The 288,358-nt window shown below is 38.6% G+C and overlaps 1 protein-coding gene and 1 long non-coding RNA gene across 12 annotated transcripts; one reads left to right on the top strand and one right to left on the bottom strand.

Moving 5' to 3' along the window:
* Positions 1 to 17,706: 17,706 nt before the first annotated feature.
* Positions 17,707 to 30,113, bottom strand: LOC118469469 (uncharacterized). 8 transcript variants are annotated; one of them, XR_008601246.1, is made up of 6 exons: positions 29,945 to 30,113; positions 29,775 to 29,855; positions 24,573 to 24,673; positions 22,607 to 22,707; positions 20,883 to 21,006; positions 20,602 to 20,778 (listed from the first exon to the last, which is right to left on the bottom strand). It is a non-coding gene; the product is annotated as an uncharacterized LOC118469469 (long non-coding RNA). The 8 variants fall into 8 exon arrangements; XR_008601248.1 differs by lacking the exon at positions 20,602 to 20,778 and adding an exon at positions 17,707 to 20,443 and having other exon boundaries at positions 20,883 to 22,707; XR_008601244.1 differs by adding an exon at positions 23,702 to 23,843 and having other exon boundaries at positions 20,602 to 22,707.
* Positions 30,114 to 64,543: 34,430 nt separating this feature from the next.
* Positions 64,544 to 203,351, top strand: lingo1a (leucine rich repeat and Ig domain containing 1a). 4 transcript variants are annotated; one of them, XM_055009256.1, is made up of 4 exons: positions 64,666 to 64,807; positions 118,699 to 118,825; positions 135,033 to 135,178; positions 199,245 to 203,351. In XM_055009256.1, exon 4 carries the CDS (start codon positions 199,257 to 199,259, stop codon positions 201,102 to 201,104), a length of 1,848 nt encoding a protein of 615 aa, XP_054865231.1. In that variant the 5' UTR covers positions 64,666 to 64,807; positions 118,699 to 118,825; positions 135,033 to 135,178; positions 199,245 to 199,256; the 3' UTR covers positions 201,105 to 203,351. The 4 variants fall into 4 exon arrangements, with proteins under 4 accessions (XP_035798351.2, XP_054865231.1, XP_023153041.2 ...); XM_023297273.3 differs by lacking the exon at positions 118,699 to 118,825 and having other exon boundaries at positions 64,668 to 64,807; XM_035942458.2 differs by lacking the exons at positions 118,699 to 118,825; positions 135,033 to 135,178 and having other exon boundaries at positions 64,544 to 64,807.
* The last annotated feature ends 85,007 nt before the right edge of the window (positions 203,352 to 288,358 follow it).

Genomic DNA, 288,358 nt, shown 5'->3' with positions numbered 1-288,358 from the left:
GAAAAGAAGACTAGTGATGGGCATCAAACCTAATATTTCACTTCTAAAGGCCACAGATTGCATCTACAGACAGGTTTTGCCAGCACTTATCTTTGTCAAATGTCACCTTAGATTCTTGTTAGCAGCCTTTTCTCACATGGTCTTAACTTCTTAATCTTGGCAGAAGAAAACTTCAAATCATTTTGTCAGATGATGTACCAATACTTACTGAGTGCTGAGTAAAAGGCCTCAGCAAGTGTAGCAACGCTGCTTTCATGCCAGATTCTGTCAGAAGTTCCTCTACATTCAGTGACAGTATTTGAGACTATTTATACTGTGGCCTACATGACGTTTTTGCATTAATATTTGCATTAACTTCAACTGTGAATTCAAAATACAAATGTAACCTATGCATTTTACACTGTGCTGTACTTGAGTTTACATACACTACTGTCAAAAGTTTGGACACATCTTCTCATTTAGTGGTTTTTCTGTATTTTCACAACAATTAACATTGTAGATCCTCACTGAAGGCATCAAAACTGTGAATGAACAAATATGGAATCATGTAGTAAAAAAAAAAAGTTTAAAAAAGTGAAAACATTTTTTATATTTTAGATTCCTTAAAGTAGCCACCCTTTGCTTTGATTACTGCTTTGCACACTCTTGGCATTCTCTGGATGAGCTTCATGAGGTAGTCACCTGAAATGGTTTTCACTGTCAAAATTGTTGACTGGTAGTGTATGTAAATTCTAAAGCATTCACTCAATTACATACTTACTACTACACAGTGCTACTGCTATACATGTCTGTTTATGTTTTTGCAAAAGCCATCACAATAGCTAGTATTATAAGTCATTTTGAAGTGTCACAGCGAGAGATGGGGGTGCAGAGTTTTTGTCACTCTTCTCAGGTATTATATCGATAATAGCAATCTCGCTCATTTACGCAGAAAATAATTATTGGGTTGATTGTATGGATAATGTTATGTGCTCATTGTCAGGAAGAATTGCACTAATGTGTCGCTCCTCACCGAATATGTTGCATGAGATCTTTTATTGCAAAGCTGACATTGTCAAAGCAATGTGCCTTTATCTCGTGGGAGGCTTACAAGGCCAGGGCATGATTGTCTCTCTGAATTAATGGCCCTCTGTTCGAGTGAAAACTAGAACAGCAGCATAATTAAAATCCACTCTATATTCCACAATGGCTCCCTTGCGTTACCAGGTGAGCAATGCCTTGCTGCCCATTGCCTTGGGTGTCTGTGGGTGAATGCTTCAGCTCAGATCGAATGGAACCAAACTCTATGTATAAAATAGAATAAATTAGTAAAAAGTGATAAAAGCAAGGAACGGGGTAGATTGAAAAGAATGGTCAATTTGAAGTCAATGTTGGACCAAAGTTAGTAAAAGTTCCTAAAACTTCGGCATCCATCTTTTTGGGTGCTGTCATACTTTCATACTGTTTATCTACAGTTTTAGAGGTTTAGTTTGAAGTGTTTTGCCCATCAAAAGTATATTAGGCAATAAGTGTTGTATAGTCTGCCCTGTCCCTGAAGCCCGTGTTTGTGATGCCAGTTTAATTATTCATTAAAAGCTCAGTCAATCATTCAGGGTTGTTGTTAGACATGTCATAAAAGGCCCAACAACTGACATTCAGCCGAGCACAATAAAGACAGAAATCAATATTCCAATATTATTAGAGGACAAAGGAGCAATCATTTTCTACGCACTGGCAGCAATATTGATGCCATAATCTGTGTTTCCGCGTTTTTCATTTTCCCTGTCAGATTTTTCTTCAGCTTGTGGATATATTGTAAACACTGGAGATCCTTTTTGTATTTCATCCTCTTACTTCATTACGCCTTGCATTTGTGTTAGTGCAGCAGTATGTTTGGTCTGAACACAGCCTTACAGTTGTGTTTCAGCCGTACATACCACTACTGACATCAAAGAGAGTTCCGTGGAGCACAACTCCTCCAAGGCCAGTGAGGTCTGTTGAGGGGAGAGAGGTGAACATGTAGTGCCCTGACCCTCTCTTCAAATGCCCTGAGACTGCAAGGCCAGGCAATGGAGGTCAAAGCCTTTAATTACCTGAGAATAGAAATAGGCTGCCTTCTGTCTTTCTCCTAAAATGCTGACACAGTGTGCAAGAAGCTCCAGTATGGCCTGTTAGTACAAAGATTTAAAGCTCCCAGTCATGATTGCTATACAGATTCCCTTTAAACTAAAACTGCCACATTCCATATGGTCCAGATTTCAACTGCAGCGCATGCAGCAGAGTCTACATGGTCAAGTTGAGACTAGTGGTAGGACAGACATTTTTACAGCAGAATACGAATCTCCTATTGATTCAGTTGCAAATCTGAAATTAATCTTGTTTCAACTTTGTCAACAACATAGCAAAACTCTTCCAGGTCATCTGCCATGCATGTTATCCAGCAGACAGTGTCTGTCTGAGAGACTTCTTTCTCACTTTCATCAATTATTTCCAACACACCCATTAGGTCACAAGACTAACAGAGACATTTGAGGGATTGTAATCCTCAATTCAGACTACTTTCAGTATCATGAACGGTCAAAAATTCCTAAATGGGCATTACTGCAAAAAGCATTTCTCTGTAATATTGTGATAAATGATGGTGTTTTTCTAAATCTCATGTTTTTAGCTTCTCAAAATGTAAGTAAAATATCAATGCCATGTGTAACATCCACTTTGGTTGGTGACATGTTGGAGCCATGCCATATTTTTTCAAAGTTGTTGGGTTGCAAATGGTATAATGTGTCAGTGCATGGACTTGGAATTAACCACTGAAGCAGTTTACATATTTGGTCAATTTTTTGGGCAAAAATATTGACCAGATTTTCTATTAAAGATCAGATTCAGAATTACTTTATTGATCCCTAAGGGGAAATTACTTACGTTACAGTTGCTCTCATTTACGTCTTAGAAACTTATGCAGCAGAAATAAAATAGATTTATGTAGATTATTATAAATAAAAAACTAAGAAAATAAAGATCTAAGTATACAATGTTGTAAATAGCAATGGAGTTCCAATTGTGTTATTGTACAGAGAAGTAGTTGTTGAAAATGAAAAGATATAAAAGCTTGACATTTTTTGATTTACTTCTTACACCTGCATCACACATCACATTATAACTACTGTCACATTTGACAAAAGGACATCATTTAGAATAATTCCAAGTGTCTGGTGCTGTTGCTTAAAATTAATTTGGAATCCAACTCAACTTTACATTTCAGCTGAAATGTGGAAAGCATTTTTTTAAGCACAAAGCATCCATCATTTAGCCCAATCTATTTTTGTGTGCCTACCTGCGGTCACCCTGCTCTGTTTACTTCACATGCCAGTGATTCTCCACGTGGATGCCTTTATTCTCATGGCTTCTGCACACATTCCGCCCCTTCTGGTGGAGCATTAGGTCATTAGAACTTGATGGCTGCATTGCAGAAAAGGCAGTTCCCAAACTGCCACTCTCCCTAGATAACGGACCTTCCCTTCTTCCCCAGCTCTCATCCTTTCTGTCTCTATCTCTCTCTCCCAGACCATCCTCTCCCTCCCCTCCACCCACTGACTCCTATCTGCCTCTCTTACGCTTCATCTCCTCCTCCCACCTCTGTCTCCGACTCTCTTTGTGACTCTCTGTCTACTTTTACTTCCTCTCTCGCTCTCTGTCATCACCTGTATGTTCCATTGCTGGATCCTGTCCAATCCCCATATCGATGTCCCTGTGGACCAAAGGCTGCCTTCCTTTCCTCTAATGACCTTGCTTAGTGTGTCTAGTCAGTGGTGGTTTGTGGTACTGCTGATACCGAAGAAGAAGGCCCAGCGGTGCCTCAGGAATAAATGATTAATTTCATTCTTTTCTTGGGGGTGAATGGGCAATGTCCCCATGGGAAACCCTGTAGATAATGATGTAGAACTAACATAATGTGCTGCTCAGATGTATAAAACGAGCTAAATTCTCAGTGCAGCTTTAAACATTAATTTGTCACTTGAGGAGTGTGAAAGGAGAGACACCAGAGATGGACATTTATTAGCTAATATTAGGTAAAGAGACATATTAGCTGATGCAGTGATGAGTGGTATTTATATAAGGGTGACTGGACGTTACATCAGTTACTGTTTACATATAAATGATTTAGCCACTTGTGACTGAACACAATGAACCACTTTATTGATTTTATCATTGTAGGAATAGAAACATGTTTATGTCAGAGGCATCCAACCGTCCATCCATTTGCTGAACCGCTTGAGGGTCATGGCAAGTGGAGCATATATTGGTGCTCTCTGAGTGAAAGGTGGGCTAATATAGGGATACATACCGTCTATAAAGACAGGCAACCATGTTTACACTCACATTCACAGCAACATGTTTAGACACTACAGTTTTACTCAGCTCCGCAAAGACACAGACCAACACTTCAACAAAGAAACCTATCAAGAACACTTCTAGAATGCAATATAAAACAACTCACTGTCCCTCTTGTAAACATAACAGTTTGATTAAAAAAAAAAAAAACAAACAAAAAAAACCAAAACTATATATTTTGGGCTGTGTGAGAAAGATGTTTATTCATCTGGAGTTTCAGGGTGTACTTGACAAAACAATCTCATCTCAAGATCCTCTTGGCGGCTGTGGAACATTTGATCATATGACATGGTCCTCGACATAAGATTCAGTTAGCTCAGTTGCCATGGAACTGCAGATGATCATGAACTGAGTACCTCTGGGACTTCTCTAACCTGACGCGCCAGATGGTTTGTTACACAGAACCATCTGACAGGTTGTCCTTGGACACTGTTTGGAAAAGGGCAGGCACTTTAAAAAAAATATTTCAAATGTGATTGGATGTCTGTCATGGGCTAAATTCAACTACCGTCACATCTAAAACACAGCTGTAGTTACCTGGAGTTTCCCATAGAGGGCTGATTTATTTTTGAAGTACTCTAGTTCACCCATAAGAGCATAGTTTGAATCCTGGTCAGATGGATTTTCACGTGGTCTCACGAGAATCAAGTTGCCTCGCAAGATAAAGACCTTATACATTTTGACTCAAAAGCTAAGTGTCAGATTTCAGTCTTAAACACAGCAGTTGATGAAACAATGTAACTGCAAAGTCCATAGCAGATATCAGACTGACTATCAGACATATCAGACTGTCCTCAACATCCTCATTCTCATCATCTGCAGTTCCAATGCACTTAATGGCAAACCCTACTCATCTTTGTCTTTCAGTTTTCAAGATGAAGAATTAACTTTACAACACAATTTTAAAAATGTAGTAGTGTCTTGGTTATTTTGTGCAATTACAAAACCCACCTACAAAAAAAGCATCAAGATTTATTTTCATTTTGGCCCCTGCTGACCTCACAGTTTTATTTACTGGATGAAACTGTGAGAGTTGGAAATCTGGTCTTCTAAAGTCATGAAAGTTGTTTTCTTCCCACTTTTCAGCCTGTAGCTGAACTGTCATGGGTAAACTTTAGAAAAGAGCCTCCCTTTAAAGTATCTAAAAGCTACAATGTTGAACAAACAGAAACAACACTGAATCTGTGTACTGGTCTATTAACATTAAACTCCTGCCTGGCTGACATCGGTTGTTTGCAAACCTTATTAACCTGCAGTATGAGATGCCTCTTACCAAGATTAATTAAGGTTATTTCCTCTTTGCATCATAAAGACCATGCTACTGATAAATTGGCCATACATTATAGTTGTGTAGAGACTGATAATCATGGCCTTAAGTTGATAATGAATCATAGCTCCTTGACTGAACAGGTTCTGTGAGGTTTAGATGAAAGTGGTTCCTTGGCTGAATGCAAAGAAATGCACGTGTCACTGCCACCAGCAGCATCTCATCTCAACTAATTCTTGCGGTAAAGAAGATTATAAATCTGGCACCTCACTATGTTGATGGTTATACTCACAAATTGACTGTATAGGTGAAAAGAACAAATATTGTTGATTTGTGGAGTTATTTTCCTCAAGAAGCAACTGCAAGGCAGTTAAAACATTATATCAGATACTGATGTAGCTACAAGATGATCAGGTATTCTGGTATCAAAGGTCCTCTAAATGATGACTTTAACCCTGCTCTGATCCATCACCATAACGCTTATCAGGCTTGTCCCCGTGCAAGAGGCTGCGCCAAGCCACATCACTTGAAAAGCCTCATTTACGCCAACAAGCCATTTAGGCTCAATTCCCCATGAATTATGGCTTGATTTAGGTATTCTCAGTTGTTCTTTGAGACGATTTAAATATCTATGAAGAATGAAACAGAGTTACACATATTCTGGGCAGGCATTTGTCTACTTGATAATTTTTTGACCAATGTCTGAGACGGATACATTGCGAGTAACATTCAGCTAATATCACTGACGTACATAGGAAGCTAGTGTTCCATGTCGGCAGCATACAAGCCATTTATCTCCCTTACATTGTGCATGGCATTTCTTTTGGGTAAGCAGTAATTTATACCACAGGCTATGACAGGCAGAAAAATACCTCACGTGTTTTCAAAGGCGATACGAGAGGGGCTTGTCTAAACGTCCCTGTCCTCCATCTGTCTCCATTGGCCTTTCGATATGCACACTTGAATCTCTTCATCCGAGGCTCTCTGGCATCCTGTGGATGGCCCTATAGGCAGACAGACAGAGAGCACTTTACTTCCTCCCATGCTCATCTGCAAATTTGAGTGGTGGGATTAGGCCAGGGGGGTGTGCAGTGGGACAGATCGTTTAGATATAATGTATCTCTGGAATATGATCAGCTAGATTCACAGGAAAGAATTTTCACTCAGCTAAGGTGATAACGCTTCTAATAACTAACACTCATACCAGTTGATGTGATGCCTGTTGAGGACAATAACTAGTTGTCAACCGTTGTCAAAATGCATCCGACTAAAATTCCAATTCAAAAGGATGATAGAAAAGATTTTAAAAAGAATATACTCATGATTGTATGATAAATTTGTGATACATTAAAGGGAACTTGAATAAATGAGCGGCGTGAGGGAAATTATGATGTGTTTGAAAATTGAAGTTATTGCTATATTTGGAAACAGACATCTGTTAGGGAATGTTTACTGACATTTAAGACTCTCTAAGGAGATTCTGACAGTGACATTACCTTGGTTGGTTCAGGTTGACCCAGGTGTGTTGATGTTAATGTTAATTAATTTCTGAAAAACTTATGGGATGAGAGCGTCCTTGGATGAGTGCTGTGATAGGTCTTATTTAGTGTAGTATCGAGATTATTTTCACCCCGTACTTTTGTCAGAGGATGGCATCTAATGTATAAAAGAGAAAAATCTGTGATAAGATTTTGAAGGATGCTTTCTCTCCGTGCACAAAAAAATAATAAAATTAGGTTTTCACCTGGTTCCTTGTCTGAACAAAAAACCAAAAACAAACAAAAAAAAATGGTATTGTTATTGGAGAATTTCCCTAACAGTGGGGAAACACAGTAAAAGTGGTGCTTCTATAAAGTACACAAGGAGTTGCACAGTATGACAATAATACGAAACATATGGGTTTTGAAATACCAATGTTACATCTCTGGAGTGCAGTTCCAGAGAAAATTCTGCTTATATTGTTTGTCTTTCTTTCTTTTTTTAAAAAAATTGTGTGCAAATCAATTGCCAAATCAAATATTAAATTTCTTCTGTTTGACTGTACAAGCCTGAATTGCAACACAAACCAACACAGTTGCGTAGCATTGTGTTATTTGATGCTAGTAGCATACACTGGCCTCACCACACAGGAGAAGGGGGTATTGTGGCCAGAACGATGTTGATCTGGCAAACTGATGTGGTGAAGCTGATGTTTTGCCCTGCAGCACTGGTGAATGTCAACACTGGGAAATTGGATAGCTTCCTCTGAACACGCAGAAGACATGACACATCTGTTTTCACATGTAAAGATGTACTCATTAGAAACATATGAGAAAACTGTGAAGTACCTGTTTGGTTTATCAGCTGTCATTTCAGTTCAGTTCACATGTCTCTATACAAGATGTGAAGCTAAAACAATGTTGACGAAATTAACAAGTCAACGATAAACTTGAAATCCTAAAACTAACAAACACAGACCACAAGATATTAATTCAGAGTCTTAGGCAGGTCTGATGTAGGCTCCCCTTCCTGTAGAAAAGGGCTTCGGCTGTGTAGGGAATAAAAAAGAAAAACTGTCTCAGTTGTCAAAGAAGCTAAGTGCTAAGGCAACACGGTTAGTCATCGATTGCAAGCGATGAGGTGGAGGGTCACATGCTATTTCCTGCTGGAGATGGTTTATTCTCTTATGTTTGGATGTGTGTGCACATGTCTGTGTGTGTGATTGGAAATAAAGTTGAAGGCCTCACACAAAACAAGAAATGGTGCAATCATCTTTGCTTGCAGAGAACACCATAGCAGCTAAAGTGCTACATAGATGCTTGATTTTAACATGCTTTTGTCCTGTAGATTGTTCCTCATATTGATTTGGTTGCTACGTCAAGTTGACTCTGGGGCCAACATGTATTCACTCTTAGCAGTGTGAGGTGTTTGAATGAAAGCATCCACCAAACGGAGGATTTGATCATTAAATTGCTGCAGACACTTGAGATTATTGAAAAATGTGCAATTTTCTTAAGGCTTTCAAACATCTGATGCATACATGATTACATTAAACCTGTTTTTCACGCTAACAAAATCTATTTTGTGGTCATGTCCAGCATAGTCATCAGTTGAAACAAACTGCAATTCTATATATATATTTTTTTTTTTTACACAACACGTACAGCGGTGGTTGAAAGTTTGAAATGATATAATTTTCCATTTTTCCATTTTTTTTCTAAAATATTTCTGCATAAATCTTACCTGACACCATGTATAATATTTTGGTCTATGTTTGTCTCTTTGGGGTTTTCTTTATCTATAGAACTTGATTGAAAATGTGATGATGGTTTAGTTCATACTTATAAATGGTTCACCACTATGTTTTGAGTGTATTTTTACTTCTCTTGAATAGCAGTCCTTCGATTCATATTTGCTTGCGTGTTGCTTGAGGGTCCGTGTACGGTCCGTACGGAGCTGGTAATTGGATTTTCCGTTCTGAAACGGGTATTGAAAAACAAAAAAACGAGTGGTTATTTGATTTTCATTTTAAAATACAAAAATGTAAATTTAAATACAAGGCGTTTTTCCTTTTCATGATCAAAAAGGGATATGATTTTCGTTTTATATTTAGAATAACAAGAAAGTAAAATCAGTAAGAGACAAAAACGAAAAAAGGTTCGTTTTTTTCATTTTCTGAGACCGGAAGTGGTCATCAGTAAGCGTGGAGCCAAACAGAGTACGGTGCATAGACTGTATATACATTTTTTTTCGTGAGTTTTCATGGTCAAAATGAGAGATCAGGTGTCCGATCTTAAAATAAATCAATACTGATTTTTTTATAGAGCGTTAAAGTTTTGCGAAGCCAGGGGGCGGGACTACTTGATTGACAGTCCGGTCTGGAATGATTGACAGGTCCTATGGAGGAGGCAGCTGAAACTCTGTTCTCCTTGTTTGGATTAATTCTGATATGATAACTGTTGGTTTATTTATCGGTGGAGCAGCACAACATTTTCCACAGACAGTTTTCCTGCCCGTTGGCTTGTTTTAACCAGTTTTCTGCCTTCGACTGATTCTACCAGCAGACACTGAAAGGACTCTAATAGTTCGGTAAGTAAATGTTTATTTTCGTATCGGTGCCGCTTTTAATGCACTTTATATGCAGCTTTAGTGTCAGATGTAATGTGTGCCATGCACTCCAGATGTTGGTGGAGTTTGTTTCAGTGTGTGTTGACCAGAGAAGAAAGTTAGCATAGTAAATATTAGCTTTAATGTTAGCGATGCTAACCGAGCTAGCTGCTCAGTCGCAGCATGATTAAAGCTAACGTAGCATCAAACTAATGTGTTGAGTTTCATGTAAACAGCTGAAGTGTGTTGTGTTCCTGTAATGTGGTTCATGAAGTTCATAAAACTGTGGCTGGTTGACATTAATGTAACGTTTAGGAAACTTAAATGTGATTAAAACAGTAACGTTAATGTTCTCGTTGTCAGTAATCAGCTTTAATTTGACACTAAAACAGACTCTGATAGTTTTAAATGACATCAGTTTCATTAATTTGTTGAAAATTGTCTCATTTGTTGTTGTGATGTTGCTGCTGATTCATTAAAACCAGATGATCCGTGTTGAAGATACGTTTAGTTCTAGTATCAGAAGTACAAGAAGGAAAATGGAAGTTTAGTTCTGCTACATCAAAGATTTCAGGATTAAAATAACTAAATGAGTCTTTATACCTCAAATTTTATTTTTACAATAAAGAAATAATGAAATAATCACAGATAATAAAAATATAAGTAGCAGAGAAAACCTGAGAGAATAATTTCCTGAAAAGTCTGTGAAGGAAAAGCAGCTTTTTATCCTGAAAGATCAGAATCTGCTCCAACATCTGCATCTGACAGCATCAAGTCAACCAGAAAGAAAAAAAAAAAAAGAAAATGACTTCTTTCTGATCACATCTGTTCCGCTGCTCACAGTCTGCTGCTGCTCACATTCTTCACATTTATAGTCCACTTTTAAAAGTTCAGCAGACAGGTGCTCTGCTTTGGAGTGTGACGATGTCGTCGGTGATGTGGAGAGTGAAGTTTCCGTTTCACCCACAGTGTGCTTTAGGGCAGCCGGGTCGGACTTGATGTTTGAAATACTGACCGACAGCTCAGATTTAACTGTCTGTAGTTCTGTTTTGATGGGTGTTAAACTTTCTTTCAAAGCCGACAGGAGCTGAGTCTTTAAAATAACCGCCGTCTCGTTACAGAGTGAAAGCAGCAGTTCCTCCTAAAGGTCAGAGATTGCAGCATCTGAGGGCCTCTTCAAAAGAAGACGTAGTTGATGAAGACGTTCTGGAGCAGGACCAGAAAGACCACAACCAAGAAGCCTTGAGATCTTAGGCAGCGTCTCCCTCGGGTGGGTGTCAACGGTGTTCACGGTCAGGTCTGTGGTAATCCCGTCAAAAAACATCAGAGTATATGTTGTCTAAAAAATGCCATAGAATAATATTTCATTGCACAAAAGTATAGTAATTTTTAAAAATGTTCAAATTCTTGTATGTTGCTAAAAAACAAAAAAAACTAAAACAAAAAAAAACGTCATAGTAATATGTCAATTTAAAAAGCCTATAGTATAGAGTATCGCCCAACAAACGTCATAGTATAGCATGTCACTCTAAAAACGTCATAGTATAGCATGTCGCTGTAAAAACGTCAAAGTATAGCACGCCGCTTTAAAAACGTCATAGTATAGCTTGTCGCTCTAAAAACATCATAGTATAGTATGTCGTTCAAGGAACATCATAGTATAGCATGTCACTCTTGAAACGTCACAGTATAGCATGTCGCTCTAAAAACGTCATTGCATAGCATGTCGCTCTAAAAACATCAGACTATAGCATGTCGCTCTTAAAAATGTTATACTATAGCCTTTGGTCCAAAAAATGTCATAGTATAGCATGTCGCCCAAAAAACGTCATAGTTTAGCATGCCGTCCAAAAAACGGCATCGTATAGCATGTCGCTCTACAAATGTCATAGTATAGCATGTCACTCTAAAAACGTCATAGTATAGCCGCTGGTCCATAAAATGTCATAGTATAGCATGTCGCTCTAAAAACGTCATAGTATAGCATGTCGCTCTTGAAACATCATAGTATAGCATGTCGCTCTTAAAACGTCATGGTATAGCATGTGGCTCAAAAAAAACGTCATAGTATAGGATGTCATCCAAAAATCGTCATCCTATAGCATGTCGCTCTTGAAACATCACAGTATAGCATGTCGCTCTTAAAACATCACAGTATAGCATGTCGCTCTAAAAATGTCATAGTATAGCATGTCGTCCAAAAAACGTCATCGTATAGCATGTCGCTCTTGAAACGTCATAGTATAGCATGTCGCTCTAAAAACGTCATAGTATTGCATGTTGCTCTAACAACGTCATAGTATAGCATGTCGTTCAAAAAATGTCATAGTTTAGCACGTTGCTCTAAAAACTTCATAATATAGGATGTCGCGCAAAAAACGTCATGGTATAGCATGTCGCTCTAAAAATGTCATAGTATAGCATGTCGCTCTAAAAACGTCATAGTATAGCATGTCATCCAAAAAACGTCATCGTATAGCATGTCGTCCAAAAAACGTCATAGTATAGCATGTCATCCAAAAAACGTCATCGTATAGCATGTCGCTCTTGAAACGTCATAGTATAGCATGTCGCTCTAAAAACGTCATAGTATTGCATGTTGCTCTAACAACGTCATAGTATAGCATGTCGTTCAAAAAACGTCATAGTTAAGCACGTTGGTCTAAAAACTTCATAATATAGGATGTCGCGCAAAAAACATCATGGTATAGCATGTCGCTCTAAAAACGTCATAGGATAGCATGTCGCTCTAAAAACGTCATAGTATAGCATGTCGCTCTAAAAATGTCATAGTATAGCATGTCACTCTAAAAACGTCATGCTATAGCATGTTGATCTAAAAACGTCATGGTATAGCATGTCGCTCTAAAAACGTCATAGTATAGCATGTTGCTCTAAAAACGTCATAGTATAGCATGTCACCCAAAAAACGTCATAGTATAGCATGTCGCCCAAAAAACATCATAGTACAGCATGTCGCTCTAAAAACATCGTAGTATTGCCTTTGGTCCAAAAAACGTTGTTTTGTCCCGGCTGTCTGAAGTAGGTGAGGAGCAACACCAAAACAGTTCAAACGCTGGTTTCCAGAGGGTTAGACAAGTATTTATTTGAAAGAGGAAGTTTACAACAACACAACATGTGAGGGGGTTAAAAGCAAATGGGTGGTAGTAAAATAATAATAAATAAACAGAACTAACAGTGAACTTCATGTTGACATTGATGGACATTCCAACCAGGAACAAAGTAAAAGATAATCAATACGAAAAAAAAAACTCTTCCTGTTCACCTCTTCAAGCCCAAAAACACACCGCAGTAGCACCCTAAACTAAAACTACCAATGGGTTCCCTGTTTTCCTTTCTGAACAAGTCAAAGGTTCCTCTCTATCTCCCCACACATCCACCAACCACTGGAACACATCTCCAAAGTTCTGCCGGGCCAGCTCAGCTTCCCTTCAGAAGAAGTTCCACCAGATGAAGGAGCCTTTTGAGAGGCAGCTGGCATCATGATTGGACTGTACTTTGGTCTGTTCCAGTCCAGCTTCAGCTCCAGAGACGGCAGGCGGGACGAGTCAACGGAGGCCGGGTGGACGAAGGCATGCAGCTGAGTACAATCCAGAAAACAACAGAGGAGGAGTGCAGCGGCCCAGGGCCAGAACAACCAGAGTAGCATCATATGTCTCTTAGAAAACATCATAGTATAGCCTTTGGTATGAAAAAAACGCCATCATATACATCGTATATTGTACAAATAACAAGTCAAAGGAAAGAGACATACATTGTAGAATTGTAGTAATTGTGGGCTGACTGATTTACTGATTATCAATATTTTATTTTTTACTGATTTACGGTAATAAATACATTTAAAAATGGCGCTACTTTGGCTCTGAACCTTAATCTACCTGTGGTTGCTCTGTCTTCTGGAGTGATTTGATTGGTTATACGTCATGAAGAAAGCTCCTTTAACTTAACATCTGTAAACAAAACAAAAACGTATCAACAAAGTTTTCTGTTAAAGTTTGTGTTCTTGTAAGTTTAACTCCAAAATTTTAAATACTTTCATTTACTGCAAATGAATATCTACTCCAAATGTCTCACTAATAATCAGTATCAGCCTTAAAAACCCACAAAACACCCCTCTATACTGGACCACACTTAGTACAGTCCAGTTCCCCCTTCTATAAATCTGCTTGGAATCTTCCACTTCCTGTTTGTCAAAGTGGCCTTCTACCTGGACAGGTTTTGTTGGAGCTCATGCAACAAACATTTTGGGTAACTGCACTTTAATATTGATGGATGACACTGAATTAGAGTCTGTTTTCATGAGACTGAGTTAAGATGTGTAGCTGTCATTAAATACGAAATTATTTCTCAGAATTCACAGAGGAAAGTCTGAAATGTTTGCTAGGTTAGCGTCCACATGTTCTTTGGCTCAGCTAAAGCTAACTCTCTCCAACTTCTGGATCTCTTGAGTTGCTTGTTGTTAAAATATCTTGCTGTAGGTGCTGAAGCTCAGAAAGTCTGAGATGTTTGTTCAAAATAGCTCATTCTCAAGTCTTATCTGAACTCTTTTGTTTGAACTTTCCCTAAACTTAGGAGTTAATGACAGAGCAGCACATCCAGACTCCGTCTCATTTATGTAGCGATTAAACTTCAGTGTCATTCATTGATGTTCAAGTGCAGTTTCTCAAATGTTTGTTGCACATGCTCCCGACCAAACCAGTCCAGGTGGAAGACGATGTGAAGAGAAAGCTCCAGAGGATGAATATCACACATTTACGTTGGAAATAAATGTCCTTTAATTTGACATTGTCATGCAAAAGTTGGATTTCCCTTTAATGATGTTCAAATCTTTTGAGTACTTTGCTGATGTTTGTTTCTAAATGTTTTTTGGCACTCTGCCCCAAAGATTAAAACCTTCTACGGCTCACAAGCTGCAACAATTCACACATTATCAACTATCTTTCTGACTAAACTAAGATAAAAAGTGAAAAACTGCCTGATTCCTGCATCATGAATGTCAATCTTTTTGGTTTTTGTGACAGTAAACTGAATATATTTGGGTTTGACATTTTATAAACCAAAACAAGAAATGAATTACTGGAGAAAACAATCAACAGATTAATGGTCAAAGAAAATGTGTTTTCTAACATATATGGCTGAATTACTCCATTACAAGATACATACAATTTGAATTCAATTTTATTCATATAATGCCAATTACAGGTCAAATTGTCTCAAGACACTTTATTTTTATATTTTTTGTCATATTTAAAATATGACAAAGTAAGAAATTTAAACCTCTTGACTAATCCAATTTATTATTTGGTTTTTAAGAGACTAATCAACAACTAAAATAACTTTCTCCACTAAAACTAATAAACATGAGGTCAAATAGAAGGAACAGTTTTAAATACTGCAGTCCCACGATGACAAGAATAAAGTTTGTCAACAAAAACTAAATCTGCTGGTGGATTCCATTAAAGTCCTAATAAATGATAATGAAGTGTGATACTAAAGGTTTGTGGTGCTAAAAATGTCAAAGATATCAAGTTGAACATGTGGATGGAGGTTGATAAAAGTTGACCTTTCATTTCTCTGGAGCCGACTCCATGGATTTTATGGATGGTGGTTAAAGACCTGCTCTTCTAGTCATCTTCCTTGTAGTCGCTGTAAAAAGTCAGTCCATCCTGGCTGACTTCAACATCTCTTCATGACAACTTGTTCTGCCTCGGACCTGGTGGAAACTCCAGAAACTCGGGAAAACCCATGGAGACTCGAAGAACTCGTGGAGACTCGAAGAACTCGTCGGGCGGGGGAAGGTGTGGTGGGCGGTGGGGGAGTAGAGGGGGGAGGCCGCCACCCACCTCCCCGCCTACTCTCCGCCCTGACTCCACCCAGACTCCGCCTTGGCTCTGCCCATGTGGTCACTTCAGGAACTACGATGACAAAGGGACGACGAAATTATGTTATTTTATCTGATCTGTAGCTCAGTGAGTTAAGGATTTGCCTGTGGAGCTGCAGGTCGCTGGTTCAAGACCAGACGCTTCTTAAATTTTCTCAAAATCCTGACAAAGACAAAGAAAGAAAACTGCCACTGGCGGGTCTTGAACCGGCTACCTTCCAGTTGGTAGTCCGTCTTCTTACCCCCTGAGCTATACGCTCAGATACAAATTCTTCTTTTTTTTGCGCATTTATCATCTATTTTTTGTCGTTTTCAAGTTTTTTTTTAACTCGAGTCTCGACTCGACCGTTTTTCTCAGGAGGTTGGACTTCATCCTTTGTGCTGGAGGGTGGAACCCTCAGTTCCAAGACTTTCTAAAGCCTCCACACCTCCCAAGTCCTCAGGACCTGAGCTTTCACACAGTCTGAGGGCTGAAATTTTCTAAGTTCCTGAGTACTTCTCTGTTAGTTTGAACCTTCAGACAGTCTGAGGGCTGAAATTTTCTATGTCCCACAGTAGTTCTCTGTTAGATTGAACTTTCAGACAGCCCAAGGACTGATATCTTCTAAGTTCCTGAGTAGTTTTCTGTTAGTTTGAACCTTTACACAGTTCGGGGACTGAAATCTTAAAAGTTCTTGAGTAGTTCTCTGTTAGTTTGAACCTTCAGACAGTCTGAGGACTGAAATTTTAAAAGTTTCTCAGTACTTCTCTGTTAGTTTGAACTTTCTGGTGAACAGAAGCCTTAAAACTTGTGACCATGAGTCTTGATTTCACATTTAGACCATCCATCTGAGTTCTTCTCAGACCTTCACCTGTGGGTTTTTTAGAAATCCTCAACAAACTTTGATTCTCTTCACTGAACAGTAAAGTTTGTGGAGATCAGAAGGTAACATTCGTTTGATAAATGCCTTCAACTACTAGTAGACTTTATCTGGAAAGCAGTTTTCTGAAATGAGTTCTTAGTAAATCTGTCCACAATCAAACCAAGAACATAGAAAGAGGAAATGTTTGAAGAAACAGCTTGATGTTTTCGTTTCAGACTAGAAAACGCTTTAGACCTTTATTGGTTTTTGCTCTTTTTGATCGTTTTATTGTCTCTTCTGTTTAATTTGATCTTCTAAAGTCTAACGGTGTCTTTTCAAATGTTTTGTCTTTAGTTTGATTCTTCTTAAACGTTTAGTTTTGCTCTTTTCTCACCTTTTATTCTTTTCTAATGTCTGATTTGATTTCGAAATGTTTTGTATTTTTAATGTTTAATTGTTTTTTCAAATGTTTTATCAGCTTGTTTGAATTTTTTTTTTCCCAATATTTAATTTTTCGATTAAACCTTTAAGATTTTTCTTTTTAAATATTTTACCACCTTTTTATGTTTAATTTTCTTTTTAAATGCTTCATTGTATTTTCTGTTTAATTCCTATTTGAAGTTTTATTGTCTTTAAGATGTAATTTTCGAATTAATCATTTAATTTTTCATTAAATGTTTTGTCTTTTTAATGGTTTAATAATCTAATTAAATGTTTTGTATTTTTTTAAATGTTTAATATTCTTCTTGTTTAATTGTGTTTTTTAAATGTTTAATTGTCAAAAATATTTTATCTGTAATTTTTAATATTTGTATTTTAAAAATTTTGTTTAATTTCATAATTACATGTATTGTATCTTGTTTAATTATCTAATTCATTATTTTGTCTGTTTAATATAGTTGAACATTAAATACAATTAAATTATATTAAACACAAAATATTGAATTAGATAATTAAACAAGATACATGTAATTATGAAATTAAACAAAATTTTTAAAATACAAATATTAAAAATTACAGATAAAATATTTTTGACAATTAAACATTTAAAAAACACTTTTTAATGATCAAACTTTTTAAAAGTTTTATTGTATTAAATTTTTTTCCCTTTGATTTAATTGCTTTTTTTTGTGTAGTTTATTTCTTTAATCTTTTTCTGTCAAGATTTTAACCCCAACCTTAAAAATGAAATAAACCCTTAAATCACAATGAAAATACTTCTGTTGTCACAATCATGAGTTAGTCAATTATTCAGCTTATCAATTCAGCTTTATTTAGCACCTTTCACACAGATGACAAAACTAAACAAGCAAAGAGAAAAAACTATGCTAAAACTATGATTAAAATTCAAAAACATTAAAAAAAAAAAAGATTTAACATCGTAATAAAACTTTTCCAGGGGATGGAGAGAGTTTATTGAAGTCTTCTTGGGCTCACATGGCAAATCATTTAAAATATAAACTTGATATTCAGTCTAAGGAAACTGCAGAGTGACAGAAGAACCAACAATATCTCCTGTTTTCTCCTTTAATGAGTCGATTCTTGTGCTTTCAGACCAAAGAACTACAGACTCTTCACAACCTGCTCAAACTCTTGGTACAGGACCTCACCACACGTCAAGAAGGTTTCTGTCTCATTTCTACTCTGAAGCTCACCTTCTCCTGCTCAAACTGCTGACAAATGTTTCTGCTGCTCTAAAGTCTGGTCTCCAGAACTTCCTAAAAACTCTCAAAGTCTCTTCTGCTGCAGGTTGTTTTGTAGAACTGTTCTAGAAAACCTCACTAAACCACATGGAGGGGCCTCAAGATAGTCGTCCAAATGAAACCGTACAAAAACCAACCTAGCACAACCCAAACGCTAAAGTCTCCTGCAGCCTACCAGAGAACCTCTGATAACAGAGAATCAGGACAGGAACTCTTACCTTCTGGACAACCAACGTTGCTTCACAAACAAGAATACAGAATGTGTCTGACCAGAAACCTCTAAAGACTCACTACAGCCAAGATAAAGACACAACTCAGCTGCACCAAATCCACTAATCACTGCACACATTAACACCATGTGCTAACTGTGGCTAAAGAACCACATTTACCAAGACAACTATCCAGTACAAAGCCCTAAAACACACCAAGAAACACATTAAAGACCATTTTACTGCTGGAAGCTGCAAGCCAACGCCTAAAGAACAGACTAAAGCAATGGAGCCAAACCCGGTTCACTGGTGAAGAGAAACAGAGGAAATGTTTGTCTGCAGCTAAATAAAGCAGGAAGACACTGAGCTGCTCAGGTGTTCCTGATAACACCAAGCAGCCACCTGGACAGCCAATAGGAACACAGCTTCCTGGAAGTCCAGAGGGCTGGCTTAGTGAAGGAAATTTAATTTAAAGTTGAAGCAGAAAGTTAACAAAGAAAGTTGAAAACCACCTTCTGATACCTGAAATCTCTGAGTTTTCACACAAAGAACACCTGAACATGTCAAACTGGTTTCATAGTAGAACCATCATTGTAAAAACGTCATAGTATGGTGTGTTGCTCAAAAAACATTAGGACCCGGCTGTCTAGGGTCGCTGAGGAGCAACACAAAAACAGGACAAACGCTGGTTTCCAGGGGGTTAGGCGGCTATTTATTTGAAAGAGTAAGTTTACAACAACACATGTGAGCAGAAAAATCACAAAGTCTGTCTTTAGTTCAGCTGAAAATATTAGTTTTTGTCTTTTTTATTGACCAAACTTTCCAGGAAGCAGATGAAGAATAATTAAAGCTCTCATGTAGAAGTCCAATTTATTTTGGATCCTTGTGGAGAGTTTAATCTTAGAGTTTGTACAGCTGTTGAGTTTTTAGAGTCACATGGATTGTTTTGACATTTAATAACCGAGTCCTGAAATAAAATTACAGTTGTGGATTTCTGTCATTTTGTCTGGACTAAACAAATAACAACAGCATTAATCTCAAACGTCATTATGAGGAGTCTGGATTGAGGTTTCTCACTTGATAATGATCAAAACATGAAATTTAGGTTGGTTTAAAGGAATATTCCACCTTAAATCTTTGAATGTTGACCTAAAAGGTTGGTTTCAGGAAGTATTCCACCTACAAGGTCCTCAAACATCGACCTTAAAGGAACATTCCACCAAAAATCCTTGGACATGCACCTAAAATGTTGGTTTAACCGAGTATTCCATCCAAAATCCTCAAAGAGACCCGAGGGGCTGGTTAAAAGGAATATTTCACCTAAAACCCCAAATATAGACCTGAAAGGGTGGTTTAGAAAAAATCCTTCAATGTAGACCAAAAAAGTTAGTATGGAGGAATATTCCACCTGAAATGTCGACCTGAGAAGTTGGGTCGGAAGAATATACCATCCTAAACATCCTTAAATGTAGAGTAAAAGACAGTTTGGAAGAAAATTCCACCTAAAATTGTACACCTAAAAGGTGAGTTTAATGGTATATTCCACCTAAAATTCACTACTGTAAACCTTGGAGGTTGGTCTGATGGTATATTCCACCCAAAATACTTGTACATATACCAAGAAGTCAGTGTAAAGGAAATGTAGACCTAAAAGGATTGTTTAAAGGAATATTTAAACGATTATTTTCATTATTTAATAATCTGTTGTCAGTCAGAACTCTGGCAAACTTATTTTCTTCAGTTTTTTAGTGGAAGTCACAGATAAAGGAGCTCTTGGTTTTTCCCGGCGTTACTGAGTCAAAAGCTGCTGTTTCAACACAGACACATTCACATGCATCCACAAACCTCTCAGCACTCAAACACCCACAGACAGGAGGCCGGCTGAGCCGAGGCTCGGCGGCGTCCTCAGACCCACGAGTCGGGGAGTCGCTGAACTTGTTGGTCTGGTTTGAAGGCTTCCGTGTGGTCCAGTAGAAGTCCACGTAGTCGGTATTGGCTTTGAACCACAGCGACTGGCCGCCATCAGGTGCACCGGCTCGTCCTCGTAGGGCTCCTCCTGTAGCCTTGAGGGAACCACAGGAACATTCAGTAGCTGTTGGAGTTCTTCCTGTCAGGCTCGTGGTACAACGGCTCTGAAGAATCTTGTACTTGTCTTATCTGGAACAATCTAACAGCCTAAACTGTTAACAGCGGTGTAAAGAAGCAAACACACAGGCATAGATTAGGACTCAAACTAGATTTATTTTAGAAAACAAATCAACTTAGAGGCATTTGTTCAAACATGTAGCTGAATAGGAGGCCGTCCAATCAGATTTGAGGTCTTCACTCTGTAGGTTGTTTGTTCAGTGAGACTCTTGGACCTCCATCAGCTGACGTGGATGTTTGATGGTCTTCTTCTCTAGTGCCAGAAGATTCATCCATGAATTCAGCAGCTACAGACTGAAATGAAGCTCATGCTGCCGTTATTGAATTCCTGTTCCAGATCAAATGTTCAGATCTCACCTTGAATGCAGCCGTCTGCTGTCTGATAGTTTTTCTCATTGTAGTCTTCAATAAAGTCTTTTTCCTCATGTCAGGATGTGGTGAGACTCTTTCTCAGTCTCTGCAGACGTCCCTCATTGTGCATCTCCAGAGAAGAAACAGAAAAACTGATCACTGCTTCAGCATCACAAACGCTCTCCAGCATTGAGAGTGTTTTAGGAATTAATTCATTGTGTTGTGAACTTTGAAGGAGCAGAAACTTTACAGCTGCCAAAGATATGAGCTCCAATTCTGGATGTTTTAGGAAATAAGTTCATCAAATGAACACTTGATTATTGCTGATAACGTTCATTAAATTAGTGAAGAAATCCAACATAAAAACCTGTAAACTCTCAGGCAGCTTTTGTTAAAGTTTGTCTATAATTCTATCATCATGTTCTGGAACCAGGACTCTGCAGAAGTTCCTTCAATCAGATACTTGTGTGTTTCTATTTAAGGCCTCAGGTTTGAACGAACAGCAGAGGATTAGAAGGGAGTGATTTTAATATTTAAATCAGTCCAGTAAATGTTTGGCGTGAAAATTATTAAAATTTTGATTTAGATAGATTTGTGTCAAATAATATTGCAGTCTCACTTAAATATATCCAAATGAGTTCATTGTATTTATATTTTATAGAATATTTGATTTCTTAATCTCAGTACTGTAGGGTCTGACCCTAAATGTTATAATAATGTCAATTTAAATAATATTTTAGTGCAGTCATAAACTTTAATCAGCTAAACTTACATAATAAATATCACTGTATAATCTTAACCTGAACATTCATATTATTGAGGTAAATTTACATAAATCATGATATTCTAGAGTCTTAACTGGAATATTTCTAACATTAATCTTTTTGTATTGTGCTGATAAACAACAATAACCCGACTTTCAGATAATATTTGTTGTCTGTGATTGTGAGACTAAATTCCTCCACATTCTGGAACTGGACTGAATTTCCCAAAATGGAAACATGGACAGAATTTAACACTCATGTATCCATGGCAACGCTAATGTTTCTGCTTCTTACCAAAGTTCACAACACAAGTAAAGATTTTAATGTAAAACTTCAGGGATGACTGCTGATCATCAGTATTCTGATCAATACTTCATGATCAATATCAGGACAGATGTTACAACTCCAGCTGTTACATTAGACTGCAGTTATTCACAGAGAAATTAAAACATCACATTCCTCATAAAAACTGGATGGGACTTTTATTAAATAAAGTGTTGGTGAATAAACAGTGTAAAAAGTGCAAAGCAGCTCCATTAAATCAGGAGATGTGAGACTTCCACAGCATGGATCACCATCTGCTGTGTTGATTCATAGCTGAATGTCAGAATGAACTGAGATAGAAAAGCTGCTTTGAGCTGCAACATTACGGTCTGACAATCCAACACCATCACAGTTTTCATCTGGTTGTTTTGCTCCAACATGCTGTGAAGTTCAGTTTTTACCCGAATCAATACAGAGATTCTATTTCCAACCAAGACTGGAATAAAAATTTGAATGTTATGAGGTTATTAATGCAACTAGATCCTTTCAGATGGAAGGATTTACTTCTAAGTTCTAATTCAAGTTTCAGTTGGAGCACATTGCATTCACAAAGAAAAACAGCGATACCTTCATAGCAACATTTAATAAACCTAAAGCTTCCCTGTTGGCACATTGATGGAGTTTGTTACTGACGATCTGAACCTTAAATCCAGTGAGACGACCATCTTCAGTCGAGGCCAGTCAGAGAACTTCAAGACCTTCCATCAGCTGGACCAGATGTGGCATCATCTCCCTCTGAACATCTGGATGACAGGAGAAAACACAGAGATCAAACACAGATCACAGAAATACAATTTATTCACTTTCATCATTTTATAAAAGTAGCATGAACTTTATTAAAACTTGACAATATCAGTAATGAAAGTAAATGTTTTTATCTTGTGTTGAAGCTAAATTTAAAGTCAATTTTAATGACAGTTTATCCTGAGAGGAGTGAGAATGGAGCTTTTCTTTCCTTTTTTAGAATATTCCCTCAAAATATTCTGTTTATTATTGGCTTTAGAAGCATTTTTCTTTACTTATTTTTAGATACCTCAGACTGATGCACTTTGCTGGTTTGCAGATAATTTCATGTTCAATGACAATAAAGATCTTCTATTATAACATATTTTGCTAAAACAAGAACTGCAAACCTTCTCAACCATCTCTCAGGCTGCAGAATTCCAACTGCGACCAAGAATTATCTGATGTACTTATTATTATAATCTTTACTGAACCAGCCCTGGAATTAATAAAAATCTGTATATGGATATGATTTTCTCTGATGGGACCACTATGGAAGCTGTAGTAATTATTAACTATCCTTTGAAGGGAAAGATTAGGTCTTCTTCAGGTGGATAAAAAAAAAATGCTCTCCCTTAAAAAAAAAAAAAAAAAAAAAAAAAATGCAAACAATAAAGTAAATCTCTTCTGCACTGCACACATACTACACTTTTGTAGAACTCTGGATGTCAGAGTAAAGGCAGACAGATCCACCAATCAGCCACAACATTCTGATCACTAACAGCTGAAGAGAACAACATCCATCATCCTGTTCTAATGCAACGTTCTGCTGGGAAACCTTGACGTTCATGTGGATGTTTGACATGTACCACCACCTAAACACTGCAGGACAAACAACCCCCTAGTCTCCATGGCAACAGCAGTCCTTGATGCCAGCTGCCTCCCTCAGCAGGACACACTAAAACTGCTACTACAGGAGTGGTCCGAGGAACACGACAGAGCTAAGCTGTTCACCTGGGTTCCACACTCCCCACATCCAGATCTGATGGAGCATCTGTGGGATGGTCCAGGATCAGCCTGGTCTAGGTAGGACCCACCCTGCAACCCACAGGACCCACAGAATCCACAGGACATCCCCAGAGGTTCTGATGAACCACTGGGTCAGAGGAGTTTTAGCAGCATAAAGGGACCAACACAGTATTAGTCAGGTGGTCAGAATGTTATACTGTTATATTGTCATGCTGATTATATGATCAGTAAATGTTACCATCAATTATAACGTCCACATTGATCAGGAAAAAAAAACAAACTATCAGTTCATTCAGAAACTGTGGGGTTAAACCTAAAAACACAGACCTCAACAGCAGTTTGTTTCAAAGCAGAACACCAGCTGGTTTTCACTAAAAAAGCTTTCAGAGCAACAATTAAATGACAGTTTTGTTCTCATTAAGTTCAGAGTCAGCCAAAATAATGTACACTCATCAGGAAAAGAAAAACTTTTATAAATATTTCATTTGTATAAGTACTTCTATACATATAGATTCCTCTTTCTAAGTTTGATCAAATCATGACAACTCTGTGTCCTGTTGTACGATGTTTTCCCAACAGATGGCGCTACCCTCATGAATGGAGCATCAACAAGTGACGTCTACAACACAACAGAAATGTCTGGAAGCCACTGGCCACCACTTTGAGCACCTCTTGTAATTGTAGAGGCCAAAGATAACTTTTATTAATCTCATGATGTCTGAATAAATTTGGTATTGAAACATTCATGCAAGTTTTTCTTTTCCTGATGTGTGTAAACATTATTTTGGCTGACTCTGTATAATGGGTTTCTGACAGGTCACCAGGCAACATCTTTTTATAATAATGACAAACATACCTGCATTCTACAGGAGTGATTTTCCTCATGTGCAGGTAAAGATGTGTGAGGAGCTTAGAGATGACAGGAGCAGGAGTCATCCTCACTAATTCAGCTTCCACCTAGAAACACAAAGACCACAAACAAACACTGATATACTGTCAAACGTTCAACCTCACAGCCTCAAAATATCTGTTTAGGAAGTGTTGCGTTTCTAAATTCTGCTGAAAGCATTGACAGACATTCTCTTACAAGGTTGTGTAAAAAGCAGTCTGTCCTCTGAGCTACTGAGAAATTTTTCTGAACAAAGTTTCTACGTGTAAATCAGCTCAACAAAAACTAAAGCCTCAGTCAGAGATAACAGGTATCGCAAATTATAAAGAACTTTCTTTGTTAACTCAGACTTTCTGCTTCAACCTCACATAAAAAGGGGAGTTTAACTCATCAGGTGACTGAAAATGAACGGCTTGTGCAGTTCTAGATCCAAAAGTAGGATGTTTCAACTCATGTTGTACTACAAATACATGCAGTAATAAATAAATACAATGGCTGGTTGTTAGTTTATTCACTATTAATGTCATTTTATATACTGGATTGAACTTGAGCAGTGGAAGAGAGAAGGAATTTAATGAAATTATGGAGATTCAGAGAGGTAATGTTGCGCAATGTTAAGCGCGGTTTAATTCAAACCAGCTGAATGTTAAACTTCAGTGCAGCTGAACAGGTTTCAGTTAACCTTAAAGTAAAATAACTTTTTTAAAAGCTAAAATACACAGCAGAGAAATACAGGTTGAGAATGTCATTCTCATAATGACGGACAGCTGCAGCAGCAACTAACACAGGTGTTCAGCGGTAAGTTAGCCACCTGTGTTAGCCCGCTAGCTAACTTAGCCGCTTAGCTAGCTAACGCGTCCGGACCAACTGCTCAAACACGACAAAACACAACTCTTCACAAGTCGCTGACTTAACGTACAAGACAACGCTACAGGTTAGAAGTATTTATCTTCTTACCGTGTTTTACGCCAAAAACAAGATCAACAGCAGCCAGAGATGCTACCAGACGTGCCGACCACAGATATACATAGACTAGATACGCTAGCACGCTGTCTTCTGTATTATCTATGGTCTGACCAATCGCTGCTCTCTGGCTCCGCCCTCTGAGAATCTTGTCGTTTGGCTCGACACTTGCTGATGACCATTTCCGGTCTCAGAAAATGAAAAAAATGACCTTTTTTCATTTGTCTCTTACTGATTTTATTTTTTTGTTATTCTAAATATAAAAAGAAAATCAAAGCATTTTCAAAATTTCGTATATCCCTTTTTGATCATGAAAAGGAAAAACACCTTTTATTTCAATTTTAATTTTTGTATTTTAAAACGAAGATCAAATAACCACTCGTTTTTTGTTTTTCAATACCCGTTTCAGAACGGAAAATCCAATTACCAGAAAAATACACAGACCCTTGAGCACTCCCAATTTCTATCTCTGCTATTTTCACGTAAACAAAAAGAAAACTTTGAGAGCTTGAGTAAAATACACAGAAATATGAAAGCTCACTGAGTATAATGGCAACTACCAGGATAGGTATGTTGCACAGAACTGTTCTGAATCGCATGCATCAACAGGAAAGTGCAACAAAGCCACAACTGGACAAGGCTTCACCTCCTATTGGGGTTAGCAGGGAAACAAGAACATGGCGATACGACAGGTATCTTTGTTCATCTCAGGGACCACAACAGAGCTGGCTACAAATATGACAGTCTGGCTAGTTAGCATTCAAATTCAGCTCCACATGCCGTTGCCAGCATGGAAGAAAGGAAACTAAATAAATAAAATCAAATTATAAGTAATCTTATGGACAGCTTTACTTTAAGTATGCAGCATATTGTAGTTGTAGGGAATGCTAATTCGTGGTGTGCTGCACAGCATCTTCCATACACGTGGATAATACTGTGTAGAGTAATAGTTTTTCACTACATTCTTCACAATGCCATTTAAACCACCACGTCCTAATGTATTACTGGGAAATCAGTGAGATGTGGAACCCATGACATGAGCTATGTAGACCTTTATCTTCTTCAGCAAGTAATTGTATTAAAGTGTAATTAGAGGGAAGTGTAACTATTGTGTTACTCCCCAGAGCTGCAGTACTGAGCTTTTCTTGTATTCCCAGTTTTAATGTCCATTCCTTAATTGGCTTTCTTTTAAGCAGTGCACACATGGTTGGACTCCCGAGGGCAAACAACCCTGCAGTTAAACCTGAATCACTATCGCTTTGCTTTATTCTAGTGCAGTCTGTGGAGGAAATCCAACTCCTATATACTGTACAGTAAATACATATTTATGGGCTCCAGCAACAGGAACTCTTCACATTTAGTGTTTCAGTAACTATGGCAACAAGACATTTGCCGTTTGCTTTTATGAAATGGTGGCCAAGACTTAGTGCAATAAAACTCTTTTCTCCAGGTTATTCCAACATCAAAAACATGACTATCAATCCTTGAGAGTGTAGATCACTTTGGGGGCTTTAATAAATGGCTGTCTTGGCTGTCACATCCTTTCCTTTTCTTCTGCATATTGTGCACATTCAGTGCACATTAATATAATAAACTACCAAGCATGCGTGCAATGGGTCCTGTACAAACTAAATGCCTATTTGATTTGAGGAAAGTCCATGACAAGCAAGTCTTCCACACTGCATCCACCGGTAATTATTGGCAAAGATGGGCCCATTGTTAATAAACATGACATGGGTGAAGCATTTAACATTTTATTTCATTACATCATGTCAAATGTTTGACAATGTATCCACACCTACTGTCAAAGGCAAGACTCCTAGATCACAAAGTTCCTTCTGTTCTAGTCCTCACCTCCCACACAGCAAATTTTCTGCCAGACCTGTCACATATTCTGAGATACATAATGTACTAATACGTGTAAATGGAAGAAGTGTTCCGAGTGAAGACAGCTTTAATCTACAACTCCTTCGCCTCAATGCTCCAGTTGTTACTGCCTCACCAATATAAATTTTTAAGGCAACTTTTGCCTCAGGTAAAAGTACCCTCAATATGGAGGTGCTCAAGCTCAAGTGTTTCCATCTGACCTTAACAACTACAGACCTACCCCAAAGCTGTTCTGTCTATCCAAAATCCTACTATCACTGGTCAACACACAGCTATGTGGTTTCTTGGAGTATAATAATGTGCTTCACAGGGGTGGGTGATTTGGTCAAAAGATCATAGTGGTAGAATCACAATCCTCAATCTGAATCACAGTTTTTCTCACAGATTTTAGTTGAACTCATAGGATCACATGATTGGTTGGACATATGACTATTGTCGTGGAAAACTTCTTTACTGAATCTGAAGATCTTTTAACAATTTAGACTACCATTAACACTTTAAAAATCGTTATTTATAAACTCATCATGTATCTGAACACAAACATAAACTCAGAGACAGGCAGAGTCAGGTACAAGTCTTAGATTTGCTATAAATTTGACAAGATACAAGAAAAAGAGGCTAGTTGATGAGCACGGACACTGATTACAGACTGAAGACCATCTTCTTTTATACCTGAATTTGATTCCTACCTGCCTGGGGGTTTCATATCAGATTTACAAACCCGTTAATTTTGGTAACATCCTATCTACTTAGACCATTACTTGATTTATTTAACCTTTCTTAGCCATAATTCTATAAATTCCAATCCTACTCATCAATTCTTAGAAAAGGAGGCCTCAAGGCCTTCTCAGCTGCTGTATTGATTATTCTGCAATACCTTACATTTGCAGGAACACATTAACCTTGTACGTTTTAGTGAGTTATGTTGACATGCAACTGTAGTGTTAATTGTCTAGAGAGGTTGTGCTTAGACAATATTGATTACACATCTCATCATACAAAACAGATGTAAAATGTAGTTACTGACCAATTTGCCATGAGTCATTTCTAAAGGTCATGTGTGGGAAGAATATTCTGTAGAAATTTGACATGACACTACCCAGAAACAAAGCCTATCACTTCAGCTCAAGACTAATCTCACAAACCTCTTCATCCCATTTTTGTTCTAATGTTGTTCTTAAATTTCTGACCAGAGGTGGTGATTCCGGTATCTGCTACTTTTTTAATTAGGGAAGACTCGCTGGATAATTGTTCTTGACCAATGCAGAGAGCACAGATACCAAATGATGTTTAACTTTTCTTCAGAAAAAAAATGCACATTAACTGATTTGTACAGAATACAAAATAATGACCCAAAACGTAAGACAATAAGAAAAACCCAGTGTGCACACTTGAAACAAAAAAATGTCCGTTGGGGCCCTTAAGTAAAATAGGAGTTGTTGTAGGTTTTCCTGTTGTAGGATTATTGCAAGTTCACCTGATTCCAAAGGTCTTTGTAGTGTAACGTAAATGTACAATGTGTGTGTGAATGAGTGAGTACGTGGATATCTTCTCGGTGCTGATCTTTCTTCAGGGTGGTTGGCTTGCCATCTGTTACATTCAACACCGTCTTCTCTCAGATGCATCATCAGGGATATCAAATGTCAAAAGATGCACACCATTACATCTAATTCTGACACGAATCTTCATTTCTATTCAAATCTTAAATCTCTGTCTCAGTTGTACAATGTTCAGTCTTAAGTGTATCATTTATGAGGACTAAACATGAACGTGCTCACACATTTACCTGTTCATATGAACAGTGTTTCAATAATACTTATGGTAAGTAACCATTAACATTCAAAATATCATTAATCATAACCATATCAGAACCATGTGCAAAAAATATAACAGCACACATCTTGAGTTAGACACAGAGGTATTAAGAAGTGTGCTTAAATTACTCTTACACTATAGGCCTATTCATGTGAGAGAACTGCACCAAAAATTACCCTCTAGTTCCTCTAAATTCAGCTGAAATAACGTAAGTGTTTTCAATAAATTATATAGTACAAAATAACATATTGTTTTACATTCATCACAACATACCAAATTACTCTTTTCCCTTTAAATTGGCATTAGGAAAATAAAACACTTCCCCTTTAATTACATACACATCAGCATAAAATAATAAACACAATGTGCATATGTCCAGAAGTACTGCACCATTATTCACTTCAGTTCACTCTCATAACCGTAATATCACCACTGCCTTCGTTCAACACCTGCAAAAACAAGAGGAAAAGAGCACCAGAGCAGCTAAAAAGGCACATTTCTCACCGTTACTCTCTGTGTATCAAGGCGGAGCACGCTGATGTCGGACCTTGCTGCGGCTCTCTGGGTGAAAGGCAAGTGGTTAGCCTGTTAGGCACAGAGCTAGCATTAGCATAGACAACGACGGTAAGCGTCAACAAGGTTTTTTTCTCCGCTGGATAATTGACTCGTCTTACCTGCGTAACTCTCTCCTTCGTTCAGTCACTTGGCTCCGGACCTCCACTGGGTAAGTGCTCCAACTGTTTTTTTTCCTTTTCACAGGTAAACTCCGAGGTTTTATCCTGGTTTTCTCTTCCTCTTAGCATGCTACTTCCCTCGTTTCTCTGGCTGACATCAGAAGGGACCGGAAGAGCAGCGCGCCTGCACTTCACCTCTGAGCCGACAGGCTGAGCGTGGCCTGCGTAGCCTCTGATTGGCTGCTGAGAGCTAGGTACCTCACGTGTGACCATGTGAGCTGAGCGGTGCGTTCAAATGCAACAGGACATCTAACACTTTATAGATGCAAAACAAATAAAGAAAATAAACAGTCTCTCTTCTGTGATTGTACTCAAATAACTGTGTTTTTTTTACACCTGGCTACACAGGCCATAGCAGAACTACTGACACTGCAGGTGCTGGAAAGAAAAAAAAAAAAAACAGTAAACCTTTCCTTACTGAGATTCAAATCTATTATTTTTTCCAATACCATCTACCTTTATTTTCAACAGCACAATGTCAGCACAATTGTTCACATGAAATTTCTGGAAAGGTGTTCTACCATCCTTCAGAGACAATTCTTTCAGCGGCATTTGTGCTCTAGGGGTTGTGTTGCTCCGTCTTTCTCTTTAAAATGCCACATAGAAGTTCTGTTGGATTCAAGTCTGGTGACTCGGCCAGATCATAGCCTTCACTTTTTTCTTTTTAAAAAGCTCTTCTGTGATTTTGGCAGTTTGCTTTGCATCAATTTCATGTTTACATATTCCTTCTCTGCCAAACCTCGGCAGACTGCAAGTCATCTTGTCAGTCAATATTTGAGTATATCTGCAGGTTTTTGACGTTAACATCAGTAAGTGGTTGTTAAAAGGTAATTTGTTTTTGTCGAACCATTTATGCACCTAATCCTTTCCATTTTTTTAAAATGATGTAATATAAATTTCTATAAATTTGGCTAGACAGGAGATTGTCCTTTGAAACACATGTAAAACACCGTGATATAGGGATATGTGCAATAACAACAAAGGGATATTTGCAATATAATCATGTGCAAATGTTAATTAATTATTGTTTGGTAGCTCTCCTTGGTCCTCCAGCTTTTGTCAGTTTGTGTGCACTATGTGTTACTGTTTGTTGCTTGTCTTTCTTTTTTCTATGTCTTTGTTCAGTTATGGTATTATGTTGTTTGTATTTTTTTTATTTTTAACCTGGTAGTGGAACTTGAGATGGATATTAGCCATTTGGCTATAATCGCTCGTATTTACATGTAGATGTTCATTAATGCGAATTGTGTCATTTTAAAAATAAATAAAACATGCATAAATGAATAAACCCTACTCTAAAATAAAAGCTTATAATTGGAAGCCTGCTTCTCCTATAAAACCGGTACAATCATTATCTACCATACTCCCCCATTGGACTATGACAATCTCCTGCATGCTCATGTGGCTGCCGCCAACTTTAAACCCCTGAATGCCGTCTACCACAGCTCTCTGAGATTCATTACTGCAGACAGTCATTGCACTCACCACTGTGAGTTATATGGAAAGGTCGGCAGGATATCACTGGCAACTAGAGGGCATTAGCGTGCTTGTGTCTTCATCATCTATAAGGTCTTGTTATCTAATCTGCCAAGATATTTCCCATCTTAATTTGAGTCCAGAGCTCATTATCATGACACTAGCATGTGATTGTTGTCCAGATTAAATTGACTGTGCTATCGTCACTGCGCATGTGCAGTTATATGTTTTTGCAATCAGGTCTCTTTTGTGAGTGACATCTGCATCCGAATACAACTTCCTGATTAGTTAAATAAAAAATGAAATGATCTGTCACAAATCTATAAAACTGTTCTAGGGTCACATTTGTGTCAGTGCAGCCTGAGCTACAGGTACAGTTACTGTCAACTCCTTAAGGAAGCACACTGATTGGCTGGATAGAAAATAAGAAGCAGTATTCTCCGATCGCAGCACAAGGACAATCCCTGGCAGCACAGCTTCTGGTTTTGCCTCAGTAAACACATCTATCAGTGGTATTGATGGGAAGCTGGTGAGGATCCCAACCTTTTTCAGCACAAGGGACTCGTTTTTGGCGGTCCTGGTGTGTGTGCTGTCTGCTTCCATCTGCACTGTATTCATGCCACTGTAAGCAGAAGCAAGAACTTCAGGTTGTGGATAACTGACTGTGTTTTCAGTGTCTAGTGTCATACGTTATAATGGTGGCACATTCTGATCATTTAATTGTACTAAAAAGCATATATTTCTACTATGTGTTTATCCATGTAGAGACGTCATGTCTCTGTGTGTGCTGTGCACCAGTTTGTAGCCCTACAGTGTGGTTGAGCAGCCATCAAGCCTTCAGGCATTAGATGCACATCAAAAAAAATCAAAATCATTTTTTTCCTTTGAATCTCTTGGGCTCCTGTTCACAGAAACTATCCTTTTTTTCAAGTAATTAATGAGACCTTACTGCCAAAGGGGAGCTGTTTAAATATCCTGTATTACCACTTCTATTATGTGTTGAGAATCTGAATCTGAACCACTGTGAAAACATTTGAAAGGCTTTAGGACAGGGGTGTCAAACTCATTTTAGTTCAGGGGCCACATTAAGTCCCGTTTGATCTCAAGTGGGCTGCACCAGTTAAATCAGAGGATATTAACCTATAAATAACGACAACTCCAAATTTTTTCCTTTGTTTTAGTGCAAAAAAAGTATGTTCACATTTCATCACATCATCACAGAGTGTCTACAAAGGCACAAAACAGTCACAGACATCTAGAACTGAACAATATAGTGTATATAGTAACAAAAAGATACAAAAAATTAGACAAAAAAGTTAGAAAGTGACAAAAAGATGGACAAATGACAAGATCGAGAAACAAAATCACAAAAAAATACACTAACAACACCAGTGAGACAAAAAACCCCACAAAGCGACAAAAACAAGAAACAAAACGACAAAAACATGAGACAAACGACAAAAATCAGGCAAAAAAAGACAAAAAACCCCAACAAAAACAAGACAAAATATTGCAAAAAATGTGACACACAATGATAAAAGAACAATTCAATTCAATTCAATTCAATTCAATTCAATCCAAACGCTTTATTTATCCCTGAGGGGCAATTAAAAGGCACAAAGAGCAGCATCAACAAAGAACAGAACAAGAGCAAACAGAACATCAGGCAATAAAGCCGACACAAAGCTGTATCATTTAAAATTTAGAATGAATTTACAATGAGCAATATCATATTTTACTTTATGATCAAAACAACTTGTCATTGTCAGGAAACTATTTTAAATTTACAGTTTTACAAATTTCGATTTGCAGTTGTGACACCTAGAAAGACATTTAGATTATAAACGCGAAGAAACTCAATATTTAGTCCTTGATAAAATTTAGCCAAGACCTTTCTAGAGACTCTAACAGCTATCATTACAGCTAAGAATATCTTGTGTTACATGTGTTTTCTTACAGCCTTGACTGAAAGCAAGGAAATGCCGAAGAAAACATCGTTGATCAGCACATAAATAGACATTTTCCAACCTAGAATGATTTGAACATTGTCAGGGGCCACATACATTCAGTGGGTGATGGGAAAATGCAGGAGAGTGCACCTTTTAACAAGCACTCATCTATCATGGTCATGAGTTGACAATGTATGCCAGCGCTCCTCTGCTTCACAAATCTGACAGAATTTACTCAGCGACAGGTTTACACATGTCCTTAGACACTCTACAACAACACTGACACTGATTTCAATTTCCGATTAACCACCATGCTATTATTTGTGTCTCAGATAAATGTTGAACTGCTGTTTATGCTCAATTTTACAAGCTTGCAGAACAGTGATAACTGTAAGAGCTGCCATCACAAAAACATATTTAACTCTAATTTGTCCAGCAGGAATCCACTAAAGGTGATTGATTACAAGTAATAATTGTGTAATTCAAGTTGCACAGACGTTCAGTGCCAATAGGTTCTGCATTATACTTTGCCAAAACGACGTGTCCTGGGGTTACTGTACAAATGGGTAAATGTAATTATTTCTCTATTTCTTAACACTGCTGCAGTCTCTCAACTATTCTCACAAACAGAAAATAAATGCTGATTTGCTAAAATGAACAGGTAATATATCATTGTACAGGCTACTGTTGTGACTTTTCCATATGTCAAGTGTTATCGGTAATTCAGATGAATATCAGCTGTACAAAAATCAGGTTTCCCAGGTAAAAATACAGATCAAGAGAGATTAATAAATGGCACAGGATAAAATAGGAAAACACTTTTTAAGCCGTAAAACTGTTGATCCATGCAGCCGGTCACACACAGGGGATCTGTATTGCCGTATTAGGAAAGCGCTTTAATTTGTCTTTAACACTTAGTGTATATATTAGTACTCAGTGTTTACTTCATCTTCAGTAAGAAAGTTTGACAAAATGGCTGGGCTTTGGCTCCCAACAGTGCTAAGATCAGCCAATTCTTTCAGCAGCCGGAAATGATGACAAGACAAAAATGTAAGTGAACAATCTGTTCCTGCGGCTGATTATGAAGCTACCTACTGAGAGCAACCAGGTGCCATCGTCCAGCTCATGTCCTAAAATACGAGTGGTGAAACTTCCCCTGCATTTATGTATCCATAATAATACCAGAACAGCATATTAATAGTTTAGGGACAAAAAGGATTTTTTCATGCTATGACATGTTGTGTTTTCATTTTACACAAATGGCTACAAAGATATGAGTCATCTCTGGTAGATGAAATCTGAAAATGAGACACCAGTGTCTCAGACACTTGTCTGGTAGTTATGTAACCTGTCTTGGAGTGTTTATTTCAGTCCTGAGTTTTAATATATTGAAACATACATAAGCCAACATAAAATCTGAACAGCAGCACAGTAAGAGCCAAATGGCACATTTATAATTGAGACCCAGTTATGAATTAATATAAGAAAAAAAACAAAACAAAACAAAGTATAACACAAAAGTCAACACAAAAGTCTCAAAAATTTTGTGGACTCCCCACCACCACCACCCTCCCACCCCCCAGTTTCTAATCTAATCTTGTGTTAAATCTTGGTTTTAAAGTGATCCGTTAGAAAGGAGGACTGTCTACATTAGTTTCCTGAGAGTCTGACTATGAGCCAAATTGTTCTCAGGCCCTGACATATGGCCTCATATTTCTGAGGATGACAGACACTGTTCTCTGGCTGGAAGGTCGCAGGTTTGTTTCCCTCCAGAGTCAACCTTGAGCAAGAAATGACAGTCAGTGATATGCATACAGTACATGTTTTATGGTTCTGGGTGGACGTCCTCAACAACAATAAGCCACCTCTTACTAATGGGAGTTTCTGTTAGAATGAAAGGCTTCCCTTTGAATGACTAAAATAAGTCCTTTAAGTTAAGCAATGATATAAATAGTGTGAAAGCTCATAGTTTTTGGGTTGAGTATCATGAATTCACCTTTATAAAATACCGCTTTTGAATGGTTGTAACTTATCCAGTGGTCAACTCATAATCTCATAGTTATTCTGGAAAATTCACAGAAATTGCTACATCTCCATTATAACTGGGTCCCAGTGGAAATATCACAGACCAAAGACTAAGCGAAAACCATTAGTCTTACATTGCTGTTTAGGGTTCTCTGAGTGTTTCAGGCATGCTATCATCTGTCCAAATTATCACCATTTACTAAAGCCTGCGTACCTTCCAAGTAAGACGTGGCAAATGGCCCTTGTCCTTTGTGTAATCTGTGGAAAGCAGGTAGCTGTTTTTTGTTTGTTTGTTTGTTTGTTTGTTTCATTTTTCTTGATTTTGAAATAAATGAAGTGGAAAGAAATATCTCCTGGGCTAATTTTCATCATGCTGTGAAACCAATCCAACTTCCGAACACTTTTTAAAGCCACAGTCTCGCCCCAGAAACACAGACTTTTCGAGCGTTTTCTGTTAAATAAACCACTTGTATATGATGCGAAGAAAGAAAATGATATTAAGTGCTAAACTGTTGAATTGTTGCTAATTGTGCTCTTGAGTGTCGGAGTCTTTGTGTACCCAGTCAGCCACCCTGGCCTCTTTTTTTCAACCAAGTAAACTAAGGGCAGATGGTGCCGATGACAGTTTTTAGTTTTTCCCCAGCAACTAATCTGTAAGAAAAATTTTAATTGTAAATTTCTCAAAAGTTGTGTTTTTGTTAGCTAAAACTGTAATTTTCACTTACTGGGCTTTTTGTAAAATATCAGTTTCATTTAGTCTTGATTATTAATTTCAAATGAAAGGTCTTTGTTTAGAACCCATTTCTGCAGTTGCTGTTTTGGATCTATTCCCACCTGATTCTCTAAACCACTATTAAATGCTGAAGAGCTTCTCTTGTAAATGTCACAGAACCATGGTCAATGACTTAAATTGAACTAGAAGAATGTAGGACATTAAATACCTAATTTATTCACACTGAGTTTTTTTTGTTGTTTTGTAGTGAATTACTGAAATATGAATGGTACAATTATGAAACCCATTTTACATGATTTTCCCCAGACCTCTTGTAGGATAAAAATGCTAAAACTGACGTGGTGCACTCTGCTGTAACAAAAATAGAAGAAGGATTTTCAGGATGTTTTTTATTATTGCCGATAATTTTGAGACTTTTCTATGATCCAGACCTTTGTGCTGGTTCACATGTAAACAGTTGCAGACACCAGCGTCTACACACCAGAAGATACAGCAGAAAGAGGTCGCCATCATAAAATTGGAGCACCCTAGGTAATTTAGTGTAATCACTGGCTAGATTATGTTCAGAGGCAACTTTTGAACGAATGGAGTGCACATTTATGAACTGCATCTGAGTCACCAAGAGGTGGTTTGGGTTCATAAATCGCACGACAGCCACACCAGAAACCTGGTCTTGCCTTACGACTCCTTTGTATGGGCCAGTTTAGCAACAAAAACCCTTTTGTTAGGTGAAGCAAAGACTGTGCTTTAGGTTAAATGTACATCAATACGTTTTTTAATCAAGTCACTGATGATTTTTTTCTTTTGTATTTCACCAGATCATGATAATTAAATGCCACACATGCCCCAAATAACTATGAAACCATTTTAAAATATTATTAACTTAATTTCTATGAAAAGCAGCTTTGGACAAAAGTATCTGCTGAATTTAATATAACATGTTATAATAAAAGTTTCATGATGCTGCAGTCGCCACAAGTGAATCTGGTACCAGAAGAAAAGATTTTTTTTCAGTTTTCAGTGAATCTTTTTCTGATACATACAGTACCCACCTTAGATTTGGTTGGCATCGGTAGACTCACTTCCAAAGAGTTACTGTACCTTTGCGTTCCTCAGGTACCTCCACAATTTCCGGTTCACAATTAGTATAGAAATTACTTAATTTAGCTAATTATGGACTGTGCATTTAATTTCAAGTTTGCGTGTCAAGAATTAGTAGTTCTATTCAGAAATGTTGTCTCCTTGCAGGATACATAAAACACAGTTATCTGGAGGGGGCTTACGATTCATTTGAGGCAAACCTTTTACTGACACTCTTGGTATTTCTCATCTCATTATTGGGGCTGATTATAATTCATAGGCTATATTAAATGTCAGAGAAAGGCCAGGGATTGTTATGCAAATGTTAAGCATAGAATGTGTTCTTTCATTCCGATTTAGTCTCTCTCTCTCTCTATCTCACTCTCTCTAGTTGGTTGAAAAAAGAAACGCTAACGGCAATTTAATAGTTTGTTAAAGACACAAAAGATTGTCTTAAGTATAATTATCTTTTGAATAATTAGCTGTAAAAATGGAAGAGATAAAATAAATCAAGTCATGGAACATGTTTGCAACAGTACAATCAGCCTTCCGCTGTCAATCCTTAATGCAAACATTAAAGAGTAGCTACACCATCAAATCCCGATAAAGGCATCTCTCCCAGCTTAACAAATGCAGCAGAGGAATGAGGTTGCAGCCACTAGGAGACAAGGCCTCATGTCTATGTAATTTGTGACGTGGAGTGTCAGAGAGTACACAGGAAACTGACTGACCACTGCTTAGTGTAGCATGGACAGAAACCTAGAGCTTCAGTCACATCTAACCAGCCATGAGAAGCTTCTATCAGACCCGCCTTTTCCTTCACTGGATTCTGTCTGGTAGAGCTTTGACAGTCAGGTTTTTTTTCTGTCTTTTTTGGTGGTGGGTATTTCATTACTTACTGCTCTGTGATTCTATCTGCTGCTGAAATAACTCCTAGCAAAATTACAGCTATCTAAGTACATTACTGATTCATCTGCATTGTGTTGAGCATCACACATTAGACTCCATACAAATGCACAAAACCTGGACAAAACTACCCAAAGTATCTGGATGGATAGATTCATACAGAAGGCATTGAGAAAATGGTAATTTTAAATAGAAACATTTCAAAAGAATATTTTTGCGACAAGGTTGCAGGCAAGGTTTCCTTCTTATGACTTTTCAATTCAGACTGTTTGTGCACCGATGCTGCTCCACAGTGGAACAGTGCACAAGCCCTCCTGTGTCAGCTAAATTTTCCAGCAACACATTTGCACTCATATGGCAAAAGTTTTGCTTGAATTTCTGCCCAGCAGACATGCCGTTTTATCTAAAAGTTTCTTTCTGTCTGTGTCTTCTGCATGCTGATTATACTATGATGCTTTTAAAAATGTTTTTGTTTTGCTTTGCTGCCGACAGCTTTAGCTTTAGCCTTTGTGTATATCATAGATGCAGCCATTGAGTGCAGCTCTGTTTGAATAATTACTCTGTGTTCACATGGAGGTTTTAGGTTTGAAACTGAGTCAGTTGTAAATGTTTGAACCTCAGAATAAGACAGGATTGACAGAGTTTTCTGTGTAACCAAATACATTTACAGGATTCAGCTAGAAATGAAAAAAAAATCCAATTTATTTAATTTCATCTCATTGAGATTCACCTTGTTTTAATTAGAATGAACACCTTTTGGTGCCGTAGAGGCCATGCATGTCTGTGACTTTAGATTCTTGGATGATTGGTTAAATAATCAGGATACCGATTGAAGCAAATAATATGTGATGTTGTCACACTTCTCTTTGTAGATTTGCCATTTATCTGCTTTTAATTTTTTGGCAGTCCAGAGTTCATTGGATGAACAAGGTTCCGAATAATTAAGCCAGTGGAAATTGGTGAGGCACTGATGAGCAATCTGCTGGTGATCTGACACTTGATTAAAAGCAAGGCCAGGACTAATTCAGTGGCCTTTGATTCCAGAGGCAGACTCATTACCCTTAAGGAAGCAGAGGCAAGTCGCAGAAATTTAAAAGCATTGTTTGGCTTCCAAAGGGAGATGGTAAAGAATGGTAATGGTCCTGTGACATGTTTCTTTCATACTTTCTGCAGCCTTATGCAAACTTAATAGAGCCCAGATGAACTATGGCGGCTTTGGTGGATTTCCAATCAGTATAGCCAAATGTCTTGTTTTTTGCTGTTTACAACCAGCTGGGTCACTTTATAGTTAAGGTGGGGATAAGCAGCAAAATAAAGCTTGTGGAAACATTTAATGATTTCATCAAAGTGTGATTTAGATTTGACCATGGCTATAAAGGCCCATTAAACAAATGGGGAGCCTGCAAGTAGCATCTGGCGCATTAAACCTGACCCCGACATAAGTCTGCTCTGGAGGGGAGCAGGAACAGGTATCAGCAAAAAGAGTAAACTGAAATAATTATTCAGTTACAGTATTTAAGGCATCTACTGAACTTGTATAATCATTTCAGGTGGTGCAGGACAATAGTGATGCAAAGTTTGAAAAAAATCTAGCTTATTTATGCATAGAAAATTGTAACTCATCAGACATGCCATGCTTGTGAGATCATTTATCTAACAGGCTAAACATTAACTTCTTGCAATTGTTACTCTTCATGACAATGATGCTGCATAACACTAATTTTACAGCTGTCTTAGCTTTAAATTACTGTTAGATTTGTGATGATGACAGTAATTAGCAAACAGCACAGATGCTGAAATGTGTATGCAATGGCGAAATTTAAAAGCATTATCCAACTCATTCTCAACCAGATGTTAGCTTCTCCTAGCTGATGTGTTTATTTAGACCAGAGAGGAGCTTAATCATGTATGACTCAATAGATGAGTCTTAGAAATAAGAATCTCATCTCAGGTGAAGACCATCAGAATGACATTCCTTCAACAAACACACTGGCAACAAACACATTTGTACACTTAAGCCACTTATTAATGAATTTCATTGTGCTAGATAACAGAACATCAAAGAAAATGTCATTCAATATCAAGAAGGATACCACTAACATAGAAAATAGCAAAAATAGAACTTTAAAAATGATATGTGGACACCCAATTGTAGCCTCACAAAAGATCAGAGGTACATATATTTTTGCCATTCTTTATTCTGCATTAAGAGCTTGATGACATCTGGGCATGGAACGAATCAGCATCTGTAGCAGGTATGGTGAAAGGCTCCTCCAGCAACGTTTTCAGCTCATCAGCACAACAGCATCAATTATTCAACATTTTGTTTCTCCATAGCATCAAAAAATTGCTCTATGGGATTTAGGTCAGGACTCTGGGAGGGTCATTTTGAGACCTTGAGTTTCAACAGGTGGCTGGTATTCTTTGGATCATTGTCTTGATAAAAGATCTAATTCTGTCTCTTGCATCTTTTTGTCTTATTAAAGTCAGCATTCAATATTCCTATGTACACTATATAATATATATATATTCAATTTCCATCAATTAGCAGCACTACTGCCATAAAATGAGCCCCAAACTTCTACCTTCACACCTCCACGTTTTGCTATGCCAGTATTGTGCTTGAAGTTCCTGTCCTTGTTGAATTTGTGGAAGTCCACAGGCTGCCATCTTTCAATAAATGTTCTTTTGCAAATTCATTTCTAGCTATCTTATTCTTTGAATTTATGGATGGTTCCTATTGTGTCACCTGTTGATTCTAATTTAAAATGATCTGTGAGTTTTATCTTGTAATTCTAATTTTTCACATCTTACTGACATTTATGCAGACCAATCTTCAGCTGGCCTTTCTTTGTCTGCCGGTGTGCTTTCTGTTTTCAGTCATCCATTGTTTAACTGTCAATATTTCCAACTGAGGAGGATGGAGGAGTGACTTCAGTGGCCTCCTTTGTGCAAGCATGCCTTTTTCCTCAAAGCTCACTAAACTGGTCTTTGCCATTTCTTCAGCTGCTTTCAGCTACCAGTTTAACTGAATAGTGGATGGATAAAGTCAATTACCCTCAAGTTCAGACATGTGCCCCATGCAGAGTGACCACGGATGTAGTTCACATGAACAATGGGCATGTTCCACTAAGTTTGACAATCATAACTTGTTGAATAATTCCATTCAGAATTATATTTCTGGCTTTCTAAGTTGGCAGTCATTGTGTGGCTTTTACCAGGACTCAATGGGGTAAACTGCCTTTGCGAGCTTTTCATCTTTTGGTATGTAGAAACTGTTGCAGTTAAATATCATTGTGATATTGGTCCGTCTGTCTTTTATACCGTCAGTGCAGGTTTTTCCCTGTTCACCTGTGATGATATAATTGAAGTGATTTGATCTGGATTCAGTTTTAGCAATCACACGTACAGGCAGCAGTGGACACAGAACACCTTGTGCCATGTACAATATTTGTGAACAATGAGATAATAAAATATGTATGTGTGTATTCATATCATATGTTGTAAAAAAGCAATTCAACACAGATCACTGGAACCAGATGGGTTTTGCAGTATTAATAAAAAACACAGAACATTCTGACATGACATGAGATATATTAAAGACCTAGTGCTTCAAACTCTGTCTGTTCTTCAGCCAAAACATGAATCCGTCAAACATCTATCAAAACACAGATAGAAAAGTTACAGGTACATCAGGTCCTGGCTTGAATTGGGAACAGCTATGAGCATCAGTGTCATCACAACCTGGACACATTTAGGTTTATGCAAGTACTTGCTACATTTTGTGGTGGTGTTATTCAGCTGGGCTAACTAGACATGCTGTGCTTTTCACAGGAAGATGTTATAATTGTGTGGCAAAGAAATGTAATGTGGTCTTTGAACAGGTACAGAAGAGGAGGGGAAAAACTTGACCTGTAAAGGGGTGTGCACACAGGAAGAGAGCGGCAGCAATGTGGTGACCACAGACCATGGCATATAATGAAATCTGATAACTTGCAGGAATGACAAAATAACCCTCGGTGATGCAAGGTGGGCTTGGACAAAGTGAAACTAATCTCAACTTTGAGGTGATGCTATTGAGGTGACCGCCAGTGTTAGTGGAGGACATTGTTGACTGACGTATGACATCATCACTGAGCTCCCCAAATGTTGACAAGGAAACATCACTCATGGCTTTCTTTCCTAACACTTTAAGTACATCAAAGTAGAAAATTAGTTCATCACTGTGGTCGTCAACAAACCTGGCTTGCAGAAATGCAATCACTCATAAACTAATTTATGAGATTGTTAAAAAAAAAAAAATTGAACCTTTGAACTATTTTTCTGTACTATGTGTGAACAAAAAAATAGTCACTGTAGAAGTGTAGGCTAGCCACTTTCACTTAGAAACATTTGGGTGGAAAAAATGCAACAAGGTTACCTAGGCAACAAGACCCTAGAACGTCCACTAGCGACCAACTGTCAGCTACAAAGTGATGGGTGACGAGCGAATCATTTTGTATGTGGATGTGACTTGGAAGTTGAATTTGTCAGCGGTAAAGAGGGAAAACCTCTTTCTTCTCTCTCGTGTCTCTTATCCTTAAAAGCCCTGGTTCTTTGGTTTCCATGGTTGTTTCCTAAAGCAGTAGCTGCCTCCTTGCTTTAACAACAAAGTCACACTCATAATAAATACATAGAGGGAACTCAGCGTTAAGAAAGAAGGTGTAAAAAAAAAACAAAATACGTACACCGTAGGATTCTTTCACTCCCTGGAATAACCAGGAGACATCTGTCACTGTGGGTTCTTAAAAGCACAATACATGCTCAGAGTTGTAGCAGGCTATGTGCCTTTATCTTGTAAAGCCAAACCAAAAAGCTAGTATGTGCATGACCATGAACTTAAATTTAGGTGTTTCCTCTATTTTTGGACACATCTGCCTACATTCGGAACCATGTAGTATGATACGTTGCAACCATACAGACATTCTGACACAGGGTTTTATATTCCATTTCCACTCCTCTGTATACAGTATGTTGGATTGCACATGATACAAAACACAGAATTTTTCCTGTGTTTTTTCCCCCAATGTGGCATAGTGAATAATGTAAAGGCAGAAGACAGGAAATAAGAGAAAAGAGATGACATGCTGTGACACCGGGTGAAATGACACTTTAATATGTTGCATTCGAGCCCTGGTTCCCTGCAATATTGTAACAAGCTGCTGCTGTTACTGCTGCTTCTTTAAAGATAAAAATCTTTTCATATATTCATCTATTGACATGTGACCTGCTGAAACACCAGCAAACACTTAACCTCCATCAGTCATGTCCTATATGATGTATGCTGGCAAAGACATTACTAATTGATTTGGACATGAAGGATCTGAATACATCTGGGCTACTATGCAGTTTCCGCCACCATAACTCTGGACTGATTTCTGTTTGTTTACATGTATATCAACAGCCTTGTTTTTTATTTACCCGCAAGCCATGTTGTCCTCCATTTGAGAGTCAGTATAAGACAGGAAAGCATTCTGATGACAGTTAAAAACCAGCCAGTCAAAAGAGAGTTAAAGATTATATCCAGAAAGTGCTTAAACCTGCCCACATCTCTTAGATCTCCATATGATCTGAGAAATCTAAGCCTCCTTTTGTGTGCAGGAATGATCTTTGAACATAAAACCACTGCATCAAACCAGTGGTGAGGAGAAAGTAAATTATTCAAAAAAAAAGAAGTTTAAATGGCCTACAAACCACATACTTTAAAAAAAAAAAGTGCAATCATAGGTTGTATAAAAAATTAAATAAATTAAACTTAAAGAATTACCTAAAATAAAACAAGATATATTAAACAGAAAAAAATAAAAACGTTGCTACAATGCAGTGTAAGTTGGGCAAAAATTGTCACAAATGTAACTTTTTCAAATACATTTCCAAACTGAATTAGAAGTACTGACTGTTTGAGCAGCTCTCAGGGTTTCTAGAGGAATTACAAGCAACAACATGAACACTTCCTGTCTCCACAACATGGCCTATTATCTGTCTCTCTTCAGTCTAACGTTTCCATTTTTTTATTTATTTTTTTTTGCAGTGTTTCCATTTTGTGCAACTGAGGTGGAACAAATCCTTGGCGTAGTGAAGTCAGAGGCAAGCTCCATCTGAGAGACCAAGGTAAAGATGCACTAACTTGCATCCAATGTCACTGGCAGCATAACGAGCCCTGACATTCAACGCTTCTCTCTCAACACACATGATTGCTGTGCCGCTGTAATTAGCCCTGACCTTCCATCTCCAGGACCAGAGTGGTTGTGACCCCTTGTTGCAACTGGTAATGAGTACCAGGATCTCAACTGTGACAGACTCATGTAAGGGTCAGAGAAATCCAACTGGGCAACACCGGTGACAGTCAGGAACACAAGTTAAGGATAAATAGCCCTCCGATGAGATTTTCCACCTGGTCGCACAGGTAATCAATTTAGCTTTCCAACATGGATTTAAAAAGTGCACATACTTAGCACATAGATAATTGATAAGTGATTTTGTCCGTCTAATGTATCGTCTAATGGGGATTCGTTCAGAAAGAGTTTAAGATGATGATTTAATTAGTCCCAGAGCACACATTCCTGAACATATACCACTAAGTAGTGCAGCTGGAGAGAAAATTATGTCATCTGTCAGACTAATTCTAAGTTCACATGTGCTAACAAGTTGTGATGTGAAGTCGTGGTTGCGTACTTTGATCTTATTTCATTAATTTGGTCCTTGGAGTGGACTGGTTGATTGATCCTAGACCAGCAACTACTAGAGGGTCTACAGCTGCCACATGTTGCTAGTGTTTTGTAGCATTTAATAATCATAGTGTATCTCAACATTATTCAAATCAATGCAGACCCATGTCTGAATTGTTTATTACAACAGGTTTATTTTCTTATCTTATCTGCTCATCTTGTGGACAGATGATGAACATACCTTCCAAAGAGAGCTGCTGTGTGCAGCTATGATCAGACTGCCGCTATGGGATTGATGCCCTTTGTATGTCCACAGGTCAAGAATATGACAGGGAGGCATTGCTAATCTTCATTGCATTACCATACAAGCGTGAGACCTGCCAAGGCTGTAAAACACTTCTGCCCTGTGTCTAACACAAATTATATTTGGAAATCCATTGTATAAATATATTCTACTTCTCAATACATGCCTTCTTTACTATTTTCTATAGAAGAGTCCTTTTTCTTCAGCCAGTTCTTATCAAGTCATGAGTCATGAGTGCGAATGTCACAAGCTGCATTTACTGTTGTTGCTCAGCAGTCAAGGCTAACCATTACATTGCCATTATATATGTATTTATTTTTAAACATGCCTGTACAAAAGCCTATTGCTGCTGTCCCTTCCGCTACAATGCAGTAATGAGTAATTATAAGTAGGGCACTATTATGTGTGTTGGATTGCTGCAGTATGTGTACAGACATTGGTGTTTTAAACTTAAACTGCTGTAAATGTGTTCACCCTGGCTAAAAGCAGATCTTCTATATGTACAGTACTGCCCATAGTGCTGGCGTGTACTTTTTAGGAAATCTCACCACTAGTAAACAGTGGCTCTGCAAAAATTAGCCTTATGGTTGAGTTTAGGATTAATAATTCCATCTCGATCTTGAGAAACTGACCACTTTGGCAAATACAATTGTTGTAAGAGATGTGAAACTGTGCTTGTGTAATGAAATGTCAGCAGAAAACTACATGATGTTAATTATTCTGGATAGAATTGACAGTTATAATGATCCAAAACTAAACATGTGCTACAAAAAAAAGCTATACAAGATCTAAAGGCCGTTATGTTTCTTTACCAAATAGGTCAGGTTTTTTTTTACAATTATGTTTCAAAAAAGTAATTATTGCCAACTATGAGGTCATGCTTATGTAATGAAAAAACTAAAAATGGTGGTCAGTTCCCAGAAAAAAATGAAGAGGAGAGACGTAAAGTGGGTGGATATCAGTTACAGTATATAAGAAGATGTAGATTTTCAACTGAGAATGAGTGTCTGTGTTCATGAACCAGCCTCTGTTGGCTGTATTAGGTTACAGTTACAGGAAATCTAAGATTTGCACATGACTCCACCAGACGCTTGTGTCTTACTTTGTTATTTTTGTATTCTCTGAATCCAAAAATAGAAGATACCTGTAGTTCATCAGCAGACTAAGTGTTGTGGAAGACTGGTCTAAGCTATGAAGTTTTTTCTACAACAGTAGTCTTACTAGTTGAGTGGTTGGTTAAACCCCTAAACTCCCCATGTAGAGTTACTTTAGCCACATGGACAGAACAGACTTGACCCAGCATCACTCTGACCTTCCTTACAGTGTGTTCTAGAGTGCATGTGATGCATACCCTTGATAGCGGTGGGGACTAGCTCATGACAGCAGTTGAAGACAGAATGTGTGGACACTGAATGGATTATATTGCTGCTTGTGGTGCAAAGAACCCAACACACTGACAGAGAACATCGCTTCGTGACAGCAGCTGATGGAAGATGCTCATTTATAGATTTGAAAATGGGACAGCTTCACTTATTGCAGATTTAAGGACAAACAGCAGCATGAGGATGAGAGCTGTCACAGTGTCCGTCATACCCTACCTGAGAGTGTGTTCCAAAGCTAGTGCTGCCAATAACTAGCCATTAGCGCCTGGCAGCTGTGCCTCCAGCATTTCAATGTAAAACTGACATTTAGAAGAGAGCAGATGACGCTATTGACACTTGGATAGGCAGTAATTAGTAACCCCTTTAGCATTCATTGTGTGAGGCATTTCATCACTAAATGTCAATTATCATGGCAGCTCTATTCAGTGGGTAACCTTCACTTATCACTGTAAGCATTAAAGAGAAGGGTGCCTTTAAGAATAAGCTGACTTTATCCCCACTCTGACAGGTCTCTTTGACTGCACTAGGTGATACGGAATAATGTAACATTCAGGCATCTGAGGGGATTCACCTGCTGCAGGTCATACTTCTGAAAGGGTTTCTTCAGGCTTTGAAAGGAACATACAGTATTTCTCTAACTCACAAGCTTAACAGTAAACAAACTAAGCTAAATAGTCTAGATATGTATTTCTAGCTCTCTTTTAACATTTTACATGCTACTGTGCAAAGTTTTAAGATGCAAAAAGTCCAGAGGAGATATTTTCATACAAATATAATGCTGAAGAGTTTCTATTTATCAGACTATCATAAAGTGATTAAACAGAAGTCCTGAATGAAATCAATATGTGATGTCACCACCCTTTGCCTATAAAGCTGAACCAATTCTCCCAGGTACAATTGCATAGAGGTTTTCAGGGTTCTTTGCAGGTAGATTGAACTTGCTGCTATTCTTTTGTGGAGTTGTGCTGTCTCATTGTCTTCTGTCTTTTCATGTAATGCCAGACTGACTCAGTGATGTGGAGATCAGGACTCTGTGGGGGCAACACCATCTGTTGTAGGACTCCTTGTTCTTGTTGCTGAAGATAGTGCTTTATGGCTTTGACTGTTTGTTTGGGGTTGTTTTCATGCTGCAGAATTAATTTGGGGCTGGTCAGATCCCTGGTGTGGTGTGATGATTAAGAGTCTGAACATTTGAACAGCAAAAAGTTTTCCACTGTCCAGTATATTGGTACGGTGTATAGTGACACTATATTTAGTTTAATACGTCATTAGATATTTCTATCTTTACTTGGGTTTTATTTTGAATAACTTTTTGTTGAGAATGCTTCATTTTTCAATAACAACAAAAGACTAAACATGCATGAACTCGTATCTATGACAAATCCCAATGATCCTCCATTCACCACCCAACCCAAGTGGCTGTAAATTTTCAGAATTTCAAATAATTTCACTTTTTCAGTTTTGCAAGCACAGCCAAATACATGTTCAAAGCCAGAGCAGAAAATAATGTTGAAAAAAGAACACCTGGAAGCTATAACTTCAATGCAGAATATTCATGTGGCAGATTCAATAATGTTCTGATGGTTGTCATAGCACCAGAGGTAGCCTGGTTGTAGACAGTCACATCGTGTGACATCTTTAAATAGATATAACCACTTTGCTACAGACAGATGTTTTGAAAAATGCTGCTTGGATAGGAAACAGCAGCCAGCTTACATGTGGATTTCTACTGAAGTCCTCATGTAAGTGGTTATTTAACAAAACAGCTATGGATCCAAAGGAATCCTTGTCTTTCTGACTTTGGACAGGATATACACTACATTCCCAAATTACATGTTTATTGGAATTCAGAGCTCCATGGGAAGATAAATTAAAATTTGCAAAGGTTCCATCCATTCTATGCACTAGGGCAAGGGAAATGATATACTCTGTGGCAGAGTATGAGATGAATCAATGCATGAATTGTTTTTTTTTAATGTATGGTGTTGACCAAACCCAATCTCAGTCAGTTATTATTTCTTCATGTGATGTTAAGTCCCTCTTCCATGTCCTTGTACAGTTGAGCTTCACTTGATGAAGTGTGTTCAGCATAACACAAATGCCCTGAATGATCATTTTCAGATATTTTAGATAATCTATGATTAGGTGACTCTCTGTCCCCTTTTCCCATTGGAGAGACCAGATAGCAGATTCCAACTGCAAATACAGACAAAATGATGTACTTGAAATATTAAACTGCTGACAAAGTTCCTGAAAGCAAAAAACTTAGAGTCACTGAAAATGCTCTGACTGTTAATATTTGCCCTAAAATAAAATTTTGTATCAGGAAAACAATGGTCTTTAGTGGGCAGCGGTGAAGGAGAACCTGTCATGAGACCCAATGAGCCCAAAGACTACATCAACGAGATGTCCCATGAAGTCCTCTGTCATATATTCAGGTATCTTTTTTGATATATTGGAAAATAAGATGTCTTGTAACCACTATGGCTCTGCAAGTCCCTGTTAATCCCTCAAGTGTGATAAGAGATTGAACATTGGCTGCAGCTGAAAACATTGGTGATGAAATTTTAAAATTGATAGCAATAACCTGCTATGCACCCATTGTAGGACAGAAAAGTGTTTACTGAAGCTTCCATCACCATTAGTGTGGTATAAGAACTTTATCGAACTTCTTCCAAAAGTTTAGCTAAAGAGGAAGTGTAATTAAATATTAATTCATCATAATAACAGTTTTGGTCTGTAGAGATGGGTCTGCTCTGTTTAACTTACTCAAGTAATCTTGCCAGAATTAACGGTGGGAGAGCTACCTCCTTTGTCGCGTCATATAAGTGATGACTGATTTATTTTGCTTGTGTCAGCTTAGATTCACTGCATAAACATGCTTGGTTGAAAATCTCCTTCACTTGTTTCTTTAGCAGATATAAGGGGACATACATATATTATACAAAGAAATATATTAGGTGGAAACTTTATGCAACATGGAAAGAAAATGACTGATGGAATTTTACTGAACCAAAAAAGTAAACAAAACTACAATTCCTTACTTAGTCTCACACAATAGACAGAAAGGGAGCATAAATCAAAACCCTACACAAACATCCTACACAACCCCAGGGCTGTTTTAAATGATGCTATTTACAGCAGTTTAGATGAAGAGGAGACTCTGCAGGGTAAAGCGGGCCTTCCAAATCCTGTGGCTGGAGGCTGCAGCCAATCAGCTCCCAGGAACCTACACACACCTTCAGTCATTAACCAATCAAAACTGGAGTTGGAAAACATGTGATGTTTCATTTTACCCAACAAATTTAACAGATCAGACCACTAGGGATCTTATGAACCCTGAAGAGGATCAGTCAAAGCCATTCATCCATCCACCTGAATCCACTCATGCTCTGTGCCGCAGGATGTATATGTGTGTGGATATTTGTGGGCCAGTTCATATGTGTGCCACACATACACAAAGGTATTGAAGCTCAGAAATGGATAGTCTGGAATGCCTCCAGGTTTGCAGCTCAGTGCATCCCTTTTGAAACACACTTAGAGCCTCTGGAGGCTGATGTCCTGTAGCTCTGGTGCAGCAGAATGAACACTGGTGCCACATTGACCAGCCTTCTTCAAACAGTTCTCTGAATAACCGTCTTACTCCACTAAAAATATCTAATCCAGGTTTCCCAGACTTTCTGCTATGTTCCTGATATGTGTATTCTACTTTCTTTGAGGACTCAAATCAAGTCTGAGCTCAGCACTTTGTTAGAATGTAAACTCTTCACAACTGGACTTCAAACCATGACTTAGAAATAAAATTAAAGAAAACAGGTGCTTCCTTGAATTTCCATAAAACATGAAGTTTTATCTTATAATAACATAGTTGCGTCCAGCCTAGCTGAGTGAGATTGGTGGATGGAATCCTAGGAGCTTCAATAGAAAGCAGCTGGATTCGCTTTTAGGTTCTTGAAGCTGTTCCACCTCTTATCCAAGAGGCTTCTTCGGTTGTAGCTGACGAATGGGGAGTTTCAGATTGGGGAGGCAATGAAACAATAGATGGACAAAGTACACATGATGACATTCAGTCACGTATGTACGTATGGAAACAAATTATAAACTGAAGGTTGTAAAAAAGTATCAATTTTATGTAGAGCCACCATTTGTTTTCCAGTATAGGTTACACCTATTGGCACTTGAAAAAATTGTGATTTTTGTAAAATTAACAAGCAAATTCAACTTTTAGTTTTTTTTCTTTAAAAATAAGTATGGTATACAATCTTTTTGAGTTCTCTGTACTTCTAGCAATGGTTGTGCTGTTTCCACAGAGGTGCAGGACTTAATATTACAGTGAAAAATGAACCCACAGTGAAGAAAAGTGTTACTGGAACATAAAAACCCCAGGAACTAATTTTTAATTAGGCCAAAGCAACTAAACCCAGAAATAGCATGAAGGTGAAAGGAAGTACTACGATTAATAAATAAGAAACACTTCAAGAACAAAGTTGACAAATAACATCCAATAACCATGACAACATGCACATATGCTGAAGTGTCCCAGATACATCTTATCATATACTGACTGTAGACATAAATGTAGTGAGCTATCCTGATCCACATGAAGTAAAATCATGCAGAGCCGTGTGAGATAATCTAGATTATTTATATGCCACTACCTCATGGTTGTGAATTGACAACAACTTTAAAAAAAAAAGAGAGAGAACATCAGGGTCTTGCCATCATGTCTACATTCATCATTATGGAAATACCACTGCTACTTGTCTATCAGGAGCTGACAGCACAAAGAAACCAAGAAAAAAACAAAAAAAGTGAGAGTTATTTAGAAAGAAGGGCCAGACAGGGAGAGGTGCCAAATACATATATCATATATCTGCATGCAACCAACCCTGTTAATACCCTTTTAGTTTATATATTATATAATTTCCCTGCTGAGACATCAAGCTTACAAAAATGAAATACTTATCAAGTATGTGCAATGTCCTGAATTCAAATTCAGTGTGGGATTTTAAATCCAGCCTTTGTCGCTTGTTATCTTCATCTCTCACCCATCGTTCCTCATCCCCTCTACTGCTTCATCATCGAATGATATTGTACATATGCACATATAAATTGCCACAGATTGAGACTATGCATTTAGTTTGTTAAACAGAATTGAGGTGTGCATTAGGAGTGCTATAAAATATTATTTTATATATATATATATATATATATATATATATATATATATATATATATATATATATATATATATATATATATATATATATATGTTACATAACAAAAAATTACATTATAGTTTACACAGTTTGCAAGATAACCTGAAGTCTTGCTAAGCTTGTTCTTTATGCAGATACACAGTGTAACTTTTTGAGCCACCAACACTGGTATGGGCCCTAAGTTTTTCATGATCTTTTCAACATTTATGCCTTTTTATTTAAAATATTCATGAAAAGACACAGAAGGTCATAGAGCGCAGCACTTCTAACAGCAAAATTGAACAGTTGGAGGAAGTTTCCACTGCAGGTAGGACAGACGCTTGAACATGACACCATCAAACCAAAGCTGTACACTGATAGCTGGCTGACAGGGTAAACATGACTATGCTAGTGGGACACCTACAGTACGACGGTTTATCTGAGGATATATTCTACAAAGTGGCTACATCCCACAACACTCCAAAAACCCTGACAACAAAGTTACAGCACATTTTCATCAACTTAAAATTATTTTGGAACGCAATCCGTAAGGGATTGGTTTGATGTTCTGATATACTGCAGTGTCAAAAATTTGGCAGCAAACATGCATTTATTCTCAGTGTTTTGACTAGATAATGAAACCGAGAATTAAAGCAAAGCAAACAAGGCACCACAAAGCATTCACACAATATTTAAGATTTTTATGCACGATTCATCTGAGTGAATTAAAATTCAGCTACCAGCCAGGCTTTACCCCTCTTCACTGCACTAGATGAACAGTACAACCTTGGTACAGATTGAAGGTTATATCTCCAAAATAGCCATAATATCTCCTCTGTGCCACTGAATGCACAATGTACCATTGTGTGTGACACTGCCACTTTTCATTTAATCAGCCTCTCTATTGTGAAGCAGGTAATACCCTCAAGAGCTTCCCTGACAAAACCGTCACATTTCTGAGCAAATTAATGAAAAATTGAATCCCTACTCTGAAGACACTTGTTTTGGGATATAAGCCACTTTTGCTTTGCATTTCAGCTTGTACCGGTGAAGCAGTTTTTTTTTTAATTTAAATTATTTTTTATTTTATTTTTTAGGGCAAGGACTGTATCTGTAAGTCAAGTTGCTATCAAAGTGGGATTTACTAAATAAAATCAACTTCCCCTAGTATGTTAACGTAGACAACCCTGCTCTACAGCCTTCTAGTAAATGGTGCATTCAGCTGTAACTATACATTATGTAATTATTCTGCATATAAAACACTGCATCACTGCTGCAATGCCTCTATTGGCTCCATTCATTTTCTTGCACAGTTGGCGGAATTCATAATTTTATTTTATTTTTTTTAATTTATCAAAGCCTCTGTGCATACAATATTTAATTACACCACCAAGGAATGCAGTGGAGTTTTTTTTTTTGACAATTGGCGTTGGTTTGTCTGTTTGTCTGTCTGTTCACAACATTACTCAAAAATGGATTCCAAACGGATTTGGAGGAAATTTTCAGGGAAGGTCAGGAATGACACAAGGACCAAGTGATTCAATTTTGGCAGTGATGCAGCTTATAGTCCGGATCCACAGATCTGTGAAAGATTTCTGTATCACTGCGAGATAGCGGCACGGCGTCACTGTAATTGTGGCTACAAGTGAACATATGGTCTGCAGCGGTGCAAATCCACCGCTGCAGACCACGTGTTTTTTTAAAGATTTCATCTGTCGGAAATCATACAACGACTGAGCAGCCTCGGCGGAGCTGTACGCTCTCCGAGTGCTTTTCTTGTTAATTAATGTGATACTTAGATTGTAGCCTCAATTAATGGATGTTAAAAATGTGACAATCTCAGGGAGGAATACTGATTACGGTTATTCCACAGTATTTGTTAGCTCTACCACAAATGTGTAAGACTAACACAAGGCTGAAAGGAAGAGCCTCAAACGTTATCCTTGAATGACCACAGATGATGATGTACAGTAGCTACTGGAGCAAGATGGGGCATCAGCATTACACTAACACAGTAATGGAATGATAATAATATGATCAAACTGGGATCACTCTCCTCAGATTTTGTCAGTATGATGTATTGTCAGATGTATTCACTCTGTCTTGGGTTATTGTGTCACTAAATTGCCTGAGATAACATTCAACTTATAATTGGATGCTGGTCAGTCAAACTTTCTGTTTAAATTTCCCACATTGCTCAACTCTTCTTTCGCTTAGAACCGAGGCCAAACAAAAAGGTACAAATCAGCTGACTCAAGCAAACTTCTAATGTTGCCATTGTGATTTCTGATTTGTCATATTAAATTCTAAATGGCTGCATTGAGGATGGACGTGGCTCAGGTGGTAGAGTGGGTTATCTACTAATTGCAAGGTCACTGGTTTGGTCCCTCTGTGTGCTCAAGTGTCCTATGGCAAGACACTGAAACCAAGTTGATCTCAATGACAAGTATGTTGCATCTGCCATCATGTGAGTGTATGTGAATGGATGAGTGGGAAATATATTGTAAAGCAGTTGTATAACAGCCTAAAGAAGGTTAAAAGGTGCTATACAAGTGTAAGTCATTTTTTTTCCCATTTTAGTTCAGTTTTATTGATATGGAGCCGATTCACAACATATGTTCTCTCAAGGCACTTCACATAGTAAGGTGAATACCTGACAAATAATATATAATGATGATAATAATATAATAAAAAATAATTCCCTTTGAGCTGCTCTTTGGTGACAGTGGGAAGACGAAAAAAAATCCTGTTTACCAGGAAAAAACCTCCAGCAGAACCAGGCTCAGGGAGGTGACCATCTGTCTTGACCAGCTGGGTACAGGGCAGAAGGAAACAGATAGCAGAGAAAAACAGAGACAATGAGTAAGAGAACAAAAAAAGCACTTGGGAGGTTGGTGAGATCAGTAACTGCAGATTAGAAACATGTAGCTCTGCACCCAGAGGTACCTGGAGACAGAACAAAACACAAACTACAGGAGGGAAGCACTTTATATTTTTCCTATTTTTTCATCCATTCATACACATCGATCACTTGCCACCATGGAAGGTGACGGTGTGAACAGCAGGGGGAGTTTGAGTATCAGTATCTTTCCAGGGGATACTTTGACATTTTAAATCAGTGAGTTGGGGATTGACCTGCAGAGTTTGTGATTAGTAGACGATCCGGTAAATTATTAACCGATTTATCTAAAATCGGCCTCTGCTGAAATTCGGCTACATGAGGCAGAAGTGATCATGAGGGGTGAGTCAGGAGCAATCGGCCGATGTAGACTTTAGATAGGTGGGCGATTCCTCAAAGTAAAATATAAAGTAACACTCAATTTTGTATGTAGTTCTTTACAAAGTACAAGAACAAAGCAGAAAGCAAGGGAGGGCAGAGTTAGCCACAGCCGGCCAACAGTAGCACAGCTGCAGGCAGAACAGGCTCAAATGAGGAACATAATCAAAGAGTGCACACTGATACAAATACAAACAATATGAACACGGGGATACAACTGGGGAACAACAATAGACATTGTATCTTTGACTTTCAGACAACAGTTGGAACAGGAGCAATCAATACACAGCTAAAAGCAAATAAAGCAAACATAAAAGCTGCAGTTATTGAGCTGGAAAGCGAGCACAAGTATCCGAAACGCTGTCTCGGATAGAGTCCTTAAAGGCAGGGATAGATGAAATTGCTCAGGTTTATAGCCAGGCCTCTCTTTCTGTTTTGAGCCATCATAGCAAGCTACATAACTTTATCCCCTGTGCTCTTTCAGCCACATAATTTTAATATAATATGTTGCTTGTTTATGTAGAGCAATATATGCAAGGTTTATTCTCTTTCACCCTTCTCTGTGATCCCTGTGATCCCCCAAGGTGTAAATGTCTGCCAAGCACACCAGTTTGTGCAGTGTCTATTGGAAAACAGTCCCGTAGTGGATAGTGCCAAAAATCTGCTATAATGGGTCCCAGGATAATGATTACTTTGAGTGATGGCATAATGAGGGCTTTATAAATATGCATGGGTCACAAGGGGTAGTAATATTGTGGATTATTAAAACTGCAGGGTAAGAGGTCAAGCTAATGAGAGGAAGCTGAGTGGGGAGCAGAGCCACTGACACAGGAATTAGCCAGGCCAGATGTCTGAAACATGGGTTGTTTTCACACGTGGACCAGTAAACTAATGCATGCCTAAATCACCCAGGCAAAAGCTTTGTTTTGGCCAGGCCAGCTTGTTTTAGCTGGGGTCAATTATTTCCAAAATCTATTCAAAAGACCAATTTCCTCAGGAAATCACAGTCAAGAAGGGCGTGAAGGTTTAGATGAGAACTCAGCAGGAACATTTGCTAGCTGAATATAGCCCATAGAGATGAACTGGCCTTAAAATCTTGGTTTAAACAGACCGTAAGTAGGACTTGAGATGGTGTTGAAAATGCCAGTCACATCTATGTTTACTGTTTCAAAGAGTTACCAGAATGAAATGGTTCTTCAACTTTGTGTAAGCATTGCACATTAGCCTCTGGTGGAAATGCATTTTCCTTTTAAAGTGCTTTCAGAGAGCAAGTGGCACACTGCTGTGTCTTCCCCCTAACAAAGCTGCTGTTCTGTATTTTGACTGGGTGACTCTGGAGTCAAGGCTGCATGGTGCATCACATTCTACCAGCAACCTGTGCAGTACAAGTTCCTGCAGTTCTCCTCCTATGAAATCATCATGTAGTTTATCTTAAAATAATAATAAAAAAAAAAAGTGGATGGTAATATGACATGATTAATGTTGCAAGCTTAGAAACTAACATTATAAACATGTTTATTGCCCTAGAGGTGGTAAAGCTCACTCCATAATCAGTTTACATAATGCTAACAGGAAGGTGTATAATTCACTGGTATGCACAATGCTCCTACATAAATTTTATGTCGTTTGATTTCTTTGGTTGCCATGGTCACAAGGCAAGTGGTGGCAGCAAGTTGAAGTAGTCAAACCAGCATCAAATCAGACGGCTTCTTCCACCTGCCTCCATGGCAGAGCTCAGTAGGAGTTTACATGTGAAATAATGGCAGTGCTTCACTGCCTCATTCATGCCTCAAAAAACCCCTGAAACTCCATTAACGTTCACTGTATATCCATAGACATCGATCTTTGTGACTTTTTGTCGGCATATACTGCAAAATGTGGCTGACACGACACAAAATAGGCAAATAAGTTTCCAGACAAGAACATATTGTCGAGCCAGGTATGATTTTTAATTTATCATTATTATAATGTTTTGTTTTGTTTTATACTTAAGTACTTGTCTGTTAATGTTTTAACAAGTGTGTCCTGCAATATGTGTTTTCATTCAGTGTTTAGTTTTTGTTGCATTGTTCTAAATGTTTCAACAGGCTTGTTAAGAAAAAGATTTAAAAAAAATGTGCCCATCACCTTAAATCAAGTCCTCTTGTTGTTTCTATAAAATATGAACTGAAAACTTATTTCCTGAAATCACAGGGTAAGTGATTATTAATTACACTAGAATAATAATGACAGGCTTGTGTAAGAGTAGAGAGAGAATATGGAAATTACGTGATGTCTTTGAAAATGATGCCAGCTTCTGAATTCCTCTTGTTTGTTTGCTTCCAACCTATTGTTCAAAGATGTGGGTATTTTACAGGTTGGTTCAATAAATGCAATATTTCCGATTTAGTCTATGTACGTTTCTGTATTTACTAGACCCATGATGTCTTATAGAAAATAAAATAACCGGTTCTACCTAATAACTTTGACTTTTTAAAGACAACAGCTAGTTGGCTAATATGATTGTGCAGCAAACTGCACCAACTGCTAACTTGATTATATAATTAGCTACTCTATTGCTTGGTGGGATTTTGGCTCCTCACTGGATTAGAGACACAATGTTCCCATTGTCTATGGCTCTCATGCTCATTATAGGATAGGGAAGACTGAATGTGGCCCTTATTCTAATCCCCCTTTTCTATTTTACTCAAGAAACAATGATATTGCTACAGTGACACAAAGAAAGTTTACCAAGTTAATGAGGCTAAAGTTTGTGCTGCCGAATTAGATTTAATAGACACACTGTTGTGGAAGCACAAAGGGCTATGACCAATGCAAGTACATCAGGAAATTTTTGCATTTTTATTGTACAAATATGCCTGAAATATATTTTATCTTCAAGAAATATTCTACATTAAGGTTGATTTTTGGTATGCTGAGATACTTCAAATGTTTTTTTTGACTGTGAAAAACAAAAAAATAAGCAAATTTAAAGCAACGTTTTTTAGATTATGTGGCTACATCCCTAATATGCCCTACATATTAAAATTATATGTTGTTGTGACTCCTGGTTGGATCAAAAAATGAGAGTCTATTAGAAGAGGCGATGAAAAAAATCATGTTTCATCTGATGTGTGCATGTTGTGACCTTTACTATCAGCAGAGATCACATTAGTGCAGTGTTGCTGTAAATTTAAAGAATGAATCGTGTCTTTTAACGTCAGCAGAGGATGTACAGCAGATTGCTTAAGCATGAGCAATTTGTAATGGCGCTGAAGCAGTCGCTGCGCATCCACACCCGTGAGTTTCACACTTTTCCTTCATGCATTCATACATATGCTACACAGGCTGAGTAATCTACAGGGAAGTTCAGGGGCTGAACACTCCTCTGGGGTCACAGTGGTGTTGAGAAGGGAGAAAGGCTGTCATGCACACAGCCACAATTTTTTGCCTGCTTTCCCCTGGGGACCACACTGCAAATGCTAAACAAGGACAAGACCAAACGCCTGGATTGCAATGAAAGCTGGGACTGTCTTCTGTGTGTGGGTGGACAAAAAGTCTAGGCTTTGCTGGAGGTAGCATTTAATAATTCATGGTTGTATATGATTGGCTGCGAGCATGAACCCTTTTCCATAACCCTGCCGAAGCATCTGTTCGCCTCCCATAGAGAAAGTACAGGTGCAACACTTCTTCACTGGAGATATTTATTTTCACTTCTAGGATGATAAGAAGGGAAAGACCTAGGAGACCTACAACACATCGGGTGTGTAGTTCTCCGAGTGGCAAGATGCATGCAGACATTACCCTGAAATAACACCAAACCATCAATCCCAAACACAGTCAGTAAATACTGACTTTATACATAAACATGAAATCTGTGTTTGCCCTGTTGTTTATTAGCCATTAGTACAAACACAATAGACTGACCAAAAATTGGTAAAGTAAGAGATGAGTCATTGCCATTAATGATGAGACAGACATTAGCACTTTTTTTCAACCACCTTATATAAAGAAAATGAGCACACTGGTAAAGGGGAAATATGTTAAATAACTCTACATCATGCATATATTCCTTTTCTAGGCACTGTGTCATGTTATATATGCATTATATATATATATTTGATGATGTTTCATTAGAAAATGTGAAGAGCCTCTTTAGAAATCTTTCCTATCAGCCGTAAATCATACATATGATTAGAAGTTAACTAGCATTTGGTCACCTGCTGCTTTGAACATTTCTCTCTCATCTAAACCTGTCAAATCTCTGCTTACGTTTCTATTTAAGCAGTAACAGTAAATAGAGACAGACTGCAGGCAAGTCAGGGAGAGTTGATTCTGCTTAATAAGACATGAGCTCCCCTGAAAACATGATTTGTGAAATTTTTAGGGTTCTAAAATATTGACAGTATGCTGTCTTTGCCATGCATTTTCTGTATTTCTGCATTTTCGCCCTCATGGATCATGAGTAAAATGAAGCTTTTTTCGGTGCATGATTCATGCATGAGGTTAATTAATTAATCACTGATTCATTAATAAAGATACCAGCAAGTGTGCTGTTCTTGTCGTTGCCATTGAAACATGGCGACACAATATCAGACACTTAACTCACTTCAAACAAAGATCAGAAAAAAAAACTTTCTTGTTGCCAGCTGCGGTAAACCAAAACAGAACAACAAATCATGCTGAAAGCAGGCAGCAGTCACTGCATTTCATCTGTTTTTGGTAATCTTATTATTATTATCATATTCCTATTAAGAATAGAATAATGATAATAGAAGCTTACTAAGTGCTTTATAAACATTGTATTTGTTGCTTCTGACAACAAAAAATGTGAAAAAAAGGTAGGAGTTAGTACAAAGTTTACAAGAGAATCCTTTATATATATATATATATATATATATATATATATATATATATATATATATATATATATATATATATATATATATATATATATATATATATATATGGATCAGGCTCCAAAATCTCCAAAAGGATTCTCTTGTGAGCACAAGACTTTATTTTGTAAGTTATTATTGGCTGTACCACACAACACACTACTGGGATGCATAAATACATTGTATACATTGTTTTCAATCATTTTTGGTGAGTCTTGTATAAAAGAATTATTTTATATTTTGGGAAATATGGTCTTTTGTTTTCTTGCCATGGGTTAGATAAGAAGTTCAACAATACTGTTAGTCAGCTTAGCTTATTACAAAAACTGAAAATAGAGAGCACAGCTCATCTCGATATACATTTACTGACAAGCTGATGAGAAAGACACTGAGTAACATCTCAAAGCTTAACCTGTGCAAAAACCAAAGTCAGAAGAAGGCAAGTTGTGGCTTTATGGGAGGTTATTTATTGGACTTGTTCTCAGTCAGGGGCAGTTGCCCGGCAACAAACTCAGACTCCAGTTTATTACAGCTCCTGCTCAAGAAATAGTCTGACACCTGAGCCCCCATAAAACAACAAATTGTTATTTTTACAGTTTGGTTCTTACACTCTGTACACCTAGCTACTCCAGTGCAACAGCTCTGCAGTTAAAATGCTCAGTATTTGTTGAAACTGTTGTTAATTTTGCCCTTAATTTCACCAATACAGTTTGTGGTACTGTTGAATGATGTCTTATATTCTACTGATGTTACCGTTGACACTTTGTAGTCTGAAGGTACTGAATAATGATTTTTTTTTTGGTATATTTCCCTCCATCAATTAATTCTGAAGTACTACCTAAGTTCGGACACCAGACATAGAGAATTAGAAGACACTGAACTGAGTCTTAGAGCTGGCTGCAACTAACAATTATTTTAATTGATTCATCAGAGAAGTATTAAATAAATAGAATTTCCCCAATGCCCAAAGTGACATCTTCAGATGGCTTGTTATTTCTAACCAACAATCTGAAACCAAGAGATATTTATTTTACTACATTTACAATATATTTTTGTTTGTATGTGTGACAAAGAAAACATCAAGTCCTCATATTTCAGATGCTGGAACCAACAAATGTCTGGCATGTTTGCTTTAGACATGACTAAAACCCTCATTCAGTTATCAGCATAGGAGACAATTAATTGACAGTTTGAGTTCAGACTCACAAAGACACCTTGTAAAAGCATCCAGGAGCCTCTCAGGTAACAGAGGAAATAACACTCAGATATGGCTGCAAGCCCAAAAAATAAAAAACAAAACATGCAGACAATCTGGCAACTAAACAGAGAAACTGGTGCTGTATATGAAATCACTCCCTCACACATTCACTCACTATTCCTTCCATAATAAACACCCTATGGGGCGCTTAAGTGAATAATATTGAAAACAGAAATTCCCAGCACTTGTGAATCATCAACACTGACAGGTGTTGCGATGCATAGGTGTCATTTACACATTTATCATGTCAGAACTAAAATGGAAGCATTGTATTTTGTAGCATGAAAAGTAAAAGTAGTATATAAGTCATGCACACTATGGTTTTTCTTTGTTTTGGGGACTTTGAGAGCAGTGAGAGAAACATTTATTGTGTGCATTTTACAAATGAAATTCAGACACCTAAAGTAAATGTGCACTATGCAGCAAAAGAAGACTGATTTCAGACATAGAGGGCAGAAGATGCTGGAACATTTGTATCAGAGTATGACTTAGATACATTTATTGATTTCACAGGACACCCTGTGCTTATAACATTATTATTTTTTCCATCAGGCACATGCTCTACAAGCCCACACAGTCATGAGAACAGGTCTAAAAACATTCATTCTAATCATCTGTGTGGGCTTAGCATGGCCTTTAAGATGCAGTGCAATACCCTTTCCTTTTATAGAAAATATTTAGCAAAAAGTGTCTGAAGTCTGCCGTTGTTCTCTTAAACAGAAGTATTTTTTTGACGTGGCCAGGGAGAAGAACAATGTAATACGTAGCAAACGATTTTGTGAGGTATAAATCGAACCTCGGGCATATTATATAACAAAGCAGCAAAAAGTCACAAGGAGGGGGGAGTGGATGTCTCAGAGAATGCTGGTTGTTGTGACCTTTGAACATAATTTTGACATTAACACCCATTGGCGCTCGTTCTACCTGGTGTCACAGTGTCACAACATAACAAGGTTAGAGGTTCGCTGCCTCTTCAGTTCTGACAAGAGCAGCAAATTTAGTGACATTTCACAGTCAATTGTGTACAGTAACAATGTGATCATCTTTTGTCCTACACAAGCCACTGATTCATGTTGGCATAAGTACCATGTGATGATTCGGGGACTAAATTAAAATGGAGTGGAATCCTTAAAATTAAAATTCTATTTCTATCTAAATTAACTAAAATAATTCTGGAAATCCATTAAAATCTCACTTTAAAAAATATTGTTTTTACCTTGCTAACATGTGCGACGACAGTATCAAAAGCATGGACTCAGACTTCCAGGATTTCATACATAACAAGAAAAGTACTCAGACATCACAGTACTCCACCAAGGCTGCTCAGTCGTTGTATGAAATCTTTAACAAATCCGTGGATCCAGACTATAAACTGCATCACTGTCAAAATCTAATCGCTTGGTCCTTGTGCCATTTCTGACCTTTCCTGAAAGTTTTATCCAAATCCGTTAATCCGTTTTTGTGTAATGTTGCGAACAGACAGACAAACAGCTAGACAGACAAACCAATGCCGATCGTCATAACTTCACTGCATTCCTTGGTGGAGTAACAAATAGAACCAATCCAATCAGCTTGCAGGGTGGGGCTTTCTGTATCATTATTCTTCTTCAGAGCTAATTTCCACTTTAAATATGTGTCCCAGAATTACTTCAGTAGTACGATTTGCTACTGTAAAGCATAGACTACTTGTACAGTGTTTCCGCAGAGTTGTAGGTGAGCTGGTGTGCTTGAGCGGCAGCGAGTAGTAGACGGGTGGATGGATAGAGAGGTATGGACTTCATAGTTGTCCATTCTGAAGGAAGCAACAGTATAGAGTTACATCTAAGCCATTTTAATGCATGGTAGGGCTATTTTCATGGAGGCCATATGGTGCTGTTTGTGTGGTTATCTGTTGGCTGCAGGAGCAAAACAAGCTGTTATTAATGCAAGAATAAGACTAACTTCAATGAGATCACGCCAGTGTGTCAAAGTGTCATATCTTATTCTGAAAAGAAAAACAGAATTTCATATAAATCTTTTGCGTAGTGTAGTTTAATCAGTTTATGTTAGCTTCCTGTGTTAAACACACTCATCTTCATCCTGTAAGTCCAACCAAGAGCCCCAACCACTGAAGGGCTTCCGCTGACATCCATGGCTCCACCGAGGAGAGAGATATACCCACCAGCCTTCCCCTTCCGTCCATCCACCGCTGATTGTTAATCCTGTCTGTAAGCTGAGCGCAGTGGGGTGTCCTGACCGCTTAAACCACCCATACTCTTAACCCCTGCCTCAAAGTCTACGCTGACTTAGAGCATGAATCATCAGTGTAGGATTATTTAGAGTGAGTCATGTCAGCCGAGGGATGCCCGCTGTGCTTTTCTAAGCATGTGTTGGCGGAAATATTTTACAGTGTTCGTGGTCGTTTGGAAGATACTGGCGGATGCATTGTTGTTAGCGCAAAGCCTTGCAGATAAATATATCGCATCCAGTTTGACTTCCACTAAAGTTGGTAGAGGAAGTTAAAGAAAGCAGTTTGTAAACTCTAACACACCTTCAATTCTGTGCTTGGATTTTGATACTATTTCTTTGGTGAAATTCATTTCCAGCATAGTTGTGCAGGAATAGATCAAATCTCTTGCTGATTTTTGCTGTGATTGTTAAATATTTCCATGTGTGTGAGCATACATATTATACTCATGAGTTGGTAAGTTTGTATCCATGTAACTAATAAAGTGGAGATGCTGATGAAAGCCAGCAGATGCCACAGTAAGATGAGCTGTCGTGATAATTTTGCAAAGTTAGTTGATTTGCACTCAACTGATGTACGGTGCTGTCCAACCCAGGGTGTGTTTGGATATCTACTCATTGCATCAACCTCCTCCCATCCCCATCTTTCTCAGCCATCTTCCCAGCTCGTTTATCTGTCGGCTTTTGTGCACGAGCAAGGGACGTTTCTCAACAGATCACACTGCAACAGCTTCCGTGGTTTTGGCTTTCATCCCCCATATTTAGCTGTTCAACATCACCCGCAGTCTTTTCAGATGGAGATATGGTGAAATAATTTCATTAACTCCCGCTGCTACGTTCGTGCAGCTCCCACTGCAATTCAGATTGAGGGAGAAATAAGGAGGGATGGAGAGACTCTCCCCTCCCCTCGCCTCTCTCAATCTCTCATCACATACTGCAGCTCCTCCCTCCACCTTGCCCTCCTCCAGATCCCCTCCCTTCCTCTCTGTCTCTCTTTCCTCCTGTCTCCATCCCTCCTTCGTTCTCCCTCAATCTTTCAGCCTAGCAGAGACTAACACAGGATACACCCTCCCTATGTGTCTGTGTGTGTGTGAGTGTGAGCGTGTATGTGCGTGAACTGTGTATGTGAACTGCATGTGTCAGTGTGTATACACGTGTGGCTCTGCAGCTGACGGGAAGGACTCATGAAGTGCTCTGGACTTGGCTATCAGATCCTTCTCCTGATGCATATTTACCACATTTTTTAACATCCCTCCAAAATCCCTCCATTCAAGAATCTCATTTTCCTCCTCTTGGGGCAGCATCTCGATGGAATCTTCAATCCTTTCCCCAGTATATTGGATTTAATGAGCAGTCACTGTGGAATGAAGCAAGCAATTTCTGGATTTCCTTCGTCACAGCTCTGGTAAGGATATCTCTCTCTCACTCTGCCTCTCACACACTCTTTCTGTATATCTGTGTCCTTTACTTGCACTCTCTACCTGATTTACTTTTCATAACATATTGACAGGTGCAGGCAGCACACATTATGGAATGAGGGAGCAGTTAAATGAAGCAGGGCATGCTATTTAGGACACAGAGAGAGGGTGAAAATGAGAATGGGCTGGCTGGGGAGTCTGAGAGAGTGTAAGGGAGAGGAGCAGGGAACAGAAACGTTTGCCGACACCAGCAGCGTTGCTCATGCTGTTAGAAGCTGGGGGGTGGGGTGGGATGGGGGGGTTTGCTCCACTTGCTACTTGCTATTGATCTGCTGTTATTTCCAGCTCCCAGCTCCTTGATGACAACTTTGCATAGTCTACCTGTGAGGAGTGTTGTTAGTTTTGGCCATTTATGAATGCTGACAGTGAGTCACTTTGTCATTAAAGGGGAAAGATTCTGATAGTGTGCAGAATTAAACATGAATAAGTGTATTTCTGTGTGTGCTGCCTTCTGTTTATAGCACAGAAGAAAGCAAGGAAATGTGTGAATTTGTGTCTGTACAGTGTGTGTGTGTCTGTGTGTGTGTAGGTGCTCATGTAGGTGTGATGCGACAAAGTGGGACTCAGATTCCTTCCCTGGATGCTTGCCTGCATACCTCCACATATTCTTGCAGACATTCTTGGCTTCAGTTGAGGTGTGAAATTGCAGCTTCCCATCATGTTGACTTGATTACCTGACGGGGCCTTTAGAGACCAGCTCTGACTTGAAACAAGATAATCTGGCACTGATTTCAGATGGCTGACTTGTAGATCATAGGAACGTGTCAAGAGGAAGACATTCAGTTATTTTATTAATTTATACTGTGCTAAAATTCCTGTCTCTGGGATATATAATGTTAATTAGAAATTGATAAAGATGCTGTGTTTATTTCACTTTTTTTTTTTTTTTTTACCTCACTTTCTCAATTGGAAGCAAAGTTGATGTTACTATTTTGGTCCGGTTGTCATGCTGGATTTTTTTTTCTTCCTTTTATCTAACTGGCGTCTTGCTATTCTCTGTTCATCTCTCACTCTAGTCTCTACGAACTCTACAGGGAGAGAAGAGATTGTTAGAAGAGAGGGTGAGAGATCTTGGTATCCAAAAGAAGACAGAGAAGGGGAAGCTAGTGCTGGTAAGAGAGAGGGAGGAAGAGAGAGAGAGGCAGAGATTGCTGGTGGAAGGTGGAGATGGGAGAGAACAAATGAGAGAGAATACAGCAAGTAAAGATTGACAGGAAGCCAGAGACAATAGATGGGAAAGACTGAGAAGGCGAGAGCATCCTATTACGCCTCAGAGAGAGCTTTAAGGCAGGCAAACTTCTTCTGAGGCTCAGGCTTTTGGCAGGGGGTCAGTTTACACATACACCCACACTCCCTAAAGGAAAACATGGGATAGATAGATCAGGACCTGCATCTCACACATGCCAGGTTGCATTTCCTGTAAAGGACATCAATATTTATCTCATTTCCCATTTCAGAGGAGAAGCCATGATAACACCAGAGGATGGAAAAATAATAAAAGATAAATCAAATTACCCCACCTTAGGTAGACCTTCTTCTGTTTCATTTATAATTCCTTACCAGCACTTGGGCAAGGTTGGCGTACACTGCTGCATATTGAAATACAGGTGCATGCTCGTGCTTTCTCTGGTTGTATTGCAGATCTGTAGTTACATTGGCAATGGTAATGACAAGTATGCAGGCAGATTGGCTCAAATGCAGAGTATTGAATGGGTTTGTGTAATTAGTGAATCACATATTCACTGCTTTAATTGTTTGTCGGTTTAGAGAGCCAATCTGAAATACTTCAGTGCAGTATTAGTATGGATTTATGGGTTTTAAAATAAACAACATGGATCTGATTTTGCTAAGTGAAGCTTTTATGAAAGATTTAATGTGGATGAAAGACTGAATCGGGAAGATATCCCAGAAGGCAACGCTGTTAAATTCAAAGCTGATTCATCATATTTTGAACCAGAGGTATTCTTCTAATTGATTGGTTTATTTTGTACATTTTGAAGTGATGCCTCCTTCTTTCTCACTGAGTCTAACACACACACACACACACACACACACACACACACACATGCACAGGATGTATCTTAATGTGGCTATCAGGAGTCATTTTTGCCCTACTCGGCTGCAGTAAAAGCCGTCATGCAGTGAGTGACTTGCATCCAAGAGTGACTCATGCTGCCCATGAACGCTTCTCCACCCACAGCCAAGAAGCACTGATACTGCCCATCACCAAATGAGAAATTAACTACTCATTTTTCCTCAACTTCCAAGGCAGTTATTCTCAAGGCCATTACAGCGAATAATGGTTATTACCGATGGTGGTTTCATGATTTACCATGATGCATGAAATGAAGTTGGCAAATTAGTTACAGCAATTCACAGCTAATGGTGTCCGTAGTGGTGCACTAGCATTGCAAAGTTCTATGGATTTGAGTTTCTCATCCCACTGGGCTTCCTGGTGAGACAATTTAACACATAATGTGAAAATATTTTGAGTGCATTTTTGATTGCTGATGGACCAGCCATCTTCCATTTACTGATAAACAAATCCAAACAGTTTATAGCTGAGGTCGTATCCATAAATGTAAAACGCTCTCTATGATGGTTAAAACTAATTCAGTTAAACAAGCTTTGATAAACTTGACAATGGTTATTTACGGCCTACAGCAGAAAAAAAAAACAACGAAAAACAGATGCAGTTATTTGGCAAAGCTTATAGTTAATTACCTCTAAAGTATGCAACATCCTATAACCTGTTTTAGAATTCATTGTTGACATTTTTGAGTGACTTGTATTGAAGTATTCTATATTCTCTTTCTGTAATTTGTTGTAAACAGGAAAAAAAACATTACTGTAATTTCTCCTAAGTTGTGTTAAACATTTAATCATTTTTCACACTAAACATAATAGACAGTGATAATAAATACCAAATTAAAAACATTTTCAAAACCACATTGTCTGGTTCTCTCTCCCTGACACACTCAGGTAACATTTGTCAAACATAACTGTAGTGTGCAGCCGTTGGGGGGTGAGGACATTACTCAGCAGTTGTTCGTAAAGGATGAGAGAGCACTATTTATTCACTTCCCCTGCCTGGGTTTTTTTTCTGGCTGGCTGAGCAAATATAAATGGTATAAATTGGAAATTGCATAAATAATTCAGGTCCAGCTTTTATCTGCTGTAGTTTGATGCACTAGGCTAACGCAGTAGTGATTCTTATATGTTACAGTCACAGGAAAAGACTCACCCCTCGCTGACCTTTTGTTGTCCTACAAAATCGAATTAAAATGCCTCCTCTGTTGCCCTATTTCTTTTGTAGATGCATTGCCTCAATGGGAAATTCAATCAAAGGGCAAATCAGATATTATTCAGATATTTTTGTCATTCTTAATGATGAATAAGCAAAGGATTAACAATATGCATTAATCAGTTTATCTGTTTATACGACTAAAATAAACCAGTAGGTAGATAGTTACTGTACAGTTTTTTGGGTGGCATGTGCAACATCTCTGACACTACATTTTAGATTACAGGGATCTTTTGCATCTGCACTGCAGCATTTTCAGAATTACAACGAGTGGCCCATAAAGCACATCGTTTACATATTCATCTGAGCTTGGAAACTTATTTTCTTCTTGTTTAAGTTAAGAATCCAGTGTTCAACTGTACGTGTGAATGGGGCTTTAGATGCTTCCTGGTACTATAATTAGACTACTTCCTGATAATTAGAGAAAAAAGAAAACATAAACATATGCTGCATTCAGCTAATGCTGTCTTTTTAGATGGACAGATTTGTCCATTTACACTCAGAGGGCAAAGTGGGAAACCTGCCATCCCTGTGCATCCTGACATACAGGACTGGAAAATTTGAGATATAGCATGTCAAGGGAAACAGCATCTTTACCATAAATACACCACTTTTCACTGTATGTGGGGCTTGTTAATTTTCTTGTGATATAGTGAGCTGCTGGATTCGATAAAATGTGCCTTATTTCATAAGAGCAAGCCTCTTATGTAAAGTGCAATTTATTTGTTTATTTGAAATAGGAAGTAGGAAAGCACAGATGCTCAATGATCAGAGTATTTTTAACCGGGCACAGCACAGTGATTTATCCTCTAATGGACACTGCAGAGCATCACAAGTATCACACAAAGACGGGAGAACTGTAATGACAACACCAGAACCCCATTGTGCATGGAGAGTACATTGTACATCCTTCATTTGCTGTGAAAACTGTAAAGCTTAAGCTTGGTGCATGAGCAAAACAAGATGCTTATCACAACTCTGAATCATTTTTCTATGGTATAATTCAAGAACTACGACGTGTACAAACCTGTTTGCACTATGACATGATGAGCAGGCCTAATCTCGTTATGAATAATCTAATTCCATCTCCTAAATGAAGCCTGGCCTCCATTTAAAAAAATGCCCAGTGCAGTGTAATTACTGGGACACAACACACTGCTGCTTTTATTGATCATAATGTGGAGAGTGTTTGTTGAAAAGGCACTTTAATGCACTTGAATAATATATGCCTCTGCTTCCTGAGTTGTGGATATACACCTAGAAAATGGAGGCACATGAGCCAACGCTGCTTGTGTTCATTAGATTCACACTGGGAAAAAGAAGCATCAGCTCTCTTCCTTTTGTGTCACACAGTGAAATACAGTTTTTGTCTCACTAAGCCACAGCTGAGTGAAGCTGCTTCCAACAGAGAGTATTACTGAGAAGGGGATATGCATGCATTGAGTCAGATACACCTGAAGAGAACTTCTGCATTTGACACGATTCTGCTGTGAATTCTGTATTTTCTTGCCTTGCCTCAAAGATGCAGCCTCACTGTGGTAAGTCACTTTTCAGTCTAATTTTGCAAAGTCTTTGGCCTTTCCTCTCAACTATTAGTTTCGTCAAAATTGTTTGTGCCAGCCGATTACTAACAGCTGAACAAAGGAACAAACAATACTTCTCGCTTGAAGCTCAATAGATTCTCTTTGATTGCTGGCACACGTACCAAGACTCCTGCTGAAATTAGGGGGAAGTTGGATTGGAGAAATCTCAACTGATTGTCCAGATGCCCGAGTGAAGAAACATTGAGAGGCTTTGTAGATGCTAGTCTTTAACATGTAAAGCTGTAGTTTAGTATTAATAGAAGGCCATTTATATTTATGGTAAATCTGAATTCCCCTGTGGCGTTCTAAACGCAGCCAACAACAAACATTTCACCAAACTAAGTCAGCTTCCTTCCTAGTCACAAATAGCCGACTGGAAAGCTCTGTGTCAAATAGTTGCCAACTATCACACATTTTCTCTTAATTTAATTTCAGATTTTCTCCACTGTGATGCTCAGCTTAGCCCACCATCAATTTGCTTTTGTCAAAAAGCGTGGGACCAAATGTCAGATGCAATTTCTCAGACCAGTTTTTGCACAATTCGTGACGTGCATGTGAGTGCTGGAGATTTCCACACCTGTTAGGCAACACAATGCGCCCCTTGATCCACTATCAATATGCAGTTTCACAGTCTCCACAGGTTATATATTTTAGACAATTGTCTGTCCTAATGTGTGAAGAAAACTGAGACCATCTGTATGAATGATCCGTGTGTGCCGAGCCTTTGAAAACGTTACGTCAGTGAGTCATGCTGATGACTTACAAACAGTCATTATTAAAATATTGCCTTCTTGGCTCACTTTTTAAGCTTGAAATTGGCCATTCGACATCCACCCCATTCACGGACGCACACGCTCACAGTTGGAGGTAAATTCAGAAACGACATTTCACTTTAGCTGAGACCTCTTCCCTCTCCCATTGTGTGTTACTCCGACACCCTGGAACACACACTCATTACAAATCCTGCTCCGTGACGAATATTTCAAAAGCTGCAGCACTCACGGCTTGCTTGGAAACATGCTAAAAAAAAGATATAATTAAACCATGAAAATAGTATTTATTTGTTTTAGATTAATTTCAGGCTCAAAAGAGCTAGAATATTACATAAGCACAGCTGGGTGAGAGGTGCCTCCACCACGAGCGTCATTCCTGGATCATTTCCCAGTCCTGACTGTTCTGAAGTCTCCACTATGATCAGCGTCAGTTGAGAGTGAAAACACAGGCTAAAGCAAGCTGCCAATGTTTCTAATTATCATGGACGATGCACCCAGAGCTCTATTTTTGGATCAGCGCGTCAGGAGAAAGCACCATCTGAAAGTATTTGAAGCGTACGTGTGAAATGTAAAGTCAATACTTTACTTTTTCTTTTTTCTTTCAATCATGAAGGCCACATTGCAGTGCATTGGAGGTATATAATGAGGTGTAGAAGGTGAGAACCAGCATCACTTATTTGCCCAGTTGGTCCAAGGGCTGACATAGTTAATTGGATGGCTTTTAAAATTACACATAAGTGTGATAGTATAGCAGAGTGGATGAACTCACTGTTTTCATTTTCACAGTCAAATGAACATGTGTATGAGCTTGTTAGCAGCTGAGCTGGCAGTTTGGTGTTTACTGTGTGAAAAGAAAGAAAAAAAGACAACTGGCAAATGAAGCCTGATCATTACATATTCCAGCAAGCATAGGCCTTTGCAAAAGTTTTGTTGTGAATCACTAAGATATCTGTTCAGATACCACGAAAATGGTCAAAGCAGGCCTTATGTTCACCAGAAAAAAGAAAAGAAAAAAGAAACTGAGAGCTGCAGACATCTAGAGCTCATGTAAATTCAGCACACACAAACAAACAAACAACAAAAAAAAGGCAACAGATGTTTAAAAAATGCCACCGGGCCGATAGCTGCTGAAAAACTGTCACCATGTGTGTGCTTTAACAGAGCTCAGGCAGTCCAGGGTTTTTATGTGACAGACAGTTGCTTCTTCCCTTGTCTTTTCCTCGCCAGTTCTGTGTCATCATTAGTATTCTGGTCAGTGCTGTACACTCATCTTGGTTGGCCGTTTTTCCATCAGGAATTCTTTTTTTTTTTTTTTTTTTTTTTTACCTTTTTGTACACGACAATCTCTTTCAGTCCAGGTTTAAATAAATAAGTAAAAATCCTTTATTCATAAATGAGCACATTCTAATATTCAAGTGTCAAGGCAGAATAACACGGGCTTTGCACTAGTGTGTTGATTAATTCAATGAATCCTGCTGATTATTCAGATAAATTTATCATCCTTTTTATCTAATTATACTGGAGCAGGCCAGTGCATACTGTGACAAAATATGTTAAATAGATTACAGACAAAATAGATTTAGAATGTATTGTATGTACAGCACTTTGCATTTCAGATTGCCTCTAGTCTCTTAGCTCTGGATCCCCATGTGGAGTCATTTGATATGCAGACAGACTTCGCCCTCAGAGATTTGTAAGACTAGTGTATTATTGTTCCGCTGATTAAGGTACAGGTAATAAAAATGCAGGTTAGGATCTCCCCTATGCTGGTGAAAATAATATACAAGGATATGTCATACTTAAATTGATATGATGATATAAAAGCTTTCCAGCTCCTGAGGTCAAAATGTTGAGAAACTTTATTACTCCGCCAAGGAATGCGGTGGAATTGTGTTGCTATCAGCGTATGTTTGTCCGTCTGTGCGCAGCATTACTCAAAAACAGACCAACGGATTTGGATGAAATTTTCAGGGAAGATCAGAAATGACACAAGGACCAACTGATTAGATTTTGGCAGTGATGCGGCTTATAGTCTGGATCCACGGATTTGTTAAGGATTTCCGTGTCATTGCAAGATAGCAGCACGCCGTCAACACGTGACAACACGTGAACACTACGTCAGCTGCCTGCTGATGATCACATGATTGTGATCCCACTACAAATCCACTGCTGTGGACTTACTGAAAATGATACAAGGAACAATTGATTAAATTGTGGGGGTGTTTCCGAGTTCCATCAATTCCCGCCGCTACATATTTAGGTCATGTGATTTGGTATCCGTATAAAACATCCACATGCATAACACATGCCTTTGCTCACTGCAAAGTCATTTTGTTTATGGGTACATCTATATTAAATGGTCACATTCTGTGTTGCCATGATTTCTGATCATCAATAACTAATAAAAAAAAAAAATGCTGTATTTCTACAAAAATATGCTGCATTTCTTATGCCGTATGGGGGAATGAAAAGCTTTGGTGGAGTAGTGCACTCTCTGAGTGCTTTTCTTGTTGTCTGTGTGCTAATTTCGGCTCCTGTGCATTCTGTTCTCCTATAGAATGTTGCATGGTGAAACATTAGGGCCGATTTTTATCTCTCTGTTATCTGCTTATACAGCCCTCTATTCAAAAATTGTTAAGGCATTTCAATACTTCTCACTTTCCTTGTAGCTGACTGCACATCGTTTCCTCGTGTCACTGAATTCCATCATTGGTTCTGGAGAAAATTCAGTTGTCTAAATCCTCTACATGCCATTGTCCTTCTTTCACAGGCATATTCACTCACAGTGCCTGATTAGATTTCTTTTTAGGACTGTGTGGGTGTATAAAGACATGCTTGTTTAACATCTCCCTCACTCTCCTAATAGTTTTGTTGCACCTGTTGGGTGCACCTGCTAGGTGCTTTCCAACTTCATTAGCGTTATTAGTACATGGACTTTGTTGGTATCATTTCATTTCAGTCATCACACAGCTCTGAGTCCACCTGAGCAGAAGGCTAATTATCCATGGTGAAATAAAAACACCTGTGTCCAATGGGCAGAGCTTTGAACCTGAACGATTTTTAGCTTAATTTCATCAGTCACCACTTCTTTGCAGTCATACTTCTCAGTCTGTCTTTTTCAGCAATTTTGGCTTTGACTGCATGGTACTCATGCCTCAGTATGTTTCAGCAGTAATAATCAGATTCACCTTCTTCACTTGATAATAATTTATCATACCAGGCCTCTCATGGGAAGCCACTTTATGACAAAGTCTAGACCAGCTTATCCTCTCTGGCAGAGATTTCACTGAGTTTCTTTCCCTTGGAGGAGACTCAGGAGAGGTGTTTTCTGATAGTTGATGCAGTCTGTAGTTGGTACTTACTAATCTAAAATTGGGCTACATATATCGTATGTAGTTTGTAGTTGGTGAGCAGCCACTAAAAGTAGGTTATTTTCATCAACAATGTTGTTTACAATAAATACATTTATGTGTCATGTACATAGAGTACACATAGCTTTGTTTGTTGTATGCTTTATCCGTTTCTGGTTTTGCATAAGTGGTCGTGCATCATGCTACATGTTGGTAGCATGTGTTTGCAAATGAGTAGCAGCAACACTTTGCATAGCATGACATTAACTCTGCATTACTACTCATCACTCTGAACGCTGTTAGGAGCTGCAGAAAGAAGATTTAGATGGACGAGGTTCAGGTAGTGGTTGCCCTCAGAATCTGCAGTCTTTTCAGATGTAACGACCTTAAGTGGACCAGGCTCAGGTGAGCTTTCCACACTTAAGCCAAATTGGAATAGACCCTCAGAGCAGCGAGTTAAGTGGCACTGGTGAACCAGCAGAGATCTGTCTGTGAAGGGGTCTGTGGGAAGATGTTATTACAGGCTGGGCTTCCTGTGGTTCAAAACATTATGCCCTGGATCTTATGAGAATTTCAAAAAAATACACAGGTGACCAGCTTTTAAAGGACAGGATAATAACTCTGTAATGATTGTGATAGTGTGTTGATTATTGAGAATTACACTGGCAGGTTAAAGTACGATATTCCCTCTCTGTGGTTTGTATAGGAGCATCCACCATGATGACACCTGTATGCCGTGTTCAGACCTCAGGTCAAGGTCAGATAAAGCATTGGAAAAATAATGATCTACTAATGATTTATTTTTTCATTCTAATTTCGGCTAAATTTAAGTATAAGGTCAGAAAACGAGACAGGTTTATATTTTCCCATTGTGAGGATTGAGACTTGATCATCTATTCTAGATCTAAGTGTGACACATGTCAGCATACAATAATGTACCTGAAAAAGCAAATACATTGAAAGCAAAACCTCAGTTGAACTGATTCCGTTAAACAACCCTATGGGGTTACAAAGTTGTTGTAGACGAATGGTTACAGCATATTGGTATTCTGTGAGGGTACCTGCTGTGCTCTCTAAACCAAAGCCGACATTTAATTTGCAACCAGAATGAGGTGAACTTTGTGTGAAGCGGGTCATTTTACTGCTGTAATCGAAGTGCCCCCTCTTTGCTCTTAATCTGACTTGCACTGTATGAGAGGACACAGCCATGAATCGCTGTGTGTGTGTGTGCATGTGTGTGTGTGTGTGTGCGTGTGTGTGTGTGTGTGGGTATGACTGTGAGAGAGAGAGAGTAAGTATAACCCTTTCTAATTTCAACACTGTCAAAAAATATGCATAACATTTTCCATTTTTTGGTCGCTTTCATCCAAAGTGTCTCACAGTAATGTGAGTGAAAACTTCAAATAAGGTATCAATGAGAGTCCAAGTGGAGCCGGGTGGTGAACCCATTGTAAATTCTGCATAATTTCCCACTTAGGTCTATAAAGCATTCCGTGAGGATGGTAAAATGCAGGTAAATGTGTTGATTTGTTAATTTCTGTTGGACTTAACATTGTCTGGTTATCCACTGGTACAATACTGCAGTAGTGTGTAAGATAATGGTAACTCTGCCAAGACTTTGCCAAATGCATTTTGGTCTTACAAATTTTATTTACATTTTTTAACGTTGGGGGTCTGAGCTACAAAACAGGTTTTGGAGTTCTACCACGTTGGTTCACTTCTTACTGGGGCATGATAACTTATGCTGAACCTGCTCCAGAGCAGGCTATGTTTGAAAAAACAGATCAGTGTATAATGAAACACTGCCTACTGACCAGTCAGTTCTCTTGGAAAATGGCTTCACCATTCCTGGACGATCACATGGTGCTCAGGGTGCAACAGCATCAGGGGAAGGTAAGACTTTTTTGAGATGCATTGTCTTATATGCCCTTGTGGGAAGTTATAATCCAAACCCAACAGCAACTGATTAAAGCACCAAATCCATATGGCCTACATTTAATTACTGTTTTGAATAATGCTGAAACTGCCTAACATGCCAAACAAATGAGATGCAAGATTTCTAAAATGATCCAAAACATCACAATGAAAACAATGAAATGAAATACATTTTTTATCACTTGACTGTTTGTTTTTAAATCTTTTTTGTGGGTACCTGAAAGGGACTACATCTGTACTGTCGTTATACAATCTTGTGATGCATGATGACACTTAAACTAAACCTTTTATTTTGACTAAGGAAACTGCATCTAAGTAGCGTATACACAAATGTATGCTTTTTTTCCCCATCCTGACATTGGCTGCAGCAGCTTTAGCTTGAAATATCTTTTCAAACTCCTTTTTTACTGTAGGATTTCTTCTTGTAAGAAATTTGCAGCTCTACACCTGTCCATATTTGTGATTGGTCGATTGCCAACATCTCTCCTTTCATGTGCATGTGGTGGTCGCTTAAACCATGTAAACCATGGTTTGATTTACTGAGCTGATAACCAGCTTTGTGTGACCACTTAACCTGACTGCAGTTGTTCAGTTTAGTGAAACCAGATAACAAAAAGAAATCCTGAGTATGTTGATCTGTCTCTATAGTGCAGGATGCTGATGCTAATTCCCTGTAGTTGTGTTGGGGACCAGAAAGCCACAATGTCCTCAAATGCATAGTAAGAAGATGTGCTAAATGTGCAGCCTCCAGAGTGTCTAATATGGAGAGAAACTGCTGGTAAATGTATCAGTAAAAAAAAAAAGGTGTGTTTCGCTGTTGTTTAGCAGGCATTTAGCAGGTCATGTGTTTCTTTGTGTTTGTTGCTCCGCCAAGGAGGCAGAGCCTCGGCTGAGTTATGTGATGATCAGCGTTGGTTTGTTTGTCTGTTTGTTAGCAACATTAAGCAAAAATGGTCACTTGCGTACTTTGAGTGCATTTCTTGTTTTCTGTGTACAGCCAGAGCTGTTATATTGTACAGGAAGAAGGACCCAAATGCAGATGTGGGGACTCACAAGCAGGCAGAGCAAATAATTGAAAATGTAATAAAACTTACTGACGGGGACAGGGAATAAAAATTGTAAACAAAGGCAGCCAGAAGGTCCAGGAATAAACAGGGTCAGTCCATAAATGAAGAAAAACAAATCCAAGGAAAACTGAATCCAAAAAAAACGGGGAGCTGAAAACAGAAAACACAGGTGGCCAACAGGCAAGTAAATGGACAAACTGACCGCTAAAAGGAGACAAAGCTACATATACCCACCTTCACATTTACATGTCCTCAGTTCCTTTCCTTGCATCTATGTCCCTCCAGAGATGTTAGTGGAGGAGGTGAGGAAGACAAATGAGGAAAAGAGGAGTCGAGACAACAGGTATTAACCAAAAAGAGACCTCTTCGCCTCAGACAGAGCCACTGTTTTGAAATGACGTGGCGTGTGTTCATTGTTTTGTTCTAACATACCACTGTATTTTATGACTGCTGTCAGAAGAGCAGAACAGGGATCATGATAACACACAGTAGGCTGCTGAATTTTAATGTAATTCACGATGTGACATAATGTGACAGGAATGTACAACTGTCACAGCCTACATGTTTCATTCTTTTATTTAACACACGTGTGCGGTGAGATATAAAAGACCCGCACAGACAAAGGCACACAGGCGAGAACGACATAAATAAAGAGTGACATACATAATATTCTTCACGCACATTTGTCAGTCCTTCTCCTGACATCGTTTGCATATTCCGGCCGGAAGTTAACACCGGCACATCCCCAATCATAGCTCCTCCGGCAGCCTCCTCCATCCTTTCTCCTCGATATGCATTTTAGGAATTGAGATGTCCTTTGTGATGTTGCACTAAGATTGATTTCTGGGTCATGAGCAGAGAGGAGGGGGCTGAAATTAGAGGAATGAGATGGGTGAAACAGATCAGGGTGCAGGCAGCTATCAAAAAGGTGGAAAACACATACATGCAGGATAAACAAGCAGCAGAGACAGACACGGTAAAAAACTTCAAAATCATACATAAAGTAACTGAAAAGAGACATGTAAGGTACTGTTCGCATACCCTGAATTCCAAGTGACTTGCTTTGTTTTTTTCCTTTCAGTACACACTACAGTTGCCCGTACAAAGTATGTAGGTTTGCATACTATTGGGACATTAAATTTCATCATGATATTCCATCTTAAGCTTTGACTGTCTAACTGATAAATGCATCTGCAGTGTGAAATTCCTTGCCTGTGCTCTTTGTCTCTCTCTCTCTCTAAAGTTTGTTGCTTGCGTGACACACCTGAGACGATGTATTTCGCAGCACAAAAGATTGTGGGTCAAAACAGCCAGAAAAGCATGCTGGCTTTCATACTGCAAAATGAGACTGGATGTAGTAGGACAAGCTGGTATTTTTGGCATACTGCATTGACATGCAATGTATTGGGAGAGGCTAAATCTTTTTCTGGTGTACTGTACAGTGTGGTAGTATGGGTGTTGGAATGTACTCACAAACAAACAGAGGGGGAACACGGCAGAAAAGAAAAACACATGGGAGGGGATCTTACAAAAGGCAACCAGAAACCACAACTACTATCATAAAAGCCTACTGCTGTATTATTCTGTCACATTTTAACACACTTTTTTGTCAGAATTAGTTTTTTTTGGCTTCAAATATTAATATTTTGCCAAGATGAGTGACTTCCAGTAAATAATGAACATGTTACATCCACTGCTGAAAATATTCCTTGCAAATCTGTGTCCTTGCTGACATTAAAGCACTGCAAGAAACCACTAATTCTGTGCTCTGTGGCAACTAATTTCCCGGCCTGTACAAGCCTTTAAAAACGACTTGGAGCCACATTCTCAGAGTGTCTTGCTTCAGTAATTTGCGCTGTATTTTCAGTTCAAACGGAATGTTGTGGCAGGACATAAAGTGTGGAGAAATCGTTGCGACAGGAGCAGACAGTGGACGAAACCCTCAGGGTGAAGAAAGGGAAGATGAGGAGAGAAAGAAATAACACTTGGTCCCCTAATGCAGCAGCTTTCACAGTGGCGAAGCTCAAGTGTTTATATAATTGGGACTGTGGATGGTACGATGTGGCAAACAGTGTAAAAATATGTGAAATGGAGAGAAATGTTTCCATGTGGATAATAGCTCTTTCATACCCTACACACATACTCACCTTGGCCAAGCAGCTTTGCTTTAAATGACTTATGTAGTTATCTACAAGAGTGTTTTGCTATGATATCATCTTGAAAACCAGCAAATACTTCAACAGGGTTTCAGTTTGCTGCCAGGGATTGGTTTGGAAACTGGTTGGAAATTGATTCTAAAAGAATTCCTCCCAGGTATCTTTTTTTTTTTTTTTTTTTTGGGCTTTTTTAATTGTTGTCAGTTTCTGCTAATTCTTGATTCCTCCTCGGAAAGACTAATAAGTTAATCTTTGTCACACATTTCCACTGAGCACACTAGTTTTTATGACATGGCTCTGAAAATTCCAATTTCTAAACAGACAAAGAAAAATCCCTAATCATGGAGTTCAGATTCTACCGAAAATTGTGATCTCTTCAATACAATTACTGTCAAAGCAAAAACAGACCTTAGGTCACGTTTCACTGGGAATAATAACGAATATGAAAATAATGACAAGAGGCATGAAAATGCTGCACATATATTCCAGAGTTGTAAAGTGAAAAGCAGAGTGTTGCAGCTCAAAGGTGTGGTTATCCGTCTCTGCTATCCTTGTTTCCAGACATCATTAATCACTGCATATTTCTCTTATGCAGAGTTCCTGGTGCACATTTTGCATCTGAAGAATAAGCTGATTGTTTTTGGTGTCTCATGACCTTTCGGTTGGATCATGTCTTGCAAATGTAGCTACTGACCGGTATTCTTGTTGACATCTGTTATGTTAAAGCAGAGAAATACAAGTTGTCTTGAGCAGCTCCATTTTTATATTTAAAGGGAAAATTATCGTTTTGGGGCGTATATGAAACCGATGCATACCTCTGAAGTCTTTTGATAGCTACCTCTGTCGATAAATAGAGTCCGATTATCAATGCAGGAAGGAGGAAAGGCAATAACACACGTGAATACATGTCATTTTCTTGTATATATTGTGCATCCATCTGGAGTTTTTGATAAGATAGTGAGCTGGCAACACACGTGTATTTACAGCTTTTTTTTAACATGTGGAAATACCTACTTTGTGGCCATTTTGTATGCACAGTTCACATGCAATTCAATACCTTTCTCTTTGTACTCTCATCTTTCAAACTAATCGAATCAGATATAAATAACAGTGCAGTTTTGTCTCTGTTGCTTGAGGTCATTTGCTAAATTCCAGTTTTGTCATTTCACAGGCTGTTACAATCCAACCGCTAAGGTCAGCTGGGAGTAACAAAAATAACCAGATGTAGTTGGTTTAGGTAAAGCAATTTATTGTCCAGTGACATGTTTAACATAAATGATCCAGCAAGAAAACTGGAAGATGTTGCTAAATCAAAGAACAAAATAAAACCAAACAAAGGCTACCAGAGTTTCTAATCTAGCTAAACACATACAAAACTAAACTCCCTAGCCAAAACTGAACACGATAGCAACACCCATCACAAACAACAGAAACTAATACAAATGCATGAATAGTGCACAAAACTAGTTAAATAAAACTGGTGCCTCAAAACACACATCTCCAATGAAACACGCATCAAGTAACTCCACACCAAAATAGCAGCCACTAAAAGAAGCTTGAATTTAACCTACGGACCACACAGTAACACAAAGAGGCACCAGGGCAAACTGGTCACATTAAATCCCAGCTGCCCCGACCGAGAGTTTGGTTGCAGATTTATCCTCTTCAGGTGTAGCGATGACTGCGACGGTGGTGGCCCAATCAGACGGGTTGGGAGGCGGCGAGAACAAGGGCTGGAGTGCAGGTCTTCTACTCCAGACTCATCAGCTGAGATGACTGGCAGCTGGGGTTCCAGAGAGGCTCCCAAACCAGCCACAGCTGGGCCCATGCATGCAATCTCCCCATACAAAGGTTCAAAAGGAATCCACCCTAGAAATAAGACAGCATAAAATTACCAGCGGCCGTGACACAGGCTTTGGCTAAAACTGAGAGAAAGGGGCGTGAGAATTAATATGTGGTGATACCATCAGCCTAAGTCCTGTTTCAAAGCAGGCATCAGTAGGATCAATACAAGGAAAAAGGATCCATCTCATGTTAGATCATGTTCTGGGCAAATGAGCCTTCTTCTTTGTGCATTCACTGCAGCATGCATCTGCACAGTAATCACCTGGTTACTTGAGAGAATTCATACTATAAACTTCAATTTACCACTGAATAAAAGAAAGAAATGACCCTGGCCTGCTTCTGATGTGGTAATTAAACACATTTAGAAGTAGCCCATCAGTGACACCTCATAGATCTTCCTTTTCCTTTTCTGTGGCATCACATGTTAAATTGGAGGATCAAATTACTTTCCATATTATACATAATTAGGGTTTTTAAAATAAAGACAATGCTATCCTTTGCACTCATTAACAAAATGACTCCGTGTAAGTATTTGATATAAATACCAACTGGACTTGCTCATGGCCTGATGTCATCACTGCAATAACTGCTATCTCATCCAATGTCAGTCAGCATACGTCTCTGCAATCTTATTTACACCAGAGTTTGTCTCTGTATCTAGTTACTGTTTTGCAGCTGCAGTGGCCCAATTTCCTGGCACAAATCATCAAAGTTTCGTCTCATCTCGGTGCTACTGCAAACAGATGGACTGTCTTCTACCACGGGGAGCCAGTTTAGCACACCACCAGTGTTTTCCCCTTCTCAGTGTGCATTTTGTCGCACTTTTCACTACCTGACTTAACCGAAGTCTTTTATCAGTCATTATTTGTCATTTTCAATACTTTCAGCATATCTGTGAAAAGGGAAATGGTGCTGCCAGATATATGTATGTATACAAGACAAAATGAGATAAGCAAAAGTTTTCAATAAATCGAATGCTCTGCTTGTTGCTAGTGTTTATGGTCTTATCAGTGGCACTTGAAACATGCATCCTATTAAAATTTGTTTCAAGAGGACCTGCATTTCCAGAGTTTTAGTACAAGCTGTTTGCTGTTTGTTGCTTTTGGATAAACATCCTTACAGTAACTGTCAAAGCCTCCAGGACCAGCAAGTTTTGTCTGGGCCCAAAATAGAGCATTTAATGCACCAGAAATTGTTTACACCAGACCCAAATCCTGAAATATCATTTGATATGGAACTTTTGTTTTTGTTGCATGAGAGAGTTTACATTACACTGATCAGATCTGATATCACAGTGCAAGTCAGAGGACTTTAACGAAACATAATGTTTGATAGATGTCAAGTAACCTCAATGCAAAGAGTGCAGCATCAGTTTCGTTTTCCTTACTTTGGCCTGCTCCCATGTTGTAACCTTGGGGTGGGGTGATTATTTTACTTTAAGACAGCAAAGATAACCCAAGAAAAAACAAAATTCAATGTTTAGACGATTGTATTTTTGAAGGAAAAATGCTGTCCAGCCCATCTTGCCCTATATGAAAAAGTAAGTGCCCCCTTAGCTGCCAATCTACAAAATGACCAAATTCATTTGTCCATTGGACTCAGTTTCACCAGCCACACTCACGTATGATTGAGTGCCAGGCTTGTTGAATCTAAACATCACTAAACAGAACCTGTCTGGCATTGTGAAGTAGCTAAAGGGTCTCAAAAAGCAGCACATAATGTCAAGTTTTAAAGAGATTCAAGAATGGATGCGGAACAGTCATTGACATTTATCAGTCTGGAGGGTTACAAAGTCATTCCTAAGGCTCTGGGACTCCAGAGAACCTCAGTGAGATACAGCCACAAATGAAGAAACGTGTAACAAGGGTGAACCTTGCAAGGAGTGGCCGGCCTACTGATGTTTCTTCAAGAGCGATATCTAATCCAGGAGGTCACAAAAGGACCCAGGAGAACATTAAAAGATCTGCAGACCTCACTGGCCTCAGTTAAGGTCAGTGAACATGATTCCACATAAAGGGGGACTCTGAGCAAAAATGGCGTCCATAGGAGAGTTGCAAGATGCAAACCACTACTGGCCAAAAAGAACATAAGGGTTTGTGAAAAAAAATATCTAGAAGAGTCCCAACACTTTTGCAATAACATCCTGTGGATTGATGAGGTGGAACTTTTTGGAAGTCATGGGGCCGTTACATCTGGTGTAAAGCTAATGCTGCATTCCACAAGAAGAACATCATACCAACAGTGAAACATGGTGGTGATAGTATGATGGTTTGGGCTGCTTCGCTTCCACAGGACCTGGACGACTTGTCATAATTGATGGAGCCATGAATTCTGCTCTATCAGAAAATCCTCCAAGCACACAAGCAAATTCATCTCTCAGTGGATCAAAAAGAACAAAATTAAGGTTTTGGAGTGGCCGTGTCAAAGTCTAGACTTCAGTCCAATCGAGATGCTGTGGTAAGACCTTACAAGGACTGTTCTTGCTCAAAACCATCTAATGTGGCCAAATTAAAATTATTCTGCAGAGAAGAGTGGGTGAAAATTCCTCCACTGAGATGTAAAAGCTTGATCAAAAGCTACTGCAAACATTTAACTGCACCTGTTGCTGCCAAGGGACCAACCGGTTATTAGGTTTAGGGGGGCAATTACGCTTTCACAGGGGTGAGAGGTTTTCAATAAATATTTAATAAATCATCATTTAGAAACTACTGCATTTTGTGGTATATGTATATATATATATATATATTAAAAAATTGTGTGTGTGTGCAGGTATGTTTTGTGTAAGCATTGTGTATTTCACATTAAGTGGTCATTAAGAAACTACTGTGAAAACCTATCCATCTTCTTTCTCTAATTTCGCTCATTTTTCCAACATAATTCTGATGTAAAAAAAAAAAGGCAACCTGATTAAACACAAAACAGCTTAGTTTTAAGCGATTACTAATATGTATATTTCCAGCTGGACCTGTGTTATTAAATTGCACTAAATGGCAGTTTAAATAAATTAAAAAAAAAAAAAAAACATGCCTGATTGCTACCAGCCCTGTTCAAAAAAATCCTCACTTTGGTACACCATTTTTAGCAAGCTTTGAGTTGACTGAAAGGTCTCACCAACAAGACACAAAATCAAAAGAAATTTCAGAAGACATGACAAAGAAAGCGATTGAAATACATCAAATCAGGAAGCTTTGCAAAGCTCTCAGGGAGTCCACAGATCAACAGTGAGACACATTATCTACAAATGCAGAACCTTCCAAAATTCTTCCAGGAGCACAGTGACAAATCTGTAAAAAATCCAAGAAAAACATTTATGGAAATTAAGGTTCATCTGAATTTTGCCACAATGCACCTCGATGACCCTCAGACTTTTTTGGAGAATGTTGTATCGACCGATAAGTGGAAAGTCGAGCTGACATCTGACATAAACCCAACACAGAATTCCACCAACAGAATAATACAGCAAAGGCCAAGCATGAAGGTAGCAGTGTACTGTTGTGGGGAGGCTTTGCTGCTTCAGGGTGACTTGCCATAATTGAGGGAAACAAGAATTGTGCTCCCTGACAGAAACTCCTGAAGGAGAACGTCGGGTCATCAGTCTGTGAGTTTAAGCTCGAGTGCAGCTGAGTGCAGCAGGGCAATGATCCTCAGCATAAGAGGAAGTCCACCTCTGAATGGCTCAAAAGGAATAAAATGGAAGTTTTGTAGTGGCCTGGTCAAAGCCCAGATCTGAACCCCGCTGAGATGCTGTGGTGGGACCTGAAAAGAGCAGTTCAATCTCTCCAATGTGGCTGCACTAAAGAATTCTGCAAAGAAACGTGGGCCAGAGTTCCACCACAGCAATGTCAGAGGGCTGATCTCCAGTTATTGAAGCATTGTATTACACTGGTCTACAAAATTTTGGGAAGTCTCTGCTTCAGAGATAAAACTTGCTAAATCTTATGTAATTTGATACAATTAAGTGAAAAACAAACATTAAAAGTCTTAGTTGGCTACTCTTTTCAAGATACTTAATGTTAAAGTTTTATTGCACAAATGCTGGGGATCAACAAGGGGTGAGTGTTGGACATTTTTCTTTCCTGGCTCCAAGGACTGTCGTAGCGGCCAGTCTTTCCTAACATAGTGAGATTCCCTGGCTCGGCTGTCACGTTCACATAGAAAACAGCAGTACTTTGTATATCCACCCTGTAGCCCAAGTACGAGTGCAACCACTTTCAAATCACCGCAAATCTGCCACTGATGTTGCTCATACTTTATACACCTTAAGAGCTGTTTCATATTTTCATATGTTTCCTTCATATGAACGGCATGACCAACTGGAATGGATGGCAAAACATTTCCATTGTGGAGTAAAACTGCTTTAAGCCTTGTTTTGGATGAATCGATAAACAGTCTCCATCCATCTGGATCATGAGTGATGCTAAGCGCTGTCATCAAGCCATTGATATCGCTGCAGTAAACCAGATCACCTTCCATCAGAAAAAACTCAACCAGACCTTTTTGGTGATCACGAAAGCTAGAGATCCTGACATCACTCTCCAGGAGATTCCATTGTGGCAGCCTGGAGCCCAAGAGCTCTGCTTTACTCTTAGGCAGTTCCAAATCCCTCACTAGGTCATTCAGTTCACTCTGAGATATAAGGTGTGGTTCAGGAGAGGAATGTGACAGCCTGAAGTCTGGATCAGCTGATGTTGATGGCTCAGGACTAGCTGCATCCTGATCATCATCTTGGTCATCATCAGTGTCCAAGGAGTAAAATTCTGGTGCATCAGGAACTGGTAGTTCTTCTCCATGAGGCACAGGGCGAAGAGCTGATGGAATATTAGGATATTGCACTGTCCATTTTTTCTTTCTGGAAATACCACTTGCAACTGGGGGTACCATACAAAAATAACAATCAGTAGTGTGATCTGTTGGTTCACGTCAAATCATTGGAACTGCAAAAGGCATAGATTTTCTTTTCTTGTTGAGCCACTGGCGTAGATTTGATGCACATGTGTTACAGCAATAATGTGGGGCTCAGCTTTTGTCCTGGTCACCTATTTTGCATCCAAAATAAAGATGGTATGCTTTTCTCACCATTGCTGTTAGAGTCTGCTTTTGTGATGCAAAGGTTACCTCACCACAAATATAACAGAAATTATCTGCATTGTTTACACAGTTTCGAGGCATATCTGCTTCCAGAGTTAAAAAACACAAGAGTTCCATAGAAATATCAGGTCCTGGCAACTTTTCAGTTATGAAAACGGCTGCATGGGAATTATAATCCACAGGTCAACTCGTGCTACTGATCAAGAAATATCTCTACATTAATACATTACCTTAACTTTCAAGACACAGGTTTTCTGCAAGTAATGTGTCAAATACATGATGCTCAATCAAATTTCTATTCAACATGATAGTATTCTTGTTTGGAATCACTGTTTTAAATCGATTATGTCTCAGACAAATATATTCCCATTTGAAATGGGACTCGATTTCTCATTAATTTTCAAGAAATTTCACAATTTGACCTAATACTGTATCTTGAAAACTATAGCTAATTGGCACTTCTGACTTATTTTTTCTTTAAAAGTGACCAAAAGTTGGTAAAATTTCACTACTCTTATCCAGGAAGCATTTTGCTTGTAGACCAGTGTTATCAGCCAGTCGCAGCACTAATACCAGTTGTCTGATTGCTCTTAGTGGCACATATACGTGTAAATATATACATATTGTAGGTGCAATTCACACAATAGATATTAATATATGCTGGATGACTAAGATTTTTCATTCCAGTGTTTATGCTTAAAAGGCCGATGTTCCACCAAATGTATTTAAAAATCTTGACATTTTATTTAAATTATTGAAGCGATTAGGTTAAATTCTGTACACAGCTGAGATAAAGCAAAGATTGTTTCTGTTGCAATTATTTATTGTGTTTTCATCTCAAATACACAGCTTAGTTTTTCCTCCAACTGCCATGTTTCAGAATGATTGATTTCCTACAAGCTTTTATAAAATGATTGAAAACTCATCTGACCTTTTCATTTACTGTGTCATTTCTTTCATTTATTTTGTAAAGCTCTTGGCTTGAGTTGCTGTTCAGCAGTTTGTTCTTATAAAGTATATATTAATTTCAGTATAAGTACCATTTTGGTGTTTTACTACTCTGTGAGTTCAGTAATGCAGGTTTGGTTACGTGTACTCAATCACATAATGGTTTGCTTCTTGTAATTTCTCCCTGAACAACAACCTTTAAACCTGTCCTTCTTTTCCCTTTTGGTTGTTTGACATTTAAGATAACATTACGGTAACCGCTGAACTGACACTTTCAAAGCCAACGAGATATAAAAGCAGCATAGTATCTCTATTTCTTTTAAAAAGAAGGAGTACAGCATTTAATTTAATGGAACATTAAGCAGTGGTGTTACTTAAGTTTAACTCCATCACTGATTAAAGAATTGCAATAAAGTACACAGCCTATGATGGCTGGTAAAGTGACAAAGAGTCACATTTAAACAGTGTATCATCTGAAATCACATTATTATCTGCTGCAAGCTCTTGCAGCAATAGTAGCTGTCTGTCAGGTGCATTTGCTGTACGAGACAGTTGTCAAGTCCTCGACTGTTAAACAGTTAAAACGGGGGTCAGATAGAGGAAGGCTGGCTTTGGGCAGCGACACTCCCCTTTAAATCTCAGTGTACAAGTCAATCAGATTTTGCTTGGTACTTTTGCACATTTTGATGTCTATGTTGAGTTTCATCATGAACTTCTCTGTCTGTAACTTAGTGTTGTATTGTATTGTTATATTGTCTAGTACAGGTCCCTTTAGTGTTGTTTGTCAGTAACTCAGTGCTGTTTTGTTATGTTATTTGAGGACAGGTCTCTCTGGAGAATGAGACCCTGTATCTCAATGAGATTACCTGCAAGTATAAAGGTTAAATAGAAAAAAGGTTAAAAGCAGAATGCCTTAGCATTTGGCAGAACAGTCACTGATTCAAAGTCTTGCAAAACATTTAACACCAACTGAAATTTACATTGAAGGAAATCAATGGAATGCATTCTGTACATTAGAGTCACTCCTGTCCTGCTCCCTCCTGATGTGTACTGGCTCTTACACAGGATACATGTGCTGCAGGGAGTTGTTAACAGCACTGAGACAGGCTGTTATTTTCAGCTGTTGCTCAATGCATTTTTGTTTGCAGGGAATTAGCACAGCGTGACACACTTACATTATATGATGTAGACATTCTAGAAGAAAATAATTCCATGCTCATGTTAAAGATCCAGACATTTTCACCTTTTTTTTGTTGTTGCTCATTTTGTTTACTAGTTAATCACTTGTATGACTGACATTTGCGGCTAAGATATCAGATTACACTGAACACACACAGCATGCGCTGCATTGTCTTCCTGTTATTTACAGATACACCGTCACAGCTTTGGCATTTGCAGAAGTTAACACGCTGGAGTGTCAAATTTTGTGCTATTTGTCAAAACGTGCTCTTCAGAACTTTCAACGAGTACGGTTGACATTCAAATTTCATTTATGTCAACTGAGAAAGTGTACAGATTTTATAAATAGGACAGCTTTCCCCTGGACAAGATGTTTAACTCAACATCTTCTCTGAAAGCAATTTTGTTTTTCTATTTATCTGCATTTTTTGTTGACAGAATATGAGACAGAAATGACCGTTTCTGCTTGTGCCTGCGTTACTCACAGCTTGAAGTGGCACTGAACAATCTGTTACCTGAAATACATGATGGGAGTGAAATAGCTGTGAGCACAGACTAAACTTGAAATGGGTTCCGGATGCTTTTAGCTGCTGATGGCCCTCTTCACATGTTCAATTAAGTGCGGTTGTAAATCTTTGCTGGCGTGTGGTCTCTGTTAGTGTGTTGTGATTTACAAATCTCAGATTTACGGTGAGTCTTTTGCAGATTTATCTCCCCATTTAGATCACACATTTGTGGCCTTTTGGTACAAAAAATAAATAAAAAAAATTACAAAGCAGAACAACACAAAAAAAAAGACAAAAATATCTTGACAGCATGTAAAAAGACAGACATCATCCCTAATTCCAGTTTGAGTCGGCTCACTTGGCAGAGACAGTATGAACTTACCCATGAACTTACTGTTTCTGCTGTATCCCTGAACGTAGCTGTGCTCAGTGCTACTGTCAGCTCCTCACTAGCTGCTTTTGTCTTTGATCTGGAAATGGTTTATGATATCAATTTACCTGCTGTCCCAGTTTTGCAGTAGTTGTTAACAGCTGCTTAAAACACTCACCAAAGCTGTTTTTATTGATGGTGGCACAGGTGCATGCCAGTCATTGTGCAGAACGGAGTCGTTTCACAGGCAATAAAAGAGTTGAAAGAATGGGTTCCTCTGACAGTCTGACAAAGCGCAATGTTTGTCTCATCAAAACAGCTGCATTCTGGTTGACCCCATGTGTTAAATGCTGGAATTGGAGTTGAACTGCGATTCTGAATTTTATTTTCACAAATCTAAACATTTTAGCAAAGGTGATTTGAATGGGCTGCACAGTCGCTTGGTGGTTAGCACTGTCACCTTGCAGCTAGAAGTTCCCTGGTTTGCATCCTGGCCTGGGATCTTTCTGCATGGAGTTTGCATGTTCTCCCTGTGTATGCGTAGGTTTTCTCCAGGTTCTCCGACTTCCTCCCACAGTCCAAAAACATGCACAAGTTAATTAGGAACTCTAAATTGTCTGTAGGTGTGACTCCAAGTATGATTGTTTGTCTGTATATGTAGCCTTGTGACAGACTGGTGATCTGTCCAGGGTGTCTCCAGCTTTCACCCTGAGTCAGCTGGGATAGACTCCAGCCCCCCATGGCCCTAATGAGGATTAAGCGGTGTATAGATGATCTAAAGATAATGGATGGTTTAAAATAAACAGTGCCGTGGATATCATCGTCAACAATGAGGTAATGCATTTTTTAATACTTCTGAGGCTCTTGAGGGTTTAATGACACAGAGCTGAGATTACATTCTATATTTACACATAAGATATCATTTTAAGGCAGATTGGGATATTTTTCCACTTTACTTTAAGGATCCATCAGCCTCATTTGTGCTTTTTAGGTAAGTATCTTCAGATCTATTGGGTGTTTTTTCATGAAATATGATACACATACTTTCACTGTCCTCCTTTCAGCAGATTCTGTAATTTGTAAAGGATTTTGGTTTATGAGCAAAACCTTGCAAAAATTTGCTCCCACCAGCCTCTGTACAGATTCAGGGATGATTACTACATGCGAACACAGAAATGCATTCAGCTTAGATGGCACACATTGTACCTGCTAAATATCAACAAGTGAACATTGCTACTGTGAGCATGTCACCTTACTGACATTAGTATTTAGCCTAAAGAATTGCTTTAGTGAGTTACAGCCTCACAGTAGACTCCTACTTTTATTTGCACTAAAATTGTTCATCTTATTTGACTAAGTTCTTGCTGTGTGGCAGTGCAGAGAACATTTTACCATGAGATTTCTTACAAGTTTCTAAAAATTGCATAAAATTCCGTAGAGTTTGATTGGAACAGGGTTCAGATAGAGGGAAATTTGGAATCACGAGTTCAATATTTCTCAAATCATTGCAAGTCCTGGTCCTTGGCATTTCTCTATACGTGTTTAAACATTAAAGGCAAATGACTGTTACATCAATGTTTTGATTTGGTCTTTATTAATGCAGTAGGTAATAAGGAGGAGGAAAGCAGTGTTGGACTAATGGGATGCAGACTATATTGGCTGGAAGACCCCATCACTTACCACTAGTGCTGTACACTCCAGAGTGTGTGATGATGAGCGATGCTGCTTTTCACCACCACTATGACCAACAGTCAGTCTCTGCTCACTTTGGTTTCACTCACCCTGCACTCGTGGTTGGTTTCATAGTGCTTTCTGCTTATTTATTTATGTATGCCTGCTATGCTCATCTCCTACAGTACAGGCGACAATTTAGGAGCAGAACCACCCCTGCCAAGGCTAAGAACTAAACAAAAAAAGTCATCTTTCTTATGCAAGGAAGTGCTTATCGGTGATCCCAGTCTGACTTATTGATTTATAGCCATGTGACCACCACTCTCCAGTAGTTTCCTCTGACACGCTCAGAGCTGGGGGTTATTTGTTGCATGCTAATTTTTTATTAGGTGTATAAGAGATGCTGCTGCTGAAGAGACCTCATTGGAATTCACGGCTGTTCTGTTGGTTTGTTTATAGTGAAGTCCATCCCTCAGGCTGTAGCTACTTTGCTGACGGCAAGGCATAAGAGATTACAAAGAGTGCAGATATCAGATACTTTTTGATCTATACCTTGACCACAGGCCCTTGACCTTAAAAGGAAAAAAAATGTGCTGAATGGATGGTTATTAATCAATCAAAGCCCAGGGTTCATAAGGTCCTCCTAATGTTTTGTTATTGTTTGATATTAATTAAACATGAGGAAAAAAAAGGCTCTATGCAGCAGCTTAGTTTTTGCCCATCTGTTCTCTTGATGCCACAGGAAAAATAATTAATTGCCTGCCAACCTGATTGGAAGTCTTAAGCTTATACATGGTCGAGGGTATTACAAGGTGAAAATGCAGACATCGCAGGATAAAAGAAATCTACACGCATTTTGCTTATTTAGCCATCCCCAAATGAGTGAATGAATTAGTGACAGACTGTATTTTTGCTGTCAGTTTCTGGCTTTGTGATGAAACTGAATGCTCCTTGTGAAAATACGATAACCGTTATCAGCTGCATGTCAACAAAGGCATTTGTATCAACAGTTAATGTGCAGATAATATGAAATTTCTCAGTTATACCATTATAAAAATGCAGTAGGCAGCAATCCCACCCATCAAATTTCAAATAATCCATGTACAAAATATTAAAACATGTAGTTGTTTTGTAAATGTACTTGTACTGAGACCAATTCTAAAAAAAAAAAAAACTAGGAGAAAAATGTTTTTTTTCTCTTGTCCCACCCCCCTGGTACCCAAATTGAATCTCAAATAAAACAGTTGAAATGAAATTTAAATCTCCTTTTTTTTCATTGATGTTTCTTGTAATTATGGGAACATTTTTTTTGATCGACGTAATATTTTAAATAATAATTATCATGCATGGAATGTGTGTCCCACAACATGCACACTACCCAGTTACCATAACCTGTTTAGCTGGTAGAAGAAGAAGAAAACAGTGAATCACATGAAACGCTGGAATTAACATCATCAAACAGTTTTCCAAAAGAATCGGTGGACTGAATCGATGTCCTCTCTTCTATTTTTCATATTTTCATAACATTATTATCTTTGATTGAATGTCTCTCTCTATCTCATGCAACCCTGTTATGCATATTATCAGGATAAGAAATTCTTTTTTACTTTGTTCCATCAGTCAGTTTGTCCTCTTGGTCAGCAGTAACAGCTAGCTAAGTATCTAGCTTCTACTTCTGAGAAAAAGCTAATATTAGCATGGAATAGCAACCCTGTTACTGTGATTAGAGTAGGGTTAGCAAACAACAAATAAAACATGGGAAAAAATGGTATCACTGATGTATAAGCTGAGCCAATCAGGCCTTTGATAGTCTATAGCCTATCATTGATAGCAAGAAAACAGCAAGAGAAAAGGTTCATTTTTCAAAAATTTTGAGGCCCAAATGTGCTCCAATTCTGGAATGACCCCAAAACATAATGAACACCAAAATTAGCAGCTCCCCCCCTCACACAAACCCAAACCACTGCATTAAATGCTCCATCTAACCCACTGCACCACATCCTGTTTTCACATGGACTTTGTTACTATTTATACTCGTCTGATTAGTTGGAAGCCCTCTAAATGGCTAACATTTCCAAAGATAATAGATTTTCTAAAGCCTAAAATGGAGCCAGGAGGATGTGCAGAAGCCTAGCTCCCTCTCAGACCACATGAATTACAATATGCCGAAAAGTTAGAAAGGAACTTTTGCTGGATGATGCCAAACACTAGTGCTTCCCAAAGCTTTAACTGTACCACATATAACTAAGAAAATTGAGTCATTCTAATATTAGAAACTAAAATGGCTGTTGTGATGTAGAGGCAAAATGTACATGTTATGTAGAATATCTACATCACTGTCCTGAGGGAAAACATCCTCACTGGGTGTTTACATGCTGATATAACACTAGTGTTGCTTGAAAAGTATTGCTTGGAGAAATGTTAAATAGGCTGATCTTTCCTGTATATCATACAGTGGTTTACAGGATCTGTTGTGCTGTGATGCCCAATAAGTTGCACAGTCAAATAAGAGTCATGAATGTCATATTGATGGAGATGAGGAGGATCCAATCAAATCACACGAGTCACATTCACACAATGATTGTCAAAAGTTCCACTTCTACTCTTGACTAAGTATTCTATCAAGCCAGAGAGTGAAATTTTGTGCAACATTTGTAGTCAGCTTCAAAAGAAAATTTAAAAAAAGAGAAAGGAAAAACATTTTGTTCACAGTTTGTAGTGGCTTTCTATTGGGGCTTGATATTGATTGGTATCTTTCCCTAAACAACCAATGTAACTCCTCCAATCAGCCAGATAAGCTGTAATTGCTTTGTCATTTCTCTCCAGAATGTTTACACTCAACAGGTTTCCGTCTTTTCAGTCAGGAGCTGCTGGCACTGTTATGCCTGCAAATCAGAGTCCACCATTGTGACTGCTTAGCTCATAATATCAGATTCTAAAATACTGTTGGAAAGCAGCATGGAAATCGCTCTTCGCTATCATTATGACATATTTTTAAAAACTGGCTTTATAGAGGATCAATAAAAGGCATGACATACAAACAAAATTATATATTTAATTATCAAGGTCTTAATGAAAGCCTTGATAATTTTTTTTGTTTTTTTCCTTTTCTTCTCTATAGGAAAAATAGAGTTCTACAATGAAATCTGCGTTTAGCGAATTTGGTTTTCTGCTTCTTGTTTAATTTATCTTAAATGGCTTCCACTTTGTATTCAGTTTTATGTTCTGTATAAAAATTAGGATGATTTGACCCATGTAGTTCCAGTATTTGTCATATTACAATGATGCGGTGGTAATGTTGCAATCACAATAAAAGGCAGCCCAAATTAGATTTCAGTGCGTATGACCGCGTGCCTTGTTCATTCCTAAATTACACCTCCCCAAATAAAGATGTTAAAAGTCACCATAGGCTATTGCTCGGCTCATGTAATCATAACTTCATCATAAACTTCCTGTTCCAAGTACCAGATGAGGAGTTTTATGACTCTAAAATCTGGAGATGTATTTCTGTGCCTCTAGCATTCCACTGGCTCACTCCAAAGGTTTGAGCACAAAAGGCAGCTAATTAGTCACAGCTCATTCAACTGGCTGACTCAAGGTTATTTGACTAATTATGTGCAGGTAGGGATACTTGTGCAAATACAACTATGTGAATGGTGGTTCTCTCAGAGCCGCAGAAAGGTCATTGTTTTCCGTTGTTGCCTTACAACTCATCAGCAGAGCACGGTCCAAGGCAAAGGTGTTAGAAATATGTTCGGCAAGATGGCACAAAGTCACGTATTTGACAGATCTCATGTCTCGTTTCAAATGCAAAGGTCAGTGTCAGTTTGTGTGGGAAGATAAAAGATAATGGACAGGCGTGGTGCAGATTTATGAATGGTGTCTTCTAACAGGATCCCTTTTACGGATTTCAGATGCAGATTTTGCATGACTTACTTTGTCTAAAAACACAAACACAAAGGCTAAAACAATGTCTTCTCGTCTAAGAAGGAGGATATTATTATAGTGGTGTAGTGTCGTCGCCTCACAGCAAGAATGTTGCGGGTTTGAACCTGCTGTTGGGTTTGGATCTTTCTGTGTGGGGTTGTTTGTGTTCCCTCTGTGCCTGTGTCGGTTTTCTCTCAGTGCCTTGACTTCCTCCTACAGTACAAAGACATGTATGGTAGGTTAAGTGGTGGTTGTGAGTGTGCATGGTTATTTTTCTCTTTGTGTTGGCCCCACACTAAGCTGGAGACCTGTTCAAGGCATACACCGGCTCTTGCTGAATGTCTCTCTGCAACCTTCTAAAACAGGGGTGTCAAATTCATTTTAGTTCAGGGGCCACATTCAGCCCAATTTGATCTCAAGTGAGCCGGACCAGTAAAATCATAACACGATAACTGATACAGAACGACCACTCCAAATTTTCCCCTTTGTTTTAGTGCAAAAACAGCACATCACAAAAATGTTCACATTTAATGAACCATCTTTTTTACAAAATAATAAGAACAACATGAAATTTCTTGGGCTGCACAGTGGTGTAGTGGTTAGCACTTTCAGCTTGCAGCTAGAAGATCCCTGGTTCGCGTCCCGGCTTTCCCGGGATCTTTCTGCATGTAGTTTGCATGTTCTCCCTGTGCATGCGTGGGTTTTCTCCGGGTACTCCGGCTTCCTCCCACAGTCCAAAAATATGCTGAGGTTAATTGATCATTCTAAATTGCCCGTAGGTGTGAATGTGAGAGTGATTCTTTGTCTGTATATGTAGCCCTGCGACAGACTGGTGACCTGTCTAGGGTGTCCACCACCTTCGCCCGAGTCAGCTGGGATAGACTCCAGCCCCCCCGCGACCCTAGTGAGGATTAAGTGGTGTATAGATGATGGATGGATGGATGAAATTTCTTAAGAAAAACAAATGAAATTTCAACAATATTATGCCTCAGTTTATCATTTGTGTATTAAAACTTACAGATCAGAGTATCTACAACTGCACTAAACATTTAGTCACATGTATCTGGAACTGAACAATATAGTATTTTCCAACTTGTCAAGATCTAGAAATCATTTTGAATTTACATTAATTCCCACATCTGTGTAGTAATCCTGACCACCTGAACTGACACACCACACAAACTTAAGTGGAGCCTCATAAGGAAAAGGTTAAGTTATCCCCCTGCTTTGTAAATGTGTAAAATTTACACCTAAAATATGCATTCAAGTTGTGGCAGTGCATGGATAATAGAATTCCAACAAACCAAACTCTTTTGTACTGAAGCTGCTGACTGACATTATATTGCACAATGTTCAATTTCTTTAAATACTTTCACAGTTAGTATTCATTTTGACCTCTGTAAACACCTGCGGACCAGATTGGACCCTCTGGCAGGCCGATTTTGGCCTCATTTTTGACATCCCTGCTCAGGATAAAGTGGGTATAGCTCATGAATTCAACATCACATGCCTTTAAGAATCTAAATTTTGTGCAACAATAATTCAAAATGTGTTCAGATTTTCATATGCTAGATTTAAGTACAGCCTGGACTAACTTCAGCCTGTGTCCCGTATGTGCGGTGAATGCGAGGTAACAATGAGCCGCCATTTCTCTTCTATAAGTAATGAGGTATATTGTAACTGTTTCATAAGTGTAATGAGTCAGTGGTTTAAAGGTAACACTTCACAGTGGCTTATCTCCAGCTTTAATTTCAATCCTGATGTATAGTCAAAGAAGGGGCCATCTGATTGGTGGCCTTACAACAACCACAATACACGTCAATAGCAATTTTGATTTCATGACAAAATCTATGCCCCATTTTAAAAACGTGACATGGTTGAGGTTCAACGCATTTGAGGGCAAAATAATGGAATATTAGATAGAAAAGGGTAATGTTCTGCTACAGCACATTTCCACTGCACTCATCATTTGTCACGTATATTCCCAGGCAAATGAAGTACTGCAGCCAATGAGACTGTTCCTACTGGATGTGTGTAACTTGTAACATCAGAACACAAATCTATGATCCATCGAAAGTATGTGGGAACAATGAAGAGCTGATCAAAACCAGCAACTTGCGTCACGTGTTGTGATGTAAGCGACTCTGCATTGATTCTAAATGCACAATAAGGTGGATTCAGCTCTGCATATGACATATGCACCTAAAAGTTAACCATTGCTGTGTTTTGTTTGTCATTTCTGCAATATAAAAACACGTGGATTATTATAATTATTGCTAGTAAAGCCCCCTAAATCCTCCATACTGGTCCTTTTTTTAAATTTATTTTGCAAAAACAGAAGTTTGCGTGTGTGCTGGAATGAAAGATGGAAAAGGGGGGAAAGTGGAGTGCTCATCTGTGCTGTTAACATAGCGGTGTCCAGTAGTGGGAACAACATCTTTGCTGTACTAGTACAAGGCAGTGCTATTCAAAATGCAACATGGGTCCAGATCATTTGAAACTAAATAAAATATATAGACTGAGCTATTCTGTTTGTCCCACCAGGACTGCTTGACATTTTGCAAAATGCTGCTGTATGTTGGTCATTTAGTCTAAGACTTGTGTGCTAACATTTACAAATGTTAGCCTTAATCTTGCAAGGCAAATTAATAAGTCAGTCATTAAGTTGATACGTAAAGTAACATAAACTAGTGTTATTTAAAGCTAAATGACATTTTTGATTTTATTGTGACTTCTTTTGTGGTGTGACTTTTTTCACTCACCCTTGAAAAGCACCCATATTGGACCAATCAATTGTTTTAATAATGGTAACTAAACACATTGCTCATGAAAAGATTGGAAATGACGTTGCTTCTTCTTTTATGTACAAGAAGGATTCCAATACAGTACAGTACAATGTATAGAGTGTACAGTATACAACAAGTAATATACCATTAGAAAAATCAAGACAAGTCTACATTTTACAATGCTCTTGGTATTTCTGAGGGACCCTAATCTCAGTCCAACAATAAAATGTAACATGGACTGCAAGTGTGCTTTTTTCATGTATTTTTGTTCTCTTTTAGTCACTTCACGTCTTGTTGCTTTTAGCTGTTGTAGTCCTTTGTTGCTAAAGTTTGATGGCATCTTGTAAGAGTCACCTTTCCCTTTATGACCTTGCTGTCCCTGACACAGAGCTTCAGGTCCACAGCCTTTTAATTAAAAACTAAAGTAGACAAAGGGGAAACTGTGGAACAGAAGCAGCTCTTCAATTATTTATTGACTTTTGACTCACACCACCCTCCTAAAAACACACACATGTGCTCACACAAAATAAAATTTGGCTTGTGCATACTGTAACTTTGTGCCGCTGTTGAGAAGACTCTCTTACTTGATGCTACAAAAGACTTTGCCCCGGAACACACTAACTGCTGTCTGAATCAAAAACAAGTGACCCTGTGGCTGTGTGAGCAGTTATTGCCAATTACTGGTAACCCTGCATTTGAACATCAAACCTTCAGGTTTAATAGGATTCAGTGTTGAGTAACGGTACAGAGGTGGCTCCACATAATGTATTTACACAGTGCTAGACTTCCCTCTAAGGGACAAAGATTCCACTGGGATGACTTCGGCCAGAGTCTAATTATTTTAAACCAATATACTGCTTCTTTTTCTCTTAGCCTTTTGTGATGGGTTGTCACTAAAGTGGAAGCATTATGGCCACTGTGAAAACATACTCAAATGATAGTGCTTCTGTTTGTGTATACAGTCAAAAATCAGTGCTGATGGCAGGAGGTTTCTACATTATTCATAGCAGCTTAAGTAGGAAGAACAGATATTTTTTTTTTGTTAAATTTATATTGTCCACTATGCATTAATAATAGGATTATCATTCCCATTCCCAGCTGAAAGGTCCGTCTGCACTGGTCCAGTCTGTAACAGCACCGAACAGAGGAGGTGAAACCATTCTACAAAAAGTACAGTCATTGAGAATTCTTCCTCATCTTGATCTCTATGCAGATTGTAATCAAACTCCCAAAACATGCGTGATAAGACGAGCAGAATCAGCACCAACAGGAAGATAGCAGAGAATCGCACAATGTATATATCATCCATTGTCAGGTTTTGTACTGATGCCATTAATCATTGGAGAAAAAAACTGTATTATTATATCTTATTTAGAACTGTATTTTTGTTTTCAGAAAGTTAATTCACTTGTTTAGACACCACTGAGCAGAATTTATTTTTCAGACATTTTTACATTTGCTTTTACAGTTTGTATCAATTGTGACATGCTGACATCTAAATGGAAAAGAGGCTCTGATCAATTTTACAAGACGTCTGACATCTTTGCACAACTATCCACAGAAGCTGGAAACGTGCTTGCGAGTTCTTTATTTTCTTCGTTTCTTCGTAGTTCTTTTTATCTGTGAACATTACAGCACTCAACCTGAGAACTTGACAAGTCCATGTATGCTGAGAAAATATAAAATTATTTCCTGTGTTCTTCCCCTGTTTCCATGGCAACATGACAGGGAAGGAAGGACAAGCTACTGGTTCTAATGAAAAGTACCCAGCCCTTGCTGTACAATATAAGCATAGTTTTATATTCTGCATGTGTATGTCTGTGTTTGTGCGTGAGCGTGTGCGTGTGTGTGCGTGTGTGTGTGTGTGTGTGTGTGTGTGTAGAATAAGGGTCTTAGCTCTAAAGCTCACATGCCTTATAAAGTGCCTCATGTTCAACAAACAACACAAGTGTAAAATCAATTAAATGTTAAGTGATTCTAAATTGTATCACCTTACAGTAATTGCATTACTTCTAAGTTGAGCAGAAGGGTATTTTCTCTAGAGAATCTAGATCTGTTACATTAAAAATACATGTCCCACAGTAGGACCTCAATGCAAAACTGATTAGTACACCTTTTACTACTCAGACAAACGCAATCTTTCTTAGCATGGAAGTGAACTACTTCCCTTTCTCTTTAAAATACCCCAAAGGTGTTCGATTCATTTCAAGCCAGGAAACATATCTGTTCAGGTCATAGTTTTCACTTTTTACTTCATCAGAAACTCCTTATTTTGGCAGTGTGCTTTGGATCATTAACATTTAGGAGTGTTCCTCTTTTGCCAAGCATCTGCAGACTGGGAGTCATCGTCTCAGCCAGCATTTTAGTACATTCACAGACATTGATGGTACCAGTTATAAATATCTTCCCAACACACTAATGCAGCCCCATATATCACAATCCCATCTCTGTGCTTCAACATCAGGACTATGCATTCACTGTGGTAGTCCTGGCCAGGTTCACGCCAAACACGGCGGATCCCATCTGAGCCAAATTAATTAACCTTGGTCTCATCTGACCAAAGGATGTGCTCGCAGTATTAATCAGGTATGTTTTCATGCTTTTTAGCAAAGTTTTATCTTGCAATTTTATGCCAACGACCAAGCAAGGGCTTCTTCTTGGCTGCTGGCCATAGACTATGAGTCAGTGTCCATCACTCTGTCTAGGCTGGCACAGAAACTCTGATTGCTTTCAGAGCTCGATTGTAGCACACAGTCAATGGCATCATTTTAGGACGATGGCCACTGCAAGTCAGTTTTCAATCATTAACATTTTGGTGGTAATGTACAGATTCTTGTTGCATGCTATGCATGCACATTCTATTTCTAGTTGCACAGATATAACTTAATAATGTAGCTGATCCTGGTGCAGCGATAACTAGTGATGACGTGTATTGTTTTAATCAATCCTCAGTAGGATAAAAGAATTACTAACTCGTGGACACGTGCATTGAGCAGCACCAGTGGCCTAGGTATAGATGTTTAGCCAAAATGTGAAAACCCATCACAGTTCTCTGATTTAATTCCCATCCTTTCCCACAGTCAGCACCATCACTGTAATAATGGAGAATGATGTGGACCCATTTTAAAGAACAATCAGTCAAACTGGTAATTAGGTTTTGGGTTTTAAAACTTAATTTTCTAATGAAAAGTGCAGTGAAGCCCAACAGTTATATTTTCTAACTCAGCAATTACCACAGTTGAAAATTTGTCTCATGGTGTTTTTTGATTTTATCTCCCTTTACAAACAGTTTATGCAACTAGAGAACTATCTCAATGCAACTAGTATAGCAGCTGTTTTACTTATTAATGCAAACATGCATGCAGAAGAGCAAATTTATGTTGTCAGAGGAAAATAAAAGCCCTGATTTAGAGTTCAGCTTCAGAGATGGAAAGTGCAGTATTCTCAGTGGAATGAGGGTTTTATAGGTGTGTTGATACAGTTTCAGATATAAATGTTGCTGCAGTTGACAAAACCAGGGCAGGCATGTTACTCAATCTGTTTTGCTTTGCCTTACATTCTTATTGCCACATCACTCTTGTGATGCCCTTGCGAATGTCTGTACTGTGACTTGCAATGTAGCGTCTATAAGAAGTATATCTGATAAGACAAACAGGTATGTGTTTTCTACGCAGCCTGCCTTTAGGGGGCCAGCAGAGCCAGCTGTAAGAGCATGGTGTCATGTCATTGTGAATGTGCTAATAAAGAGCTGACCATTTAGGAATCCATCAGAAACAGAGCAAATTTGGTTGGGCGTCATGTTGCCATATGAATGTAATTCCAACATCTGATCTCCTTTTGGATCAGTTTTGGTCTCCACCAGCTTCTATGGGGAAAATCCAGCTCATTAGCTGCTAAATAGTCAACTATGTTCCACATTTAGTTTCTAGCTGCATCTGTCAGCAATACAGTTTTTTTTTAAGAACAATAAGTGTCTGCTATGACTCCAAAGCAAACCAAAAACAGACAATTTGTAGCCTGTTAAACCAAACACATTATCTGGAAGATACCTTAAAATCATTTAGTTATGAGCAGCAACATTGCCAAAGGGTAACTCCGTGGCTGGTTCCCCCTACAAGCCAAGCCTTTCACATTTTATATAGCGAGTTGGCCAACTGTAAATATAAAAATATTGATTACTGCAGCTTTAAGACTGTGCTCAATAAATGCATTAGTGCATGCCCAGTGTTAATACAAACATGAATATGCATGCATGTCTCAGGGAAACTTCCCAAAGGATTGAGTCTGCAATTAACGTGCTGTGAGGTTGTATTTCATCTATTAATGTGTTAAGGATTGTTTGGAAGGAGCACAAACAACACATTGCCCTTGTTGCAGTTTAAAGATCAGCAGAGGCGATCTAAAATCAATAGGCTCCATGTAAATAATACTACTGTGGGTGGCGATATCACTTCCATACGTCCATACTTGACATTCTCTGTCATTAATCTGAGATAACGACAGCTGTAAGCATCAGTTAATGTTACAAACCTGACCCAAGGACACTGTCGAGTCATACTGGGTCAGGGAGGAGCGAAAATGTTGATACAGCACTTGTAACCCTCGTGAATCACAATCACATGCTGACATGCCATGAAATCAATATGGAGTCAAGAAATAAGAGCCGGCAATCAGCAGCCTTATCAAGAGCAGGTTGGTTGCAATCTTTCTACATAATTCTGTTGACACAGAGCAGCACCTACAGCTGAAGGCCATGCTAGATCTAGTACAGAGATGCCATACTATTAGAAAGACGTTCCAGCACTAGAGAAAGTATCAATGCAGGGCAAAGTTTTCAGAGAGAAGCATAGCAATGAGGAGAACTATATTTGCTGTAATGACTTTGCACACAAAAACCTGCTGATATGTATAAATCCATACCATTTTACTAATACAAAAACAGACAGTATTTTTAAAATTTATTTATTTTAATTTATGAGACCTTGGAAAAATGTGGCACTGCAGCGCATTTTAAGTTATTAATCAGGTAAGCAATGACAAATGTGCTATTGCATTAAGCAAGAAAGGCACAGAAATCCAAACTAATGCATGGTTTTTTATTTATTTTTTACTTTTTTTTATGAAAATGAAGTCTATACGTCTAACAAACAAATTAGCCCTAAACTAAATGATCACTGTTGCCAGGATGAGGCTTTAAATAATGGTCTGGAGATCACCAAGGTGCACCACTCACACAGCAGCTATGGTTTTTTACATAAAAATGAGTCATTCACTTTGCTGAGGTTTTGACACCAGCATCTTAACAGACATCCCACCACCTACTTCACTTCAAGTCAGCTCTGTTTGGGTGCCCGACATTTGCTTTCATGCTTTCAAAACACGCTCATTGTTTTTCAAATTGTTCTCCTCCATCAGTGAAAAAGGTGAGATGTAATCTGGAACTCGAGGGCGACTTTGAATTGAGTTTTAATGGTTCGTTTCATTTTCTTCTTTATCAACTTAATTGAAAAGCCGCATTGAGAGACGCTGGCCTGACTTGACTTGTGGATTACAGTTTTCTTCGAAAATCACTTTACGCATATTTTTCAGTGAGTAGGTTGCATAATTGTTTATGGATTCACTATTAGTAATACTTGTCAGCGAATTCAGCATGTGTAAATCGCACCAACTGTTTGTGGCCAAGAATCTTACATGCTTCAGATCATTTTGCAAATGCACAGCAAAGCAGGTTGTTTTCAGATAAATGACATTTAGCCACTTGTTGACTCCTTGAGTGTTGCAGGACACTATGCAGAAAAACTAAATCAACATTTATGCAAATCTTGTGAGGTTTTTGTCAGATTTAAGTATGGTGCCATCATAAAATGTTATTTTTCAAAGCTAATTATAGTCACATTGTAGCCAGGCTCTGCATGTCAATTTACCACACTTTAAAGCTGCTTTGTTGCACTTGTTAATTACTTGTTATATTTAATTAAAATAAAACACCGAGATATCAACTTATACAGCTGTAATGGTCCACAAGTTACCATACAGTTGCCTGTTAGGACATTAAAGGCAACATGGTTATCTATAAAACGACTGGCTTCTTTTCTTTTTCTTTGTCTCCAGCAGCTACACAGAAAACTTAACCGAGATGACTCGTAATTATTTGTGAGTTTGTTGCCCAGCAACCACCTTCACATTATACATTTTAATTACATTCAAAAAGCTGCTGATAATTGTAGCTTTAATGAGACCATACAGTAGTGGTTCCAGGGTTTTCCCATGTTGTCTATTTATTCATTTAGAGATCTGGTTCTGCAGGAGTGTTACTTGAACTATGAAGGACTGAGCATTGAAATTCAGATACCATATTTAGAATATCTACTGTTACTGGCTTACCTTGATTGATTATGTGGAAATGGTTTGCTTCATAGTTGTAAATAATCTTATTTAGCAGGCAATAACAGCCTGATTGTAGTCAGCAGAGACAGTTATTGACATTCCCATTTACTCACCCTTATTTCTTAAGATGAATGTGGAATGCCGTTTCCTCAATTCAACACCTAGACTCATTATTATGCACTAGGAAGTACATTTTTAATATACCCCTGCTAGATTAAAGATGTCACTGGAATTTATGCTTTGACGAAGCTGAGTGAGCACATGCACTGCCCCTGTATGTGTTCACACATACACTTTAAGCAGGCTAGTGGAGTTTCCTTCGGCTCTCATTTCTCTTGTTTAGCATTGAAAGCACGTGGATCAGGAGGTAAATACTGGAAATCCACCAAGTGGCAAGTAGCTTTGTGCAGATTTTTACTGAAATGCTGCCTTTTCTACCAACAGGCTGATTGACAGATGTTTGTTTTCTGCCTGCATGCGACGGGAGTGAATATACCCACATTCCTCTAACTGCGCCTCACTTTCACAAATAATCTTGACAACAACGACGGCGACATCCTGTCTCGAGCTTGACACTTAGAGAGAAGCTGGCTCCAACACGGTGATAATGAGAGGGAGTGGGAGGGAAGGAGGGACAGTGAGAATTGCTTCGAGTCTTAGATGTTGTGCCATCTCTTTATCATCCCTCCATTTGTTCCCTCCCTCCTTCCCTCCACTTCATGAGCAGCTCCTCCTGTCTCTCCTCACTCACACCTTCTTCTCTCACTAGCTCTTTCATCCTGTTCCCACCTTGCATCTCTTCACCAGGCCAATTTATAGCTTTCTCTCTCTCCCTCTAATTTCTTTTCTTTCTCACCTCATATGAATATTAATTTCAGTTTTAAAGACACTGTCACACACAGGTACTTTCAAAGTCTGGTGTGTTGTATTTTGGTGGAGAATTTGAATGCCTGGAAAGCCTGGGACCTGTGTCTTGGAAGGACCTTTGTTTTTGCTGTAGATCTCTCTTTGAGGGTTTAGTGTCAACAGAATTATACTTGCTGTGGCTTATAGAAAGGTTTTGCTAATAGCTCAGCAGCTGTTGGTGAAAACACATCTAACAGTAGCTTGGCTGTGTAAAAAAACCACAGCACCTACAAGACTGAACCCTTGAAGTGATACTAGACCAAAGAGTGGATGGAAAGCACCTTATGAAGGCTTGAAAGGTGCCTCCAACAAGTTTGTAGTTTCTCCCTCAGAGAAGAGCAGCTAACGACACCCAGCTCTCTGCTGACAGGCAAAAACATGTTCAGTTTTTTAAATGTCAGTGAAGTTAGGGTGACGTGAATGTTTATATAAATATCTTAGGTCAATCTAGTTATTGCATTTAGATAAGCTAAAGTCACATTTTCTGATTCTCATGTATCTGATTTTCCTGACACAAGTTGTGCACATCAGCCATGTGTATATGTAGGAAAAATATGATAATAAAATAATCATAAGAAGAAATACAAAAGCCCATTTCATGAAATATTTCAAAACAAAGCAGAAAAAAAACATGGAAAATCATTGAATATTAACCTTGTGCTTTATTATCGAACTGACCTTAATACAATATTGATCTAAGAAAAAAATAATAATCTTACCGGCCAAACCTTCTGCACATAAAACTTTTATGTGCAGCGAGTACAGTTCTACTGGCACAAACTGTTACTCATGGTTTTGGAGCACAATATGAACCTTCATAATGATTCACTTCCCAAACTTTACACAAAGAAAAGCTAAAATTGTAACCAAATACTGTATGATTAGCAAAAAAAAAAAAAAAAAAAAGTCAAAAACGAAACTGCATTCACAAAAATCACATTAAGCCTTGATACTTTATTTGATCACCTGGGAAATCAAATTTTCACTCTGTTTGTAGCTCTGCTTTGGTCTTCACTAACTCCTGAGGGAAAACTCTGGGTACACTATATTTAACTTTCTGCTGTTGGCTGCTGTGAATGATGTTATGTATGAAAGCAGTGAGACTGAACCAAATAGTACAAACATTAAAACCAAAACAAACCGCTAACAGAAGCTAAAAAGCTCCTCAAATCCAAGGTGATGAGTGATGACGCTGCCTGTGTGCATTGCTAAAAGCAACCACTTTTGTATATGAACTGCATGCACATGAATTTGTGTGCATTTTTGGTTCTTTGGTAACATCTCGTTTGTAGGCATCTTTTCCAGATATAATCTAGCATGTAACTTAAAAACCTAATTATGTGAGCTGCTACTTCTATTTTGGATCTCTTTGTATACATTTGGGGCCTGCTTAAAAATGTTTTGCAAGGTTATGTTCGCATCGAAAATAATTGAGAAACTTACTATAATATCATTTTATCAATGTCCTTACTAGTAGACCTGAATTTCTGTCTTTTCCTTTAAAGCAAAAGCACACTGAAATCAAACATAGAGCAGCTATTGAACTACATATCTTTTCTGTATCTGGAACAGACAGCACTGACCTTGACTAGTCTTAGTGCTGAACTATTTTAATCTAACCTTTATCTGAATGCGGTTACTAAAATCTAGGTGGTGAAGATTCTGCAGTTTTGTGTAGAGAATGGCAGAAAATCCATACTTTAGATTCATACCAAGAGATTTTCTGAGGACTGACTAAAGCTTGGGATTTTTTTAAGCATCATTAGGACAAAAAAAGTTTCTTGTGAGTAATAATACGCTGCCTGTTCGCATTCACCTTTGATATTAATGTCCTGAAGAGGGACTGTTTACCCTGCACCATTACAGTGTGAGCTGGAGACATCAAGAGCTCAACAGAGTCATTAACACACCATTATAATAGGAATGTAATGAACACCCTATCAGCATGTGTACAAGTAAAGTTCTGTTGGAGAAAATTAAAGTCTAACCACAAGTGCACATATTTAAAGTATATAACAGCATGGAAGAGTTTTTTCAATTTAAAAAACTTTCAAACTTGTTATAAAAAAAAAAAAATAATGCCAGTTATTGAGACTATGCACACTGTTGATCACTTTGGAATTAAAAATCCACAACAGTTTTAGCAGTCAGAGGGATCAGGAACTCAAATGGTCCAAACGTGGTAAAGGACCCTTGAATTCCAAACGTGATTTAATCATCATGTTGATCTCTCAATATCAGAACTGATCTATGTCAAAAAAAAAAAAAAAAAAAAAAACAATCAAAACAGTCTTGACTGAAGGTCTACTTACCAATGAATTTCTGAGCTTTCAACAGCATATTTTATGTATTATTTTTTTGCCTTTGGTTACCTAGAGAATGTAATAAATGTCATTCCCAAATACTGTTTTCATGTGACTAAAATTAATGAACATAATTCAGCCAGTGACAGTCATTGATCAAGACCATAAGATCTGACTGAAAGTTACAGTGGTTGAAAGCAAGCAAGTGTCCTTTCCAATATTATTTTACTGCCCATTATTCAATGAACGGTTGTCGGTAGCCATCTTCAGTCTAATCCAGAGTAAAAGTCACTGCAGTTGAAACACTGAGCACATTGTGCTGGTTGCACACTGAGTAAATTAGCCCCCTGTTGCTTATCATTTGTCTTATTTTCTACATAATACTGCAAGAAGACCAAGCCAGAACATGTTTAATTTCCCATTCTGTTTGTTCAGTGCAGAACAACACTATGCACCAGCTCTACAACAAAGACTGTAGCACTATGTCTCCAGTTGCCCCAGAAAACTTTCCATTTTCAAGTAACCCTCAAGTCGCCCTCTCCACTACTGTGCAATAATCCCAAAGAAGGAAATGCACTGAGGTTATTTAAAGGACCATCTGCTGAGAGCAGTGGATGCTATTTGTTCAAGTCAATTTATTGTCTGGCAGAAACACAAAGTCTCATACCTGTGCCTTTAGAGGCTCCTATCAGCCAGGAGGCCAGAGGGCAGCCAATCAGCACATTGCATATTGACTTTTTTTTTGAGAGCAGTATCACCTCTTCATGAGAAGAGTGCTCACCTGAACATCACACGGTTTTAAAAATGGACCTAGAAGGACAAACGACTGCACAAGATCAAAAGTACCAAGTGTTCCCATTAAACAAATGTATGCCAAAAGGAGACATACGGCTTCCTTACAGTAGCCACTGCAATTGCATCGATGGTTGAGAATGTTTCATATGCTAATTTAGAATTAAGATGAACTTTGATTGGAATAATATACTATATCCCCATGGTATGCAGAATAAAATACTGCTGAATATTAAAAAATATAATAATAATCGACAGTGTATATTTGTCATGTCTATAGTCTTGTGATTTCCATTGGGAAAGTGATTTTGAGGACCATAATGCATTTGGGATTTGATACTTATAATCACTTTGTTTTGCTGTAACAGAACAAGGCAAGACAAAACCCTCAGGCCTCCTGTAACATCTTTCCCAGCGCCTGAAATTTGAATTGCTACCAGCAATAAAATCACATTTTCCCAGCAGAGACAAATTTTGGTGGCAAAAACCAAGATCTTCATAAATGTCTAGTTTAGAAAGAACAGGTTTTACGGTGATACAACACCAGTTCCAATTATTCGTAGTACGTTAGCTGCTGGAAATTCTCTTGGATGGTGTGTTTCAACACAAACGCCATTAAAAAAAAATAAAAACACACAGCTAAAAGCAGAAATGGTCCAGTGTGAAACTCTGAAAGTAACTGACCTTACTTGTATTTGTGTTAGTTTCCTAATAACCAGCTTGCTTAATGTTATGCTTGACTGTCCACCTAAACCATGTGATTTCAAATGTTTTAATGTAGTTAATGTCTATATTAACATTCAACCTTGAAGCCAAACTTCATCAATGTGAAATTTGTAAAGGAAACTGAAAAACTAAAAGAGACCACATATTTGTTTATTTATATTCGTGCAGTTTGGGAAACTAGTTATGGGGTTGTATACCTGGCAATGGTTAGAGATCCTTTCTATTTTATACTCCATTTATTTTAGCGTAACTCTTAAATTCTGCAGAAAACTCACCCTGCTCTGTTTTATAATCTCATAAAACAATAGAAAATAAGATTTTAAGTCACTGTACTGATGATGCCTGAAAATGTCGATGTAGTTCTGTACACGTTCAAGTATTCAAGTAGATAATCGTGTTGAAAGGCTAATTGATGACTAGAAAACCCTTGTGGAGTTATGTTAGCGCATGAAAAAAAAGTGTGAGTTTTCATGGAAAACATGAAATTGCCTGGGTGATCCCAAACTTTTGAACGGTAGTGTAGATTTAGTAAAATCACATTAGTCTGGTAGTTTTCAGTTTGACCTCATGGTGACAGTATTGTCTCACTGTCACAATTTCTATACTCAGACATAATGCTACAGATATGTGTCCATTTGACTTAGTGTCACAGTAACATGATGGCACTGCCAGAGGTTACAGATGTACCTTAGTAAAACATCTTCTTTGATACTGGAGGGTTTCAGTTATGAAGAAGATGAAGTACCTGAGACAGCTCATTATTAAGAATTAGTTATTGTGCCATTCATTAATCACATCATTAAAAGCAGAACCAGAGCATCAACCTGACAAAGCCATTTGGTCAAAATACCCCCAATTACTGGGGGTGTTAGGATGGATGAGGGAGTGTCACGCAGTCCCCTTAACTTCCTTAACACTGTTCTTATCAACTATCAACACACAAGAGGTTTTTGAAGCCAAATATCCAACCTGAGAACCACAAAGCTTGCAGTAAAAGGGAGGAAAATGCCACTATTTTGAAAAGCAGCTGGATCCTATAAATGTCCTTAGTTTGTTCTTAATCAGAGCCACTTTAAAAGCCTCATTTGACCATCCACAAGACAGTGAAGCGGTCTTGCCTTTGTACAATAAACATGTTGCAATAACCACTGCCATGTTGCTGACTAGTTACTAATTACTACTGACTCATCTTGGTCTGGTCACAATATGAGGTTATAGTGGGCTGTGTGCAAAATAAAACATAAAATATATTCATCTGCACTGAGAAATGCATATATAACATCTTTCTGACATCTATCAGGAATTGTATAATTCCAAAAATAGTGAAAACAATGCATGGCTTAATTGGCCTTACCCACGTATCTATAGGTTAACATGTAAGTGTTTCAGAGTACATTGGTATCTTCCAACCTCGTTCCAAGTGTGATAACACTAGGATGTTGTGCTATTTCCACTTTTGTTGTGATGTATGAGAACTCAAAGTGGTGAGAAGGGGGTGAGATATTGTTAATACACGTCGGGTTTGCATTCACATCACACCTCTTAAATTATGTACAAGACAAGAAAAGAGGGTGTCTAATGTACCAAATTTCCCCATCTAGTTTGAATTCCATACTGACTACAAAACAACCAAACTCCAAACATGTGGCCCAAATCTATCCAAAAATAAAGTCAAAATGTTTTCATAGAAGTATGTTTTGAAGCATCAGAATTGTTTAGTTAAATTTTTTTTTTTTTAAAACATCATCATCAGCAGATTCCATTTATCTGTCAGGAAGCTATATGTTTCAGATCTATTCAACAGGACACATGGGTATTCACTAAGCAGTAAACAAGATCATAAAGTTGACATCATCCTTATTTGATGGAAAGTAAAGCTTCTGTTTAAGTCACATTTTGAAGTAAGATCTATATTTTGAGTTTTTTTTTGTAGGAACTTACCCTAAATCTTGATGATTTGGGCTTAAAATGTGGTTCTGGCTTTTACGATGTCATGATAACTTGTAGATGTGAAATGAGACATGTAAGCAAACTCTCAAAAACAATATCTGCTTTACAGGCATTTATTACAGTTATACCGCACAAAAATGCCATCAGAATTTTTCTTTGTGTGCATCTAAGATGGATTGTGTCAAGGCTTATAGAGGGACGCTTTGATTTGAGAAGGCTTAGATAGACAGCTGAGAAAATTCTCTCGGACAAGCAGGTATTGAAAGTCAATGACTGATGTTACTCGTTTCATAATTGATCTGATCTCGCAGGTTCATGGCTGGTACATGTCACTGGAGGATTTGACATTGTTTGGCCAAATTAGGTTTCTTTTATGCAGGCCCAGAGGATATGTAAAAATCAGCACATTGCCGTTACACACAAAGAAATAAGGCAGGCTTAGATAGAAAGAAATGAGGCAGCCATGCAACTGTAACTGCAAAGGCAGTAAAGCCGAAAAAAGATGAAAGCCAGATAGTTAACATCAGTGACATCACGGCGGAGGGGGAATTGCGTCAGCTTCTTCAAACAGTCATAATGAAATACCAAAGGAGGGCTGACTGCCTGTTCTCGTGATAAAAGAGTGGGCCCCTGAGAATCTGTTGACAGCGCGTTTGTAATCACAACCCACCACTTTTTGGCCCCCAAAAAGCTTTTCAGGGCAAGTCTGAGCCGCTTATCAGGGCAATGAAATTGTTTCTTAAATAATGTTGTTCTGTCTTTTTCAAACAGACTCAGAATTAGGAACTTTATTGCTAATCTTTTTCAGTAAATTTGACTTTGATGTGCTTAAGTAAAACATATATTAAACACATCATTTAACCATCAAGACAGATATCACATAAATTAATATTAATATGGTCATTTGCTCCACTCTGACTTCTCTCTTTAAGCCAACAGTCACGTATAGCTTAGCGTAGCACAAAGACTAAAAGGAGGATAACAGCTGGAGATCTGTTTGTAGGTGGACAAGCAGCTCTAAAGCTCACATATTACCATGTGTTACAGCCCTGGACCGTTGCACTCTCCCCCTGTCAGAGTAATCCCCTGTGTTGTATACAGCTGCCTGCTTGTCCAGCACCTTCATCCGCCTGGTCGCTGTTGACTTGTCCCACCTACCATCCCTGGAGCTGAAACTGGATTGGGGCAGACCAGACTACAGCTTCCAATCAAGATGCGATTTGACCTTCAAAAGGCTCGTTCACCCGGCATTCGGTGCAGCTGAGCTCGCCTCTGTGTGCTTCTGTTGAGAATATCTTGTAACAAGATCTAGAGGTGTTGTTGTATGCAAAGGGTAAAGGCTTAAACAGGGACTCCCAGATTGTTGAACATTTTTGAACTAGTAAACCATTGTCAGTTTTGGTTTAGGGGGTTGTTTTGTATTCCGGTTTGGACAGTTTTGTTTTTGGTTGTTGGATATCGTAAATAATTCAGCTTCCAGAAGAAGTTTGCTTTTGGTTATATTTATTTTTTGATTTGAGTAGCACTTACTCTGCCTTGAACCCTGGCTTATGTGCTGTGGTACATAAGCCATAAAACCCAACCTTTCAAATTAATCATTGCCTATCACTCTGGAACACAGCATCTATACTGCTTTTTTTGTTACAATCGTACTACCTTAGACAGTCGGGTTGTAACACCATGTTATATCTTTTTGATTTAAGTTTCATAGTTTACTCAGGTGCAGATACTTTGATATTTCTAGTGGTTGCAAGGCAGCTTGTCCCAGACTGAGTCAGTTCAACTCTACAAGAGTAGCAAATCAGTGCTTTTCCCAAAAGGTGAAATTCTTACGTTAACTGGAACAGCTTGTGTAATAGTTGAGTATGAACCTCTTTCAAAACTAAAATCAAAGGATGCCACTAGTATCACCACCTCAGTTAATCCTGTGGTCTCATTATTAATGTGCACCACTGAAAAAGTCTTGCAGTACCTTAGATGACCTCCTTGTTGGAGTTTGTTTTCTTTCATCCTTATTTAACCAGGCAATTTGGCTAAGAGCATATTCTTGTTTACAGCTGTGGCCTAGGGTAGTAGCTGCAGGAACAGTGCTACACAAACACTCACATCTGGGAATTGACCGGTTCAACTGCTGGCCACCAAGCAGTTCCATTACAGCAATTGTGGGTGTCCAAATGTGCATTTAATGCAATTGGTTGTCTTAGCATTTATGTTCTTTTTCACACATTTACCTCTAGCCAACAGCTCCCAAGCAGACTGATGCAATAGCTGGACTTCCCATTCCCATCTTTCACACAAAGTATTGCGGTGGAATTTCTTTCCCAGCGCATTTAAAATGTGCTGGCTCACATTTCCCCTCCATTCCATCACTCCAGCATTCCCATTAGGCCGAGGTGGGGGCCGAGTATCCTGTGTAGCTATGATGTCACCATATCCATTTGTTTTGCTTCCGACGATTGACGTTTCATGCAATCCAATGAGCTGCCAGCTTCTACAGCAACTAGGGTAATTATTTACAGGAGGGCTTGTGGAACCTGCTAAAAATATCCCCTTTCCCTCCCTACAAGAGCTCCCTGGAGCTTTTACAACAAGACAGGAGGAAAGAGTAGGGAAGTGAGGCTGTGAAGAGGTTTAACTCATTCCCATCTTTAGCAGCCTACTCTTCTCCTTTCTCATGTCTGGAATTAACAAAGATTAATTGATATGCGACCGTCTTAAATTTTTTAAGCCCCTTTCAAAAACAAGATGACTATCAAACTGAATTCTTAAATCATAGCTAAGCCACATTCAACTCTCTTGCTCACTGTAGATAAGCTTTGTCTTTTGTTTGCCCCCCTTCACAGGAAGGTCGCAGTATCAGGTCGGCTGCATAACAGCATCCTGCAGCTGATAGGGGCTCGGTGTTTTGCTTAAGGACACTTGAGCAAGGTGTATGTATGCACTGAAACCCTAGTTTTCCTACCAAGCACAGGTCTTTTATCCACAGCCTCTGGTGGTTTTGCTGGGCTGTGGTTATTCACACCAGTTCCTTGAGGTGAATGTGAAACGACTACGCTCGCAATGACCATTCCAACATGCTGGCATACAGACGTGGGTAGATGGCATAAAGCATAAACCGCTGGACACAGTGATGATGATAGATGGGAAGTCAGAGCATCTCCAAAGCCGTTACAACTCATTCTGTAGGGAGCGTGTATATCTGTAGCAAATGTCGCAGCAGCCCAGCCAACAGTTGTGGCGACACTTCACTAAAACCTACCGGTACAAATGAGAACATCATGGTGACACATTTTTGTCCATTTACTATAAAGCTGTGTTGTTTTTTCACAGCTGCAACAACAGCGTTTTATTTGCAGCTCTGACTGGCTTCTTCTCCTTAACAACAACTACTGAGGTTCATGGGTACTGAGCAGAAAACATGATTTTTTTTGGCTTCACAGCAATAATTAAAACTGATGACCATAACATATACCTATAGGACATTTTCTGAGAGATTTTGTGTGTTGAATTACACTGAGGGCATGATTACTGTAATTCGGTGGGGATAATACTTTGCAGGATGGTCGTATCTGAAGTGGAGAGGCAGAGTTAATCTGCTTTCTGTACTGTGATACACCATTATTTGCAAATTGCCACACTGAGTTGGAGTTTTAGCCTCACTACTAATTACTTTGAATGTGAAATGTCAGAGTGTGAAGAGGTTGTTGAATGTACTGTCGTATCTGTCATAAAGGCTCTGTAGCTCTGTTTACTGTCCCCCTGAACATTAACTTAACATGGTAGCAGAGGATAATTCAACAGAGAGAATGCTCACGTACTTGAACTGCACTTGCAGTATGGCTACATAATATTGTTCTCTGGCTCAGACATCGAGTGTCATCTGCAGGTTGTTTTGATACAAACTGTAATTGCAGTCGTCCGTATAGAAAATGATAAACTGTGGGGCTTATATATTTACTAAGACAGTATATTTACATAAACTTTCAGCGACCATTGGCTTCATTACTTAGATGTATACACTGTAATTGATTTCTTCTAATTAATCTTTTTTTTGGGGGGGTGGGGTGAGAATTCAATATTCTCTCAACATCTTGCTGTGTACCTGGATCCATTCTATGCTGCTGGTGTGGGCTTGTTCAGTGGTGTCAAAAACCAGCGAATAATGGGACAGTGTGCAGTTCCCTTATCCAAAGATAAATTAGAAAATCTGTTACATCCATATACAGGTTAGAACTTGTGAGAGAATCCTTCCTTGACAGCTCCCAATAATAGCTTTTTACAGACAAAACATTGTTTCAGAATTATGGAAAACTAAGTGCTAATTAAAATTGAAAAAATAACAGACTATTAGGTGTTAGACTATTTAATCTTGGGAAAATTAACATTTTGATGCAGTACCATGAAATGTGTGCTGCTATCAGCATGCATGGGAATCTAACACAAGCATCTGGTGCAGTTATTGCTAAGCAACTTGAGTGAGAGACGTTCTGTTCTATGGTACAACTGTGTTTATGGTGTCCAAATTGGAGACGAATGTATAAGGCGAAGACTGGGCTGACTGAGACGTTTTTACATTTAGAGGAATAGTGAGGTAATTAGGATGTTATTTTCTATGCTGGTTTAGTTAATTTTATTTTCGAGCCCGTGGTGTTGAGTTCATATTTCTATTTAGCAGGTGTCTTGAACAGGCTCTGCAGTGATGACTAAGCAACGGCAGAAAACTGCCAGATTATTAATCACTTTTAATTCCTCAGATTACTAATTGATGCCTTCGTCTGTTCTGTTGATAGCACAATTGAATTATCTACTTTGCTTGGCAGTTCACTTACTACCATCACTGTAGCCTGCCACAAAAATACAAAGAAGTGCTGAAAAAGAAAATGGTTAAAATCATTTAATTGTGCACTTCATACATTCTTCTATCACCATAATGTAGACTATTGTAGCCCCACAATTTGGAATCAATAACACCGAATTGTTTATTCGAACTTAAATTCATTTTATACTGACTAATCATGCAAAACCGATTGTGCCTCACCATGTGGAACTCACTGAAATCAATTTTGTGAAGCAACATGGGGGCAGGGATTAATACGGCCCACCATGATTTAATGAATGTATTATGCAGAAAGCACTGAATTCTATAATGACACTGAGAATCTGCCACTATGGAATTACGTAAGTTAAAATGAGACTGAGACCAATACCTGATCTGCTTAATCAGGTTAGAATTGATGCCTACATTTATTCAATGTATTGCATACATTTCTCATAAAAACCCAAGAGTCATGCATTTTTAACGATGAGCATCTGTGCAATTTCCCCATAATATAGGGCAATAAAAGGCATTCTTGCTTGATTTGTTTTAATTAGCTTCATTGTAATGTATATTTTTTTAGTATTCTTATATAGTAGAAATAAGGGTGATGTGCTTTGTGCATCCAAACTATTAGAAAATAATAATCCAGTAGCGATACTTTTAGCAGTTCTTGGGTGAAGTGATCTTTTATTATATGGGTAATTCCAGAATTGGAGGACATTATACATCCCACCCATCAAATATCAATTAACTCATGTACAAAATACCAAAACATGCAGTTATTGTGTAAATTTACTTGTCCTCAGACCAACCCCAACAATTATACTTTGAAAACTGAATATGAAACTGAATTCAGCTTCAATACATTAAAATTCACAATAAGTGATTCCAGTTCAGTTTCTAGTGGCACATGTTTCTGTCCATAGATGAGCAGCAAATCCTCAAATTTATGAAGCAGAAACCATGAACAGTTTCAGACAAATTTAGTTGATTTATTATGAAAGAAAAAAAAAGTCAATTACTGTCCATGCTTTGTTTGCCATACATGCATACTATGTGGCTTTGGTTCTCCAGTTACTTCAAAGTGGAAAAGAGCATATTTTTGGTCATCCTAAATGTTCTTGCTATGCATCCGACTTGCTTCCAAACCTGCATGTTGAGTGTCCACGAGGTGCACATCATGTTAAAATCAGTACCCTTTGACAACAATAAACTATATTGCTTTAAATATGACTCCCAATCTAATCATTAAACCTGTCAGTTAACATATGAATAATTACAAATTAAGTTTGATTTATAGCGTAACGCTTCCAATAGAAAAGACAAGTAAATATCAATGTCAGTCACTTGGCAGTGTATTGATCCAGGTGGGTTGACTCAGCTGTGCTTTGGACTCCATTGGGTTTGCGCACAATCAGTCAAATTCTCGACACCTCTCCTGTCACCTTGACGTCTGTCTTGACAATAAAAAAGTGTCTTCTGCTTTCCACTCCATCACCTCTCGCCCTCCATGCTGGCGATGTGTCAGTGTTTGGATTTTAATGATAATGGCTCACAGATGCTGCATGGGCAAACAGGAAATAAGAGTAGAATTTACACAGGAAGTAACAGAGACAGAAAATTTAGGTCACCGCTTCTAACTGGTAAACAAACAACTGTTTGAACAGCAGTGAGCTAAAATAACTTGATACAGCAAAAATACTGATGTTTTCATTTCAGAGAGCTACTGGTTTACTGAGACCTGCAGGCCACTTTACAGCCGATACCCACTTGAGGGAATTAAAAAAAACAGATTTTTGATTACATTAATGACAGCCATTAGGCAAAACTTAAAGGATGATAGTGTCATAATTCAGAGCAACGGGGTAGCTTTTAATTTACCGAGCAATTACTGCGGTGCAGATCATATGTAATTAGATTTTTCATCATTTAACCATTTTTTTATCCATTATGTAACAAAAAACACCCAACTGCCATCCTAGCTGTAACATTTGCTCTAAAAATAAGACTCAACTCTAACAGTGATGGCTGTGAAGTGAGTATTTGTTGACAGGAGGCTTGCATAATATATACAATTATAAAATGATCAGGAGAGTGAAAAAATAGAAGGGTCTCATGTTTGGTGGCATAAATCACCTTGCTCTGTCTGTTTTAACTCCAAGGAATGAGTTATGTGACAATCGGCATACGTTTGTCGGTCTGCCTGTTTGCAGCATTACTCAAAAATCGACTAACGGATTTGGATGAAATTTTCAGTGAAGGTCAGAAATGACAAGGACCAAGTGATTATATTTTGGCAGTGATGCAGCTCATAGTCTGGATCCATGGATTTGTTAAAGATTTCTGTGTCATTGCAAGATGGCGGCACTGTAACTAGGGCTACAAGTGAACACAACGTCAGCTGCCTGCTGACGATCACATGATTGCGATCCTACTGCAAATCCACCGCTGTGGACCTCTCCGTCGGAAATCATACAACGACCAAGCAGCCTTGGTGGAATGCTGTGCCCCGAGTGCTTTTCTTGTTTATATACAATTGTCAAGCACCGAACTGACAAGAAATCTTTAATAAAAGAGGAACCAAACATTCAGTACGCACATCAACTGAAAAAAAATGAATAAATAAAAAACAAATCTTACAATATCAAAAATATTATATGCACCAGTTGTTTTTTTTTCCGACATGATTTCCAATGGATTTGCATTACAAAATCTGAATTGATTACAGGGGAAGAAGCAATAGTGACAAATGGCAAAAGGAAGCAAATGCATAAAGAAAGGCAAGAAATACAGAATATAGGGTCTGGATAAGCTTATGTGCATCAAATTGTATAGAGGAGTACAGATTTAGGGCAAGAAGGAAAGCAGGCAGAAACCCTGTCACTCCATCCCTGCCATAATACAGAAGGACAGGCCTCTTACATCCATATCTTTAGGCAATTTTAAGCCTCCAAAGCTGTTGACCTGCCTTCCTGACAACAAATTCAACACAGAGAGTTGTGGCTGTGTTTACGACTCTTACTTTTATTAATTTCTCATTGGTGAGCTTCAGTTAATTTATTTAGAAGGTAATGACCCAATTATGCACATGTAAATACACAATTAAATACACCAGCATAATATGGAAGTGTTCACTTGCAGTAATGTGGGGTTTTTGCCAGAGTGTGCAGATTTTTTTTTTCTGCTTCAATTAACAAAAGAAACACAGCAATCAGATAACACAAGCTGTAGCATCTGCTGGGCGAAAGCAATGACTGACCACACATGAGAACGCAGTGCTTGCCCAGCTGCATCATAAGACTCATCTGCAACAAACCACTTGTGAAAAAACTATCAATCCTCTCAGCACCAGAGTAGCAGGGTAAAACGCTACTGTACCGCTGTCTGATAGATTGTAGCTCCTAGCATGGGGCTGTATTTCCAATTACTTTTCTGTGGCTTCTTTAGTCAGGCACCCGCACAGCTTCAGAAGGACGGAGAGGTGAATGCAAAACAGCCTCTGTGATTTTCGGCAGCCTGAGCCCCTCCAGCCTTTGATGTATGAAGCCCTGAGCGAGGCCCCAGTTTGCAGGAGGTACGGGTTGTTTTCCCTCACACCTTTTTTGTTGTGCCGGATGTAATGTTATGTACTGTAAAATGGGAACAGAGCATGAAGTCAATGCAGGTTTGAAACACTTATTGTCAACTTCTGTCAGGCAAACCTCCTTGGCAGTGGTGTGATGGGAGTGTGTTTAATGTGGCTCCCTGCAGCAGAACGCACTACTCACAATTTTGGAAAGCCATCAGGTGTTTAGAAGTCTGTAGAAAACTCAGAAATGCAACGCAGAGCCCCGTTAGGCTAAAATGTGCACAAAATCTTCTTATGATTCCTTGCTGCTCTCTGGCTAAATAATTGAAGCCTCATTTGAGCAGTGGTGAACTGAGGATAAGGGTGTTTTGGCAGACTGCCTGCTGCAGTATCAAAGGAGAGAGCATCTCTTGGTCCTTCACTTTGAAACTCCCTCACTCTGCCTTGCCGTGTGACATTGGCCTCTCGGTCAGTATTTACAGCCTCTTATTTACTTGTGATTTCTTGGAGTCAACAAGCCTCTACGGATAAGATTTTCGACCAAATGATAGCTAAGATTATTATTCATAACTCAGGGGCCGCACAGAGCTTTACTTATTGTTCAGTTGGTTAAGCAGCAGTGTGTGTCTGCTATATCTTCAAATACAACGTTTTTTTTTCTGTGTGAGTGTGAGCATGAAACATAACGATACTAGCGGGCTGTAGAATAAAAGGCCTGTGAAAAATAACTGCTATTTTGATTCAAACTGATAAGTTGAATGATGTTTTTTTATTCTTAAAATTCATATGCCGTTTGCCATCGCTGCAGTCACTAATTCCAGACATGTATCTGGGATCCTGAATTCATCATTGTTGTCCATTCTCAGTCCTTGCTGTCCCCTTCCTCTTTTGCTGAAGTGTGCTTTTCAATTCTCAGGTCTCATTGTACTAAAAATCCAGCAGCATCATAATACCGCTTTATGGCTGCAAACAAAGCAGCCATGTCTGTCTGTGAGGCTTGTTTACATTAGAAACCAGTCTGCAGAATGAGTGAGGAAGCCTGTCTGGAAGTCAAGTCCCCCCCCCCAATGGCTGAGGCTGCCCTTCTTTGATACGTCAATCAAGCTGACAGACGGCGCTTATCTCCCAGTGAGAGAGAAATGGACCAAGCCCCCCGTCCCTCTGTCAGTTGATCCATACAGGCGAAACCCAGAGAGTCTTTCAGGAGTTCATCAGTTGCACATCACAGATAAGGCTACCGAGATGGGGAGGGGGAGGATCTCTGTGGGGGCGACTTCCTGTGCAGCTCGCAGTGCTCAGATCTCTGCACACACACACCACCTGAGATGTGATCAGATTTCATTCATTTGTCACTGCTCAGTTTTTGTAGTTCAACCAAAATACGAAAGGTCAGTTAAGTTTCATACACTATGACTAAGCAGAGCCCAGTATTTACCTGTGAATATTCAGCATGCATGGAATTCTTACCACTGACATCTAAATTTTAATTGTGATCTTGTTCAACTAGTCTATACGACTGGAATGGAGCTTTTGGAACTTTTGATGTTTAGCCGTATTCCAAACAACAACAAACAAGAGGTGAATTTGCAGGTTAGCAGCATCTCAGACAAAAATATCAATACCAGTAACACCAGAAGCTGTTGCAGGCCCAGAGCCTTTGTCTTCTGTCTGTTGCTCTTATCTTGCAGGTCTCTGGCTGGGCATAGCCTGTAATCCCCTAACCTGGTACACCTGGCAGGTTTTGTTGCATATAAACCCTCTTACATCCCCTCTTTTGTTGCAGCCTAATAGCCAGTTGTAACAAAGGTGACAGACACTTACTCAGGTACTGCACTTGAGGACAATTCTGAAATATTGAGAACAACTTTCTCTTTATTTTTTACACAAATACATATTGCACTTTTTGCTTTACTGTATTTTTTGGAAGCAATAGTAAATATTTTACTATAAAAAGCACATGCTACACTAATAATCATCTGAACAGGTTTGAATAGCTCCTTATCCTTTCAAAATAAATAAGAGACACCAATTTTTCGAATTTAGAACTTTCCGACATTTCTTGAACTACTCATCTGTTTTCCACCAAACAATTAAATCTAACCTTAAAATCATGGCATTTCAGTAAAATCACTTTTCTACAGTCATTAAAAAAACACAATAAATCAACCATTTGCAACAGATTCTGTAAAATAGTCACGTGGCAACGATTGAAGAACTTGAGGGATGAACTGCAGGTTGTGTTTACACAGAGAATGAAAGAAGTAAATTGCAGTTGATGTAATATTATGGAGAGCCACCACTGTTTTCTGATGTTGTGGGATTTGTTTTAAACAGTAATTCCAGGTTTGTTTGTTTTTTTTTGGAACAATAAAAAAATAAATCTACTTTCTGTTTGCTTTTTTATGATTTATGGCATTGCAACTTTGTTATACGTCATAACATACATGTTTGTGCTTTTAGCCATGATTGTGTTGTTTTAATAGGAGAATTAATGTGTGACAGGAACAAAAATGATCCTGAAACATTGTTCAGAGTAGTAAGTAGTAAACTAGTTTTCAACCTTTTTAGATCATGCCACTCTGGACAAAGGCATTACGATTTCCCTCTCTGAACTTTTCTTCTTTTTTTTTTTCTCCCCACTCCTCAGATTTATTTACTGACCTTTAAGAGACTGTTGTGGACAAAACTTACTGTAAACTAAACGTTGTTCAAGCTAGCTCCATCTACAAGCTACAGTACAGCAGTAACATGCTGCTTAGTGAATCAGTCACATAGGTCATTTTGTACAGAGTGCTAATACATTTGTTTTAAGAACATTTTGCTAAAAAACTAATACATTTTTGCTAATAAAAGCTTTCAAATACTTTATTTTTAAATGTAATAATATTTTTAAACTGCCACATATGTATTCTCACATAAGTAAAGGATCTGAGTATTTTCTTTATCCCTGGTCTGTACAGCATGTACAAAATAAAACACCTACTGATCAATTATTGCACAAGAACACACATGATACATTACAGGAAAAGAACAACCAGGCTTAAGCTGTCAGTGTATGATACTATCACTCATTCCCGCAGTACTATAGCACTGTCAGGACTGTAGTATCACACCTGCACTTGTCATTAACACACACCAGACTAGTGTATGAAAGCCAATGACTTTCTAAATTAATCATGGGTGTTCTGCACATTTCATTCTGTAGCATTTAGTTCAGGAACATGGCGTTATTTTGGCTGAACAGTTCTCCTCATCCATCTCAAATCGACAACAAGAAACAAAATCTTTAATCAGTACTTCAGCTATTGTGAGAGGCTGCATGAAAATGTGTCAGCATCTTATTATCTTACCATCCAAATTATTCACACTGTTTGTACTTCTGAGCCCCAGCCAGTCAGGAGTTGGACGTTTTACAGAATCACAAATTTACATTCTCTATTAATCTCAAGACCCTAAAATGCCACTCCATTGCACTTTATCTCGTTTATGCTTATGAAATAAGCTCGAGTGCTTTTGGCAGCATCTTTTTGTTAGTCATGCACTAAATCTCAAGTTGTTTCACACCAAAATCTCAAGTCATTTCACACCATCTGCTGCTTTAGAATTTGCCTCTTTGTTCTTTTCTTTTCCTTGGACTACCCCTCAATCCATTCGTGAATTAAGTGTCCCCGTGTATAAATTTCACTACTTTGCCTCCAGTGCCACGTGCTGAATGTGGTATCAGGTTGCAGATAAATCATCTCCTAAGCATCAGTGGGGGGATACTAACAGTAAGTGTGTACTGGGACTTTGTGTCACCATAAAACTACTATTAAAGGGAATGTAGGGGGTGGCTTAATGTGCCACTGCATGATTAGTATGTGTTCAGAGGAGAAAAAGAGCTTGATGTCGAGTTTATTTTTCACCATAATGGACCAGTAATCATTCCTGAGAGGGGAAAATGGAAGCCAAGACACCGGCGGCATCAGTGATAGAGTGATAGCAGTTGTGATACTGAGTCAGCAGAAATCAATGCGTGTTGCCGACCCTTTTCATGAGCGTGGTTCAAGGTTAGGTCCTGTGTGTATTCGAGATTGTGCAACAACGTCGCAGTAACATCTGGCGACGGATACGACACCGCATCCTTCATGGTGATATTTTCCTGCAGCAGTCAGGATGTGTAATGTAGACAGAAGCAGCTGTTATGATGCTGCAAATGAATCATGAGTCCATCTCGCACACGCATGCTCAAGGTGAACTGCATGTGTTAACAGTGTTCGCTGTTCTGCCGGGGAGAACGCCTGTGCATAATCTGTGCCTCAGTGTAAAATAATGTGGGAAAAACTAAATCAAATCCAATGAGGCATTTTTATTATGTTTTTAATGTGTCAAACTGTGCGAGAATCCAGTTTTAGATGCGTGTGCTTTGTTGTCATTATCGTCAGTTGCTTTAAGCGGTAATCTAGAGTAGCCAGATTCAGAACAATGAGGAGGATTTATTTGATCCCAACATTTTAAATCCACCAGATTTCCAATTTAACCCTTTGATGCGCAGTGTGGGCCTGGAGATACCCAGTTTCCATTGGAGTTGGGCCACATTTGACCCATTTTGTGCATCAAAGGGTTAAGGACACTGGTGATTACAATATTTAAACTACTGTGGGTCTGCGGTAATGGCCTGGTGTTATGAGTCTCCTTGGTCTCCTGGTATCATCATGAATATTCATGCCTGTGCTGCAGCCCCACAGGTCAACATGAACCGTGCATGACTCTGTGAAGACAGCCATCAGACCAAAACATTCCAAGCACATGCATCCAGTGGGTGTGCATTAATGAATAATGCACTTTAAATGTGCAATCAGGTTCTTCTACGCTGTAAATTTTCCAGAGGTTGGTTGTTCGTGTTAGGGTTAACCCTTTTCCTTTAGCATCATTGATGATTAATCTCATGGATTTCTGTCAAAATCAATCAGAGAAATATGGCCTACTCTATATGAAGTGTTTAGCTACTGTATCTGCTTAGGATTGCTTTTAAAGTTAGACTCGTTTGATTTTTATTTCCTCCCGTTGATGTGAAAGCTGACACTGATAAAAGATGGAAATGACACTTTGCATTGTCTAATGACATTTAGTTATTGGTTTGACTGTAGAAGGGGCACAGAGTCTATGAACTGTTTACCTTATTAAAGCTGTCATATTAGTTCTCTGCTGTTTTATCAGATTCCCTCCCCTCATGTAGTGAAATGACTCCAGATTCAAAGAGCTGCTGGTGCTTTAATGGCACTTGAAAGGACGCTTCACCCTTAGAAAAATGCTCAGAACGTTAAAAAAAAAAAAAAAAAAGTTCAGCAACTTAATCTCAGGAAAGTTTCCTAATATTATAATTGTGCCTCCACGGAACTATGCTAGCCAAAACTGCAATTAAAGTAAGTGAGAACAATATTTCATAATTTTATTACAAGACAGACATCCATTAGGAAAATTAAGAAATAAAACTTGCAATTGCTTACAGGACTGAAACATTCTCCTGGTGTGTCTGGATGAAGTCCTGCAGTTATGAAACCGACTGTTCTACACACAGTATAAGCAGTATGAATTCATAATTATTATTTGACAAGTTTGTCATATTAGGAAATTTTGTAGAGGGTGATTCACTCAGTCCCAGCAAATTTTTTGAAAGCAGATATGTAGCAAGACACAGGGAACATTTTGCCGTTTTATTAGCCTTGAGAATCTGAGTGATTTATTCGGCCCTGGATCAAGTAAAACTGCAGTCAAGGATGTCCCTTTTCTGTACTGCACAATAAAATACATTTTAAAAAGTGGGCTACAAATCAAAATGTGCGTGACAGCTACAAGGACACTGACAATTCATATACACATTGCAAATTACATGTATAAAACAGTGTCTAATTAGATTTAAAGGTGATTTTGTTGCATGTTAAACTCATTGAATATAGATTAAATGGTACCATTGGATAATGTGTTTAGCATCATCGCGTGTCTTTTCTTGTGGACCATATGGAAAATAACATCTTGAGTCAACTCAGTGCAATGCTTCACGACCCCAGAAATCTCTTTGCTAATGTGTTGTGTGACAAAATTAGCAAAGCCGAACTTCTCTTTGTCGAGAGGGAGCGGATTCCATTTTCACCTCGGACGGAATGATTCATGAAATTGTTTAGGCATCATTTTCAGCTTCTTAATGATATTATAATTATACACTGAAGATTAATTTGCTTGTATGAAGCAAATTGTGTGATGGATTGCCTATAAATTGGCATAGAGTGGTAAAAACGGTGAATCATGACAGGCCAGAGATTTATGACTGTGCACTAAAATGACCAAAACGTGTGGCGGCACAGTTGCTGCACGATGAAACCTCAAAAGAGACAATGCACACTTAAAGCAGACAACACCACAATTAAGATTAGATTGAGTAAATTTTGTTAATTGCCCTTCACAAACGAGTAATTGATTTACTGCTTATTCATTAATTAAAGTGGACCTGCCGTGCTCCCTGGACGCCTCCCTCATCCGTCCCGGTTAAACTGCTGCCATTCAGTTAGAGATGGCACCAACACGGCGGCCGGCATTTTTCAGCATCTTGCTCCTTTTTGTGACACAGGCTTAAAAGCTGACAGTCACCTAAACTTTGCTAGGTTCCCTTAATTACCTTGATTGTGTTGTACTTTTAAATGAAGTCATTAAAATGAATTCAGACTCCTTTTGGAGGCTAGAGGGGGGCAGGAGTCGTGAACCATGAAAACAAGGGCTCAGAGAGAACATAATTACTTTTGCATGTCAAAAGGTTTTTTCATTGCCGCATGGGAGGTTGACTGTGGTTATTTGCATTGTGTGTGTGTTTTTTTTTCCCCTTCAGTGGGCTGTTACACAAAGCTCCTCAAGTTGTTACACTGGAGTGGATAGACGCTCAGAGTTTTAATAAGTCTTTACCAAATTGCATTTTTCAGCAAATGGACCACACCAAATAGCGAGATCTAATTCTCAAGTCTTCCAAGCTGATATTCCCTGAACAATTGTGGTCACTGGCGATGCATCATCGGCACAGCGTGAAACCTGGAAGATGTGTTTTATTTATCCGCTTGGATGTTACAAAGAGCTTGAGGAAATAAATAAATAAATGCAGTAATCCTGAACATAAAAAAATGTGATCAACACAGTAACTGGATGTTTTGATTAATGACAAACAGGATAAAGAAGCGACGTCTTTCATGATAAAATTAGGTACAAAACACACGGCGTGCAACACGAGCACGACACACCTCTGCTTTGAAGTCCTCTTCACTGTGATGGAGACAAGAAAATGTGGGGATGCATGAGCTTGTTTTAACCCTTTGGTACAAGTGATTGGATCTTAAACTCTTCCATAGGTGGGTCAAAAATGACCCGTATAAGAATCAATGCGTTTGTCACCTTTTGTCATTTTGGTTAAGGATAATCATTTGTATTATATTTTGGTCCACATAAGAATGACTTTTTGTTTGAAATGTATTTATTTTTCACTTTCCAACACATTTTGATAATTGAAAAAGATTACACAGAACGGCAATAGAAGACAGTCAACATCCATTTTGTTGACATTTTTCCACTCTTTTCCTCCAGCGGTTGCTACTCTCCATCCCTCCAAGTTTGTGCACTGCATCACTTCTTGTGTTGTGATAAAGAGTGATAAAGAGCTTGGGGTAATAATACAAATATGACAATTTCTTTAAAAGTATAAAAGACTTAAAAATTTAAATGGAATGATACAAAAACATTTTTTGGGAGAAATAGCTGGAATATGAAATGATAAACTTTTCATTACAAAGATATGGCACTTATGCATCGACGGGTTAATAGGAACCAAATCTTTGCTTTTCATGGGGTTTTTGGTTGATCGGCTTTGATTTCACACCACAGCTGAACCAGAAAACCTCAGTGAAGGACCTTGGTCAAACAAGTCAAAAGGTCAAAGCAGACTTTGTTACAACAAAAACAGATTTACGTGGAAAAATGCTCAAGGTTCATTTAATACAGTTTAACTATAAAATACTTATGTAACCAATTTGAAATGAGCCAAGTTTGTGGCAAAGCATATATTTGTGCCCATCCATGGACTCAAATACCTTGACACAGAGCATATATAAATTACCCTTTTAAACCTTGATTTTCTACAGGTCATATAGCTCTGCACCTGTTCTAGAGGTCTTCATACATCTGGCTGATATTCAATTATCCAAAAGATTCAATTACATAGGTGGTGGAGGTTTCACTGAAAGCCAGGGATATTAAATTAGACAGTATGGTTGAGGTGATGGAGGCGGTCAATTCGAGAATAGAAGACTGAAAGATGGCATCAAATGGAATAATTAATGTTCTAAAACTCAGAGACCTCTATGTCAAAGTGAAATCCCATAGCAAAGCTCTTTGCGAAGTGAAGGCTGTTTATGTGTAGAATGTTCCAGTTTGAAAGAGTCAATCAAATGCAAAAACATCACTACATGAGTGAGAAGACACACAAAATAAATAAAGTACTTGGCCCTTTATGCTTCAATTTATCATTTAGCATCTAAAGGTTTACTGTTCCAGGACTCGACAGTTCATTCAATATTTCATTGTCATGTACCTTTTAACATTCTGGGCACTTTGAATTAGCCATTGACACATCTAACAGGCAATTTCCAGTTAACAGAAGCACCCTTAAAAACCTCCAAGTGGCTGAAGAAAAACAGACCAAAATAAAGAATGTCAAGGTTGAGGTTGTTCCTTTAATGAACTGCGCTGCTGGACCTGCCTGAGAGGTGATTCACATGACCCTGTAGCCTTCAGGATTTTCACTTTACTGTTATGCTTTTACCAGGAATAAGAAGGAGGAAGCAAGAAAAAAGTGAGCAAGGACTAGAAAATTGGCCTTTATAAACAAAAAGCATGAAATTACAGTTATTTTCCGAGGACTGTGATTGGGATAAAATAAATTTAAAACAAAAAAAAAAAAAGCATTTAACTTCTGTAGCCATTGCAGTGGAAATGTGATTTGTCATGCTGTTACGCCCAAGCAAAATGAGGGCTTGAAATTTTATGTTTTGGTTGTTTGGAGGATAAGGGAATAAGGGATAAAGAGGGATTATTAAATGTATAGTTTGACATTTTAGTAGACAGACTTGTTTGCTTTTCTGCCAAAAGCTGCATGAGAGAATCAATTCCATTCAGATATTTGTAATCAGGTTTACAATGGCTGATCAAAATATTCCAAGAGTCATAACAGTCATATGTCAAGCTGTGTAACTTTAATTTCAAAATGACAGCCCTTCAACTTGAATTTCATTCTGGGGACAAGGAAGAAGTCACAGCTAGCCAAATCTGGAGAGTAGGGCAGGTGCAAAGTGACAATTGTGCCGTTATGGCCAAAAAAACTCATGCATAATTGCTGTGCTTTGTCTGGGTGTACAGCGCTTTGGAACACTCTCATACCATCACACCAGTTCAGGCTGTGTGCACTGAATTCTCTCTGACATCTCAGGAGTGTACAGGACAAACTTGAACACTCCAACCCTGGAAGATTCGTTCCTTCATTCCAGATACACAACCACATAGATGTTGAGGGAGGGAAAAAAACAAAACAAAAAACACTGAGCAGCTCTTAGTGTGCTCCTCACCTCATGCACTAAAAGGGTGTTTCTTCTGGTAGCTGTGGATTCACCTCTTCTTACCACCTCAACTACTGACACAGAATGTGACGTTTTCTTCTGGTAGAGTTTGAGGTCAAAATGGAGAAAAAAACAAAACAAGCACTAAGAGCGCAGTAGTCTGCCAAGGTTGCTCATTCCTTGGATCATTTCTGATGGCTGAAATCTTAAAAATAAAAATAATCTGTGGATCCAGACTATAAGCTGCATCCCTGTCAGAATCTAATCAATTGGTCCCTGTTGGTCCGTTTTGGAGTAATATTGCTAACAGACAGACAAAAAAAAAACCCAAATCAATGCAGATTGCCACATAACTCCCGAGGCTCTGCCTCCTTGGCAGAGTTTAAAAAAAAAAAAAAAAATCAAATCAGATTTGCACCAACTAGTGGAAACAAAAACAGATGTGCTCACTCATATGCAAAGTCCCAGAACTTTTTGATCAACCCGAGCATGTAGGATGGACAAAGCAGTACGATGTCAATCGCATGCCTTTTCAAGGTTTTTCATGTTGGACGGCAATAGATATTGGTAAAATCTAATTTCACAGCAAATGCTTAATTAACTTTGAGAACACAATTTATAAACCAAATATGCTTTTCTGTGGGTTTATATTCCCACTAAGTTAGACTTGTCCACACAGAAGTCCCTCTGTTTAGGCTTTGTGGTTTCTTCCAGCTCTACAGTAACAGTGGAGCTCTGGGTCCTCAGCATGGCTGTGGTGTAACCAGTGTGAGATATGAATAACTAATCCCAGTTCACAACATGAAAACGGTATGAATGAAATGGATTTGAATGACTTGAAAATTAGAACCTATGCTTTTCCTTATTTAAAAGGACTTCAGCACCAGAGGTAATAAACATTAGAGTTAGCTTGTTGTCTTTGCCATTAGCCATGTTGGGCCTACTGTTTGTCATTACTTAAACAAAATCCTACAAAGCAGAATCAATGTTTTTATGAACACAGTCAGGGGAAAAAAATTAAAATTACTTTAGCCTTTTCATTAACATTTTATTCAGTATTGCCAATGAATGCACTGGTGAAGTGTAAAGTGTTTAAGGTTTTAAGGCTTTGTCTCTTACATCCTGATTAAAAATATTTTTCTCAAATTGAAAAAAAAAGTGGCTCTTCTGTAAAACTAAACTATGCAGTCAGGCGATTTGGTATCCATACACAACATACACATGCACAACACATCTGTGCTCAGGCACAATGTAATTTTGTTTGTGGGTTCGTCGATATTAAATGGCCACAGTCTATAATAATGTGATTTCTGCCACGACTTGTGTCAAGATTTCAGCCAGAGGAAATATGACTGAGCAGCCTTGGAATACTGCACTGTGTGCTTTTCTTGTGGTTTAAATTTAATCATTCACACACTATCTCCATCCATAACACTTCCTGCCTGGGAGCTTGAGTGTAAGTGCAGTTTCCTCCCACAGGTCACAGAGCAGTCCCACTAGTGCAGTTGGGGTTAAGCATCTTGCACAGAGGCACCTCAGAGCCATTGTTGAAGCTTTTAATTGTTGAGAGAGAAGTGAATGTCCTCCATTGGCTAGATATTCCCAGCTAGCACACAGAACTTTAGCATATATTTTTAAAAAAAATAAAAAATCTGCTCATCACTAGTGTTGCGTTTCCTCCCCCCAGAACACAAGATATTTAAGATCATAAATGGGGAAACTAACAACAACTACACACTCAAAATGGGGTTAGAAATAAAAATGGGTCTTTGTTTTCTAAAAGGTGCTCGTGAGAATTGTCCCAATTACCGCCCACTGAATCTATCAAAAGAACAGAACTAAGAATTATGACCCAAAACACAACTTATGTTGAGTCACTAGTGCAGAATAACTTGATTTTCTCATTCAGACACTCAAACTGAGATAAAAGTCAAAAGCCCTCTCTTAAAATAGTCTCCCAGCCAGACTGATCACCAAGTCCACAGCTGAGCTCCACTTCACAGGTGCAGCTGATCTACCTGATGATCAGCATGAGTTCAGACCTGTCTAAGGAAGAACAGGGCTGAAAATCATATCAATCCATAATACTAGATTGCTAATGAGGCTGTTTTTCTACACAAAAGGCTTCTTTTAACACCTCATTTTTTTGTTTGTATCACATCCCTTGTCTGACAACTTCTAGGTTACAGATTACAGAGGTCCATGGCGTGGGAAAGTTCTCATGAGAATGTCGTTTACCCCTCCCCATGTCACATTAGCACCAAAAATGGAAAATATATATAGTCTCCCAACCAGGCTGATCACCAACAGCCCACAGCTGAGCTCCTCTTCACAGGTACAGCTGATCTACCTGATGATCAGGGTGAGCTGAGACCTGGTTTTTGTTCAAGAAAACTCAACTTTTTTTGTATCAATCCATAACACTAGATTGCTAATAAGGCTGTTTTTCACGCCAAATGTTTCTTTTAACACCTCATTTGCTTGTATCACATCCCTTTTAGGTTACGGATTAGAGGCCTGATTAGGGAAAAGTATTGGTGTAATACAGAACACACTGACACAAAGTTTATCTCCAAATGAAGATAAGAGGAGCAACAGCAAGGAAGACGACAGATATCATGAAAACACAATGACGCAGATTTCTTTTCTTTTCTTTTTTTTTACCAACTGATTTACTAAACATTTTGGCATGTGCTAAGAGCTGTCAGCTTAATCACTTCTCTATTAGTCTCTCTGTATATTTATTCATTTTTGCTGGTTTTATAGTTTTCTGACATGGAATACCGAAGCAGTCGGTCCTCTTAGGTTAATAAAAAACTTGTTGTTTGTTAACTATGCTGAGGGACTGTGTGTATTTTTCTGTTCCAGCCAGAGATTTATTTACAGCTTGAAAGAAAAGACTCAGAAATTCCTGTGGGGATAATATTTTAGACAGAGATGGCTGAAAAATGCTGCATGGAGGGTGGAACTGTGTTACCCACTGTGCATGCCACTGTAAGGTAAACTCCCCAGGATCTCTGTTAGTCACTGAGGCCGTGATATGTTCTGCCGGGTGCCTGGGGGTGTGTGTGCCGCACGGGTGATGCTTTTGCCTGTCAGGTGGCTTGTGGTGAGAGCTAATCCTGTTGAAAATAGAAATGTTTTCTGCCTTGGGATTGAGGGAGGGGGTGCACGAGTGATGCGACCGGCCCCAAGGAGCCAGTCATCCATGTGCACAAGGAGAGATAGCCTAATCTTGTCACAGACACAGGGGGAAAAAATGAAAGTCCCAAGCTATCAGTGGCAAAGACTTCTGCTCACGGAGATGATTTGTAAAATCATGCTAGCACATGATAGAAACTGAGAAAAGTTTTTTTTTCTTTCTTCCCAGAGGCTTTTGCTGCTGTTGATCCGTAATTCACTTATGCATACATTATGTTATTTATTATATCATACTCTTACCCTTGAAATTACTTTTCTGTCAAGCTCGCTGGTGAGAGTTTTACACTAGAACTCCATCGTCTATCACGCTCTAGTTTTTCATTTTGTCTGGTTCCCCTCTCTCCATTTTAAATGTTTAAATGATGTGCAGATGGACCCCCGTTTTCTGCAAGAGCCTCAGTTTCTAGAAAGACTAAGTGTGCGTGCTTTTGTCGTTGGGCTGTCTACAAAGCCAAGGTTGTTGAAGGAGACGTTGCTGGTGTTCAGGTTATTCTGTGATTCTTCTTATCCCCTGTGACTTTACAACATGTCAGTCAAGTGTCCTTGTTGTCTTTGAGTCTCAGCTATACTTCACAGACAACATGTGGTAGCTCCTTGCTGCTCTGCATGCTGTGGCGGCGGTGGTAGTATTCTCCGAGGTCCCGCAAATGTGACAGAATGGCAGGAATCATTTTTGCCAGAGCTGACAGCTTTCAAAGTGGGGAAAACAATGAGCTAATTCCCTTATCAGGCTCTACTTCACTCCTAAAATACCCAGCAGCAGTTTTCATGTGGAACTGACTTCCAGGTTTCACTCAAAGAGCTCCTTGTGCTTTATCAGAGAGAAGCCAAGCATGATGCGTTTATTCAGCAAGTAATGCCATTAAGATTTAAACACTGTGAGGATTCTTTAGTGAGGGTTGACAAAATCTCTCACATCAGATCACATTGTGGGCAATCATGCGTGGTATTGGAATGAAAAAAGAGACATCAGTACATGTGAGTTGTCTATTGTTGATTCAGCTCACCACTGCACAAAGCCTAAGCAGGGGTTATTTATAATGCAGTGATTTTAATGCATTCATTTGCAGATAGATGTCAACCAAGACTTCCCCGCATTCCTCCACTTACCTGCCAGCTTATTAAACCAGCAACCCAATTAAAAAGCTTCCATCGCTGTCTCTGTAGCGTTAGCATGGTGAATATTTCAACTAAATTACAGCCATCTGAAGTTTTGTTGTTTCCCATCATGACTGGCTTTATGTTTACATGCTCAGTGGATCTCAGCAGAAGTGTCTGAATTAACTAGTCCTAATGACAGTTAAGGTTTCTGATGCTTTCATGTTAATGGATAATGCTTCGTGGTAATATTAGCATTTCTGATGGACCACTTAAGATCTTTAATTTTGCCATAGAATTAAATGCATTTGCTAATGTATGAATCTATAGGGTTATTAATGTGCAACTATTCAAAGGATGCAGCATTTCAACACAACCAATCACATTTATCTGTTGCTGCCTATCTGATATATGTGATTTTTTTTCCAACTTCTTTTGTATCTTTGCTATTTGTGAAATGAATATACATATGTAAAGTAACATTTAAATTCAGTGTCTTTACGGCTTCTAAACTACGTCACTTGTAATGTGCCATCCAAGCTGCAATACAGCTGCTAGTAAATAATCTGAAACCAAATATCATGCATTGAAATTAATTGTTTTGCCAGTAATGAGGCAGATGAGATGTCGAACATCTTGCCGAGGAAGAGCAAGGTGTCTCTATTACTGCCAACAACTCTGCAGACAAATTACACCAGCACAGATGCTCCAGCACTTTGCTTTGGATCCAAGGCCTGACTTTTCTCAGCCAGGAAATCAAAGGGAAGTTACATCCCTTCTGATTTAAATGCATCAGCTAGTTTCTATGTGCACGTATCAGAATGTGGAAGATCAAATGTTTGCCAAGACATTTGGCGGCCGTTGCCTTTTGCGCTGTTTGCTGATAAACACGGCTTATCTGGTATAATGATATTATACAGTAGCTTCTGATTTTTGGATCTAAGCGTCAAATGCTTTGATGTTAATGGAACCAGCATGTCATCAGGTGAACAGAACAGCTTCTACTGTAAAATGCTGTCATACAAATACAAATCAGTTACTGGAAATGTGAATATTAATAACTTCACCAGCAGCTATTGTGTAATTTATTAAACGTAATGAAGGAACTAATTAACTTCAGCATCTATACTTTGAAACATCCAAGATCTATTTGGCATTTCCAAAGTCTGCTCGTCTCTCACCCACAGAGAAGGAAATGCAGCATGTGTTTATTACTGGCAGCTAGTTGAGATGTGAAATCCAAAAGCAAAACTGAAATATTTTTGAACTCTTTTGCAAAGATCTTCTTCGGTGTGAAGTTACCACACTTGTAAATGGAATAGTGAATGGTTGGCATCGATGATTGTAATTTTCAGTGGTTTTGTTTTTCTCCTCAGACTCAAACTCCACCCTGCTATTTGGTCAATGTTTTTATCTTTTTGCTTTTTTTAAATTAATTTAACTAAAGAAATTAAAATATCCTTCCAGGTAACTTGCTGTCACATTGAGTATTTAAACCTGAAATTACTTAAGCTGTAAGTTAACTGATTAGGCTGAAGTCAGGCTTTTAATACACTAGAATCCTTTGTGGAATGTCACCCTGTATGTAAAAGTGGTTGCAACAGTGAATATCACCCAACTCTGCAGTCCTGCTGTTTTCACTGAAGCATTTTAGCATCTTTAATTGTGGTTTTGTGGTGAAACTTTACAGTTTTGGTTCACTCCCACCACTCGCTGTGTCTGCAAACACCACACACACACACACACACACACACACACACAGTTAGTGTCTAGTTGGTCAAGATAATAAAGCGCTGAGCGGCCAATGAGCAACATATTTCCCCCAGGAGTTGATGAAGACCAAAGCTAAACAAAAGCATAAATATTGGACTTCATCCTTTGGAATTCATCATGTGGCCAGAAACACATCTCCAAATAAATAATAATGTTCTTTCATGTCTGCTGCTGTGTAAGCAGCTCTTTGCTAACAACTTGATATATGTGATAACACGTCAGCATTGTATTTACAACTTGTTTTCAATGCCAACAGTTGTTTAGTCCATGCACTTTCAAATGACAACAGTCACAATACACACAGCATATTCAATTAAAATACTGCCTATGAGTGCAGTTTGGTAGTTTTTAAAACAATTTCACTGAGAGATTTAAAGCATTCATAGAACAGAACACTGTGTCCTGCTTATGAAATAGGAAGTACACAGATAACATGAATCTCATGAATATATAATACACAATCTGATTTATTAGCAGAGGAGTAAGTTTCCATTTTTGCTTTGTTCTTGCAGGTGGCTGATCAGTTGAAGAGGGAATGCTGCGAGGGGATGTGGATTAAGGGGAGACGTTGCCCAGCGCACACTTTCAGCCTCCCACCTTCTACACAGTAAGCAGATCCAGAAGCTCTTTGGAATCAGCAGGCCAGCAATTACTGCCTGTGAGTATTATTGCACTACCAGAATTATGAGGCATTCCTGCTGATCAGCATGCAGTGTACAGTGGTGGAAGCATCTCCAGCTTCAGTGCGTGGAAATGCTCTGCAGCTGTAAGCCGCGTCTGACACATTTTAAAACCAGACGTCAAATAACTCAGTGAGAATCATTCTAGGAAAAAAAGAACAACGTGCCGCGTGTGGTTGAAGTGAGGATGCGATTAACAGATTTAATAAAGCTGACTCATCACACTGCAATCAGACACTTCAAATGTTGGAATATCTCATCTCCTTATCTCATTGGCTTATTACATGACTGCACTACTTCCAGACTGATGTTAGATGCCTCTAAAACTGGAGGATTTCAAACCACTAGTAAGTGACCGTATTACCAAATCCTGTGTCCTAGAAAGTTTTAACAAGTTTTTCCAGTTATGCCTGGGTTGATCTTTACTGTTGTGGTTATGCTTGCAGACAACTTTGCAAACATAAGTACGAAAGCATAGGACTAAAATGCCGGAGAACAGTGTTCGTACCATGCAGTTTAGGCAGCAGGGACACTTGGGTTATAATGCAATGGAAAAAGATGACTTTTCAATAAATGTTTCTGCATATCTTGTTGTGGCTGATGAAACAATTGCGACTAGCTGACGCTTGCAAAAATAGATATTGTAGGAAAATAAATGAGATAAATTGTCAGTGAATATTTTACTGTTACAGTGTGAATATCAATTGACTTTTTTAAAAAAAAATCTCTAATTTGTCCATAGATAATCCAGATGACATTGCACTTCCTCCTCTTGTAAATTAATAGAGCATATAGACATGTACATCATTTCTGGAAGACAAGGTTAATTTAACCAATACTCTGCTACTAGCTGTGTGTTAAAGCTAAGCCTCTTGATTTAAGGTGCAGCTCTGACTGAAAGCAAAAGCATAGCATACATTATCTAGCTTTCACTGGGATTGCTGTAATGCCACAAATTGTTATCCGTCCTCTCTATAAGGTACCTTATTTAATCAGCAAAAGAAAACGTTATTTATGACTGGTCAGTGAGAAAATCATCCCCAGCCAACCCTGCCTTATAGAAATCTTTTCTATACAACTAAACTGTTTCACAATTGCATGTAAGGGCAAATAAACCGATGTCTGGATGTTTTTGTACTGAATAAAGCACTACAGTTTATGAAATGTAGAAGATTCAGAGGGAGGTGGTTGAGGTAGGTGCACTTTGGTTAGGAAAAGACAAGGTCACTACAAGTGGATATTGAACTGCAGGATCAGATATGTTTGCCTGAAAATAACATGTTGTAGTTGAACATATGAATGTTTTATTTTTTGGGGTATCAAAGTAGTTGTAGCTTGACAGAAATGTTAAGGAGGTACTGCACACTTGTTTTTAGAGCTTTAAACAAACTGAAACACTTAAATGCGGTGTTAATATTGATATTTCTTATCAAATGTTTAAAAATGTGTAATTCATGAGTTGGAAATGGCTCAACATGCCATCTACTGTTTTAACTACTGCCTACACCCCCAACCCCTGCTCTTGAATGGGAGTCTGTGAGGCCATGCTCCTTTTTAAAAAAAATATTTGCTTATTATGAGTCACCATTCACAGGAGTTTATTCTATTTTTCCACTAACTGCCTATTTTGTCCATTGGTTTTGACTTGTGTTTTTGTTGGCTGCGGAAATAACACCATAGCTGGAATGAACCCTAATTCCTAGGAGATAGGGTTTCCCTCAGAAATGCAGTTGCTCTGGTTTCAGAGGTAATACAGTTTGATGACCATGAGACCAGTAGCACTTTCTGAAGGATGAATTATTAATCAGCACTAAAATGATTTTTACACTCACTTGTATATGTACTGTCTGTAGTGTGATCAAGGGTTATTTCAGCCAATAAAAATATCAGTTGGACATCCATTATATATTATGCTTTTACTTACTTTCTGTCAAATACTCTTCACAATTTTATAGCATTGGATGTTCATAATAAATGTGGTTAAGGTTTCACAAAATACGGTTGTAAAAGGTTGCATGCGTCTATGTAAAAATAATCCCTGTGAGATAAAAAGCTCCATCTTCAAACAGCTATGAATAGTAGGTTTCCAACCTTTTCTGCATTATGCCTTTGTTAGACCCAGACAGCAGGAGACTGTGGTTAGGAATCCAACCAAGGACTCATAACTTAATGCCATTTGCGACCATGTGATACCTGCCCTCACCACTAGGCTATTGGGTCCACCTGTTTCCAGTCTGTTTTTTTTCTTTCTACTCTTTATACAGTCATCTACTTCAAGCACAACACACCCACAAAGTCTACTATTGTCTTATTAATAAACGTTTATGCACTGTCTTGCATTCTATTTAAGTAATATCACTGCTTGTTACCAGATTAATATAAATAAACTAGTAAACTATCACTTAAATTGCCACCAGTGGTGCAAGAAGATATGATACAGTCATTTGGCAACAGCAGAATAAAACATTGCAGTTTTCCACTTCAGTCAGCATATATCACAGCATTTCCCACATGTACACCAAATAACAGGGGAATAAGTCTTGTATGTTCACAGTTTGTTTTCAGAACCTCACAGAATGAGGCTGTGCTCACAAGCACTAGGTGTTGCCCTTCAGAAGGCTTCTAATAGATGGCCAACAGATGAAGTGGGTTTTAGTCCCATAATAATATTACCTGTTTTCAGCATGGACTGTATATAAAAGATGGACGTAGCCTCTAAAATGTGGAAATTAAACCTGCATTCTTTGGAATGACCGGAAGGGGGCGACTCCTGTGGTTTCAGAAAAAGTAGTCAAATTGTATAGAAGTATCTAAAAACAAAAAATCAACCCTGCTTTTCACTTAATTGGTTACCACAGTAAAGATATTTCTAATGAGTTTATGGACTTATATGCTACTTTGCCATCTTCTTCAATATAGAATCATATTCACTTTGTAAATTATGGTCTTATTTAGAGTGAAATGTTTGATAAAGCAGTGACTGGTATTGTATCGGCATGCATAATGTCCCCATGTTCGCAATCAGGTTCAACCACCTCTCAGTACATCTGCTTTCAAAAGAGCAAGATAGCGATGGCCATATCACTATATCCACCTTTTATTTACAGTCTAGGGTTTTCAGGCTGGTCCTGCATAACAGCCAGTATTCAATAAAACAGTTTTTTTTAAAATTATGAATCATGCAAAGCCTCTCTAGTGGATTCACTGTATAAAAATATAGAGGTGGGAATGAGCACAATACAGTAGAACTCTTTTGAAGCACATTTGTGCAATGAACAATCTGAGTTCAATTGGTAGATAACCATTACTCATGCCAGATTATATAAAGATGGTATTTAGTTCCTCGATTGCTCCCCATCAGCCAGGTTAAACTGCTCACCTCTATAATGTGCTTATGACCCTTGAAAAGCAGCTGTAGTATTATTGTTACCATCAATCAATACAGTTCAGTTTGATTCACTGCTTCAGACATGTGGTGCATATAAGGGAAATATAAAAGATGTAAAGAAGAAAGAGATATGAGACATGAAACAACATAAAACGGTTATTTACAGATTCAGGTCACTGTGAAAAAACGGGTGAGTCACCTCATAATTTCATGTACCTGCCTGTCTCTTTTGATATTCCACTCGCCATTAATCTGCAGTGATCCATTTTCATACGTAGTCACTTTTCCTCATTACCCTACTTTCACCAGGCCATTGTTTTATTACACCCCATCTGATCACTTCACCACATAATAGCTCTTTTCCCCCCTCAGCTGTTTAAAGTTGATTCTTTTTGCTGCAGCTTGCCAGGGTATTGACTGAAACTTTTTTCACGGCAGGCTTATACGAACTTAGGTTTGACTCTGCAACAGTAAGGAATAGAAAAAAAAAAAAAGAGTAAAGAGAAAAAAAATTGAGATCTCTTAGGTTAGTGTACCTCTGTAATATGTCCAGTGGACTGTAACTATCTCCCCGTGGACGAGCAGACAACTCTGCTTTTCAAGGGAGGAGCATTGAAGGAAGTGCCATCACTTCAGCTCCTCTGCGCCAATTGCTCCAAAATGGCCAATTTCCTGTCTAGGATGTGTGTTTTCACATTTTTATCATCCCCTGCCGTAGTTATCTAGTTGCACTTAGGGCCATCAGTCATCGATGCTGCGTTTAGAGGAAGCCGATGTGCAGTAAAACTGACGGACGGCCTTCCGCATGACTGAAGATGTATGAGACATGCAGGCGAGCTGCTGGGGCTTTTTTTATTGTATTTTCAGCGCTGCCATAAGGTGCCAACAGGGAAAATAGCATTGCTTACCATGCCTATGAGTGAATAGAGCACTTTGAATGTGGCGTCTCAGTCTTTGGAGTGATTTCCTGATGTTTTGCTTTTTGCTGGTTTGTTTATGGCAAACTGATATTAAAATACTGAAGCAGGATTTAACAGTCATTATACAGGAAACTAGATCATCGCTTCTATTGCAGTCATTATTCTTTAGTAGTATGTCACACATGCAGGTTTTGTACAGATTAATTTCGGAATCAACCTTGCTTGAACTCACCACTCATGATCAAGAGGGGAAAAAAATGGTACTTTTCAGATTTTTGTGCAAATTTTGACGACAAAACATCCATGAATCAGTCTTTCTGTATTCAGTTGATTCTTTCATACGCTATAAACAGTTCTCTAGACATCTTTAAATTGAACTAAGATGTTACTGAAAAGGACAACCTTTTGTTATCCTTTTGCTGTTTGCCATGTCCTTCTCTAGAATACAGATAAATAACGTGAAAAGCACCCAGAGAGCGTAGTACTCTGCCAAGGCTGTTCATTCCCCCATATGGCATTGTCAGAAATGCAGCTTTTTTTTTTTTTTGAAATGCAGCATTTGTTTATTAGTTATTGATGATCAGAAATCATGTCAACATAGAATATTGTCATTTAATATAGATGTACTCACAAACAAATTGAACTTGCGCTGAGCACAGGCGTGTGTTATGCATGTGTATGTTATGTACAGATACAAAATCGTGTGACCTAAAAATTGATGGGACTCGGAAACACCCCCACAATTTAATCAATTGTTCCTTGTATCATTTCTGATCAGTCTGCAGTGGTCAATTTGTTCTTGATCAGTCATGTGATTGTGAGCAAGCAGCTGACATAGAGTTCACTTGTAGTCATGGTCTCACAATGATCCAGAAATCTTTAACAAGTGGATCCAGACTATAAGCTGCATCACTGCCAAAATCTAATCACTTGGTCCTTGTGTCATTTCTGTCCTTCCCCGAAAATTTCATCCAAATCTGTTAGTCCATGTTTGAGTAATGGTGCAAACAGACAGACAAACCAACACTGATCGACACATAAGTAAGTCACGCTCCTTGGCGGAGTAATAAATTAGAATGAATAAATGCAATAGTTTGACTTAAACTGGTATAGAACAGCTTTCCTTAGGTCATATCGCTGGCAACTGGAATTGGGTTTAAAGTTACTATACTCACCCTGGTGCCAAGTAAACTTTTGCCTCTCAAACTCATATCTATACTCCTCAATCAAAAACATGAATCATTTCAGTACTTAATATTGAATATCAACCTACAGAGGCTTAAGCTCAACAGCTGACAGTTATATTCTTCTACATCAGGTTGAAAAACATCAGAATCTGTTGTACTGTGCCTTAAGAATGGAGATTACATATTCCACTGCACCGGATAACTACAATGTACAGCATCAGAAAATGATTCATCATTTGCATAAGAACAATGAAGGGACACCTCTCAGCGAGCTCTAATGAGGAATGTTCCTGTTCGATGGCTTGCACTTCACCTTGCATACAAAACCCCGAAGACTTGACCTTTGAATTATGAATATCCTCCACTGCGCATAGCTGCATCCATGTCGACAAGACAGGGAAGAAATGTAAAGTGAAGCATCCTGAGCTGCACTGAAATGTCATTTAGTTAATGTCTGTGCGTCACTGTCCTTGCATTTTTCTTTGTGTAATTGAGAAAGTATCCTGGACTTGTTTTTACATTATAGAAACTGTGTATGAGATTGAGAAGAATGTCCACAGTCAGTCTTTCAACAGTATATTGGTAAAATTAGCCTCAGCTTCATCTTTGTTGTCATCACAGTGACTGGATTTCAAACATGCTGCACTGTCATTTTTCAAATGCAAGATGCATCTGTACACATCATTAGACACCATGCCTGCATTTGCTTGATCTGAAATTCATGAATCTCTTCTCAAAGAACGATTGAGTGAAGCAGTCTGTTTATTTTCGGTACCTGCTACATAATTGGTTTCTCATGCTTTAGGGCAGAGCTTTGTTTTTTGTCTAATTAGAGACAGCTTCCCTCTAGTTGGACTCGTTCGTTTTCAATACATGTTGTCAAAAATGGATAATATTCTGATTTCACCAAAGGATACCTTTACACCAACCGTTTAAAAGGAAATAAGGTACACTTGAATTTCAGTTTATATTGCTTGAAAATCCATGTTAACTCTGACTGAGCTGCCAGTAACAAAATACTTTACAACATATACCTGTCGCAAATAGAAATTATGACAGTAGTACGCTTAAAAAACTCTGACTAGGAATAAAAGACAGAGTTGGACGTGTTCTATTATAATATCCAGCTTTGTTTCTGTCATGTAATCGAACAGAAATATACACTGGTTAAACTAAATGCCACAACAAAACCAAATAAGGGTGAAAAAATGGAAAACTGTTAATACCCATTTTGGATGATCTGACTTCCATTCTGCTGTCCTATTTTGTTTTGTGATTGATACATTTTTAACCTACTCTTGACATCATGTCAAGTTACTTTATTGCTTGTTTATCTGTGATCAGTTTTTCTCATACAAAGTTTTGTTTTATTTCTTGCCTGTAAGTGCAACATTATTTCAACATCTTCCTAAGACTTAATGACCATAATAGTAGCTTGTTCCTATCCACTGAATACAGCCTATACAAGAGTTTCCTCAAGCAGCGCCCTTACTGGTGGCAGGATGTATAGCACTGATATGTTTAGCCAATGTTTGGTTAGGTTTACAACAGTTTGGTTATGTTAAGGGAAATATTACCGTTTATGTCAAGGCAAACATGGAGGTTATGGAACTATCATTGTATCCTTGAAATGTTTAAGTTGTATGTTTTGTTGACCAATCCACCCACCCTAAACCACTCCCTATGGGAAGATTGTTAGTCAGTAACTACATTACCTAACTTTTTGTTTTGCTGTACTAATTCCCACAGCCACATATACTATCACAGTGGAATGTAACTATGAAGTTGTTTGTTTTTTTTAAAAATAGAAGACATTTTCAGAAGGTGAGCCTCAATAGACGATGAAATAATGCTAAGGTGTTGTTTTTTTAATTACTCAATAATGCATATAGGCAAATTAAATAAATCTGGGGTTAAACTGCAATTAATATATTTTGTACCCTGAAACCATGCCATATAATGGCTTAGTATGTTGTGATAAAAAAAAAACCAAAAAAAACAAAAACGAATGACAAAAACAAACAGACAAAACTGGGCATTAATTTCTAAGCACTGATTTGTCTCTTGTTTTACTCAATCCTCCTACAAAACTGCATTTTCTTGTAATTGCTATTAATTCTCAACCACAAAATAGTGTGTATCTGGCCATTTTTGAATTAGATCACAACATCTGTAGCAACACAGTAACCTCTTAAATTGAGAATCTTGCTGGCTTTTGTTACGGGGAAGGAGTCAGAGAAGCCAGGCGCAGACACAGATAGTGGCCGACAGGAGGTTCAAGGGAAAGAGGTTTTTATTTAACAAAACAGGAAATAAACCAGTACAGAAAATGGGTAACCGAACAGGTGGGAAACTAAACCAAATCTATGCTAAATAAGTCACAGTACTAAAACCAACACTAAGATTACAAAAACGGAAGTCTACAAAACTAAAGTGAATTAACAAAACTAAGCTAAGAGGGGTACTCACAAGATGGAGGAACGGACAACGGTGGGGGGGGACAAGCTTAGGAAATCCAGGGGGCAGACTGAGACATGACAGGAAAAACAGACTGGAGACTGAAGCAGGGCTGGTGAGAATCCACAAGAAGAACTGAGTTCAAGTGAGGAAAATCCAGTGGAAGGAAAAACGGAGTCCAAAAGCAGAGTCCATGAAGGCATGTGGGCTACTGAATCTTGGAGGGCAACAGAATCTAAAAAGGGATGTGAATCTATGATCCAGCAGGGAGTGAATGAAAGGGCAGAGCTTAAATAGGTGGAGGTGAGGTGGAGAACAGGTGAATGGAGTGAACTAATTACTGCAGGTGACACTCATTGCAGTAATCAGCAAAACAGAGTGCAGGCAGGTGAAGCAGGGAGAGAGAGACAGGAGGGAGAGATGACAGACAGAGGGAGCCAGAGAGAGAGACAGGTCAAAACAAACAGATGAGGAACAATGGAAGAAAGAAGGAAAAAGAGAAAAGGAGGAAGAAGGGCAGAGGCTGGAGCAGGATCATCACAGCTTCTCCATGTATATGGTGAATAAAATACCTGAGGATTTGCACTTAAACTTTCTGTGCAACATCACAGTCATAGAACGATGTTATGATCCAGAACATGTAATGTAATGTAATGTAATGAGAGGCATATGGAAACTAGAAAAGCACTCAGGGAGCGCAGTACTCCGCCAAGGCTGTTCATTCCCCCATATGGCATTGTCAGAAATGCAACTTTTTTTTTTTTTTTTTTTTTTAAAAAAAGAATTGAAGCATTTGTTTATTAGTTATTGATTATCAGAAATCATGGCAACATAGCATTTGGCCATATTAATATAGATGTACCCACAAACAAAAGGGTTAGCATGCATGTGTACGCTATGTACTGATACCAAATCGCGTGACCTAAATATGTAGCAGGCAGCAGGAATTGATGGGACTCAGAATCACCCCCACAATTTAATCATTTCCTTGTATTACTTCCGATGGATAAGTCCCGATAAATCCACAGCGGTTGATTTGTAGTAGGATCACAATCATGTGATCTTCAGCAGGCAGCTGACATAGTGTTCACTTGTTGTCATAGTTACAGTGACACCGTGCCGCTGTCTAGCAGTGATCCAGAAATCTTTAGTTTTTTTTTTTTTAAAGTTATTTTTTTGGCCTTTTGGTTTTATTTGATAGGTACAGTTGGAGAGGCAGACAGGAAAAGGGGGGGAAGAGTGGAGCGAAGACATGCGGCAAAGGGCGGTGGGCGGGAATCAAACCCAGGCGGCTACGTCAGGGACCAGCCCCTGTACATGGATCACCTGCTTAACCTGTTGAGCTATACGGGCACCCTGTGAGCCAGAAATCTTTAACAAATCCATGGATCCAGACTATAAGCTGCATGACTGCCAAAATCTAATCACTTGGTCCTTGTGTCATTTCTGACCTTCCCTGAAAACTTCATCCAAATTCGTTTGTGTGTTTTTTGACTAAGGTTGCTAACAAACCAACCTACATACATATTTTGAACATTAATTCTGAGACAGTACATCATTAGCCTCTGGCTATGGTTTACTTGATCCTGCTGTTGACATAAACTGGATGTTGATGTGTCACAAAAGAAAAATACAGTTTTGTCTTTTATTACATAATAGTATCATTCTTGTGTCTTGTGCTTTTCCACGTTGCTCATTTCTCTTCTCACTTCCTGTGCTCTGTGTCCACTGGTGTATTTATTTGAGTTGATGGATGGAGATGGCATGTTTGTTTGTCATAAACTCCTGTGTCTGGGTTATATCTAATGCTGTAAACACATGATATGTCAGCATGTTACCAAAGGTCCTGCGTCCCTGTCCTTGGACACACAAAAGAAAACAAAAAATGTAACCTCAGTAACAAATAAAAATCTTTTCATTCATGACTTTGCCAGAGGCACTAAAATATGCCAGGGTCACCATTGTTTATTCCCGTTCCATTGTTCTAGCTGCTGAGCTTCATGATCACGTAAGCGTTCACCGAATGCTTACTGTGTGTTACCAAGGGCTCTCATTGTCCTTATTTTCAAAAGGAATAAAAGGAGGGAACAGACTGAAAACAATTTATGGTCTTGAAATTCAAAGCCATGATGTATGACATGTATATGTATATGTGTATGCAACATGTTTAATGTTAAACAGTAGGTGACCAAAATTGTTATTGTGCATCTAATTTGAGGTGTGCACTTGTAAAATGAACAACAGGTCCTCAAGGATTACAGAAGCTCTTTAGCATCCATTACATTTAGATTAGCTGCTGGACCAACTCACCAACGTGTGAAAAGGCAATCAAGGCACTTCCACGTTTGTGCTCAGTATCAGGTGTAGTTCAGTGATTCTGAGATGCTTCAACGCTTGTTCATGCAATGCACTAATGGTCTGGCATGGAAGTGCCATAATGCTGCTACTGCTAAATTGAAACGCTGTACCCAAGTTGGAAATCGGTGTGGACATATGTCTTCAACTCCAATTACTTTGCTTCACATTCTACTTCAAGGTGTTTTGTACTGTGAGGAAAGTTATATTTTTTGACAGAAAAAAACTAAAGGAGAGAAATCCTAACTTTTACTAGTTACTTCAGCTTGCTTGAACTTAAGATAAAACTGTAACCTGTAAATGGTGTATTTGTTTGTGCTGTTTTCGCATCATCCAAATTGAGATTAAAGAGCATAAAGTTCAGACAATTGATTTTTTTCCCCCTGAGAATGTGGTCAAAAACTTCACTGCAACTCAGACAGATTTAACTATTTCTGTTTATTACACTGTTTAAATTGATTATTGGTCCAGAACGTGATTTCCAATGTTTAAACCCAGAAATGTAGTAGACATTCTAGCAGCTTTGTTATCGCAAAATGACACTACTATTAAAAAATAGGTCTTACTATGGGAAACATGTGGTTATTGGCAAGTTAAATGATGTTTTCTTGGTCCAAGCCGGAAGTCATCCAGCTATTCAGAATGCATCTGGAGTTCAGTGGTTCTTGGTCCAAATGCGCAGTACATAGTGATGAAAAAGAACTAAAAAGCTTGGGGGTAAAATGGTTATTAATTTAGGCAGAGGTCACATTGCTTAAGAGTTTAGCTTGACTTTTGGAAAGTCTTTTCTTCTGCCAGAATCAAATATCAGTAAGTTTCTTTGCCTTTCAGCTCGACCTACTTTTGACACAGGAAAAACATTAAAAAAATATGATAAGAGAAAAATCACCTCCATGCACAATATTTTCCCTTTTTCTCTCAATAGCCACAGATTCAAAAGTTCAAAAGTAGCCTTGTTTTGCATTTTTGAAATAAAGCTTAGGCAAAATAGGCCCAGATCTCTTCGAGCAAAATGTGTGTTTGTGGAAGATTTCCTCTAATCCTCCCTGCTAAGTGCAAAACAAGAATCCAAGGTCAGCTTTCCAAAGGATGCAGGGGCCGCATTCCTATCATGTAAAGGGATTTAGCCGGTGCAGCGTTGAGGTGTGTTGGGTCTCTGCTGCCATGCCAAAATGCACAGCGACTGTACATGTTTATTTAAACATGCATACAGAGAGTAGCAAAACACACAAAGGAAGAGGACATGCTTGAAAGGCACCACGAGGCATCGCTTTGAAATGCATGTTTTTTGTATGACTGCACAGAGGTGATGGTAGTGCATGAACACACATCCTTCAAATTAGAGGAATAATGTATTTTTTGTGTCATTTTATTGTGTGTTGAAGACAATTAAGAGCTATATCTATGTATTGCAGTCAGTTCCCCTCAGGCTGAAATGGAGCACAAAAGAATAATGGACCAAGCAGGATGTAATGCTGATAAAAAGAGAGCTGAACAAGAGTTCACGAGTGCACAGGTACACTCAGCGCTGATGTCTGTAATGTGTGCATATCAACACCGTATTTACCTTTGGTTTTGCCATAAGCTGTTGCCATGGTAATGAGTGGCGTATTCATGTTTATGGGGATGTTTGTGTGCCGAATATGAAGATACACAAAAGCTCATCTCTAATAAGAGTATAAATGGGATTTGAAGTGGTATCTGTGTGAATGTCAGCTCGTGGGAGAAGAAATGCAAATACATTATGTTTACTACAATTTGTATTGTTTGCGTTGTGTGTGTGTGTGTGTGTGTGTGTGTGTGTGTTACATATGTCTCATTATTGGGAGTGATATTAACATGTCCCAGGGAATTAATCTCTATTGCTTATGATGTATGTTTTAATGGTCCCCTAAATGGATATTCAGTAGTCATTAATCTTAAATATGAAATGGCTCTTGTAATTATTTCCACAAGGACCTTGTTCAGACAAAGTGACAGTAGGACATCAATGTTTTTCTCCTGAATTAATGGACAAACACCATAATGAACAAGATGCCATTTTTAATTTTTTTTTATTTTTCCTTGCTCAAAGTTTAAGGATCACAAAAGTGCAGCTGGAGTAAACTATGTAGATGTATCCAGTAGTTCTAGCTTTTTGGTGGATTTATGTTTAAAGTCTGTAAACAGATTTTGGGCTCAAGGATGAGCAGCAACTTCCTCTTGTAAAGGTTTAGTCTTATCTCCCGTATGCTGTTGTGAAGAGATTCTGCTTTTAAAATGATTGCAAAGCATCAGTGCATGAAGGTCATCGCCCCTCATATTGGTGGGTGCACTACGCTACCAAAGATTATGCTACTGAGCCTCGTCCAAGGTTTGCTGTAATGGTTTAGAGCTGATTCTACATCAAATATTGATGCATTTAACAGACGAGAAATAGCTCACGGTGGATGGAGTAAAATGGATGGGGCAGATGCATTTAAGAGTTACAAAGTGAAGGCAAAGAATCTTGATGTGAAGTATGAACTGCAGTTATAGGGGTGAATAGCAAAAATGACAAACAAAAGGCAAACAACAGACTTCAGAAGTCGGCTGAATGGTAAAATCTCTCAAAACTGATTCTCTTTCTTATACACTGAACATTCATGGTTCTGTTCAGTAATCTGGAAGAAAGCTGAGATTTGCTTACATACCCTTCTTGACACATGGTTTTCATTATGTTCACTTAGCTTTTTTGGCATTTGGCTGATGTTCTTATCAGAAATGATTTACAGTAATTGAGTGTGCTGGATTCTAGTACCTTGTTCAAGGTCAAGGACACTTTTACTGGGCGTAGCTGTCTATGGACACAAGGGCTGTTGTCAGCTCGATCTAGTCTATTATCCCCTAATTGTGGGTTGGTATCTTGTTTTTCTAGGTCACCAGGGTTGTTCATGAATGTGAAGACAGTGATGACGATGATTGTACACTCTGGATAAGATCACTGTGTTTAAAAATGACTCCAAATGCTGCACTGAGGCTCTGAACAGCTTTGTGTTTCTTTGTATGTAAAAGAAAGCATGATACTTTCCCACTTTCCTGTTTATTGTTCACTCAAAGCTTTTTTGTTGATAAATTATACTTTTAACTGCATGAAGAACCGTAGCTATCAGCGAGGGATGTAACCCAGACGACACAGGAAGCTGCTGCACTCATGACTTGTAGTTCAGTTTGCTTTTAGGGGGAGAGGAAGGACAAGAAGAAGAAGACACCTATTTCCACCAGCGAACATTTTGCCCGCACTAATCACATCATTTCTATTACACAGGAGCAAACTCTCCATTTCCGTTACCTGATTAATGTGCTCTCACACCATACACCACACACACACACACATAAAACCTGAATCATTTCCGTTTTGTGTCTGGTCTCACGGAATTCTGCAAAAAGTGTGTCTTTGTCTTTCCATCCGGCTCACGTGTTACACCCCAAAGCCTCCATTGCACTTCAAGTAGCATTTGTGTTGGTATTTGGTTGGATATGCATTCCTTTGTGTTGGCTCATTTGGCCAAACTGCGCTATCCCCTGGACTCTATAACTACTAGCCCACAGCTCCTGTCCTGTTATAAACAGGGCTGGTGGTTTTATATTGCCTTGGTGTGTCCTATCTTTTTGTTGCCTGTCTCACAATCCTCCAATATGTGTAGCCACAATTTAGAATTTCTATTCACCTTATGACCTCAACCCTGCAGAAAAACATGGCTAAAAGTTATTGTGTTCAAAAACAGTAATGACAATATTACCAAGAAAAGCACTCAGAGAGTGCAGTACTCTGCCAAGGCTGCTCAGTCGTTGGATGATTTCCAACGGGTGAAATCTTCAAAAAAAAAATCCACAGCGGTGGATTTGTAGTAGGATCGCAATCATGTGATCATCAGCAGGCAGCTGACGTAGCGTTCGCTTGTTGTCATAGTTACAGTGACACCATGCTGCTATCTCGCAATGATCCAGAAATATTTAACAAATCCGTGGATCCGGACTATAAGCCGCATCACTGCCAAAATCTAATCACTTGGTCTTTGCGTCATTTTTGACCTTCCCTGAAAATTTTATCCAAATCCGTTGATCCGTTTTTGAGTAATGTTGCTAATAGATAGACAAACAGACAGACAAATCAACGGCAATCATCACATAACTGAGACGCATTCGTTGGCGGAGTAATAATAATAAATAAGTTTGGGGTTTTGTTACTATGCTATTTTCACCCAATTTAGAATTTACTTTAAGGTTAGAAAGTGATAGAAAAGTAGTATTTTGCTTATATTTTACTGCTAAATTCTTTGTTTATTTTTGTTGCAGATTTTGTCTACATTCTTTTCCCCTTTTTCATCATCTGTGAGGCACGTTTTACTGCATCTACTGTATGAAATATGCTGTTTGAAGAGTTTCACCTCACAGGCCTTCCTTTGAACATCGTACTTGCTCTTTCTCTGTATCAGTCATGTAGATGGTCTTTCTTACCTTCCCTTCTCTTTCACTGAGACTAATTTTACCCCTTTTTCACTGAGACTAATTTTACCCCTTTCACCCTCCATAAGGGAAATCAGCAGAGAAGGAGCTCATAACTGACCGTCCTCTCTTCTCCTAGCCAAACCATATGCATAAAAGAGAGGTCTTCTAAAAGCCACACTTCAGAAATCTGACAAACTACTATGTACCCGCCAGTATTGAAAAGTGGAATGCATCAAGTAGCAGGCTTCTTATTCATGAGTTGAAAATTTGACGCTGTACATACAATATAGTGTACAATTATTCCAAAAGGACATTGCATGATTTGTAAGACCTACTTCAGTTTAAAAATATATTGCATCCTATGAGGGATACTTTCATTTCATTTCAGTGTGCTTCAACACATTTTCCTAAACCAAGTATGAAATGATCATTAACAGGAAGTCACAGCAAGTTCTCAGACAGAACTTATTGAACGTAACTGAAGTAAATTTTTTGAAACTTTTCTATTTGAAAGGGGGGGGAAAAACCTATGAAAACCTTTTCTATGTGCAACAAAAATGTTATACTCTAGTCAAAACTTACACAAAATTAATCAGAATGAGGGAATAGGGGGATTTTGTCTTTTAATTTCTTTATTAGAAGTTGTTTAACACATACGCTAACATTTAAAAGTTTGGGACCATTTAGAAATGTCCTTATTTTTTAAAGAAAAGCAGTTTTTTCAATGAAGATAGGACAGAGGCCCATTTCCAGCAACCATCACTCCTGTGTTCTAATCATGTCAAAAGGCTAATTGATGATTAGAAAACCCTTGTGCAATTATGTTAGGACATTAATTAAAGTGTGAGTTTTCATGGAAAACATGAAATTTCCTGGGTGGCCCCAAACTTTTGAAGGGTAGTGTACATACAGAGGCTCCTGATTCATTTTAGAATCTTTCAGCATAGAAAAGTTTTCCCTCGCCTTATTGGCACCGTCACACAATTAAAAGACTAGCAATTTTGACTCAAATTATACTGATTTACTGATACAACGATCATGGGAAAAATACATTCAGCTCATTCACTGAAAGTGATCTAAAAGTTTTCATTTCACAACATATTTGTGAAGTATTCCACATTTCAGTTCTATCAGTGCTGGATTCAAAATGCTTTTTCTGTCTTTCTTTATTTCTCACACATAATGATCAAAGGCACTGACACAAAATTTTGTCACATGCAGTACACTGAGTGAGAGCTGAAGCATTTCTCTCTGTGCGTCTCACTTACATGCATTGAGAAAGACAAACAAATAACAGTCAATATTCAGCAAGCTTTGCTTATTGCCTCTTGGAGCAATGGCCCATTTTCTCATGGCATAGCAGATGGATGGAAATAAAAGAGACAGTGATCACACAGGTATTCCTCCTCAAGGTCAAGAGCAGAAGTGTAAGAGAAACAGAGAGGTCAAGAAATTGCTTTTTCATCCCCAGTGGCAAATATAAATATTAAAGAATGATGCTTTGATTCTTTGCATCTTTCTTTGTCACCTTGGTTTACGTTCTGTATACAATAGCTCAAATAAGAACGATTGACAACTGCTTTTAAATCACACGTCTTTGTTTGAAGAAATGAAATAATTGCTGTAGCCTGTAGGAAAAACATTTATCAAAATTGAAATAAAAATAGTGGCAGCTGTTCTCATTCCCAACTGGCTTTATTCCGTGTAAAACAAAAAGTCTCTGAAGTCAGGGATGTATGTGGAAAAATCAAAGTTGCTTACAACTCGAGTGTATCTTAATGAAAAACATAATTTGCTTTAAAATTACCAGCAGGAGCTTTGTTCAGGTGAAGCTGGACATCCTTTATTCAATTCGGCCCTGGAGAGCGAGGAAGTGTGCCAGTGCGATGGTAAGACGGTAAGCAGACCTTAATTGATACTGCCAATTATTCTGTCTGCTGGCAACAAAGCGTAGCAAGTTACAGTGAACAGCACATTGGTTTAATGAGACTAGGTGTCCCAGTACTGGTTTCGGGGAGTCTGATGGGGAAACTACTGCAGTTGCCTGTGATGTTACAAGACACCGATCACAGGAATAATCCATTAGAGCCACAGTCAGAACCTTGTAATGTGGGAACGCTTGTGTGGTCCTCCAGCACTCTTATCACGTTGACATCCTCCAAGGCACCTGCATGCAGAAGATTTATATGTTCTCTGTGAGGTTGAGGAGTGTTTAATGGCACATGTGATGTTAGATTCTTCATCATGCCTGCTTTAATGTTGAAATGAGTCCTCGGTCCCTTTGGTCTTTTTCACTGGAAAAACCAATCTAGAAACACAACCTCACTGAAAGCGTGAACCAGCTGCTTGACAAATAACCTTCCGTGGTACCAAGTGGCAGTAACTAATGTGTCGCATCTGAGGAAAATAGCATTGATTGTGAGTCATTTACTCCCTATTGAGAACAGATTTGTTTGGGGTTGTTTTTGCAGAATGTGAATGGATGGTTTCCCAATACTGGAAGATGCGGGTCAGTGAGTGGGGAGGTGCAGGAGATGAAGTGTGTCAAGGTTCAAGCCAAAGGTGCCTTAATGATCTGGATAGGAGATTTTTGACAAAGAAAGAAGGACACTGAATTGTTTGCAAAGAGATGCATCAAGGTGATCACAACCAGACCCTCGGAGCACAGCGTCTAATCTTTCCCTCTACCCATGATTACTTGCAGCTCTGAGCATATAATGGCAGGAAGGTGAAAGCAATGTTAGATAATGGCACTATCATGGGAATTACATTAGAACCCTTGAGACTTTAAAAAGGGTTCCTTACAAAAGCAATTATGCAGTGTGTTTGTCTCAAAGCTCTTTCATGCCACAACAATGTGTCAATAGCCTTAAAAGTGGAGTGCTAAGTAGGACTCGGGGGGCTGAGCAAAATGTCATTCCAAGGTTGCATTTAGACATTCCTGTACTGCAAAGGCTATTTTACAAAAGGTGGCAGAAGAACCGAATGTGTTCTGCTTTATCTGGTAAGTGGAGATTAATTACAGGGTCACATTTAAGATTGGCACAGGCTTAAAAAGCTCCAGTAGATGCACAGTGTGGAGCCACAGTACTCTGGAGTAAACACCCACATTACACAATGGGAGAGCGTCAAGATAAATTACATGTCCAGTCTTTTAAAGCCAAACGCTTCAAACTCTAATTTCACTGACATGCGCACAGACAGTTTATTACGCTACAGTTGAGCACGACTGTTTTGGACATCCACCTATCAAGATTATGGTTAATAATAATGATTCCACTTCTGTATTCTATTAATAGACATACTTTGTTCTGTCCTGCTTGATGCAGTAAGTACACTGCAAAAACAAACTACTTCAATCTGAAGAGCACACTGACTCTCACTCAGACCCCTTGTTTCAATGCCATTCAGGCACATCACGAAAACTGAAGCCACTCATCTATGATTTGCAATTAATATAGTTCCATATAAAGACACAAGGTCTTGTTTTGAATCTGGTGCAGCAGCTCTTTTCAAACAAACTCACGCCATGGTTTGAATGCATTCAGTGGCTGAAATAGATCGGTGGCGTGAATCCTTGTGAGACACGCACATTGGTCATAAGTAACGAGTGTTTCAGAATTTCAGAGGCACAGGGTAGAGAAAAATCTAGAATGAATATTGTGAACAATTTGAGTCAAAGTTATAGATTTTGGATAGTGAAGGGACAGAAGCAATGAGAAAAAAACACAGAAATGCAGAAAGTGGAAAAAAAATACATGATTGAGAGCTTTTATCAAGCAGTTGGCATTAGGTGTGTCTCATATGTTTGGCTTTATTCAGAACAAGTACAGTTTCTACTTACAAAAACGAAAAAGCAGGAATGGGTTCACTGGTGGTGAAGACACCATCTTTGATTCACTTGGGAACAAGTAGTGCTACCCCCAACAAGTCCACAGTCCCGGTGTGTGTGTCTGTGGGTGGAGGCTGGGTTAATGTGACAGCCAACAGTGTCATAGTAAAGAATGAGGGACAAACTGATGCTGTATGACGTGAAACAAAGGTCCCTGAATGGTGTTTCTGGTACCTTGGTCCTCAGATGTAACACAAAATTTGTGCAAATAACAATACTTAGTTTCCTCTAGGGGGTGTATAAAATCCTATGAAAGACTTCTTTATTTTATGCTTTTGGCTGATGGAATGGAATCACTCAGCAATAGTAGTGTTTTCATCTGAAAAACATAGTACACCAGCGCTAATGCAGGGGGACGCAGCATGTGTCATTGTATACACTTTACTGAGCCCACCTTGCCCTATCAATCGTTCAGAGACCTTTTAATCCTGCTACTTCCCTGTGGCATTGGCTTGTCTCCAGCTGGGAGCAGCAAGTGTTTATTGGTTTCGGTATCAGTGGGATACTTGTGGTGGCCTGCCTCACCTTTAATTCTGAGATTCCTGCCAAGGCTGTGACAAGTGCCTCTGTGACTTCAGCCATCAACCTGAAACTCAGATCTACTGTGAGGCCCCTAAATAAGGTGACGCTCATACACGCAGCAAAATCCCATCAGACCACAGTGTTTGTCCCCTATGAAACAGAAGTGGAGACTATTGATTACTCTGTGTCCCTTGATTTTGTTGGCCAAACATGAGATGTTAGGCAATACCCTCCGCAACAATATTCAGATCTTTACATTGTGCTCTGGAGTTCCAAATAACCAAACTGAGGTATAAAAATTCACGGCAGAGGTTTTAACACGTACATGGTGTCAAAGGAACTTGACAATACATGCTAGAATGATAAATATTGGCACAATGTTGTGGTATTTACACTAATTGGTCTGATGAGGCACAGTAATTAAAGGTCAGAACTTCTATAATTGAAAGGCTCAGTGCCGTTAGTCAATAATTTGCCAAATGAGCTTGAGTTATTGCATGTCTGCATTATTTCGGGGAGATGACATTTGTAGATATTTGTTTCCACCCAGTAAGAGATTAGTGCTGAGTCAGGATGCCAGTGGAGGGAGGTAGTGCATGTCTGAGGCCAGGGATCCAGGGAGAAATCCCATGACAGAAAAATGATTAGGGTACTCTGTTTTTTTTTTTTAGGAGAACCTCATTTCACATTGCATAGTACATCCAACAAGATGCAGAGAATTTGAATACAAATGGAAAGAAATGAGAGCTTGACATAATTTGCCTGCCAAGTGATGCAGCAAGGTTAGTTATTTTCAGAAAGTGGATCAGAGTTAGGGCAGGAGATTTTTGTTGACTCTTTTGGCATTGAAACCTTCCTTTCTTGTCCCACTGAGTCATTTAGTTTTTCTTAGTCTCGATAAAACTTAGAACCTGCCTGTCTGTTCTGGAGTGATGAGGCCAGTTGGATAAGAAAAAGAGCTGATAACATCACAATGTTTTGGCCTGCTTTAGAAGACAATCCTATACATACCTTACTGGTCTACTACTACTCTGACCATCAGTACTCCTAAGCACATTAAACAAACAGAAAGTGGATTTTTAATGCAAATAACAAACAATGTACCACTCTGTCACTATATTTCATAAATCAGCCTTTAATTACATTCTCTTACCGTCCCAATCCACGACCATCTCTGTTATCACAACTTCCGGTATCTTGCCATTGACCGCAAAACTACCGCGAATACAACAATAAGAATATGCCCCCTGCTGTCCAAAATAAAAATCAGCAGAAGAACCACAAACAGGGATTTCAGTGGTTTTTATTTTATTTAATTGCCTCTGTTTACCACCTGGTTACATATGTGTTCCATCACTTTTTGAGCATGTATAATGTCTGCAAAGTTACAAAAGTTCAAGAGTTCTTCTGTCCCACTAAAAACATTGCCTTTATTTGTGTCCAAGTTGCAAGCATTTCTTTCGTTACTTATTATTATATTTCGTTACATTGGCATGTATCAAATTTGCATCATGCCCATTGAGCAGCTACCTCGACACACCCTTAAACGGAGAACGGAAGTTGCTTCACAGTCCACCATTGTCATTTTCTAGTGAGAGCTGCTTTCAAAAGCCTCAACCACAAACACATTTTCTGCTACTTTCCAAGTCGTCATACATTCCCGATATCTGTAAAACTGAAGATCCACTGGATTACTCTTACTTTTTAATAGTAATGTTCCCACAGCAATAGGACAATTCTTAGTTTAATTCTGTGCTGTGCAACCACTAGCTTTGATTGTTTGTCAAAGTAATTTCAGAAATGGTTGCATAACTCGTCAACTACCAAGCTGACTTGCTAACAAGTCTAACTTAGTACCTTCTGCAGCAATCTCTTCTGATTGTGGGTCCATTTCTGGTTTAAAACTTGCTGTTTTTGTTGTTGTTTTTACAAGCTAAGAGAAGGCTGGAGTATGAAGCCAGTTTGACATAGCCCAGCTTTCTTTGAGTGACTTGGCTCAACAAAAACTAAAACCCCAGTCAGAGTTAACAGGTATCATGAAGGCGGTTATCAACTTTTTTTGTCAACATCAGGCTTTCTTCTTCAAACTCTATTCACTTTCACACAAAAGGAGATGCTGAGCGCATCATTTTACTCTATTTCTGTACAAAATGAAACGATGGTGTGCAAGTCAACAGGCTTATTGATGAACAATGAGCAATAAATAAATATACGACGGTAAAAAGTGTTGCTACTGCAAATGATTCAAGACACCAATACTGGTAGAATACATGTGAAATGGATTTATTGTGCCGATCAATGCAGCTGCTTATTTCCAACTGACTGGTGCATGTTAGAGCTGTTAAACTTTAAACTTTATATATTTAAACATTATATTGTATTGAAGTGCATTTACATCTGAGACTGTTCCGTAATGAAGGAAATCACTTTCATTTGCGGCCAAATCAAAGTGAAATTAATGTTACTGATTGGACATTCTCTGTAATAAATACTAATAAACTAATTAATTTTCTAATCTGTGTTGTATCAGATGCAATACCAGCAGTTTAAACAGACTTGACAGCAAATCAGGACCAAACATGAAAGCATATTTATACGATTGCGGCATCACCAACTAAATACTTGTCAGGTTCCCATGGCAACGTAATTACCCTGGAGATCTAGCCAAGTAAAAAGAGAGCCACCTTTGTGAAACTGAAAACTCTGACTTTCAGCTCAACATGCCTTGCTAGCCCTCTAATCTTGCTTCGTAGTACAGCTCTTAGAGGACTATGTTTATACTCCTTATTTACAGTACATAACCAATGTCCTTTACCTCCTTTTCACAGGACCAGTAGACTAAACACACCAGATGTTGCATTTCAGATAGATGGTAAAAAAAAAAAAAAAAAGAGGTCCTGCAGTGGGTTTTGTATAAGCATTTTGCATCATTTTATGATGCTAAATGACAAAATTGTGAGGGATAGTGTTAGGGGCAGGGTGAGGGTGTCGTTCATCAAAACTGCATGGGGTGAAGTGATTCAAATAGAAAACAATGCATAGTGATAACATGCTGAATGACTTGCTTATTCTTATGTAAATTCATGATACCAGGCTGGTTTGATTAATCTGGTTGATTACATTACTATTCTTAGTGGATTTTAGTATTTAACCCTTACACTCAATATACATATACAAGTGTTCCCTTTAACAGTTCCTCACATACATGGTGTCAGATTTTCTATACCTTGAATATGAGATCGTTTCAACATTTCAATGAAGACATTACTTCATAAAAGACTGAAGACCCCCTATTTTTTTTTGTTTTTTGTTTTTTCACGTAAAATGGAAAATATCGTAGATTCTCTATGACCTTTCCTCAACATTCATCCTGACATATTTTGGCATCTTAAGAAACTTTGCGAATAAAAGTACTTTTTTAGCTTAAGTGTTGTACTTCCGTGTCTGCCGACCCAGAATTAAACTGGTGCTTTAATGGCAGGTAATTGACTTCCACACTGAAACCAATAAAATTATCCACAATATACTGGATAGCATTGACTGCATTTTGACAAAAAAGTTGAAGTATACCTGTCATGTTACGTTTATAGGCTTTTCTAACATGACAGTGATATAACATTTCTTTCATTTCCCCTATGTCGATATCTTGGAAACCACATATCAGTCATTAATAGAACTACTGGGGGATCATGCATCCCATTGGGCCTTTTTGCTGCTACAAAATGTAGACTGACATTTCACTAGAAAATCCCTAAAGGTAGAATCAATCATTTGTACTGGATGATGAATTTTCTTCTATTTTTTTTTTTGGATGAATTTAACTTGATATAGCAGTAAAACTCAAAGCTTGATAGAAATGGTTGAATAATTACATGGCTTTCCCTTTTCAATCTTGGCATGTAATTAACATTCAATCACACATCAGTGTCAACCCTAATTCTATAAATTAAATGTAGCAGTTGTGATTCTAATAATTGCTCTTCAGAGGCGAGAAATAGTTAATATGGCTTAGGTACTCCGAGCACATATGAAAAGCTTTAATATTTGACAGCACCTGCTGTCTGAGCTGTTACTTTAGAACACTTCAACTCTCAGAGCAGAACAGGGAACCCGACCATGTACTCACAGGAAAATTATGCATTTCTTGTAACCGTCACTATATTGCCATCATGAAAAAGTAGGATTAATCACTAGGACTGGAAGAGCCGAACCAAACGTAAAACTGCTGCTTCAAGTGGCAATTTGTGGGTTCAAGCCGCTTTCTGCTCACCAGAAGGAAGCAGCTCAATTGCCCCAAATTACAGCTGTGAGCAGCAACATGTGAGTCCTGGGCTTGACAAAAATGAGCAAAATTTCTTAGCACAGGATTGCTCTTAAAACTCGCAACTGAGTTTTGGGAGAACTTTTCAAGGACAGACTGAGTCATGGGTAATGACCTGCTAAGCCCCACACTTTCAACAGGTTTTTGACTGATTGTCGCCATGTTTTTGGACGTATCTTGTCCATTAGCAGGAAAATTGCGCAGCTCTCTCCCTCTGAAGGTTCTAGTTCTGTTGCCAAGTTTTACTAGGTAGTTTCAGCTAACAGCAAATTGAGCAAAGCCGTAAAACGCCAGTTAAAACAAACAGACTTCCCACACATGCACCAGACTCACACTTACGATTCATCAAAATTGTTGAAATTCTGTCCACTGGTTTTTCAGTGGCGTCTGTAATGATGGATTCAGCTTAAAATGCTTTAGTAGAGCTTTTGCCAAACATGGCTTCACAATAGCTCAAGATTTAGGATAATTAGAAATGTGAATGTCAGTGAATTATGGCCAATTTCCTGCTAAGCCTTACCCTTTGCAAAGAGTTTTGATTGATGGCAGGCATTTTTAATTTTAATTTTAATTTTTTAACAGATCTTGCCCACTTGTGGTACAATTGTGTACTATGTAAAGTAAATGTCAGCTTCCTTTTTTTTGTATGTCAACAGGTGTTGCCTATTGGAAACTGCACTTTTGGACCTTAATTACAGCATATTTTGAAATAGGCACATTATTTCCAATTACTGGGCCAAGATTCATGTTGAATTTTAAATTTTCCTTCAAGGATTAAACTCTAAATATAAGGAAAATGTAAACCAAAATCATATGAAATTCATTCTGCAGCAAGTATCTGTTATAGCTGAGAGACTTTAGTGTTCCATGTTTTTATCCAACTGTTGTGACATATTTGAATATAGATACGATGCGTGAATTTGTTATGTTGCTACAATAAAACTCAAAAACAAGTAAACCTAATTTTACCCAGGCAATAATTAACGACAAAGCAAAAATGGAATTAAAACAAAAGTCGCCCACCCTCCCCTCTGTCTGTCCGGCTTTATGTTCATTTGCATTTCCAACGGTTCACGAGTGCTGTGCTGTGAACTGTGTTGGCTTCTGTCTGTTCTTCAGTATATCCTTTGAAACAACAATTTATAGTCTACAAGCGAAGAAAAGTGAGAAAAAATACACAACTGACTGTCATATCCATACTCACTCGCTGCTCATTTTATCACTTTGTGTTTGTACTTGTTTGTTTTTCTTTTTTCATTTCCATTTCAGAGGAAGGGGTCTTGATCCCAATTAGACTTCACAAATTAGCAAAAGCATCAGTGAGTCAGTTCATACAGGCATCACTTACAAGGACTAGCTGACAGTGCAACATGTGGGAGGGACAAACAAATGGACAACCACAGAGGCAGTTCTTTTTCTCCCCTTCTTTTTGACACCTCATCTCTACTTGCAGCAACGCTTCAACACTTTCATGTACTTAAATTTATAAGATGTCCTAGAATTATTTTCTCTCTGTTGCAGCTGTGACTCATATCAGCCAAAGAAAGAAACCCTTGGTAGAGGTGAACTGACACATTCAGTAAGATCCAGCAGGACTCACACTTAATTCACTTTAATTGTCAGTGTATTGCCCTGTCATGGATGGTTTTACCTCACCTCTTACCCAGTGTCAGCTTGGATAGATTCCAGCCCTCTGTGACCCTCTACATTATAAAGCCAGTATTGCTAATGGATAGATGCTGGTGCATTTAGGTTACATAAATGAGTAGCTACAGATGAGGTTTGGTTAACGGCAATTGCTTTCCAGCATACGGAGTTACGTCATTAGTACTACTCTCATTTCCACTATCGAGCAACACCAAGCAGAACTGTCATCTCTTCTGTCATTGGACAGTATTTGACCTTCTAAATAGCAAAGAAAGATCAGTAACTTGGGGAAGGGGAGGGCGTCATCATGAAGCTCTCTCTATTTTTGCTAGCTAAACTCCCCACATTCACAGTGTGGTATAGTTCAGCTCTCTCTAATTACCACATGAAAGAAAAGCAAAGTCCTCCCTGACATTTGACCCCTCAGTCACTTACTTAAAGTCCCAGCAGTCATTTCAGCATCGCCGTTTTGTCACAGAAACTGCTAATAATGATCCCAATGCACTCCCCAACTCCTATTCACTCGCATAGACATAAACACCAAACACACACCATGGGGGGACTGGCATGTTGAGAAATGGCTATAACTCTGGAACAAATAAAGCCACCCAAAAGAGAGCTAGCATTTCCCCACCTAATAATTGCCTCAGAAACGGCATAGAAATAATGAGATTCTGCTGACACAATGCAGCGCCGGTCTGAATGCAATATATGTTGTATCCAACCTCTCCACAGTTTGCTTGCCCAAACCTTTATGTATTTGCCATTTGCCTCTGCAGGGTAGGCAGGTTGAAGAGGTTAAATGGTTTTATTTGCTATTGCCTGTTTGCTCGGCTGATCTCCATGCTCCTGTGAAATTGCTGTTGTATCATAGCTTTACCCTTCCTCTAAACTGAAACAAAAAAAAGCTAGACCCAAAGACACAGTTGTGACAGCAGATTTCAAGATGCTTCGCATTGTATTATCATACAAACAAGCCACTATGACTTAATAGGTTTTGTGACAGGACAGGAAGCTCCATGAGATTCCTCTAAAAAGTCATATGTAAAGACGTGTATGTTTGTATTTCCTTCCTTCATAATCTTCTGTATTGTTACTCCATTTATTTCATCCAGCAGTTCTTAACAATTATTGGACTCTCTTACGAACTGGTGAAGACAACAGGGAGCTGAAGTAAACAGAGTTTTTGCCCTTCAGTCAGAATGTCAGAGTTCAAGACTATAGGTCAGCAAACATCCAAACTGGTGAGTGTGAACTTGATTAACATAATGTTCTGTGGCAAATGTTGACCACTGCCCGGCTGGTGGATAGGAATGATTAGGAAGAAAAGTGTTCTATGGAGATCAATACCAAGTCAGCACTCCAGAATACTGCTATCACCTCTGGGACCTGTAAATTCTATATACGGAAGTCTGTCGGTGTAATTAAAGAAAGGCTTTGTTTAGTTGTGGAAATTCTACTAGTTTCTGCTCTAACCGCTTTCAGCAAATGTTGACAGATGCATCTCTGTTTGACTGCATTTCAGACAGACTTTGGATCACAGTGGGTTGTCCGTGCTGCACTGTGTATCGTTGTAAATCAAACAAGACAGAAATGTGGATTTTGTTTTTCATTTGATTCATTGTGATTAATAAACCATATGCCATGTGGTGAAGTGCAAAACTCAGAAAGCAGCTGTTAGACTTCCAGCAAGGTCAGAGAAAAATGCTCAAGGACTTTAAATAATTTGCCAGAATAAAGATGAAGATGCAGCCCAGATGAATAAAACCCTCCGTAATTAAAGAATTTTAAGTGGCGCATTGCACTAATCACCAATATAAAATGAAAATATGTAAAATGCCCATGATAGCTCCCTAAGGGATGCACTGTACTCCAAACACTGATGAATATGGCACATCACTCCATATCTGGACACCCATATGCCCGAGTCAAAGAGTCATTTTATCCTTTGGCACCGGTGCACCATGTGGCAGTCAAAGCAAATATGTGGCACTTCTCTGTAGTTGCCCAGCCACCATATTTCCTCTTAGACCAGGCTTATTTTAGATTTGTTTGAAGCAAGTACTAGTATAAAAATAACTAAGAATTCTTTTGTGTTCATGGAAGTACATAGAAGAGATAACAAGGAATACAGATATTATTTATCTTATATATTTCAGGTATTCTTTTATATTTTTGTGTTGTATCTGCTTATATTGAATCCATTCTTTCTGACACACCAGTGTTTGCAGGATACCCCTAACATACATTTAAATACATTAAAACAGAAGTCTGGGCTTTTAGGGGGAAAACATTACATCGGTACATTAGGGTTAATGATGCTAGTCTTCACTGGAAACATGACAGAGTGGGAGCATTCTCAGCCCAAGTCGCCACCTTGTTCAAATGATGCATCTGATGCAAACCATTAGCTTTGTGCAAGTTCAGACATTTTCACTGTGGAATCTGCGAGGGGTTAAAATGTAAGCTGTCTGTCTTGTATGAAAACGTTCTGCAAAGAAAACAAATGATGTTTAAAATGGATTTTTGATGCCCCAGTGGAGCTCTAATGTACAGCAGATGACAAACAATTTCACTGGGTTAAAGACACTTTGTCATGTTGCAAAAGGAACGATGGAGAGGGGAGGGTGAACGCTTTATTTGGTGTGATACCAACACAGAACATTCAATTCCTGCTAGAATGGGGATGAAAAAATGATGTTTGTACATTAATGCATCCACATTGATTGTAGTATACTACATAGTGAGACAGTATGGATCAAATGATCGAAGCTAGAACAGAACACACGGCATAGAATCACAAAGACAAGGTCCCACCAGGATAATGGCAAAATGTGACTGACTAGGCAGTCATTTGCACAGTTGACAAAGGATTTCAGGTGTAATCTTTTTCTCATGTTATTAATCAAGAATGATACCAAACTGGATTGTGACTGCCTTTTTTGCCAGAGCTGATCTAATATAGTTCAACTGACTTTTTCTATGAAATAGCCCTTTATCTCCCCAGTTTTTAAAGGATGCAGCTCATATACATCAGCTTATAATTTTTCCATGACTCATGTCTTTTAGGGACACCATTAAATGCATGAATACCATTAGGATTGCAGGCACTGGAAAATAAGCCTGCAGTGCTGGGCTTCTATAAGCATTTTTATGTGTTTGACATCAGCAAAATCCATGACCACAGACCACGGGTGTCTTTATGAGAAGCCTTTGTAAGGTGTAAAAGTGAATTCATCGCATCATGTAAGGCCAATCGTACACTGCATCACTTCACAGCCATGAAAAACACTTTTCACAGTGGGCATTTTTAACATGTTATGTACACAGTCCTTAAAGCTGTATTGATGACTGGTAACTTTCCATCGTATTTTTTAAAATACGTTTCAGCTCATTAAATGCCTTTGCAATATGATGCAACATTGATGAAAGTACACTGAAGAACTCAAGTTAATGTCTGTTCATTTACAGGCAGCCAGGATCCGAACAGAAAATGAGATTAGACCTTTTTGCAGCATGCAATCACTCAACGGATCGACATGGATTTGGCTGGCAACAATTTACTAAAGCCATGGTGGCAGCTATAAAGTGATTGAAATCTCTCTACCCCATGGAATGATGCGGTGTCAGTGAAGGGTGGGAGGTGACACCAAAATTGCTTGAAAATAGTGATTACTTTACCAGTCTGCACTACTCTCAACAGCACTCCTTTCCTATCTGAAACACATAGGGATGGGATTTGATTCCGGAGCAGATTACATTTGTGTGTGCGCGTGTGTGTATGTGCGCATTCATGTGTCCACATGTTTGTGTGTGTGTGTGTGTGTGTGTGTGTCTGTGTTGCACAGAGACCAAGGGGTGGCAACATCTTTTACAAGGAGATCTGGTGTCATGAGGCCATTGTCTGTACGCCAAGATGACAGGCGAGTAGCCCCGGCAATGGATGGTGCCCTGCAGTTGAAAAAAATAAATAAAAATGGAGCCATTGCTGCCAAGGCCATGAGCAGAATATCTGTAGGGGTCTGAGGCCAAACTGCTGCTCGTAATAGCTCGTCTATAGGGAAACACATTTGTCACATTTGTCTTGCTGGCGAAACGAAAACCCAAATGGCTCTTTTTCCAAGATAAAACAGCATCTACAGTGGTTCACCATTAACTGCATGGTCTGTGTAACGCCTTGCAGTTCTTTGTTCATTTCAGAGCATCCAAATTAATCAAATGAAAAATGGGTTTGGAACTTTAGTCCATTTTTGTTTTGTTTTGGAACATAAATTTAAAAAATGATTCATTATTCTAATTGTCCATCGCTGTGTTTTGTGCTTTTTGTTGGATTGGGCCACTGGTGCCCAGGGGAGTAGCCTACAGCCAGCCATGGACCAAGTAGTAATAGTAACATAATGCAGCCCATGCAGCACTGCTGACCATGTAATCATTTATTGGCTACATTATGTGTGTCATGTAATGATACACATCCACAAATAGCTATAAGATTAATGAATGAATGAATGAATTATACATGAATGACTATGAATGAATAAATAAACAAATTAAAGACAACATTATTATTATTATTATTATTATTATTATTATTATTATTATTATTATTAGTATTGTTATTATTATTATAGCATTTGATTAATGGCTAACCGTTAGTGTAACTGATACATTATTTTACTGCCAGATGAGCAGTATGATAAATAATGTGACTGTGCTACTGGGTCAATGGCTAACCCCCCCCCCCCCCCCCCCCTCCTTTTTTTTTTTTTTTTTAAATCAAAAGTGCAGCATACTTTTGTGGGAGAATAGTGCAACTTGACTGGTTGTTGGTAGTGAGCCCAAAACAGCAAACACATTTCACATGCAAATTCTGTTAAAAGTCAACATACTGTGCTTGTCACTGTATCTCAATGTCTAAATAATGCTTTCAGCCTTTATTCCAAATGACACTCTCTCAAGGTGACAGCACAAAAATAATTCCATTTCTCAACTCCCTTTACCTTCCATCACTGTCTGCAATCCAGGCTAATAATGTGGATGCTCTTTTTACTCTGCAAGAGCTTCACCGCCGTTAGGACTTAGCCAAACATCTTGATTTATACAGCATCCCCCAGGAACTGTCAACTATCATTGATATAATTGGACCTATTTCACCAGAGTTGCTAAATTACTCTGTCAAGGTTGATGTCTCTTTTAAGAACTGAATTGTTGCTTTGAACTTCGAAATTTCTAAAAATTGAAAAAATGTCTTTCTAGTTGTCAGTCATTTCTGTGCTGGTTGGTTATTTTCAAAAGTCCCATCATTAAGTTCAAGTACAACGAGCCAAGGCAGTTTTGTGTACAAAAAAATTTTGGCTACTGTCTGATCACCAGGATTTACGTTTTTCTGTGGTGTGAACGAACGCTTAGACATTTTGTTGTACTGATTTGATTTGTACACTATTTGAGTTTTGTTTGATGTGTCTTTCAGTGTGAAAAAAATAATTAATGGCCAGAAGAAAAACAGGCTGGGACCCTATTAGAACAAAAATATAAGTCAAACCCTACTGCTACAGCTAAGTGACAGCATTTTGTCTGTTTATTCTTCTTGGTTTTACATCTAACAAATATGTAAGTTACCAATTCCAGTCTCTCCTTTGCTTATCAAAGTAAGAAAATAAGACATGTCTATGTTTTCAGATGACATTTTTCTTCATATATCAAAAATGTATAACAATGCTAGATGTTATCTTGACAGTTCTCCATAGTTTGGGCCTTCTCAGTGTGGACACATGGATGGCAGGTGGCCCTGCTTTACCTGAATTTGACATTCTGTTCATTTTGACTGGTTCTTACATTAAACTCTTGCATTCCCATAACTGTAAAATGAACTGTAGAGATGTTGATGAAATCTGGCGTGTTTTTGCAAAGAGGAAATAATTAAGTTCTTCCACTTGGCCTTTTTAAATGAGGGTGCTTCAAACATGGTTTATTTGCACCATGCATGAGTAAAATTCTAAAGTTCACTGCGATCTCCCATTCAGTTTAATACACAGCTGTTTTTCAATGTTTCAAGGACTACCTGCACATTCATATTTATTCCACTTTAATTCATAACCACAGGAAAACTTTCATCAACTAATGTTTTTTGGGGAGCTTACTCTATTGCATCACCCTCTGGTCTGCCACTTTTTTCAGGCTTACTAGACTTAATACGTAACTTGCAGCCTACATTTCAGATCTCTCGTGGCTCAAACTTCAATTAAATTTTAAATATTTACTCTGACTTCTTTAAAATTGTATCTTTATTTTAACTAAAGCCCAAACACACACTTGTAAAGGTGATTATAGGATAAGAGTCTTGTGAGAAACTCATCCTCTAGCAGGTTCCAAGCGCAGTGATTTTGTTGCTTGAGCAGTACAATGAGAAAAATAATTAAATTCTAGCTGCTTGTAAAACTGAAGGACAGCACAATTGTCCCCGAAAAGAAAAATTTTTGTAATAAGAAACGCAGTAGAAATCAGTGATAATGTAGAATACAAGAAGGCAAATTGCAGAGGATTATGCAGTCTCATTTGGGCCTCAGTGATAGATTAAGCCCCAGCATTCAAAGACATTGTGTTTTGTTCAAGGGTGGAAGTGACTTTGCCAAGACATTGTGAGATAAGAAGCTAACAGTTATTAGTTTAATGGGAATGATAGTCTGCCCAAAGCAGTGTATGCAAGTGGCATGGGAGCATCATTTTTTCTTTGCAGTCTTTCTTGCACAGCACTCAGACTGAATAGCAGTAAGAGAGAGCAGCAGCTTGCCAATTGTTTTGTGGGAAATCTAAACCACTGAAGACAAAGTGTTGCTCATATGACCAGTGGCCTAACAGAGCTAGGTCCAATTTGTTGCAATTGGTGTGAATAAACCCTTTCTTATCCTCTCTGAAACTGAGGACAGATTTTTATTAATGTCACTTGGATAGCAAGCCTAGTGAAGTATTTATTCTTCATTATATGATAGGCTAGTTTACAGTCATACTGTGCTAATGATTCATACAACACCAGACAAAGAGTTATTCTTTCCGTTTGTGTGTTTTTTCAATTAGTGTACATGTGTAGGGACTATTGTGTAAAAGCCACTCTAATAACCATGTGGATTTTTTTTCCCAGGGTTATGGGTACTTAAATGCTCAGTAGCTAGGTGCTCATTGTGCATATTTCTTAATCATTATAACCATCACAAAGACTGTCCCTGGTGTACTGCCACTGTCTCTAACAGATTTTCATAATCTTGATGACTGTCATTATCACGACACTTTGACAACCTTGCAGCATTACGGCTTTGAACATGTGAGCATGCTGCAAAACCAAAACAACCACTAAACCACATGCAGGCTGTGAACGAAATCCTTTACATTTTAAGACGGTGAAATTACTGTCTGTATTTGTGTAGGTTATGGATTTACAAGGGTAAAGGCAGATGTCAGTAATGCCAAATCTGATTCCTTGCACATTTGGTTGCTGCCTGCAAGCCCATATTACAATGCTTATTCAGGACCTTGGCAATTCAAAGCCCATTGAGGGTACTTTTCCTTTACAACCTCGCCAAATACACTGCTTTCTATTTTCACTGCATCAGCTATTTCACATAGCAGCACAATAATACAAGTCAGGGCAAATGAGTGACTGTGAGGGTTAGCGTGAGTGACAATGAGTGAGTCAGTGTATGAGTAAATGTGAGCGAAAGAGTTGGTGCGTCTGGCTATTTGTAAGGTATTAGGCAAATTCTCTTCCCTGCAGCTTCTGTTAGTATACAATAATGTGCATACATGCTACAAATAGCCTAATGCTGTTTTTCATTATAAATACCGATGAAGTCACAACATTAAACCCACTGACAGGTGAATGGAATAGCAATAATTATCTTGCTACAATGGATTAGGCAGGAAGTAAACAGTTAGTTCATAAATCTCATGTTTTGGAGGCATGAAAATGAGCAAAAGTGACTTTGAAAGGGTCAAATTGTGATGGCTTGATGACTGTGATAAAGCATCTCTAAAATGGCAGGTCTTGTGCTGTGTTCTCAGTAGGTGGTCCAAGGAAGGACAATCAGTGCACCAGTGACAGCACCCCAGGCTCACTGTTGTACAAGGAGAACAAAGGTAAATGATTGGCACTTATATAGCTTCTTTTAACCTCGGTTTGGTTCAACAAGGATCTTTACAATGTAATTCTCTTATATCCATTCACACACCAATGGCGGCAAAGCTGCTATGCAAGATCCCAGCCACATGGAACAACCTGGGCTTCAGTGTTTTTTCCAGAGTCACTTCAGCAATTGATTGAACTTCCAACCTTGTAATTGGTGGACAATCCTTTCTACCAGCTAAGCCATGGCCAGCCCAAAACTCACCCATGTGGTGCGAGTCTGCGCAAGACATACAATAGCACAGTCTTCTGGAAAGCTTAATGCTTGCTCTGATAGGTAAGCATTAGAACTGTTGAATAAATGTACCCAGAGTCTTCAAGCAAATTTGCTCTAGTGTGGTGTTTATTAGTATCCCAGCATACAGCGGGTTTACCAACACAGAGCATGAGTCTGTGAAGGTGAGCTTAACATTTATACAGTCAGTCAGGCTGTTGGGAAGGGACAGTATGTACATCCCAAAAAGAAGAGTGATCAGTTTGCATATAGTTGCTAATCAATTGCAAATGGTCATGGAATCAAGGAGTCTGGTAGACAACAAAAGGTAAAAGATGAGAGTCCTGGCAGACAGTTGCCAATAACAAAAGATGACTGAATCAAGGGGACTGGCAGACAACAAATGGTAAGGGAGTTATCAATGACAAAGGTGTTGGAATAGTGACACTAAGGGTAGGGGATATCTGTAGCAAAAGGATGTGCTAGTTTCTTCATCAGAACCTATAAAACATCACACCTTGTTGTTACATGTTCACTTCATTATGCATACTATCGTTCATGTTGCTCTTTTTCAGCAAAAAATAAATGCAATAAGGCACACTGTTATTCAGTGCTGATGGAAAACTTGCTTCTAAATTAAAGTAGACTGAATGACAAAGTTCATTTTTACTTGTCAAAATACCAAAGCTTAATTTAAAAAAAAAAGAAGGAAAGTGTGATGACTGAAGTTTCACACCTTTGTCGTCATGGCACAGGAGGACAACTGCATAGCTACTTTAATCCTTGAATACTTTGTGTTTTCACAAGGCAAAATAGGTAATATGTCCCTGAATAAGCACTGCTCTGCAAATCATGTTCCATTTAACGATTGCGTTGCCCGTCTGTGCTCTGTGATAAAGCACAGTGGATTTGTCAAGCTTAAATGTCAGATAATGTGTCATACAGGGAAATCTTCATGTGTTTGTGTTCATACAGCGGAAGCAGAGGAAAGAGACAGTCCAACAATGAAAACCCGCAAGGACGTTCAAGAGTTCAGAAATGTAATAAGTTCCTGCGCCACTAAAGTATTCAATCTAAAGGTCAGAAGGATAGGCATGTTGCAGGATTGTGGTAAAACAAGCTTTTAGGGAGCCACAGCTAAAAAGGTCACAAGGGGCAGTGTCCAGACAGATTGATTGGTCTTGCCGTGGCAGTGCGGGCGATTCTTTTGGAAACTGTGTGTTAATCTAACCCACAAGTAAAGAAACATGTTTTAATATGATACTTGCAATGTTCACACTGCTGGATCTCTTTATGAAGCACATACCATGACCTAAGAGCTTTTAGCTGTGGGAACATTTCTGCTCATGTTCACAGTGTGACTGATAGTAAGTACAGGAACAATGGGCATCACTTTGCAGACAAATAATCAAAAATGTGGAGTATTTACACAAAGAACACTGCATTGAATTTTTGTGCCAGAGCCAGTTCCCTGATTGTGCCTTTGACATTCACCCACTAGGCATGAATATTTTTGAACCCTGCAGACCTTGGAAAACTGTCATAATATTGACACGACCAAGCAGGACAAATTTAGCATAACCCTCTCAGTCTTACAAGCAGAATGTCTGGGTTTTTCTTCTGTCTGAGCCTCTGCTGCATGATGAGAGGCTGTCCTTACTCAAATAAATAAAAACACAGGAAATAACTTGGCAAATAATTTTGCTCTACTGTCTCTGGGGTTCTGTCTTTTTTTTTTTTTTTACTGTGAAAAGAGAACATGGTATTACTGTGGCTGTGGACTAAGGATATATTATAAGAACTGGAGTCTGGACTTCAAAAATGTTGGCCAGCCATGAAAACTGCTCACCCGCCACATAGGGCAAAAACGTTTCTGGCTACTGTGTTATCTGACCCACTACACTTATTTATGTCTTGTGCATTTGTGCTCAACTCACAGACTTTACATTGGGATGATGTCATGCACATTAAAATAGTTGGGGGGGTGGGGGGTGGGGGTGGTTGGCTCTCGGAGAAATATAAAGCATCCATTGAATGAATGTCCACAGTACAAAGTGACTTTTTTGGTATCTCTTTATGTTGGTGTCATTGGTGCGGGAAAGTTTTTTGGGCCATTTGAGATTTTTTACATTCTAATACCACAATTGGCCACAAGGATAAATGAACAGAGAGGCTGAGTGACAACACTGTATTCACCTCCCTTTAAAAAAGTTGCTGCTGTGGACCCATCTGCCTTAGTCTGTATCCGTCTATTTGTGGTTTCCTGCCTTGAATCAGAGTAGCTGGCACTCCATGTTCCTGGAATCATAATGTACACAAAAGTAATATGTAACACAGCAATAAAGTTTCTATTAGTTTGCTATGCATTGTAAACAAAAAAGTATCTTGTTTGCATGTTGACATATTTATTTGATGGAAGGACATCCACCATCTGTACAGCAGATTTTTTCATTTGTTCTCAATGGCAGAATATTTTTCTCAATGTCACAACATGGTGCAAATAGTTGTTTGAACCTAAGAATGAAGACTGATTCTTTTCTGATGACTGACCTTGTCCAGTACCATTGAAAAAAAATCCTTCACTCACAAGATGTTGAACTGTTAGGTAACACCGTTTCATGAACACTTTCACATCTGTCTTTCAATCATCACACGATATTGGTGTATCTATTTACACTATGTTGCAAAAAGTATATGGACATCTGCCTTTACACGCACATGAACTTTAGTGACACCCTATTCTTAATCTGTAGGGTTTAACATGGAGTTGGCCCACCCTTTGCAGCTAAAACAGCCTCAAGTCTTCTGGGAAGGCTTTCCACAAGGTTTAGGAGTGTGTTTATGGGAATTTGTGACTAATCTTCTAGAAGCACATTTGTGAGGACAGACACTAATGTTGGATGAGAAGTCCTCAGTCTCTGCTCCAATTCATCCCAAAAGTGTCGGGTCAAGGTCAGGACCACAAAGTTGGGAGCATGAAATTGTCCAAAATGTCTTGGTATGCTGAAGCATTAAGAGTTCCTTTCACTGGAACTAAGAGGTCAAGCAGTCTGGCAATTACTGCTCTCCTGGCAACCGCCAAACCCAGACTCGCCCATTAGACTGCCAGACAGAGAAGCATCATTCATTACTCTAAAGAACATGTCTCCACTGCTCTAGAGTCTAGGGGCAGTGTGCTTTACACCACTGCATTCAACTTGGTGAAGTAAGGCTGTGGACCTTATTTGCAGCTGCTCGGCCATGGAAAAACCATTCCATGAAGCTCTCTATGCACTATTCTTGAGCTAATCTCATGTTTGGAGGTTTGTAGCTGTTGATTTTGAGAAAGTTGGCTATTCCTGTGCATTCCTTGTGTCTGGCATAGGGAGGTTGGCTACGAATCCTTTGGCTCATGTGAGTTGTATGGTGGGACCGCAAGGCTCAGGCAGCGCATCTCATGGAGGTTTGATCAATTTAAGATTTGGGGAGTTTGAAAGCCTTGGGCTTCTTGTTGTGTTCTTCTGGCTGTTCCTGAGCTGTTTATGTGGTGTAGTCTAGCACGTCGTGTTGGAATACTGCTGACAAAAGGAAGTGCTCTTGCCATGGGAAGGTGTACTCGCTCTACAACAATGTTTAGGTAGGTGGTTCATGTCAAAATAACAGCCATATGAATGCCATGACGCAACTTTTCTCAGCACAGCATTGCACTGCCCACCAAGATGATCAATATTATTCACTTTACCCCTGGCTGGTGTCTAACTACATACATTATGGCTGCAACACATTGTAGACCAGTCTGCAATGTCAAGAGATACCACAGGGGCAAAAACCCTCCCAAAATCAACAGTGTGTCTCTGGTGAATATACATTAGCTTTAACTTCATGTAGCAGTTTCCATTTGTCTTCTACATTGGGTGAGGGAATCTAAATTAAGTTGGTGTTGAAGTTCTTCTCATTTACAGACACATTTCATGATTTCGGCTGAAAATGTCTTTATTTCTCTGCAAAATCTTCTAATATTGTAGCTCTCTTATAATGGTACTGCTAAATGTCTGAATATCAGAATAGGATTGATGCTCATTAGGAGGTGAGGGGAAGGATTCTATCACAGCAAGCAAATGGTTATTTTATCATTTAATCATAGACCCATTCATCTTTCAGAGTCGTGAGTGTCCATGTGACAGAAACCTCTCACACCCAGTATAACAAAAGATTAAGGACAAGCATGCGTGCCAGTGTTGAGGAACAGAGCAGAACAAATTAATTATTGATGGGATGCTTTCAAAGCCCATGGCGTCACTAGGTATCCATTGTTACCTCTGTTGTTGTTTGCAGCTCGTAGCAGGGTAGAGAGGATGGAGATGAAGCAGGCAGGGATAAGGACCATGAACTTAGCCTCTCTCCTCCCTTCCATGAAGAGCATCCTGCCAGAGCAAATTTTCTCCTGTTTTAATCTCATTCTCTTTGGGTTTTATTCATCTAGCAACACTAAATACATTTAACCAGTGCTGCACATATGCGAATAATGGTTGGTTAATTTGTGTTACTTAAAAATGATTATGGAATAGGCGATGAATGCCATGTGCTCAAATGAAATATGTTTGTCATTTAAAATGTATTTCAGTTGTTTATTCTTTAATGTTGTATCCAAAGGGAGATACTGTAAATGTCAATTGACTTTAAGTCGAAAGTAGTTGTTGAGGTACTTTTGCAGCTGAGTTTAGATCTGCTCAACTTTAGTGTGCTGATCTGGAAAGAAAAAGCGCCCCCACCCCTCCTTAAGGACTGGTTTCACAGCCAGGCAGTGGGAAACAGCTCTAAAATATGGAGAAAATACCCTGAATCCCTCATTGCAAGGGTACCTTGGCCATGCGTGAACTGATGTTGATGACATTCACATGTAGCTGTGATGCCTGACTGACTTAAGTTGCGCTAAGGGTCTATGGAGGGAATCTTTAGGGTGCAAGAAAAAAAGAAACACCTTTTAACATAGTCAGACAAATATTTTAGTAGAATTTTCTCTGTTGTGGTCTTCGAGTGAAAACTTGAGTAAGTAAACAAGTGATGAGTGTGTTAAATAATGCAGCGTATGTCAGAACCATGAAAAATCCAACCTGCTTTTTAAAATCTGAGTCCTGTAACTGTCCTTTGACCCTGTCAACACTAGAATCACTTCATCTCCAGCTCAATGTAAAGATAGCACGTTTTTAATGCATGCATTTAATATATACAGATGCAACCAATGAAAGCAACTTTCAGTTGCTAAAATACTACATTTTTGCAGTAATTACATAGAAGCTGGTTGCAAGAAGAACTAAAGAAATTCTTTCAGGTGTCTGCAATGATAATTACAAATATGCAAATGACTGCACAATGACAGCAGTGGATTTGAAATGTTGCGACACATGAAATATCTGCACAGTCCTCTGCACACTCTTTTAATTGAAATAAAATGGTAAATGCTTAAAACTCAAAATTTTGAAAAATTGAAAACTTTGAAAACTTTAAACTAAATCCAATTGATGATTTGTGTTCTATGGAATGGATTTAGTTTTGCTTTTCATATTGGAAAACCTAGTAAAAAAAAACACTGTTCTGTCTATGTATCATGTTAAATATGTCCAAAAAATGCACATTTTAACTTCCCAGTTAAACAAGTTGTTAAAGGTTTTACCTGGTATATTTAGCTACAGAGAAAGCAAGAAGAAGCATGACAGCAATAAGGTGCCTAAAATGCTGGCATTTACAAAATGTGCAAAATATCATGCAGATGATAGCAGTTTCTGAGTGCTGGTCGTTTTTGCCTATAATATTGATACTAATAGTTTTTGAGATTAAAATATTCTCATTGTCTGAATAAAATAATAAAATACTTTTATGATCTCATAAAATAGACAAGAACCCCACTAACACACACACACACACACACACACACACACACACACACACACACACACACACACACACACACACACACACGCACAGGAAAAGACAAGCAACAAGAAGCAAATTTTTTATTTCAGTATTGACATTTTTCGCAACCTCGCCACCTATAAGCAGCAGCAAACTAATGACTCAGAACTGGAACCTCTCACGGTCGAGCACAGCCCGGTGTTAACAGATATCTTCAAGGAATCCGTCCAATTTGCTGTCATCCCACAAAGCCTTAGCTAATCAGTGTACTTCTTGGGCATTGATCACAAAGGAGAGCTTTCATTCGGCTGCTAAAATACAACATTGTGCTCAAACGCATTGAAAGCCGACTCATTTTAATCCCAGTACATTTAAGAAGATGCAGTGACCATGATCCCCCCCATCACATATTCAAGAAAACCAGTCAAATCTGTTTTCTGTTTGGCATCATATTAAAGCCAGTGAGATGAGAAAAGTGGCTTGTACAGTGTAAGAGTTATACTCTGAGGGAACATTTTCTCTTTCTGCTTTCAAAAACACCCTCTGCAAACTGTGCCTGAAACTGCCTTAAAAATCACAGGAGATGGATAAAGGATCAGATATGTCGGCTATTAGACAACACAGGCTGTACTTGAAGGCCCGCCTCATGGAGCAGGCTCTGTGCTGTGGATGCCTGTGTGTTTGTCTGCAGTATCTGAAGCCCACAGTGCCATCAGGCCCTCAAAAGAGGAACTGCTACTTTCCTCCCCCCCACTCCAGCACCCTCCCTTCTCTCCCTGCCTGTCTCCACTCCAGCCTGAGAGACTTCAATCTGATTTTATTTCTGTATTTGCCAACCAGCCTGTCGATGAGACATTTGCATGTTTGCAAAGGTAACCTGAGCTACTTTTGATACCCTCAGAATACATTTTTTTTTTTTTTAACAACAACAAAAAATGTGCCCGTGCGCCAGCGTGCGCGTCAACGTTGGATTGCGCGCCGGCAAAGAGGGGGGAATCTGGATGGACAAATCTGCACTGATAAAGGCAGGTTAACCAAACGCGCGGGGGTCTAAATAAATAACCCAGCAAATGAGCAGACTGTGTGGTGGTCAAACACATACAGACGCACGCAAACACGCACAGCTTTGACACAGACACACACATAGGCGACACACACACTTCAGCAGGACACCGGGCAGAGTGCGTTCCGCTGATCATCTCCGTCCCTCCCTCCAGCAAGCGGATTGCCTGTGCCACTGACGACAGCCAGTCACACAGCGCTGCTGAGAGTGTGAGGCTGTGGAGTGGAGAGACTGCATCAAGGAGCTGTGCGCTGTGCATCGGGAGCGCTGCGTGGGAGTTGTTCTCTCTCTACCTGCCATTTGCATTCCTTCTTTATTCCCATCCTCGGACGAGTTCGGGCGCACAAGGAGTCCCATTACCAAGGGGAGGATCGCGCTGTATATTTGCGCGCCCGTGTGCGTGCGTGTGTGCCTCCGTGTGTGTGTGTGGGTCGTCCGTTTTAACTACTGCTGTCATCTCAGAAAACCGCGGTGTGGAGAAAGTCATTGGAAATCGGGAAGAAAACGTCTGGCTGGTGTGTGTTCTCTGCCTCTTTTTTTATTGCTGTTTTTTTTTTTATTTTGCTCTGAAAGCTGTCTTTCAAGGCGATGGACTTGAGATAGTGCGTCTCAATTTGAGTGTTGGAGGCTGGGAGTTGCCGTCGGGGAGAAATGCGAAAGGATGCTTGGAAGCAGTGAAGGCTACAGCAGGTGAGTATCAGGCAAAGGAGGCGCAAAAATGGGGTGTTTTTATTTATTTGATTGTTTTTACGCAGATCCATTTCGGTGTCCGTGCTCATGTCAATGCGGTTTAATGTGGGGCTGAGGCCAAGATTTGAGACCCAGAATGCAGCTCAGCCCGGCTCTCTCCGGGGCTACTTGGAAGAAAAATATGTGAAGTGGCGACATCAGTTCAGAGAAGATGTCTTTAAACTCCTCCGAGCTCATTCTTATGTCAGATGGGAACAAAATAATTTTTTTTTAAAAAAGCCCCGTAAGTCTGGAGTGGTCAGGGCAGCATCGGTTGACAGGACAGAAAAGCAAAAAAAGAAAGGGGGGGACTGAAGTGGGGTTAGGCGCGTCCTCTGCAGGTATAAATACAGCTAATCCACGTAGATTCCAAATTAAATTATCGATTTGTTATCAAGGCACATTCTGACAGTGTGATCGCCCTTTTCTGGTAATTTCTCTTGGTGCGTGTGCTCGTCTGGGAGGATGCAGGCTTAAAGCATTAATCAAATTTAATTGTCCCACGAATGTGAGTGTGTGTGAGGCGGAATGTGCAGTGTGTGTGTGTGTGTGTGTGTGTGTGTCTTGTGTGTGCGTGTGTATGTGCGTGGGGAGGGGAGTGAATTGCAAAATGTTGTCTTAATCTAGCCTTTATTTGGCCACGTATGGGCTCTGCTGAGATAACATTTCTGTGTGGAAGTATGAGGCAGTCGTGATCCTCCCCGTATGCCATTTTATTCATCTGCAAAGATGGCTATCTGTTAAATGGGCAACCGTATAACAAAAAAAAAACAAAAAACAAAAAGCAAGCAAGCGAGCTTCTGCAGCAATATAGTCATGGGGTTTTTTTTTATTTTTTTTGATCATCAAAAACCACTTGGGACTCTTTGTTTTCAACAAGACAACTGGCATGGGATCTATATATAGCCTGAGCTGCGACGGTACAGGACACGAGATGAAACTTGTGCGTTTATGGTGCCACACTCCGTCTGTTGTTTGCTATTCAAGGCAGCATTTGCAGAGAATAATATGACAGTGGCCACCTGAATTGCTCTCTCCCTTCATTGTGCAGGACTGTCTCTTATTTTTATATATATATATATATATATATATATATATATATATATATATATATATATATATATATATATATATATATATATATATATACACATATATATATATATAATGTGTATAATGCATACAAAAACTGCAGGGAATCAGAAGGCTGTGTGATGCTGTGCCTGCAGACATTCATAAAGTGCTGTAGCTCTATTGGTTATAAATAGCCGGAGGGAGCGGACAGCCAGATAGAACAGCAGCAGCAGCAGCAGCAGCCTCTCTGGCTTTATCAGGGCGCACAATCCAACATGATAGATGGCTGATACACTTTGAGATATCACACAGAGACACGGGCAAAGGGTGTGGCACAGGGGGCTTCATAGGTGCCCTACAGCCCATCCAGACTTCTTTGTTTCCCCCAGACTGAGCCACAGTGCCTTCCCATCAGTATGTCTTTGCCGGTTTTCGGCTGCTTTGGTCTTTACTGAGCTCAATAGTGACTTTAGAGTGACCCCATCACACAGAGTGTGTTTTTTAAATACATTCCTGCACTTGTGTTAATTGCAATTCCAGGCTTAAAATGCTTTTTTTTTCTTTTTTTCTTTTTACTGCTGATTTCTTTGATGATTGGGACACTGCTGACTCAATCCGCTTTGTCCAGACGCCCCGGCTGCCTTCATTAAACAAATGTGCGGCCGCTCACTTTGGCCATCTCCAGTCATCAATAGGATTCACCTCTTTGCCCTGCAGTGTGCCGTGGCATACGTGTAGTAAATGGCCCCCCTCCCCTCCCTCACATCCCTACAACATTATGCTGCTGTTGACATACTATATTGAATTACAACACGTTGATCAATGTTTGCAATAACCTAAACCTCTACATAGTGGACAATATAATACAGAGTATCGAATATCACAGGAAAATCAGGCTCCTCATAACAGCATCATATTTCAGTGAATTATGGTTATATCTTAGTATGTTTGTAATTGAATCACATGTAGAGAAAATGGAATGGCAAACCAACAGGATCCGCCGGAGAGCGTGTGCAGAATTAATCATTCATGGAAGAAATCAGCTTCAGCATAGATTTGACAGCAGACTGGGGCAGAGGTGCAGTCGAGACAGAGTGGGTGGTGATGGTGTGGACCGTGATGTTAGTGGAGGATGACTGATCACAGGCTTGCCTTCTCACAACACACTAAATGACCAATAGTGTTAGTGAGCGGGCTAATGCTGGCTTATGACGTGTTCGCATGTCTCCTGGAGACACTCATCCTGGGTGTAAAGATGACACCTACTGCATTGACAAGGTGTTTATTAGCTCCCAGTTGTGAGGCCATGATGCTTACATAATGTTACGATGACACAGTGCTGAGAGATTTCACATGGGACAGCAATTATGCTGTTTTTTTTGTGAAGACCCGGCTTCAACTTCACTTGATGCTACTCCTGTCTTGACACATGGATGCCCGAGGCTGGATGGCATGTTTGTAAAAGGCCTGCGGTGGGATCATAGTGACTGTTTGATGGGAGGGAGAGGGAGAATCTTGTTCACAAGTCACTGTTGTCCTTGGTGGATATCTTTTGAAACAGATAAGGAGGAAGAACAGCTGCAAGTGTTGTCAGAAAGTCATCACCGCTTTTGATTTTCCTCTCAGTTTCAGCAGTGCAGTCCCTTTACGATTTTTCACTTGTTCGGAAAGTGTCCCGGACAGTGTGGATGAGCTGCACGAAAAATCTCCTCAGCTGTGTCAGCGTCTATTTTTTTCTGGTGTTTCCCTTAAGACTAACCTGCTCCAAGTGAATGCAGCTGATGAAACATCATGTATTGTTTCTTATAATGTAGCAGCTGCATGTTGTCATGAATGGGATGTTTCTCTGCAAAAGATGCACTGACATGTTGAACAAAATGTGGTTTTGTTCTTTGCGGCAGTGCACAGGTTAGATGTATTGTTGGTGTGCAGTTCTTGCAGTGGAACACCTTAACTGGTTTGCATGTCTGTGGATGTCCAGACAGCAAGAAGACCCTGTTTTTAACGCCAAACGAATCATGCTGCTAAAATAAACCTTTGTTGGATATCTGTTATTTTACCCTGCATTTCAAAAGTTCCTCCTGTAAATGCTGCATTGAACACACATAAACACACATGTGGGTATGCAACCCCTCCACTTTACCTTTATTAGTGCCTTTCGCTGTTTCATTTCTAAAATCAAATCTGTAATTATGGTTGTATTGCCCCAAATCATATGATGTTGAGAACATTACGATAATTATTCTATACCCTTATCCAGAATTTGCACAAAATCGGTAACCTTGCATTTATGACAGCAAATATACTAGTCAGAAAACGGCAATATTACATCTTTGTTCCACAGTAAATAGGGTGGCTTTTAGTCACCGCCTTGTGTTGTCATGAACTGCTTCAGAGAATATCCACATCCTGTTGTAACTTGGCTTTTATTTGAAATGGCTGTTTTACAGATCTCCCATGAAGGAAAAACCCAGTTTACCATTAGAACTATATTAGTATTTGAATTAATGCTTTTAGTGAAATGTCACTGCCGTGTAGAGCCTTGTTAGAGGAATGTTAGAGGCATGTCTAAATGCCATGTGTTCACGTTAGCCTGTAGGGTCCGTTCACATTTAAAGGAGTCATGTTAGAAAAAGTCACAGAAGTGCTGCTAATTGTGATCTACAACACAGTGCTGTGAAAAGGAGAATTTCTGTAAAGGCGCTTTCAGAGAGTACTTTCACCTTTTACGCCCATGTGAAAAATCAAGGTGTCCACAAAAACAAGCAGGCTTGCCATGTTTTCAACTGGCAACAGCCGGGGGAGATGGATTCTGGGATAGTATGTGTAGAGTGCACGTCCAGCAGTATACGTGCAACCTCAGTGCAGCTTCTATTTAGATTTTATTTGAATAATGCTTGACCACTGCCAGCATTCTGATGATCCTCCAGGCTAATTTACATTACAGTTTACATTAAGTACAAAACTCTCAAGCTCTTGAAACAGTATCCTGCCATAAACCATATAGGCCCTTGGAGGATGCTTCATTAAAAATGGCACTGATAGTGGATGAGGCTATGGGTCAAGGGTTGGGAAGTTGTTATTGTGCTTACTAAGGCTCCTCTCTAACCCTCTGGAGAGGACATTTGTATTCACTGCATATGGACTAATGAGTGTCTATGCTGGGGTCCCTGTTGCCAGGAAGACTTAAACACCTATCTTCAAGATGATTGTGTGAATGTCACTCTGCTGCGCTGCTAGTGGGCCATAAATTACATCAGCTGAGGCAGTTGGTGGCTTCAGAATGACAGCTTTGGATAAGGGGTTTGAGCCAAGACATCTTAATGGAAGTCACTAAAGTAAGGCTCACTAGGACAAACTCACCATAATTTCATTCATTTACTCCTCATCAACATATAATATCCATCCATTACTCCATTAATTGATTACTCTTAACCACTATGTAATGCTAGTTACACTTCATGTGTATAGGCTGGACACAGAAAAACATGTTTTTCTTTTTTTGCAGTGTGAATTACATATCCATTGCTATGTACAATGCCCTCCCCTCCTTTCCAACTCTAGACAATGGATATCATTGTCCCATTTGATATTTGCACATGCATTTATAACTAGAGTCTGAATAAATTGTGTTGCAGTGGTGATGATTAGTGCTGTCAGCAAAATTACAATATGTTGCATCTGTTCTACTGAAAGCGTCTATTCAAACTGTGTTATTCAGTCACAATTGGAAACACAATTGTGGGACAACAGCAGCTCCACTTACACAGCCACACTTGAATGGAGCATATGATATTTTCCATAAGTGGGAGTAAGAATCGTGTTTGTGCCCCACCTCCCTGATGTAATGGCTGTTAAAATACCCTGTTGAGATTCAGAGTTCACGAAGTTGGGTGTTTAGGTGCAGCACTAGTACTCTCGACTCTTTTTCCTTTGTCTAGTAGGCAGACTGAGGATCTACTTAGAGGTGGAGTTGGCATTTACACCCAATCTGCTACAGGTCTCTTCCAATTTGAGAAGGGAAAGACAGTAGCTTAAAACACTGAAACCTATCACGTTTTGATATATTTTAGGTAGTATTTACGGTACGTACCAGCTCAGGTTTACATACTGTGCATACGTTGAGTTAATGAGTTTTAAATAGGTTCTGAACATGTCTGTGAACATGTTTTGTTGTTGTCAGAAAGTTCCATTAACAGCCACTAATCCCATTAGACTTCATTAAGAAGATGGAAACTCTTGTTCAAATGTTCCCAACGTATAGAAAGACCATCCTCCGTTATATTTGGATTAAAGTGTTCTCAGATAATTCAGACATTTTAATGTGCTTCAAGCCCATTATCCTCTCCTTCATTCAGATCAGTGTTGCTTTTTATCCATTGACAGTCTGCTCCCATTCATCATGTGATTCAAGACAACAGGGGCCTTGCTTTGAGGTATAAAGGGGCAGAGGCTTTTAGTTCCCTAAAAGCTCACTTTCTCCATCTCTTTGGTGCTCTCCCTCCATATCGCTCTCTCAGTTTAACTTCCCTAAAAGCTCTCTGTCTCTCTGCTTTGTCTCTCTTTCTCCCCCCCTCGCTCTGGATGTCTTTCACCCACTCGCTGTCAACGCAGAGTGGGAGAGAGAGAAAGGAATGACAGAACGTTGTAACAAAGAACTGCTAATACTGTTGATGGAAGAGAGTGAAAGTGCAGGGAGGAAACAAGAGGTCTGATTTCAGCTTATCGACCAGACTGGGTGGCACGAAGAGATGTTGGTCTGCCAGACGTGAAGAAGCAGCAATAATCCCACAGACAATCAGACCTAAAACTGAACCATCACACATCATGGAGAAATGTTGGGATTTTTGATGTTTTTCGAAATGTGTTTAAATTCAAACTAGTTGTCATTTTATAATCACAATAGTCAAATATTAAAGGTAATGACTTTAAGTGCCATTTCCCATTTACATATTCTAGAATAAGTCTATATCTTTAATTTGAACTACCTGATTATTGCAGCTGAGTCTATTTTTTTTATCTGCTTTATTCTAGCATTTAAACATATTCTATTTTCAGATGTGACACACTATGCTGCAGCTGTTGATGTGTTGTCACAGTTATTCCTGTTGAGTCTAGAATGTCAGTGATCTATAGATGCAGAAAACGCTGAGAAATACTTTTTCCCAAAACATCGTCATCATTTGCTCGGCAAGATTTCCAAAAATACAGACAAATCTCAAGTCACAAGTTTCCGGAGCCAAAGTAAGTGTCAAAATTGCTTATTTAGTCTGACCAGCAGCCAACAACCCAAACTGTTCAATTTATAATGATATGAAAACAAGCAAGAAACTCAAGCAAGAAAAACATCAGTCACACTGTTGTTGTCTTGTTTTGAGTTAGTAAAGATAACTCTTCAAAATACAGATATTTTGCAAAATAGAACTTTATCGATTTGAAATATATATATAAAACTCCACATTTCAAGTTTCAGACTCATATGATTTGTGCAATATTTAACATTCTTCAGCATTTAAACAGGAGGTAAGGTGCTGGAAATTTCAACAAACACAACCAGTTAGTTGGTTAAACATCTATAATATCAGCCTGGATTTCACAGTGTTCTGTAGTGTAACTTCATGCCCATTGTTTTTCAGCGTTCCATTGTGTTTAATTCGGTATTCAGTTTCAAAGTCAGTCTTCAATCCAAATTGTCCATATTTACACACGATATCTGAAGCTACACACACCAGCTGAACAGTCGAGGGATGTGCTGTATAGTAACCTAAATACTGCACACTGATTCGGTGAACAGTCTAGGTGAGAATGATATTTTTTTATGTCATTATGTCTATTTAGTGTTTATTATATGCTAAAAGACACATCATGAGCGAAATATGAAGTCAACATCATGACTGAGCATTTCAGCAACAGTATATGTTAGCCTGTCTAAAGCAGCAAGGGGTTGTTTTCATTGTAAAAAATAACACCAACTTGTAAATATGTGAGTTTGATACACAGAGATGAGTTTTTAGGCATTTAGTCAATAGCTGAGAGTCATTAATCATTTCAGAAACACCCCGAATGATTTAACATGACTGAACATTAACATATTTGTCTAATTGGAGTTCATTCCTTAAATAAAACATGTAACTGTATAAGTGTTGAAATGTTGAAATAGGGTATGCATCGTCCATTTTATTTCAGCATCCTTTACCTGGGAGGCATAAAATACCTAAAGGTAAAGCCTGCTGACAAGTGACAAGGTGAGGGCAGCAACATGGTGCAACATTAACAGCAATTTTACATGAAATGCCATGCTGATGTGGTATGGCGGTGACATGAAGCTCTGTTCTGCAATATGTGCTCAGCTTGATGGAACTTTGCTTGAAAGAACAAATTACAGGCTACTCTCTTAGCTGGGTTGCTCTGCAGGCTAAATGGATGGGGATGATAATGCAGAAAGCCAAGATGGAGGTGCTCATATAATCAATGTGTTTGTGAATGTCAGGAACTTCATTCACAGAGAGGAGAAGCAGATTACCGGTAGGAGGGTTTGACATTTTAACTCTGCCACACCGAAATGCGCCTTGTGGTCCGCTTGGATAAAATTTTTTTTTTTTCATCTGATAAAAAAGCAAAGCATAGTTACGACTTTAGAGCTCAGCAATTTGAAATAGATCGATTGCTTATGTATTACCTCTGGACAGACAGATTTGAACTTCAGCTCCTGCCGGTCACATTCTCTAAATCTGAGGGGGATGAGTGAGGGCAGTTTAACTGGCAAAATGGTGGCAGTGCGGGGGTGGACGGGGAGGGAGAGGCTGATGAAAGAGCCAGTCGGCGATCAAAGACGAGAAAATGAAATGGCATTTGACCTTGTTGGATGCCGGTGTGTGACGTGCTACCACAGAAGTGCAAAGTAGTTTGGGAACCTGTGGGAATCGGGGGTGGAGAAAGATCAGGTGTGAGAGGCGCTGATGTGGGCCGAGAGGTTGGTCCAGGCAATTTAACCCCTCCGTCTCACGACTGATTTAACAAGGGAAGATGCGAAGGTGGGCAAAAGTTATTATAATGACAGAATGAGTCAATGTCAGATGAAAAAAAACAAAAATCTCACAGTGAAATATGGTCTAACTCTCACTATGTATTAAATCCCCGCTTTTGATTTTAAGGAATGAGCTGTGTAAATTGGTGAATCTGGCTTTGTTGCCTAAAAAGAAACCTCAGGAGTAATCTCCCTCCATAATACAATACCTCCTCACCCTGGTCCTGAACCTGTGGTAGATATGCAAATGTCAAATAAATAATTCAGCTCTTTTGCATTTCCTTGTGGTTGTTTCTGCCATGTTGGTAATAATGAGTAAAACAGCGATAAGGAAAATATGTAGTGTCTCTTCCAGTTTACGGCAGCTGGTCCATCAGCCTCAGATGGCAGGCTAAGGATGGATAATAGCCCCGGCATTCTTGTCATGTGTGCACTGGGCCATTGCTGTCACATTTTTCAGGTGAATGTAAACAAGTACTGCACCTGCAGCTAGAACTAATGAATCTATCAATTTTAGATTTGTAGGTTAATTATATGTAACAGAAAATAAAGCTTTCACTGTTTCCTCCAGTCATCAATGTATTTTTCTCCAACAGACAATCGTAAAAGCCAAAGATAAAGCATTGAATTAATTTATCAAAGAAACAGCACCCATAATGTTTGATATTTTTGCTGTTTAGTGGCTGAAACCAGTATAATCATTTCAACTTTGAATAGTTATTGAAATATTTTTGCACTCAGGTACCAGAGAGCTTTTTGTTTAATCCACTACTCCTGTTATTTCATTCCTCAGCCAGGTGTTTAAATACAGTGTTTTATAATCCAGACAGAACAGGCAAAGGTTTTAAGACTGAGAAAAAGCCCAAAAGACTTTTGAGCAGAGTTAGCTGCATTTCAGTGGTGCTGGTGTAAGTCTCCTCTGTAAATGTCATACAAGTTACATCACAACACGCATAACATGACAAGACGACAAAGAATGAAATTTTAAAATGTGTGTCCACAAGCATATCATCTGCCTGTCAGCGTGCTTCAACAAAGGCAATGCTCTTTGGAGGGAAACAAAGGAAAAAGACAGTCATTCTCATTAATTAAGGCATGAGTGGCAGAATGGATCTCACTTCCTAGCTCTGCAGATTGAGGCCGGATGGGCTTTGATTCGAGTTGCACTCTCACTCTAATGAGGTTTTTCCTCATTGTTAAGAGATATTAATCCACACATGCTGTAAATGAGCTTGTACCACTTAAAATCCGTTTTAGCAGATTTACTTTAAGGATAAGAAGCTGAAAGGAATAAACTTCTAATGCATTTTTCTGTAACTTCTTCAAAGGGGTGCACAAGTGTTGACAAGGGATTTGTGGTGTCTTTGCCAACCCTAAAGCCATCTGGTATTACTATGCTGGGTCACCTTGTCATTGATCCATGTGAAGCATGTGAAATACCTAGATTGTCTTTCTTAAAGAGAGATTCTGCTCCCTCTAGTACCCCTAAGATTAGCAGAGCTGTAGAGATGTGGTTCTCTTCTTTTCACTATCTTTATGACCTCCTCTCCTACTACAGGGAACCAAAGATAGGGAATGGGAGGATACAAGGACAGCTTAGACAAGTAATTTTGCCTTTAATTGCTTGAACCTCCCATGAGTGCTGTTGCTTAAGTACTCCAAAACTGTTGTTGTTTTCCTCCACATAATCTTTGATTATATGAAGGTCAGCATTTTTCTCTAAGCTTCTTATGAGAGAATTTGGAGCAGGTGGATTGCTCAGAGAGATGAGACAGTTCTCCCTTGCTGAAGTTGAGGATGAGAGTGAACTGCCCCCTTTTTTCCATCCACTGCAGTTACCTCACTAACCGTCTCCCAAGCCATCTTATATATGATAGTCTTTTTTTTTTCTTCTTCTTCTTAGACCTTATTTCCCAGTCGCTATCAATAGCGTCATTATGTGGGGTTTTATCTGGCTAATTAAGGCTTCATCTTTCTGGGCGATCTCTCAGAGGACATGGATTAAGCTCCCCTATCTCTGCACCGGAGCCCCGGTGGGCTCGGCCAGGCCTGCTCGTCTCTCAGTGGATAATGGAGAAAGGAAGGAAAAAAGTATTGACATGTTATGGTTTTCCCGGTGAAATTATTTTTTGAAAAAGAGAGAAATGTAAATACTGGGTGTTGAAGGCATGAATCAAAAGATTTATTGATGAACTGTGGTACAGGTTGGAAAAATCTATAATAATTCTCAGTCTGGTCAAACATCTCAGTCCGGCACCCTCACAAGAGCCCCGGACTGTTTTTGTTTTTGATCGATTCCCAATTTTTTTTTTTGTGCATTTGACAAAAGCTCTTATACTAGCTGTTGTGTCTAGCAACTTCATATCATACATTCTGTAATTTCCCTGCTATGTGTCAATTGTCCAGCCCATTTTATCAACAGAAAGCTGTTTGAATCAATAACCTTCCGGACTGTAGCCTTTGGACAATTCATTTACAATTAGTTTGCATACCTCAACAGGCGCCATTTCGTTTGCATAGACAATCAGATGATTCATTTTAGCTGGAGTAGTGATCCTGAGTCATTGTTTGCCAGTGCAAGAACAACACTTTATGAATTTCGAATGCCTTGTTGTTCTGGGTCCACTCTCATTATGTTTTAGTGCCGAAAGTCAACAGATGGAAGTCTGGGTCAACACTCATTAAAACAACAGCCAGAATACCCTACCCATATAAATAGATGGTGAACGGGGAGACCTTGGTGATACATTGCAGACCTGTCACTAATTGTTTGGGAGGTTAAATCTGCCTTTTGACTTTTCTCACATTTCTTTGGCAAGGGAACGAAAAAACAAACAAAAAAAACACCTTTTGTTTTGTTAAGGTGCATAGACACAGACTGCCTGGGAGCTTTGGCTGACTACTGCAGTTCTTATAATGCACCTCTGGTTTTTGATAAAGCACTCATGAGACAGTGTTTTTGTCTGAGCCTTTGCCATTGGAAGAGATAAATCCTAAATGAGTAAACTGAAATGACTTTGTACCGGCAGTTTACAGAAGAGTCTGTCCATTTGAGAGCCGTAAATCGAGAACTGCGTGGGGGTAAAAAAAAAAAAGAAAGATGAAAAAAAATAAGAGGCCTTATTTCTTCTCCCTTTAATGTATTGTTTGAAGATGAAATTGTGTATTGAATCTCCTACTTTGTCACCTTGCTGAAGGTGTGGTTACATTGGATCTGAATCTAAATCCATGAAATACCGTCCTTCCTGTCTTTGAATTAGGTTCACCTTCATGGATGTCGTACAAAAACAACTATTTACAAGAACTCTGCCATTTCAAAAATGAGAAAAATGACCTTAGGTTGCTTGAGGGAAGTTGTCCTATTACTTATTTTCTTGATTTGAATCGTGTGGAATATGCGATAGTGGCAAGACATGAAATGGTACATGCTGTATAGAAGAAGAGAAAAGCCTTGGGAGACAGATTCTGTGACTGTTGCTGTAACTTTTTCAATACCGTTCATTTCTTGCCTGAATACGAATGGCTGTCCAATTTCAGGACTGCGTTATTAGATGTCCTTGCAACTGATATCAACCATTTAATCTCTTATTCCAAGAGGATTCTAGCAAAACCCTGATATTGAAAGTATCAGCCAAGAAATAACAAAACAAACTGTGTGCATACATTAGAACTTGAGTGGTGCACTATGCTGAGGTTAATACCAATAGTGACTGATGAGATTTTTTTTTAAATGTGATTTTATTCAGTATATACTTTTTAAAATAATTAGTAGTTCGTTATTTTTTCTCCTGTATTTGAGGTTGATGAATTTTGAACATACAGTACGTAGGTACTATAAAAACAAACTTGTCATTGTGCAGTAGATGTTACAAGATGCTAAATAAATTGAACAATTAGTGTAATTATTGAAAATATGAGGAATGTTTCTTGATTTAATTTAATTTGATTTAATTTAATAATCATTACCAGATGTGCCTCAGAAAGCAAAATCAGCAAATAGTTAACATGTGGGCTAAAGCCAGATTATTACAGATACTTATGATGATATTTCAAACTTTAAAAATCAGATTACTCTATATTTTTCACAAACTGCTAAACATTTTGGGTAGAAATCACTTACCCTTGGTCTTTAAAGAACTGCAACAAAGATACTATATGTATTTTCCAGCTGAATAATAAACACATCAGCACACTCTGGTGGACCAATTATGACAATAATGTAAACTATGTTCAGAGCATATCTTTGATATTTCTGATGTGCACTTTCTTATCTATCAGCACACCTAAGTGGTGCCATTGTCAAGTGGATTAATTCAAATCTGCTTATCTCAAAGCAGTCGAAGCAATCATAAAATACAATTTATTTTGCATCCTATCTGGTCCTCCTCAAACCTTCCTCTCTGCAGTGAGGTGGTGACACCTTTATTATTTTCCTTTAATAGTACAATTTGTATTTTTTTGGTTTAAACTAATGAAAAAATAGTTAAAGTTATCAACAGAATGTAAAGAATTAACAATTCTGACACTATGCTAAAGGTGCCTGTGTATTTTGTTGAGATATATAATGAAGCATACTAACAAGCTCTCCTGTCCCATCTTGTAATACCACCTTATACTTTAACAGCAATAGCATTCTTGGTGTAACTACTTAAAACATAAACCTACTAAAAAACATTGTAAATGATGTCCCTAATGTATGTACTTTCTTACACACTGAGTTCAACAAGCTATAACATAAGCTACAGAGCAAGATCTTGACCAGCTCTCTTAGTTTCGGCAGGAGGAGGGACCACAAACCTTTGGGAGGAACTGTTCATTTCCTTGTTTGTTTTAATGGAGATGGACACCAACACCACAAATTCTCTGTAATTCGCTGCTTCCTTCTGTTGACAGTTTAATTTTTTGAAGTTGATTTTACATTTTGCACCTTTTAACAGTGCAAAATCATTTTCAACCCGACAAGTATTCCTTGGTAATTACTTGCAGCAAATAAATCCTGGCACACAATAATGAATGTTGTAAACAAACCCCCTGCATTGCTGGAGCTCGCCTTTGCCAGTGTTTTGTCTGCAATCTATGCTGCTCTCTGCTACGGCATGCAACAGCAGTATCCTCCAATTTCTGATTGCGGTGCTTTCGCCTGGCATTCTCTGCATCAGAGTCAACTCGCTATCAACTAAATACAGCTCATTTCCCTTTTAAAGGCCTCACTGTGAGCTGCAGGCCCGGCTAAGCAAAGAGGACATTTTCCCCGCCACACTGGGAGGAAAGCCTTTAGATGCCAGTCACAATTAAAGTCAATATGGCCCTGAGCCTCTCCACACTGTGCCCATCACACTTCCGAGCAGCCGATAAGATATAGCCTAAATTATTCATTATGAAACGAAGGCATGTTTCCGTGTTGACTTAATTGAGGAACCAGTGCAGCTTACGGTGAAGTCGCTGCTATTAAAGCTACATCCTACAGACATATATGGAGGAGTTGATGTAGTGGGTGTTCCGTAAGCCGACGTAAGAGCCCGCCCAAAAACAAATTACCCCACTCCAAATCCACACACACTTAGGGTAACTGCCAAATCCACTCACTTCATCTAAGGGAAAAATTTATTCACTCACAAATTGAGTGAGAAGAGTAATGTGTTCACCCCCCCTCGCAAAACATTCATTTATCCTCCCTTCCCCTTTTGAATTAATTTGGAAAGATCCAGTAGGATTCTTATGTTGATTTTTTATTTACAATCTTAACATCTTCACCTTTCAAATACCAGTTCCTCCCCCCGTAGCTCTACTTGAGGACTGTTTTGATTTGCATTAGTACTGTCATTCTTAAATTAAATCTGACACTATGTCTTGGCGAATGCTTATGTGCAATAGAAGAGGTAAGGGCTTGATTCTGCTGCATAATATTAACTCATCACTCATGAATGATTAATTCTGAGCAAAACTGTGGATTATTCAAATTCGTTGGGATGCTCTGGCAGGATATGTGATTGAGTTGACAGGGGTTTTGTTTGTTTCAGATTGTAAATGTCCTTCAGTTTGGTCAACATCAGTTGTTGAATTTCTGTATTTATTCCCATATATAAAAATATACGTAGTCGGTACAAAAATATCCATCCAGGCCATTGAGGAGAAATCTGATCAGTACCAAACTGATTAGATTTATTTATTTTGTTCCGTTTACTGAACTTAATGAAACTGAGCATGGCATTATTTTTGAATAGATTTATTGTATGTGCGTAACACTTTTGCACAGCACAGTAGAGAATAATTATATCTCAAATAAAGCTTGTAATTCCAGTGTTAGGAGAAGAACAGCAGAGGTAGTCGAAGGAGTGAATTTTCAGGTGGCTAGTGGATCTCATCTTATAATGTGGTTTGATTTGATTCTCTTGCCTCGCATTGAAAATTGGATTTAAAATTGTGCAAAGAAAGCGGCCTTGTGGAGGTGAAGAAAAGATGGATGATTATATAAGTTAATGTTTTCATGGCTGCTCATCAACGGAATGATGGGGAAAACTGTTTATTTGCCTAAGCTCCTTTGCTTTTGTGCACAATAGCCTGTGAATTCATTATAACAATAATGATGACACGTCAGTGTTTCTTCCTAATCAGGAGCTTTAAGCCAGAGAAGGAAAAGGTTTCTTAGTTTTGGATGAAAAGACACTGAATACACAGCTGTGTATTCTAGTTGTCTTCATTTTTATTAGCTTTGGGCTTATATTAATATACACATGCTTTGCAGCACAAATAATTATACCATCCATTTAATGTAGTGTTTTCAAAGCAATTTTGAAGATTGTGTAAAGTTTTAATGTTTCCTTTGGGTCTGCTTTGTGTACTGAAGATGTAAAGCAATCTAAAGTTGATTAGAGACATTTAATATGACATAAGCATTACTAGGCTCACATCTACCACAAAGTTCATTTCAGTCACTGAATTCTGTTTTCAAGTAGATTCAGTCGCAAATATGTGCCCACACACTATTTGCTCAGTGTACACCAGTCAAAACCAAAAGTAACTGATAATTTGAAGTTGTTTTTAACATGATTTACTGACGGACAAGATCATTCCATCATGCAACAGCATGTCCTCACATTTAAGAATCTAAAATAAACTAATATTTGACATAGTTGCCTGATAATCGGTTTATTTGTAAGTATTTTTTTAAACTTTAATTTCATTGCTTAAACCGTTCTTGCAGCAACAAATGTCTTGAAGCCTAGTTCGCTCTTATTGTCATTTTTATAATCGATAACAAAGGTTGTGATCTGATCATTTTAGAACACAGTATGACAAGTGCTGCTGACTGAAAGAAAATAAATCTCTTTGGCCCATTGGTTGAAACAGACTTTATAAAAGCACCTCATGGGGACTTGTTAGTGGTAGCATCTCAGTCTTACAAACTAAACAAAGTAGAATAGGCCGTGCTCAGCCCATACACCAAAACACTCATCTGAGATCAGTATCCATTGTAAAATATAAAGCTCTGTGACCTTCAACGGTTATTGTTTCTGCTACATTCATTGCTATGGCAGCGGTGTTTTCAGTTTTGCCTCTGGAGCAGTGAAGGTCGGCGTCTCCTGCAGTGGAGGGAGAGGAGTCCATGTCTGGCCGTGTGCCCCTTTCACATAATTGCATCAAGTCTTTAAGCCGCTGTCAGCAAGTTGTCCCCAACCCAAAAGATCAGACCTCAGAGTGGGGGCCGCAGCATCAGGGGACAAAACAAAATACAGACCAACAGACATTTTAGAACATCTCTGTGTGTATATATATGTGTGTGTGAAGCATTTTCTCTCAGCCTTTGTGACAAAAGAGGACGGCTATTCCAGCAGCCCTCTCTGGGGGAGCTCAATCTTTCACTCTTCTCTCTGTTCTGCTTTGTTACTTTGTGCTGCTGAACACTCCAAATGTGCTGCATCTGCTATGATACATCACACTTTTATCGACCCAGTAGGTGCAGTATGTTTGTCTGTATATCTAATGAACTAAAAAAGACCGACCTGAAAACTTTGCGCTCTAAATTTTATTTAGAAATGCCATTAGTGTGAAGTTTGTTTTTAAAATTAGTTGCAGACATTCATTTACTGTGTCCAGTCTTTGGTTTATGACCACATACCTGCAACAGTAAATGACCCAACAGCATTCTGATTTTATCATTCAACTCCAAACAACGCTGTGCCGAAGTAGAGCCTCACAGAGTTTCTAGCACGGCTGTAGAATCTCAGTCTTATTAGTTTTAAATCAACAAAGTCCAAAGAGAAAACACACAAAACAAGCAGTAGAGAGAAAAGAAATAATGTTTATAGTGCTGTTTTGGAATTAGTTTACCATAATCCATTCCCATGTTATTTAATTTCGAAAAGTTGCATTAGTTGATTTATTTCTAGTTTGCTTGCTTACACAGGCATTGGAGCTTCACTTTTGATTATGAACTGCTTGGCAGGCTTCACAGAAATCTATAAATGCACAACAACTACCGAAATTAACGTAAATTGAAGCCGTGGCAGAGCAACTTTGTGTAATATTGTTCCACTTCAGAGGCATTTCGAAGAAATTTGATCAAGGTTATATCAGTAGAGAATAAATTGGTTGCTTTTAGAGCTAGAAGGTAAATCTATATAATATTTGAGTTGTGATATTAGTTTAAGAGTGTGATACAGATAGCACACTGCTCACACATAGTTTAGGTGAAAATTTATAATGGTTTTTCATGCAAAATATTAGACAATAGATATATTCATATAAAGTACAAAGTGAAAAATACAGCCTTTTTTGTCAGTTTCACACAGCTTTCTGTAGTTTTTTAAAACAGGTAATATTGTCAGCTTTTGATAAAATATGAATTATTTGTCAAAGACTGAGAGGATTAACATTATTAGAACTTGAATGTCAGTCTAAAGTGGCTTTGATTCTCAAATGATATCTGATTTTTCGGTTATTCCACTAAACACAGCTATTGGCAGGCTTCTTTTTTTTTCTATTTTTTTGGATGCTGTGATTAAGTGTGGGCTCATTAGTGAGTGCTGATCCAAGTCCTTCCAAAATCCTGGATCCACTTTATAAAAGTGTGACATTCTGGAGGCCGTTCCTCTTTGAATCCACATCCCCTTAAGAACAAAAAATGAATGGTGATTCTTTGTACAGAGCTGGGGAGACGAGGCTAATTAGCTTAATAATGATGGAGCATTACATAATGGCACACAACACCCTCAGTCACATAACACCCAACCACATCTGTAAAAAGGAAAAAAAATAACAGAAAAAATGCTCAAATTAAGAGCCTGGCTGAATTCAGTGTGATGAAACACGACTTTCAAAGTTTTAACAACCACAATCATTAGACTACTGATCTTTGCACGCAGTTGCACCCATTTGGAAATGAGGCAGTTTTGCAGTCGTTACTAGCAATTGTTTGTTTTCATACAAAACTGTACACTGCCTGTAAACAGATTGTCTTGAATTTATATCATACTTTATTCAAGATTTTCCAACCCGTTGAATGAATATTTGTGATCATGAAAAAAAAATTGCTTAAAGTGTTAATTGATCTGCTGATTTATTAGTATTTTTTGATTAATCAATCATTTAGTCTATTAAATGTCAAACGCTAATGTAAAAAAAATGGCATCTACAATGTCTCTGAAGTGATGATAATGTCTTTAGACTTGTCCCATTGACAGTCTTAAATCTTAAGATAGCAAATCATGAGCTGAAACTAAAGATTCTTTTAGAAAATTTAACTACAAAAAAAGGTTTCCACCTGCAATCATTTATCAATTTATTTTGGTAACCCTCTTTAAAATAAATGTAGTCTAATGTTACAGTCCAACGATATTTTCTACCTTCATGAAAGCGAAATTATTCAAATTATTATATTACTCAATATTCAGCTGAATTTCAACAGCAAATACATTTTGTAGGAAACCTAAATATTAATGAACATGTTACTGATAATGAGTGTTTCAACAAGTTCAACTTTGATATTTATTGGTCGAGGTTATGGAAAGATAGTGGTCAGATTTTCTGCAGGTTCAATGTGAAGCAGCGCATTAATTTATATTTATACAAAATCACATTCCTTCCCTTGATCCGAACCAAATGCTTTTGGTGTGTAAACCAAACCACAGCTGGAAGTCTGGAAGAAATCCTTGGTGAGAGATTTTAAGCTGTATATGCCCACCATCCACCCCATGCTGCAGTCTGTGGTGCTGACGTAGTAAATATTACAAAACCCTGTGATTATATTTGATTTTCAAGCATGCGTGCTGAGGGTACACTAGTCTGTTAATGCTTGCGTGGTCACTCTAAATAGGATCGCTTCTCATAAATTGGATTTCATGCCGTGTGATGAAATGAGACGTCGGTGGCCAGAGCACCTGCACAGAAACAAAAAAAATTACCCCTCTGGGAGGTGAAGTTCAGGTGGAACATGTCGACAGGTTTCACGGCAGACTTTTGTCAGGACAACAGCTGGCCACAGTTGGAATTCTGCACCTTGTTGCATCAACCAGCTTCTTTGCCTGGATTAGGGCTTTGCTTTCCATCTGTCGGGCTTCGGCTTACATATAAGCCTTGCCATTTCACAGGTCCAGATCCAGCCAACAATCCCAGCAGGCAGCTTAGCTTCTCAATGACACGAAGGTAACCTCTCTCTCAAAATTCAGCTAAGCAACAGTGCAACAGTGGGAGAGCAATCTTACTTGGGGAGCTAAAGGTCAAAAAACTCCTGGTTAAGATGGATTTAGCCAAATTGTGGCTCTAAGTGTATACATGTTCTGTGTTACATATGGAAGCTTATTACATATTGTGGAAAACTGAACCAATAATCATCTTCAGAGGCAGTTTAACTAATACTTAACCTCAGTAGCAGGGTGTGACATTTTTTTTTTGCTTTGTTTTTACACATTAAAAACATGATGACTGAAAATGGCGAATATTTACCTGCAATAAGAGGCACATATGAAATTAATGGTAAAATTTTCAAGGATTGACTATCAAAGACATGCACATAGTACCATGCATGCAGTTCCCCTGCTGGGTCTGGCCATTCAGGATTAACCTGGCAGCTGACTAAGCAGTTTGCAGAGAAATGGGCTTTAAAGGCTTTTAACACTTTGTGCTGCAGATAACGTCAACATCATCTCACGGATTTCCCGTGAGCTTACAGGTATTTAACAGGGCTTAGGAGTGATGTCTTGTGACAGGTAAACTAAGGCTTTGGACGATGCTTAAGTCTTAACAATACCTCTCCCTGCATGTGTTTGGTTGTGCTTATTGTGAAGAACTTAATGGAGACAGACAGCCTCATTAAAATGCATGGAGTAAGATTTAGGAGAGTGATAGCGCGCTGTACTGTATGTGAGAGCCTCATGGACAGAAAACAATCAGCAACTTACAGCAAATAGGGGGGCATGAAACCTGTCTAACACGGAGCAGTAACCTGAGTAACCTGGCTGGATCTTTTCACCATGCAATAACGGCAGTACTTCAGTGCAGAGAAACTGGTTTATATATTTTCAGAACTGAAGACAAAATGCAGAAAAAAAACTATCTGCATTGCTGAAAATGCATGCTTAAATACCTGCTACTGACATTTGAGTACAACCAGTAAATGAGTTATTGTAAGCTCTTCCTAGTAGAGGACAGTTTGATTGTTAGTCTTAACTAGACAAGGATCTAAATTGGTTTTAAATTTGGACCCAGACAAAAACATACATTTTCATGAGGTGATGTAAGTCTGTGACTGATTAACCCTCACATGCTTAGTTTGTGCAAAGGGATAGTAAAAATCTTACATGTCCGTTTAATTATAACTCTGCATCCAGTTGACTACTCTAATGCCACTCCATTGTAATGGGAGCATAGGGCACCATTCACGTCCAATATGAGGCAACATCTTCAGGATCCCAGTGGATGCTGGCATAAAGGCATTAATCTCACCATTCATTGATCTAGTTATTACTGGTCTTGGACCAGTGAGTCCTCATTTATTGAGCACCGTTGTCTTATTTCTCGAACATATTCATTCTTTTGAGAAGCACGCCCCCTCTCACTTCACCCCAATTAATGTAATTCTCTGGGAGCTCACTGGAGTGCTGATTGGAATGAAGAAGCGCATTCAGGCTACATGCCTGTGAGGGAATGATAACACCAGATCATTAACAAAACCGAGCTGAAAATGTTTATCCGTGGATGGCATTCTTCATCTTAATGCGTCCCTGTCTTTCCATGTTTTCCCTGCGTGCTTGCTGCTGAAACTGAGCGCCATAAATTTCCAAGCTAGTCTGGTATGAAAAAAAAAGAAAACATGCGTACACATTTTATACAAAAGACTGTTAAACCTTAGTTAGGTAATCAATGCAGTGTTATACTGAGGGGATTTTCACCTTGTATATAAGAGTGTTGAGGGCTTGTTAACATTCCTGACTGGGGTCCATAACCTGCTGAAGCTGCACTCGTGGAGCTTTACCAAGAGGGGATTATGATTTGATCATTTCCCTGATTGGGTTTCAGTGTCAGTGGTAATAGACTCGGACATAATAGCATTTCATTGACTGATATCCAATATGTAATAGCCACATGATAGAGGTTGACAGATGGAGCTGAGCCTACGATAAGGCCACTTCTCCTTCTTAGGAAGTCTTAGCGTGGCATAGAACACACATACACAGCACTCCATCTCACAGCACTCAGCACTGACTTCATCAATGTGGGTTAAGGAATTGGAATGATTAAGTATGACTGGATGCAGCGTGAAGCACAGCAGGTTCTGGTGCAGGTCTCTGATCTCACACAAACTCTTTTCTCAGCCTGTTTTGACACCACTTGATTACAGATTGTATCATCAAATCCCCAATCTGAACTATGACCTCAAAGGGAATAAAATGAAATTGAGCAAAGTAAATCCAACTGATAAACCCTCCTTTTTTGATGAGCTGATGTCCAATTGTCTTGTGGTTTATGGGGAAAAATAAGTTATTATCGGTGACCACAATGGTAGTAACATGTCAGTCCGTAATTAACTGTCAACCATGATGTCACAGATTTATTTTGTTTTTCTCTGAACTCTCAATCTGTCGCATATAATATAATATGGTCCATTGAATCTGCTGGAGCACAAAAGTGTTCATTATCCCTCTTCACAGAGCTTCTCTGAATCAGGAAGAAGCACCACATGATCAGATAAAAATCCACTGTAAAGACGGTTTTAGAGCAAAAAATGAAACTGCACACCACTGGCAAAATATTATGTGTTGTGACAACAGCTATCACACATAAAACGAAGTCCCCCAGAGACATGTCTTAAGAGGAGTCCGAATTAGATGTGAAGGAATTTGTTACGGTGATTTTTGTCCTGCATATTTTATCCTGTCAGCCCTACCCGTCTTGCTTGAATGTAAGAAGTAATATCCTTAAAGTGATCATTAAATGTTTGATTGAAACTTGAGTGATACAGAGCCCCTTATACATTTACTATTTCAGAAATTGCTATGGACATTTTTCTGCCATTCAACAGTAAATTTTACATGGTGGAAGTGATAAAGTCACACTAACAGATGGCATTGAAATTAAATATGGTTTGTTTTTTTCCTGCTAAACTCTGTATTTATTTCTCGGTTTCCAATTCCCCAGTGCTGTATGGTCTATATTTTATCCTAAAAGATTGCGTGAGCTGAGTGTCAGCCACAGCACATACATCACACTTGCCACCATCCATCTTTGATTGCGTTCTCTTGCTGCCGCTGCTCCACCCCCTACTGTTTTAACTCACGCAGCAAATTCAGACTTGAAGCAGGGAGAAAGGAGCAAAAAAGACTATTTTGTACCAGAACAAATCACAGATGTGCTCAGCGTATGTGTCTGTGACACAGCATGACTTAGATTACTGAAAAATGCTGTTAATTCCACTTGAAGCTGTGCCCCTTCACTTCATATCAGGATGATTGCATTGACTGATTGATTGTCTGCAAGGTGTGTTGTGGAAATGGTGTTGAGCATTCCACAGCAGACACAGTGGGGGTGTAGAGCAAGAAGAATGTAGATTACTAGAATGATTTGGCCTTTGATTTTGGAGCTGAGATCAGTACTTCCACTTCTTTATCACAAGTATGTCTAATAGAGGACTGTGCATTCACAGGAGCTACTTGCATTTAACATGCCTTTTGAAGCTCCGTGTAGACAAGTGAAATATGCAGAATTCAAAATTGTCAGGACTCTCAGTTTTGCAGGCACATACCTTAGTCCTTGTAACCTCTATTCATCTTGCGTCCATTCATGAATATTGCAGCAGGAGTCATTCTCTCTGTTCTGTTTGCATTTGTATCACATAAGAATGCCATTCTTTTTGCACTTGCAATTGCTGAACTAGCCAGATGCTGGAGGACGCACACAATGACCAAAGAGAAGTGTTTAAATATATGTTCAGACTGCTGCCAGTTCACACTGCCATCTACACGCCCACCACATGTAATATAAAACTGCTGAATTTAGCACAAGACTGCATCTTTGAAAATCGGCCTGTTGGTTTGTGATTTTAAACCATACCTGTTATCTGTATTTCAGCTGACGTATTTTAATGTTCTGTAATATTCACTGAATTTGCCTTTTGAATCAAAAACAAGCTGAGAGAATTTAATAAAATGATAAGTTTGCAACATCGGGGTTTAATTTTTTAACAAATACGTTTTGCCTTGTTTCTGTGTCTCCCCAGGTAACCGATAAGATGGCGGCCGGGGAAGCGACTGGGCACAGCTACCTGGTGGCTTGCTGGCAGCCCATTCTGATCCTGATGCTCGGCACCGTGCTGTCTGGCTCCACCACAGGCTGTCCATCCCGTTGTGAGTGCAATGTTCAAGAGCGCTCTGTGATGTGCCACCGCAAGAAGCTCATGACAGTTCCTGAGGGCATCCCTGCAGAAACAAAACTGCTGGACCTCAGCAAGAACCGCATTAGAACCATTAACCCAGATGAGTTTGCCACTTTTCCCAACCTGGAGCACCTGGAACTCAGTGAAAACACCATCTCCACTATTGAACCCGGAGCGTTCAACAACCTTTATGGCTTGCGGACATTGGGATTACGTAGTAACAAGCTGAAGCTGATCCAGCTTGGTGTCTTCACTGGTCTGAGCAATCTCACACAGCTGGACATAAGTGAGAACAAGATCGTCATCCTGCTGGACTACATGTTCCAGGATTTGTACAACCTCCGGTCTTTAGAGGTGGGCGATAATGACCTGGTTTTCATCTCCCACCGGGCTTTTCATGGCCTAAGTAGCCTTGAACACCTGAGTCTTGAGAAGTGCAACTTGTCCTCTGTGCCAACAGAGGCTTTTACCCACCTGCACAGTTTGATCACTCTCAGGCTGCGCCACCTGAATATCAATGTCATACGGGATTACTCTTTTAAGCGGCTCTATCGGCTGAAAGTGTTGGAAATAGCCAATTGGCCATATTTGGATACGATGACTCCAAATTGCTTGTATGGATTAAATCTCACCTCCCTGACCATTGCAAATGCCAACCTGACCACAATTCCCTATGTAGCCCTGCGGCACTTGGTTTATTTGCGCTTTCTTAATCTGTCATACAACCCTATCCATACCATTGAAGGAAATAAGCTCCACGATCTTCTGCGTTTGCAGGAATTTCACCTTGTCGGAGGCAGACTGGCAATGATTGAGCCCTACTCTTTCCGTGGTCTAAACTACCTGAAAATTCTAAATGTCTCTGGAAACTCTCTTAGCACCCTAGAGGAGTCTGCTTTCCATTCAGTTGGCAACCTAGAAACCCTTGCCTTGTATGATAATCCCCTGGCCTGTGACTGCCGACTGTTGTGGGTTTTCCGAAGGCGCTGGAGACTGAACTTCAACAGGCAGCAGCCCACCTGTGCCTCCCCTGAATTTGTGCAAGGCAAAGAGTTCAAAGACTTCCCGGATGTTCTGCAGCCCAACTACTTTACGTGTCGCAAGTCTAGGATTAGGGATCGCAAACCCCAGCAGAAATTTGTTGATGAGGGAGCCATTGTTCATTTTGCTTGCCAAGCAGATGGAGATCCTGCTCCAGTGATAATGTGGCTATCTCCACAGAAAAAGTTTATCACCACCAAGACGATTGGAAGGCTCTCAGTGCTGCCAGACGGTACCCTTGAGGTGCGCTACGCCCAGATTCAAGATAATGGTACATATGTGTGCATAGCTAGCAATGCAGGCGGAAACGACACCTCTCTTTCTCACCTACACATTCATAGCTACTCGCCTGACTGGCCACACCAGCCCAACAAGACTTTTGCCTTCATATCCAACCAGCCCACAGAAACTGGTGCTAACGGTACAAGAGCCAATGTCCCTTTCCCGTTTGATATAAAGACTCTGATCATTGCGACCACAATGGGCTTCATATCTTTTCTTGGTGTTGTCCTGTTTTGCCTGGTACTGCTGTTCCTTTGGAGCAGAGGTAAAGGCAATACTAAGCACAACATTGAGATCGAGTATGTGCCACGGAAATCGGACGCTGGCATGAGCAGCAGCACAGTGGATGCTCCTCGCAAGTTTAACATGAAAATGATTTAACAGAGCTGTGGAGTTTATTAATTCTGAACTTCAAAATAAGACAAATGGAAAAGAAGACATTTTCTTTCCTCTCTTACCAACCTGTGGATCCTGGTCTGTTAACATAGAGTAATATGTTTTTTTCCTGACTGATGGACTTGACAGGAGAGCACTTCTTGCATTTCAAAATTGAGAGGGAATGAAACCACACCCAGCGTTACAGGGCATTGGTGGTTTCTACAAGGCCTGTGGGGGCATTAATTGAAAGTCAGATTTGTCATAAGCAGTTCATATTCCTATGGATTTATAGTTGGAAAAATATATCAGAAAAGGAAAAAAAAAAAAAAAAACACTTCAAACAGCCAGAATGCGAGGGGCAGATCATATTTTGGCCATTGCTCTTTTTGTGTGTATTTTTTAATTTAGTGTTTCTTTTGTTTGTTTTTTTTCAAAGGTTAGATGTCCTGTTTTGAATGAGATCTGTATGGGTTGATGAGCACATTTATACAATGCTGATGCATTTTGAGTACATCTTCATTACAATACAGCAGTGTTGCAATTGTGAATGCTATGTGCTACATATGTTTGTTTTACTTTCCTACAGTCATGATTGTGCTGTGATTCATCAAATGTATATTCGTATTACAATACCTGATAAAAGTTTGTTGAGAGAGTATGCCCCAGAAATGAGGAGAAATACATAACATAGAAAGTAGGTCACATTGGGAAATTCTTGTAAACACAACACTGTTGATGATATTAGTAAGATGTAATTTGAATGTTACAGCAGCTAATATATAACCAAGAAAGTAAAATGAATGACGATGTAAAGCATATTACATGGGGTATTATGTGAGGTGAATAATGCCATGGTAATGAAAAAAATAAATATTTAGAAAACTTGTAGATTCTGTGACATCAAAGCATCCTTTACTACTGATACCAATTCTCAGTGCTGCATTGTAAAATCAGCCAAAAGGTATATTTGAATTCTGCATTGTAATATGATGATATTTACATAATTTTGAATTTAAAACTAGCCTTAAATTACATTGTCAAATGTGTCTCTTAATATGGGATTTTAGCATTGGAGGAACACTCTAATGTAGTCATTTGACACCAGTATCTGATATCAATGTGATGCAGCCTTTTTTTCCAGATGTAATCCAGACAGCGCACACACATGGACAGAGACCGTGATACAGAAGGAAATCTGATGTTGTTGATATGATGCTTTGTACTAACAATAGATGCAGTGTCTATTGTACAGTTTAGCCATCACACATAGTGGGCAGTGGTACTTTGATACAATAAGCGCTTCTCCCCAACCTTTTAGATTGCATTTCAGTAACTATGATATGGTGGTATTATTTTGTGCTCAACCTAACTATGAGGGATAAAAGTTGTGCTAATGATTTTGGGTTCCGTGTGCTCTTCAAGCTGTAGAAAATTTCTGTCATTGTTGATTATTTTTTTGTTTTGTTTTTTGTTTTTTTTCTAATGAAGTTAATGCTTTATTTATGATGATGCCCCCTCCCTGCCCCGTTAAAGCAATTGAAATATTACCTTCCAGGATCATTTACAGGTTTGCTTTTCCCCAGAAATGTGCATTGTTTGTCAGTGGGGAAAGAACTGCTGCATATCAGCTGCTCCCAGTTGGCCCTGCATATGAAATCTGAGGATACAGCCTTACCTTTTCAAGTACACACTGTGGACAGCTGGGCTTTATGAACGTGTGTGAGGATAAAGGCTAAGTTATTTATGATGGATGACATTACAGTAATGGCTGGAAGTATGGACTGAATATGCAGATGGTTGGAGTGACACAGATGGTTTCACCCATGGAGCAATGTGAAGCAGCTTTGGTGTAATCCGTTTTGCATAAAGGAGAAAAAAAAAACACTGGATACGGCTCATGGTTCTCCCTCTTGCTGATTATGAATGCTCTCTTTGTTCAAAGTGTGGCTACTGTACCTAGCCTTTTCTTTCAGTCCCGTGGGATCCCGGGGTTCTGTTTTTTGTTTCTGTTACTCCTTTCATTTTTTATTTTTTTTGTTTTGACCCTGGACTATATTGACCATGTAGTCCAAGCCAACTTTTTACAAAAAAAAGATACTAAAAAAGAAATCTATGGAAAATACATTCAAATTGTTCTGTGCAATAAAGGTAATATGCAGATTTTTTTTTTTTTAATTAACAAAATTTTGTTGATGTTGAATTGTTGAGAATATGGTATGTTGTATTAAACAATCTATGGACTTTTTTAAACATGTGATGCTCTTATCTTGATTTTAGAGGTGGTCAGTAAGGCATTTACTTACAGCCGGGTATCAGCGGGGCTTGGGTTAATGAAAAAGGTGCTGAAATTTTTGTTACTGACAACTCTTTTACTTTTTACTTTTTTACTAATTACTTTACTTACAGGCCACTGTAAGTGAAGTAATTAGTGAAGTAATTGCTGATCTTATTACAATTTCCTCTTTTTAAATATCTAGCATATCCTTTTATTGCTTTGGTATTTAACCTCAAGTCTAGCTGAGCAGTTAAGTGTAGTTTCTGTGTGCCAGTGGGAAATAAGGAAGTTAATATTTTATTTATTTATTTGGTTTGATTGAATACCTCATTAAATGATGATGCAGAATGCAAGGTAATTTGATATCATATGTTTGCACACTAATTGCCTGTTTACAGGGAAAACAGTAGTTTACTTGTGTACTTGCCCAGCCTCTAAACATTAATTAACCACCATTAGTAAAGGATCACAGGCATTATGATATGTATAGGGAATAACATTGCTTTGCACGTTTGTAATTTCAAAGAGACAATGTTGGTAAAGTAATTAGTTAGTGAACTTGAAAATGTAACAAAAAAATAATACAAATCAGCTGTTTTACATTCAATGACAACTGTAACCATGAACAAATTAGCTTCCCCTTTGAAGGTTATGGGAAATGACCAGGGATATGACCAGGGCAGCCTAGTTTTATGAAACGTGCTGCTGCATCGCATTGAGTTTGAATCTCTGTCCCATTCCTTTTTATTCCACATCCTTGATGCCTTGGTTAGGACTCCATTGGGACTTTTGACGTTCTTTTTTCCCTCAAGCTGTATCAAAGCATGCTCATTTATCTTCTGACTCGAAAAGCGACAGGCAGAATAGAGGAAGAGAGAGAAGCTATTCTTGAGGCCTCCAAGCCCTGGGGAGTAATGGAGACATCCATTGTTTTCACTCCTCAGATATTAGATCTGTGCTTAAAATTCTAGGTCAGGAACAGGCTGATGGATTCTGACACTATGCGACAAGTCGCCTCTCCTCATCTGAGCATGAAAATACAGACACACCTCTGGGTGTTCCTTGCACTCATCCAAATCCATGTGCTTCACAACATCTGGGAGACACAGCATGTAAGCAAACAAAAGTAGGAATTTGCTGTTGGCGGTGCTTCTGTCACACAATAGAAGCTTCAGATACCCAAAATATAAAGCAAGTCATTTTAGGTTTATGTTCAAATGTGGAATCTAAACTCATGGCACGTTGGCTTTTTCTCATCTCCATATCTACAAACCCAATTTAATCCTTTGTTCGGGTCTGTGTTACTAAATTATACTTGCATGTTAATTCACCTATTTTAGTCACTGTCACCCTATACATGTTTATGATGAATTAGTTTAATCTCAAGGTAATCCTACTGTTGGACAAAATCGGCAGAAGTAAATGGGTAAAAGTAATTTTCATTTTATTTGAAATGCCATACATTTATTTGAAAGGGCTTACATTCTACTACTTAAATTAGGATATCACATCTAACAGAATACTTTTTTTAAATTTTAGAATTAATATATGTTAGAATTAATGCTATGCTACACAATTGCACCATCTCCAAAAATGCGATGTAATTGGAAAATAAAAGAAAAAAAAAAATCAAAAATAAAACTAATCACATTATAACTGCCAATACCATATGCAGATATGCATATTATGTATGTATACAAATAAATATTGCTTTGTTTGCTGCTTACAAAATGTTGCATAGTTGAGATTCAAATAAAATATAATGCTTCTCCATCCTGGAAACATCTGATAACCACTTAGTGTCCTGCTAAAGGTAATTATTCAATCAGTATATTTACTAAAAGTCATGTAGTAATGGGCCTTTTAAAGTCATTTCTGCCCACACAAGTCAAAATAAATCTGAAAACATGCTTAGAAAGTAGGTGCCAGTAATGCAAAGTACAAACCATTGAAAGTTAATGGACTAAAACATGCAAAAATACTACTATTAATTATTGATCACTGGTAAGTAAACATGCGAACATCGTGGAAACATGACAGAGCTTGAATCAGTTATTGTGTAAGTTTGTTGTGTTGTTTGCCTCAGGTAGCTGTGAAGATTTAGGCCATTACACACAATGTAAGTATAATTAGGCAACATATATTAAATAGAAACTTTAATATGGACCGATTGTAGTATTGGAATGTGTGTTATGATATTGTCAGAAGCCAGTGTAAAGATGTGATGGGATAAATTCAGCTCAGAGGGATATAACATCATCCTTAACTTAGAGCGATGTGGTTGTTTTGAGTTTATTGCTTCACTGTTGTAAAACTTCATCTGCTGCAGATAGTAATTTTCACGCATCATTAAGGCAAAATGGGATAGAGCTGCAAACAACAATTTTCAAAAAAACCCATGATGTTAGCTCTGATGTATTCCAAAAGCTACAATTTACCAAAAGTCGCAAATGACCATTTTTGTCCCTTTAAGTTATCCGCTTACTTTGCTGGATGGCTTATACTATAAGCTTCGCACTGTGTGTATTACAGAAATCAGACATATGAAAACAATTACCCAGTTTGTAGTCTGTATTTTACATTTAGATATATTTTAGTTCAGAAAAGATGTATTTTATAGGGTGCCGTATATTGGAATACATAAGTGTTTCAGCTTTTGATGGACTCATTCAGTTCAGATTACATAATTAGATTTTTCAGTCGTCTCAAGCAAAGTATTTGATGTACATGGGAAAAAGAGGAAGTAGAGGAGGATTAAGTAACTAGATTTAAAATGTCAGATGTTCTCGAATTGACTGTTATCACTTATTACACAGGGTTTATATACAAAAATGTGCTATGAATTCTAAGAAATCGCAATGATATAAGTTCCTGTACTGTTTACATACAACAGGTCATGACTAATTCCTGTTTTTAACAAAACCCACACAAAACAAACTACCAGTGGCTTTTCTTGTTCAGTAAAAGTCGGAATCAAAGCAGCAGCAGCAGCAGCAGCATCCTTTTTGTCAGGAGTGAGCACCGATTTGTTGGTTTCTGGGGGCTGTTGACTGAATTTCTCTTTTGAGAATTCTTGGGATACTGGACATGGTGGTTTATATTGTTAAAGCCTCCCAGTGAGTGAATAATAAGAGGCCACCATACAAGTCAGACAACAGCAAGTCGGGTGTATGCCATTGTTAGCTGGGACACTGCTTGACTTATAAAGACCCAAGTGCCATTTTAACTTCTTCTGCACATCCTCAAGTATATTTACTCGAGGATTCCCAGGTGAAAATAACTTCTGTTTACTACAAGGCCCTCAGTGGCACAGCAGATATGAATGTGGAAACTGCACACAACTGTAGTGAATGACTTCTGAAATAAATATGCATCATTTGGCTTCCTAGAAAAGAAATATGGGAATCAACTCCCCGTACATTTTCTCAAAATACCCACAGTAATTACTGTATGAGTTGTGCAAAAGATAGTTTCTTGGCGCTGGGTTGAGTGTTTATATTTGCGACATAATATTCAGAATATTCATATTTATTTAATATGCTTTAAGTTGAATAGTGGGTGAGACTTTGATCCTTCTGGGTTCAGGGGTTTATGTCTGGTGTGGCTCCCATGAGGGGACTTAGCTGCTGCTTTGATGTTGAGCACAGAGTTCTGCATAGTCAATAAACACCTCCCCAAGCCCTGCTGCTTCAAAAAAAAAAAAAACACCTGATCCCCAACCCAAGCACCCCTCCCCTTGCCCGTGTTACTTGCATTCGACTGCTTTGCTATTGTTTTACCATCTCGGCCGGCTCTTGGCTACCGCGCATGCACCAGGATGGCATCCAAAAAAGGCGATCTGTTGAGGCCCATTTTGGCCTGGACCATATGCCACAGCCCACATCTCTGTAGGCGACTCAATCTACCCTTCTTATTTATTTAACAACCCCATGAAAGAGTCATGAGCTCCCAATTCAAAAAATGTGACAGCCAAAAGACTGCATCTGTCTGCCATTAAAACCGTCTTTTTGGCAGCCTGCTAAAATGGACTCACTGCTGGCGAATGTCTATACTGAATCTATCATTTGCGCTCACTTTATGGGACAGCAGATTGTTTGTAGGCAGATGTATTACCAAGGTGATCCGGGCAATTATTATCAAGGTAAATAGGTGAGGAGGTAAGGGGCCAATCCATCCTATAATTCTGTTCTATTTCCAATTCCCTTGCACAAGTCCTGAATATGCCACTGTGAAATAATTGAGAGCTCAGTTGCTATTTCACCTTGAAGTGGGTAACCATTCTGCAAATAATTTGGCTTCTGCCTACTTGCCTCAAGGACAGCGTGCTGCTGAAATTTGATGGGGTAGCTGAGGCAGGTGCCATCGTGAGATAGACGATGTGATCTGATGAAAACAGCACAGCCGGGCTGCTGCTCCCATTTGTCAGCATTGTTCCAAGATATCTGCAGGTGAGTGTGGGTTTCATTTTTCATTATTTTCCTCCGTCTGCCTTCTGATATTGTGTTTTTGTCTGTCTGGGTAGTTTTTCAGAGGGCACATCATCATGTTATCTCAGGGATTTTAAATGTTCATTGTATTGTTCACAACAAAAGACAGGCTTTGCAGAAGTAAAGTCAGAGATATCAACACCTCTGGTATCATTTATTAATTCTCAGAGTAGCTTTTCAATAATCATATTGCAATGGCAGTGCAGCTATTTAGTATGCTGCTTCAATAAAGCTGTAAGGCTTTCAAGAGACAGATTTAAAGAAGAATGGTGAAAACTGTTGCAGTAGAGTGTCAGATAATTTGACGTTTACCTCCAACACACTGCATCCTGTACCTCACATAATGCAGCTCAGTAAAATGCTGTGTTACACAACAGTTTATACAGGTTTTTTAGTATTTACGGGGACTTGTGGACTGAAACTAACATGTCAAATCTGACAATGATGCTTTAAATTTTAATTTATAGTTTCATTAGCAGACAACAACAAATTTTTAGATACCTTAAAAATAAAGTGGGCTAGTTTGGCCATGGAGTCTGTATTTTGTCAATAGCCCATTTTTACAGCAAGGAAATCCTGCATAACGGATGCATTCCTTAGATAACCTTCTTATCTTAAGACAATTCCCAGAAGCTATTTGTTTCCATTGTCTTAACAGTATTAGGTTAGTCTCTTTAGCTAATTGATCACCTGAAGTGTTTGACTGACTTGGATGTTAGCTAACTAATGTTCCCACGTGTATTACTGTCTCAGAGTAGACAGGAAGAGCGATAATCAACTCGAAGGTCATCTTGGTGATGTCTTTGCTTTGCTCAGTGAAGGTCCGATGGTCTGAATTCTGGACATTAACTTGCAACAATTTTTCGCATTTGCTTTGACTTAATAGTAAAAAGGAATGCTGAAAAATGTGAAAATGAAGAGACAAATTTGGGAAGAATTGGAAATGACAATGGGTATATATTGAGAGTGTCATCACAGACCAGAAATCACAATTCAATGATGTGTGTCCACCATTCACATCACGTAGTTCCACACATCTGAGATGCACAGATTTAATGAGGTTGTTGATGCTGCTTGTCAAGTGTTGCCCCACTCTTCCTGAAGGGCTAGCGTAGTTAGCAGACATTTGGGAAACAGGATCACATTTTTTCAGACGCCTCCAACCATAGCTGTGCACAACTGACTGAATCAAACCTTGTCCCATTATAGAAATGACATTTTAGCCTTTTCTGTAAGTCAGAAACGAACATTTGCATGCAGAGTATAGATTTGCTCAGTTTTCTAAACCCCCTGGATTTGAAATAAATGTTGTAGCTATTGCCTGGATTATAAAGCTCTCAGCCCTTTTGAGAAAATAAAACATGTAATGTATTGCTGTATTTAAAAAAAAAAAAACCTCAGAGGTTCATTAGACTATGAGCAGCTAAATATTATATAATTGTAGTTCAGCATAAAAAGCTCGTGTACACTTGCTTGAATCGCTGATGACTTGTATTCTAGAAATAAATAATTCCCAAAACACAGCTGTGCCCAATCAAAGGCATGTTTTCTCAATTGAACACAGTCAAATGTTAATTAAAAATAATGATGGGCTACGGTAAAAATTCTGTCATCATTATGATCATTCGTGCTCCTTATATTAGAGGTGCATATAAGCGTTCACAGAGAAGAAAAGTAGTCCATACTGACTGATGCTAATTACAGGCTGAGCTGGAAAAGTAGGCTAGATGCATTCAAAATCACTTCTTTTTGTCAGCACTGTAATTATTGTATAGAACGTGCATTATCAGATTCTTCAATTTCCTGAGGCAGTTACTAATTTTCTATCGAACTAATAACTGTATGACAGGGCAAGATCAATTGATCTATTAAAGATCCAACAGAGGAATGTTCAGGCAGACTTTACAACACAATACGAGACTATGATCAATCCAGTTGTTCTCTGCGACCCAAATCCCTCGGAATAAAATAGTGTAGATGTCAGAAACCAGTTGAATGCTTCAGCAATGACTTTCCTTTTGCAAAGCCCTGGGGATGAGCAGTACAACAATGGCACGGCACCACATTGCTGTAGAGATATTACAAATCTAAGCTGTTTTGGCGTTTTGAACAGTCTCACTGCAGGAGCCCACAGAAGAATTTTCTCTCTTTCAGAGGGACAGAATTGCCCAGCTTTGCTCAGCTTTCAATTATTTAAAAGGAGTCACAAGGAGAAAGATGAGGGTGAGAAAATCCTGTTTCTCTCACATTACACCACAGAGGAGAGCCCTTGAGATGCCTCAGTTGTCTTATAAAATAATACAAAGTGCTCTGAATTACTTTTATTTTCCATTTTTTTCTGCCTTTCAATCACTGCTCGACTGTGGAATTACTTTTTCTTGTATCAAAACTACATCAATACCACAGCTTATGGATCCCACAAAAGTGTATTTGTAATCAAAAGCCAGACACAGCGCTGAGCTTTTAGACTGTATGAATGAACCAATAGACTTACGATGATTTTCAGTTATTATTTGAGCATGAGGCTTAAAGGAAAGCATTGCCATCCAGTAATCGTTTCTATGATACGACCAACATGGCAACTAAATTTATTTTACCCGCCATAAATGACAGCTGCATACATGCTGCAGGCTATGAAAAAGCACACGTCACTGTAATATCAACAAATTGCAGTTAAAGTAAGTAAACTTGAAATCTCCAGACAATTAAATACATTGTTGTATTTGTAATATTTAAAGAAATGTAATAGAAAACAAATTTTAAAATAGTCCTATCAACATGCAAAATCAGAAAGTGAATGGAGTATTTGTTTGTGTAAGGAAATAGTTAAAAAAAAAAAACATCCACTTCTTAGCAACAGATCTTCAGCATTAGCAAGATTGTTCACAGTGTCTCAGAAATGATAATGCCCATACTCCAGATGCATTACTGGGACATGTACGGAACATTAAAATGATAATTCTTCCCACTTATAGCACATTATACATCCATTTTTGCCTCTCTACTCTGAATACAATATGAAGAGCAAATGTGTCTGAGGAGGAAAATGACAAAGACATAGGGGTAGTTTGATGGTGGTTGTACCAAGTGCATTACTCGAAAACCTGTGCAAATGTAAGGCTTTCATATGTCTTGCACTGAGGAGAGGCTTCCGTAGGGCCACTCTGCCATTAAGGCCAGACTGGTGGAGGGCTGCAGTGATAGTTGACTTTGTGGAACTTTCTCCCATCTCCCTGCTGCATCTCTGGAGCTCAGCCACGGTGATCTTTGGGTTCTTCTTTACCTCTCTCACCAAGGCTCTTCTCCCACAATTGCTCAGTTTGGCTGGACGGCCAGGTCTAGGAAGAGTTCTGGTCGTCCCAGACTTCTTCCATTTAAGGATTATGGAGGCCACTGTGCTCTTAGGAACCTTGAGTGCTGCAGAAATTCTTTTGTAACCTTGGCCAGATCTGTGCCTTGCCACAATTCTGTCTCTGAGCTCCTTGGGCAGTTCCTTCGACCTCATGATTCTCATTTGCTCTGACATGCACTGTGAGCTGTAAGGTCTTATATAGACAGGTGTGTGCCTTTCCTAATCAAGTCCAATCAGTTTAATTAAACACAGCTGGACTCCAATGAAGAAGTAGAACCATCTCAAGGAGAATCAGAAGAAATGGACCGCAGGTGAGTTAAATATGAGTGTCACAGTAAAGGGTCTGAATACTTATGACCATGTGATATTTCAGTTTTTCTTTTTTAATAAATTTGCAAAAATTTCTAGATTTCTGTTTTTTTCTGTCAAGATAGGGTGCTGAGTGTACATTAATGAGAAATAAAATGAACTTTTTTTGATTTTAGCAAATGGCTGCAATGAAACAAAGAGTGAAAGATTTAAAGGGGTCTGAATACTTTCCGTACCCACTGTATTTAGTTTATTTAGTCTGCGTTTGTCCGGAGAGGAGTTGCCTGAGTACTTTTTGTATTCTTATTCGGGAACAGCCTGACAGATTTAATTTAGTACGCTGACATCTGCGAGCTGCCTGCACCCAGTCATCAGCCCCTGTCGCACAAAGTCTGTCTCAAGAAACTTTTGTTTAGGTCACTTTATGGTTGACGTGAAGTTTGAGGAACCACCTGGTGTTGTCACCAAAAAAAATACAGATTGCTTGCCAGAAAAAAAGCCCCAAAATTTGATAGTAACAGCTGCTGATGAGTGTACAGCACTCTTCCTTCCACTCGGGACGTAAGGTGAACTGTCAATTATGAACTAAGACAATTGATGTGAAACTTCAGAGTAATAATACCGAAGTTCTGTTCATTCCTGCAATATAGGAAATGATGCACAAAATAACACACTGCTGCAAGGCATCTCAACTACTGTTGAGCAGCCTTTGGGCCTTCTTCAGGCTCTGCTGGTTGTGTGAATCTGCCGTATGAGTCATGGGTGCATCTACAAGAAACCTTGTGTGGGAATCTAAAACTTTTGGAAAACTGGAGCTTATTGATGATGACGAATGCTTCAGCAAAAATGTGATTTTTCTTAGACCCCATTAAGGATGTGAGCAGCCTTAACTGGAAGTTCAAGCTATACAACTTCACCCCGGAGACGACGGATATGAATTTCTGCTTGAACGCTGGTTATGCCAGGCTCAGCAAACTGGAACAATAGAGCAAGCCAGTGAGGAAGAAGCTGTTCACTAATCCCATATTCCTTGTTCTGACAGGATCTGTGACACATCCGACAGCAGAGACCAAGTGCTCCTGGGGTGAATTTACCTGAGGACTAGTTTCTTGACACATTAAAGAGCGACTCAAGAGCCTCAAAGCTCTATGATCTCTGAAGCCAAGAAAGCAGTATAAGCTGAGAGCTTGCGGCTGTTGAAAGTACAGTGGAAAAACAGGTGTGTAACACTGCAGCTTGGCACTTCTGAAACAAGAGCAGATTGAGATATATATAAAAAAAAAGACAAGTACTGCCGTGCTGTCAAATATATGCGGCTTATTTATTTGCGTGTATAAGATTCAGAGGCACAGATGCACAGATTCAGATAATTCATGACAGTTGCAGAGTTGCACACCTGACAAAAGGATAATAAACCACAAAGAAAAAAAAGTGCTGCAGAGAAGATATTAAAAAGAAAAAAAAACAGAAGAAAAAAATAAAAACACTGGCGCAGCATGCAGCCAAGAAGTGTTCCATAAAAAAAGGATACATTTTTTGCAGGTGGGCAGTGCTAAAGCAGAGCTTCCAAATTGCTGAGTTAAGTGCCATAGTTATGTCACATTTCACATAAAAGACTTCTCCCAATTTTCATTTTATCACTACATGGCTGCTTATGCTTCCTACTGTATGAAATAAATGAAAGCAGGCATTACAGACATCCTTGGAAGCTGATGGTGATAAAAAGGCTGTCAAAACATGTGACTTGCTGCAACAACTGCTCACATTTGAAATAGTACAGCTTGAATTTGACAAGATTTTCTTGGGCTTACAGACCGGGTGGCTTCAATGGGATTCGAAGATATTTTTACAGAAAATTTTTTTTTTTTCCCCATTTGATTTACAGCTTGAATGTCTTGTTCTGAAGCTGTGTCAAATGCAGGGTTTTGTTATTTAGCAGTTTGATTTCATTCCAAGATCCCAACTCTTGGATCCTCGATGAAATTGCGCTCTGAGGGGGGGGGTTCATTTTTTCCCAAAGCCACAGACATTAGAACTATTCGGCCCCAGCTAATAGCAATAAGTCATTTTATCTGTCACCAGTGATGTCTGCGGCTGAAGTATTGTGTTACGTTGATGTTTGAGTAGTAAGTGTCCACTCTTTGCTTTATTCCCAGACGTGTGCAAAATGAACCCAACAACCCCTCAGTGTCCTCTTCAGCAAAATTATTTTCTTGTTTCTATGGATACTGTATGTATCTACAGCCACAAATTCCTGGGGAACATTTGAGAGATACAGATAATTTCACCTTGTTGTTGTTGTTTTTTATTCTTGTTATTTATTTATTTATTTATAAAACAGCTCTGGAAGGAAGAACACCTTACTGATGAATTCAGATAATTCAGATTTTTACAGATAAGTACCGCTGTATCGCTAAGACCATTAGCTCCTGACAAATTAATGTAAACGTGATGAAACATGTTTGGTTCTGAAAATGAATTAAGAAAAGATAAATCATGAGTGGTAAAGTGAGACCGTGCATTAATGGAAAAATAAACGCTATATCCTGAAGTGTACTTAACCCTTTGATGCACGAGTGATTCCATACGTGGGTCAAAAATGACCTGTATAAGAATCAATGTGTTTTTATACCATTTTTTGTCGTTTTGGTTAATAATAATAATTAGTATTATTGTTTGCATTACATTTTTGTCCACACAAGAATGATTTCATGTTTGAAATATGTTCATTTTCACTGTATTACAGATTTTGAACATTTTGATAAATGAAAAAGAAGAATGTTACACAAAACAGCAATAGAAGACTGTCAACATCCATTTTGTTGACATTTTTCCACTCTTTTCCTCCAGATGTTGCTGCTCTCTGTCCCTCCAAGTTTGTGTACTGCATCGCCATTGTATGATATTATCTTGGGTCGTAATACAAAATATAATATATAATTTAAAATTATAAAAGGTAACTTAAACATTTAAATGGCATGATTTCAAAAACATTTGAAGTTAATCTATTTATTTTAGTAATAGCTGGCAAATTAAATGATAAAAACTTTTCATTACAAAGGAACTGCAAGACAACGACCTCATTGGGTCATTTTTTAACTGCTTATGCATCTAAGGGTTCATATAGAAGCCGTTATGGGGAAGCCCTGCTCACAGGGATCTACAACTAACTACACAAACTAATTTGACTGTAGTGCAATTACTTTGTTGTGATAGCAACAGTAGGAATGCATACATATAATAGCACAATAGAGAATTGCTTTGGAAGTGAACTATAATTATTTATAATTATAATAACACACCCTCACAGAGTTGAGGCAATGTGACATTGTACCTGTTACCTAACCTGCTGCTCTGCACTGCAGTGTTAGTTCATTTGTAAATGCATACAATTCATTCAGTCATTTATTCCAATCTGGAAAAAAACATACACTAAATGAGTGTTACATCAACTATACACGTAGGAAACACTATATTTAATATTAGAGCACAGAAGACAGATTTCTAAGTAAAATTAGTCCATGACCCTTTCTACACAAAAGGCCAAATATTTAATAGATTTTAGGTTCTCAGATTTGAGAATTTACTGATTGTTCTTTTATTACATCCCAAGAATGTTGGAAGGTATTTAATATATCTTGGTGTGTAGTTATTGACTGTTATAGACCTTTTGTTGGTCGTTAGCTCAAATAATTAAATCAAGCATATAAGCTACCAAAAAGTAAAGTGAAAATAGTCATTATTTGCAGCCCTATTTCACATACAGAGAAGAAATCATTCCTCAAACAATTTCCCAGAATTGTGGTTTTACTAAGTTGGTGGTAGCTCAAAACCAAAGAACTGGTTTGTTTACCTTTTGTTTTCATTTTGGGTATTTCTCTGGATATAGTGAGCAAGCTCATTTCTGAAGATGAAAAACTTTCCACTTGCAAAATTATGTTATTTCCACTGAAGATTCAGGTTTGATTCAGACATTTAAGCACCTTAAGTATCTTGCTCAGAGGCACCTCAGAGCCATTGTTGAAGTTTTTCATTGTAGAGAATGAAGTGAATGTCCTCCGTTGGCCAGATATTCCCAGCTGGCACACAGAACTTTAGCATGTATAAAACATCTGGTCATCGCTAATGTTATGCTTCCTCCTTCAGAACACAACACAAGGTATTTAAGGTTGTCAATGGGCAAACCAACAAAGGGCAATGTTTCTTTTAACACCTATTTTTTTTTGTTTTTATCATATCCCTTTTAGACTTTTAGGTTACGGATTACAGAGGTCCATGGTGCGGGAAAGTTCTCATGAGAATATTGTTTTATTGTTTACCCCTACCCTCTGTCACATTAGCACCAAAAATGGAAAGTTCCCTTCAACAAGGCAGACGTGCTGCTAACTGTGTGTCCCACCAGACACACGGTCAACCATGTTGAAGACATAAAGTCATTATTCGAGCTCTTTATAGAACCATCAAATGAAATTATTCTACTTGAGATGATAATTTTAGAGGGGAGGCATGTGTAGTTGGAAAGACTTGGATGTGATCAACTCCAAGTCTACACTGGCTTCCTCATTTTGGCAGGAGTTTGCAAGTTGAGTTGTTTCCCACATGCCCACATCACGAGAAGTATCAAAGTTCTTGTGGGAATAGTTGTTTTCCCCACTCAGTTGTTCTGTATCAACTCAAAAGTATCAACTCTACACCTGCAGGTGTGGGGATGTTAGGTCACACACACAAACAGACAAGTTTTACACAGCTAAAGCAGCTTAGGGTCAAACTGACCCCAGAAGAACACCAACGCATGCAATATGTGCTCAGCACACTGAAAAAAATATCATCATGATAATTTTTTGCTTAATAATTTATCCCCATCAAATTTGGGAAAGTCATGAAATATGAAGCAAAAAACAAAAAAAGTGAACTATTATTTTTTAAATGACAAATATTGAATGGGGTCAAATTGACCCCAAGGATAACAGGAGGGCTAATCTTTATCCTTTCGATTCAGTGCAGTGTGTGCTGCAGTAGCAACGTGCCAGTGAGTGGAAACAGACCAAACATGAGTGTGTCTAGTCCTTTTCACCTTATTGTGGAGTTCACAAATAACCCAATAAGCTCTACACACTCACAAGACGGCTGCTCCTTACTTTCTTCCAGGCATACATATTAGCTCACTGATACTCTTCTCAGGGCAGCAGGCTAACGAGATTAGCTCACAGCTTCCACGAATTTGGCCAATCAGGTAAACTGGCTAGTCTAGAGTAAATGATTATCAGGATTATACTCTTGCAGTTAACAGCATGAGAAGGTTTCACAGTATCAGATTCCTCCTCTCCTGCTTCTTGCCGTTACTCTGAGCTTCAGTGTTCTGTTACTTGGCCTGTACAACTCATGGGTGCTAGATTTCTTGGATTTCTTGATCCGCCCATTTACGTTGAACTCAGTCAACGAGATCAAGACCGTCTGGGGAGCTTCTCTTACTTCTCTGTTCTGTTTGCATAATTTAAAACACCAATCTGCATGAAATTTAATAAGGTGATCTTGCCTTTCGTCATCCTTTTCCAGCACGTGGTCTCACACACACAAAACATACACTGATGATCATGTGATCCGGACCAATGAAAGCAAACAGTATTCACGAAAATCTCTTAATGCCTCAACAGAAGGCAGAAGTAACCACGGTAACGAGGTAACAGCTACAGTAGTCTCCAAAGGAGGCAAACATAAATTCAGTCACACCTGTGTGGTGCTTTGCAAAAATGAAATGTCATATTTTGATGATTAAGATTCAAAACAGCATTGAGAAAAAAAATAATCTATTTTCTTCTCATTTATATACTTTTGTTTTTATCCCCGCTAGCATGAGAACATGTTCGACTGGATGCTTCGAGAAAAAATCCGATGACATTAACAGATGAATGTTTTTTTAATATTTAACTTCGGTCAGTTCTGTGCCCAACACCCAGTCACACCAAAGGTAGATTTATTTTAACATATTCAAAAACATGTCCATCTTTCAGGGTTCTTATACAGGCTGATTACAATTAATTATTTCTCTCTCAATGGATAATTTTCTCTGTAGTCGAATCGAAACAAAACACTGCAGAAAACTTCATTCTTTGCATTTCCATAAATGACATGAGACATTTGCTTGCCTTGAGCACCACCTCCTACCCAGGCCCAACAGTATAATGAATTTATGAGGAATGGACCTTGTTTCTCACCAGATATGCAGAGCCTGACTTTGCCATTAAAGATAATTAAACTTGCTCAAAGAAATGAGTTGCAGGGAGCTACTGGGAAAGGTCTGATTGCTCAGGCTTTATGTTATATAAGTTTAATTCGAAACTAATCTGTGCAAGGTAAATGCATTTGCTCTGAACTTGAGGCCAAATAAAAAAATGTTGCATTCTACCATCAATTATGCTTGTTCACCAACAAGGCCTCTAAAGTAAGACTGTGGTAAATTTGAAATTAATGGAAAAGAGGGTAATGCACACAGTGCTTAAACTACTGAAAATGTGAAAAATGGTGGTAGAATAACACCTACTGGGGACTTAGCTTATATTTCGGCCCTTTAACATAGTAATGATTTTATTTAAAAAAAAATATATATATATACCACCAGGTAGGACTGGAAACACTTTTCCAACAAATCACATCTATCCAGGAAGAGAGCCGCATGAATGGTTACCTGTGAATTTTAAGGAACAGTTATGCATTTTGGAAATAACATTTGTATGCAATAATATATGTATATACACTGCCCGTCCAAAAAAAAGTCGCGCACACTAATATTTTGTTTGGCCACCTTTAGCTTTGAATATGGCACACATTCACTGTGGCATCATTTCATTGGCATTTATTTCTGTCCAGAGTTGGATTAATTTTCTACCAATATCTTGTATTGATGTTGGGGGAGTCGGACCGCTGCACAAAGTCTTCTCCAGCACATCCCAGAGATTCTCAGTCGGGCTGAGGTCTGGACTCTGTGGAGGCCAATCCATGTATGAAAATCATGTCTCATGCTCCCTGATCCACTCTCCATTCTGTGTGTATTCTTACTTTCACTATTAAACATAGCCGTGAGTTCTACTGTTGATTTCTTGTGATATCGTTTTACCAAACATTTAAATGATTTCCACTCATGATCATCCACGAGTTTATTCCGACCAAATTTGTTCCTTGAAGATGATGGTTCACGACTATCCTTCCAGGTTTTAATAATGCATTGGATGGTTCTTAACCCGATTTTAGTAGTTTCAGACATTTCCTTAGTTGTTTGTTTTGCTTGATGCAGGTCAGTAATTTGACCCTTCTGAGACAGATTAACATCCTTTCCATGACCACGAGATATGTCTTTCAACATGGTTGTTTAAGAAATGAGACACTACTCACTGCATCATCTAGGGTTAAATAAGTTGTTGCCAGCTGAAACATATTCATCACAGCAGTAATTATCTAATGGAAGACTCTTACCTACTAAGTTTAGTTAAATCAAGGTGGTGACTTTTTTTTTTTTGGACAGACAGTGTTTTTTTATGAGAGTTAGAGGAGCAGATTAGATTTGCTTTGCATAAAAACATAATTCTGTCCAAAGATCAAAAAGCATATACTACATCCTTTGAAGAACTTGACATACTGTCTCAGTTATTTAATCCTTATACAATGTGACTGTGTAGAGTTGCTAGGCAACCAGTGAAGAGACAAAGACTGCATGAATGATTATAGTTTTTATCAAGAAATTATCTTTTTTTATGGCTCCACTCTTGTACTTAGCACTTCACGCACAGAGAAGAAGGTGGCAGTGATCTTTTCATCTGTGTTTTCTGATTTCCAGGTGAAAACTTTTGTGAAAATTCTTTTCTGTTATAACCTGTCACTAACCATGAAAATATGTTTTGTGCAAAATAACTAAAGACACAACCAAATGCAAAACACATGTTGCTACATGAAGTCACATTATGGTTTATACATTATGGCCTTGTTTTTGATGTTGTATAAGCACAACTGGTATATTAAACATTTGAAATGAAAGTTAAATACAAGCAGTGTTCATGGTACGGTGTAGCTGTTGCATAGTCCAGATCAAGCACAACTGTCAGGTTCTTACAACACATTTGTAAACATCACAGTGCACAAACTAAGCCATGAGTTCTTCTGCTGTGCATTTAGGCCTGTTTACTCGCTCTTACAGTTTTGTGAATGAACCTCAACACGTGCACACACACACACACGCATATGCAGCACCTATTTATAATTCATGCAGAAAGACCACACATGATTAACCTTGACTTGTCCTAGAACAAGCACCACTGTGTGCTGCACAAATTTCTTATAGCCCAGCTTTAGAAAGCATTTGATACGTACCTTATCAGAGGCTCAAATTTGACTCAGAGACAAAGAAAATCCACAGACTGTGTGTCAGGAGAAATTACAGAAGAAGTGGCAGAGGAGTCTGTGTAGGTGGTTGTTTACATAAGAGACAGGTACAGTGAGGATAGATGAGCCTTCCTGCATGTATTGTGGGCAGGGGGAGTGAATGGGTGGGCTTAGAATTGGAAATAGGAAAAAGACAAAAAGGATGAACTGTGTTTACTTTCTCAGCCAAATATAGAAATGTGCCTCAAATCCAGACATTTCTGTTTGAGGAATTATCCACTTTACAAATGCCCTTGGATTTTAAAATGGACTGAACTAAATCAATAAAACGTATGTAGAACAGAGAGAGGCATTATTAAAAACAGACATACCCAAGAGATTTGGAATAAACCCGGGAGAAGAGAACATCAAGGAGCCAATATTTTTCTCTCTCCACTATATTATATGTCTTTTTTTAAAATTTATTTTATTGCTTTTCTGATTCATTTTCAAACTGTAGCTTCAGCTATACGGTATTAAGTAATGGGACTATCGCAGTTGAAAAGGAGGATATTTTAAACATTTCAATGTAATGTAATGAATATGATGATAACAATTGCATCTGGTTGCTATTGGTTTTGCCGTTGAAAAATAAAGAATAAAGACTGAATGGCCCCAACAATGTATATGGAGCCCCACAATGTTCAGTTATAAATAAATGAAAAATTATGACACAAAAATCTAAGTAAAGTATATGAAGGTCCAAATGTATGACATGTTTCAAGAAGTCATTACTAAATTAATTATGAAAAATTATTTTATCTTCACTTGTCAGACATTCTCATGACCCTATCTCTGAAAGCAGGGTTAACCTGTAGAGCCAAACTCACAAGTTCACATCTCATTTTCTGCAGTGAATTACTCTCAAAGTCTTCATTGCAGTGAGGAATGCCAAACATCAAATGAAACTTCATCTTTCAAATGATACCATTTCCTTGTCTGTGGGAGAAAATGTTTTAATACTTGATTGAGTAACCATTGTTTCTGATGACAGCAGCCATGCGTCTTGTCATGCTCTCCACCAGCTTCTGACATTGTTCTGCTGTCACAGCAGCCCATTCCTGTTGCACAAATTCAAACAAATTTGCTTTGTTTTTGTTCTTGTGGTTCTTCATTTTGCCTTTGATGATTTTCTACAGGTTTTCAATTGATTTATATCTGGTGATTGAGCAGGTCAAGGCATGGTTCCAATGTTCTGGTTCTGCATCCAGGCTTTAACTGACCTTGCCATGTGGCAACGGACATTGTCTTACTGGAAAATCCAGTCATTCAAGGTAGGAAAGAGTTTTCCAGCTGATGGAAGAAGATTGTGTTCAAGAGTAGCCCTGTACATGATCTGGTTCTTTCGCCCTTCACACAATTGCATTTGCCCTGTTCCACCCATACTGAAAAAACCCCAGATCATCACTGATCCACCCCCAGAATTTTCTCTCAGGGCACGACAGTCTGCTTTGTGGGCTTCTCCAGGCTCCTAACCAGTAAGTTGTCTGGAGTGGACATCAACTGAAAATTGAATTCATCACTGAAGAAAAACTTGTCCCAAACATGAATAGTCCAATCCTTGTGATCCCCAGCAAAGAGTAACCAGGCTTTCCTCTGCCTTTCCTTGATGAAGAGCTTCTTCTGTGCCCTGTGTGACTTCAGACCAGCTTCAAGAAGTCAGTTTTGAACTGTCCTTGCCAAACAAGTCACATTTCTCCACAGTGCCCACTCATTTTTAAGGTCCCTGGAGATCTGATGATGATTCCTGATACAGGAACAGATGAGTGTACGGTCATCTCGTGGTGTAGAAAGACGTTTCCTGCCACGACCAGCTAGCAATTTGGTAGTACCATGTTCAGCTTGTTTTTTCTTGGTGTAATGAACGGCCGTCTTGGAGATCTTCAGTTTTTTGCTACCTGTCTCTCACTCATTCCAATTTCCAGTAGTGCCAAGATGGCTACCTTTGTGGCTTCACATAAGTCTTTTGTTTTAGGCATTATGTGAGAGCTGACAACTTCTGAGTTGTGCTACAGCTTGAATATCAGCAGGAAACCACTCTAGGCCTTTGCATGTGTAATGCTGCTTATGATATGAAATGGCCTCTTATGTACCCTGGGAGTACAATTAAGATTAAGCATGTCAAATATGACATAAAGTATTATGTAATCAGCTGCATTTTTTTTATCGTGTTCATTGTATTCTTCAGGTAATATACCTTCAGTTGTACCAGGCATTAAAATGACCAAGAAAGTGAAGAAAACAAAGGTGGTCTAATATTTTTTTTTCCATGACTGTATATCTGACAGGTGTAACGCACATATTTTTCTAGATTTCTGAATTATACAGTATCTTACCATAATGGTTCTGTTGTTTCCAGATTTCAGACAATCTCCCCACACTGTAATGAAAAGAAATCTCTATTATCAGTACTTTATGATGAGATACATGTAAAGACATAACAAGTACTATCACATGTACTGCTAGCCTTTATGATAACCAAGACAGGACTTTAAGGACTTGACAGAGTGAAATTACCGTGAGAATCTGTGAGTCAGTTTAAGCAACAAAATGTCAAAGTAATTCAGAATCAACTTGTAGAGGCATTTACTGTAAGCAAATACATTACAGCACAGTGACTAATATCCCCTTTTTAGCTTCACATAATATTTAACTTTCTGCATGCCTCACTAGATTTTGTTTATTCACCGTTAGATATACAGTTATTTATTCGGATTATTTTCTGCATTATTTATTAATACTGAAGATTAATACTTTCATAGTTTTTATGTCTTCAGTATTAATCTACAATGTATAAAATAATTAAATAAAAACCACTGAATGAGAAGGTGTGTCCAAACTTTTGATTGGTAGTGTATGTACAGTATATACAGTATGTATATATATATGTGTGTGTGTTTGTGTGTGTGTGTGTGTGTATTATTATTCCAATCAAATTCATTCATAACAGAATCAAACAAAGTGACATTTCCTTCTTTTATTAAGATGAGTCTTAATGATTTCTTAAATTCAATTTCTTGGTTCATATATTTTATGCAATTTATGCATATGATTACGCATTTCCAAATGCCTTCTTTGTTTATTTTATATTAAACTGTTATAAACCCCATAGATAAAAATGTGTGCTTTGTTTTGTTTTTTTCGGAACTGTAATAACAAATCAAAACAAAACAGAGCACTATGCCAGTTTCTTTCAGCAGATCAGTCAGCCAAGAGGGGTGGACGTGTTCTAAAATTAGATTAACTCATGTTAGCGCTTGTGTTCCTCAATCCCCAGTAGAGTCCAGTGACAAGCTGTGAACCTCTCAGCATTGTGATTTATATTATCTCTGCCACTCTGGTTCCCTTTTCAAATTAACTTCCACAATTTAATCTGTTTTAATTTATTAAAAGTTTTTGTCTGTACTTCACCACTTGCACTCACTTTGCATCTTGCAAAAAAAAAAAAAAAAAAAAAAGTAGCTGCTTTGTTTGGACTTCTTCAAACAGCAATTTCACATGGTAGTTATACGAGGCTGTCTCCTCGGTTCAGTAAACACCATTGAACAAAGAGGAAGAGGGAGACGGAAAAAAAGTTTAGGGCGACACATCTCTGGACATCCTGCAATTTGCATTTGAAGATGAGTTCACAATTGCTAGCCTGTAGATGTATTGTAATGTCTAGAAAGCATAAAGTGGAAAAAAAATGAGCCCAGCCAGCTGTGTTCATCTCCTTAACGTCACCTAACAGGGAAACTGAATGGCCCGAAGGGAGCTTGTTTTTTCGGCCTCTTGCTCAGAGATCGTCTATGTTTGGTAAAATGGCTGCTAGACCATTTCCACCCACTTTCATTGGAGGTGTTGGCCTACAACATCGTTAAGAGCTACTGTCACGTACTCATGTGTTCAAAAGCCTCTGGTGTAAAGATGCATTCAGTCCACAACATCTGGTATTTTTCTTCCATGAAAGTTTTTCTTCAGACAGCAAATATCAGTCATTATAGAATGCCTACTTGTTTAGACTGTTGACAGTACAAAATTCAATCCAACTCTCAGCCAAATAAACTAAAAACAGCAAATCCAAGCACATAAAAAGATGGAAGCAGCAAATTTGAGCGTTTTATGACAACTGACAAATAGCTTCAACATTACACAGCAAGTCTTTTTTTTCTTTTCATTTCAAGTAGGTGTGTGTATTCAAAATGTTTTCTCACATTTCTGTTCATTGTTGGAGCTCCTAAGAGCCTCAACACATTAATTGGTCAGAATGTGAAAGTCAAAGCAATCCTAGCAGATTTTATAATAATTCTGCATCAACAAATTCTGTTTTGAGGGGAAGTAATGCTCGTCATGCATGGTCTTTTGTAGTGTTTTCTGCCAACGGTGATCTGAACTGTGCCTTCCTCTGCTCAGCTTGTGTCAGGACACAGTCAGCTCACAAACCGTCTGACCATCTGCCTCCAGGAAGATTAGCTGAAAAAAATGACATGCTGGTGAAACTGATCGAAACGGAGTATGCAGAAATGTTTAATGAAGCACAGCTTTCATCAGCGAGTCTCAGTTGTTTTATCCTCCTTTGAGAAATACATGTTTGATCCATAGGCCTAACAAGACAGCAACAGAACATGCCCAACACCGTAGTACAACACCACAGTAACACTGCAAAGTGAGCATATGGCTTTCCTCATCTGAACAATTAATTAGTTTTTACAGAAACTGAACACCCAGGGTGTATGATAAATAAGAGGCTGTTGCTGATATTCCTCTGCAGAGTGCACATGTTTACGTGTCGCAACATCCCAATCATGCCGATGCACATATTGAGCTCATTGTTTTTGTGCTACACATTCAAAGTGGGCATCGTAACTGAGTAATGATACCATGGTGAGCATAACTCACAGTGAGTGATACACTGTCTATTACTGGACACTCAAACTATATGTTCATACCTTTAAAAGAACAAGTTATGTATATTCATGCTTACACTGATATTCGTGCAAAAATGATTAAATGTTAAAAATCAGTGTAAGTTGTAATAACATTTAAGCTCTTTATCAAGCAAAAACCTGCTAGTTCAAGCTTCTCTAAGATCTAAGATTTTCGGCTTTTGGGCCAATGATCAAACAACACACTTCGAGCTTTGCAAACTGGATGGTTGTTTTGAGAAAAAAATCCTGACATTTCACAGATGCCTTTAAAAACTAAAAGGTGACTTAATAATGGAAATGATTGTAAGGATGCGATTAAATAACATTAGTATCTTTTGCATTGTAGCTTTTGAATTGCAGATACCCTAACCCTCCTTAATAGGTTGAATAATGAAACAATGGTGGGCATCTGACTAATTTATTGTACAAGCAGTGATTTAAAAAGAGAATTAATGCATTTTGTAGCACACAATATTGAAGATTGGCTGACTAAAATGTTCTGTGCTGTACTTTGTGCTTTTCAGTAAAAATCCAAAAACCGTACTCAGTGTGACCTCTTTCTTCTTTCCATTACTGACACACCATCATGTTAATCAGAGCTGGCACCTTATACAAAGGTGTCTAATTTATGTGCATATGTGTTTATGTGTTAAACAAATCCTTTTCTCACCCTGACAGGCATATGCATGAATGCCTTGTTTGAGTGCAAAGAAGAAGGAAACACCACTTGCATATAGGATCTGACAAAACATTTCACAGTAGCTTCTTTGATAGGATGTTATCAATGCGCTCTTTCTTTGTGCCACTGCAACAGATCTCAGCTGAAGTCAATAACTGCATTTATTTTCTTTACAAAAGAAACATTTCGTAAATCTTTAACATTCTTTTCTAAATTACTGTTGCTGGCACTATAGATCAAAGCTGTTAAATGTTTGTCAAAAGACAAGCTGTGCAGGTTTTGTGTCTTATAATCATCTCCAAAGGTATTTTACAGTCTTTGGGCTTCCTATGTCCTGCTGCTCTTTTCTCACCAAGGACTATGAAAACGATGTGAAATTTTCCCATGAATTTGCCAGAGGCGATGCTTTTAAATGTGACTGTAAAGGTGTGTGTTTCTCGCCCTCCCGAGTGATCTGAGACACCCTATCTGTCACTAATTTCTGTGAAATGGTGGATGGGATGTGAAATCGGACGTGGCAAAAAGTATTCCCTCTGGAAACATAGAGCAGAACATGGATTAGTTTAAGATTTCCATAGAACATTACAGGAGCTCTGTTATTAATTTCCATATTGAGAATTTCATAAATGAAATGACAGGGTGGAGCATGACCTCCCTTAACATTGCTTTTCAAAAGAAACTGTCCAGGTGCTTTTGTGGGGTTTTAACATGTCTGATTAACCCTTCTGTTCAGGGCAATTTAACTCATTTTCAATATTTATCACAATAAAAAAAAAAACATACAAATTCCTTTTTCAGCTTGAAAATCTATGGCTTTAAACTTTCATCAGTGAAAAACATCAGTTCAAGTCAATTTTCAATAAATACACAACTTACAGCTTCCAAAACAACTTTAGACCACTTTATGGGGGGTCATGAATACACACACATAGGCACACCTGCAACACGCTGTGCAGCATTACACTAGTCGTTTTTTTTCACTGCAGGAACAGGGCAGGAGGAAGTGTGAGGAGGTGATCAGGTCTTACCTGAATGGTCTTTCTGTTTCCAATGCAGTGAAGGAGCCACCCCAAAAAATATTACCATAACCCCAACTACAAGGTCAGTTGTGAGTATGCCGAAACAACAGCAACAACGAAGGGAGCTGCGATGGTTACTGCATTGCTGTTTGTTTTGTTTGCGTATAAGACTTTGATATTGTTCATGGTGATGTTTAAAACTGACTGCTATTCAAAGACGACATTGAGATGGCAGAAAAAAATGGGACTCTTTGAGTTTAACCAAGACAGAACACACACAAAGGTGCAGACCACCCAAAGATGACTAGTCTAAGTACTGGCTTCTGTTCCTGGGTCACTTTATTGTGTCTTCAGTGTTTGTTGTCATGGAACCAGCACAATGTGTTGCCAGATAGTCAACATTTTTTTCACAGTTGTCTCCTCACCTATAAATGTAATGTGGTTTCAAAGCAGTATCTCTTAATGTGTGGGTCACATTCGCAGTCAAGATGAGTAAGAGAATCCCTAAAGAGCTGCAGAACTTCTGTTTGAGGAGAAAGATAGTGAGGTGAGAGATGGTAATGTCTCAGTAGAAGAAAAATGTAGAAATCAATTCTTAATGTAGGAGTGAAAATGAGAAGACAAGGCTGATCCATTACTTATTCCAGGAAGAGCCTCACCAGCTTTGCCGTGGGGAAAAGAACCCTAGCTTCCACAGGAGAAGAACTCCGGCTTTCCAGGAGTCTCCAACCATCTCTACATATGACAGGAGGAACATATAAACTGCCGTTCAAAAGTTTGGGGTCACTTAGAAATATCCGTATTTTTGAAGCAAAAAGCATTTTTTTCAATGAAGAGAACATTAGATGAATCAGAAATACAGTCTAGACATTACAGTCTAGAAATTGTTAAAGTGGTAAATAATTATTCCAGCTGGAAACAGCAGATTTTTAATGGAATATCTGCATAGAGGTACAGAGGTCCATTTCCAGCAACCATCACTCCTGTGTTCTAATGCTACATTGCATTAGCTAATTGTGTTGAAATGCCAATTAATGATTAGAAAACCCTTTTTGTAATTATCTTAGCAAATGAATGAAAGTGTGAGTTTTCATGGAAAACGTGAAATTGTCTGGGTGACCCCAAAGTTTTGAACAGTTGTGTATGTCCAAAGATGAGAAGGATAAATTGTCATCTACAGTGAGTGAACCACGATGCTAAGCTGCTATCCTTGTAAGAATGGTGCAAGGACCCACAAGAATGGCTGTGAGTCATGCTGATGACATGAAATCTGCATTTGAGTGACTGATGCCTTACTCAGAAGTGGATATGGCCAACTTTGAGGTTCAAAAGGCTTTTGCAAAGAACTGGGAAGAGGTAGAGTAACACAACCACATGTCTACTTCTACAAATAAACGGGGTGAACTGTGAGACTGTTGGTTGCTGAGACTCAAAGACGAGTTTTTTTGAGCAACAATATCTACACACTTCAAGAGTAATCAGGTTTGATGACCTGGAAATAAGAGCTACATGGCAGCAGAGGGACAAGTTGGCAACAATGTACACTGTGTGGGACTAGTGGGTGGAACAGTTCCACTTTAGTACAAATCTGTGGGATTTAAAGGTTGGTGCCCTTTTAGACAGTGCATCTCATCCAAACTAGCTAGATATGGAAAAAAAAAAAAAAAACGTTTTTCTTGTCATACTATGTTATGCATGAAACCTACAAATCTAAATTGGAAAGATGGAAGGAAGCCCTGGAGAGACACCAGAGACTGCAGACCATGATGAACATGACATATGGCCTCTGTTGCCTCAATGTCACTTGTGATAACTACTTCACGTCGTATACCTTGAGAGAATTGCTTCTCAAACAAAGAGTATTTATGACAGGATCAGCTAGAAAGGATAGATCTAAGGTTCCTCCTCCATATCTCAGGGTAAAGTACAGGTCTTTACAAACAACACCACTCTGGTTAGACCATCGATGTGAAAGAATGCAATGCTAATGAGCCCACTTCACAGGGTTGTTCAGACCAGTGACCGAGAGGACCACAAAGAAGAAATCATTCTACAATAAATGCTACAAGAGTAGACAGTTCAGACAAACTGCTGTTCTGCTGCAGCTGCCAAAGAAGTAACTCTGCAATGGTCTCCGATAATCTTTTATATCAAGCTGAATGTATCAGCACACAGTGTGTTTGTCACTTGGACGGTTCTGAGCCCAGATCGGAATAAATAAAAGCTCCAAAGGAGACTGCGTATCACACACAGAGGAGAAAAGACATCCCAAGAAGTTCAGCATCAGCAGCCACATCGAGAAGGATTTGAGTAGACAGTCCTGCTACTTCAGCTGGACAAACACTACTGCAAAATCCAGTTCAAAAGTAAGTGATTTTTGTTGTTGTGTGTGCAAATGTTTGTCGTAAAAGAGCATGTAGAGAGTTTTTGCACAAACCTGAACTGATAGTCTTTTCAACGTTGTAGGTTGCCAGTGGTGGCAACAAGAGGAAGCATTGCCAGGAGTGTCAATCACAAAAAGACACAAAGATATCCTCCTACATGTGCACAGTGCAACAAGTATATTTGTAATATGCATTCAGTGAAATTGTGTTCATCCTGTGTTGAATGGAAGCCACAAAATGTAACATTGTTGTTGTTAATTGACAATGTATATCAGTAAAACAAACAACAAAGCAAATGCCCATGGCTTATTTTGTGTGTCATGTTGTCCTATAATTGTTCTGCTGTAGAAAGTTACTCTAAAAATTACCACAATGATGTTTTTTAATAAATTCCTTAAAAATCATGGCAACATATCATAGGTTAAACCTCCTGTTAGGTTTGTTTCTCAGGAACAGTACCTCAGTCATGTTTAATTGTCCAAAAATGGCAGAAACCAAAAAATCCCAATAAACATTGTTTATATCTCATTACTAACTCCATTACTAACCATTTCAGGCAATATTTAGTGCAATAGTGTTCTTTACCTCTCACAGATCATGGTTCAATGAGGATAATTCACTTGTTTTTCATTAAAAAAAGCATATCAAAACTTTTTTTTAATGTACATTGGAAAGACCTACATATAAAAACACAATAGTTGTACACGACATTGATTTTTTTAAAAATTATTCTACATTTTTGTTTTTTATTTTTATGGAGTTGATAAATTAACACGAGACAGTGTTTTTTAAATACAAAAATTAATGGCATAGATGAGGCAAATGATAAAAAAGCATACTTGGACATAAATAAACACAAGGGTTAAAGAAGTGCAGAGCAAACTACTGCTTACAATTTGAGAATATTAACTAATGACTTGTGGGCTGGTTGGTTTAGGCACCAAAACTGGTTGGTGTAGGTATGCGTAATGCTTTGTGTTAGTATTGACCATTTCACAATGTAGGTTTAGGCACCAAAAATACAGGTTTAGAAAATACATAGGCTGTATATATAAGATGGATATAGAATCTGGGTCAGACAAGTGAAGCCAGTGTACAAAATACCTTAAACCTGCATTTAATGACCAGCAGGGGGCGACTCCTCTGGTTGCAAATTGTAAATGCATGGGAAAACTAACACTGAACAAATGATGACCAGAAGTTAGCTCCTTAACTTGTATTTTGCATTGACATGTACATACATTTAAAAAAAAATGTTTTAACAAACCAACAAAATTGCAAGAGGCTGCATTAGTGGAGGAAGTTTGCTACCAGAAGAACAATGACATACATTCCTTACGGTCCACTATAACTTGTAGATCCACTCATTTGAAGACTTTTCACGTGCCAAAATCTTGTACATTGGTTTATAGTACTATGATAGTGTATTTGGTTTTCCTGTGCAGTACCTCGAGAATGACGTTGCATTGCAAAGATTCATCCAATATTGACTTATTCGCAGATAACGCTACATTTTTTATTTCTAAAAGTTGTATGTTTTGGCAGCTTCCTAGACTTTCAGTTCAGTCTTGTTTGATTGTGTTGCACCAATGCCTACCTCTTCTCTGTTTTTAATTTATATAGGAAAACATCAAGTATTTGCTCCATGAAATGAGTCTGGGGTATTACAAAAAAGACAGGTGACGCTGATGGAACCTCTGCCACTGACTGTATAGCATGATTAGTACAAATTACGACCAGTCTGAGAATTAATGGATGGATACATATTCTTTGTGTAATCGTAACCTTAAGTAGCCTGATAATAAAGTTTGCTTCCGAGCTGTGGAATGGACTAGGGTAATATGAGGTCCTCCCTGTGTTAAAAACTACTACATTCTATCTCCTCAGTCTTTCTAAGTAACATCAAAGTTTGTGGATGGACCAGAGGATAAAATTTACATGAGGAATTGCTGAAATTCTTTTTTAGAGATAATAATCTCCCCTCTGTTATTGGCAAGTGGTGCTAAGGCTGAGCTAGTGACCTTTGGCTACATTGGAACTAAAATACTCCTCTTCACTGTTGCACTCTCCATACATTTATATGCCACTATTGCATATGAAAAACTTTGTATATCCTCTCCTGCATAGTTTTCCCTCCTCCCCTTGTACTTTGCTGCAGTTTTTTCTGTCTGCATGTGCCTGATCTACTGGCTCTGCCAACCTGCCCACTGTTTGTTTTCTGTTAAATAAATAAAGGATTTTCAAACAAAGCAGGCTTTGTTGAGAAATTACCTTTGAACGCTCTGGTTCAGGGCATTATATTCCTATTTTTGGAGTGCCGGGGTATTTTTAGGACAGTGAGGTAAAGCCTGCGATGGTAGACTTTCCCTCTTTTCCTTTTACCTTGTCTCTCCTGGGATGCAGCAGTTTGACAAAGTGAGAGGACAGTAGGACACAGGAGGGTAGTAAGGGAAGCAGCAGAAATGTCTGGTTTGGTACAACAGAGCAGTTGCTGCCCTGGAGACTCACTCAATGTCCTCCAAAGCAACGCTCCAATTCCCCAGACCAATATTCTGTGAGCCTTCAGTGTCTATCCATCCTCACTCACTGTATGTCCTGGACCGAGTGAGTCACTCAGAAACGGAAATGAACTTGTTAAAAAAAAGAAAGGAAACATGGAATACCACTTCCTCAATTTAGAAAGTAGGTGAATTGAAATGTGCAACCGAGAGCATGCTAAGTGAAATATTAATATGATGACGCCAGTGGTGGTTGTGATGCAAGTGGAATTTGAGCCAGTGACTGCAGAGCAGCTAACATTACACAAACTCTCCATCATTGTCAAAATGCCTTTGAGCAAGGCACAAGATGTCAAGCTGTTCCAAGGTCAGTTCACTAAGTGGAGTGTAGTTACACGCAAGTGGAGCATGAAGTACTATTTTTGTCTAATGTAGCACCGTTAGCATCAGACAGTGGAGATCACACATGGCCAAATGTTGCTGAGGTCAATAAGAACTGCAGCAAACATTATTCAGCATTTGACCAGACACAGAGAATCCTCTCAGTGCTGTTTACAAATATTCTTATACATGGTGAACAAGCCAAAGGCTGGAAGATAATTTACTGAGAGAACTGTCTGTGTCACCCTGTAGCAGCGTAGGAGGACTCAGAGCACCAGCTTATGCCAGACTGAGGATTACTACCTCCACTCCATACACACACTAATTCACAGCTCAAAAGCTCTCTATTAGATTAAAAAGCACTTTCTGTGTCATCATGATCCAGATTGCAAGGTTTGTTGTGTGTTCTTTTTTTTTTTTTTTTTTTGTCTTTTTTTTTGGACCAGATCCTCTTCAGATCCAAATTTACCTCTCATGTTGTCCCTGTGTCAGTTTATTTTCTGTTCAGTGTTATGAAAAATGATTTTGAGCCAACAGTGCATCAAAGATTGACAGGAGAGATTCAGACATGTGAACTGAATGAAAAGCAGTTGAGTCGAGACAGGTGGATTAAATTTGTGCACTGTAGTGTTGACGCTGATCCTGGAATCTGGAAGAAAACGCAGGAATATTACATGTGGATTATATGTGCATTAAAACTGGTGTGCCAAAAGAATATTAAATGCACTTGTTTTGGATTGACACCTTCTATTAACTGTCTTTAAATTCTTTGTTTTAACATACATTACTTTCGGGATGTTTCAGTCAAGGTTTTTTTTTTTTTGTTCTACTGCCAAGCCAATCCAAAGCCATCCATCCATTATCTATACACCGCTTAATCCTCATTAGGGTTGTGGGGGGACTGGAGCCTATCCCAGCTGATTTAGGGTGACAGGTCATCAGTCCATCACAGGGCTACATAAACAGACAAACAATCACACTTGCATTCACGCCTATGGACAATTTAGAATCACCAGTTAACCTGACATTATTATGAGGAAGCAGGAGTACCCGGAGAAGACCCACTATGCACAGGAAAAACATGCAAACTCCATGCAGAAAGAAGGCCACAAACCGGGGATCCTTTAGCTGCAAGGCGAAAGTGCCAGCAACCAAGTCACTGTGTAGAACCTCAATCAAATCGTTAAACATTTATTTATCTACTGATAACGCTTTCTACATAATACACACATTTAGTGCATCCTTGACAATTCTGAAAAACATCAAGGAAAGAAATGCATTTGTGCATATACGCTGTTCGTAGGCAGTCATGAACCTTGCTGTAAAGCTCCAGAAAGACACTATCTGAAATACAGTGTTGAGAGAGTAGGGTGTGCCACAGTTTTACAATCTCCAAAAGACAGCAAAAACTTATATTCTCTACGCATGTCATAAAAAATGATGTAGATTGACTGTAGTGCCTGGTTGAACCGCCGAGTGGAGTCTGAGGAGCTTAGACTATGAGCAGTTCTGTCTTGGCAACCAGAGAGGATTGCAGGGTTGAGCTTGCAACGGACACAATGACAAAGACTTGTGTTATGCTTAATGGACTCCGACCACCGCTAATGTGGTTAAGACCAGCTGGGGTCAGTAACAGATGTAAGAGAACTGTGTTTTGTGGCCCATATTATGTGTTGATTGACTAATGCAGTAATATCAGCACAGGTCAAATGTCCATTGTGCTCAATTTGTGCTAAATAATGCCAGTGACAACTGATTACGAAATTTATTCAAAATATACATCCTGCTCCAAATTGCGCTTTTTTTTTCTGTGATGCTCATGTGACAGTGAATGTAAACAAAGAATCAGTGCTCAAAAATATATATAAATAAATCCTTTCATCAGCCTGATCCCATCTCAAAGACTGCGACATCCCTTTTACACAATACAAGCTATCAGTACAACAGGTACAAGTACTAAAATTGTCTGTTAAAGTTGTATATCAACACACAAATCCACTATTAGTGGTTTCATGGGGAGTTGGGTGCTTGAAATATTTCTCACAGACGTATTATTGACCATGGTAACAGTGAACAACATCCATGCACTAAATATTAAAATATTTGGCTGCAAGACTAAAATATGCATCGATCTCATACAATGTTGACTCCCCTCTTGTGGAGTTAAACAATGAGAACAAATGCAGACAAAAAAAAAAAGAAAAAAAAAAGTGAACAACATCCATTTGTCTTGTCTCAAGGAGGCTGCCAGGTTCAGTACAACTGTGGGTGTAAAGAGGCTAAACAGAACCCTGAGGTGTTGCACTGAAATATGGAGTAAATGCATAAACTGTTGTTCATGAAGAAAATAAAATTACCTTGATGCAAATATAATCCTCTCAGTATGTATGGAGTCTATAACGATGTTGTTGTTGGTTTATTGTCTCACATAACATCTTCTGCTGAGACGCACTGAGCTTTATAGCTGTTGGTAGGATGTTTCTTTACTCCAAAATGAATTTTAAGTAACATAACATCAGTGCTATGTTGGCGCCTGTTACCCATTTGGCTTTAGACGTTTGATAAATGTGAAAAACTATAGACAGTTTTGCCCATTTTGTGTTTTTTATTTTTATATCTTTTCAGTGGTTTTTCCAAAAAAAAAAAAAAATACGGAACACAAGATCACATTACTAAATGTAAGCTGCATCAGAATATTCTATTAATCAAGAGCAACACTGTGTGATACTATTGATGCAGTGATTGCTTTTTCCATTTTTTAATGATATAGTTTTTTTCTTTGAGCAAAATGTCCAACATTATATCATAGTTGTCAATTTTAAATATTAGATTTAGTTTTTTTTTTCATAACAGGTTATTAAACTATATTTAAAAAAAAATTAAAGAAATTTAAACTGTATAACATAGCATAATTTATCATTATTTGTTTAAAATATCTCTGTTTTTCATGTGTGTATGACAATCCTAAATTAAGAGCTCCATTCATTTGTTCATTTATTACTCCGCCAAGGAACAGCGAAGTCATGTGATGATTGGTGTACGTTTGTCTGTGAATCTGTCTGTCTGTGTGAAACATTACTCAAAAACAGACTAACGGATTTGGATGAAATTTTCAGGGAAGGTCAGAAATGACACAATGACCACCTCATTAAATTTTGGCAGCGATGCAGCTTATAGTCTGGATCCATGGCTTTGTTAAGGATTTCCCATTGCTAGATATAGCTGCCAACACGGCATCGCTGTAACCATGATTTGAACACTGTGTCAGTTATCTGCTGATTATCGCATGATTGCAATCCTATTACAAAATGACCATGATTTATCAGTTGGAAATCATACAAGGAACATTTGATTATGCTGTGGGGTGTTTCTGAGTCCCACCAATTCCTGCCGCCTGCTACATATTTAGGTCACGCAATGTAGAAACTCCCAGCCAGACAATGGTGAAGCTCGTGGTAAGAGCTTGTCCCCATTCCAGCTAGGTGCTTCTAAGTTTAGACACATCCTTTGCTAGACAGCAACAGCGTGGAACCGTCTTTCATCTTTATGTGAATTTTCGGACTTTTCGGCAGCGTCTTCATCGTGTCAAGAAACCGCTTCTTAGATTAACACTTCCTGTGCTGCTGGAATGACTACAAAATAAAAGCCTGTACCATTAAAAATACGCCTTCAAAATAAAAGCCTGGAGGGGTCGGTTATTTTAACACTAGCAAAACAAAGGCTTGCCAAAACTGATGAACTGATCAACAGACCTTTATAAGAGTAATGTACACTTGATTCCGTATAAATACATAACGTGCACATGCATAACACATGCCTGTGCTCAGCACAAGGTCATTTTTTATTAAAGATTTCATCCATCGGAAACAATACGTCAACTGAGCAGCCTTGGCGGAGTACTGTGCTCTCTGAGTGCTTTTCTTGTTTTAAAGGCTCTCTTACTACATCAAATGGTGCAATGGTATTTCTGTTTTGGCATTTCCTCATCTACATAAGCTGTCCTTGAGTGACAAGTTATGAATTTTCACAGGAGATTGAGAGCGACAGCAGCTCAGTGTTTGTTTTTAGAACATGTGGACGTAACATTTGAACTTTATTATCTGATTATATAAGCGAGTGCAGGACTGTTTAACTTGTGCGTGCTATGACCAGATTTTTCATAGAACAGCCTCACTGCAGTCATTATCTATTAACTACCTGCTTTAATTATAGATCCATATTTTAACTTGTTTAGCATTAAATGAATGCCTTTAAGATTGTCATCACATCTGTAAACAATATTTTAGCATTTGGATTACATAAAATACTGTAAACAACAAGTCATTATGCAAGAAGAACACATTATGAGGCTTTAATCACCTTGTTGTCAGTACCCACACCACTGTTTGCTGAGCAGATCTGTTGCTGTGTTATGCAACAGCACAGCAGCAAATGCTCAAACCGGTTGACAGACAGAGTTTGGTCTTAGACGTGATTTGATATCTAAACCCAGTAAGTCAAACCCAAACTGTGTAATTTGCTTTCCTGTCATTGTCAAAGGATTCCACTTGTGATACTGGGCAGCTGATGAGGAGTTTGATTTTCTCCCAGAAATGCTGCTGCCAGATATCTGACTCAATGTGTTTTCAAGCTGTCATTTTTGGGGGCTTTTTTGTTGTATTTGTTTTCTCTGATGTAGACGCAGTCGCTCACACACACACACACAAAAAAAAACTGTGAACTGACTGAATATGTCACTGATGAATTTATTCCTTGCATACCCCCACAATTACCAGCTACATATACATAAACTGGGCTACATACAGATTGTGGCATCTACTTCCACAGGAGAATTCCCACCAGTGTTTCTCCCCAGTTTAGCAACATAACAAATTTCATTTGAGCAGCACAATATAATGTATTATTTATTTCACCAATTTTAGATATTCCCCTTTTGTCGACCGCATTACAGGCTCTAAACTGCCCCAGTTGTGTAAGTATTGTTTAAGCTTTCATGCTGTCTCAGAAATTTCTTTCATAACATATGCCCAAGTGTTCAGTGACTGTTGAGAATTTAATTTGATCGCTGAGACGTGCATGATGTTGCAAACATAGAAAAACAGTAAATGGATTAAGTGGCAGAATGATTGATCTGCTGACAGTTGGCCCAATGAGGACGATGTTGGCGGTTCCTGTTTTGTACGTTTCCAACCTCAGGAGCTGCACAACTCTTCAATTACAGCAGACCGTTCATCTTCATTCACACAATTGTCATGGACATTGTTAAATCAGAAAAAAAGGGGTAAATAAATGTTGACATACTACCTGAACTAGGCTCTTCTAGAGATGTAAATATAGTAACTGATATCAATTGTCATCATTGTTATGCCTTGTACACCACAGTCAGTATAATTTTACATAAACAGATTATCGCTTATTGGATAGATACTAAGAAATAACTGAATAATACATGTAAATGTATTGGATTAGAACTTGGCAGATGTATATTTTCTTGCACTGGGTCTTCGAGTGCACAGCAAGGCAGTTTATTATTTAGATCTTTTTACAATTACAATACGGTTTTCATAGAAATTGCATGATGTTAAAAAAGAAAAGAGTTTAGTTAAAGAGAAACAATGATCAAATGGTCAGAGTTATTACATTGTGCTTAACATTAAAGTTCGGGTTCACCATCAGCATGTGACTTTCCCCAGCAGCTGGATCTTCAGACAGAGGACTGAAATCAGTTTAGTCCTGATGAGGGCAGAGGACGTTCTTTGCTAATAAAAAGTGGAGACACTCACCAACACTGGCGTCTCTGACAAACACAGAGCAGACGCAAAAGGCTCAGTCCTAAGGAGAAAAACGACATCAACAGAACAATGCTAATTTTGACTGAATACCCACTTTAGATTTGGATGCGGCTTTAGATGACAGACCGGCGGCGTTTATCTGGAGCCCAGATTCTTAGCCAGAGCCTCCTGTCCTCCCCTGTGATTTTCTCCTCCCCTTCTCCCAGTTAATAATGCTGCACATTATTTCCCATGCAGATAGCCATAGAGCGTGAAATCAATTTAAGACCAGAGAAGTGTGAGAACAAACTCAACTGGAGAGGAATGTCTGAATTTCAATATTTTCTCATTTAATAAAGCATTCATGTGCTCTGTGATTTAATAAACACTGTGCACAGAAGGGACTGCTCAAGGTAGAGGAAGGGCTTCTTGCAATTTTTGTTGGGGTTATGAAAGAGGATAAAAAAGATAGACTATTCACTGACTGCTTTTTGCACCCGTCTTGTTCCATTTCTAATTTCTCTTTACTCTGACATTTCAAAAATCCAAAATGTTTTTGTTGTCTGTTTTTTCAGTAGAATGTCACAATGTTAATGAGTGATACTTGTAGAGACAAAGGTCCCAACAAGTTATTGGTTTGTTATTGAACACAGGCAATGTTGCCTCTGGCAAGCAGAGATAGAATGAGTAGGAGAGTGGAGATACAAGATGGTGGAGGTGGGTCAGGCCGTCAAGTCACTGAGCTGTGCCCACAACACCCACTGTACTCCAACCATAAATAAACCACCTTGACAAGACAGCATCATTTATCAACATTAGGTTCTTGTGAAGCGAATCCAGAGAGTCGAGTCGACAGCCATTTACAGGAAAACATCTTTGCTGAGGTGCTGAAATAAATCTCACATGTTTGGGCCTGTATTTTTAATACAAGCAGTGTTTTTCCAACATTAAAATGTGAAGCCCACACAGCAGAGACTGGAGTAAAAAGTCAGATAGAATTTAAGAGTTCACGATTATTAGTAAAGCCTCCCTGTAATGTGTGTTGTTAGATGAGATTATCTGTCTGTTTAATCCTTGGTCGAGTATGCTTCACTTATTTAAGTCTATAAATAGTATTAGAAATGTGAACAGTAGCATTAAAGTGCTGAATACTGTATGACAAAGACAAATCAGTGGAAGCGGTACCACATTATGTCACTACTGTTAGAGTGCAGTGGAATCTATGCTGATGTATTTGATGGACTCCATCATATGATTTAACCCTTTACACTCAGCTTTTTAGGACTAAGTCCATGGGAAGTCTGTAAGTCGTTAACAACCTAAGAGCACACTGCAGCCACCCACAATGCCTTGCAACAGTGAATCCAGGTGAGATACCCAGCCAAAAAACAAAAGCATGACATTAAATGTGCATGAACATTTATCATGAGCCCAAAAGCAACTTTTGCATTTAACAGAATAGAGACAAATAAGTGATCATCTCGGTTCAATTTCTTGATCTTGGAAATTTATTTATTTATTTTTTTCTTGAACTGCTGAACTGTTTACTAAGACTCTGTGGAACTAAATTACATTTTGCTTTCTCTTTGACTGGATTACCCTGCAGCATGGGGCAATGTCAATAATTTACATGGAATGAACAGGTAGCGTGCGATCAATCGTCTTTCTTTCTTTCCTCCATCTGATTGGATTTTCAGTTCAGGCCCTGGTGGCTCCCCTAGGATTTGGACTGTACTGAAATTTTTGCCAGCTCAGTCTGTGAATAAAGCTTTATGGTGCAAAAGCTGAACTTTCTGCAGCCTGTGTAACAGCCCTTTGCAAATCTGGTTATACTCTAGTGCTGGCAGTATAATGCCTTGAAGGGTTTCTCTGTTTGCAGGGTAGTTAGGTGGCAATAAGCAGGAGCAGGTTACAATTTTATTGCAGCAGAGCTGCAACATTTCCAGGGCTTTAAGTATCACTGCTTTTAATTATAATGTCATGACTGTGACATTATGGAGGGTGACAAATTTGACCATCTGGAAACAAATTATTTTGCTTTAATAATACACACACACACACACACACACACACACACACACACATGCAAACACACACAGACAAAATCAGCACCATTTGGAGTGCAAAATTGTAAAATGAATACTTTATTATTACTAAATATCCATATTTTTGCATGATTCAATTCTACTATATCATTTGTGATGCCAGATGTTAGGTCAGGCTATTGTTCTGCTAGCAACATGGTATGAGTACAGCACAGTGTAACCGGAGTAGATGTGGAACATTTGAAGCAGCTGTAGTGAAAGGAACAGAAGTATTTTTACCAGGAGGGAGTAAACTGTGCATCTTTACTTCATCATCACATCCCTGTCAGAGGAGAAAATTAGCAAGGAACAAAATTTACAGTAATGTTCAGAGATATTATTATTCCTCCATGATTCGGTTCACTGTCCAAGTCCACCCCCTGATTTTGAGATTTGCTCAAAAAATGTCACATTAAGCCAAACGACAAATGACAGAACTGGAATATATATACAGCATTTCAGAAAATTAGTCATATGAACAAGAAGAAATGGAAGGTAAATGCATACATAAAACATAATAAGTGATAATGGTATATTTTTCAAACATACATCATTTGATAGAATATTTCATGTCGAAGTGCAGTGCAAGGACCTTTATGATGTTGAAAATGGGTGACATTTCATCAAACTTAATGTAAGTGGAGGAGAAAAGAAAATCCTTTTCAAACCAACCCAGTGAATGGGCTGGCGGGTCAAACCCTTTGGGCAAAGTAGCAGTGAAGAGTGGTTGTCAGAACGAAGGCATGGCATCTGAATCAGACCCAGAGATGCTGTTTAGATTGGTTTCCACTTATTTCACTTAAAAAAAGCGCCTCAGAGGAACAAGGTGGCCTCTGTTTGTGAGCAGCGGTGGTGCAGAGTGGGAGTGGGGAGGTGTAACTAAGAATGTTCCTTCTCACTCAAAGACACTGCTGCATCCCACAAGCAAGCTGTGTTCAGATGCAACTTGTCTGGTTTTATTTGGCAATATTTGACAGCTGAACTGTTTTTGCAGTCCATCTTTTGGCCACAAATAGCCAATAGCCTTGTTCCCTGACAGCACGGATGTTTGATGTAATAACACACATCCAGTCTGTGAATGATGTTTGTCTGGTTCTATGTGCTTGTGACAGCTCAGACAGAAAGATTTCAAACTCAACTCCACTTGTTATTTTCCTCCACTGCAGGCCATATCTGTTTCACTCTCACTCATGCTTTTGCATTACGGAAGTTGTGTCATAAAACTGTGATAACTGTGAGTTCTTTATTGAAGCTGGAACATTTTTAACTCAGCAGACGCTGTCAGCAGCGAATCTGTCTTTGTTCGCCTGCATTGTTTTATTGGTTTTGTACCCATCCGTTATGAAACTTCAGGTAGAATTCACCAGCAAGTTGTAGCAAACTGGATCAAGTTTAGCACAGCTGCTGATTTAGCGTAACCCCAGTGAAGAGCAGGGCTACATTTTGTATGTTTACAGTTGGCAAATCAAAGGAAAACTAACAGGTGTTGTGCCACCAGAAGAGCTTCAGTCAACCTTGGCATTGGTTCTCCAAGACTCTGAATTCAACTGGAGTGTCCAAAAGACATTCCATCATTTACGATATTTTGATGATAGTGTTTAAAATCCTTCCTCAAGTGTTCCACTGGGTTGAGATCTGGTGACTATGACCTTCTCATATGATTAACTTATATTCATCATCCCCATTCAGTGACCCCTCATGGCCTATGGATGAGAGGTTTGTCATACCAAGAGAACTCTTCTTTCAGAAACATTTCATCATAGGTGATCACTCCGAACTAATTCATATTGATTTGAAGTGACTGTTCTCTCTACAGGGACAAGTAGAGCTAAACCATGTAGCAAAATGCCCCCTATTTAGATTATTATCTGAACTGTGTGTGAATTAAATTATACGCTTAAATGTTTATGTTGCTTTTTTAACCAAAACTTGGACACAGTTTTGCAGATATGTAAGAAAGATCAAGATTTTTAATTTGTAAAATCCCTTTTATAAATTCACAATTTGAAGCACACTTGTAATAATACATTGTAATGGCTAAAATTAAGGGCCTGCTACAGATTGTCTGTAAAACTGCTTGAAAGCTCCGATAGTGAAGATGTCTGTTAGTATGTGTTGCAGACTTTATATGATTGCTTTCTTTGCACCTTTAAAAATGTGGACACATGGCATGCGAAGATGTTTTGACACAGTCGCTCATAGCCAATCACAGATTCAAGACACCCACATGCATGCAGAGCAATAAATGTTCATCTTGACTAATAATTTGGTCGAACATTGAGCACTGACATGACAGAAGAAAACTGTTAATCCATGAAAAACCTTGAACACCTTCATTTACTCTGACAAATGTTTTCAGTTGCATTAGATCATTTTTATTGATTATAAATGAAACAAGCTTTTAGGATCACAGTATTTATTCTCTGTGTTTGTGTGAAAGTTCATGTAACATGCCATATTACATCAAAGCATGATTAATGTAGTATGACTTCTCATTTAAATAAAGACAGAGTTTTTGTCATTTTTATTTCATTCCAGCACATTAGGCACAAACTCGGCTATATTTTAATTGGCTTCTCATGCGCCAAATGTTAAATTAAAAAGATAACAGAACAAATTAACAATGAGGAGGTGACTAAAACTCAAAATAAATTAACAGCTGAACCACTGATGGGAAAAAAAACAGCCCAAGAAAATATTAAGACTAACAACATTCTGCTCATTTCAGAAACCTTGTAAACATTCTATTTATTCCTAAACGAACTGGGTAACAAAAACAAAAGATTATCACTTCCTGCTACTTTCATTAAACTGAAAGCCAACAAACAAATAAAACTAAACTGAAGAAATAATATCCTTAGAGAGCTAAACTGAGGGTTTTTAATGAGCTGGCCAGCAAAAGTCATGAAACAAATGTTTACCGGTTGAATAAATGTTGCTGTTTAAACATCATCTATACTATATTTTAAAAAAAAGCAAAGGTCTTGCACAATAGTCTGGCTTGAATTCTGTTTTGACTACTTTCATTTCTAACAGTCCTGCATATATGAGATTGTTCTGCACTCTGTAGCTTGAAGTTGCCGTCCTAAGAATAGGCATCGATTGGTTTGGCTTGCAGATATCTAATAGCCTCCCCAAACCCTACACCACTGACCTTTACTCCAGAATGAACCCAGCAGCTGCAACAGAAAGCGATATTGAATGTTATATGGTAAATGTAGTCATTATTCCGAGGTATAGATAGACTTCTACTGCACATTACTCAATGCAAGGTGTTTAATAATGAAATCTGCCATAAAAGGACTCCTCATAGCCAGATACTATTTTGCTTCTGAAAGGCAATTTTTCAACCAAAACACAAGGGAGAAAGATGTCGGGACTTGAATATGTAGAACTAACCTTCACCGTTACTGTTTGGATTCATTGAACAACTGACACATGTCAACATGATTGACCCGGGAAGTCAGACATGCTGTGTGTTCACCTTCGATTGGTTGAACATGAATAAGTCAGCTCCAGTCTCCTCCATCTTATCATCAGCGGTTAAGTGATGGAATAGAGGTCAGCCTGTGCGGCAAGCAAGACGTGAGATGTTTCTATGCCAAAGGATAATAAGCACAGGCAATTGAGTCCCAATGTTGTCAGACAGTCACTATCTGCCTTCCGCTGGATAACAAGAGGGGATCAGACCAGCGCTTTTCCAGGGTGGCGAGGGAGGTGAGTTTAATGTCACTCTCCAAAAGCTATTTCCAAGAGCTCACCTAACATGGCCTTTTTCAAGGTCAGGAGACACGAGGATCAGAGTCGGATGTCTTCATGGGCACACTGCCAACAGCAATCCAATTTCTCAAATTCAGTTAAGGCATAATACAAATCCAAAATCTAATCTCATCTTTTTTAAATCTATATTCTGATATAATGATAATGTACAGTTGTTGATGCAGTATAGATAATGTAAACTTAATTTACTACCAAGTTCATGTGATACATTCACAAAGTATGCGTCAAAGAAAACGTGCTGAGAAAACAGATGATGGTGGATCTCTCTCAGGCCAACGCCTTCCCATCATTTTGATAGTTGATATTTGTTTCACCAGAGTTTTTCTTCCGCTGTGTTCGAGTCCCACCATGGCTTTGCATCTTGATGTGAATCCTCAGAGGTTGTGGCCTTAACTCTCCTCTTGACGTTGACAGAGAAACACATGTCTACATCCTGGACAGCATCCTTAACTTGTGGTGCAATCGAGAAGGAATTTTTTTCTTCACCATACAAATGTTTTTTTTCCACTCACCGATAAGATTTGCGCAAATCCGTCTACCAGCTCTTTTGCTATTTTCTAGTTTTCCTGTCTGCACTTACTTTTTAAAGCCTGAACCCAACTGTTAATTTTGGCAGACAAACCTACTTCACCTCTTTATTCCTTATGCTGACAGACAACTCCGCCTCATTCTAAGAAAAAATACACATGAATGTGCCACTACACAAACTCCTAAGTTATTCATTTGGTGCAGTTTCTTTAGTAACCCAATGTAGATTGTCTTCATCAAAAAGTTTGCACTATTTGTTATCTTTTTTGTTTGTTTGTTTGTTTGGTATCAGCCTAAAAATGCTGTACCATCATGATCAAGATGAATAATTAAATAGTTTGTGTTTTAATATTTCAAATGATGCACAGACAAAAGGCACAAAGAGAATCAACCACCTTCACTCTTTAACCTACACACATTAGGAGTCCACACATGCAAGCTAAAAAAATATAAATGTTTAGAAAGATAGCTAAAGTGGAGGATGTGTGACGACTTCAGAAAAAAAATGAAAGAAAATGAGCAGTGAGGAGATATTAAATGAAGAGCAAATAAGGTGCCATCTGCTGTCTGTATTGTTAAATTTTCAATATGCAGCAGCCACAAACCTAATTCTTTATTTAGTTCCTCTATATTTCATAGATATTCCTTCAGCATCCATCTAAAGGCCTGTTATTTAACCACCAAATTACCTTGTTTGATAACTGTTAACCTGATTTAGCAATAACAAACCCTGTATTATCGAGACAGCCATTTATTTTATGATTTTATTAATGATTTCTTTATTATTAATTGTAACAAATGTTCCATATGTGACTTTTATTCCAAATAGATGCAGTTAAACACACACATTTCATTCAATGCTCAAGAGACAACCAACATGTCACGTGAAAAGAAATGAACATGTAGGAAATAGCAACAAATAATGTGAGAAGAGTTCTTAAAAAAATGTCAAATTAGATATAATTCGCAAACGCCGGCTTGATGTGTAGAAACAAGCTCCCTTGTTAGAAGCTACATCAGTCTTTTATGTTTGTGGCCAGCAGGCATTTACTCAGTGACTTCCGTGTCATTAGTCCTCAGAGTCACAAATGAGCTCTAAGCATGGTGCCGCCAGCAGCTATGGAAACGAATATTGATATCTCTCTGTCAGGAGCTCAGGTAGCCTGTCAATAACATAGTTACGCCAATTTATATTTTCTCCCCTTAATTTTTCTGGGCAATGCATTACTCAGAGGTGTAGATTTCAGTTACAGAGCATATAAACAGACATAGAGAAGCCGTGTTTGAATCGTGAATTCATCATTACTCTTGCTCCATTACCACACACAGAGAGAACACACAATGCATTTTATTCTGCAGGCATTATGTTTTGCAGAATCCGAGACTCTGCATCTGTTATCTTTGCTCTTTGCTCAAAGCACCCTATGCATCACATCTGTTTAACACGCCAAGAGGCTGCTTCTTAAAAGCTTTACATTTCCAGTCCATACTTTGCTGTCAGACTCCGACCACCCACCACTCCCATCTTCTTCAGCAGATAAAAATGGATGTCCACAGGGCTCCTGTAGGCAAACCTACAGCCTTGGGTGAAATTGTAGTCCCACCAGCTAAAATGATGCCTGTGCATTACAACAGTTTTATGCTGCTTGTTAGTAACAGTGGGCATGTAAAGCCAGCGAACAAAGTCTGATGTGTGAAGCTCTGGAGATTCGAGCCTCAAGCAACTGAAGTTTACTTAAGTTATTTACCACATGCAGCCATGTTGGTTTTATTGTGCTTTAGAGTTTATTGTGCAGCATGCATGGGGAATGAAAGGGTATTTTACTGTCACATGACAAAAGCGTAAGAGGGCCGCTTGTGCCCACTTCACACATTTAATATTTGTGCAAAACCTGAGTGGAATTTTGAGAAAAAAATAACAAAAAAAAAAAACCATCACACTATTGCAAAAAAGTTTTAGTATGCCTGCATGAGACCAAAAAATTGTTTCACCAATAAAACAAAATGAGACAAAGTGTAATGGAGATGAGGAGGTGACTTCATTGGCTGTGTTTCCATTAAATGAAGGGTTTGGAAGCAGAGTGGTCGAACACACATTCTGGGTTCAAAGCTTTGTGTTTTCAAGAATGGTCTAACATTCGAAGCACCACTGTAATGCTATATTTGGGTTGTGGGTTTAAACCACTTTGCCACTAAAATCTAGACCGTAAAATAATACAGAAATTATATAAAACTCAGTTTGGAGGATTTGTGGGTTAGACCACTCTGCTTCAAACCCCCTCAATAGAGAAACGTTGGGTTTGAAAAAGTAAATGGAAACAGCACTATATGAAAAAAATAAAAATAAAAAACGATTACATATCATACAATTTCACATTAACCTTTTCATGCTTACTTGAGATGATGTATTCTGTGTCATGAAAACACCTTTTTGGAATAGGTTTTGACATGACAGATATTTAACTCACATGACTGATCAGCTGTTTCCACCTCTTGTTAATCATCTCTGGACAACATGAAACATGTCCCATTGAAGCTGACCTGAAAACATAATTACAACTTCCTTCATCGATGACAGTTACTGAAGACTTTCATTTATCTCGTGGAAACAGTCAAAGTTCTGCCTAAACATGTTGCTGAAGCCTCTGCTTCACTGAACAGATGAAACAACATGAAATTAAATAAGCACCATGTTTCCATCATGGTGTCTACTTTTACGTTTTACCATTTCAGGTTGGACTGGTGTTCTTTTAATTATCATGCTACACATACATCCTCTTCAAAGGTTCATTAAACAAATTAGGGCCACCAGCTATTCCTAGATGAACCAACTGTTTAAGTCTCTCTCCAGTCTTGAATAAACCTCTAAAAACTCATCTCCACATCAAAATTATATATTTAGATTCGTTTTTTCCCACGAAATAATCTCTTTCTGCCTTTACATGGCTTAGATGTAACTCTACACTGCTGTTTCCCCTAGAATTTGGAGGAGACGATCCACCTCTCAAGCACACCAGCTCACCTTCGACTCTGCTCAAACACCGTCAAACTGCACTTCGCAATGTTACTGGTGTTATAATACTGGAGCAATTCATCCATATATGTTCAAACTTGAAAACAATTCTTAAGTCTGAATTTATGTTTCTGAGAATGTCATTGGTACACTGTAGTTTTAAGGTGGAAATGTTCAGCCATGGTGCTTATTTTTGCTCATGATTTAACAAATATAATATAGACATGTTAACAAGGCAAAAAAGAAAAAGATTTTTCGATTAAAGTAAAAAAAAAACTGACTTTTTTTAAACATATATATTTTAACAATAGAGAGATAAGATACAGTCAGCATCTTAACTGTTCCAGCCCTATTTCTGTTAATGTTTTTATGTTGATGTTGTTCTAACTGTGCTGAAGCTCTATATCTATTTATGCTTTTATGTTGTTGTTGTTGTTCTTGTGGTTATTTTCGCTTTCTTTTCTAATTCCACATACATCAACCTGATTCACTTACAGATATGTGAAGTACTTGTTCACATCCTTAAATTCATTGAGATTCCGCTCAGGGCACTAAAAGATCTATGGCCACCACTGAATTATGTGCATAATCTGAATGCGTTCAGAAGCAGCCCAGTTCTAGAAAGCTGATAAATGCCACCAGTCTAGATTACACTGCACGATCGGGGTACAATTAGATTCAGAGCAGACGGCATTCGTGGTTGAATTTCACAGAGTAGTGCGAAGCTTCTTTAACAGGGCAACGCTGCGCGCTGCATTTCCTGGGGAGGACTTACAGAACAGTGTGTGCTGTTCGGATGATGGGCAGCAAACACACTAATGTGCAGTCCTGGAAGTGAGGCACCTGTGTCGAATCACTCAACAGCGCTGCACAGTTCACTGCAGGTTTGGCAGATTTGAGAGGAGATGGGTAGTTAAAGTGAGCTTCAAGTAGACTTTTTCTCACAGGGGACATTATGCCTTGTCAAACACAGGTGCAGCTAATCACATTAATTATGGCTGCATTCCATTTAAATGGTTCAGTGCCAGAGCGCTGCTATTGTGCACGCTGACTCACTGCACGACTTAGTAGGAAACTCAAGCCAAAAATAAGAGCCACTGATAATGTTTTAAGTTGCACCTGTGCAACGAGAGAAGGCATATTTCAACAAGACAGTTTTAATAGTTAACTAAAATGTATTAAATGGTGGGGAAAACCAAGTTTCTCGATCCAGTAGGAAACTGGTTCTAAACATTTGCACCAATGTTTCTTTCTCGCATCAGTGTATTTTGGACCATCCAGGTGGTTCACACTACACAGCTTGCTTCCTGATTTTCCCATTCTCTTGACCTTTGTTTCGACACAATGTGAATTTAGGCGTCCCTAAATTTTCTCCTCGGCACTCAAACCAAACGGAGACTCCTCAACACTTTTAACTAAGAGGAGACCGTCTGCGCTGACTTCAGTCAACCCCACCGACGTCAAAAAGCTGTAAACAAAACAGTTTACAGCTTATAATTTTCTCTTAAGCAAATTAAGAATGACAAACAAATCAGCGGATGATCGGGAGATCCCACTGCTGACACCAAGTTGTTGTGTAGGTTTCAACTTATCAATACACCTTTTTTGTGAGGATCGTTGTTTCTTGGTTTTCCTTTTAATGTGCACAAAATCTTTTTCTGGAGCAGAAGAGAGTCACTGTGACATACAAGATATCAGAGCATGAGTCTGCCCAGTGAGGCAGGCTGACAAAACTTATAGTTTCACTCAAAAAGAAACTTACTTTCATGACCTTCAGTACTTTTCCACCCAAAAACAAGTCTCACTGCTTTTCCACTTTTATCATGTGACACAGCAGTGCTTCTCCGTTTTCTCTAATACAATGAATTTCCACTACACTCGAGTAAAATGCCTCTTCTGGATGCCTAGTTAAGGAGCTAATTTCCAAAAAACTTGAATCACCGTATCCCAGGTCCAGTTTTAATTTTATTTATTACCTACATTGCTGTATCTCATATACTGGATTCACATTATGTTGAAGTTAAGATTGCCACCAGTTTCCAGAATAATTCACTGCTCTATTGTTATTACTACGAGGAAATAAAAATTTTCTGGAGGATTCAGTATTGCTTCTGTGCTACTAAGTGATATGGAAGTGTCTGAAAAAGCAAGCAGGGATGCTTGACATTAGCCTCACCATGCTAATTTAACGCTAAATTGACTATGCATATTGTTTTTACCCTGGTTAACTTCTTATTGGAAGCTACTAATAGCATATTTTCCTTGTTTTCTTTATCATGTGGAAGCTACATAGTATAATCTTTTATAGAATTCAGAGAATTGGAGGTAATGTTTATATTTTGCTCTATAAACAGAAGCAGTGAAGCAGAAGCACAGTGACACTGGCAGCAGCTTCTACTGGTTGTCCAGTGATGAGAATATTTCACAACCTCCATCCTGCATAAATTAAATGCCAACAAAAATAAACCCTCCCCTGCGTTTCCCCTTGGTACTGAGGAAAGCCACCAGATTGCCAAATTAGTTTTCATTCAAATATTCATTTGAAGCAAACTTATTTTTGGACCCAGCTCTCCAACGCACCTGGGAGTTCCTTCTCCTGGGACAGCTAACAATAGGACAGTCAACTATGCCGAGAGCAAATTAAACCACGTCGCTGATTCACAGCCTCAGAGTGCTTAAATGTTCATAAAATTCCACTGAGACACAAATCTTACAGGACTATTCACATGAAAACATGCTAAAACACCAAATGATTTTTTAAAAAATTTATTTAGTTTTTATGGAACATTCTTAATTACCGTAACAAGACAGTTAATTTAAGCAGTAAGGTTCTGTTGGTTAGGTATTTTTATAAAATAAACTCCATATTTGTGATACGTCTGGTTGCAGGTACATTGGAAATGTATTTATTTTGGCATCACGCACCAATTCTGGCTTTTTACATCTGCCATTTTTCCTCCCCACAATGGTAAATGCACCCACTCTCAGCTTCAATTACTGGAGAAAATCCCTTCTGCCCGACAGAGCTGGAGAGCTGTGTTAGTGATCCTCATTGCGTAGCCACTGTGCATTGGTCATTAGCTTCCCACTGGGTGCAGCAGCATGCATGGTCTCCCAGGCAACCAGACAACTCCACGGCCTCCGTTCCTCGACCGGCGCCTCGCCACACGCCATGCAAATTCCCCTCAGAACTCCTGTATTAAACCCAGCATATTAAACCGCCTCCTATGGAAACACACCTGAGCCTTTATGGTTCCCCTGCTAACACTCCAACTTTTTAGTAGCAAAATTAACAGCATGTTAACAGAATTTCTGTTGTTTGTTATTATCCCTAACTGCTGCTCTAATGGTGATGAATGAAGTACAGCACCTCTTAAAATCAGTGTGATTTCACATTTTGTGTCTGCAGTTTGATGGAAGTTTGAACAGATTTCCCCCTGCCGGTCGGCTCCCCGGTGTTATCTGAAATTCCAGGCAGAGGATTGCATCAGCATATTCAACATAAACCAGAGAATGTGGGAAATGAGGCCCGTATAAGTTTTAAAATTACTTTCCTGTGAAGTGAAGGTAGATTTAATATAATCTTTGCTTTTGTCAAGAGGGAGGTCAGGGGTATACGTCCTCTTTGCCAATTAAACCAGCCTGGTGGTGTTTTTTTTTCTTCTTAAAGACGAGGAAACCCATGTCAGATAAAGGAGCAGCAGGAGTGGAGCTCTTCACAGAGACGTCTTGCAGTTTGATTCAGTTCTCGCTCTGGTTGAGGCTTGCCAGGGGAATTGATTAATATTCATTTTCATTTGATATTCATGGAGAGAATCAACACAGTGTTTGTCTGAAATCCAAGAGGGAACACTGAACATAGGAAACAACAATGCAAAATTAGGGCAACACAATGCGAGCAATACAGACTATTCATAGAAATCAATTTACTTTTGCTTTTGTGAGGCTTCAGTTTGTCGTAAATTGAAAATGATATATTTTATGTGGCCTGCTCGTGGCAAATAAGACAGGGTTAGAAACCATTTGAATTGAAAAAGTGTTTACCTGATAGAGACATATTGAGATATGACGTTCATCTAGCAGACATGACATGTGCCACTGAAAAACATGCATGTCACCGACTCATCTTCTTTTTCCTTTACTTAGTGTTGACATATTTCTGACACATAATGGAGGAGAATCAGCAGGGGCAAAAGCAATACAATTTTTTTGTGTGTGTATAACCTTAATTGCATATTTGAAGGACCTATTTTGTCCATTTGAAAACCAGTATTGAATGCTCATTCCAGGCCACTGAATGTTACCATTTAAATGGTCATGATTTGAAGTTGAGGCAAAAATTAACACTATTTCTTTTAAATGAAATTTGTGGCCAAAGAAAGACGAATCTCTTGACCTGTGAATATGACACCTCATCAAGCTGGTTTTGTAAATATTGCAAAAGTCCTCAACTCTTGATGGATGCAAAGAAATGAATAGTATTCAGCTGTGCCACAGGGGAAGCCTAGAATTTTTTTCAAAAAGAGAAACACTTAAGGCTGCTTCTTGAAAGCTTTGATTTTAAATTAGAAATCATTTATAAAGACAGACCATCATTTTTCCAGCTAATTAAGTTGCATGCCAGTCTTTTTTGGAGGATCTTCCTTTAATGCTGTATACAATTATGTCTAAATCTAATCTCCCATGTCTGTTTTTTTGCTGTCTCATCTACATTTGTTGATAATGAATTCTAAAGTCCTTATGTGACATTTGCCAAAGTCCTGGCAGTGAACAAATTCAATCATGGAGAAGCACTGTAGCATAGGGGGTCAGGACCCTTTAAAGGGCTACAAGATAAATCTGGGGTTTGCATGATGATCCAAATACAGAAATTAAACACTAACGCTGCACAAAAATATGTTTATTGTCTTTATATGTCTACTATTTTGCTTTTTTCCTGTCACATAATGGCACAATTTAACCTCTAAAGGAGTGTATAAACATTTAGATAGGACAGAATTTCTCTTTCGTAGTAAAGCTGCCTCATCTTACTTGGGGAAAAAAAGACAGTCCAGTGGGTGTAAAATGATCAATTCTCTGGAAGGATGTCAGGTAACAGAATAATAATAATAATAATAATAATAATAATAATAATAATAATAATGGGTTTCAAGGTAGGCATTTCTTCATTTGAAGAGGTTGGGAAAAGTGTTGTGACTCATAAACCAAAAAGTTGCTGTCACCATTAAAGATGTAATGGACATCTTAGTGAGCTTTGATACAACCAGCACTTTAAATGTTGGTGTGATCCCAGAGCCACTTAGGTAATGACATGTTGTCAGAGGTGCAACGGACGTGACCATAACTAACTTGTCTTTTAGAGTAAAGGGGTTTACTAAAGTAAGAGATGACCCATTATGTTGTTCAAACTTTTTTCCTCAGTCAGAAAGTTCATTGTCATGAAGCCAGGATGATTAAAACCGCAATGCTTCCAAACAAGATGATAAATTGGGCAACGCGAAAATGTGCTTCCATGCTGGGAAGAGCTGCACTCACTTGGTGATCATGCTGGGAAAACACAAATATTCATTTGGGAATTCATTAAATTTTGTCACCCAAGAACTTGCCGGTGAGTCACCCAATATCCTTTAAAAAACTATTATCGTTTGTTTTAGTTTCTGCTCTTGTTCATTTTGTCAGAGTAGAATCCATTTGTTTGAAACGGAGGAAGCGCATATTCATCTACCCTGCAAAGCTTCAACTGCAGGCTGTTGGATTTTATAGCCTCTCTACTCCCCTGTGAGGAGATCACAGCTCTCCGTGAAAACACCAGATATTGCCTGCAGTGTGCACTTCCAAGTTTGGTATGCCAACCAAACTGTAGAGTAATGATCAGTCCCTCGAACAAAGAAAACCAGGGGACATTTTTGCTGTTTCATTGGTTGTGTAATAATATTAATGAAATTGTTTCCTCTGGGCTTGTAATACTGTTGCTCATACCACCATTTTTAATAGGTTTGTTGTTCTTGTGTATCCAATAAATGGAATCAGCCCTTTGCTCAGTGTGCTGCAGCCTAAAGCTAGATGTGCTGTATAAACAACAGCATAATGAAGAACATCTGTTGTTGAATGCCAGCATCCCACCTTGATAGATTAGGAGAAGGCAAATGAAAAGAAATGAATGGATTTTCTCTCTTTTTCCGTGGAAAATCTCCATTCATTTGACAGAAAACCTGATGCTCATGTGCCAAATACATTAGAAATGTACCACTTAGTCCCAGATGCATGCAAACTTGTAAGTGTGTTTGTCTTGATCATATGAGATGCGAACCAAGAACATTACACACAGCCTTTGCATTTCCGAGCCAAGATTTAAACAGTCAAAATGAAAAAAAAAACGTACTCAAGGTAGAAATTGTAGGCTTACTGTACATATTTGGACAAGCAAATATTTGATCCTGTTTGACACACTGCCCACAGATAAATGTCCTATACTTGGACAATACCATGAAGAAAAATAGCTTTTGATCATTTATACAATAAAAATATCAATAGATGCAGTATTCTTCTATGGAAAAAGTACACCCTTGGCCTTCTTGTCTTGACATTTTGCATATATGTCTGATATTTGCTTGCTGAATTTTTGATCACTCTTCCTGCAAAATGCCTTCAGTTGCAAGATGGTTGAGGGTGTTCTTGCATATTCTGCCCATTTCAAATCCCCCCACAACATTTCAGTTGGATTCAAATCTGGGCATTTTGATTAGGCCATTCCAAAACCCTATATTTCTTCTTTTTGAACCATTCCTTGGTGGATTTACAAGTGTGCTTGGGATTACTATTTTGAAACGTCCACTTCTGGTTCGACTTCAGCTTTCAGACAGATGGTCTCATATTATCTTCAAGCACACTTTGAAATGATGCGGAATTCATAGTTGAATTGATGACCTCAAACTGCCCAGTCCCTGAGGCAGCAAATTAACCCCAAACCATGACATTTCCACCACCATGCTCCACAGTTGGTATGGGGTTCCTCTTCCAAAAAGTCGTCTTTGGTCTTGGAGTGAACGTATCTAATCTGTCTGCTACTGTGACCAAACAGCTCTATCACAATATTACAAAATGCCTGGTTTAACTTCATGGGCAAACTGCAGTTTATCTGTCTTTTTGATTTCTAACTTGGACACCAACAGTTGCAAGAGTTACTTGCACATCCTGGAATTAAATTTGACATTTTTTGAGGCTTCTTTTTGCATCAAACAGTCTGTGCTTGAGCTGAATTTATGGGGGTGGTCAGTCCTGAACAAATTGGCAGTTGTTTGAAATGTACGTCAGTTGTAGATGATTTTCACAGTGGAAGGATTAATTTTAGACAGTTTGAAGATCTTTTAAATCCCTTGCCAGACTCATAGGCGTCTATAACCATTTTTTTTTTCTTTTTCTGAAGGCCTTAGAGAGCTCTTTAGATTTTGGCATGATGACACCACACACTTCAAAAGCAAAGAGAAGCGCAGAGCCGAGATGTCAGAAGGTTTAAATAAGAAGGTTCCACCTGTCACTCTCTGACGAGGTTCTAATCACTGGCACCTAATCTGGAACCTCTGATGCTAATTTTATGAAGGTGTGATATATGTAGGAGTGTGTTTACTTTTTTTTATGTGACTGCGCTTGACTGGGTGTTTTTATTTATTAAATTGTGCAAATGTCAGTTTTATGTGTCATTTGTTTGAGTCTATCACCTTTTATTAATAGGTGCTGTTTCCAAGAGGATCAAGTGCGTGCTTGTTTTTAAATGATGAAAAGCAGTTTCCATGGGATGCACTTGACTGCAAATCTCATCAGTTTCACAGGCTAGCTCGAGTGTCCATATGACAGTATTGATATAATGTGGATTACTGTTGAGCGGATTAACATTATGACCTTAGCTTATTATCCATGGCTGCCTTTACAGCATGTTATCCACGATGAGAGTCACTTTGAGACTTGCTCTTGTTGCTGCAAAAGCTAAAAGGAGTCTGCACCTCTTTTGTGATACATTGTTTTAAGTTTCTCCCCTTAAATGACACCACGTCGCAATTGTGTGCAGCAGGGAAACGCTTTCAATAATATACCCCCGACCTGTTTTCAATTGATTAAATTTCCACCCTCCAAAAGCTCTAGGAATATATTCATTTCTCTGCTTTTGTGATGGAAGCCGTCCAACTCAGTGCTCACACTGCGCTGCTTCGTTTGATATGAGTGTATTGGGAGAAGGGAGATCAACAAGAGCGGATGTGAGCAAATGAAAACGAGCAGATTCCCAAAGACTTCACACTAATGTGATGGGCAATTTCCCATTTGTTTCTTTTCAAACACCTCAAGCACAAAATAAATGCTGTGTGTCAGTGAGGATGGCAGATTGATTCGATGTCGGGACAAAACAATCCATTAATGGCAGTCATAAATGCTGAGCAGTGGAATGAAACTACTACGTAAATGGAAAAAGGAAGAAAAAGAAAACAAGGGAAAAGAGAGAAATGTAAAGCTTTTTGAATTTTTCCAGCTGTGATCATCAATTCAACAGTAAAATATTGCAGAGCTGATCATGACACCAATGTGATAATCATTCACTTGACCTTTACTGAATACTTATTGCTCAGACTTTTGGATTTTTTGAGAAAAACTTTGGCTGTCACTTTCATTACATCCCATATTTTTCTTCTCTGCATAATCAGCAACTTTTAAAAGTGTGACCAAAAAAAATAAAAAACTAAAAATCATAATGTGCTTTACTAATGCACATAATCTTGTGTTTAATGTACATATTCATCTTCCTGTTACATTTTAGCCTTAGACAACCTTGTGGCACTCATTAAACTTTGCTTCACTGCTTTTCTTCCTTTTTGTTGAATGTTTCTAAATGTGTATTTTCCCCACTGGTGAGTTTAGGGAGGGGAAGAAATTGAAAACTTCTCAAGCAGAATTCACAACTCATCATCCTCCTCACTTCACAGATGAGCCACATACTGGCCTCCATGTCACTGGTGGATCTCTTAAGGTAACGCAGGTGCAAAAAGTACGTCTATGTGTGTTTTTACACACTGTGCTAACAGGAATGTTGCATGCTATTGGCCAACCAGCTGAATAAGAGCACCAAGACAAATATTGTAGGTTGAAGTTGACTGATAAATGGCTTGGTTGATTATTAGATTTGATATTCTGTATTTTTTAGATGATTTTAAAAAAAATGTGACTCTTGATAAAACAAATAAAATAAAAGATGTGCAACTTTAGCTCTGATATAGCCGACTTTCTCGGTCTCTTATCTTTAATTTGTGATTCTGAGCAATTTCCTGCCCGCATCATTATTTGATTGGTTACTCCTCACAACTAATAGCCTGTCAACAATGAAGGATACATTTTGAAAAGGTCATTTTTATCCAAATGTGTAAAACATTAAAACAAATAAATAAAGTTTGGTGTTGGAGTTCATGGTCGTCTAAATTTTTGACACCAGAATTTTCAGTTTAACTGCAAATGTGTGTTAGTTCTAAGTATCATTAACTGGTCTCCTGGATCACCAATAATCAGTATTGGCTCAATAAAAATGTGTTTACACAAGAGCATTCATACTGATTAATATATTGACTGTGTATCTGTAACCGCCTCCAGTAGCAACATGAACTCTGTTTGTTGAGATACCACTGTGTGTAGATGCACACCAATACGTAAGCTGGCAGTCTTAGAGGGAGCTCTCTCTATTTTTAGACCTGCTCCTTAATTTTTCATAAATTGTTTGCTATGTGTGTTCTCTGGTATTCTTGACACTGTGGCAGCATCGAAAACACACTTTGATACGGCAAAGGCAAGAAGCAGAACCAAATACAAAGGGAAGTTCCATCAGAGTGAAATTAAAAAAATCTTCTCACCTTTTGTGTGAACAATCATAAACTGCTTTTATGCATTATTTTCCAGCATTGAAAAATGGATTAAACTGTTTCTGATAATAGCTGAGGGACAGTGTCTAAGTCCCAAACCTCAGTGTGGACATCAGTTATATTTCATTTCATTTACTCATTCATTTAACTTGGACTTGGACCCCAAAAACATCATGCACTTTGGTCCTTATGTCATGGTGTGATTAAATTTGGGAAACCCTGAGAGATCACGCAGCACGACTCGGGAAGCAGATCGAACAGAATTTATTGCGCAGAGTCTATTAACAGTCACCAGCACTCACTCGCAGAATGGAGGGGATGGGGTCAGGCTCCAGAGAGCGGCAGTCCAGGTGGCCCTCGTCGTTCACCCGGACTGCCGCTCTCTGGAGCCACTCCACTATAGAGAGGAGGGTCCATGTCTCCAGTGGTGATGAAACAGATGACTATATCATCACACTTAGAGAAACAGGCTTGTTGGTCCTTGGTTTGACAGTATAATGCAGGGCACTACAGAGTGTAGATGTTTCTGAGATTGCTATTTTTCATTTGCCACTTTTATTGGATATTTGATGGTATAGATATCAATACAGACAGGAGATAAACAAAGGTTCTCAACTGGAATCAACAAGGAACACTGCACTTATATGCATGGACCGTGCTTTTCCCAGCACAGCAAACCTTGTGCTTAAAATTAGATTAGTTTTATTACATTGCTCATTTTTATTTATTATTTCCAAACAAAGGCTAGGCTGTGCTTCTCCGATCCCTGCCTGTCATAAATAAAGTGATATAGGAAAGATGTTTGTGTCCATCTGCACACACACTGGGGAACACCAATATGCATAAATGCAGAAAGTAAATAACATTTAAAGTAAGGACAGCATTGATCGTACAGATACACACTAACACAGTTTTCACTTTGAGCTATAAGGAATGTCTGGGGCTTGTTTGTTTTGTTTTTTTTTTTATTTAAAGATGTTGCACCTGACCCCTTTCAGCCCTACACTGACAGAAACAGTGTCACAAACTGCAGGTTATCGCATTCAAGACTATCTGCTGATTATTATCTGGATATTGCAGGGTGGCAGGCAGTGGGCTGCGTGACTCTTGTTAGTTAAAATGAATGTCAGTGTTTTATCTTCCGCCACTAATCCCCTATGAGTGAGATGCTGACAGAGGTTTCACCTTATTATTATTATTATTTTTTTTTTAAAGCTTTAAGCATGAGAATTCATATCGTTAGGCACATAGTGAGTTGGAAACTTGGAGGGATTCTCATCAGGTTATTGAGATGACAGCCAAGGATACCTGCCGTTTGGTGTGGCACTATTATTATTATTATTATTATTAGTTGGGCATCTTGTTATATATGTATATATAAAATGCATTCATTGGATGTTTTCAAGTTCAAAAGTATGTTATACATTTTGTAGTATCCACACAAGTCATGGGAAAATGCCAATTTGTCACGTGTAGTTTTCTAGAAAATTTCAACATTTTATCCTTAGTCCTTGTACTAATTGAAATAGTACAAGGGCTATCGGCCCACAAATATTATCAGCCAGATATCGGCATAAAAATGTAATATCTCTCAATATCGTTATCGTTTATATATATATATATATATATATATATATATATATATATATATATATATATATATATATATATATAGGTTGACATCAGTTGACATTGGAATCAGAAATTGAGAGTTGAACAATCAACATATCGGTAATTGGCAAAAAAGCCAATATCAGACATACCTAATTTGAAATAAACAAAAGGGTTTACATGATATGCAAATATTTGCATTTTTTAAAATTTTGTAGTAAATATGGTAAAATACTTAGATCTCTAGCATAGCCTTAAAAACGCAGAGAATAAATTTAAAAAATGCATAATAATAATAATAACAGGAGCGTCACACAGCTTTTGCATGAGATCAGCAGCGCAGCTGTCACTGGCGTGGGTAAACCTACCTGGATCCTTTCCAACTGAATCTCGAACTCACCATCACACGTGAGAAATGCTCAGAAAGCACAGTGCAACACACACATCTTCAGCTCCACTGTGCAAGTTATGACTTCTAAGGCACTGAGCAGGAACCATGTGCAGATGCAGCAGCGTTTATCCCCAGGTTCCAAAAACCTCCATCCTGGTTGGAAAGTAGGCCATAAAAAAAAGGAAAGAAAGAAAAAAAAAAGAGGCCAACAGCTGACTAGCCTGTGGCTGAACATCAAGCACAAGGTGGGACTGCACTTTGTGCTGCAGGAGGAGTGACAGAGGGAGCTGAATTGCTCATTGTGCCAAGTGATATTTCAATTTGATTCTGTGGATTTGTGCAACAATGAGAAAACACGGACATGACGAACAAAATCTATGCCAGTGAGTTTAGCAATATGGGGGGAAGGTTTTTAAATGAAAAGAAAAAGTAAGTCGATAAATGGTTCAAAATATAGAATAGCTGATTCAGTAAACACTCTTAATTGTACATAAAATGCTCTTATTTTGACCAGTGAGAAATATGAGAAACAAAACACATGTAATATTACAACTTTTAAGATTGTAACTGGTGTTCATTAAGCCAATGCTGTACTAGTAATGCTACAATTTCCTGCTATACACTCAGTGGTTAGCTTTACTGGGTGCACTTAGCTAAAACTAATGCAGTCCAGTGCAACAGAACTTCAGTAAATCCTTCCTTTGGGGTTGTTATTAGGTTCAGTTTTATTCAAACTGTTTTAAAGGGATGTTGGTTTCTCTTATTTTGGAGACTGTATTTCTGTCTGTTGTAGAAATGGAATGCATTATACTGGAGTTTCTATTATATTTGTCAGTGATGTTGTGTTCCTGTTATTTCTTTTCAACCAATGCATGCAAATCATGAGTGGCTTGGACACAGTAATACACATCCTAGCTTTTTAATACTGCAGTGATTCTGCTTCTATTGAACGTTTGCTTTGTCAGTGAACTTAAGAGCCACCTGCCTTTCTTCAGCCTCGGTCTGAGCGATGGCTTTATACTACTGAACTCAGGGAAGGCCGAAGCAGTGGCAAGAGACTGGCTTTAGTTTTTCATGAAAATGGAAAAAGCAAAGAAAGCGTCTCCCACTGAGTGGCTTGTTTCCTGTGTCATCATCAGTGTGCCATGGCAGCACACAGGAAAAAATGGGGAATGAACATATTGGTTAACGGGGGTGGAAGTACATGTAGACAAAGGGATAAATGGTTTGGGAGTACCCAGAAACAGAAGGAAATGCATTGATTGTTTTGGGAAGAAACACAGAAAGGCTTGAGGCTTTAGGGAAATATTAGACCTGTGTTATGAGCGCTGAGGCGAGGTGGGCTTCCTGGTTTAACTTCCACTTTACAGTAGCTTCGTTTGCTTGGATTCCATTTAGTTAGAACCTGCTCTCACTCAATTGATAGCGTAATAATCTTCATATTTGACTTTGCTGAGATTTAAAAATCGCACATGCCGCTGGCGAGTGGGCGAGGATTATATCCAGTCTTGTATTTAAAATAATCCACTCCATGTAGCAGCAGGAGTGTTGTAGCCAGTAGGGAGGCAGTCTGACGTGGCGTGTTTGACTTATGAAGCCAAAAACACCAAGTAAAGGAACACTTTTGCTGTAACTGGTTGATAAATGCTAAGTGTCCAAATATCAAGTGGTTACTTCTTATGGATGCAGTTAATACGATATAAATTCTCCTTCAGTGAGTATTTTGTGAGAAAAGCAACTTTCTGTCGAGCCTATGGAATAGTGGCCATTAAGCTGACAGCTGCACTAAAAGGTGATCACTCACCATTACTTTCAGAGCAAAACAGTGCTACCGAATAAATCACCTCTGCAGACACATAAAATGTTTAATAGTTAACAAGTGATATACAAAAAACAAAATGAAACATTTTGCTTTTCAGGGATTCTCTGCAGTTTATCACATCACGCTTTTAATGCTAGAACCTTTACCAAATACTGAAAACCTCCACAGTGAGAAGAACTACTTTGCTTTTCCATTTTGAAATGTGACGGGGGGCAATTGTCCTTGTGTTTATGTTTGGTGCATGTCTTTTAGTAATAGCTTTTCTGATGTGAGAAAAAGTTATCTCTCAACAGCAGAATGCCTATCTCGGACACACTTGCCCCAAGGAAAAGGAAAAAACCCCAAAAAAAACAAAGACGCTGATAAGCAAATACTCATTGTTTCTGCGAAAAAAGTTATCGTTAGACACAGCGAATGTGTTTCACTAACAACTCTGCAAAATCCTTCACTCATAATAAGTCACATTTTTGGAAAACAAAGTCTTGTAAGCTGCTATGTATGAGAATTCAGCGCAACATATCTTTTTTTGGATGGATTTATTATTTGCTATACTCACAACTTATCTTCCGTTAATTTATTTTTCTCTCTTACATGATCGGTTTAGGCTCACAGCGACACTGTCAGATCTCTGTGACTCTAAATCTCGTACACTTTAATGCAGTCTGCTTGTAATACAGGAAGATCCAGGAACTGAAGCTTAATCTGCTAAAAGTTATAAGTACGTCTGAAGATGTGCATCAGTGATGGTGAAAAAATGAGGGAGGGGAGTGAAAAATAAAGGAAAAAAAAACCCAAAAACTTTAAGATACAGTACTAATTTGAATGTTAAAAGCCCTGCCTAGAATTATTAAACATTATGAGCTACTGTAGCAATAATATTAAAATGCCCATCTGACAGCTTTTAATACAGCTCCTCCAAGAGCATTCATTACACTGTTGCTCTCAGGTTGAAGATAAACATGAATAATGTCAGAGAGGCAAAAATAAATAAATAATGAAAACAAAAAGATGCTTTACTCCTGTTCTTTATTGGATCTTGAAGTGTGTGGTCTCACAGGAAGAAACCATCATTTCTAATGTCCCGATGTTGTCCTCAGACCTGGAACCCAGAACATCAGCATTTCACTGCTGGCTTGTGAAAAGAGAAAGAACAAATAACTCTAACAGTTTAATAATTTGAGTGAGATTTTATTCACTCAAAGGTGAGTTGAGCTATTGGTTCAGAAGCAGTGGATATAGGTTCAGTAATATGTTTGTGATAGGAAGTCTCACCTGTGCATTTTGTCTTATTTCCAAGAGCAGGCATTCAATCATGCATTCTTGTCCAACCCATCGAAAATAAAGGGAAAAAAAATAAATAGTTCAGCCCATGGACAAAGAGTTACAGAAATGCCAGTACTGTTTGTAACTTTGGACTGGATTGCCTGCTTTAGTGTCTTTCAGTCATCTTTATCCTCCCCTCCTACCTCCATTGTGGCCCATATAAACTGGAAGGCTTTCCTGCGACATCACAGATGTGAAAACACAACTGTTTCAGAACAAAATTATGTTTGTTTCAAAATGTAAATGAGAAAGCAGTTAAGTTGTATAGGATTGCACTTTTGAAGAGATTGGGCTGCTCTTGGAGCATGCAAATCAAGTAAAAGCACAAACATGGTCCCACTGCTCATAAAAACCATACACTCAGATGTATAATCTGCTCTAACTTGTGTATGAATCAGAACAAAGGAGCGTTCTAAATGCGAGTTCAGATTTAGTTTAAGACCCCCTTTGGTGAAAATCAAGCTGTTTACCTTGTTAACATGTCCATGTGGTGTTGCTGTTATGTTATCATGAGTGAAGTCAGCAGTAATCATTACGGCAGGTTCAAAAGACTCAGAAGCAGGAAACGAAACAACCGCAGCATAAATGTCTTAAAAATGCTTTTATTCACAACAAGAAACTCTATACAGTAACCAGAACTAGAATCTTAGACAAAGACAAACTAAACTACTACTAGAACTGAAAAACAAAAACCATCTAGAGGTACAGAGGAATAACTACATGAACATGGAAACTGAAACTAAGGTTAACCCACATATGGTAACACAAAGGTAGGGAAACAACTGAAAATACAAAACTAACCCAGCCTAGACTACCAGTAATTATGAGCTGAAACCCCAGACTAAAGCTATCCTATGCAAAGCATAAAATACATCAAGTTAAATACGGAACACTGATTATTTAATTCGACGTATTAACAACACAAATAGCCTGGTGATACTAGGGCTTGGAGACTTGGCTGATGAACTGAGAACAGTCCTTCTGGTTTGGCTTCATCTAGAACTCTCCCTCTTGGTGTTTGCCATGTGCTTGGTAAGTTGGTATCAGTAGAACCTGGTCGTGGCAGATGTTTCCAGAGAAACTCCTCTTTCCAGGTGTACATTGATGTTCCCAGGTTAAGCTGGCGATAGGTGGAGATCCTTCAGAGAAGAAGGCAGAATCTGTGGTTAGGCGGAAACCAGCAGATGAAGGAACCCAGGCAACTCAGCAGGTAGGAATCAGCTTTCTAAACCCAAAAACAGAATTACTGGCAATTCTAGACTGGTGGCAAAGACAGTTCTACTCCCAGCACTAACTGGAGATTAGACGACGGTCCAGCTTCAAATGATGGGTGCAATCTGCTTTTATAGAGACATTCAGAGACCAGTCACTCAGCTCCACCTGCAGCTCGTCTGCTGATTACGATGCACCACACCTGCTGCTAGCTTCACCATGAACACACCTAGGAGAGAGAGAGCAGGAAGCACTACCACAGTCCACAACCTTAAGCTGTGGCTGTGACAGTAAATACCATCATGAATGAGTGTGTCTATGTTGAATCTGTAGCATACAGTGGACAATCTCAACAACTACATTTAAACAGCATGAATTTCATGAGTAATACACCTAAAGAAACAATCCTGTCAGCTGGAACTTTCCATAGCATTATTCTTCTTTTGAATTGGTTTCAAGTGTTAACACGCATAACTGAAATACTAAATTACAAATTGCCATTGTGGTTTTACAGCATTTGAACAATGCAGTGGGTGTGCTTGTATGCTCAAGCTGCAGTGAGTGGGAAGGGGCTGTTAAGGCCACTGGTGATTGTGTGCCGTCTCACTTTTGCGGTGGACTTTTGAAGCCATTGAGTCGGGGAATGGTCTGTGCAGGCCCAGCTGTGGCTGGTTTGAGAGCTCCACAATCCCAGCTGCCAGTTATCTCAGCTAATTAGCCTGGAGCTGAAGACCTGCACTCCTGCCTTTGTTCTCCTCGCCTCCCAGCTCATCTGATTGGGTCACCACCCGGTTCACTCTACCTTCATCCAACCATCTGCAGCCATCGTCACACCTGAAGAGTATAAATCTTCAACCAGCCTCACACTCAGTTTGGCCGGGGTTTAAAGTAAATACTTTGCCCTGCCGCCTTTTGTGTCTTTGTGTTTGAGTGTAACTTGTAACTCAAGTTAGTTGCTGTCAGTTTAGTGAAGGAGTTACTGATCTGTGTGAATTGTAACTTCATTTGCCAGCTGCTAACTTAGCGTGAAAGTCTTGGTGAAGACTGTAACTTCAATTAGAAGCTGTGCAACATAGTTTAGGAGTTACTCGTGTCTGCCATAGATATGTGTTTTAAGGCACTTGTTTGTGTGTTGTTGTTGTTGTTGTTGGTTATGGGTGTTGCTATTGTGCTTTAGTTTGGCTAAGGAGTTAGTTGTTTTATTCGTCTGTAGCTAGTTTGATAACTCCGTTTGCCTTTGTTTGGTTTTATTTGGTTCTTTGATTTAGCAACATCCAGCAACTGTTTTCTTGGTATTAATTCAGGAAGGATTACTTTTATGGAACCCCAAAAAAACTTAATATGTAACTTTGATGAACAGAGATTCATTGTTAGAGATTTAATCAATGAGCAGAGGGAGATTTTCTTCTCTTATTTCTTTTCTTCCTTTTGTTTTTTTGTCATGCTTATTTATGTTGGGGATCATATACAAACATACAGTGAAGAAAATAGCAGCGACTGACCTTTTGTCTACTCATTCAATTTGAACCTCTCGGGTATCTACAAACTCAGATGCTTGCACATTATTGTTTACACATCCAGCAGGCTACAATTAGACTTGTTCTATGTGGAATTTAAAAAAAAAAACATATGAAAGGCATTGCCCTGTGCAGATGAACCTTCATTAACAGAAAACTGGAGAGCTCTCTAGTTCCAATTGATGGTTTTTCTTTGCCAAAAATCTGTAAACCAAACCTGTATCTGTTACATCTTCAGCTATTTCAGCAAAAATCAGATGTGAGGAACACCTCTTATATGTAATGTTCATTCTCCTGTTACTGTGTTTTTCAGAACATGTGGTCACTATAAGCTGGATCCATCAAACCAATTAAGAATTTACAAATCCTGAACAGTTCACTGAAGGACATTCTTACCAAAAGAACCAGGTTGTCCTTCATGTCTCTTGCCTCAGAGACTTTACCTAAAGGTTCATAGAAGTTAGATATCTCATATTTTCTTTCATTTTACCATTTCTTTCTTTGATGCCATAGAGGTGCAAGTACTTCATTTTGTCAGTATCTCCTCCCTACTCCACCGATGTCCTTATTATATTTTAAAGCTCTCTCAGTATTCACACGGCGTTTTCAGTTGATCTGAAGAGCTGAGGTTCAAAGTGAATGTAGATGTGCACATGAAAGTCTGCTCAAATCCCTGTTCAGGTATTAAAGTAATGCCACTGTATTTGTAGCTAAATGTAATCAGTACCATACACTGTGTAATCTGCAGTCATTTTGTCCATCTCATTCTCTTTTGCTTTATTTGTTCAGATGCCAAAATCGAGCATGAACCGATCGAGACAAACTTTGACGAAATTTTCTTCAAAAAGTGAGCCGCTATGTTTTCAAATGCGTTGACCCATGTTGGATTGTTTTGCATGTCCCTGCTGTCAGAAAGTAAAACTGATTATAGCTACATCACATTGGACACATCAATAGACTTGTGAGTCTGAGGTCTTAATGAAAACAGGCCCAAAAAAGCCAGAGGCCTGTCATCTTGATGGATATGTATTATGTTTACTGCTCATGCAACCTGCCAGTTCTGCAACGTACTGACGGAGTTGCAGACTGACTGACACTAACCATGTATTAGTGGACTGTATTGTTGGTGCATGCCTCTGGGTGCACTGAAGTGTGTCACAGCAGCGTTGACTGACATTTGCCAAATCCTGAAAAGCTTGCGGATATTTGCATGATTAAAAGTGCATGAGGAGCACTTTTCAAAAACGTACAGAGTTTCTGCAAAACAGATGTCAAAAGGAATGAATGACTTAAAAGCTGAGAACCCGAAGGTCATGAGCATTTTGACTGACTTTGGAAGAGGGCTAAAATACTTATTCCACTCTTTGAAGTGCAATTTGAATCTTTATTTTTCGGTGGCATGTTTTGACGTTGGATTCAGCATTGACTTTCACTTTGCCATTTCATTAAAAATATCGAAAACAACGCAGATCACAAGCTGTAATAATCAGTGCATCTTAAAGTTAATCAAAAGTTGTTGGGATTCTATATCATGAACAGATATACTGAGAAGATCACAACCAACACTGCCTGTGGTTGAACGCAGATTTCCCCAATGTGTACATCTGCTCAAGCCTAGTAGCTCCAAATTAAGGTGTAAAAAGGACCATGAATTTGTAGTTTCATCGTTTAAAAAGTAATTTTCTTGAACAGGTGTGCAGGGGTAGTTTTCACAAGCATTTCTCAAACAGGAGTAAATTGGTTGCTGAGCTTTTTTCTTTTTCATCTGTGGACTGATACACATTTAGTCTTAAAGTATTTGCAGCAGCAGGACAGTGTATGTAAAAGGATAAAAACAAAAAGCAGGGCTCATGTTCATTATAATGAAATAACATGGAGAACTGACATGTTTTTAAATGCTTTATATCAGTATTTAAATATTTTTTTTCCAGATCAAAATTGAGAAAACAACTTCACGCTGTTCTGGAGCTTTCCATCACATGAAAGGGTTTTCATCAGTGAATAGCTTCCCCAGTCGCCAGGCAATTGTAGACATTTCCATTTTTAGTAGTTTTGCGTCAATGACTGAAGAAGCGTCACTAACTAAACTTCACTATTACAAAACTGCTTTTCAGACATGGGCTCTGTAACATTGCATGTTCCATCAGTCTGTTGAAGTGACAACATTCTGTCATTCAGACAGACATAGGTCATTTGTACATTAATGTTGAGACAAATCCACCGCAGTGCCAGAGAGACGCACAGTTTGCATGCAATATTCATGCAATTCACACAAGACTGGACAGTACATCAAGTCATGCAAAATGACGCAATAATAAACAAAAGGCTAAACCTGAACCAACGGAAAACTTTATGATTTCCTAAATACTGAAAATGCTGTTCCTGTCTGATAATAATTCTTCTACATTCCAAATAGAAAAATAAAAATATCCAAACGAACAAATGATTTAACTGTGGCTAATAGTATGTGTCTTTGCGTGTGACCGCTCACCTGTCTAATGTGTGTTGTGGAATTTTCTGTTTCACAAGGCTCAAGGTGAGAAACAAAATCTTCAATCAGACTGAGTCTGTCTTTGAGTCATTTATTATCTTGCAAGAGGGAGAAGGTCGAACACACAGCTCACAGGCTGTCGGTGAGGTTCTCTGTCCGATACAGAGTACAAAAGTTCTCTTACACAAAAATGTAACGGACGTCAAACTCCTGCTGTTGCTGGGCAGGTTACACTAAAGACATGTTATTTTGCTCTGACACCTTTCACAGTTCCTGGTTCTGAGTACGCAGTTCTTGGTATCGAACCTGAGTTTGTGGTTTACATGTCTAGTGAAGTCCCTGCTTTAGCAGCAGTCAGTATGAAACTGCTACATCTGGGGGCACAATGACCTTATCTTCACCCAACAGAAAGCAGAAGCTATACCTAGAAGTAAGACCTGTAAGTTCAAAAGGTAACTGGAGTAAAGGTTGCACTGAAAGGTTATACTAAGGTTAACTGGAACAGAGGTTATACTGAGAAGACAAAGCAAAAGTAAAGTACAGTGTGACTTACTGTCATGTCCTGATCAAGTCTTGAGTAATTAATTAATTACTTCTGTCGTTCCATCTACAAATATTCTTGAGTATGCTTTGCTTTAGTATGCTATGAGTGACACTAATGTCTATAATAGCAATTAAAATTATGTTACCAGTCATTGATTTTTTTTTCCCCCCCCTGCATTTTAATGGTTTGATGAAAGATTTAAAACAGAAAGTTTGGCACCACTGTGGATGTTTTGAAATATATCTATATTCCATGTCTATTTTAAGCATTTTCTTGGAAAAATAAAATATCCAGACATGTAACATAAAGTTTTTACAGCATTTCTGGCATGCATAGCATAGTATAGTGCACTGTGCATAAGACTGTACAATATTAATGGTTCTATTCTGTATGAACCGTGTCCACATGTTTTTTTTAATCTTATAAATAGTTCATATATGTGCTTTAATGTCATAAAAACAAATTCTCTCCCTGTTATCACATTCTGCTTTTAAGCTGTCTGATAGTGTATAGTGTCTGATAAGGCCCCGAGCCGTATGTATCAATCTAACGTAAAATAATTCCTTTAAACTTGAAACAGATTCCTTTTGTCACAGGGATAAACACTGGCTGCACTCGTGGGCACATGATTCCGGTAACTCGACACCCGTATCAATGGTGTCATTCAGGCGAAGGACAATAGCTTCCTGTCAGACAACTTTCTCTTCCTATACACAAAAAAACACCAACCGCTGTCAGGATAACAGACAGCAACAAACTGAACCTCCTTGAGATGCTGTCGACACACTTAAGGTAACAATCTGCAACATTTTCACATAAATGCTTGTCTTTCTTTTCTTTTTTTAACTTTAACACTGATTGACAGAGCACAATATCGATCCAAACTAGTGAGAGTGGTTTGTTAGGAATAAAAGAACAGTTAGGATGAAAAGAGGCAGGCAAAATGACTGAGCAGACAAAGAAACAAGGGCTACCTCTCCTCATCAACACTAAATCACTTGCTCAATCAAATTACTGACAAGCCTGACAGCGTGGTTTGATTTACAAAAGCATCACTTGGAGCTTCGCCTGCCACCGAGCTAAGCATTTGATTTTGGGAAGCAGCAGACGATCGTGGAGACATCCAGAAGGTGACGAATTTTCCAACCATCTGGATGAAACAAATATTCTGACTATTCTAAAAATATCTGTTCTGTGAAACACAACCCAAAATATTGTTGTTGTTTTTTTATTTAGCTTTTTTTGCATGAAAATAGTAAATCCTCAGCAGAATTTACACCGTAACAACTGTTAGATATTGTATTTCTATTTTAATTGCCATCTATAACTGGTTTCAGAAAATGAGGCACAATTTGGGATTACGTGTTACATTTTTTGTTTTTTTGTTGTTTTTTTTTTTGTAAAATACGCAGAATATTTTCTCATCCTGATGGCCTGAAAAGACATCCAAGTTTTTGGAGATACTGTCAGAATAGGAATTATTGTTGTTTATCAGTCGTTTTCTGGGCTTTTTTTTTTTTTTTTTTTTTTTTTTTAAAAAGAGAAGGGATTTATTTTTGAGAAAATTGGATGACTCAAATGTGATGATCATTCATGAGAGGCAGTTTTGCTCAACTACATTTCAAAAGCAGCTAATATTTGTTGATTTCTTTTGTGGAAAGCAGGAATATTTTAATGATGAATGATGCTGTGCTGACTTTAACCCTTGGACTGTAGTATTTGTCACCTACTGTGGAATGTTTGATCTTCAGAATGTATTTCATCTTTAGTGCTAAACAGGAATCAGCAAGGACTGTTACTTCTCGGAGAGTCTGCGGTTTGCTGAAATGTGGCAAAAATTAATTTTTACTCATATAAGACAACAATTTTTTTTCTTCAGTCCTAAACACAGACTTGGACCTTGTGCACTCCCATGTTGTCATTTTTAGGTAAAAACTGTTATATGTTGTCATATTGACCTACTGACTTTCATTCTCAACACTGAGTAGAAGGTACTGAATCGAGAACCTGCACATGCAAATCCAGCACCACTGGACTGGTTTAATAGCAGGTGATTGATGATTCTGCAGCGGCTCAGTAGAGCTAGATTACCTCAACAGTCTTTTTTTTTTTTTCCTCCTGGGAAAAACCCACCTCCAAGATAGGTAAGACTTCTGACTTGAGGCTACAAGGTGGGAATACATGCTAAGACTGCTGCTTCCATACAATAGTATAATGAGCACTCTCGGTCCGGCAGTTAACATCAATATTCATGACTGAGAACAGTCAGATGTTGCTTCTGAGCTGCGATTAGTTTTTCTGTCAAGTCAGCCGTCGGTTCCAAAACATGCAGATCATGATGATGCATTAATCAGAGCAAGGAAGTTCTAAACTTTCATTGAGAGCACACTCCAGTACACCACATGTGGCCATGTAGATCCTGTGATGTTCCCACAACTGCACACTTAAGGCCCCTGCTCAATATTCCATTCAACTCCCCTCCTTCTTCTATCCTCTCTTTTTTTAAAATATTGGAATAATAAGCAGAACCAAATGGTGTGTAATTGCAAAGTTAATCTGATCTGCATACAGAACAAAACAATACAACATAATAAATAAGGAACAACAATATTGCATGCATTTCAGAGAAATAATAATCTTCACAATTAATGCAAATAAATGTATCTCATTAGCTCAGGCATAACAATGCAATAAGATCCAGTTCATAAACTAAACATTTTAGTTCTTCTTCCACATGCAAACTTTACACGCTTATACAGTTAACATACTGACACAAAAGTCAGTCTTATACAGAAATACATGTCTGCAGCCAAATAAATACCATCAACCCTTTTAACTTGCTCTCAGTAACATTTGCAATTTCATACATGTCTTCCACTGACCCAAATGGAAGCTTCTGAATCTGTTTAATAATTGTTATATCCGTTTGTGTAACCCTGCTATATGTAATGTGTGTGTTTTGAGACGAGACTAGGAAGGTTAGGTCAAGTCAAGCATGAATACAACAGTGTTTCTGTAGCTTTAAGGTAAATAAATGTATGTGCATCCCTGTTTTGTGTAATGAAAACCTTCATAAAGCATCTCGTTTTCATGTTGCAATAGCCTGGCATCTCTGTGACACTGCAGGTCATCATTGTCAGAGCATGCACCACGACTGATGAACTTTGGGACTGCTGCTAGCGAATTCCATCAGTCAGAATAATATATACAATATGTCCCTCCAGTGTTGGTGTTCCACTCCTGATTATGAAATGCATTATTCAAACTCAAATTTCCGCTGAATTATTTGCATAGCCTCCCACTGTTCTCTCCGAGTGTAATCTGTCTTGGTCGTGTAAGGAAAATTTAGCTTGTAATCAAGGCAGCAAAGCAAAGTTGAAATTAGGATTAATTCAGATTTTGGGCTAAGTGTTGTCATGTTTTCCTGACTGGCAGATTATGGGACCTACACTTAAGCACCTTAACTTTGCTCAGGCAATTTAGCAGCATTATGACTTTGCATAAACCTTGAATAATGCTACTAGATGGAGGGGTGTGCAGTGCATCAGAGGTGCAGAATTTGAATGCCACATAATACGTTTGGAGTTGGCATTGCAGAATTGAATGTTTGGTGAAGCTTTCTGCATAATATCCTGAGTGAAGTGCTGTTTTCTGAGCGTGTGCAACCGAACACAAGTTTCTGAACAAGCCGTATAAGCCTTTTGAGGTCATGACATATTTAGCGCAAATAATGCTTGTTAGATAAAAGTTCACTTTGACTATTATGTGTGCCTTCATGAATTTGTGCTTGTTTTGCAAACAACTATTGCAATGCGTAGAGTATTTCTTTTTTGTATTTGGCTATGGCCCTGGGCCTGGAAGTTTGTCCTACATAATCATTGTTTTCTGCCTCAGTAACCACAGTGTGCAATCTCTCTTCCAATTAGACCTCCTGAATTAGGAATCAGTTCTTGATTAAACAAAATGGATTAAATATCATATTAGGAAGTTTTCCAACTTCTTTCATGCCCCCACAGTTTTTATTTCATTGTTTCTCATACCCCTGGGTATAAACTGTTCATACCAAGCTCAGTTCTGTTTCAAAGCTCCACTGTAGTGCTCCAGATTTAGACATTAAGATTTATTTACTCCTGACATAGAGGTGCTTGAGGGTTTTTGTTTTGATGCTGATGAAGAAAGAAATATGAAAAAATATTCAAGCTTCATTGACTGGCCTCTTGTGAGATATTGCTGGGAAAACCCAGCATGAACTAATTCAATTTTTATGAAAGGTTGCTGTGTGGTTAATCAATGCCACATACAGTTTTGCTTTGTAATAAATTCATTAAATTTCTGCTTGGAAAACTAACACCTGCTTCATACAGCATCTATAGAATAGGATGCACATCTGTTGGAGTAATTGCCTGTGAATGCACAGCTTTGTCTTTTGTCACTGCCCATCTCCCCTTGCCTCATTCTGTCCACATCACAAGCTAAAATGAAGGATTTAGCTGCAACTTTCTCAATTTCAGCCAGTTCTTGGCATGCATTATTTTGATATGTGTCATTGGCTGCTGTGTTTAATTGGGAGCTGTCTCCACAAATATAAGCCTAGGGAAGAGGGATGGGTTGACAGCAAAACAACATTTCCCACCAGAGAGCAAAAACCTGCCACTAATAAAAGATGTGATCGGCTCTTTGTGTGTTTTCATATGACAGTCCATTAGTAGGAGGGGGATATGGGTGCAGGATGGATAGGCAGATCTGTACACGCTGTAATTGTGTTAGCATCTCCTGCATGGACGGGTACAAGAAACAAGGTTGCGTGTTTATTTCTCGTGAGTATAGCCAGACTATAATGCAATAATGAAAGCATGATTCATATATATCCTGTGTTTTTTATTCATACTGAAGAATAATTTCAACTCAGCACATACTTGCCTTCACACATCCATGTGCTCAAATCTGTAGGCAGAGAAGTGCCGTTCAGTTCTATAGGGTCATTCATATTTCAACGTCAAAGACTTATAAATCCAAATGGATGTGAAGGTCAATGGCGATGAATCAATGACTGGCTTAATCCACATCGCTATGCTTCTCTAGATGCCTCCCACTGTGCATTAGAAAGGCCCCCAGAGACCATCAGCACAAGTGTGATTAATTGCACTATTACATGCACAATTTTCCTTTTCATAAATATGAATTCAACATTAGCATAAGATTGTTCTGTAATTCAAAGAATAATGACCCAGATTCAGATTGCCACAAGAGATGACCTTTGAACTTGTTAACTCTGAGCAGAGGTGTTTTGTCTCTGTTTTCTCTATTACAAAATCCACTTGCTTTCTGTGTGGCTGAAATGACAATAACATCAACATGATTAAGAGATTGTGGAAGCACCTAGAAAAAAATCTTGATTTATACTTCTGCATGTGCTCGATGATGTAGCGCACATGGTTGCTTTGTATCTTGGGTGTACCGGATGTGCATCTCACCAGAAATGCGACATGTGTAGTGTTTACTAATTTAAACAAAGATATGGCTTCTGTGAAACTAAATGTAACATGCAATAAGCTGTAATCGTACCTGGCATGCTCATCATGTAAATACAATAGCCAGTATTCTACCAATGCAGCCATGGTATTTTTATCGTTTTTGTAACTCTACCAATCCGCATGTAGACCAAACTGGTTCCAAGTTTATTTCTCTTTTGTACGATATAGTAATTTTGTTAAAATTAACTTTTGTTCAGCATTTATTATGTCCAACTTCATCATGATCAGATCACTTTGGCAGTGTAATTGCGGAGTGATGCAGAGAGTGGTGTAATTATACAAATATAAGTTTAACTGCTCACAATAAAGGACACTTGTCAAGGCTACAGAGTAGACTCTGTATAGATTCAATGCAGTAGATGTGACACAGATTCAACACTGAGTATCTTAAGTCAAATACTTACAGCATTACAGCTGTAGTGATATTTGTTTAACTACTGGAATACATCCATGACTCATACACATGCCTTTGCGTCCTATTAGTCAACTATAACTAACTGCTGGACTGACTTAATGAATAGTTTCATTGTGTTGTGAATATCACCAGCCAAATGTCTCGCTAAGTAGTTGTAAGCAATAATGCGGATATCGTAGGTTGTAATTATTGTGGCATTGAGCAATATGGGTAAATGAATACTCGCAATTTTCATTTTAAAGATTCCATTTACTTGTGCTGAGTAAATGAAATTGCATTCAAAAATATCCTTTCTGGCAAAACATTGCAGTGCAAGCAAAGGTCAAACTCATCTAATAGGCTAGGCTAAGTAAGCTTTCATTTCCTGCAGGTAGTGTAGATGGAGCAGAAGCTGTCCAAGCTGTTCTGGCTGCTGTCTATTGCTTTTTTTTTTTTTTTTGCCAATGCATCAGAAATAAAGAGTGAAGGTTGAATTTAAGGATGTTTTGATGCATCTTTACTATCTAATGTTAGCTTGGTAGAAAAAACATTCTAATTCACTGTGTGTCTCAAAGGTTACCACCGACAAAAGAGAACACCCAAAGGCAGTAGCAATCATCCTCTTTAAGTTTAGCAACACAATTTTTGGGAGACACAATTGCACTGAAGATAGCACTTTATGAATCTAAATATCTCAAGGGCCTAAAATTTTTAATAGCACTATAAATCAGCTCCCCTTCATTTACTGGATGAAGGGAAGCTTTGACTATAGGTGGCATGAATTCCATTGGGAAATTCAGGGACGAGTAATTACTTCACTTCCCTCTTTGTTCTGTGTGAGTTTTATTTAAAACAGAGCAAATTCATCAGATATTCCTTGTCTACCCAGGTCAAAATTCCAACTGAATTACAAACTCAGCTGGAGTTTTTGAGTTAATTTGGACCATCTGGGGCAATTTTAATCCCATTTTGGAATGACATTAAGTATTTCACACAATCATTTCCTTGCACCCATAGTGTCTGTGTTACAAGGGTTATAACACCAGTGATGGGTTGCACTAATCCCTCTTATGTAGAGGCAGTTAAAGAAAGTTTTCTGGTTTTGCTCTGCTGTGGATGATAATGTGTGATACACAAGGCATAGTCCTGTTCTTGACTTGCCAAGGTTCCTTCTAAATTATTTTACTGCCTGGATGACTGACTGAAATTTCTCATTTGCATAGGCAAAATCAAATTACCAGCCTCCTCTGGTAATACTAATACAGCCCAGAGAGGGCTTTAGTATGCACAAAATCTGTTTCCTATTCACAGGAAGCATTGCACAGGTGAAAGGCTTTGTTGCTATGGCGTTGTGCTATAGACTTGTGCAGGTACTCATGTAAGATTGAGGCTTGTGAACAAAGAAATAAAATTTGCTAAACGTGTTTATGGAGATGTTTCGTTTGATTTTTAAAACTATGTATTTTGTTCCTTTGTAATCAGTGTGTCTAAAATGCTACAGATGCACACAGGTGGTTCTCTCCTTCCGCTTGTTGTCGTCCTCCTGCCTCCACACCACTGGTCCCTCATCAGAAATTAAAATGCCTCACTGAGGGTGTGAAATAAAGATTATGGCCTTGAAAGCCCTGAGCAGCTGGTCCTCCCAGAATCAGCCATATGGACCACTAGGGTTGGTGTTATTTTTGCATTCGGTCCTGTCGAACATGCTAGGGGAAATTAGAGTTCAACCTGCCTGTCTGTCTGTGGATGACTCGACCCAGCTCTGATCCACGACAGGAATTCATCCTGCCCGTAGCCATAGCAACAAGCTAGGTCTAATGTGCTCTGCTTGAAATGACCGGGAGGCACTTTTATTGAAGACCACTTGCTCACACCTTTGTCTCATGAGCCCTTATTGATGAGGAGAAAACATCAATCTCTGCATGTACTTAAGTCCAGATGTATTTGCTATTTGCTTAGACATCAGACTGAATTAATGAAATGTGTGCAGTGTTTGACTGGCAGACATGCCATGTTTAGTTTATTAGCACGTGTGCAAGTATTTATGAAGGTTCTCCTCAACCATTTCACAATACTTCACAAATTAGGTACAGTTAAAATAACTACTGAGGTAGCAGCTCTGTAAAGCTGCAGTGCTTTGACCTGAATAGTACCAGCAATCTACCATCCTCGCAGTGACAATGCCAACAAGCTGCTGTTTATGATGTGCTAATGTGGTTACGCTCACCACATTTAGCCCCTAAACACAAAGTACAGATGAGCTATGGAAAGTCACTTGCTTTACAAGTATTTGATCATAAACCAAAATATTGGTTCAATTGTGTTTTTGACCTCATGATGCCCAAGAAATAAAGACTGCGGAATCAGCATAGTTATTACAAGTAATTCTTGGGGGGGGGGAATTAATGTTTACTCAGATATTCTGTTCATTCACAACTATAAATATCTGTATAAAAATGTTATGCCAATCCATTAATCATTGTTGAGATATTTGAGTCTCAGTGGGGAAACTGCTATCAGACCAACACTGCTGTCCCTGTAGCCTGAAGGCAGAGCATAGCTAAAAAGATTTGGGGCCTCTGTTTTGGACATTACAGAAGCAAGCTACTGACTGGGTGGTTTACAGTTCACAGCACAGCATTTAGCTGTGGAAAGTAAATAAGCAGCATTCTCCTTCCCTCAGTCACTACTGTCTAGATGCCCTTGAGCAAAGGACTAAACTCAGTAGTTCTAAACGGTGCACTCAAGCTTTAGCTGTTGCTGTGTTAATATGAAGGAGACTGTTGGACTGCTGGAGAATGCCTACTCGGTTGACTTTCTCTGGTTAAATAAAGGTTTAGAGAATGACTGGAGTGCAAGGAGGAAAAAAAATCTTAAGCTGCATCTTCAAAGAGGAAACTGATTCAGCTTCCTTGATGTGAAAAGGCAAACTGTTCATAGCGGAGAAGCTCATCCACCCGCTGTGTTTTTTAATCCTGAGATTCCCAGTATCCCCTGTGATGAAGAGGGTACGGGGGGCAGAAAGGTACGATGGGGTTATGTTGCCTTCCAGAGATGCTAAAAAGTTAGAAATTCTGACTGACTGCTGGGAAGTAACACAATACAGTGTTGAAATTTTGAGTAGAGACCTGGGACGTGATTCCCGAGGTGGATGCCCCTATTTATCAAGCACATCAGTCCTAAGCAGTACAAAACTCTCAAACAGGCACACATTTATCAGCTTATATTATCAGTAATATTACATTACTATAGGAATCTCTACCAGCATTGGGATGTTCTCTTGATAATGGCAATTGTCAGAAAAAGATCAAATAAAATTCACGTATTTTAAATGCCACACATATTCCATGGTATACATTTTTAGATAGACAGATAGATAGATTGGGGGGACAGCAACACAAAAATAAAGAAGGCCGCCGATAAACTAGAGTAAAACAAAGTTGTGAAAAGACATTTGGAGAAAAAAAAAGTAATTCTCCTAGTGGTCATTTTATTCCTTTTTTTGTGTTTGGCAAAAACAGCAAATTGCTTTGAAGATGTGTTTTCCCCTCTATATAACCTCTCCTAGCAGAAATTATTATATTTTCAGCTTATCAGAATTTAACATCTGAAACCAAACTTTCCATTTAAAGTGTGAATAGAAGAAATAATTAAACAGATCAAGGTCCACAAAAGGCAAACAGTAAATATGTACTTAAAAGGACCTCTCTGATGATGTTAATAGAGTACAGAGAGCTTAAATGTAATCTACATTTTGAAACTCTACATCAATTCCATGTGCACTTTGGAAAAACAGAAAAATAAATATAAAATTCTGACTCTTAAAATCTGGCACCATTTGCATAAAACATCATTGTTATGATCACCCCCTCCTAGCTTACCATGCCAGTAACTATGCAAACCAATATGACACTGTAACATTTGCAGTCTCTGGCAGGCAAACCCCTCCTTTCCTTTGACACGGCCAACGTTGCCAGCACAGCTTAAATGGTAATGAAATGCTAATGCTGAATTTACAAAGATAATGAGATGTAGAAAGATAATGAGATGTACCGTGATATGCCCCCACCCTAACCTCGCTCCAGACTATCCCGTTTGCATGTGTCGTGTTTACTTGTATGTGTGAGAAAGTCACATTTGTTCTGACGCAGGCTGCTGTGGCTTTACACAACCTCACAGGAGCAGAGTGGTATGGGTGCTTACAGTGTGACGCAAGTACAGCCAACAGGGTGAGAAGGGAGTGCCAGGAGTAATGGGGGGAAACAGCAAGGAATACAGTTTAATTTCACGTGTTTAACTTTTTGTTTTTTTTCCAAAAGTTACCTTATGTTGTGTAGGTTGCATGGATGAAGATTGAAGGAAATACAGCCAACACAGTCCAAGTTAAAAAAAAAAAAACACTTTCAAGAGTCCATTCACAGTGTTACATGTTTGTTCTAAAAGTGTAATAAAAAGCTTTCTGAAAGAGTAGGCTGGGGTCAGTTCCGCTGACGTGCCCTTGACTGTAAATTCACTAAAAATACCAAACATTTTGAGACATGTTGGCTTCATCCTGTTCTTCTTATGAAACATGTTGCTGCGCTGTCATACACTAGGCAGCCTGTGTGTGAAATTTATGCTTTGCTTCCTGACAACACTAATCTGTTTAGTACCTCTAACAGGCTATGGAAATACAGCACATGACCTAGCAGGACGGCCATGAACACGCACACGGAACAGTATAATTCAGTTGTTCAAATGAGGGCTTTGATTTTGACCCCCACGCTTTTTTAAGTCCACTGCTGAATATTCTTCCAAGGCTATTTTTGAAATAGTATTTTTCATGCTGACTCTACTGCAGTGCCTGCCAAAGACCTAGACATTGAACAGGGGTGGCCTATTGATCAATAGAGTACAACTCAGAGGAAGGCAAGAAACAGAATTGTTTTTGGTGTGATTTCGTGTGAGAATTATGACTTATTACTTATGTAAACTTCAGAGACCTCTATGCTGATGGGTTTTTTTGCTCAAAGCTTGCTAAGGGGTGACTAGGAGGCTCTGTCCCTTTGAATCAAAATCAGGAAGAAGTTAATGAGGCATTCACAGAGTCTCCCTCACTCAATACTGTCAAAGTAGCAGGGGAGATTTGACTGTATCATATTTCCAAGGTAACATGAGTTAGAAAGCTGCAGTTACTCTTCTGTGCTTATTGCATTTACAGTTAATAGATTAGATGAGATGCCTGAACCACCATGTACAAGATCCACAACATTTCCTTAATTGTGGAAATATGCCACTCTTAGGACAAGAGTAGTGTTTTCACATAGCAAATTGAGCAGATTGGTGTTTTTTGTTGTTGTTTTCTCTTTTTTTTATTACAAAGCTCTATTTCCTTAACTTTAACAGTGACATATATAGTAGAGTAATAAATGTGTCACTACTGGTGGAAACTGACAAAAAGCGTAAATGTTTTCCTAAATAAAAAATGAAATGACACTATGAAGTAACTGTGATTCGAATGAATTTGTATAAAAATAAACCAATCAGGGCGCCCGGATAGCTCAGCTGGCTGAGCGGGTGACCCATAAACAGGGGCTACGCCGTTGTGGCGGTCATGGGTTCGAATCCAGCTCATGGCCTTTCACTGAATGTCATTCCCCCACGCTTCTACCCACAATTCCTGTCTCTCTCTCCATTGTTCTATATAATGAAGGCAAAAAGGCCAAAAAAAAAATTTAACCAAAAAAAAAACCAACAATCAGCCACAACATTAAAACCACCTGCTGAATAGTGTCCCCCTTGTGCCACTAAAACAGCTCTGACCCATCAGCTCATTGACATGGGACCTCTGGGAGTGCTCTGTGGTGTCTGGCAGCGGATCCTTTGGGTCCTGTGGTTTGTGGGGTGGAGCCTCCATGGATCGGTATTGTTCAGACGCACCCAGCAGATGCTCGATTGGATTGAGATCTGAGGAGTTCTGAGGCCAAGTCAACACCTTGAGCTCGCCTCATGTGGCAGTACACATTGTCCTGCTAGGGAGGTGCCATGGCTGCAGGGGAGCGTGTTCTGTCTGGAATAATGTTTAGGTGGGTGGTACGTGTCAAAATAGCATCCGCATGAATGCAAGGACCCAAGATTTCACAGCAGAACAAGATAATCAGTGCTATTCACTTCACCTGTCAGTGCTTCTAATGTTGCGTCTGTTCAGTGTTAATTAAGCACTGCTAGTAAAGAATGCTTCGATTGTAAGTATGTAGATGCACAAAATTGCTGTACTCCTCCAACCACCTTGTGAAAACACATCTGAGATAATTACTGGATCTGTAATCACAGCTTTAACCTGTCTATTTTAATGTTGCTACTATATGTTATCATGTATCTTGATCACAGCGGGGTTAGAGGAAGGCTACATCCTGGACAGACTGCTCACCTATCGCAGGAATAACATTTAGAACTAGACAAAAACGTTCACACACACACATCTATGTACAGTTTCCACGACACCCAACCTGTATGTCTGTAGACTGAGAGGAAACTGTAGCACAGACACGAGGTTAACATGTGAACTCCATCGAACAAGAACTACATCTGCCAGGTAAATGTGGTGGAGAAGAATTTATATTTTCCTCAGAAATGCATTTATGGAAAAGTAAAACTGCTCACTGAAAGGAAAAAAAAAAATCAGTGTGAAACAGAAGTACCTTATACTCTTAATTACTTCACATGGAAGCTACTTTAAAGAAGTGAAGTCTGGATTCATGGGGGGCGCGGCGCTGACTACATGGTTAAAGATCACAGAGTCCCTCTAATCGCCTGTAGTTAAGTGTAACCCACCATGTGTTTGAGCACGTGCAGCGGTATGTCATCAGAGCCGCGGTGTGAGGATGACTCACCACATATGCGTTCACTCACTGCCAGATCTCCAGCAAGGCCTCGCCTGCAGGTACACACACACACACACACACACACACACACACACACACACACACACACACACACACAAAGAGACAACACCGACTGCGATGCCTCTGCCTGGAGACAAATGCCTGTCCAAATACTCCGCTAAGTGCACAGCAAGATAATTAGGAAATAATGCACTGATGCTGAAAATAAAGCACGCAGCAACTTTTGGGAATAACTTGCAATTACCGGCTCTTGTCTGTTTACACGACACATTCATTGCTTTTGTAATGACTCTGTACTGTACACAACCCGGTCAGGGCAACAACCACATGGGAAAGGTGATTTTAAGTGAGAATCAGTGCAGTTTGTTGATATTACTGCTTTCAGATTCATGGTGATTGCACGCTTATTGGGAGATTAGCTGTTTTACATGCATGTATTCAAATGTATTACTTATTATTCTTTTTGTTAATTTGAATTTAAATATGTTGTATAATACAATACAAACTGATTCAGAAACCAGCATTAGCATTTTCACATTTCGTACTGAAAGATCTAAATGGATGCGTAGCACATAAATGCTGTTCACTTCAAGTTTGCCTTAAAGACTATTGAATCTTTTGTCGCCTAAAAGGGAGAAGACTCTGCAGAGTGCAACTAAACAGTCATTTCACACTTTACTACACTGGCTGTTTTTCCTCTCCAAATTCCACAGCTAAATGTGTTACATCTATTCTCAGACGCTGTATCAATCTGTGGTGTGTACTTTTTTTATCTCAAAGCTCATTAACATGCCCTTGCTATACTTCGCCCAGTCAATTAATTCTTCAAATATGTTCTTTTTTAACAAGCAAAACAAACACCAGAAGAGCTATACATTTGTATATGTGGAATTATGTCAGTGTTGTACTCTTATCAAGCTTATTTAATATCAAGGGGGGAATAAGATCAAGATATGTACATTCATATAATATGAAGATAAATATGTCTTATTGAGCACTGCAGCTACGCTTGGAATTGGCCTAATTATGAAGACACCGGCTTTAAAATCCCAGTCAAGTCCTCTCTGTCTTCATAACGCATTCATGATAGGGTGATTCGTTTTGCTGTGTGAGAACTACAGCCAGTCTGATATTGAATTTGCCTGAGATTGTTTAAACAAGTGTTTAATGAGAAGCCCCAATGCTCAGAGACCAATGGGATTAATAGACATTTTTTTTCAGTTTTCTGAGGAGAACAGAGCACAAAACCTCAGATATGGTCTGTTTTATCAGGCAAATGCATTGAAGTGTTGGACTGTCTGGCAGAACCTGCCAGGATTCCTCACGTGGCCACCAATTAACCAGAATTTTCCTCCTTACGAAGGACAATTACATACGAAAGAGAAAGTGCACAGAACAGAGAATATGGTGTAATGTCAGTCTGTAAAGTGAGACTGAAGACACACTGCAAGACTGAGGCAGACAAATGAATGCTTTTTTAAGTTATTTGAATTAAAAATGACTGCTATACAGATGTGTTTTTTCAAATTTTCTACTTTAATTTAAGCATAATGGGAGCTACTGCATGTCATCAAGACAGTATCTAAACCCAAAGGATCGGGTCTATTATTTCCACAATGTCCCACTTTTATGTGCACATATGCTAGACACTAAATTAAACCATCTTTACAAGATATATCAAATTCAAATTTTGAATGCAGCTACAACATAAAAGAGGATAATAGCTTAGCTTCACAAAGGTTTTCATTTTATGGGCTGGAACCTATTGTGAAATGTTTCGTTGTTGCTTTCAAAGCAATGTGTTCTCTTAGCCTGCGAACATCAATCATTGTCTCTTTTTAACTTGTAATCAGCATTACATTGAAAGCCTTTCATATTGCCTGTAGGTTCGTGTCTTCATACTCACATAGCTAGATTTATTTTGTTTTGTCGGAAGCGTGCCATGCTTGAACTTGTCGATCCATGCATATGTTCGAGACTCTCTATGTTGCATCATAATAGTTGAAGGAGGATGATTGCTGTATTCAGACCCTGTTCTTTTACCCTCTCTCTCCCCCAAGAGGTCTCATTGATTTTCTGAAATGTGGTTGAGAATCACAATCATTCTTGAGAAAGAAATCGCCCAGAACATGTCAGATGGGCGAAACAAAGTCTGCCTGCCACTGCTGAGCTTAGCTCACCAGGGAACCAAACCCAGCATACCAAAGGCTGCTTCTATTAAAACCGAACCCAGGGAGAAAATGTGCAGTGCTTCAGTATACAGACATGAAAATGCTCTGTTACTTTGGCCAGCCAATGGTGGCTGTTCGGGCTCGATAACAAAATTGCCCTCAGGTCAGTACCACAGTGCTTAAAAGCACCATTGAGAACACAGCCGTGATGAACCTGTGAGTGAGATATGCTAGTGTCAGACAGAATGGCCATAGTAATGAAAATATATGCAGTTAATTTCTATAAAATCCCTGCCATGTAAACATGTATTCAGCCATTCATCTCAATAGGCAGATTAAAAGAACCACTTTTGTATAAGCTGCTCTGACACACAGCCAGTGCTCAGTAATACCACATCCACCACGGACAGTTTTTAATAGTTATTACTAATTCTATTATCACTGTGGGATGTCCGATTACCTCCCGGGCCTATTGTACCATGTCGAGCGGGTACACAATTTACAGCACAGGATGCAGGGGATCAAATGACACTGGGATAATCTGATGTAATGAAATAAAAATAAAAATGATGAAAAACGCTGTGGCACCCTAGGAGGGGAAATCTTTATTTGGCATTTGATACCGTAGAGGTCATTTACATATGATCCCGGTAAATCTCCAAATCATTATGGATGATCCCAGTGTCTTCCTTCCCTTCTTTCTCTGTACATCCCCCTCCTCCCTTTGTGATAGATTAACTATGCAGTAATGATGTCTCTCTTGCGGAATGGACAGTGCAAATCGTTGTAGGTTCTAAGCCAGCCAGCGGAGACAGGGCTGGCTGGGCAGAGTGATAGATTAGGGATTTTTAAATACTCCTCCTGGTGAGTTCTGCCACAGCCAAAAGAGCAGCTGGGGTTTTTCTCACTCTGTAAGGGGGGTGGAGAAGGGCCACAGATGGCCATGGGCCCTGCAGGTCAGCGCTATTCAAAGATGCATCCTGGAGTGAATGAGTGCGTAAATTAATCTGGACCTGCGGAGGCACTGGAATTTACTGCGCTGTGTTCTGCAGTAATGAAGCCTGCACTTTAAATCCATATTATATATGACACATACGCTATTAAAGAAGACTTCCCAGAACTATAACTGCTCTGTCAAGCTCAGAGGAACATTATTACTCCTTATTGATTTGAAGACACATATTACTTCACGCACTGCACAGAGAATAATAATGTAAACACTTCAACTTTGAGATAACTAAATCAGCACTGAAAACACATTGACGCAAAGATGCTTCATTTTAGGCTGTGTGCCAGGTAGCAGTATTTCATCAGCCTCCTTATAAATCGTGTAGGTTTGTCATCTTCCTGCTCGTTAGATCAGCTTGTGATCTCTGCTACATTTTATCACTGCCATTTGTCTGTATTTTGATGAATATGCAGGACCTTTTTTTTATGTTAAGGGCAAGTATTGATAATTTGGTGTTTTTGATGCAGGTCTGAAAACATCAGAGTACTGAATGCAAACCCTTTTTATAGCTGATCAAAGCTGTTTGTGGCATTCATGCTAGTATGACCTAAACTTCATTGTAGTGTCCATTTAAATAAGTTACTACAGAGGAAGTGATTTTACATCAAGCGCTCCCATGACTTTATATTGCATCTATATTTCTTTGGTATAATTAAAGAAAATGGGGGCTATCAAAACCCTCACATTGTAGCAATCACGCTACCATTTCAAATGTCAAAATGCCATTACAAGTGATTGTGAATGACCACTTCATGATAAATGTGATTTTCTCATTAAAATACAAGGCATGCTTTTCAGATATCAACTATGTTTGACTGAAGGCACTGAGGCCAGTCCGGTCTGACTTGATTACATTTAAAGTGGTTGTCAGACTGACTTGCTGGTTGGAGTATCTATACAGTGAATTAGGCTGCTTATATAAGGCGTGAATGTGGTGTGGATTACTGAATTTAGTCAGTACTTTGAGTTCAAGGTGGAATTTAGAAGTTCAGTTAGCAATTGTTTTGTTTGTAAGTTTGACAGGACTTTATGGTATTTTTTTCCCCCTAACATAACATGCATTATTTGGAGGAATAAATGCCAGCTTGATAATAATTAAAGTGAAGTATAAAGTTTGCCTGTCTATTAGTACTTTCTAACGTACCGGATCAGACGTGTTTTGATGAGATTACGTCCATGTACAACACCATTAAAATGAGGTCTCCTAACCCAGTTTTTTCAAATCAAACTCTTATTTTCCAAATAACTGAGTGCACTGTGAACCCACTGTAACTATGGATGTAGACCCTCTACTCTGGAGTTGCACGCCACAATCAAGACACCTTTAGGGCTTCTGATATGTCAGCTGATTTCTGTAGGTTGAGGCACCGAGCGATTTACAGTGGCAAAGATATGATCAAATGCTTCAGCAGCCAACACATCTGGATGGGTTCAGTGAGAGCAGAGACAGTTCATGTCAAGAGAAGGAGAAAAAGAGAGAAAAAAGCACCGTATCATACCTCAGGCAGAATGTCATCTCAGCTGGATGGATTTTTATCATGGGTTTGGTGTTTTTCACTCAAGATATTCCATGTTGAAGAGTCTCATTGTAGAATTAGATCATCGGTTTAGGAATAAAACAGAAGACAGTGTACATTAGTGTACCTACATAACAAATAGAATTCAAAATGTGAAATGGTAATTACACTGATATTTCAACAGTATATAAACAAGAAAAGCACTCAGAGCGCAGTACTCCGCCAAGGCTGTTCATTCCCCCCATATGGCATTGTCAGAAATGCAACTTTTTTCTTTTCTTTTTTTCGAAATGCAGCATTTGTTTATTTTTTATTGATGATCAGAAATCACGGCACTATAGAATATAGCCATTAAACATAGATGTACCCACAAACAAAATGACCTTGTGCTGAGCACAGGCGTGTGTTATGCACGTGTACGTTACATACAGATACCGAATCGCGTGACCTAAACATGTAACGGGCGATGGGAATTGATGGGACTCGGAAACACCCCCACAATTTAATCAATTGTTCCTTGTATCATTTCAGACAGATAAGTTGATTGTGGTCGATTTGTAGTAGGATCGCAATCATATGATCTTCAGCAGGCTGCTGACCCGAGCCCTCACTTGTTTTCATAGTTACAGTGACGCAGTGCCACTATCTCGCAATGATGCAGAAATCTTTAACAAATCTGTGGATCCAGACTATAAGCCACATCACTACCAAAATCTAATGAGGTGGTTCTTGTATCATTTCTGACCTTCCCTCCGTTTGCCTGTTTTTGAGTAATGTTGCACACGAGCAGACGAACAGACAAACATACGCTGATTGTCACAGAACTCTGCCGCGTTCCTTGGCAGAGTGAAAATGGATGGTGCAGGAGATTAGTGTCACCTTAACTGAGATTGACTTCAAATTTTAAGTTGTATGAGGTGTTTACATCCCAGAGTAAAACTTAAGAGGTCAGTCGATCCCTGAGTCCCGAGGTAAAACTTAGTAAAACCACAAAAGCTGCACACAGCTCAGACTATTAATCCATTCCTTAGGCAGCCTTAGCCTCTGAGAAGTAAATGGATACTGAGTAAGTCTCCCTAATATGCAAATCATTACCGGACAGTTTGGACAAGAAGGCCCTGGGTGTGTGTGGCTACATGAAGGTCACAGTGACATGTTTCCTTTCAATGATCACATTGATTCACAGTTAAGGCGCTCTCTTATCCGTGTTAACATCGATGTGGAAATAGTATCAGTGTCCCAGTTTCACATATTGATTGTATACAATCGTTGCTCACTGTGCACTGTGTTTGAAATATGCATCAGGTGTCACTTGAGTGACATGCATGGAAATGTACAGTGTCTTACTCAGTCATTCAGTAAATGGTAGACTGTAAAGTGAAGACAATACGTTCAGCCAGGTGTCTGCACACACAGACAACACTGCACAGTGTTTGCTTTTTTTCTGAATATATCAAATAGACTTCCATGGCCAAATACAAGTAATTTCAAACTGCATGTGTGTGTATCTTTTAGCTTCTGCAAAACTGATGAATACATTTCCATTCTCATAAAACATTTGGCACCTTGCTGCTGTTTCCTTTCAGCTCAGCTCCATCTGTAGATCTGTGGAATTGTGTGAAGCCCCCCAGTGAGTGCATCATGTCACCTGCGTACATGAATATGTGTATATGCAGTCACAAGAACGTGTAACTCATCACTAACACTGATCAGTAGCTTCACAGGGTTATTTTTAACCTCTGGCACTCTAACTACAGTATGTGCATCAAAATTGCATATTCCCTCCACAGGTTTCAAGTTTTTCAACAGTAGGGGAGGGTAATATGACAGACAGCATTAAGTATAGTGTTATGTCTGTCAACAGGCAGCCTATGATGTGATAAAAAAGTAGATTTTATAAGGGACAAACAGGGAGCTCAAGCTGAGAGCAGGAGGGGCAAGTCAGAGACGAGCAGATCTCTGCCTCGTGTTGAAAACAAACTCTACACGATGGGAGTTATTGATTAAATGTTCTCTTAAAAGGCCAGTTGGATGGAGAAGGTCACACCAAGGTTTTCACTCCTGGGGAATGGAGATGCATTTGACCTGTCAGCTGAGGATAGGCTCAGAGTGGGTACCGTGGTAGGAAATGGAACTGCGATCTTCTTAAATGGAATCTATCCAAGCTGAAACTCACTGGGCTTAACCCCTACGGATTGAGATAAGTGTCAACATCTGAAAAGTCTTTCAAGAGTTATCTACCAAGTAATGTTCAGAGGCCATGTAAGGAACTCAGAAGTCATAAGTTAAAGACAGGTAATTGTATCTTTGCCAACAATAGGAAGATAAACCGTGGAATAATTTGAAGCAATTGACCAGAGAGCACAGTTATGAGTCCAACAGTTATTTTAGGACTCTTTCAAAAGGTTAATGTGTGAATAATTTGGACAAACTGCTTTCTGTTAACAAGCTAGCAGTACTCAAGGATGTGTGACTCACATAAACAACCATGTATTAGTATAAAAAACAATTTCAAATGTAATTAATTTTAACCTTTGCATGTATCACCTTCAGTTAGAACCTAATATTACTTAATTTTCACAATCCTTCACACAAAATTACAGCTACAGACCTACACTGGAGTACAAATTTGAAGTGCTTGTGCTTCAGGTGAGTATTTTCATTTCATGCTGCTGTTCTTTTCCAATTCAGACAGTCATAGTTAGTAGGTACTTTTCAAATTAAGACTTAACTATAAAACATATGACGAGTTTATACCATCTGATGCTTTGTTATAGATATAACTATACAATGGTATGTTAAATATTTAAAAATACCTCCAACAAAACACTTAACTCCTACCTACACTTTAATGCATCAGTAATGAAGAACTAATAAATCAATTGCATGAAGTTCTCAGGGGTCATTTTCCTGCTTTTGAGTATCTTTAATCTTTAATATTTTAAATACATGAAGTTAATAACACTTCATGTGTTATTAAGGACTTCCACTTGTGACAGAATTTATCCAGTGAGATAAAGATTATTTCACTCCAAAATGAATACTTCTACCCTCCACCAGCA

Source organism: Amphiprion ocellaris, chromosome 3, assembly GCF_022539595.1.
Source record: "Amphiprion ocellaris isolate individual 3 ecotype Okinawa chromosome 3, ASM2253959v1, whole genome shotgun sequence".
NCBI lineage: Eukaryota > Metazoa > Chordata > Actinopteri > Pomacentridae > Amphiprion > Amphiprion ocellaris.
This window is presented reverse-complemented; position numbering and strand designations above follow the sequence as displayed.

Bases quoted from the DNA above. Each gene is read 5' to 3' on its own strand.
- lingo1a (XM_035942458.2), top strand. From the start codon at position 199,257: ATGGCGGCCGGGGAAGCGACTGGGCACAGCTACCTGGTGGCTTGCTGG.